The sequence below is a fragment of the Acanthochromis polyacanthus genome, chromosome 5 (genome assembly GCF_021347895.1).
Source record: "Acanthochromis polyacanthus isolate Apoly-LR-REF ecotype Palm Island chromosome 5, KAUST_Apoly_ChrSc, whole genome shotgun sequence".
NCBI lineage: Eukaryota > Metazoa > Chordata > Actinopteri > Pomacentridae > Acanthochromis > Acanthochromis polyacanthus.
Genome location: NC_067117.1, coordinates 14,464,697 through 14,753,054, shown reverse-complemented (window position 1 = coordinate 14,753,054; position 288,358 = coordinate 14,464,697). Strand labels below are relative to the sequence as shown.

Here is a 288,358-nt window from a genome sequence, read left to right as displayed (position 1 = left end):
AACAGATCTCATTCCTCATTTTCATCCTGGATCTGTCTCCTGTTCTTCCTCACTGTATACCTCCACGTATTCTGCTGCTGTAGCTATAAGTCAGTCAGTTCCATTTGTAGTCCAAATACAGATGGAAATGCGAGGTCTCTTAATTTCATAGCTGAAACATTCCAGTCACCCTTCAACATTTAAACGAATAAAAACAATTTGTCGTCTTATTCCTCTCTTTTTCTTTCAAGACAAGTCACTTTATCATGGTTAACATTTTAATGGAAACGTCTTGCGCTGAAAGCATACGGGCTTTTCTTATCCTTTGCTATGTTTATTCTCACAGCCTGAGGCAGCCAGAGAGAGCTCATCTGCCACAAGGAATCTAACGCTACACACACACACAGACGCACACACACACAGACACACACCCAGGGGCGCCTGTCAGTGCACTCTTTACTCGTACTAGCCTGGGGTGAAGTATTTCTGGGATGGCCCTCAAAATACACTACTACGCAGCATGCAGCACGCACATGCACAGCGAAGCCCCCGGGTAGGAATGGGTCAAGATACTTTCCATAGACAGCTGTCAGCTCCGACTTGTCTTTGGTATAAGAGTTCAGACTTGCTAACAGATCAGAATGCGGTTTGCCTCGAAAGAAAGATAATTTTAACCCCCCCCCCCAAGCTTTTGATTAAAGTGTGTCATTAAACTTTAATATATGACCAAAAACGGAACAACACAAAAAGGGCATGAGAATCCAGTGTGAAAGAAAACGACTTTCTGCTAAACATCAGGCTCATGATGATGAATTTATAGCTCTTCCAGCCAAGCAATTTACAAATCACACCATGATGAAGCATTCATACTGTTGTACAGTCTGTGGGCCATATTGTTGAAGTGGAAGAAAAAAGAAAAGAAATGCTGTCTCTGGCTCAGTGCACAGAGTATGAAATGAAAACTGTGAACAGATTCCCTGTTAAAGAAATGGGAAATAGCTACAAAGCAGGCTGATTCAATTGTAATGTGTTATATGCACTTCATTTAAATCTAGTTGTTTGTCAGAATGTACATTGTATACTTAGCCATGGGTAAAAATCATATATGCCATTATTGACTCTTTGTTTTGGTTCTGTTCAGTGTGGCTACAACTGCAGCAGTGGTAGTAAGTGGTACTTAAAACTCCTCACACAAATTCTGCATTCAACTATGTCTTTAAGTTTAAACACAAAAAAAATGATTCTTCTGATCATCGAGAGGAGGAAAAGACAACAAAAGATTAAAAATAAATTAGTTTCTCAGTGGAACCTCTATAGTTCAATGCCAGACAGTGAGTCTGGAGTCAAACTAACAGATCATACTTTGTGGACCTGTGAGTTCATGAATCTGGTTGACCACAGCTGAGGTAACAGCCTTTTTCTTACCACACACACACACACACTGTCCTGAACGTAGTAAACATGCCCTTTGGAGTTTGTCCAGTGAACCTGAAGCTGCTAACAATTACAAGTAAGCAGTGTTGTTTGGCACATATCTCAATGACACTGCTGCTTCGATACACAAATAGCTAGCAGCTTTCTATACTGTACAATACAAATGCACTTAACTTCTTGGCAGACAGTGTCTATTCTTATTTTTTCTAAGCATGTGCATGTGGAATATATCTGATGTTCACATGACTTGACAGCAACGTGTATGGATTTTATTCTTGGTGGTTCAGTGCAGAAAAGCTCTGACAGGAATTCGGAGGCTGAATTTTCCTATACATAAAGCTGACAGCTGGACTGATACACTGATCCTGTCACTTTCACGCAGCACACTTTTCTGATCTGTGGCTAAAGCTGCATTATCACCATATCTCCCTTGGACCATGAAGGCTCAGGACTGCAGCTGCATGAACACAGACACATGTGCATTTTCTCTCTCACACACACAAACAATAAAATGAAATCAAAACTGAAATTAAAGAAAGATGCACTCATGAATTCAACTATATGACAAAGGCAATGAGAAATTTCACTGCTTGCGGAGAGCAACAGATGAAGAAAAGTTGAGTTTGTGGGGAAAAAAAATACTGCCCACTGCCTAGCAACTGGACAAGTTGTGGTTATCTCTGACTCATGGCAGAAAATAAGAAGGTAAAAACACAGATGGGGAGAAAACAGAGGACTGCCAGTGCATTCACCAAGTTTTCTTGAATAAGATCAATTAGCTTCTGTATGCCTGTCAAAACTCACTCTCTCACACAAAAATATGTCAAAAACCTAAGAGTAAACACACGGGTAGATCAACTGCTTGCATGTTTCTCATTAAAGAAGGGGATGTTAGTATGAAGATATGTAGTACCAGAAAAAGCAGCAGGGAATTTGTAAATCTCTCAATAAGACTCAGGAAATTGCCTGACTACTGATAGGTTACAATGTGGCTGGAAGAACCAACATGGGGATGGTGCCAGATGAACCAGTGCCAGGGAGCCCACAGGATTAACTGAGGTCCAGCTGCAGCAGGACAGAACTGGGGTCTGACCCATGATGGACACACTGTGTTCACAGATGGGGGGCGTCATTAAGAGTGACAAATTCAGGTCAGATGACAGTGACACAGAGAGATTGTGGTCCTTTTTGGATGCACCCCCTACAACAAATTCTAAAACATGATCAATTTTAATCAAGTCCCAGGTGACCACAGGCTAAAGAACCTCCACCACCAGCAAAAAGAAAGAGAATGCATTGATCCCCTCGAGTCATGTAAAATTAAAAAACACAAAAGTATTGTTTCTCCACTGTACCTGGTGGCTTCATTAATTTAATTGTTAAAGAGCTGATGAAGAAAATTACTCCTGCTTGTATTTTTAGGCGACAAGGGACAATCTGATTTTGTGTTCTGTATTTCAATAGGACCTAAATGAATACACCTGTAATTGGGTAACTCCTCTTGTTTGCAGATGAAGAGGCAGCTGTTTCGGGCCACCTGGGAATGAAATACAATTATCATTGTAATCCCAGGGGAAATCTGTATGCTCTCTCCCCTGTGCAGACAGGTAGTGGCTGGGTACAGCTATCCAGCATAAGGGTTAAGCTCCAACTTCAGAAGTTCAGCAGTAGGCCAACTAGGTGTGAACAGCATGGCCACAGATGGCAGATACTGCCTAAGTGCTACACTGCTTGCTGAACTTCACTTCACTAACACAGACAAATGACGTTCTTCAGTGATGTTCATTGTATCAGCTGCCTTTGAGCCACAAAAGCCACATTTGTCTTGGCAGGAGAAAGCCATACCACCAGTCACTGTTCAGAACCTTTGTCCAGTAATTGACTGGCCTTTAGGTGTCATTTGCTCGACTCGGGGGAGAATTTCAGAGGGCTGGTATACTGATCAATCTTAGAAAACAGGACCATCAATTTAGACATTTTTCTTTTAAGTGGTGAAACCCGTGTGTTAATAAGGATTTGTTTTTATGCAGAAATTGTTTCTGACAAATTTCGATCTACTCCCACATTTGACCAGTGATGAAACATGATGAGAGGAGCAAGTGTGCCAGCCAGCTCTTCTTTGAGAATTCCTGGCATGCCCTCGCCGTCTCTAGAGTTTCGTTATTCAGTGAAGCAAGATAAAACGGACAAGTCCAGACATTAAAAAAAAAAAGGAATGAAAGGTACTTCCCACTGTTGTGTCAAGACTTGGGATTAGCTGCTTCAAACAATCAATGTATTTTTTTAATCTTCCCGCAATGCCTCGTCATCAGCATCTTGCACCCAGAGCTCCATCAAGTTTAAAAAGTAACCGTTTTAAAGATTTGCCTTCCATGGCATTAGAGCTTTTGCTATGTTTGTGAATAGATGTGCATGTGTTTGAAGCAAGTGTGACCTATCCTGGTGGGACTGGGAGAAGGACACAAAGGCAGCAGTGTGGGCCCCTGCTAGCTGAGAACACAGGCCCGCTGTTAATGTTTAGGCCTGGACCATTCCAATCAGAGCTACAGCTCACACTAGTTACTCACACTGCTCCACCTCCTTTCAGTAGGCATGACAACTGCCCTCGCCAGCCACAGCCAATCTCCTTAAGGAAATTAGTGAGAGAAAATGATGGAGGGAACATGAGTAAATAAGGTAAATCTCACTACTGATGAGAGGAACATATGTTAGACTGTGAAATTAGTGCAGACAATTACCACTTAAGAGTCACAACAAACCTTTGGAGAATTTTCTTAGCAGTAAGAGTAAATTCCCAACAAGCTTCTCATGATATGCTCTTACGTATTTTTTTTTTTTTATAGTGCCTGAAAATGCTCCAAATTTCCTCTCCATCAGTTGATGACATTATGGAAATATGACTGCAAGGAAATTCATCAACTGATCTCCTGGTGGGTGCCTGGGGGATAAAACTATAAAAAATAATGTCAGGGAGTGTACCTAAACATAAGTAGAAACTCAGTATTTGTAGACACAATACAGAAACACATTCTATTCGGATTTTTCTTTTTCCATTTATGCTTCCTCTCTACCATACTGACTCAGAGCCAGTTCAGCCTCATGAGACTTACAGCTGCCTTACACTCTCTAGTGTGTAGCAACCCATCAGTATAAAACCACAGTATGGTATGATAAAGGAGTGTAATTAAAGTACACAAGGTTCAAATAAACCAATATTCTCCTTAAACACTGTTTAGCTCATGTTACTGCAATTTTTCCTTCGTCATTATAGTGCTGGAAAATACTGGTTGTAGTGCAGGCAGGACTCGTCTCACTGTTAGACATCACTTCTCACTCACTTGAGACTTCTCACAGTCTCTTTTCTCACTCTCAGCAGCCTGAGACACACAGACTGAAACAAATAGCACAATGAGACGTTTGAATTCTCAGTCTTCCCAGTAATATACTGTACACTATACATACAAGGGGAAAGTGATGAAGCAGCTTATGTTACTGCCAAAATGTGTAACTACAGTAATAAAACAAGCAATGGGAACTCAAAGAAACAAAAGCAGAGAGAATAGGGGCAGAATTGGTGAGGGGGACACTAAAAGGATTGACCTAGGACCTTTTGTCAAGCAGGACCAAGTGAGACAAAAGACCTGAACTGTAACAATTTTTTTAAACCACACTGTCTTTATTCTATAATCCAATTACTTTAATTCTCTATCGTTTCTCCAACTCTTTCTCTCACTGTCCTCAGCCGCCTACACACCAACCGTGAACGTCCCAACGCCGCCTGTTCTTCTCGACTGCATGTTGAGAAATGTGCCAATCCAGACTTGAGACCAGAGGCCCTTTGAAAGACACATGTGCCACTTCCTATTCTCAGAACCAATCAAGGAGGAAATGGAAGCAGCTTGCATGAACACGTGTACGCTCGAGAATGCAAAAAAAACACGCACACACACAGAGACGTATCGGTCTATTTGAAAGACGGGGACAGAGAGATTCAGTCTCGTCCAACAGATGGCTACAATGCCTCGGGCAAAGAGCAAGTCTGGACAGCACACTGACAACTGCTGCCAACGCAGAGAAGGATGAGAGGCGAGAAGACTAATTCTACTTCCTCTATCTATAATGAATGAATGTGAAGAAGAAAATGTTTTGCATTCCACATAAGGCATGTAAAGATGGTTCTTTGTAATGATGCAAAGTCCATCACCCAGTTACTAGTCACTCTAAAAGAACCAACCCATTAGTCATTAAAAGTTTCTACAATAAAAATGATTTTACTTTCCATACCAATAAAGCAGCAGTAATTAGGCAGTTTGATGGAGAGCTGCAAAAATGGGTTTGGGAGAGCTCAGTCCTTCATCAACATCAATGCAACATGATTTTTCTGCTTGGGAAAAATCTTTTGTGCTTTGCCTACAGCAAGGTTTGGAGAATGGTTATAATCAATTCATCTTAACATCACCAACTCAGGAGATATGAGAAAGATAATCTGCATATCTGATGCATTAGATTGTAGAGCCATAAACATGCATTAAGGAAAACAATGGAGCTCGAATACTCAGTGGCAGTTGTGTGACTCCAGAGGTTATTGAAGTGTAAAGTTAAGTAATACTTACAAAAAGAATCTAGAGAGGAAGCGGGGAAAAAAGGAAACATGACAGTGAAATATGAAATCAATACAAATCTCAAGTAGGTAGAGCCTGTGTGACTGCCAGTAAATATATGTATTGTTTTTAGAGACATACGGAATAATAAAAAATCAATACACTATGTGTTCCTTTAAGGCAAGGATGCTGCAGGCATTTTTCTTCCGTCAATACAAGACTGAGACGTAGATAGCTGACTAAGGAAAAGATGCAAATAAAAGAGAGGATAATAACTCGTAGGAATGTTGAAATATGTCTGAGAAAAGTTAAATCGATAATGAATCTGGCAGCAACTGTCTGCCTTTAAAGTGTATAAGGAACAATGTTTTGACAGGCGACTGGGACCTCTGGAACAAAACGTTTGTCTGGGTATTCCCTCTGAGGGATATGGCGAGCAAAACACAAAGAAGGAAAGAACTGCTGGACAGCTTTCTGTTAACATTTTTGACAATTCTCTCTCTCTGTCAATGCTATCTTACCTTCTACATTTTTTAACACATTACATGGCAAACGTCTAACTGACCATCATGTTTTCCTTCATGTCAAAGACAAAAAAAAGTAAATTTTTGTCATTTTGGGTGTGCAGATATAAGAGCAAAAATCCTGCACTGCATTCATTAGAAACACAAGATTGTGATTTGAGTATCTTTCATAAGGTGGTGTTACGTGTCAGATAGGACATGAAAAGAAACTGAGAAGAGACATGTGCCATGCTCTCTTATATGGCATAAAAATGCTCAAGGTCAGTGTTTAGCCTTTGACGTACCACCACGTATACCATCCTCTTCACCAGTCTCTCTGTGAAAAAGCAATTTCTTTAACTCTCCTTACAACAGTTCCTGCTTTACAGGTCTGACATTTGGATAGATGATATAAAGGAGGTAGTGTCTCATATCCACCTGCTTTACAATCTACAGGGAGAGGATGTTAGGGTTTGATGAGACAGGGTTTGAAATCAGCAGTACTATGTGACAGAGGTAGGACTAAGCTAGTGGGGGTCAAGAAAAGCCGAGGTGGGATTGTGTGGAAGGCATTGATATGACAGTGAGATGAGAGGGACAGCAAACCATTAATCATAGGAGACAGCAGAGAGCATCAACCGAGGAGAGAGAAATGCGAAGAGAGGCGAGGAAGAGCAGAGAAAGAGACAGACAGCCTTTAGAGGCTATGATGGGACACCAGAGTGAAGTCCCACTGGGAAGGTGCCAAATTAACTACGGAGCTCCTTGCCTTCACTCCCAATGAATGAAACAACCTTGAAATCCCCAACACCGAGTAGCGGACATATGTATGAAAACCCAACACAGTTCTCCAGTCCACCAATCTGAGACAGCTAAGACATATTACAAAAGACTCCTTTATGATGTTTAAATTTGATGATGACAAAAAAAATGAGTGAGACTTCACCCACTCTCGGTTTCTTGGTTCTGATCCAACTGTATCTCCTCCATCATTTCGTCAGTTCTGAATTGTAGTTGTAAAACTATTTGACAGAGCAGGAGTGGCTATCAGACCCATTATACTGCCAGGAGCAGTAATCACAGCACACCAGATGGAATGAATTCATAATTAATGTTGGTTTTGGAAATGTTTGCAAGAATGAAGGAGCGTCAAGTAGAAGGGTGCTTAAAATTTGCAACATCTGATTCTGGCTTTCTCAGCCATGGCACTACTACAAAGGAAATAAATGAGCCAATCTTTTTTCCAAAAAGCAATGAACTAAAACATATTATCACTAACATGTTGCCTGTGAGGACTGATATATTGCACCAAAAGCACAAAAATAGTTGTACAACATTTTAATTGATAGAATTAGCCAGCAAATGGATGCAGTGGTACGGCAAAAACACTCAAATTAAATGTCTGAATCTGCCCCTTAGTTTAAGAAAAACATTTTGACATTGTGGATCAACCAACAGATTGTCACAAAGGGGACTAAATGCGAATAGTAAACAGACATTTGTGTTGCAATTTTTTAATTCATTTCCTTAAACTGTACTATTATTGAAACCGTGTGTAGCTTTTACGTATATCAGTATGCAAATTTGTGAATCCCTTGATTAAACTTCACATGTTCCCACAACATTGAGTCAGATAATACAAGCCTCTGCAAAGACAAATCTGTCCAAAAATCCAACAAATTCAAGATATTAGTCTGTAAAGAGCCATGATGGATATGTTCGTGTGTCTCTTTGACACAGCATCTTCGCTTCACTTTGACACCTACTTTCACATAGCTCAATCAGAGCTTACATCTTGCAGGGATCTGGTGAGGCCGGGGTCAGGATTGTGTTACCTCTGACACTGTGTTGCCACCCTTGCTAGAGACAAAGGTCATGAAAGACAATCCCTCTGCACACACAAACGCACATCTCGAGGAAAATTATCCACCATCTAAAGAAGCACCAGAGTGAGATACATGTTTTACACAACACTCAGCGTGACGCAGTGTCAAAACACGCTAGAACGCAGAGCAAGAAGGAAAAAAAAAGCATGCAGCTTTGTTCATTGCACAAATACATCTTTGCTTGCTACTAAACAATGTGGCATGATTTCCTGTACATTTAAGTTATAGGAATTGCAGATTCTGTGTATTCTGTGTGTGCTTTGTGCTGTACATATCTATAATTAACTGTGTAAACATCAATACTTTGCACCAGTTGTTCCTCTGTGTTTCAATTAATGGCAAATGTTTAAAATATGCATTAAATTTGATTGCATTTAAAGCTACAGAATTGCGACCGTTTCTGTGCAGGCATGAATAATTCAACTGCCAATCTAAGCTCAATATAGCTCAAAAGAAGCCATCTAAAATGGTGAAAGTGTGAACATTTTGATTCTCCAAATCACAAAAGCTCCAACAGGGGACTTGTGGAGGCCACTACTAAATTTGCTCCCTTGATAACAGCTGAAAAATAGCTCTGACTAACATTTTTTTACCGGCATATTTCAGCCTCCATATCCAGCTTTTGCTCCCCAGAATCAGCCCCTCTTTCTTTAAGCACCCTCAGAAAATAGAATTGTATTGACAGTGACAGTATGAAGGTTTTTTTTTTTTTTTTGCAGCATTATGGAAATCCTGTGGCAAGCATTCAGTTTTGGAGGTTTTACATCTAAAATCGACACACTAGGACTTAAAGGACTGAACACTGAAACGTACCGGACCGCAGTAATGTGTTCTGCCTTATACTATACTGTTCTGTGTCACTCAGAAATCCACTCCACATTCACAGTACTCTCACAGGAGGGGCCACTCCGCAAAATCATTATTTGAGCTTCAGTCTCACTTCAAGCAGCCAAACAAAGCTTGAGGCTTAGTGTCTCTCATTGGCATTAGCAGTCCACAATCACAACAGCTATGGCCTCACAATTATTGGGCTGAACCATGGGAAGGAAAGCTAGTATGATAAGAGTTGAATCGTGGCACAGATTTGTTCTAGTGATCCTTAAAAATAGATTAGTGTTTTTTTTTATCTGACAACATAGTAAGGACTATTAAGGATGCTTTTACCTTTACATGTTTCAACTGCGACTGCAGTCTTACTCATAAGCGTGTTGATGCTTCTGATACTTAACACTGACACTAAACATTATGGTAGGAAAAAAAATATTTTTATCATCAACCAGCTGACTAAGATGAAGGCATACAGTGACATACAGTGAGGTGGTCCTTGGCTCAGAGGCAGCTACTGCATCATGGCATGTGGACAACTTGGAAATGTACTGCTGATGCATTATACATGCATCCATTACCAGCTCCCCCTCCTGCACTAATCTTTGTGCTCAGACACACACACACACACACACACATTCATATGTAAAGGCTCACAGACAGAAGAACGAAGGGAAAAGGTTCAATAAATTATGAACTGGTGCATCAAAAAATAAAGCTACGGAGGAAGAATGGTATAAACATTGGGGTAGTAGCATGCTAAGTAACAAAAGCTCAACAGTGAGGCAACAATAAAATCAGAGGCCTCTTGAATATTCTCAGACTTTATAGTATATTATTCCAGGTAATGACCTAGAGGCAAATCTGTTGAAAAAATACAGAAAAAAATCCCAAAAAACACTATTAAAATGAAGCTGCCTGCCTTTTATACAGGCACACACAACTGTGAAGACACATTTACATTTCCAAGCATGTAAGTCATTCAAGTACATTTCTGTAATAATTATGAGTATACTAACCAAATGAAAAGCGAATGACTGAACAGATCACAAATTCTGAAGATTTGCCTCACTGTAAAAAGGCAATGTCTTGAAAATAACAGAAATGAGAACGTCATGATGTGTCTTGAAAGGGCACAAATGCAGTAAAGATGTTATAGCTCCAACTCTCCTGGAAGGATGAACACCATGCTTCCGAAGCATTTTGACTCATTTGGTACTTTGATGGTGATGGTCCAGGTTGCCATCTAACACAAAATCTAATGCAATTGAACACCCCATACACGTGTTCCATTTAAGGTGACAAGTGGATCCAAACCATGCATGTAAAATGTTCCCCATGGCACACCACAGTTAGTTTCCCCTCAATGTCTAGAATGTGTTACCTATGTGCATGTCGGATTAAAGACAGTTGCTCCTATGCAGCAGTAATCATAAGAGGCAACAGTTTCCAGTGTTCAAAACATTATTTTAAACACTAACATAGCTGACCACAGTCATTAAACTGTAAGTATGTTAACAATATAATGCAAGACATGACATTGTGCTACAGGGGGCATTTATGAGCTGCAATTAAAACCCCATTACATACTTGTATGGACTCAGACAACGGAAACAGAAACTGAAATGATTGGTTGTCAATATAAATGCTGGACTACACTAAAATGCAATATAAATTATCACAGAAAGCAGAAGATGAAACTGCCGTTTGAAATTGTCAGGACAGGCAGAGTGAGATGACGATTTACCGGATGACATTTTAAGGTACTATTTTGTTATTTTCTAAGAGAAAGAGGAATTTGTTTGTCAGTCTGGAATTCGACAATAATCTCTGCATTGGAAGCAAATCATCAACGCATGTAGTCAGCATTCTTAGGTTTATGCTCTTTTGTGAGGACGTGCCAGTTCACAAAGTCACCAGCCTCCAGTTTGGTGAGGGATAATTACTCCAAACTGAAAGGCCATCGATCAAAGAACAGACGTGGCAACCGAGGCTGCCTGTGACGACTGACCCTCTCACAACCCTAAAAATCAGAGGCTGCCCTGGCCTTGAAGCCTGCAGACATGAAAGAACCGACCAGACCAATGCGCCTGACATGGCCAAAGCAAACATCATCGCTCAGCATTTCACCTGAAGTTTTTAAGAGTGGCAAAGTAACTTTTAGTTCAACTTTTAACCATATGCTAAGACATGCTCTCTTTCAAGATTATCTTTAAAGCCAAAAAATGAAGAAAGAAAAAAACCCAGCAAAATAAGTATATGTTTTTGTAACTACCATTCTCCTTTTCTGATACTGTATTTGATAGATGAAAAGTCTAGGTGCTTTGAGATGTCATTTGCAGTCAGTAATCCAAGAAATTATATATATATTTACTTGGTAACCTTTGGTGTATGCCTTTCAAGAAGGCTCAGTGTGCTGTGACAATCACATAATAAAATGTATTTAAATTACAGAAGTTTGTGAGTGAATCTTGTGGTGCCCGGTGAGGAATGAGAAATCAGAGAGGATTTTAACAGCTGGGTAGGAAGACTTCAAGATTTGTTATTCTAAGAAATCCAAATTCCTGCTGTGCTCCATGATACTAATCACTTGATGATGCCAGTTCTGTCATAAAGCTTGGTTGCACTTTAGTTGTCCCACTGCTTTTACACAGTGTTAAAAGAACAATTTGTTTCACCGAAAATGCATAACAAAACACTACACTCCACATTTAAAAGATGATTCTGAAAATGTCTTTTGTATTGCTAAAATAAGCTACATGAAATGATGACATTGAAAGAAGAGGCCAAAAGAGGACGTAATTAACCACAGGAAAACGACAGGAAGTTTATTCCTTCTCTGTGTCACTATAGCAACCTTAACTTGCAAGTTTATTTTTTTACAGGAAACGAAAAGAGGAGGGGTGAAATGGGAGGTTTCTCAACGGTTAGCACATTTTCCTCAGAGTACACAAGCTGAAACTTGCTTTACTGACATCTTTTACTGAACGAAAGCATTTGAGTTGACGTTTGCCATAGTATGAAGGCACATTCATCTGATTTTGTACATGCCACATTTAAAAGGAGTTTTTAAGTATCTGCAGTGTTGCTGACATTATAGCTTTCAGCAGGAAGGCTCAGTAGGCATACAGTTACTTTTGCAGCATGTGATAAGTATTTGTACAGTATGGAATTAAACGATCATTAGTAGCTGAAACAATTCATTGACCCTAAAAAAATGCCGCCATGTTGTCCAAACATTTGAAAAAAAATCTGGTATGTCTTTCTCTGGCGTGAAAACCATGCATATGAATGAAGACAAGTGGCAAGCTTGACAAACAGCTTGGACTGTACCCATGACTAGCCCCCTCCTGTCATTTCAAGAGGACAGAATTTTGCATGCAAGCAGTTTGAAATACTGTAACATCACAGAAGGTTTCTGAGTCAAGCTAAATAATGTACCCATTAACCTCAACAGAGAATGCAGAAATTAAACATGGATGTTAACAGAAATAACATCTGTCCTATGATGCATCTAAAAAAGCTGAGGTGAGTGAGAAGTTCCTATTAAAGAAATTTTAACAGAAATAGAAAGATATGATTCATCATGAGGCCTCAGGAACTAGAGAGAAACCCTGGCATGGTATAGTCACACCTCTAAGCCTTGGGTCAGTGCTGCACACATAATTAAACAACATTTTTTTTTAACCAAAAACTAAATTACTTATAGTTGAATTTTCTTAGTTTACTGATTAATCTGTAATGGATGTTTTTCTTTAAAATCTATACAACTGTTGTTGATAAAGTCTCAGGTTTGCAGATGACACCACTTTACTGTCAATGCGTTACAGGAGAGAGGTGGTCTGTTCTATGCAATTCTAAAGTGTGAATTGGAGCTAAACATGGACTCAAGGACAGCACAGCAGTGGCCTCCAGCAAACCTCCTGACTTGCCACACATGGAGGATGAGCTATCTGCAAAAAAATGACAATTTAAATCTAAAAAGAATTTCTCACAACATGCATCGCTGGTCCATGAATAACCTTGAGCTGTCCCCACTAGTCATAAGGCCATCAACTGTCAGCTGCCCGCTATAAAGACGCTGCATGACACCAACAAGAAAAAAAACAGCAGGAGGACCTGCAGAAGACACCGTCTAATCAGGTCCCCAAATAGTTTCTCTCTGCTCTTTCAATCATTCGAACCTGGTAGCTGCCAGACAGCTGTACTTTTCTCCTCTTTGACAATGCAGTTGATTATCTCTGTTTGAAATGTCAAACAGATATTGCTCCACAATTTCATGTCATTTGCAACCTAATCCTTGCCTTTTTGGAAATTTAGTGTAGAAACCAAGAAATGCTACTGAACCAAATTCAAGTTCAATCTGAAGTCTTAAAATTGCAAAGCAGGTTTTTCCCAATCCATCGGTGCTTAGTATGACAACTACAAGAGCACAATGGGCTTGGTGTGAATCAAAGGATCTGTATGAGTCTATATAATTCAATAAGACTAAAAATGAAGGTGCAGCTGTGTAAAAAGCTACCCGATGGTTGTATTCAGTACACCTATAATCCTGGTTTAATCTTAACACGTTTCTGACAGATCACCTTGAAACTAGAGCCAATGCTAATCCTTTGTAATATTTCATCAAAAGCTGTAAGCTAAGTGCAGGAGTAAATTAAAAAAAACATAACAGGATGTCAAGCTTAACTACCACCCCTTGTCAGTGTAATACATTTTGTTGACATTTGTTCCCTTATAATTTTCAAGGCATTCTATTCTTTAGCAATCTTATATTTTTACAATGTAATGTGAAAAAGTGTCTGCGCCATTAGCAATGATTAGCAAAATCCAACTATTTGTTCCAGATGACAAGTTTTTTTTCCTGTCATTTGAAGCACAGTTAAGATTATACAAGATGAAAATGCATGTACAAAAGTTTCTGTAACAAACGTTTATCTCAAATTGCACACATAGCGGCACCTGCAACAGGAAGTGTGCATCATGTATGGAGACAATGTGTGTATCCTAGTCATGCCATTAGTAATGTGAGATAGTTTCACAGAGCTACAAAAGATAGAACTACCCTCAGGAGAGCTTCTTTAAAATATATTTCTGGGCCCCCCAAGTCCAGTCACCTCAGCATTCTGCCTTCAAATCTCTGCTCAAGTCTTCAGACAGTCAAGTAATAAGTAAGTCAGATGTTATGGCAAAAGTTGACTCGAGAGTCCTCAGTTTTGTCTATCACTCTAACAGAAACAAACTTGGTAATAAATGTGCTGCTACCCGTTTAAATTAAAATGTATTGCTTGCACTTTAAGGTTCACATATCACAGCTTCAGGTGGGCTTCGAGTCACAGGATTTCTTCGACAGATCTTTTACTGCGAAAAGTATGTAGAAGCAACATTGTAAAATGTTAATGTAATTATTTTTCATCAGCAGCACAAAGTTTGTCCTATGTCCTCTTTTGGCTGTCGTTTAAAGCCGCTGAAAAATAAAACCATTGAGACAGGTCACCTTAGATGCAGGTGCCGCAAGCAGGGAAAGCAGCAAAAGAAACTCGTCTGAACTTACCTAAGGACAGCCTCTTTCCAGAGTACAGTATCACAGTTCTACATGCATCAACAGTGATAAAATGTTAATGAGCAAAATCTTCCATTTTTGTCAGCTCCAGGTAGTTTTGAACATCCTCTGACTGTATCCTGACCTTTCCAAATTTCCAAGACATATCTCAGACTGACTAGTAACTAACATGCGTATTGTTCACAAAAATCCCTGTCCTGTGACTGTAAAGCAGTTCACTGTCATGCACATAGATTCTTGATCATGCCTTTTATGACTGTCTACTACAGATAACGCTTTACAATGTCTGCCCAAGTTTCTGTACACTTTGTCTCTTTATAGCCTCTCTCAGGTCTGCGATTGCTGCAAATGACCTTTTCAAGCGGTTTCATCTACCCAAGTGTCGTGCAGACGTCTGCATGAAACCAAAGATTTATGCCTGAATATCGTGACAACAACTAGGCATCCATCGTATCCAGTTATCCATGTCTGCATAGGAGTATGATCAGGCTTTGCACTGTCCTTTTGCATTGTGTGCTTTTATTATATTATTAACTGTCATAACATTAATATAATTGCATGAAATGTTTTTTTCAAAAAATATTTTCATTGTAGTATATTAATTAGTTCTAGAGTAAGGAACAGGTATACCATTTGGTCTACAGTTAAAGAATGAGACTTGAGACATCTTGCAGGTGTCATTTTGCACGTCAGGCAATAAACCCCATACATGCAGAAAAATGGTTTTGCAGCAACCCACACTTGACCTTATACTTTCGGTACTGTTCTCTTTTCCACCATTATGCTACAGATATCTTTACTCAGAAACTGCAGCAGCTATACTGAGAGGGGTATTATTTAAAAAAAGGGAGAAGTACTTCAGGTATTTGCCAAGTGCCACAGTTTTAGCAACCACAAGGTGTGACACCACCTATCAAGCCCAGTTAACTTTGGTACATCTCAACACTACAATCTGTTGGAGTTCAGCACATAATTCTGTTGCTTTAGTTGCCTGTGAGATTCATGACATGTTATTTGTGTAAATAATGTCTATGGTGGTCTTCTGGTACAAGGACTGGCACAGGCAGTTGAAGCACATAGATCAGAATCAGATTAGAAAAATGCATTTAATGCATAAATTAGAGGAAAATGACTAACAGAACCACATTCATCAGAGTTAAATAGTTTAATTCAAGTACTGCATGAATCCAAGGTATTTTGTGCAACTGTAGAGTTGACAGTTGTTAAAGGCTGCTGTTTTTGTGTCAGCACTTGACATGAAAACACTTTAAATTACAACTAGTATCATAAGAAACATGGAATTGCTTCTGGAAGCTGTAACATTAAGGAGTCCTTTAAGCAGTTATGACCAGCATGGACTGTGCCTGCTGATGTACAGAGACATCGAAGAGATGAGTCTGTAAAAATAAAAAAAAATTAAAAAAAAAAAATCTAGAAAAAACTGTGTCAAGTCAAATTTATCTCCACACACTATGCTTAATTTGTGATTTTAATCAGCGTGTGTGTGTTTGTGTGACTGAATGAGTACTCTACAGGAATACGGAGCGCTCCCACTCTCACAGAGAGCTCTTTGTGTGGGCACATTGCCCCTGAACCAGCATGTCTACCAAAGCCTCGCTGAAGCTTTGTTTGGCTTGCTTTCCTTTTGTTTATTCCACTTCCTTTCAGGTTCCTCTCTCTGCAGCTGACCAGAGGGATGGCCATGGATTCCAAAAGATGGAGCAAAAGAGGCTCAGTGAGAGAAAGACAAATAGATGTTTTGCACAGTGAATGTGGTTTAGGATGGGATTGGGGTGACCAACATGTCACAGGCTGGGATGGTAGTAATACTGCATTACGTTTTTGTTCAAAATAGCAAAGTGCTTTACAACAGTGCAAAACAGTACTCCAGTTATTTTGCAAATACTTTGTGTTCATCATCTACTGCAGTCCTCTCCATCAATGAGAACGGACAAAAAACAAATAAAAAATTGTTATGAAAAGATGATTTTGTAGATCTAAGTGTTCCCAACCACAGAGTCTTATTAACTCAGGTGGTCTGTGCCATGAGGGGCAAACAAGTTTGCTTTGTTCTCATTTTACAGGTCTCCTTATTGCACAAGAAAATTTGAAGCCAAGTCTCAAAGTTCCTTGTCTATTATATCATGCACTTTATTTCTCATCATTTTATGTAAATGTATTACCTATGCAGAGAAGAGCTGCACAATATTTATTTCAATATCAACACTGTGATGTGTGCTGCGCAATGATCACATTACAATAAGTGCAATGTGTAGCAAGACAAATTAACTCACTTCATTCTCTCCAAATAGTTATTCGAGCTATCGGGTGGAAATTCACGTATCTTTTTATATCACAGAATATTTCACGCAAAAAAAAAAAAACGTCTCTATACCTGGCATGTGAAATCAGTATCTGAGTCTGCAAAGTTTATGAACTTGTGGAAAAACCATTACAGATTCAGCCCCATAATTTATTCCCCATCCATAAATCATGATGACAGACAGAATGGATATCTAAAAATCTAAAACTGTGAAAACAGAATCCAGGTCAGATATTGTCTTTTCAAAACTAGACATGCGGGCCACACAGTCACCTTTATTCCTGTCAGTGACATCCTTCCAGCTGGTTATAGTGCCAAAACACACCTGTTTGCTTTCAAAACACACTCTGCTCCAGTGATAATTGCCATAGTAACCAGAGAGCTGAAAGCCTAAGATATCTGGATCTTTCCACATGTTAACAATTACAGTTCACTGAAGCTGACATGCACAAGACTGCCATCAAACATTGGATCAAAGATGACCAAACAAAGCAGATTAATTTATTAACACTGTTTTACTGGAAAAACCCACAATGCTCACTGAAATCACTTGAAACTCACAAAAGTAACAATAAATAAAAATTTATTGAAAATTAAATAATCAAAAACAGCCATTACTTTTGAATTGTTGATTAACATAATTATTTAAAAAAACAAACTAATGAAACAGGCCTGGACAAAAATGATGGTACCTCTATAAAAGATTGAAAACTATTTGACCAGAGCGACATGATTAACTCAGGTGTGTCATTTAATTGACATCACAGGTGTTTCCAAACTCATAATCAGTCAGTCTGCCTATTTAAAGGGAGACAAGTAGTCACCCTGCTGTTTGGTGAAAAGGTGTGTACCACACTGAACATGGACAACAGAAAGCGAAGGAGAGAATTGTCCCAGGACATCCGAAAAAAAATTATAGACAAACATCTTAAAGGTAAAGGCTATAAGACCATCTCTAAACAGCTTGAAGTTCCTGTGACAACAGTGGCTCATATTATTCAGAAGTTCAAGACCCACGGGACAGTAGCCAACCTCCCTGGACGTGGCCGCAAGAGGAAAATTGATGACAAATTGAAGAGACGAATCGTTGGAATTGTATCCAAAGAGCCCAGAGCAACCTCCAAAGAAATTAAAGGTGAACTCCAAGGCCAAGGTACATCAGTGTCAGATCGCACCATTCGTCGTTGTTTGAGCCAAAGTGGACTTCATGGGAGACGACCAAGGAGGACACCACTGCTGAAAAAAAGTCATAAAAAAGCCAGACTGGAATTTGCAAAAATGCATGTTGACAAGCTTCTGGGAGAATGTCCTTTGGACAGATGAGACCAAACTGGAGCTTTTTGGTAAGGCACATCAACTCTATGTTCATAGACTCAAAAACCAAGCATACGAAGAAAAGAACACTGTCCCTACGGTGAAACATGGAGGAGGCTCAGTAATGTTTTGGGGCTGCTTTGCTGCATCTGGCACAGGGTGTCTTGAAAATGTGCAAGGTACGATGAAATCTGAAGACTATCAAGACATTCTGGAGAGAAATGTGCTGCCTAGTGTCAGAAAGCTTGGTCTCAGTCGCAGGTCATGGGTCTTCCAACAGGACAACGATCCAAAACACACAGCCAAAAACACCCAAGAATGGCTGAGAGAAAAGCGTTGGACTATTCTAAAGTGGCCTTCTATGAGCCCAGATCTGAATCCCATTGAACATATGTGGAAGGAGCTGAAACATGCCATTTGGAGAAGACACCCATCAAACCTGAGACAACTGGAGCTGTTTGCTCATGAGGAGTGGGCCAAAATACCTGTTGACAGCTGCAGAACGCTCATTGACAAATACAGAAATCGTTTAATTGCAGTGATTGCCTCAAAAGGTTGTGCAACAAAATATTAAGTTATGGGTACCATCATTTTTGTCCAGCCCTATTTCATTAGTTTGTTTTTTTAAATAATTATGTTAATCAACAATTCAAAAGTGATGGCTGATTTTGATTATTTAATTTTCAATAAATTTTTATTTATTGTTACTTTTGTGAGTTTCAAGTGATTTCAGTGAGAATTGTGGGTTTTTCCTTCTTTAACTGAGGGGTACCAACAATTTTGTCCACGTGTGTATATTTCCGCTTTTTTTAACCCTTATTTATTCAGGTCAGATTCCCTGTGCAGAAATGCGCTTTTGCAAGGACATCCTACTCTACAAGAACAGTGGAGGCTGCGTGGCACAACCACAGTCTAATGCAATGGCCACCAAGCAGCTGGGAGAACTCAGGGGTTAAGCGTCCTGCTCAAGGGCAACTCCAGTGTCGTAATTAGTTAAATGAAGTGCTGCTCTTTTTTTTTTTTTCAGTGCCCAGATCTATTTCAACCATTTGATCACAAGCTCTCTTTGGGCCACTTTTGCACGACACTTGAGAATGCGTTTCACAATCACAGCAAGCACTTTTATGCAATTTGTGTTGAGATAATCATTGTTCTTTATCCCTAAAGAGGACAAAAGCACTGGTGACTCACTGCTTGAGTGGAAATTGGCTTTAAATAAAAAAATAAGAAAAAGTAAAAAAAAAAAAATAATCTTCACAATGGCCCCATACACGAGACTCCCACCTCTTCCTGACACCGTCTACAGGAAGTCAAACTGCAGAAGCTGGTCTTGTGAGAGTCAGGCAGAGACAGACAGATGCAGTCCTTAAAAAATGATATCACGCACATCAAAATGCAAACCACCCAAAAAAACACACATTTGGTAAGCCTAGCCCTGTGTGAAACTCTGCATAAACTTCCTGTCTAAAAAAAGAGCATCAGAACTGTGCTGCAGATAATCTGGATAGAAGAGAGACACCCTAAGTACTGTAGGTCTTGAAATAAAATTAGTAATTTGAGAGCTTTTTCATTTTTGTCTTTAGCCCAGTCTCCAAAGTTTGACTCCTTTTCTGAAGCCCTGGGCAAATATGGTAAACCAACAGGACAGATTATTTGAGATAAGATGCAATTTTATTTATTTACGTTTTCATACAGGGCTGTGTTTTTTTCAGTTTCTATTTCATTAAAAGTTGGCTCTAAGTCACTGTGTGATTGTTTAGTGCAAGCATTTTTTTTTCAAAACTGAGGTTAGAAAAGGGTTTTTCCCTTTTCTTACTTTATTCATTTTTCCTTGACTTCATCTCATTTTGTTCTATTTTTGTTGCTTCTCGAAAGATTTTCATTCATCATTATTTTAATGTTCCTCCGTCATCCATGCATTTTAGTTTTTTCTACCTCAACCTCTAATTCAAATTGTGGTGTCATGCAGCCCTTCTATTTGCATGCAACAGAGGTGCAAGCAAAGGCTGCTGAATTACTGTCATGTGAAAAAAAGACAAAGACATAAGAAGCAAAATTACAAAATAAAATGTAATTCTGCAGCAATTCTCACAGGGTTTCTGAGGTTATTGGGTCCAGCAAATGGTAAGCACTGAAGAATTCTTGTTGCACTTTGTGTGCAAAGTTCCAACTTGAAAAAGGAGGCAACTCAATTATAGAAGTAGGAAATTACTCGGTGACACAATCTAGTTATTTTATTAAAATATGTGAAGTCATCATTTCTCCAAAACAGACCTAATGAATAAAAAAAACATCTTTTGTATTGTACGAATCGTTCCTTTTCAGAAGGATTTTTTTTGGGGGAAAAGCATAAAACCAGCTCAAATAAAAGCAACCATTTCTTTCAGATTTGTATTGAGTGTAGTAAAGGAAAACAACAAATATGAGAGAACATTTGGGAAGCTGCAAAGTCCAAGAACATTTTAAGTAATGTCAGAACCAAGAATAACATGAGATTTACTGTTTGGCATCTGTTGCATCAATTTTGTATAGAATTCTGTTTTTGGATTGTATTTTTTAAAAGTGAATCAAAACTTTACATGGATTTTCTTTTCATTCTGACACTGAATTTTTTTAAAAAAAAATGCAGCAACAAAAAAATAGAAAAAATAAAACTGAGTTCTGATATAGAGGCCATTTGCTGACTTCCAGTCTTAGGAGTCAGACCTTATGAGGACTGCTTTAAGGCAGAAACTGAGGCAGAGTGGACCCAGCTGTCATTAGGTTTTATGTCCTGATATGAGCACTTTCATTGCCAAATAATGAAGTTCTGCTGATTCTCCAGCAAACGAAGAATAATGAATTACATTACATTTGTTTCAGAGGCTTTCTTTCTATATATAGCAACTATACTATAACTATAATAAATAGTACACGAACTACCTGGTTGCAAATAGACAGCTGTCTACAGGATAATGCAAAGTTACTGTAAAAAGGTCCTTTACTGATCTTTAAAAAGTAGAGGGATTCAGTGAACCTACAGCTGCTGCATATCACAGTCATTAAAGTCCACAGAGAATGATGAGAACAAACAGTGTAAAGCTGGACCACAAAGGCTCAACAAATAGGGACAGAAAAATGCAATGAAATCAATTTTGGTGTAAAGAAAGATTTAATGGTGCATGTCAGCCAATTAGGAAATCTTGGCTTTACAACCATTAGACAACAGCATATTTAGCTGATTGCATTTAGAGGCTGACAAATTGGTCAAATTTTTATTTTATTTAGCTGCTCAAAAACGCCTCCTGAGGTGCCATATTTTTTGGCACAAGTCCTCACATTAAAGCTTGAGGGAGAAAAAAACTATTGTTGTCAACAACTACATGCATCACATGATGAAAACCATTGTTTATTGGCTTATCAGTACTTTACACTGTCAAAAAGGGAACTGAGAGAAGCTTAAAAGAATGTCACACAAGTCAATAAAAGGTTTGGTTTCATTAGCGGGATTTATGAAAGCAGGATGATTTCTTGGCTTTTGTTGTGTACTTTTTGTTGGAACATTATGATCCATCCCAAATGCTGTGTTGGTGTTCATGAAAGCAGATATCTTAGCAAATGCCTCAGTGAAAGTCCCCAAAATGTTGTTTCTCAACAGTATGAAGTTTGCTCAGTACATTCCTTTCTGTATTAATGACTTTGTGTGTGTAAATGTGTGTATACATCTGAATACAAAACAAAAAGGGGGCGAAGCACATATCCAATCCAGGACTTAATGTCAGCATAAACAGACGAGACTCCAACAGCTGAGTCATCCATCTCTCTGCTCCTTTAATTCTCTTCTCTTTTCATGTAAAAGGTCACAGTTTGATCCTCAGACGAAAGTCTGTTTCCTTCTCCTCCCTCACACTGCATTACTGATACTATTAGTTCTTCTGTTGCGCAGTAACCTTCAGAAACCTTCTGACCCAAACATAAGTATTTAAGAGTATATGGGACCAATGACCTGCATGTTTTCTGTGTAACTTAAGACTTTGTAAAGGTCAGAGAAGGCACAAACAAAGAATAATACAAGACTTAATGTGAGTAAGTGACATTAGTGGTTGTTCTAACTGCACCTGGCATTACCAGTCAATTGCATACTGTCACTTATTCAATCTGTCAGGATCTGTGCACAGCGTCATTGCTGACTAGCCGGTAAGACTAACTTAATGTAGCAGTCTAATCAGAGCAAAGTATAAAATCAGAGGGAAGAGTGAGGCACCAATGTACTGTTTATTTTGGACTTTGGCAGCAGCAGCTTAGAGCAATAACTCAGTGCTTCTGCGGTCTGACCCTGCTCACTTCCTGCTTCACAGGAAACACGCTGCACAGCTCCGCCCTGCCCTTCCTGTTCCCTATGTCAGTATTTATACAGACACACAGTTTGCACTGGTTGGTGTCTGTTTCTTCTTCACTGTAAAGTAGTTTGACTACCAACTCACCCAAGTAATGATCACATACATCAAATCAACACCATAGTGCCTGGATCATTTTAACTCCTAGTGTGTGTAATATCAGCGAAATGGGCCTTTTACACTCTACACTTACAAAAGCATTGAAACTGAAGAATTTACAGCTTATAACAGAGGTCGATTTGCCTTGTGTTTCCCAGACTGAAAACCCAAACGACTTTGTCTTTGCTCCTGAACCACAACATGAGACTGAGCCAATGATAACGGCTAGACACACAGCTTGGAAAACATAAGGATTACACATGTAGCTGGGTTGAACTCGCCTGCAATTGAGAAGTTACAGTGTTAACAAAACACTGCTCATGTAAAGACTGGAAAGCTGTATTTAGGGTCCTCTTGAGAAAGCTTTGAGGCCCACCCCAGAATTCTCCATTGTTTCGATGCCTCAATTCCCCACAGTCGTCAGTCAAACTGGAGTGGAAAGGACAGGACATTTTTTAACAACAGGCTTGGGCCGACCATTAAAGCTGCTTAAGAATGGAGATCTGCTTTAACATACTGCGTTACAGTATGTTGACAGTAAAAATGACAAAATGAATTAAAATTTGAGCTGTCAACATCAGCTAAATTTGACCTTTTTTATCTCTTGAATTTGATCTGTGAATGCACATAAACTACCAGTCAAAAGTTTGGACACACCTTCTCATTTAAAGATTTTTCTTTATTTTCATAACTATTTACATTGTAGATTCTCACTGAAGGCATCAAAACTATGAATGAACACGTGGAATTATGTAGTAAATAAAGTGTGAAATAAGTCAGAACATGTTTTATATTTTGGATTCTTTAAAATAGCCACCCTTTGCTTTGATTAGTGCTTTTGGCATTTGCTTGATGAGCTTCATGAGGTAGTCACCTAGAATTGGTTTTCCAACAGTCTTGAAGGAGTTCCCAGAAATTCTGGTTCAGGTCATCTGACTCTCTTTCTTGGTCAAATAGTCCTTACACAGCCTGGAGGTGTGTTTGGGGTCATTGTCCTGTTGAAAAATAAATGATGGTCTAACTAAACGCAAATTGGATGTGATGGCATGTCGCTGTAGGATGCTGTGGTAGCCATGTTGGTTCAGTGTGTCTTCAGTTTTGAAAAAATCCCCAACAGTGTCACCTGCAAGGGACCCCACACCATCACACCTCCTCCATGCTTCACAGTGGGAACCATGCATGTAGAGGCCATCAGTTCACCTTTTCCACGCCGCAGAGACACAGCGGGTGGAACCAAAGATCTCAAATGTGGACTCATCAGACCAAAGCACAGATTGCCACTGGTCTAATGTCCATTTCTTCTGTTTCGAGGCTCAAACAAATCTCTTCTCCTTGTTGCTTTTCCTTAGTAGTGGTTTCTTCACAGCTATTTGACAATAAAGACCTCTGAACAGTTGATGTAGAGATGTGTCTACTACTAGAACTCTGTGTGGCATTTACCTGGGATCTAATCTGACTCAGCTTTTGTGACTGCACTTGGGGATATGTTCAAAGTTTTTGCAGTTTTCCAGACCGACTGACCTTCAGTTCTTAAAGTAATGATGGACTGTTGTTTCTCTTAACTTAGCTGATTGGTTCTTGCTATAGCAAGAATATGGATTTTCACAGTTGTCAAATAGGGCTGTCAACTGTTTACCAACCGGACTTCTGCACAACACAACTGGTGGGTCCAACCTCATAAAGAAAGCCAAAAATTCCACAAATGAACCTTGACAAGGCACACCTGTGAAGTGAAAATCATTTCAGGTGACTACGACATGAAGCTCATCGAGAGAATGCCAAGAGTGTGCAAAACAGTAATCAAAGCAAAGTTTATTTTAAAGAATCTAAAATTTAAAACATGTTTTGACTTATTTCACATTTTTTTGTTTACTACATAACTTCTTTATTTTCATTCATAGTCTTCAGTGAGAATCTACAATGTAAATGGTCATGAATATAAAGAAAAACCATTAAACGAGAAGGTGTGTCCAAACTTTTGACTGGTAGTGTAGCTGCAGGTGTAAATACTTGCAGTGTTTCACAGAGACAGAAAAAAGAAAGCTGAAAAACAGGAAATCTGCCTGCTGCAACTGGCAGCCGTTGTGGGCAGGTTTGACTCAGTGCACGGCCTCCTGCCTTCAGCTCAGTCTGCTTTTGAAGGCAGACTCAAAGAAGACTGATCAATAAGCACATAGAAAGGAAAGCTCTGAATCACTCATCTAAGCAAAGAATGGTGGAGACCAAGTCAACAAACTATGAGCACTATTTTAAAAGAATTTACAGCTGTAAACAATTAGCCCCAAACTTGTGTCTTGACGAGACAAACCACAGAAAATATGAAGCCGTTTTAAATATGTAGCCTAAAAATAATACATGTCTGACAATACATGACTGCAGTAAAAGAAGGAATAACACTAGAGTGAAAGGCTTTCCCTCAAGCTATGATCCTTCAGCCCAGTTCTAAAACTCATCTCAGTACAGCTGTCTGCTCTCTTCAACTTAACTGGCAGAGCTCAGATGCTGACTGACAGTCAAACATGCAGCACAGCCATTCAACACACCAACACTTTGTTATCACCTCTGCTTTCTCTTTAAGCTCCTTCTTTCACCATCCTGTCCATCATTGCGCTAATTTCTATTTATGCTCAGCTGGATGACACCAAGATTTGTGACCTTCTTTTTCATCTCATATGTCCCACTCGTTGCTGTGCATTGTTTCTATCCACTATATATAAATAAAAGGATGCTATGTCAGGCTCCACAGGATGCCAGGAAGAAAGTCTCAGGACCTAATTAGCATGTCTAAGGTCCAGACCACCATCATAAATGACATAGCACACAGCTAGCAGAAAAAAACAGAGGCAAAAATTACGATTTTTGGGTAGAGATCACCACCATAACTTGCACTACCAAGCCAGTAGTCCTGGCAGGAATCCATGACCAAACCAGAGACAGCACTGCCATAATTTAACTCTGGCCTGTAACTTTCTAGAGAAAATACTTATGATGGCATTCATAAATCTGTTCTAAATGCACAGCATCTGCAGGTAGTTAAAAACAAATGAGACTGGTGTCAGCCAGCTGTTGATCAGAGTATACAGCTGAAGAAAGCATGAACTATTTGTGGTACACTTTATTCCTACACCTATTTTTACTTTACTAGTGACGTCATGAGACCCAATGCTTTGGTACTAAGTCAAAGCCAAAATTCCAAAATCTCTTTGGTACCAAAAGTACCAAAGTTACTGTATATCTCATGGATGAGGTGACGCTCTTTGTACAATGTGCACAGCTAAGTATATTGCTTAGACTAGCATATCCATCACATAACGCATATATTTCCAGTATTAAGACATCCCCAACATAAACTGGTTGGTTTCTAGTTAGAGAACAAGGGTGTGCATGCCAAGCATTTAAAGTCAGTTCCTCTAGTCATGCACATCTTTCCATTCTTGCCCTTTCATTCACTTTCCCTTATATTTTTAATTTCAGAAATGTGCTGTTGTCCAGTTCAAACATTATACTAACCACACATACTGCTTCCAGAGAGGAAATGGCGAGCTAAAGGAAAGCTGTCTTTTTTCCAACAAGTCAAGTCTGCATTTAAATATAAATTTGTCTCTAAATTTGGATTATTGTGCGGCTTCAGTTCGATGCTCAGATCCTGTGGAGCTCCGGCCATGTCTGCGCTTTCTTGGTTTAACAGAAATAGTTAGCAGTGACCCTGGTCCCACCCTCTCTCTGTTCTCCTACTCAGTATTCCCTGGCTAAAAAGAGCCTCAGTGTGGGAGCACACCAAACTGAGGCCCCACAGAAAACCACATAATTACAAATCACAATAAAGCCGTGCTGTGTTCCTGCCAGAAGCTCAGCTGCACCCTGCTCTGCTCCAACTCGAGGCCTTTGCTTACAGCTACATGGCCCCCCTTCCTTCAACACTTTCTTTCAGTCTGCTACCCCAAGCTCCCCCTTCGCTCCCTCACCCGTCTTCCTTTTCTCACTGCTGTAAGTCTTACGATATGTTCACACATAGCGATGGCTGGCAGTGTCTGGCCCCTAATGAATTTGTAGTTCTAGGGATGTGTAGAGTTGAGCATGTAATTATCTGCTCCAACTGGACAGTTCTTTTTGATGGATCTGCAATACTACTAAATATGCAAAGCTGGGGAGTTCATACGGTAGTTGGTTGACTAAATGCTCAAATTTTGCTACCTTATTGGTTGGTACCAGAAATACTAGTTGGTTTAATTATTAATCATTCATCAATTATTAATCATTTATCAATGTACAGTGACAATTTATCCATGTACACCCACCCCCTAACACGCTAATGCCCTGATGTTATGAACTGGCATGGTGGGACAGGTGGTATCTCGCTAAAGCAGCATGATTTGGCAATATTTTGATCTGACAATGATAAGGTTGCATGCAGGCAAAGTCAGAGCAAACTGGCACATACCCACTCAACCGGAGCAATGTGCAATCGCAGTCAGCACAGGCATGTGCACATTAAGCTGCAAGGTATTTTAAGTGTTTTTGGTTAACTTTTATTTTGTGAGTTATGTTTTGTAGGGTATATGCAATGTTCATATATACACATTGTATGTACATTATTATTCAAAAGTTTAGGGTCAGACAATTTCATGTTTTCCATACAAACTCAAACTTTTACTCATGTGCTAACATAATTGCACAAGGGTTTTCTAATAATCAATTACCCTTTTAACGTGATTAGCTAACACAATGTACCATTAGAATACAGGAGTGATGGTTGCTGGAAATAAGCCTTGGTACTCCCAAGTAGATATTTCATTAAAAATTAGGTGTTTACAGCTAGAATAGTCATTTACCACATTAACAATGTCTAGACTGCATTTCTGATGAATTTACTGATATCTTTATTGAAAAATGTCTTCTTTCAAAAATAAGGACATTACAAAGAGACCCCAAACTTTTGAATGGTAGTGTATAAAGGAACCAAGTGTCACACATTTCAGCAGCAGTTAAAATGTGCTTTCTTTATTTAAGAATGTGAAAAACATTCTAGACAATATGGATAGACAAAATATCTTTTCAGACTGTTTCAGTTAAAACTGCTTAATTTTGACAGTGTGCTTTTTTTCCCCTCAACATTGCTTGTTAATATTGTGTTAAGAATTAAAAGACATTCAAGCTCTCAATCCTGTTGCCACTCTGGTCCTGAATCTGTGCTAAAAGCAGTCCTGCTCCCAGCTCCTGAGTAGTGGTTGCTTGCAGTGCAAAAGAAGATACTTGCATAAGGCCACTGCTGCTGTCCAGGATTTTTGAAGTCACATGTCTAACAACTCATTACTCTTTGTCCTCTGTCCTCCTTATCCATCTCTTTTTGTTTTGCTTAAGGTTACTAAACTAGTTCTCACTTTTTTTCTCGCATAGCCACAATCTTTAAATGCAAATCTGACTTTGATTCACTGTTCCTCAATGGCATCAACATGCGTTTCGTAATCTTTAGGCTAGGCTTTAATTTGGCCTGCAGTAACTCAGTGCGGTAAGTGCAGAGACTTCCATTTTGCTGCAGGATGCAGGTTCATCATTGACAGACACTGTTCGTCCTGCTGAAGAGGCCTTGAGCAATGAATTTCCGCTGGGTCTAGAAGTGTTAACCTGCAGCTGAACCTCATCCTGACATCAGATTACATTCAGCCTGAGGACCGATAAAGCGTCACACCATAAATTATATTCTCAATGAAATTTCAGTGTCACCAGTGGCAGACAGTATTGTGATCACTGCTGAGAAACACGATGTTTAGAGTTTCACTGTATGTTTCAAACAGAACTCTGCATTTTTTCCAGGAGAAAAGATCTGCAGTAATCAGTTTCTAACTGCTGCAATTGCACCATGGTTAACAGACACACATTCACACAAAATTAGCACATAAATAAGCTAGAGTATCAATGTACAATACCCGCCACACCAGCAGAGCACAAGATTACTTCCTGAGTGAGCACTGACCACAAACACAAAAAAATTGCTTCTATTTGCCAAGGATTGGGGTCATAGAAATAAGGACTTAATGTAATCTAATAAAGGGCTAAAGCTCAAGCTCTGAGCAAACAAAACTAAGCCAATCATTAAGCCGTATTCAAGCATAAAGGACAAATCTCCCCAGTGAGTTAAAAGGCAATTATGGCTCAATTATTTGTACAGACCATTGCTGGTGGTCTGACATAAGGGCCACCTTAAAAGATAGCCAATTGTTTAAAACTAAGATGCTTGTTAATATGAGATGAAGCCAAGGCAGAATAATGGTTGTTCCAAATGATAAATGCCTTCAGCTTGTAGACTCAGCAGCAGAAACATCAGCGAGGAAATTCGCACAGAGACTTAGAGGGGTTCTGCACAACTAAGCATATGCAAACGCACAGTGTAACCAAACACTGTGTTGAGTTTGCTACTGGTCATTTGTTTCATTTCACTGCTGACTTCACTAATAGTGATAGCATCTGAGTAGAATCCCCAGAGATCCAGTGGAAAAACTAATAAAATCCAGCACAAAAAAGTAACTGTATGACAGCAAAAACGAATATAAAGGGTCATATTAAAACATAAAAGCAAAGTACTTATTGTAAAGAACTATTCAAGACTGCAAGTCATAACCTGACAAAGCATAATAAATTAACTAGCGGCAAGTTTTAACTCCAGCAGTATATCACTAGCTTTTGAGTTTACTGCAAATTTTATTTGCATGTAAACAATAATCTACAAAATATAGAAAAAATGAATCAAAGTAAAAGTACAATATGTCTCTCATAAATATTGTGAAAGTAAATGTATAATGCCAGTAGCCTAGTTAATTTCCAACTGTAGAGAAAGCTAGGACAAAAAAAAAAACATCCCAACACTGCAGTGACAGCAAAACACAATCCTTCAGAATGAATTCATACAGTCTATGACTTTGAGCTCTACACGTGACTCTACATAGGGAACTGTCTTTCTGCTGTATCCAGTCTGGTATTATTATCCAGCTGCTCTGTACCTGGCTACAGGTCGAGTCTCAGTGACTCAAAGGCTGGAAATGAAAGTAAAGGGTCATAAAAAGGCCTCGTCATGATTTTTATGGACATATGCATAAGGCCATACCCAACTTAAGTTATCTGAAACATCCTTGTTAATGCAGCCACTGGTGATGTTGTTTATGTTTGCAGCTGGGAAAAGTAGGTCACTAGGAGACCTGTGGCTTTATCAAACACCTTTTCTTTTGCTCATTTTCTCTCTCTCCAGCTTCTTTCTCTGCAGCATAAGGCACTACACCAAATCATGGGAGAGCATACCTACTGCTGTCTCCTTAGCTGTTGTTATTGTTATTTTCTTTTTGTCACAGCGTAATTACTATGATTAGACTGAAACAAGCATCATTTTGAACCACAATGAAATTCCCTGTCTGTGGTAGGAATTCTTAATAATGCAGATGAAACCATCATATGCTCTACTTATTACTTTTCCTAACCTCCGGCTCGCTGACATTCAACAACTAAGCCAGGAATGAAAGACACACAGTTGCCAGAGCCATCAGTGCAGTTGTTACAATTTTAAGATATTTAAGTGGAAAGGGCGAAACAAGTGTAGTATTTAGAGTAAACATTTAAAAGAAAAGAATTTAGTGAGTATGATGCAAAACTAAAGCCTGAGGTACAGTTTGTTATTTTATAAGGGATTCACAACCCAAAGTAAATCCTTCATTTTTGTGTCAATTCCTCAGATCCAATGAAAATCGCTCAAATAGCCTGCTGTGTGCTGCTGGTAAATCTAAACTGAGGGGGAGAAATTATGTTTCAGTTGTCATGCTAACACAGCATTTAGCAAAAATATTGGTGAGATCATTTCATAGAAATCAGCCCTGTTTGGAAGGAAGTACACTAATTCCACTGGGAATTTCCAACCGTTATGAGCTCTTTATTTACAACTCAATAACAGTGTTGGAGCATTTATTTTCAGCTGAACATCGACCACAACAAAATACACAGCAAAGGAGGGTGGAAGTTAGCCTTAAGCTGTATTTATACTTCTATATTGAACGTTTTTCATGGGGAGAGTTCACTATGCAGACGCACCTCCCCAGAAATGCAACGTGTTGCATCGAGACAGCCGCTGGTAGTAAAATTTCATGTGAATGCAGGATATCGATTGGCACAAAGATAATGCGCAAGGGAAGCTAGATGTAATATGTAGCAGGTTGTAAATGTATCTGGCTTGCTCATAACGCAAATGCAAAAGCCAGTTTTGTGCAAATGTAGCCACATGCCATTTTCTCATTTTCATGCTACCAAACAGTCCCTTGGTTCAATCAGTTCCAATGCCTTCTCTCCTCTCTATATTGCTGTAATTTTTTGTATAATGAACTACAGTTCAATCATTTATTAACTTAAACATTAACTTGATTGACTTTATTTCAGTCACCTTTGTTTTGAAGTTCACAAAGAGATTCATCACAGTAACACAGATTCCGTGCTTTGGTTGCATAATTGCAGATGGACACAAATATATCAGCATACCAGTGCAAATCCAACTATGGAAGCTACTTGCAGGCTTCGGCATACATTCTGTGCAGATTCAAAGAATGGATATAAACCAAATTTAGGGGCCTATAAGGAGCTTTCTCTGCCCTATAAGCACAATAACCACACACATTCAATATATGTACACACAAACTTATGTGATCATAAGAAAACGCTGTAAGATGAACTGCAGCTCTGGCCTCATGAGACTCACTTCACATGCACAAACTCGAGCACACTCAGCTGCAGCAAAGTGAAAGTCGCTCCTGGGTTGGTTTGATTAGAACTCTACATAATCCCCGTCAGTGAGAGAGCCTCTGAAAAACAGCAGCTGAGTCAGCTTTTTCTGCCTAATCTCTTGAACATGAAAACTCAGGTGATAACTCAGATGATATGAGCATTTCCACCTGCCTCTCCTCATAAAGCCTTTCTTTATCTCACTCAGTTCAGGTGAAAATTAGCCATTAACAGCCAGATGTGCGTATGTTAGTCTGCGTCTTGGGACTCAATGAGGTGACAAGGTCAAAAAACAGTGTTGACGATAACTCTGTGGCAACAAACATAACACAAGTTTCACATGAAACTCATTTCACAGTTCATTTCATTAAAATATGACCACGTAGAGACTAGCAACGAGCTTAACGGCGAGGACACTGGTTCAGCTTGTGAATAAGTCTCCTTTCTAAAGCTGGGCTCCAATTGAAATATGTGTATTATTTGCTATGAGTGTTGTAAAACACAAAAGAATGCTTACCACGTACATCAGATGAGGCTTCTCGCAGAATGCTTGATACACAACGATTTAGGCCGTCTGCTTTTAATAGATACACCAGCAACTGTTCTATTTGTGTAATGTGCCTCTTTGTGGGGAGAAGACAACACAGCATGCTATGACACGCAAAACTAATAAATCACCATTTCCTCGCTGAGGCATAATGCGTTACAGCTACAGAAAACATAATCGAAAGCGCTATGCTATTGAGTATCCTATTAAGTCGTAAACTGTTCTATTGTTGTTGTCCTGTATGTACTGCGCATTTTAATATGTGCTTAAGTTTCAAACTCTGTACCTACTTATCATATTGGAAAGTTTTTTGAACTGACATTAAGTTGAGTACAAGTTCGTGTGTCGTATTTGGGGGAATGTCAGACTGTTTTCCACATGCCAAATTATAGACCACACAAAAGCCCTCCATCACACACACACACACACACACACACACACACACACACACACACACACACACACACACACACACACACACACACACACACACACACACACACACACACACACACAGTGGCCCAACCCAGCATGTGCTGCCAGGGATTTTTCTGTAAAACTTAGAGAGCTAGAGAGCTTGGTATAGGGTCTTGCACACATTTCTCAATTGCGCCCTGCTGCTTTAAGAGTTGCTTTTTATGGGGTGGAAAACAAAACAGCACACCAAAGTACAAACATATTTTATGGCTCCACCACATTCTTTCCAAAAATCTTTGTCAGCTTGCAGGGTGTGATCTGATGAATAACAATAGCAACTTACCATTATATGAAAAATATGAATTATGAGCAGTCCCCAAGCATCACAGCTAACACTTTGTAAAACTCCAGTCACTGAGGATACACACCATGCAATTGGCCAATTAAGGGGTGTGTGAAGCATATGTCACTGCCACTTGCACTGTGTAATTTACACACTGGCACATGAGTATTGTTAGTATTATGTCAGTGTCTGAATACTAAAAAAAGACAGTGATTTCTTACTTTTTTATTCACACAATCTTAAATGTAGCAAAATCTTTAAATAAGATTTGTTTAGGGGCTCTTCAGTTGTTTAACCTGAAAAACAGACAGTGGTGCCTAGGTTTTGTGGACCAGAACAAGGCAGCTGACACAGGATGGGTGTGCTCTTTCCTCAACCAGCTAAACAAAAGACGAACATGTACTTCTCTTTTACACGCAGCCAGCTGAAAGAGGAAGTGACAGATGAGGAGGGGGGTTAATGGGCTGAAACCGGAAATGACATCAATTGCATCTGCAAGACAGTCAGCAACCATGATCAAAAATGGTAAAAAGGAGAGAGGGGAGAGAAGGTCTTAACTTGCCAACAAACAGAGGAAAGCAGTTAGGGCTAACAGCTCTGACGATGATATGGGAATTAATTGCTTACTTTTGTATGTATGAAGTAAAAGGAAACATTATTCACTGCTTTTAATGAAAAATATTCAAGAATATGAGAAAATCGAATCATAAAAATGAGCTAAAAGCAATACTGTTGGTTTCAGTTCTCTGTATGCATCCTTCACTACTGATAACTATGAAATCTCATGTACCCACAGAGGATCATAATTTGAAGAAAAAACGGGCACTCTTCTTTTGGAGGGTGAACACGCCGTTTTTGATGTATTAGTATAATTTGTGAAATCCTCTAATACATTCAAAATCCAAGTCTAAATTTCTCAGTGAAATCTATTTCATAGAACCTTCTTGGTGTCATTAATGTTGCTGAGGTCATTTAGCAGTAGGTGTGGCGGGAGGAATAAGAAAAACACTCTCGCAACGCTCCACCGCAACAACTGTCTGTTTGGGTGGTCTGAAAAGGCTATTAACGATGGAGGTCGCAGCTGCTCGTCGGGATGTAACAAATATAACAGTCACTGATTAATATGCTCATTATAAATAGGCGAAAACATGACTGCCGCAAGTCAGTGATGATATGATCATTGGTTTTAGACAAAGCTAGACCACATGAGTGTAGCAACAGTATAGTTGTAAGAAAGTGATCTAATAAATGCCTGCTGTTAACCTCATTTATACTAAGTTTATGGAAAATTAAGACTAACATTTTAGACATATTGTTCATTATGAATGTATATTCCTAAACAGCATCTCAGTGATTTATAGTAACTTTAGAAATATCCATGAACACCAAACTGAGACTTTCTCAGAAAAGCAACGGTTTCAAGTGCTTAGTTTTGTTATTAAAAATTTATTGATCAGGAGGAAAAAAATGGAGTACACATCCAGTGAATAAGTGAAAGTCAAAATATAATTTTCAAGAAAAAGTGGAGATCAAAGATTGCAGTAAATTCTTTTTGTCCAGTTCTCAGACAGAAAAGAGCTGAACACTGACAACAATAATGCAATAAACTGACCTTTCAATTACACACTCAGCGATACAGCTGTCACAACATTATCATTCTGAGCCCCCTGGAGAAAAACACACCCTCACCCAGTGTGACATCTGAACTGCACCCGCCATCCATCACCTCCACATGGGCCCCTGCTGCTCAAGTTATGTTAGGCACCTCTCTTGGTGCACTTACTCCAGAGCACACAACTCAGATGAACCAGCAATGCTAACAGAGACCAGCAACAGCTGAGAAGCTGTCAAGTGAGAGCTCAAGTGAGGTCCTGGGTTAAACTATCATCTGCAACTGAATAACTCTCAAACATGAGAAAGGACAGTGTGGCTCAGTGAGGAAACTGTCTGCTGTCTGACAACTACACTGCATTCCCATTTCACATCACAATACAACCGTCATCATCGACACAAAACAGAGATGCAACTGCTGATGACATTTTGCAAGATTAAATTTGATGTAGCTCAACTTCTAATCAGCTCAAGACTGTCTCCCTTCATTCCTGTTCTGTCCTTTTTTTTGCTTGTTCTCTACCACTTAAAACATAGCTATACTGAAGAGGAGATGAGGAGAATGAGAGGACAAACCACGACTGCACTGTGACCGAGCACAGCAGTGATATTTGTGGTTGAGCGTAGCTGCTCTGTTCATAATACAGACATCCTCAGTCTCCTACAGTTAAATATGAACTCTGACCCACCCACTACTTCCATCCTAACTTACTGTCTCATGTGCTTTTCTACAATGATTCCATCCCACACTATATAGTCAACCTTTACATCTTCTCTTTTCATCCCTACCTCATCAACAGCAAAACTAAGTTCTATCCACTTCTCCTCCAGGACTATTAGAATAGAATATCTATTGAAAACCAGAATCATTTTCCTTCTTCTAACATTGTGACATTTAGCTGTTTAAGTGTACTCCAGTTGTTCCAGCATATATAGGCTCAAAGATGCAATCTGACCCCGAGGGAACCCAGCAGCACCAGACTTTCCAGCACAGAAAAATGACAGGATAACCTGATGAGGACGCAGGGGAAGTGAAGTGAGCTCATTTCCTATAATGGAAAGAAAAAGGAAATGCATTGTGGGAGGGAAGAGAAGGGATAATGGTTTACTCTATGTGTGCTTAATGACATGGTCAGACAAACAAAGCCGCCAACCTCCGGCGCCCCACTGCCCAAAGGCGCTTGAAAATGTAAGCAATATAAAGAGGGGAACTTTGACATTTCTGGTGATGCTATGGGAAGGGAGGGTCACGAACTTGGAGTGGATTATGTTTTCTCAGGACCCTCCCAAAATAAGCAGCATTACAGCGAGCACTGTGCGGACTTTACAAAACAATAACAATCAGGTTTGGACCCAAAACTGGATGGTTTTTCCAGCCCAAGGGAAAACTTATACAGTGGCTCCAAAAACTACTTCAAAATCCCAAAGATGACTTTCATGTTTAAAACAAAACAGACTGCATAAAGGCACAAAAATAAGTTTCTCAGCTTTCAAATAACAAAAAAATAATTCTATCGTACAAAACAGCAAAGTACTTGGACGCTCAGTAGTAGCTTTAGTAAAGATCAAAGTAAAGGTGTTTTAGTCTGCCACCCCTTAGCTTGCAAAAGTGTTTGACAAAGGCACAGACTCAACCAGTTCCTCTAACAATTATGGTGAAATTTTCCTCCACATTTCAGCCAGCAAAGCTTTTCAGTTGATCCACACTAAGGCATGGAATGAACTGACTATTTTTCCTCCATGGCATACTCCATAGGCGCTCTGCGGATTTAGGTCAGAGCTTTAAGAGGGCCGTTCTAGTCTGATTCTCTCTTGGGTCAAGTTTTCTTTCAACAGGCTGGTACTATGCTTTAAATCAATACTCTGCTCAAAGATCCAGTTCTGTCACATCGATAATGTTTTGACTTTTTTGTTCTTTTATTCTTCATTTAAACTTAAAAGTTTCATCAATAAATACACTAACGGAAGAAAAAAGCACCCCAGACTTTCCAATGCCCATATAGTTTTGTTGTGTTTTTTTTCCATGTACCTGCCAACTTATTGTAGTTTGGTTAGAGTTTTTCCGATGGCTCTCTCCAAACAAATATTCCACAATCAGACTTGTGTAGGTAGAATTTGGACTCGTCAAAAAAATAACACACTCATGTCTGCAACTATAAAAGCTGCTGTCTTTCTGCACGTTAATCCGAGCTGACTCATTCTCTGAGCTTATGAATGGTTGCTGCCAGATCACTCCTCTCCTGTACCATAGCTGTTGATCCTACTTTGAATGTTCTGTAAGCCGAGTTGTATCTGTTAATTCTCACTGATCTCTGAAGCGATCTTTGCTGTCGTTTTTCACCTGCTTTTCTTGATTTTCCTAACAATTATGAAGTCCAACTCTGACGCTGGTCTTTCAGGGTTTGCGTGTATTCTTAGCATGTTGACAATATACTCAATGAAGACGATGGAAGATTGAGGTTTTTTTTATTGTAGATCTGTTAAACTGAACGGTGTCCTCTGTACAAACAATTATCTAAGGAAGCAGGTTATCTAACTTTTCTCTGAGCTTACTTGACTTGTCTTGTGCTTTTAACTAACCATTTCCAAGGAAATTTGCAGTGGTGAATCACCATTATGTTCACAGGAGTAATCTAGTATAGTAACTACAGGACAAGCTATTATGCTTTTACAAGTAAGAACCTGATGTATTTATTTATTCTAGCATAAAACACGTGCTTAATGTTGTACTATATGTGCTTTTCCATGGATAAAATACAAGTTTATCTGATATTTTATGGAACAGCATTATGATCCTCATGGAAGTTACCAGTCCAAATACCTTTTGGGACAAGTGCAGAGAAAAACCTTTAGATAAATTAGTTGTTCATCAGCGACTGAGTTCAACCAAATTCCAAAAAGACATTTTTTTGTTTTTTTCTCTGGTAGTATCTACTTATGCAGTTTCAAATTAGGTTTGATTTATCCAGGGTTTGTTTGTTTGTGGCACTCACATCATTGAAAGCAACACGTAAACAAGTCCGTAGCATCTCTGTCCTCAATGTCCTAGTTACTGTATGTATGTACTGTAATGCAAAGATCCCATCTCCTTACGTTTTCAGGGTATGTTTTAAACTGTAGGAAGGAAAGAAGGAAAGAAGGAAGGAAAGAAAGAAAGAACTGTTCTAAATGCTGAGTGTGCTGACTCTCTAAAATAACTAGGATTACATAAATTTTGACAAAACAAATTAACTAATGGTTCAACATGTAGAGATCAGAAAGGACACGCCATTGACCTTTATTGTACTGGGCTGGCAACACAAATCTCAGCTGACAATATCTAAAATACTCAGTATCTACAAGACAAAACAGTATCTACATGGCTAGATGTCCTTTCGATTAAATCAAATGCTTCTCTTTTTTTATGTAAATTGGGTGAAATGATCGTTTGAGAAAAAAAGGTTTCAGGCAACTTATTCTACACATCCTCTATCAAAGCTTCTATCTTTTTCTGTCTGTCAGGAACTGTTGCGAAATGCTTAATTCCTGTGTCTGTTCTGGATTGTCTGCAGGCCGACATGCAGCAGTACCTACTTCCCCCTTCAGCACAATTTATCAGATATAGTGGGCGTGCACAGAAAATTAAGCTCTTGATGTGGTTGTATGTCTTCACTTCACTCTTGACACATCAAAAAAACAAAAATGTGCAAACTGTCTTTCCTTCCAAACTAAAATATTGACCTTTATGCTACTCTAGTGGTTTCGCGAAACAGCAGGAAGCGTCAGAATACAGCAGAGATATGAGCTGTGGAGAGAGGTAGGGATTGAGGCAGTGGTAGAGGATTTTCTAAGCTATCACCATTTCCAGAGCAGTGAGGATAGTGTAGCCTAGTCCCTGTGGACCTGCACTGAGACATGCAGTCTGCAGGAGCGGGCTTTATCTTCAGAGCTCTCTCAATAATTGCAGGATATTCAGCTCCTTCACATACACATTCACAGATCTTCCATCCAGTGCGTCATACAGCTAATTGGGTAGCACTGTGGTGTGGACTGTTGAGTAAACAAGGTCAAGTCACCTAAAACATAGAGCAGGAGCTAATTTGATAAATCGAATTGCCACAATTCTGTCACTATCTCTCAGTTGCAATTAAGCTGCTATGAAGCTGATGTTCAGATAAGCTTTTATTGGAGAGCTGTGAAAGTGTCACTCTGCTGTCATGGAAGGTACTGCAAACAGCCGTTTACTCCTGTGGAACAGGCCAGTCTGACTAGTATTCTACAGAGAAACCCAGCTCTACATAATGAGCAAACTGTAATTTCACCTGACACCCACTAAAGCACTGCCACCGACTTTAATAAGAGGGAGGCACTTGGCGTCTCTGCAGGACTGACCAGCGGTGGAATGTGTCACCTTGTGCAGTCATCAAACATGACTACGTTCAGTAAATAGTTGACTGCAATGAAGACTTCAGTTTGGGCTACTAAAACCTAACTCTAATTCGACACAAGATGCACTGCATGCTATTACAATTCTCTAATATTAAGGGAAGAACTCATTCTATGTTAGTTTCGTATTACTAAAACTTTTAAACATATTTAACACCAGTGAAGTAGATTTTTTCTGTCTTTCTAATTACATTCCAGAAACCTGCAGAGGTACAGGAGCAAATGAAAAAGGATTTAGGACTGACAGAGGAGGCTTTACAGCATTTTGCAAAGCAGTCAAACACAATAATCACCAACTGGCAAAAAAGATAATAATGGGATCAGATCAGAGGGAGGCTTCAGATCTCTAATAGCACAGTGGCAAAAGCTCAGGTTTCCCAGCTTTCACAAATGGTAGCCTCACTCTATGATCAATACTGCGTCTGCAGTAGCAAGCTTGGGGAAAGTTAGTTAATCAAAACATTTAAGAGAGCGTTTGTACACCTGAAACCCACAGGAAGTGACTGCCTTTGAGAGTGTGTGACAGTGGGAACAATCTAATAAAATTTGTCTGTCTTTTCGTCGCACAACTGAAATAACCATAATGTTACACATTGTTTAGTTCTGTATTTGTTGAATGAAGATAATTGAATTCTCATTCAACTCAATTCAGTAAAAACATTTGTTTATATATTCAGAAGCTCAATTTGTGTATTAGTTATAAGCGTAACATTTACAGTATAGTGCAGTACAGTATGTACCACAACTGAGTTTTTAGTGTACAGTTACAGAAAGTACAAACCTCATTTTCATATTAGAAGTCTATCTGATGGGTCTGTGGTCAAACCTCAGTTCAGGTGATATGACAATAACTGTAAGACCAGATTCCAGGAAACTCCACTCGAGACACGATAGAGAGGCTCTAATTTCACAACATTATTACAGCTGCTATACTAATCAGTCTCGCATAAAATTACTTATAAACACTTATTAAAAAGTTTCAAGTTGGTCAGCCCTACAGTGGCATGTTGGATTCCATTTGAAAGAATCATGGAAATTTAAACATGTCCTGCCTGCAAGCAACAGCTCGTACATTGCAAAATTCAATTTAGGTTCAACTTGAGGCAAATTACGAAAATATAACTGTGTTGTATTTGAGGCTACTTATGGATAATAATGCTGATATTTAGCCATGAAGTAGAAAAATATGCAATATTTTAATAAAATATGAAATAACTGTGGCCAGTTCCATTAAGCTATTTCAGCAAACCAGCACACACAAAACCATGTCCTCCCTTAAGTGGAATGCAGAGTTCATTAATATTATTCATTACACCCATCCTGCTATGAAATGTCTGCAAGGAAAAATTTCTGTTGCCAGATACCATCAGCACTTGTTTAAAACGGTTCCCTGTAGCACAACTACATCAGCAGACTCTATACAGGCTACTGTCATTAGAGAGGCAATACTTTCCTCAGATAGGTGGGGACAGCTGTGGCTAAATGTTAGCCTGGTGTAAATAGCAAACTCAGCACAGCCTGTCCAAATGGACAAAGTTTGAATGAAAATACAAAAGAATTTTATTTCATGTGGACAGGATAACTGAAAAACTTGGAACAGGCATGACACAGAAATTGCAGTGTTAATTGTACAACATGCCACTGGTAGAGCATTAACAGCAACAGTCAGGGAAGTAGTGCTGACCAAAGTGTTATTTACTATTGACAAGTTATTCACTACTGAAAAGTGATATTTGCACACAGATCACAAGGGACATGTTGTGAATAAAGTCATTAAGTAAGTATACCGGTAGAGGTGTAGAAACACTTAACAGTGGCAAAAATCAACTTGAATCAGCTGCTACCATCTGCTCGTATCTATATGGCACTTACTTCATATTTGTCACCTAAGAAGAATTCATAATATCCGCCATTCAAAGTTATCTTCACAGATTGTATTGTTGAAGCCCATATTATCCAATAACAGCTACATGGCTTAGGCAAAGTATTCAGACTAATGAGAGATCATGTTCACGCACACGGCAGAGGCCAGATGTGAAAGAGAAACATAAAGTTTCTTATCACATGTGATTTTATCTTTTTTTTCTGTGGCTAAAGCATTCAATATAATTTGTAGTAATGTCCGGTGTTTAGCAAAAAATTTAAATAATTGTGCAAGCTTCTCTATACATTCCCTCTCCACACACACACATAAATACATTGTCTGAAAACTTTACCAGCATATTTCCCATCCTGTGGCATAAGTAATGTAATGCGGCTGCTGACTTTGGTTTAGGTTTTGCATTTCATATGGTGACTGAATAAAACTAGCCGCAAGCTAAACTGTATGTCAGCCTTGCATTGCTACATGTGGCAGTCGTGTTATAACCACAAGGAGCTGGTAAACAGAATCCAGACCAATACAACACTGTAGGAACAACCACGTCATAAACTGAGTTTGTAATGTGTAGCACCATACATGCCTTAAATACCATGCCATACAACAACAAGCCCACTATCCTCAGTGGCAAAAAACAACAGTGCTGCTGTATCAGTTGTTTTCAAGGTTTGAAATAGACCAAACTATTTCTCTTCTGAGAACACCATCAGCATTTCTCAGTCACAGCCCAATAAAATGGTATTTTTCTTCATTTATCACCTCTGCCTAGTCATGCTGACAGCTGTTGGTGGGAAGGCTGTATACCACTACACATGTGTACACATATTGAAGATATTTTTAGTACAATGTCTATGTATTTGCGTTAGAAGTAGATGTCTTTCTACTGTGCCCACAGGCTGCACGCATGGCTTCAGTGTGCCAATGTATTTACATAACAGCACTGCTTGTCAGGCCTCTGAGTAAATGTGTTTATGTAGAATTAAGTCTATTAGGACTGAAGTGTGTGCGCGTATATTTACAGTGCTCACAGTGAATCATTCAGAGGTATTTCCTACAATGTTGCTGTTCTCACAGTTTCAATAGGACATGCTGCCAAGGGGAACTTTTCATTTGTGCTGAGCTTTAAAAAAAGGTTAGTTCATCAAAGAAGACAGAAAATTAACTCAAATGAGCAGCAACATATTTGTTGAGGACAAGAAGATTAAATGTCAATCAAAGATTAGAATCAGTAGGGAAGCTTGTGAATAAATGCTTCCTGTTAATGAAGGCTTACGCCTCAACGACATGAAGTCCTCCTTGCTACATTAACTAATGGCTTTCTCTGGGGACAACTAACAAGACAAAACAATCTAATACAGCCTTCCCTTTGGTAAGGCATAATTAGAGAAACCATGGAAATGTCTAATTGCATTTGTCTGTTTACACTAGGTAAAATGCAAAAGAGCCAACATTTGAAACAGGCTTTTGGTGGCGAGACTTCCTGAGCTCGTTCAATGAAGGCAGTGATTCAGAGTTGATTCAAAGAGAGACTCATCATTTCCGTCTCTGTGTACAACTAGAAACGGGAGTCTGACTTCAACATAACCCCTAAAGCTCACCTTAAGAGTCTGTAGTGTTTGCTTTAAGAGGCACATGAGACTACAGTTCAGCTTTCTTGCATGCCATAAAGGACGCAGTGAGATTATTCTCAGATGCTCCAACAGATACTACGGCAGCACATAGCTAAAACGCATACCTGGAGGTGGGATGTGACACCTCTGGAAGGATGTCGCACCACAATCACGCAATCTGTCTAGTCACTATACACCATTATTTCAGCTACGACTGCAAGCTGCAACAATGCATTCTTAAGTCAATTGATTGCATGTTTGCAGAAAGAATAATCCATTAAAATGCAACTGTCATTAAGATTGGTCCACCGGCACAGGAAAAAAGAAAAGAAAACAGACCTACATCAGGGTATGAAATTTGCATTGTATTTACGCTTCAGATAACTGGAGTGTAAAATTCATTTTTTGCAGAAAAATTGTTCATATCCAGCCAGGTCAGCTTTAACATGCTGTGGCATGTTTTTCAAATTGCACAAGTAAAGGGAAAAGTCTTATTTGCATGATGCAGTCTTCACGCACAAATTCCCGAACCTTTGCTTCAGATTCAGACCTCTGCTATAATTCCCCTCAACCCTCACACACTGCACCGGATGGTAATTACTGATATGAAACCTGCTGTATAGAGCATAGTATGTAATTAGCCTTCTAACCAGGGGCACAACTTAACGACCAGCCATCTCTCTTCAAGGAACCGGGAGAGAAAAACACAGCATGTGTTCCTGAAGCACAATCTTCTGTGCTCTGTCCAGACAGATGACAACAAATTAATTTTGTGATTCTACGATCAACATGAACTGCTGCAAAATACAATAACCATATAGACTACTAAACACCTTTAAAATACCACAGTCTTTCAAATTAAAACACACTAAAGAAAAGAAACAAGAATACCGGCAAATGGTGCAAAATTAAATAAGAGAAAAATGTTGCACTTACACCAACAAGCAGTCACATTTGTTTTCAGTTAATTGGGCCATACTTGACATTCTGTGAGATTACGTTCCTGAAAATGTGCCGCTTCAGTATTAATTAATTCACAGTATTATTTTTTATTGCAGTTATTTTATGCAGAGAAAAAGACCTTAAAAGTATTTCAAATTGACTGAGATTCTTCTTCTCAATAGATCCATATCAGGCTTTAATACGACCATAAGTTCAGCCATGTGTCTTCAACAAAACCTCTTTCACAAAAAACTCACTATTAGTGTAAAAACAATGTTGTGCTGGGTCCCTGGCATCTGGGGTGTAAAGAAATGAGCATGAGACAAAATATATCACAGATGCAAGAACTTAATGATGTCAACTTTTCATTCATATGCACTACAGATTACACAGCCAATGAAAACTGTTAAATCCTCAGTTTATGAATCTCTGAACTGGCTGTTAAGTACAGACTGGAGAATGTACAGAAAGCTGTATATTTGTTGAGTTAGCAAGTGTAAAGTAAACCTAAAACAGGGGTTTTCTGAGCTAAGGATCCATCTTTGGGGTTTGATTACACATCACAGCAAGCATGATTTGTGAACACATACAGGAAATGCAGTGTCTGTTACCTTATTTGATGAACAACTATTCTTTTCCCTGTTATTTCTGACCATATTAGCAAAGGAAAAGCCCAGTGGTTGAAAAAAAAAAAAGTCACTTATTATTCTCATTTATTTTTTAATCATTGTTGCTGGTGATGTTTCTTTGGCTTTGGCTAAAGTCCTTATAGGCAGGTCTTGCCACTCGACAGCCATTTTGGTAACATCCTTATGCAGTTATTTTCGGCCAACAAGATCAGATTCTTATCTAAACGAATGAGGAGAGAGTCAAAACTGCAATTTCAGTGGTCATCGGGATATAGGAACTGTATGTTTAGCATCACCGGTCAAATCTTGCTTTAAAAGTTTGGTGACTTTACCCCTAAAATAAGATTTTTCACCACAGGTTATATTTCCATCACTTTCGAGCTACTTAAAATGTCCTTGGAGGGTGAAAAAGAAAATAGTCTTTGCAAGAAAATCCTCCAAAAGGCAAGAGTTTCGTATGGCTTTGACAGTAAAGGAATCTGTAGACAGCAGCAACATGTCCGATAGTGGCATGCAGCATGCCCAACTCGGAACACTGACAGCTACAAAAAGGAGGGAAGTCATTTAAAAGCCTGGGAAAAAATCATTCCCTAAATCAGTTGTGTTGTGTGCATGTATGTGTGTGCTCCAGCTAGTGCTGAGAACAGTCAGCGCTGTTCGCTCTCTATCAAAACGCCAGCCCCCTAATTATCAACCAGACTCTGCCATGTCTGACCTCTGAGCCCAGTTCCTGCTGAGAGGAAACGTGTGTGAACTTTAAGCTGCCTCTTCTGACCATCCCACCGCAACTGGCCAAACAATAATGCTCACACTCTGTGGGGTTGTGAAATTGGCTCCTATAATTTCCACAGAGGGCTGTTTTTAGTCAAAACTTTCCCAAGCACTGACAGAAGCACAGGGCGGTATGTTTGTGTCAAAGCAGCTGTGACACTGAAGGCAAAGCACACATGTTATGCTAACATTTCACACTTTGGATGAAGTTTTCTGGACTGCCTTCACACTTTGTGGCATTACTGCTGCCACGTTTGTCTTTTCAGGGATTCAACGAGCTTCTGTGTCTGTGTGTGTGTGTGTGTGTGTGTTGGATGGGGCTGAAGAGCACATTGGATAGTCATGGCTAAAATATTAGACTTCCTACCCTTGTGTCAACGCCTTTCAAGCAGGTTGCATAATTGGTCTGCAGCCTTACATGTGGCACTTTTGCAAGCCAGTGTCAGTGTTGTGACAGAGAAACTCACCCAGCAGCAGCAGTTTCACTTCTCTGGCCGCCTTCTCTCCATCTTCTCGCAGGTTTTTATCAATCATTTTAGACCTCTCGGCCGCGGCTTTGTCTTCCTGACTAACCGTACAACCCATGGTTCCCAGTGCGCGCTTCAGGTCTGCTGCTTTAGTGGCAAAATATCACCTGGGAAAAAATAATTACAATTCACGGCTCAGTCCGAAACCCTCGTCTTTGCAGTTGAAGTTGAGTAAGGCGACTTCCCCTTTTTTTTCTTGTGACGGTGTTAAGGAGCGAAAATCACAAACTATTTCCTTTAACGATGTGAACTTGGGTTTCTAGCTAACGTACGAAATTCCCAAACGCTCGCTCGGTTGCTTCAGTCAGTTGGTCTGCATTTGTTTGTTTTCTGCGGGAGTGAAGTTGTCCAGCGACCGAAAAGAAACTTTTTTCGAAGGAAGTTGACTTTTTTAGCTTTAGTCCTTACAGCGGAACATTTAAAGACACGAAAACGAGCCACGAAGTTGGGCAAAAAAAAGTATTCCAGCTGTTGAAAACGGAGCTCACAGATTCCTGCCGCTGTTGCCGGAGTACCGGACACACACTCACCACTTCTTCTTCTTCTTCACGGGATGTTTTCCTTCGCTGCTGGTTGTGTGTGTTTTTTGTGTTTTAATCCGTTTTGCTGGTACGCATTCTTTACCCCGCGTTGAGATTTATCACGTTTGAAGCCACACCCGAAGACGCTTGAAGTTCCCCTCTGCCAAACAGCGAGACAGCGCCGTCACCTCCCAGGCCAACAGCAGCAGAGCCAACGTCCACCGGAGGGGGAGAATAAGAACATAACCGCCCACTTCCAGGGCATCATGGGTAATGTAGTGAAAGAGGGCTGCTGCTTTCACAGACCTGCAGGGTTCAGGTTACATGAATAACAGTGGCTAAATCGAAGTTTATATGATACTTGACCAATGATAAGAGAGCATTTACATATTTTTAGAATAGACTAGAATTGCAATAACTTGGCACAATAACTATGCATCTCTGTCCGGTAACGCACTAGTTATTGCACTGTATATTTAGACTTCATTTTCTTAGGAAAAGCACATTTTACACTTATGTTTATACTGTTTCTACTTGTGTTTATATTTTGAGGTCATATTTTTCTACTTATGTTTATATTTTTAGAACACATTTTTCGACCTATGTTTATATTTTCAGGTTATATTTGTCTACTTTTGTTTGTATTTTAGGACATATTTTTCTACCTATATTTTTCTATATATTTTTGTCTGTTTACATTTCTGACTTTGAATGGAAGTAACTGTAACATAAGCAATTTCCCTATGAGGATCAATAAAGTATTAGAATAGAATAGAATAGAATAGAATAGAATAGAACAGAAATACTTTATTGATCCCCAAAGGAAAAAATTCTATTGTTACAGTAGCAAACAGAAAGAGTAAAGTGAACCCCACCACAATACAAATAAATAACAAATACGAAAATGTACTAAAGTAGAAAATGTACAATAAATTGCAACATATACTATAATTTAAAAATACCAAAGAAAAATGCATTATAAAGTGTCAAATACTAGTGAAGGAGGAAATTATAAGCTGTTATAGGTTAATACAATGGGCCCAAAGCAGTGGGTATATGCATTAAGTTGATGCAGAAATTTCAGCTACAAAAGCTTCATTATTAGTATTTTTTAAACATGGTGTTAGTGGACACTGTGTTAGTATTTGTGATACAAATTAGCCTATGTAAATAACTAAGGCCAATATTTAAAATATAAAGTATTGGAATAAACATAGACAGAGTGAGGTCAAAACTGAGATTCAAAATAAACTCAAATGTGATAGTTAATATTTCAAGTAGACTCTCTGTAAAGCCTTTCCTCTGTGTTGCATTGCAGGACCACCGATTGTGCCAGAGAGAATTTTTATCACAACTCGACAGTGTCACCTTGTGGGCTATCTTAAGAATACATGAAACATGCAACTACATATGTGATCACATGGCACATTTTTGCTCAAAAATTCCACTTACATGCAGCTTACACAGCCATACCGGTTCATTCAAAGCTATTGGTATTCTGCTTAGTCGTCCACATTTTGTATACAATTGGATACACCCAATTAATGTCTGCATTATTTATTCATATTCCCAGAATGCAAGCATTTCACTGAAATCCACCTGACATTCCTGTGGGGGTGAGTCTGATGAAAAAGGTGAAGAATTACTGATGCTGGACATTTACCAAATAAAAGTTGAAATGCATTTGATGAGATGGTGAACATTAGGAGCCAAAAACAAAAGTAGACTCCTGATCGTCAAATCTAAAAGATGATGAAGGATCAAAGTCATGTTACGCCATTATCTTTATTGCAACATTGTTTACAGTACAATAACTGCCAGCAACATATTAAAATATATAGAGATACAAGAAAATAGACATGAATTGAAGGACAAAAAGGTTTAAAAGCACTTTGAAAATGATTACATTTATAATTTTTTTAATTGGACTAAAACTTTAATTGGTATTTACATTATACAAACTAGATATGAATATAGAATATAAAGGGTATACATTTATATACATTATTTATAAATGCTGGCCGATGTCAATATTTAATATGTTACTATTCAATCATACATATTTCCATAAATCACACAAAGAGGGAGACTAGCGACACTAAATAGAGGTCCTCAGAGATCATCTTATATCAGCCACTAACATAGTGTATCCCCCTCATGTTGTTGCTGTGTTTGTTTTTCTTTCTTTTTTTTGCATGTTGTGAGGTTTTACATGTGTGCAACATTTGCGAACTGTTTATGAGACTCTTTTTATATAACTTAATGACTCGATGCAGCCAAAAAATTAGGGTCAAGCTAGGAAGAAGAAGCCAGGGATAAATATAACCACTGCATTAGTTAAACAACAACAAACACTAAGTTATGCCCCAGTGGCTGATTCAGATGACTCCCCTGCTTACAGATACATAAAGACAACCAAATAACTCGATATCATCGAATGAAAATGGATTAAAAGAGGTTTGATGTGTAACAAACAGACACCACCACATTTTCAGGTACCCATACAGCACTTAAAGTAGTCTGGTGTAAAAGGATTTATCATTAAAAATAATGAAATGTAGGCAAATACACCAACTCACTGACAACTCCAAGTTAGTAGGTTACTGTCTGCCAAGAAGCAGCAATGGAAGTCAGACATGATCCACCTACACCACTCATGGTTTACCACCGACTATAAAAGACAAATGTAAGAAAAAACAATCATCTTGCATTTTATCACTGAATCAGATTCAACTGATACATCGGGATAAACATTAAACATGAAGTTTAAAACAACAGTCAATCTATCTATAATGGGAAAAGACCGACACTTGAATTCTGATCCGGGTTCAGGTTAAAGGACACAACAAAATGCATATAGGTATAATAGTTCAAATACAGTGGGAGCCATGTATTCTTTTTTTTAAACAACACAAACACTTAAAAAACCTCCAACAGTACATCCAATTAATTAGTCGTATTTCAAAAGAACAAACCAGAGGAGGGAAATAATGATCACAGCGGGGCTTACAGGAGCTTTAATGTTACAATTTCAAGTAATGTTTGACAACCATCGATACGCTACTAATTCATCAACTACATTAGATTGAGTAAAGATTTAGTCATACAAAGGGACGTGCCCTTAAATCACATATATCAAATATGTCTTGTTTGCGCTTCACCTTATTACTGGCTACAAGAAGTTGTGCTTATTAAAGGAAAGTGCTATTGCTAACTGCCGACTTTTTTAAGATTGTTAAAGATAGACATCCCACGTCTGTCATTTCTGTTAGGAACCAATCTTGTGCTGGAGACAGAAATATTTACAGACGCCAAACTGTGACTAACCACTTCGAGAAGTGACCCTGTTGTTGTTGTTGTTTTATACATATGTTTTGGTTATCTCTGATTACTTCCAGTAAATGCTCAGAAACAACACATCAAATCTTTCACGTAAATATTCATCCCTGCTCAATGAGAGGACTCACTGTTCTTCATTTTACTTCTCTTTCAGAGCTGTACAATCCAACGAATGAGGTCTTCAGTACCATTTATAACTGTCATTTACACAGTAATACTGAAAAAAAGCAAGACTCTTTGCACAATATAGGCATACTTTTACATAGTGTGTAATCTGGACACCCAAGAACCATTTAAAATGCTCCTGTTTAAACCTGCCTCTCTGATATTTTATTGCCTCAGTTAGCATTAACTGACGATCATTCCATCAGTGCATCATCAGAGGTTTTCATCAAGTAGAGATTAATAATAAAAATATACATCTAGATCATATTGTGTAGGAATGCTATGTTTAATGTGCTCAGTGTGCCGCATAGTTTGTGGTTTCACACCCTGATCTGTCAATTGTGAGAGTGTTAACGCCTCCGCAACACGAAATAAACAGCAGCAGCACAAGTTAGTAGAGGAGCAGCTGAAGGCAGCACACTGTAAAGGAACAGTTCAACTTTGTTTAAATGCCAAGCTATACTAACTAGCTGTAGCTACATTTCTACTGTGCAGACATGAGTGTGCTCTCAGTTTTTCATCTAGAAAGCAAAGTCCAAAAGTGTTGAACTGTTCCTTTAATCGTGTCCTTCCACCTGTGCAGCAGCTTTTGCTGTAATGTTCCTCTGTTGTTCCACATAATGGAAAATATGTAGTTATTCCAATAACTTAGATAAGAAATAATAATAATAATGATAGGCATAAAAATCATAAAATAATCATCTATCAATAAATTTCATTCAACAGTTAAAAGGGAGGCAGCTCAGATTGTGTGATACAATCTAAGTAGCTGTTTAGAGATTATAGATCAACATGGAAAGCAAAAGGAGGCAGATGCTCAAAACCAACAGGTATATAAAGACAGCAGCTCTCTACATTGTTGCCTCTCTGTTATTTTTTGGACATCCTTCTCACAAGGCACAGCCTCCACGCGTACCCATCCATCTTTATGCACTCGGCCTCTCATCAAATTCACTATCAGCTTCCCAAGAAAGTTTACTGGCCTCGATCTGCAGTCGCTGTTTGGCAGGATGTACAGTACAACATAACCTCATCAGAGCAAGAGTATTTGCAGAGGAGAGAAAAATAGAGAGACTTCCTCAACTCGACACTCCGGGGCCAATATTCTCCACTGGAAAAAGATAGGGCATCTTCAACATCAAACATGATTCAAAGTAAAAACAGTAAAATTACAACACAGATCTAAATCAACAATATAAAACCTGAAAAAAAAAAATACAATGGAAGCTGATGTCTAGTGACCACTGCTGGCTTTACTGGTGCCTGATGTCCAGTCAATGATGATAAAGCTGAGGCTCATTATCATGAACAGGAAGCCAATCCCAGCGAAACAGGCAGCCTGAAAAAGGAACAGAGGGACAGAGAATACAAGAGATGACTGTATGAACATTACTTGGATGCATCACGTTCAGAGAGGGAATTATAACAAATATAATGACCTTCAAGTTAAATACTTCCACATGAAGTAGTCAAATATGGTATGTGAGTGATTGTAGACAGAAAAATTTGGCAGATTTGCTTTACTCAAGGGTGAAACAGGACTTTTAAGGCTAAGGCTGTAATCCAGCATGCCAGTAAACCTTGACATCACTATTAGGTGTAATTACAGAAGCAACAGCACATTTCTGCACACAGGGAGGTGAAACAGAAACCTTTGACCAGAGAGGGCAGCAAAACACCACCATTTAGCCTGGTGTGAAGCTGTCTTTAGATTATTTTTCCTTTTTTTTTTTTACAGAACTGTAACCCAGATATGTACAGAGACCATCTAAAGACGGAAACTGGTCAAGATTCACTTAAAAAAATATATATATATAGAATATATCCGTCATCTCCTGTGTCCTGTATCTTTCCGCCTGCAACCCAAAAACTGATCTTCATCAAATCAATTCTTAAAATGCATTCTGAGGAGAAGCTATGAGTGAGGCGGTACTGGCGTATCCTCACTGAATGATTTGCCTTTAGTCACCTGCGATGTATAAAAGAGGTGTGACACACAGCTGCAAAATACAAACAATGAGTGTGTGCATTGAGTATACTGCATACTGCACAATCATAATACTTAGCATTCTTGATTTGTATATTCCTTTTTGTGTGTCCCACCTCTTCCATACTTTCTGACCCATGTGTGTGTGTTGATGCAGATGATGCCGCTGTGCCACACATCACATTTCATTGACTTCACTTTAAAACCACAGCTTCAAGGCGAGGATGTCTCATTTTGTTAACTGTGTTGCCTCGACTCCTCTCACCTTGTGTCTCCTCCTCACATCTCTGGTGGGAGGGACTAAGACATGAGGAGAGGAGTGGAGGAGAGAAATCGAGATGTAGAGACTTAGAGATGAGAAGGGGGACAGCAAAGTTAATCTTTAACCATTTAAACATTGGTGTGAAATTCTGTAGTCATAATTTCTGATGAATGGATTCTTGATTCATGGCCAAAAGCATGTTTTGTGAGATCACACTGACCTCTGACCCAAGTTCAATCAGTTCACGGTTGAGTACAAGCGAATGTTTGCAACAAATCTGACTAAACTCTCTGCAGCCTGTTCAGAAATCCATCCATTCTCTATACACCGCTTTATCCTCACTAGGGTTGCAGGGGGTGCTGGAGCCTATCCCAGCTGACTCGTGCAAAGGCAGGGGACACCCTGGACAGGTCACCAGTCTGTCACAGGGCTACATATACAGACAAACAATCACACCCACGGGCAATTTAGAGTACTCAATTAACCTCAGCATATTTTTGGACTGTGGGAGGAAGCCAGAGTGCCCAGAGGAAACCCAAGCATGCTCATGCAAACTCCATGCAGAAAGATCCCAGGCCCACCCCGGGATTCGAACCAGGGATCTTCTTGCTGCAAGGCAAAAGTGCTAACCACTACGCCACTGAGCAGCCCATGTTCTGAGAAATCAAATTAAAAATTTTGGAACACAACAATGTCTCAAATATCGATCCAACGTTGTTCACCACTGCATTCTCAGTTTCTTTTCAAATGAACCTACTTTACTCTACTCTGCATCTCAAAGGAAATATGTAATAATTTTCTGGTATTCTAATGACGCTCACCAGGATTTTGGGGGCCGAGCGCAGTGGCTCTTCTTCTTTGGGTACGATACGAATGTAAAAGACGGCGGGGAAGATGAAGATGAGACAAGGGGCAGAGGTGGCACCTGGAAAGCACAAAGCACAAAATTATTCATGAAACTGACTCTCCGTGAATTCTCACTCCCTTCAGTTCTCATTACGTCCTGCAGCTATTCACTCAGCACTGTGGTGACGATGTGGTGATTAGCAAAAAATGGAAAGAAAGACTTTTTTATATTTATTTGCTCCATTACCAAAGTGAATATTGATGATACAAAGCTTTTGAACTTAATGTTTGAAGTGTGCTGTTTGCTAACTATCACTCTGCAGCATTAGCAGAGACAGTACGAAAGATCTTCTTCCAAATATTTATCGCTGTTCTCAAAATCTGCGGTATTATCTATGATAATGTTACATATTGTGCAAAAAAGATACATCTAAAACTAGGTGGGTAGGCTCTAGTCTGCCATACACGTCTTTTTAAATTTGTTTGTTCTTGTGGCTCTAGATAATTGTCAATCTTTTGTAACTTCATGACTCAAATTCATTTTCCCAGCAGCTTCCTTTAATTTTCTTCTCACTGTTTACTGGCCTGCTCAAATTCAGCTTATTTATTCATTTTTGTTTATTTTGTAAATACAAAAGCATGCACACGTATGTATCTATTGTCCACTTTGTAGCGTATGGTATAATGGTTTGTCAAGCTGAAAGAGCAAACTTTTCAGCAACATTTTGCTTGTTTACACATCTAGCAGTTACGGAGCAACAATATCATTCATCTGGAATTGTATTTCTGGCCACATGCAAATATAAGACCTCTCTTTTTTTCTTTACTCTCTTTTAATATTTGTTTTTGGTCTCTTTTGGGCTCCACCAAGTCCAGAGGGGAATTAAATATCAGGTTCTTCAGCTTGTACTTGTAGTACTGTCAGTTTTTGGATCTTTCTCACTAAGAAAAATATCCAAAATACTGCTGAGAGTAGACCAAAGCCATAGGTAATACACTATAAAGTGCCGTACAGCTAAGCAGAGATGAAGATTAAAATGTTAAGGATGGAAATTCTTGTCATATTCTTACATGGTTTACATCAAAATAAAATAGATTACATTACAGACACCAATCAGTGTCACTCAGTTTTTTTTTTAGTTTGCCTCTTATAATTGATGAGCTTGTAAATTCTGGTGCTTTAAAGTGTTAAGCAGGGTTGGTCTGACCTACCGATGACCCCAAAGATACCCAGGATGTTGGGGGCAAAGATGACCAGCAGGTTGATGAAAGTGAGCAGAGTGAAGGCGATGGCGATGTGGCGAGGCCAGTAGAAGGTCTTGTTGGGAAACATCATCTGCTGGATCGCTCGCCGTACCTGATCAGAACAACAACAACATCACATTTTAAAACATCACAGAGGCATTATTTGAGAGACCCACCGTGTAAATTGTGAGTTCAAAAACCGTACTTACAGGAAAGAGTACAATCGGTACAGTGAGTGTGACGGCAGTGAGCACGGCCACGCGCACACACAAAATCAAAGTGTCATACGGATCGATGCGGCTGTAGGTGTGGAGCAGCTCAGCTTCCACCTCACCTGGAGGAGATAAAAACAGGAAAACGGGGCAGGTCTAAGAGTGATGAACCAATAAGAAAGAAGAACAGTCCTGAAGAACCAACTCCAGAAGTTGACATGATTATATATACAACATTATTCATGAGTATATAAATAATATTAATGTTAACAAGAGTACATCATACTGTAGGTAAAAAAATTCTATATTTAATTTATAATGTGCAACTATTTAGATTTACATTATGACCACTAGAAGGCATAGATGAACCATGATGCCATCCAGGCCCATAGACTTTTAGCAGAATATGAAACTAACAATTAAATTGAAAGCATGAATAAAGAAATTAAGCAAAATGAGGCAAATGAGGCAAATGAGGCAAATGAGACAGATAGATAGATAGATAGATAGATAGATAGATAGATAGATAGATAGATAGATAGATAGATAGATAGATAGATAGATAGATAGATAGATAGATAGATAGATAGATAGATAGATAGATAGATAGATAGATAGATAGATAGATAGATAGATAGATAGATAGATAGATAGATAGATAGATAGATAGATAGATAGATAGATAGATAGATAGATAGATAGATAGATAGATAGATAGATAGATAGATAGATAGATAGATAGATAGATAGATAGATAGATAGATAGATAGATAGATAGATAGATAGATAGATAGATAGATAGATAGATAGATAGATAGATAGATAGATAGATAGATAGATAGATAGATAGATAGATAGATAGATAGATAGATAGATAGATAGATAGATAGATAGATAGATAGATAGATAGATAGATAGATAGATAGATAGATAGATAGATAGATAGATAGATAGATAGATAGATAGATAGATAGATAGATAGATAGATAGATAATTCTACAGTGCGAGGAGGACTAGGCCTCACCATAGAAAGTTAGGTATCCAAAAAGAGCAGCCAGGAAGTACATGCCGTACATAACTGCAATGGAGATGTTGGCCACATGCTGCATCTTTTTCTTGGTGGCACTGAAATCAGAAAATATTGCTATGTGATGTCACGCACACACATATACACACAAACAAACACACAGCATCAGGGCGCCCAATGTAAAAATACTGCACTGTGTCTATCTCGAAAGCATTTAGCCCAGTTAGTATTAAATACCATGTTCAGCTCTGGGCCAACTTTGATGGTAGAAATAAAGAGTCAATAGCCCATTAGGATTCATTTCTAGAAAAACAAACAATTCTGGTTCAAAGCAGGATGACACATTTACAGTAACAACATGCTACACCATACAAGCAGTGCCAACAGTTTAACAAAAAGAAGTGAAAGCAGTGCATGTGAATAGGTTATGATCAGCCAAGCACAAAGCAGACACAGTAGCTGTCCTCTTTGTTATGCAACTGATTTCTTATCCAAAGGAAACTTAGCAGGACGTTTCCATCATAGGAACATACTTGCGCAGCTCTGTGTAGATGGGGAGGACCTCGGGGTGGCACACAAAGGCGAACGCCAGGATGGGGATGGTGTAGGCCGTCTGAAAATGAACCCCAACAGGTCACCATAGATACAGCAGCGCCATCCCAGACGTCTTACCACCAACCTCGCGCTTTACTGCCCATTGCTCCCTCAGACACATCACAGAGAACTAATTGTTTCTCTGTGATTAACTCGGGCTTGGCTGCAGACCAGCTTTAGCCTATTTAAGAATGCCTTACTTGTGAGCTGCTAAGCAGCAGGGATTGGTCCTACTAGCCTGGGTGAGGAAAATCTCATACATCTTTAAGGGATGCCAATAAAAACCTGATAGGATTTAATAAAAACAAACCTGTATTTTCTAATTTTCTGGGAAGTAAAACTGTTTCAGTGGTATTAAGTTATGCAACACTACAATCAAGTTTTTCTAGCTGTTATTAAGGGTTTTTCATCCTGCTGTGAAGGTATGTACTGTGTGTAAAAAACAGGAGCACTTAGAAAAATGTCAGACCTTTCCCATTTCACTTATTTACTACGTACTCTTTGGCTCACAGAGCTCACAAGCTTAATGAAATGTAGAAATCTGAATGCCAAAGCAATTTTTTCAGCTCCTCAGACAGCTCATTGTCCATCTCTGAGCCTGACATCAATGTCAGAGCATTGGCTACCATTACCAGATAAGGTCCTGATCTCTTCTTCTGTGCAACTGAGTGCTTCAAACCAAGATTTCCATGCTTGGATTGTGCAGTGGCAACATGCTGAGGATGACTATGACATAAGTGGGTGGCTGTCAGAGGCCATTGCAGCGGAGGTGCATTTGCAGCTTCAGAGTGAGTGCCATGCATCAACCTACTTGTGAGTTGAGGTTGGCCATTTTGGGGATACAGGCGGGATTGTCCTTTCCACCAGGGTCTGTGGCGTTCATCACACTGGCAGTGATGTTGTGAGCGAAGTCCACAAATGGACAAGGGGTGTTGAACTTCTTGTAAATGACCTGTAGAGTGCAGAGAAGAGAGGTGTGAGGCTGAAACAAGGGCCTGTGGGGCACAGTGAATATCAAATACAGACAGGCAGAAAATATGTCACTGAGTGAGCCAGGGAGGGGAGGGGGAGAGAGAGAGAGAGAGAGAGAGAGAGAGAGAGAGAGAGAGAGAGAGAGAGAGAGAAGAGAGAAAGCGCAATGAGTGGATTATAGCTCACACAGCCAAAACTGGGTCAGAGAAAAACAGGGAACCAACACAGCCCGGGACTGCAGCATGCAAACATTAGTCCATGGCAGTGAGTAGATAGAGGAGGGAATACTAAAGAGGAGGTGGGAGGGTCCCAGTGCATCTGAACATGATGTCTGCCAACAGACAAGAAACAAGAGGAAGTCAAATGTAATGTCTACTTTGCATGTATGTATGCCAGGATCAGAGGACTTACAGAAATGAGGAAGAAAACCATGCAGCTCAGTGAAAAGCCACTGGTGTATCCCAGGTATCCTAAAACACAAACACCTCATTAGCATTTCTTTCATCTTGGATTACACAGTCAGACTCAATCAGAATGATACAAGAATGATTTAAGACACTGTATATGCAACATCTCCCATCTCCCAGTAATCACTGGTGAGGTAAGGTGGCATTTGGAAGTCAAAATGGACTTTCCGCTGTATTTTCTTCAAACATTGCACGGGATTAAAGTGACTTAATGTGCTGGGAGCTTATTACTAGAAACTGCACCGACTGGCTCTGTTGTTCTTGGTGTCTGGGCAGGAGACAGACTTCTTATAAGAGGTCAGCCAACATGCCTCATTTTCTCATTTCCAAACTGGCTTTCACTGCTTTTGTCCTTCTTCCCATTTATTTTTAATCTTTTGCTCTCGCACATTCATGACACACCATTAGCCTTGAAACACACTGTGTATGTCACAAGAGCAACACAGTTACTTTTTTAAAATAAGTGAACTCCTGCTAATCTGAGCTGTGTTGATAATTATCAGACATATCTGCAAATAATTATAAAAACAGAAGCATAAACCATGCACTGAGAAGCATCTGAGGAGGAGAAACAGTGAAAAAGATCAAGGCATAAAAAAGTGAAAAAAAGATAGCTCGCTTGGCACAAAACAATCCTCTCTCTGCCAAGAAAAACATGAATACGGCAAAGGCATATTTCAAACAAACAAAAAAACACTACTCCTGGAAAAAAAGATAAAACAGAAAAGAAATCCCCAAATGTATCAAAATACAAGGTACGGCATCAATTTAAATTTAGAGAATGACTAGTAGGCCAGCAAAGATTGCATATGAGGTTGAGCAATTCTTATTAAAGCAAAAGGCCATGGTTCAAGCCTTGATAGTGACAAACATCCCCTTAGATGAAATGTCCCTGAGCTAGTCACAGTGCAAAATCTTCTGAGCTCTAGAGCCTTTTGTTCTTGGATGATAACAAGCAAAGAAAAGCAAATAATTTCAGAGTGATTGGTAATGAATGCTGTTTGAGACACAACATTCCTGGATTCATTCCTATAATATGTCTATTTTTAATATATTTATTTTGATTTGACATTAATATACAGGCGGCTGATCAAAATCAAAGGGAAAACCTGAACCCTAGAAACCTCCAGTGAGGGGATCTGATGATTCTGTTCTACTGTTTGGGGGCATTTTGCTGACATGGTTTGGGTTCACTTGTCCCCTCAGAGAGAAGAATCACGGCAAATCACTACCAAGCTGTGTGATGGATGATCTTTATCTTATTACGAAACATTTCTATCTTGATGGTCTCTTCCAGGATGGCAACGCCTCCATCCATAAGACACGAACTGTCACTGAATGATTTGATGGAAATTTTATGAATCAGATGCCTTTGCAGTCACCAGATATCAATCAAACTGAACACTTAATTAGGGCTGACGGGTTACATAGCAATTTCCACCACCATCATCAAAATGCTAAATGACGGAGTATCTTTGGGAAGAATTGTGTTAGTCCCTCCAGTAGGGTTCAGACTTTTTTTGAGAATCAATCCCAAGGTACACTGAAATTTATCTGGCAGCAACGTGGTGACCAAATACATTTCTAAAACATTTTATAAGTATGTTTGCTTTTTATTTGTTAAAATGCAACTTGACTTTTCTTTTTGGTTCTTGAAGATTTGGTTTCACTTCGCAGTCGCAGATATACATTGTCTCTCTTAACTCACACAGCTGATGGCTTAGATTCACATGCCTCAAAGGGTGAATCTTAGAAAATTGACAGATCGGGAATCAGACATCTCAAGACTGCATTGTAAGTACCTGATAAATGGTGTCATAGCTCACCTCCTCTGTTAAAGGGGAACTTCGGTTTTTTTCAACCTGGGGTCTGTTTCCATATGTCATTTCATACATGTGAGTGATGGAGAAATGAATTTTCGACATAGCTCCAGTATTTAGCCAGGCAGGCAGCTTAGCAGCTCAGCTAGCAGCTCAGCTAGCGAAAAGTATGGGGCAACTTGCCCCCCCGCATCCTTTTCTTCCCACACTGACCGGCTCGGATAGTCTCAACGAGTGTCCCACAACATACTAGAGGTGAGAAGTGAACGAAAACCTCCACATTACTTGGCGATCGCTATTTGTTGTGGTCTGTATCCAAATCTCAGGACGCTAGAAAGCAAATCGCTATCGCGCGAGGTGGTTGTTTAGGAAGAGGAGGTCTATGATGTCACTTAAAAGGGAACTTGTAATGTGGTATTGAGAATTTTCCCCAAGAGAGCTTCACCAATGACCTGACAGTTTCACAGCCATTCACAGCTTAATGCATGTTTGTTCTGTTATTAATTCGCCATATGAGCTAGATTGATCTGGAATTTCAAATTAGAACTGCGGAAGCTTCTTGAATGGAAGATGAAACGACTTCAAGAACCAAAATGAGAAGTCCAGTTGTATTCTGCTGATGACTTCAGCACAACTAAGACCTGGATGACTGAGAATCTACATAGAAATGTTGAATTTTCCTTTAATTTGTCACCCATCTTTATAATTGTTCACATTAGCAAACTTTTATTAAAGCACACTCAAATCATTTTTTGAGAGTAGAAATAACATATTCTTCCTCCTAAAAATGAGAAGTTGAATTTCTTAGCAATATAATGCATCTTCCCTGGTCTCTTATCTGGGGAGATACTTAACAATATTCCATAATTGTAGCTCCTAAGGCCCCTCAGACTGGACAAAAGATGAAATGGGTGCTGGAGGAAGGTCATGATGATCCACACTCACCGAGCTGTTTCATGAGAGCCAGTGGTAATATTACTGCAACCGATACAATGATCACAAGGTAGTTTCCATTCATGTACCATTCACTGCAGAGAGACAGAGAGAGAATTAAAGGTATTGACTTGGAATTACTTGGCTTAAACACTCCTTTCAATCTCACTTCTGTTAAGCAATTGCAGTGTGTCAGATATCGATCGAGGAGACGAAGGGGAGAAGTGAGCTGGAAACTGAGGCACTCAAGAATTACGGCTTATGTGGTAGAAAAGGGCTTATTTTATAGCACCACAACTGTGCCAAGTAGTTCAGTTTGTACCTGAACAGAAAGGAACACAAATCAAGCTCAAGTGGCACAAGATCAAATATTTCAAGTGGAAATTTTAAGCTTCTTTGCTGCCCGTAGCACTAAAGCTGCGGCTGTGGCTAAAACACAGAAGTCCTGTCCTCAGTATTGTTCACAGGAGTGTTTTGGGGGGAGTTAGCATTACACAAAAGAGATAACAAGGCATATAAATTGTAGTTTTATTGCTGCTAAATAAATTCATATTAAAAAAACAGATATTGGACAATTATCGTGTCATTTAAAATGGTGTTTAAAGAGGCCGCTGAATGTGGGAAAACAATAACGACACATGTCCAAAGCCTTTGCTAGTAGTTATTTGCTGTTGTCATCATTTGCTTGAGGTTGTTTTTTCTTTAAATCCTCTGAATCCCATGGAGTCCTAGGTGCTTTTCATTTCCATTGCATTTTTTAGTCACTGTGGGCCCATTTTTCACTCCAATATAAAGTCCTGCACCTCTATAGAAACAGCATAATCATGGCTGGATTTAGAGAGTACACAGGAATTTCCTCGGTGTAGTAAAACAAATATGTAATACCATAAATCGTGAAAAAGACTAAACAAGATATGAATTAGTTTGACTGTGTTTTAAAACTGAAAATAAAACTTAAGTCAACATGTACAAAATTGTTCCACATGCCCAATACTGGGGAAAAGTGGTGCTTCTGTATATTATATATTTTTTAACACTATAATTTTTAAATTTGGTTCCATTCTTGTCTTCTATCTGCCCTGTACATACACAGACTGCAGTTCAGTCCAGTTCAAAGTCCCTCGAGTCTGTATGACTGTTGGTCACAGTGCAGCCACTAATAACTTCATGGTTGTGATGCAGAGGACAACATTTGTTACTTTACAGACAATCTAGTTAGAGCAAACACTTCATTTTTTGGCATTTTCAAGTACAAAATGCTAACTTTGGTGAAATAATACAATTTGAACCTTAGATTTGTTTTATTTCCCTGACAAAACTAAACATCCCAGAGGAATTCTCATCTCTGCTCTGATGAATGCTGTCATTTTGTGGAACTTGTTTGGTGGGTTTTGGGGTTCAGAGGGTTAAAAGAAAAAGCAACTGCAGTGACCATCAGCACAGATTATGATCCACAGTACAAATCTGAAAGTCTGTGTTTTGAAGAAAACATGAGGAGAAATGCCTCCGCCAGCCCCGGAGCATTTTTATAAACTGCATCTCACAGGGATAGTTTCTCGAGTGAAAAAAATGCCAAACTGTTACCGTGCATTATCGAAGAATGCATTTTTTGCCTCCAGTGTGGGTTGTTTCAAGGGGACGATAACTGGTTAAGAACAGGCTTTCAAGATCTCGAGCAGTTTTCTAAGCAGATTACTGAACGCGAAAGCCAGCAGAGCAAAAGCAGCGACTCAAATTTAGAGTAGCAAAATAGCAAGTTAAGGAGAACAGACACTGCTGCTTGTACTGAACTGGAGAATGTAAATCTTGTAAAACTGACTGATCACGTAATCGAGAATTTTACTACTACAAGTGAAATAGTTGGCAAACAGCACCGATGCAAAAAAGATATAAAAATCCGACATTGTCATGAATCAGTCCTTCCTGCTGATATTTCCCACAATAATAACCTGTTTTAATAATTTTATCAACTCTTTCTACTTCTATGAACATGTATTCAGAAATATATCATCCACTGACTAATTGCAGAATATACCAAATAAGAACCTTGTGTTCAGTCAAATGTTGTGCAAAGTGAGTCTGTAAAAAAAATCCGCATTGTGACTAAATGGAGGCGATTAGTACGAGAGGGTCAGAACAACATATGACAACCAGCCTCCACTGACACAATCACATGTTAGCATCACATGCACAGCTTTGTCTGGGAAAGAAATTTCTACGAGTTATTTTTAGAATCACACTGTAGGGTTGATGCATTTCTTGTCTCCTGTCAGGTGGGAGACGCTGTGAAGATGCAACATCTGTCGAACACGCATCTCAAAAAAAAAAAAAAAAAAAAAAAAAAAGAAGCTCATCTATTCTGTTGTCATCTTGCCCTGTGGCCATCTGGCTCCTGGACACAATCTCTCACTGATACACACCCACATACAAAAAACCCCACAGTATTTTCACTAAACACACAGAAACACACAGATGCACAAACTCAAATAATCACAATCGAAGCCCTAATAAGCAAACACACGTACAGCACTCTGCACACCGACATACCAGGAGCTCGCTGATAAGCTGACTTGTTGAACAAACACGTAGCAGCGAGGCACAGACCTCAGGTGTTCATTAATTGTGCATGCGAGCTTACCAGGGTCACATTTGTTAAAGAAAAAAACTGCCTCCATCCAGAGACACAAATAGGCGCACACTCATGTGTTTACACGTGCAGAAGGTGGACGAAACAACATGGCTGCTGTACATACCACACAACAACATGTATCTCTGTGAAGGTTCAAATGTTTAGCTTCGGTTCAAGTGACGCAATTTTTTAAATGGAAAATGAGGGAGCTGTTTAACAGTCTCTGCAAATATTGTTCTTCTAATTAGACTTTGATCTAAATTTTTGTATTATTAAGCATTTGCCACCTGATTACCTTTTTTTTTTCTGGCAATGGCGAATGAAAGATAAATTCCTGGCACTGAATTTCTACTTTATTTCAACAAAACACAGCAATATATAAATTAATTCAACAACAACTTAACATTTTCAGTTGCAATTTATTGCAATGTGTAAGTATAGGCTCTGTCATTAAGGTCAATTATATTATATTGCACAACTGGTTGTATTTGTTGCAGTTATTGTGCTCGATTGCATCAGATTGTGAGGTGTCCCTGTTATTCTTCCCACCCCCCATACAGTTTAGCAATACAAACGCACACCCACTGACAAGATGAATGCCACTGGGACAATCTAGTCTGTCATTTCAGATAAGCAGTTATTGTTGACCAGGGCCCACAGCACCGACACTGTTGAACAGAGAGAACAGAGCTGACACCAGAACACAAAGTGGGCACGTTGTCACAGTACATCTCCTCTGATGTGACTGCACGCACTAGGACACAATCTACACATGTATGAAGAGCTGTGGTGGCGATGGCGGTCTACATTCTCCTCCCTATACACTGAAACCAGCACAGTGCATGTGCTTGTTGCTAAGATTAGCTTTGTTATAATTAGAGGGGATTAATTCCCACTATTAAAAATTTCCATGAAACTCTTTGCCCATTTTTTTTCCAGCATTCTGTATCTGAGCATCTGTCTCCCCTTCCTCCACAACCAGAAACAAAAAGTAGGTGAGCAGAGGCTCTAACTGGGCCAAGAGTTGAAGGGGTAAGATCACACTTGTAATCCCATCCAAGAAAGTGAGCGTTGTTTGTCTCCGAGGCCACCTGCACCGGCCAGTGATATCCCACGGTTTACGTTTTCAGCTGCGGAGTCGCGCTGTGTTTTCATGCGAGTGCACTCCGTGGCCGAGCTGCTCTCCTCCTCTGGGGTCACTATCACAGCTGTTTTCATGCCAGCTGCTGAACAAATCCAGAGGAGAGCCTGGCCCAACAACTGGCGCAGCACTGCAGGACTCTTCCAAAGACGATGCATTAGCTGCCACTGAGCAATAACGCTATAATTCACTGCTTTTTGAAGCATAAGTAGATTACTCCTTTCAGCTGTAGGAGGTGTGACAGTGTCTACAAATGTCACACTGAACCTGATGTTTAATTTACTCATGCTCCGAGAGATATTGCAGTGAAAGAATCCCGAGTAGGAATCTATTGGAGGATAGTCAGAGATGGCGGTTATATGACACCCTTCCTCAAAAAAGGAAGCCATCTGCTTTATAACAGGTGAACCAGGAAATTGTGTTGTTGCACTGATTCGAGAGCAGTGACATAAAGTTTGTTCATGCATAGTGGAAGTATAACCTTTGAAGAAAAATGCATTTTGAAGTTTGGTGACTATGTGGCAAAGTCACCAAACTTTTGAAACATTTGTTGTCAGATTTGACTGATGATACAACATGTTTTTTTAATGTCACAGTCACCATGGAAATTGCAGTTATGACTCCCTCCTCATTCATTTAGACAGGAACTGGATCTTGTTAGCCCAAAATAACACATGCGGCCATAAAGAGTTTGGTTTAAACCAGTACCAAAGGAAAATCATCATCAGCAAAGTGATAACAAGAAAAGCACTTGGCACAGTACCCCGCCAAGACCGCTCAGTTGTTGTGTGATTTCTGACTGATAAGTCCTGATAAGTCCTGATAAGTCCTGATAAGTCCTGATAAGTCTGCAGCAGTGGCTTTGTAGTAGGATGGCAATCATGTGATCGTCAGCAGGCAGCTGATGTAGTGTTCACTTGTTGTCATAGTTACTGTGACGTTGTGACGCTATCTCGCAATGATACAGAAATCTTCAACAAATCCGTGGATCCACACTATAAGCTGCATCACTGCCAAAATCTAATCACTTGGTTCTTGTGTCATTTCTGACTTTACCTGAAATTTTCATCCAAATCTGTTAGTCCATTTTTGAATAATGTTGTGCACTGCTGGAAGGACAGATTAATTGACAAATTTATGCTCATCGTCGCATAACTCTGTCACGTTCCTTGGTGGGGTAACAATTTCAATTTTACATAAAAAGGCACCAATTCAGAGAATATGTCATTTCATGGCATTTAACACAGTAAGGTGAAGACCTTACAAATTTTAAACAGAGAAACCAACAATCAAAAGAATTCAGAACACTGTTTTAATAGTTGTGGTTTCATTTTACTCAAGCATAAAAGATATTTGTGTTTATCAAATGGTCCAAAATCATAGAAAACACATAGTTAACTGTCATGTATAGTCACACCTCAAAGACCCATTCTGAACCAGAAAAAAAAACTGCATATAGAGTGCGAGAAAGACTTTTATATACTTATTATATCTTTTATATTATTTCACATCTTTTTTATATTTATTTATTCATACCCATACCCATATTATAATCTCTCAATTTCATGCAAGACCTGTTCTTCTAATTTCATAAAACAATCCAGTAGCCTTTTGGTTTGGACACAAAACAGACCTGTGATTGATTATGACGCTTAGTCGCACAATATATAGAGTTCTAACATGTTCAAGTGAAGAACACAAATAGGCTTTTTTCCCCATTATTTCCAGAACAATTAGTGTCCTATTAGACTATTTCAAGAGTAAATTTCATGCAAGACAGGATGAAGCTGAGTCAAACATCCACTTTTAACTCACTCATGTTGCCACAGTGTGAATAAACACTATTTGTGTCATGTTGTCCACTCACCCTGCAGGCTTGTCCACCTTCAGAAACGCCTGGATGACCAAAGGGAACTCATACTTGACTATGTAAAGGTAACTGGACATGGCTGTGGGAGGAAGATATATATGAATGTGTTAGTGCTGACATGTATTGTATATGAAGGCTCCCACAGACATAAAGATGCACAGAGCACATACTAATCCCAAGCAACAAATCCTACACTACTGCGAGCTTTACCCCAGAAACGTCAGAAGACATTTTTAAAAATGTGAGCTTGTGTAAGCGTGAGGACAGATGGCAGTGGGTGACCTCACCTCCAATGTTCTGCAGCGTGATGGCAATACCTGCAGCCATCTTCCCCGGGGTGCCGAAGGCCCTGTAGCCGAGCTGCTCATACGCACGAATACCTGAGACCCAAACACGAGTGCACAAAAGAACATTATCCACATGTTAAACCCACACTAGGACTTAAGCTGACTGCATCTAATTAAGTTTAACAAAGACAGAGTGACGTGCAGCTGGTCAGAGAGTGCAAACATGGTCATCATCTGATACTGAAGGGTGACATTTATGGATCAGAAGATTGTCTAGCTACATACGTACCTACAATACCAGAACATTTTAGCAGCAAATGGATGGAATATGATGAAAGCCCGGCTACCACTGTGAGGAGTAACCTGAAACAAATATGCAACAACTTCTATCAGTGACAGAAAACACATTTTTTCCACTAATATCATGAAGAATGCTTTCATTTTTTGGTGGTTTTCCATTACATTGTTACACTGTATGTTACCCTGCAGGCTGTTTATGCAGCTGCAGCATCGACATACATTTTCTGGATGCTGGAATATAATCCGGAGCCCCTGTGGCTCCACTTTACACCAGATTGTTACTGCAGCTGATGCAGAGAGGCTGCCCTGTCAGCCCCTCTGCCCTCCTTAAACCACACACACACCAGATGGGCTGTTTAAAAAAACACACACAATGCAATACTGAGGCTGACAGAATGAGGAAAATCTTTTGTAAACACTAATCATCTTTCTCTTTGTTTCTTGGCAGTGGAATAACCCACTTCAGTCCCAGCAAGTCATTCCCTCCATTTTCAGTTATTTCCTCAAGAGGAACTTGTAATCCTTTTCTCTCCACTGACTCATACGCACCATTTTTACATGTAATGTCACTTCATGCATTATGCTGCAGAGATGAGCTTCTATCTGTTCTATCTCATAATAATGAGATTCTACAGTTTGGTTGCTGGAATAATTCTTAATCTGCTCCAAAATCCCATTCCACTGTTGCTCTCACTAAAATCATTATATGTAATATTCTATTTTTTCAAACATATATAACCATAGTGGTCTGAGTTTAGAAACCTATGTGGACAAACATCCTGAAAATGCATTATGAGATGTTCTAGTTTGGCCAAAATCTCCTTTAGACACTCATCATAATTACAAAAATGCAGCATATGCATATTTGTGCAATCTTCAGAGATAGATGCATGTGTATCTGTGGATGTAGGGCTTTTCTATGAACCGTTCCACTGTTTTAATTGGTTCTATTTCTGCATTCTTCAGAAAATTGTGTAAGAAACATCACAATTTTAAGAATTCTCTTAGAATTCCCTCCTGGGACAAAGCGTTGTCAAGAGGATGGTTCATGAATGGGCCCCTGATTTACTGACTTCCCTGACCCAGTCCACCTCATTCCAACTAGTTACTGTTTTCTCTTTTGTTGCTACTGTTGGCAACATTAACTTTCTCTCTGACACACACTCTCTCCATTCCTCTCTCCTTTTGCAAAGGCCAGGCAGCTCGTCTTTCACCTCGACTTCAACTCTTGGCCAGCGAACAAGTTTTTTTTTTTTTGGTTTGTTTGGTTTCTTTTTCTTTTTTAGAACCATGTGGAAGAATGCTGGGCTGACTTGCGGGCGAGGATTTAGTCAGTCAAGTGGCAGTGGGAGGACAGATCTGCTGACAGTCAGACAGACTGACACACTTGGGTCACTGTAACTCTAATGCTCGCAGCTTTCCAGCCCGCTGCATTCCTACCCAGAGCCAGGGCCTCTGACCTGCTCAAGCCTCCGCATCCCGCCAACAAAAGTGATATGAAACATTGGGCCACAAAGAAAGCAGAGACAAAGGGCATTCTTAAACATGTATTTCATAAAAATAAATTATCGACATTCAGTGAATTTAATTAGCATGAGTCAAAAACTGCCCTTTTCTCACTTTTGTCCTCACAATGGACCGAACACTGCAAGTTTTGCAACTTCAAATAGGATTGGGAATGACATGTACTCATTTAAACTATAAACCCGCCTATTGTTCAATTAATCCCTAACAATAATCTAGAATACATAGCTCAGGTGGTAGAGCGGGTTGGCCAGTAATCACACAGCATGTGCCAAAGTGTTCTTAGCACTTTCCACTGCAACCATTGAAGTGTGAGTAGCACGCAGCACAAATGCAGCGCAAATGTAGACCCAAACTATGCTAGCTAGAAGCAAAAGTAATTCCATGTAGAAGTGGATAATGGTTCCCCATTTGAGGAAAAGTGCGGTGTTATGTCTGTCCTGAAACTGCAGCGACACTGTAATTTCCTGCAAAGGATTATGAAAGGACCTATCTATCCTATCTATAAATAAGAGACTTGATCCTACTTCAAGGTTTATTGTAAAGACGACTGCTGAGGGCACCCATGTAGCTCAGCTGCTTGAGTGGGTGACCCATAAACAGGGGCTATCGTCCCCGATGCAGCGGCTTGGGTTTCCTTCCAGCTCGTGGCCCTTTGCTGCAGGTCTACCCTCCATTCTTCTCCCTGCTTTGCCGTCTGTCTCTCTACACTAAAAACAAAGCCAAGAGAAAGCCAAAAAAACATCTAAAAGATAAAAAGACATCTGCTGCAGGTGACCCATATTTACAGTTGACATTTAGACCAGAGCGCCAACAGTAAAACCACCTGCCTATTATTATGTACGTTCTGAGTGTTGCCAAAACAGTTCTGGCTTGTTGGGTCATGGAAACGGGACCTCTGCTGGAGTGCTTTGGTGTCTGACACCAGGATGTTGGCAGTGGATCATTTAGGTCGTGTGGGTGGCGGGTGGATAGATCAGATTGACGCATCACACAGATGCTAAATCGGATTGAGATCTGGGGAGTTTGGAGACCGGGTCAATACCAGAGCCCACACGAATGGCAGGACCCAACATTTCCCAGCAGAACGTTACACAGCGTTGAGATGATCAATGTGATTTGCTTCACCTGTCTGGTTTTACAGTTGTGCCTGATCATTGTGTTTTGCCTTCGTTTTCTCCTGTTGTATGCAGCAAACATTCGATTCTGTTTTGTTCTTCATTAAGAGCGCAACACTGGCGAAAAGATAAAATGTGTATTTTAAGGCGTTCACCAGCCTGCACTTCAATGTGGAACACGGTGAAATTGCCAGTATCCCTTTGCCAAATATGTGACTGGCCATGCCTCAGTCTCCCAGCTGCTACTCTATTGTTTGATGCAACATCACGCAGATATGCTCACAAAGACACGGCCTTTCATTTAACACAGGATGGATAAATGCACGCTATCGGCTATGTACTATCAATTTGCCCACACTTATGTGGACGCATCAGATTGAGATGTAGCTTAACCGGCTACAGAGTTAATTTCCGCTCCTGTCTGGCCAAGTGTCAAAGACACTGTGGTTTGGTGACTCTGTTCTGGGTTCAGTCAGTCCACACTGCAGCCAGCCTAAAAAAACACAGTCACACAAGTCAGATCAAAATAAGGAGCTTTCTCTACCACGAGGCAAAATCCCGCAGACATGACTGCCTTGGAGAAGAATGTCCTCAAATAACATTTTGGGACGGTGGTACCTGAACACCACGTATTCCAATTTTTCCCAGTTCGATTTGAATCTTGAATGGTGACATAAAGCAATTTTCTGTTGCAGACTTGAAATGATGAATTATCTTATCAACCAACAGGAGAGAACATCTAGTCTTAAGCTATAAATCCACTTGAAACAAGCCAGGAGTGACACCAATATCCCAAACATTCTCTTGACTTGAAATGTGCGCTGGAATTGTGCTTCGTGACGGTCAGTTAAATAAGATGTCCCTGTCTGAATTTCTAAGCAGTGCAGCACTGGGGGGGTTTACATCAGTTCCTTCTGATGTTTCACATGTAAAACGCTGCTTCAGCACCGTCCACCTCACAGTCATCACACAGATGTGTCAAAACAGCACCGAGAAGACAAAGAGATGAGTGAAAGTGTTGATGCTATCAGTGCTATCGAGCGACGTTTGCCTCCAGAGACACAAGCCTGATTATTTCTGAGAATGGTGCAACAAAATGGAAATCTCATGAGCGAAGAGGGATGCACGAATATAGCAAAAACACTAATTATGATTATATTGAGATCAGAATTGTTTTTGGATTTTAGAGGCAAATATTTTTATCGAACTTTCATATTTAAACAAACAGCTTTCACTTCCACGTTGAGCTGCTAATCTACAAGTCTTGGCATCAATATCACATTTCAAGTGAGATTTTTCATCACTTGATTTCAATGCATCTCCTAGTGGCAAAATATAAATTAAACTCTACACAAAACCCCTGACTGGCTCTAGTGTCCCCATTCAGTTAATTCAGACAGGTGTGAGATCAAAAAGTATTTTAAAAAGAGTGAAAGAAGGCATTCTAATGTCAGAGTAGTTAACCAAGTTGAAACCAAGTGATTTTATGTTTTTTATGTTTTCTATGGTCAGAGCATTGTAAATGTCAGCATTGCAACCACATTTATGTAAATGTGGGATGTCAAAACCATTGTGATAAATATTACACTATTTGTGTAGCCTTACATCGTACAAAACAAATGTTGTTGTTTTTTTTGCTGTCTTCAACTGTAATTTAAAAAAACTAAACAATTTACTGTTTTTTTGCAGATTGTCCATGTTTTGTTAAAATGCAGATAATAACTAGTAAAGTCACAGAAAAAAGTATTAATCTACATGTTAACTGTATAAAAACAGACTAAAATTGTAACTACTGTCCACTGTCAAGCCATTATGAACTTTACAAAGGATAATTTGCTCTTTTACAACATTTGACTGAAAAATGTCACACTTTTTACTGTATTCAAAGAGGCAACATTATTTATTTTAATATACTATTTTATTTGCTACAATGCAAAAGAAAAATAAAGTATGTCACAGATAAAAAAAGGCAAATCATTTTTCTTTTCCTTATTTTGTTAAATTGCAGATATTACGTAATTAAATCACAGAAAAAGGTTCCTCGTAAAAAAAAACATGCAAAAAATGTAAATATTGTCCACATCAAATGTCTATATTTTCACAAATAGTAATTTGTTGTTTTACAATGCATGACCGTGAAACTACTAATTCTATTTATAGATAATTGCCATTATTTTTACCATTTTAATCATTTTTAAACATTACAGTATTACACCATTTTTCAGTGTATTTTTTGTCTGCTGATTTTCAGTTTCCACTGAATTTTACAGTGTATATAGTGACATGTGCATCTTTAAACCTAAATGAGATTGTAAAGCTTTGGCAGCTCATCAGTACAATTTCATATCACAGTTCTGGTTTTAATTCTGCAGTTTTTAAAAAAGAAAAAAGCACCAGAGTAGCGTCATGTCTTTGTAGGATCCAGCCATGTTAAATGTAGACTAAAAATGTCCTTAATGGTTGCAGATTCAGACGGGATTAGACAGAGGTTAACTAAACTGTGAATGACGATGCCAGCATAAAAGCAATAAAATTCCAACAAAAGGTTCTTCAAATTAAACAGTTTGCAAAGAAGGGTTTCTTTGTGTGGCTGGCACGAATACCACGAATAACCCACAACCACAGCGAATAAACTGGTTCTAGCAAAGCATGAGAGCTCTCCGTTGCTGAAAAGGTCAGAAGACCTCGAGCGCATGTAAATAGGAGAGAAAAAAGCAGCTGCAGTCGACTGTGACGTCACGAACCTGACAGACGACGCTGCTGGGGAGACTTTTAAATGTTAAGTCGCTCATATTTACAGCAACCACTTAGTGAAGGTAGAGAACCAGCTGAATAAAACCGACGTGCTTCTTGTCTGCATCTGTGATCACAATAGCAGTTGTTGATAGCACAAGTAAATGACTTCCAGTTCTCTATTAAATGGAGTCATTACTTATCAAACAAATTCGCCTGGAGTCATCAGTTTCTGTGTCGCCAACAAGCTCTGCTTCTGGGTTATTATGAGACAATTACTATGCAATTAGGTGCTATTTATGTGTGACGCAGATCTCCACTGGTAAGACCTTAGAGGGAGGAAAATGAATCAGGCATCTGGGAGCCGCATTTCAGCCTCCAGCCTCAGAGATTTATCACATCAGATGCATGTGAGTAACTTACAAAAACAGGACGACCCCTGTGTTGGCCATGGCGTAGGCAAGTCCCAGGATTCCACTGCCCATGATTGCATTGCCCAGATTGAAGACAGACATCCCGAATGAGGTTTTTCCTTCAAACTACAACCGAAGAAAGGCAGAGGAGAGGAAAATGAATGTCAAATCTGCTGCAAGCACTTGAACATCTTGCTTGTAATCATGAAACACGTTGAACGTACGTCTGTAAAGCGTGTCGTCTTCTTGTCCTCTGCGCCTGATAAGAACTCCTGGCTCTCTGGGAGGTTGGCCTCTGCATTTTCAGTTCTGTGAGGACTAATAATCAGAAACACTGTCACGAGAGCATGAAGTGGGCAGACAAATGTCATAAACAGTCAAGATTCACCTCACTCAAAAGACATTTCATCTTCACAGAGCAGGCTCTTGTAAGTTATCATCTTTTTCTGTCTCTCTATGCTAATTTCCAAACCAGACCAGTGAAACAGGCACATGTTCAACATGAAACACATTCTCTGTTCATTATTGTTGCCATACATACCTAGCATTCGGGGCACTATTGGCTACAGTTTCCCTACAAGCAGCGCAGAAAGAGGTCATCCGTCAGCCAACGAGAGCACAAAGTGGAAAAACAACACCCACAGTCATAATGTAATAAGAGCAATAACAGTACAGTGAAGGGACCATCTACACACGTGGACAAAATTGTTGGTACCCCTCAGTTAAAGAAGGAAAAACCCACAATTCTCACTGAAATCACTTGAAACTCACAAAAGTAACAATAAATAAAAATTTATTGAAAATTAAATAATCAAAATCAGCCATCACTTTTGAATTGTTGATTAACATAATTATTTAAAAAAACAAACTAATGAAATAGGGCTGGACAAAAATGATGGTACCCATAACTTAATATTTTGTTGCACAACCTTTTGAGGCAATCACTGCAATTAAACGATTTCTGTATTTGTCAATGAGCGTTCTGCAGCTGTCAACAGGTATTTTGGCCCACTCCTCATGAGCAAACAGCTCCAGTTGTCTCAGGTTTGATGGGTGTCTTCTCCAAATGACATGTTTCAGCTCCTTCCACATATGTTCAATGGGATTCAGATCTGGGCTCATAGAAGGCCACTTTAGAATAGTCCAACGCTTTTCTCTCAGCCATTCTTGGGTGTTTTTGGCTGTGTGTTTTGGATCGTTGTCCTGTTGGAAGACCCATGACCTGCGACTGAGACCAAGCTTTCTGACACTAGGCAGCACATTTCTCTCCAGAATGCCTTGATAGTCTTCAGATTTCATCGTACCTTGCACACTTTCAAGACACCCTGTGCCAGATGCAGCAAAGCAGCCCCAAAACATTACTGAGCCTCCTCCATGTTTCACCGTAGGGACAGTGTTCTTTTCTTCGTATGCTTGGTTTTTGAGTCTATGAACATAGAGTTGATGTGCCTTACCAAAAAGCTCCAGTTTGGTCTCATCTGTCCAAAGGACATTCTCCCAGAAGCTTTGTGGCTTGTCAACACGCATTTTTGCAAATTCCAGTCTCGCTTTTTTATGAGTTTTTTTCAGCAGTGGTGTCCTCCTTGGTCGTCTCCCATGAAGTCCACTTTGGCTCAAACAACGACGAATGGTGCGATCTGACACTGATGTACCTTGGCCTTGGAGTTCACCTTTAATTTCTTTGGAGGTTGCTCTGGGCTCTTTGGATACAATTCCAACGATCCGTCTCTTCAGTTTGTCATCAATTTTCCTCTTGCGGCCACGTCCAGGGAGGTTGGCTACTGTCCCATGGGTCTTGAACTTCTGAATAATATGAGCCACTGTTGTCACAGGAACTTCAAGCTGTTTAGAGATGGTCTTATAGCCTTTACCTTTAAGATGTTTGTCTATAATTTTTTTTCGGATGTCCTGGGACAATTCTCTCCTTCGCTTTCTGTTGTCCATGTTCAGTGTGGTACACACCTTTTCACCAAACAGCAGGGTGACTACTTGTCTCCCTTTAAATAGGCAGACTGACTGATTATGAGTTTGGAAACACCTGTGATGTCAATTAAATGACACACCTGAGTTAATCATGTCACTCTGGTCAAATAGTTTTCAATCTTTTATAGAGGTACCATCATTTTTGTCCAGGCCTGTTTCATTAGTTTGTTTTTTTAAATAATTATGTTAATCAACAATTCAAAAGTGATGGCTGTTTTTGATTATTTAATTTTCAATAAATTTTTATTTATTGTTACTTTTGTGAGTTTCAAGTGATTTCAGTGAGAATTGTGGGTTTTTCCTTCTTTAACTGAGGGGTACCAACAATTTTGTCCACGTGTGTATAAATTATCATCTATAATCTGCAGAGAGAAGCTTTAATTCAACCATCTGTTACAAAGACAGGGGATACAACAAGCACAGCTCAACAACCAGTGACATGATAATTAGGCAGTAAGCTCCTTCCATTACCCAGCATAAGTTCTAATATGATAAGTGAGCAAGTAGGAGATAAATTTCTTGCTCAAAGGTGCTTCACCAGCCACTTGTTGGACATGTAGTCTTTGCTGTTACATAGGTTGAACCTGAAAACCTTTAGTTTGAGGCAATTGCTCTAAAAATGAGGCTACACTGCTGCTACAGGAAGCAGGACAATGTAATCAATCACACCATAACATACAACATTAGCTGCTATACAATATCTTTCCTAATGGTTTGATGATTTTTTAGTCTCTAAAACTGAAATTTATGAACTTCCTGTCAAACACAGTAGATTGCATCGTTACTTTGCAAGTAGAGATCATGGGTGTGTTCCAAAAAGTACCTTAAATTAAGTCCAAATAAAGCTTTCCTTTAAGTCCCTCTCTGGTTATTGATTAAATGCCTAAAAATTGTCTCTGTGTATCAGAGTTATATATTTAGAAGCTTTTTTCCCATGAAAATAATCCCTTCTTGCTTTAACCCTTCTGTCGTCTTTCGGGTCAAATTGACCTGCTTTAAAGTTTTAAAAATGTGGGGAAAAAAAATTCACAGTGAAAACTTCCACATTTAAAAAAAAAAATTAGGAAATTTTTAAACATGTTTTGGTAGAAAAAACTAATTAAAAAAATGTTTAAGAACATTCAGAAAAAAAATCAACCAAAATCCAGTGAATTTCACTGTCAAATTTGGGGATTTTTTATTTAAAAAATAAAACTTTTGAGGGAAACTTTTCAGAAATTTTTTTCCTGAAGATTTTTGCAAATTTTTATAAATTTAGGGAATTTTTTTCTGAATTTTTGGACTTTTTTCAGACAAGGCAACAACATGTTTTGGTAAGGACAACTCGAGGGTTAAAATGACTGAGATATAACTGCTTCCTGTTGTGTATGCAGCTCTATCTCTTTTACCCTGCTTAAACACTGCAAAACTATTATTACATTACACAATTGCAAGTAATTTTAGGGAAATTGCACCATAAACATAAGAACTGAGAAACTGATTCTGAAGAAATATTATAATACAGAAAGCCAAACCCTGCAAGCTGATGGGATTAGCGTCTAATGTACAGCCTGCCTGAATCTGTGTTTTAGAGACTCATCAGTACACTGCAGTTTCGATGATGGAAATGCTCAGCCATGGTGCTTATTTTCATCAGGATGTGTTTTCCAATACACAAAAAACATCATATTGGTATTGTTACATGTGAACAAGGTCTCTAAAATATACTTGGTTTCACAAAACACCCTGAAGTGTTTCCTTAAAATGTTCACTTGAGTGTTTAAGGTTTTATTCTCATCTTGGTGGTATATTTAAAGAATCCCTTAAAGTTAGTTTCACTACTGCAGAAAAGCCCTCAGCAACCAAAATGCATAAAAAAAAGCATAGTAAAGGTACCTCTCACTTGACCACAGAATGACCAAATATTTGACAGTAAATAAAGGAAATGAATGATTCCAGACTTCCTGAATACATTTTCGCCGCAATTTCCTCTCGCATGCATTGTTTTCTGTTTGCTGTCTGCAGATTCTCAGTCATCCGGGTCATTGTAATCCTAAAAGGAAACTAGACTTCTCCTTTTGGTTTTTAAAGACATTTCACTCTAATCCAAAATGCTTGAACTGAGCTGAACATTTTGAACTAAAGAAACTGTCGGATGAGACTTTAAATGTGACCAAAAAGAGAAGTTTCCTTCGTCTGTCTGCTGCTATTTGCAGATCAAATTCACTTTTTTAAGCTGCTTTGTTGAATTGTATTCTCTCAGAATAATGATCTTTTCCTCGACTGACCAGTTCTGTTTGCATGTCTTCTTATCAACATTTCAGAAGAAACATTTGAAGGGATTCTGCGCAGCATTTCAAAGTAAATCCTTTACCCGAGAAGAAATTAAGCTTTTGTTGTCATTCTTAAGGAGAAAATTTAAGGTGTTTTGTGCAGGTCTGTTAATGCTGATGGAGAGAACCTCTTGGCTGGTGAAGAAACAGGCACAAGGAAGCTACGCATGCATAAATACTGTGAAGTGATGCCTGAGAGAGTAAGACCACTTGTATGTGGCAGGGTAAGAGCTGAGCCAAGACACCCAGTGACTCAAACCACTTTGCCTAAAAAGCCATAAAGATCCAATTTGTGTTTAGAATGAATCCTGGTGGTTTCTTGGGGTGCAACTGTTTTCATTCTTATCAGTGAAGATTTTGAGAGCTACTGTTAAAAGCAGCGTACCTTGAAAATAATTGGGCTTTTTTTCGACAGCTGCTGTGCCTGACAGCTAGAAAAGAAGTAACTGATCATATCTGCACAAGAGAAGCCACAGAAAGAGCCTAGCATACCTTTAGTATAACGTTTTAAATGTCTGAGCAATTAGGTCTCGTTCCAGATCTCTATAAAGTTGGCCATTTTGCAGATTTTCTTCAGCGTGGCATCTGAAGGTGATTCCAAAGTTACAGTCAGTACCATAAGGAACCATCTATAAGCACAAGAAGAGCAAGGAATCCTACAACAGATGGCCTGACCCCCACAGAGCCCTGATCTCATGAAGTCAGTCATGATTATATGAAGACACAGAATCAGCTGAGACAGCACACAGAAGAGCTGAGGCATGTTCTTCAAGATGCGTGAATCTGCCAAGAACCTTAAAAAACTGTGCCAGTGTACCCAGGAGAAGAGATTTCACAAAAAACCATCACCTCAGCAGTCAACACTAATCATTTTTTTCCAGGGAAGTTTAGAAAGCCCTGTTGTAAAGCTGTAGATGTGAGATCATTACAAACTTTATAATTAGCAGTACTCACTTTCCCCCGTCCTCTGCAGGCGGTGTTTTGGCCGATGCTGTGATCTCCTCCCCAGGTTCGTGGCCTTTCCCGTTAGGAATAGCGTTCGCCTCGGCCGGGGTACTTTCCACAGTCTCGGCTGGTTTGTCTTCACTCATGTCTGCTCTGGTGGGTAATAATGTGTCTGCTGAAATGTGTAAATGTCTGAGGCTGTTAGAAAGTCTGCTGAGTGCTCCGAGAGTGACGCTTTTGTATTCCTTCTGGGATCTGTGGGAGAAAAAAAAATATATGGGCAATTAGAAGCAGAATTTTGCAGTGAAATATGACTGAGTTGTCCCTTCTTAAAGTCTTTCCCTGCAGGTAAAAGACAAGATTGTATGAAAACAATCACAGTCTGATCACACTATGAGGCATCTCATTTCATGACTCATTTAGTGGTGGGTCATTATCAAGTATTTTAAAATCAGAACTATAGAATTTGTCATGAAATGTCTCTTATTATTACAAAACGGCCAGTACAAATGGAGGTATGAAAGGAGAGGAATAAGGGCCCTGGACAGAATCTATCAGTTCAGACTGTGTGAATATGTCGCTCTTTTCAGATCAGTTATTTTTCCAGTGACTAGTCAAATATTTGTCAACTATTAAGTTAATAACCAACTATTTTGATAAGTAATCCATCAGAGTAATTTTCCTAATGAAGTTTAAATAATATTTTTTTCTGGTTTCTTGTCTCCTCTATGACAGCAAACTGAACATTTTTTGGGGGGGTTGTGGACAAAACAAGTAATCTGAAGACGCCATCTTGACTGTGGGAAAGATCAATCTGCATTTTTCACAATTTCATAGACCAAACCATTAACCCATAATTGAGAAAATAATTTACAAATTAATTGATAATGATGTTTATCATTAATTGTCATCTATCCTTTCAAGAAAATTAAGGACAATGTGAATGAAGAATGTCAAAATTACATATCATAGACTAAAATTCAGCTAAACTTTGGTGATTTGAACATTTTTAGACAAACAAAAGGATTAAGTGACCTTATATGAATTGAAAAAACTTATTCAAGTCATAAGTTAAATAAACCAATTTAAAAAGTCACTGGATTATATTAGACTGACAATTCATTTATTTATTTTTTGTAGATCATGAAAAGTTTATATTTTAAAGATGTTTGAAATTTGAGATAATTTTTAATTTTAAATACATGAAAATATCTAAGGGGCTGCACAGTGGAGTTGTGGTGAGCACTTTCGCTTTGCAGCAAGAAGATCCCTGGTTCAAATCCCGGCCTGAGCCAGGGCTCTTTCTGCATGGAGTTTGCATGTTCTCCCTGTGCATGTGTGGGTTTCCTCCCACAGTCCAAAAATATTGATGACTCTAAATTGCCCGTAGGTGTGAATGTGAGTGTGATTATTTGTCTGTATATGTAGCATCTGTCCAGGGTGTCCCCTGCCTTCACCCAAGTCAGCTGGGATAGGCTCCAGCACCCCCCGCGACCCTAATGAGGATAAAGCGGTGCATAGAGAATGGATGGATGGAAAATATCTAAGTCAAACCTTCACAATGCAGTGAAATGACAGCAGCACTGCTTTAATTCCTCATCCCTACAGATGATTCGCATCGTCCTTTAACATGATGGAACGCAAAATCCCTTCCTGTGAATGCTGACAGAAAAGATGATTGATGTTTTCTATTTTCTAATGCAGCTTTTATTAAACCCCCATAATGAAAATGTGAACGACTGACATCATCTTAACCGCTGGACTAGCCAACATTTTCTCCTGTAACCTACTGCAAAAACACCAATGAATAGATGTTTTGGTAAAGCCCATGAACAATTGACACATCAGCTGACAGATCCATGCTCAGAGGAAACACAGCTTTTAGTTTGCCATGACACACTGGGCTTTGCATCAGGCCTCCATTTCCTGGGTGTCCTGTTGTGTTGTCGTAGCTGACCAGCCGGCTCGTGGGGCCCAGAAAAGCCCCAGTGACATGTATCTGCTAGATGCTGTTGACTAAAGCCCCCTCTCTGGCTGGCCCTGAAAGATCTGCTTTTCTCTGCTGCGTATACAGCAGTGGAAGCTATAATGGTAACCGCGTTGGGGGGCATAAAGGAGGAACAAACAAATGGTTGAAGCCCCAGCATTGAGATACAAAAAGAAGAACCAGCCAGGACCAGCTACGAACCAGTTCTGGCCGTCTTTGTGCCTCCATTTTTCTGCTTGTCACTTTTCTCTTGGTTTCCTCTTTTATTGAGGAGGGTTCGACATAGCCACAATACTCAGGGTTTTCTGTACTACCATTCCTGGCAACCACTCAGCCATCCTTGTTCCCTCGGGCTTCTTCCGCTTCACAGACTGCTCTTTTAAACGTAGCTTTTTTTTTGTGGAGAGGAAAATATTTTAGCACATCAAATACAGTGTGAGGTGAATAAACCCGGTCTTCACCTAGCGGTCCCCTGAACCTGTCCTACCAACCACATAGCTGTGAGCTTCACTGCCCAGCCAGGCCTCTCGGTGTCTCTGGCTAAAGGCGTGCAACGTGGTTGGGCAGCAAAGCACAGGGCACAATGGCACATGTTGTGTGGTTTCCTGGGAACGGGTTGGAGAACAGTGGTGCTATTGTGCCAGGCATCATTATACTGCCGGGGCCCCCTTGGCTGTAGTTCGCCAGGCCACTTGAGGGCCTGAAAAGGTATTTCACTGGGCTCTAATTGAAAAGACGCCACCTTGAATTCAACAAATGCCCGTATCCTGTATTCATGCGCAGTTGTAGCCGAGTTGCTGACGGTAGCAATGGCAGAGGCGGGGCCAATCTCGAAGGACAAATCGCTGCACAGAACCACACTGCCACTCAGATAGTCTACAAATCATGGAGAGGCTAGAGGAGTCATTCAGGGACAACACACGATGGGATGCCCTGCTACAAGGGTTCCTCCTCAATGGCCTCCAGCAGTGGAGCTTGAAACAGCAGACCTGACTGACCTAAGCTGTGTCCTCTACTATCATTATATTCAACAGCAAAGGATCTACATGACACCCTTTAAAATAGTGAAGTGTAAATTCACTCATTCAGTCAGAAACTCTTATTTTTAGAAGATTTATTGAGCAGTAGTTTGAGTAAATTAATAGAGACAGCAGAAATTTGAAAGAAATTTGAAGAAAATGTGGCTTTAAAAGTATGGCAAAGGTTTGGCTGTACATATGCTGATTCTGATGGCAGAAATGATCTGCTAAATGCAAATATATGTTCTGAAACTGAATGATATTGTGTACCCCAGATAGGGTCAGCAGATGCATGGCTAATATGGACACGAGCAATTTCAACAGCTTATGTCTTGCCTTGTATCATAGTAGCGCTATCAGGTGGATTCAGATTAAATTAAATCTAAGTAACAAGTCACCACCAATAATTAAAGCCAAGAAAATGAAGAAATAATTGAGTTTCAGCCCCCACAGACTCAAACTCCGTGACCAAAGAGCCACTGTGGTATGAAACAGAGATAGGGCTGTGTGTATGAACTGAAACGCTCTGTAGTCTGTAGACACTGTGTCATGTGAAAACATATGTGCATCTGTCTGCAGGAGCAACCGCAGATAATCCTGATGTCAAAACATCTGATATCCAAGAAAATCAGGGTTTAGAGGGACATGATTTATTTGGTGTTTATTTTCCTTCAAGCAAGACATATTTTGCAGAACACAGACAGGCTGACAGGAAGACGTTTAATTTAACTAAAATAATTGCAATAAACTACATTCTTCTTAACTGCAACAGAAATGTGAGCATGCAAAGCTCTGCATTAAGAAATGTGACAAAAAACAGTATTAGACAGAAGGAAAAGGAACAAAACAACAGTAGGGTCAGATGGGAAAAAGAAGGAAGATTATCTTTACAAAACCAGTATCCCTCCACTGCTGTCCAAACTTCCGAGTCCTGTGCAAGAGTTAAAGCCACATTGTGATGCTCTTGGTGGGAGTAAATGCGTCTTTTCACAGCGACAGCAGAGGCTATGTTTATTCAAGTCCTCATCCAAAACATCACCTCCGTTTGCCAACACACAGTGAGTGTGTGCGCCTCAGCTCACCGGCTCTGACGTCAGCAGCTCTGCTGAGAGACGTCATTCCACGAGGAGGGAAGCAGAGCCAGCAGCTTCACTCATTGTTATTCCCAAACTGATACCTGAACCAAATACTGCTGCCTCTGCTGATTCATCCTCACTTATCGCTATGCATGTGTGCGTTTGTCATTCATTCAGCGAATACTATAATTAAATGTGTGGCTTTCACTGTGTGTGCGTGCAGTTTATGTAATGAGTAATCTCTAAGTGTAATGCTGCCTCTTCTGCCAGGACTTGATGACATTCTAATAGCCCTGTAGCTGTATAAGCTTTCTTAATTGAGTCCCCAGTGTAATTTTCAGAGACTCTTAATCTGTTGAACTGCGTGTGGTTGATCATTGACGGTTTTATCCATCCACGACGATGGATGCATGCAGAAGCAGAGCAACAAATGCTTTAAATGTCATTAGAGAGCATTTTCTTCAGAGGTATTTTCCTTAAAACCATCTACAGCATCATTACAGCTATCATTTAAAATTTGGCAATGGTATCTTAGTGCAGTAGTTCTGGAAAATAAAATCAACACTCCCTATATAAAGGGAGAACTCACTATATTGGAAAAATGACAGAGAGCATCTATAAAGCAAATTCCTCGCCCTCCGTTTTTGTCCACGAGCGGAAACAGATTTCACTGATGAGCGGGTAATAAGTCTATCAGCAAACATTTTTTTGCAAAATAATGAGTTTGCACGTGGGACCTTTTACAATCAGGATGATGGACTCGGTCACATTAGGTCTAATCTGGCTCAAACAGGAAATCAGGATCAAACCGCTCAGGTCACTCGTGTGCTCCTATATAAAAATAGTTGCAGAGGAGTGAATAGCCTCAATATAACCCCATGTCACGTCGCACACAAAGCTGTGTTTAAGTGCTTCTGCATGTGCCACTGAACACAGCAGCTGGCTGATAGAAGCTGTAAACACTCCACGAATGCATCCAGCAACCATCTGCCTGTACTCTGGTTCTGCACACAAGGGCGAGCTTTCACACATACGCACACACAAAGACATATGCAGGGTAATTATGGGAAAATATTATGCTGCTGTAGAATAAATGAAACACTTCAAACAGCTACAGGCAGAGAATAAAGACATCATCATCACTGAAATGTGTGACAGAGAAGAGTGTAGAACTGCCAGATTTACATTAAGAGATATCTTGTAGACATAAGAAGAAAAAGCACATTCATAAGGATGCAAATTTTAAACGGTTTTTACTTAAATAACAGACAGGAAACTGCATCATCAATTGACTAATTGTTAACACAAACAAAGTACATTGGACAGTTTTCAATATTCTGATAAAGCCAAATTTAACCACAGGCATGTGGCGTTTTTGTAATATAAGCTCAGCTGCACTAGTTAATCTATTAACTGTCCTCATAAACTACAGCTCATCTTCAATTCATGAGCTTCAGCCAGAAGCCATTAACCACCACAAGAGTCTTTGTCATGGTGACCAACTGATAACCAAACCCCTACAATGGTTCCATTTGAAACTGCTCGAAGCCCAAGTAACCATCTCCGCAATTCGCAACAGGATTTACCGATAAGAGGCTCCACCAAGTGGAACAACCAGGAACTACAGTTAACATACAATACATTTTCTGACATGTATGTCAATTGTCTTCTGCCTAATTCATGACTATGTATTTGTAAAAGGTTAAGTTAATAATAACTGATAAATAGTTAATCATTACCATGCATACATGGGCCTCAGCAATTCATCCGATCTATGCAAAAAAAAAAAAAAGAAAGAAAAACTGTGCTAGTTAACCTGAAACAATTTCTACATTTTTTGTCAACTATGTCAGTTCCAAAAAGGAGAAGGATCCAATCTTGAAGTCAAAATGTGTGCATCACTAAAAGAAAGCAGCAGTTACAGTTAGTTTATGCTTTGAAGAAACCTGAAAATGCATTCAGCTACTAAAATGCCTTCAGTTTATGATTTCAATTGATTCGGACAGAACTGAGCAACTACAGTATGGTGCGGTGTATTGTTCCCACTGAGGGCTATGGATAGTGTTTGGGCCAATTGTCAATGCTGATATATGCACACATTTTTTCCACCTAACTGCAGAGAACATCAGATCTCTCTTGTGGTGGAACTAACATGTTGTTATGCTGACTCTTGTCATGACAGTTTGCGAGCTGGTTCAGACATTTTCAAGCAAAACTTCAAACTTTAGCATGAAAAGCATCATCTTCTTGACAATACTTTAGGCTGATACTAACATTCAATTTAAAACCTTCATTGGCAGATACCAATGAGGATGCCAATATCATCAGACATTTCAAGTTCAATAGCCTTAACCACTCAGTCATCACACCTATAATGGTAACTCCACCAAGCTAGGAGTCACCATGGAAACCCATACATACACAAAGAGTATTAATGTTCCCAGGATAATTATTCCAAATTCTATTGGTAATTAGGGCTGAAAAACATTTAATTACAAAACATAATTGCAATTTGAAACAATACAATTAGCAAATCACAAAGTTTTATGATATATTTTGTTCAGCCTTGTGTAAATGGTTGTATTTATATAGTGCTTTTATCCAAAGCGCTTTACATGATACGTCACATTCACCCATTCACACACTGATGGCGGGAGCTGCCATGCAAGGCGCTAACCACGACCCACCAGGAGCAATTAGGGGTTAGGTGTCTTGCTCAGGGACACCTCGACATGAGCACAACAGGCCAAGGATCGAACCAGCAACCTTCCAGTTACAAGACGGCCACTCTACCCACTGAGCCATGCCACCCCATGTGACAGTCACGCTTGTGATGGTGTCTCAAGTGGTGATACTCCATCACTTGTTTTAAATCAAATTTTTAACTGAATTGCACCTTCAAATAATTACCTCACACATCAAATAGCAATACCTGTCAGAGAAATCGCAATTTCATGTTCTTCCTCAAATCATTCACCCCTGTTGGTAGTTTGGCCATATGTAGTACATTACATTAGCCTAGCCGCGCTAGACCCAGGTCTGAAGACGCAAGGGTCTAGGAACTCTCGACAGGGAGGGAAAGGAATGAACCACTACCAGCCTCTGTGTTGGAGGTATGTACAGCCAACAAACAGCTGCTTGAGCACAACCCTCCAACTCTGAACAAGGTAAAATGTAAGTTTTATGACAGTTAACATCAGCAAATCACCTAAGAAGACTAGACATGCAAATACAGAAAGTTAAAACGTTGGTACCGTGAGTCACATCTCGTAAGTCCTCACATTAAATTAACATTCCCCTAAATATTCAGAAGAGAACATCAATATTAATACTTCCAGGATAACATTAATATAATTAGTAAAATTTAGAGCAGTGAGTCTACTACACCGATCAGCTCCCTATTTAGCTCACATTAATGATGAAAAAAATCCAAAATGCCAATACGGTAGAGAATTACTAGGATAAGTAAGATGTAATTACTAACATGTGTTCCCTCAAACTGCTTCTTAGTTAAAGTTGTTATCTGTAAATGGAAAAAACATCCATGAGCAAATATCTATTCCTAAAGTTCAACTAGATACAAAAGCTGAGAACCCACTTTGTTGGTCCAGTTTCTTTGAGCATGACCTGATTATTACCCAAGCACAGACAGCAGTATCTGCATTATTTAGGCACCATATGGGAATAAAGTCAAATAATCAGCACGAAAGCATTGCATCCTTTCTATCCATTTTACATCTTTTTTTAAAAACTTTAAACCTTTCATCCTGAACTTCACAGGTTCTGTAGTTCCTGTGCTCTGCCTTTGCAGGGCAGCAGAGGTGCTATATTACTCTATTGTAAACCGAATAACATTGTGTTCTGCACATCACAGATTAACAGTCTGTTGTCGCTACAACTGGCTTTGAGAGATTTACTGACACTATGCATTTAACTCTTAACGGGAAATAAAAGTTGACAATACAACATGGAGGAAAATCTTCCTTCAGCTGTCATCAGGTGTCTCATTAGACACTATGTACTCTCTGTTTCCTTACAGCACCGTCCTGCCGTCCCTCTCTGCTACTCTGCTGCAGGCCAGGAAGTACCAGTGTTATTAGCCAGCAGGGAGAATCGGAGATTAACTTCTGACGAGATTTGTATGTCAGCTTCTGAGATGCTCCTCATCTCCAGGATTCCTATAAGCTGCTGTGACACACACACGTCAGAGGCTATAATATGATGCAGGCTCCGGTCTCAGCGTGTGTCTAAATATCCGCTGAGAGGTGGGAGGGATTATCTCACAGCAAGTGTTTCAGACGGTGTCTTTAATCATGATTATTCTATAGGTTCAAAGGAGGTAAAAATAGCCTGCCCTCCAGGCTCCACTGACAACATAGTGTACGACATTATACAACATATACGAACGGATGTGTGAATCATCATGAACACGTTGTTTCACTGCACTCACAATTGTTTACATACACTGTTAAAAAACTGATAAAAAAGCTAGGGCACCAAACTAAATTGACAGAAACAATGGAAAGTAACCATCTTATAAAAATTCCACAATTAAACTACGTTTTCTATCCGTACTTTTACATTTGATCATGTGGATTTTTTTCATTTTAATATTTAATAGATGTTTACATGTGTACCAACAATTACATTACATGAATAGATAGAATGAAAAATGACATAAACTGATGAAAACTGTATTTTTGACAGATTACCAGTGCTCATTCATATTATCCACTGATGAAAACTCATGCATTCAATTGTTTTGTTGTGGAAACTTTTGTAATTAAACAAGACATTTCTCATTTAGCAAACAAATCTAAGTAAAATCACACAAACAATGCTTTCTTCTATTAAGTGTCACTAATTGTGTGTAATTTTGGAAATATATTTACATTATTAACCTTGAATTTAATAGTTTCATCTATTAATTAAAAAGGAAATATTTGTGAAATTCATTTACAAAAGCATTGGAACAGTTTCTGCACGAAAAAAATACTCAAAACATTAAAATGAAATGGTCATCCTAAGTGTTTGTAATGTTGTATTACATTACGGATGAAATCTTACAGTAATAATATAATAAAAATAAAACATTCTAGAAAATTATTGTTATTTTTACAGTGTATTTAGTCACTCTTATGTCCAAATTTTGCCAAATTATACATAAAATCTCGGCTCAGGTTGTTCAGAGGTTGTTCAGTCTCACCAGCTTGGTAATTTGGTTTTCACTGCTCCACACCCAGCTCTAATGAAACGGGCCTAAAATCTGTTAATAACTGGATGACAGTTTTGTTGGCTTAACACGTTCCTTTAATATTTCCGCTCACGTCACACTGTCAGATCAGACTGAGCTGCTCAAATGCTGGAATTTCATCACATTAAAAAGTTGATGAAACAGTGAAGAGAATCCACATCAGGGTAGAATGACACATAAATCCCATCACGAGCATAAAAGTCTGAACAGCCCTTAAAGACACAAACATTTACGACATTTAAAATCTCACGTTACTGAATCTAACAGTAACCTGAGCCTAAAACTACATTTTACTTTATTTCATCCACTACAAACCAATTTCAAAATAACCAAACCTTAACTTAACCTGACCTGAAATGGAAAGTTTACTCAACCAAACACCTCAAACTCTGCCCTGCATGTTAACAGGACGCATTAGATTAAATCTCAACAGGTGAATCCATTTTAAGACAGCTCTTGTTTTCCCTTTTTCCCCTAAACTTTTTTAGGATGCCTTCTGAAGTCAGCATTGTCTGCTGTTTCATCTCCTGGCTGCACCTCTGGGATGAACAGCGTCAGCACAGCAAGGTTAGGCAGGACTCAGGAAAGAGTGAGGCATGAGGCAGCGTGAACTGTCCTGTAATGTGCCTGCATGGGAGCAGCCGCCTGGTGACTCACTGAAAATGGGATTTATTTATAGAATCACACAACACTTCCTGTCACTCTCGCTCAACTCTTACTCGGGGCACCCCACGGACAGGACAGGACAGTAGAAGTGGTGCTCAATAAGCTTGAAAGCAACGCAGGCAAGACGGCTGTTAAATACAAACGGCTTCAGGGTTGAGTCTGAGGATGCTGCAGAGTCTGTGCAGTAGTGACAAGAGCTCCAGTCCAGTCCAAACATGAGCACACGGAGCACATAACGCTTGAACCTCATATAGCCCAGACGGCATGGACGTCCACTTAACACTTCAATAAAAATGATTAGCAACTGATAGATGTCATTTACTTAGCTAGTAAGAGTGAACGTAGCGTGCCACAAAACTGAAAGTCTGTGTTGCATCTTGGTTTTCGAAACCAAGTATCAGATCATTTATTAGATCAGCTAAAAAATGACATGAGAAGAGGAGGTACACTACACGCCAAACATTTGGAAGCAATTTCAAGTTTCTGTTCACAATGTCTTTCTTAAAAAGGTAACATAACAAAATACATTATAAATTCTATGGATTTTGGGGTGTATGTACTGCATGATCAGTTGAGAAGATTTGCAGAGTCACGACTTCAGTGCAAAAGTAAAAAAAATTTTTACTTTAGCTCTGTAGCTTTTGAGAGTCTGCATACGAAAATTCCACTAAACCTCAACAGTGTCCATATCTCTATAACAACCACAGAAAGGGCTCGAAAGAAACAGCTGAGTAAAGAAACAAGAGTACAGATACAAATACCTGATTGTTCAGTTTTATTTTGTTTCAAAGTATACCAATGAAATTATGATATTTTTTTTGTACAAATCCGATCTCACTTCCAAACTTTTGGTCTGTAGAGTATGTCTTAATCGTTGTTGGTTTGTCTATAAGAAGGACAATACAAAAACTCCTAATTCTGGTGCAAAGCCACATCATTTCCTTTAAACCTGCAAGAAAAGACTTGATCATTGGCGGAAGAATTTACTCTCCTAACAGCTATGGCATTAAAACTGTATTTCACACTGTGATGGTTAAACTTTACAATTAATCCATGATTTACACGCATGCTGCACCAACGGGTGGGGATCTCGGATCGGCTACCGTCTGTTACACCCAAACCAGCTACATATCAGCTGCTTTTTCCCTCCAGATTGGCTGCAGTGTTGCACAGACTCTGGTTGGAAATGATGCCAGAAGCTCAGAATGACAGCTGCCCATTTTTGATATATCTTGGCGTCACTTGTTGAGAGCTGTCATGTCGTCCATCTTTATGTACGGTCCATGATTTAAGGGTTTACACATAAAAAGCCCTGTGACATAAAATAAGAGGGGAGCCGTGAGATGTAAAACTAAAGCAACACAATATGAAGTGTCATATTTTACACATAAAAATCTGCAGCCTGAGTCTTTCTTGAGTCTGTGCTTTGAATGTAATTAGCATTCGAGTCACTAAATGAGAGCAAGTTGTTAATTACACAGGAAGAGATGGGTTTTTTCTTACTGAAGCAACTGGAGTCGTGAAACAACCTTACAAGGAAATGAAAAAGAGATGCAATGACACTGAAACACTCACAAGCACACAAAATGCATCCCATCAAAAACAGATGACACTATAAGTGGAGGTTTTCTGACAGCCAGCAGCTGTCCACATGATTGATGTCCCATTTAAATCCAAATATAACTGTAAACTTAAATGTACACAACAAACCTCTATCTGTTTATGTAATAAAGTTGTAAATTCATTGCTCTTTCACTATTACTTCTCTTCGTCTTTGTTTCGAATCGTGTTGTTTGATCTTGTCCTTTCTGATACAGAGCAGGGTCTAGTGCAAACTTGTACTTTTCCCTTTTGAAGGTGTAAAAATGTCGATTTAAATGTCACCCTTACAATGTGTGTGAAGGTTATGAAATCTGCAGATTCTGTAATCATGCAGATGTTCTTATCTGTACAATCCTCCATTAAACACATCTGTATTTGCCATCACTGCCAGTCCAACTGCGGCTCTAAGATGTTTCATTTTTAGTGTCATACAAATGCAGAATACAATTGTAAACAATCAGGAAAAGGACAGCATTGTGGAGTGATATCAGAGATGACTGACAATTTCAGAAAGGATCATCGTTTACAGCTCAACCACTAAGGCCAGCTGGTCCGGTGTAACAAAAATAACCAGTTGTCATTGGTTTAGGTTCAGCAATTTATTGCTCAGTGACAAATTTAACATAAAAATGATCAAACAAAGGAAAACAGGGCTGGTAGATGTTGCTAAATCAAAGAACAAAAAGAAACCAAACAAAGGTTAACAGAGTTTTTAAACTATCTAAACAAAGACAACAAAACTCAACTCCTTAGCCAAACTTAAACATAGTATCAACACCCACCACAAACAACAGAAGCTAATAAAAATGAGTGCCAAGAGTACATAATTAACTAAATAAAATCGGTGCCTCAAAACGCTCATTTCTTTACAAGACACATCACGCGAAGACTCAAATCACAAGTACCTTATCAGAAATTTAACGGGCTGCTAACAGGAGTCACAGTCTTCACCCAAACTGGTAGCTCCTCACCTAAATAGCAGCCGTTAACAGATGCTATAATCCGGGTAAGCACCCTTTAGTGGCTATGGAACCTACATAACACACACAAAACACACAAAAACAAGAGTCACCGGGGCGAACTGGTCACGTTAAATCCCAGCCGCCCCTTACTAAGAGTTGGTTGCAGATTTATACCCAGGTGATGGTTGGGATCTTGTGGGAGGAGAGAGCAAATCTAGAACTCTGAGCTAATCACCCCTGATGACTGCCAGGTGGTATCTGGAGCTCAGTCTTCAGCCAGCTGTGATCAATACAGCCTCCACAAGCCACCTCTGCACACAGAGGCTGTACAAAGTCCAATACCAACCACATGACTAGCAGAGGATGTAACAGTTCCCAGCTTCACTTCCACATAGAAATCCAAGAGGATGCTGAGAGCCATGCTGCTGTAGAGGTGATGAGGCAGACACTTCAAATCTTTGACAGGTTAATAAGTTTCTGTGCTGTCTCGCATCTGTTTCAACAACAATCTGTGATGTAGAACAAAATGTTCGCTGTGATCTCGGCTCGGTGGCTCCCTGCTTTCATCACCTCAGTGGAAAACACAGCGACGTTCTGCTGCTTTAACAGCCAAAACTGCAAAGGAGCTGTTAATAAGCACAGTGTATAACATATTATATAAAAAAGGCCTTTATTATAAGATGTCAGATTGTCTGAAAATAAATAGGCTTGTGCACATTTTCCCTCATTGCACTGCCTCAGGTCATACAGATGCAATTACAAAAGAACATTGTCCGACACTGTGACATTTTGTACACATGATGGTTGCAGGGGACTAATGAGTCAGAGGCAAGAAGGTAGCTACAGAGGAATGAATGAATTTATGGAATGTGCTGATAAAGAGATGAATTAGTGTCTGAGCCAGATTATCAGATTTAAGCAACTTACTGGAAGGGATGCAAGTGATGTATTTCTTATTTTCTTTGACACATCACATGTCTCCCACTCTTTTATCCATATGAGAGAGTGAGGATGATGAGTGCTGGCTTGGACAATAACTTAACGCCGCTGTGATAATGTTATCCTCCAAACAAAATCTGATTTGCCCTGTGAGGCTGCTAAAGCACTACAAGTGTACAGCAGTGAGCTCGCTGTCAGCTGAGAAGCTTGCTAGTCATGTCAGAGCAGACACAGTTAGCCCTCTCTTCTACATTTTTCATACAACTTCATGAATTTAAATTACAAAAAGTTTGACAGCTGATCACATAAGGCTGCTGATTTGTGCAGGTGGCATCCTACTGAAGATGAAGGTCACAAACACTTCAACAAATTCGCCTGCTGTGTGATTCACTGAGGCAATGATAACCATCTACCATGATATTTTAATTAGAAACCTGTCATTAATTATATATCTATCAATGAAAGTTCAGCTTTGTAATAGCTTGCATATTGGACAGTGAAACTAACAAAGACCAGGGCTGACAGTCACTAGTCAAGATAATTATCTTCAAAATAGAAAAACTAACAAATTAAAACAGAAACATTTTCCTTTCTTTTGGGTCACCCATGAGGATCTAAACAAACCAGTATGGCTGTATGATGTTTGTGTAGCCTTCAAACATGCAGCCATGTCTAAAAGAAAGAGCCCGTGTTTAGTTCATTAGTGTAGGTAGGTTAGCATATTCTACTTAGTTGAACACATGGTGGTAATGTGGCACAACAAGGGCAATTCATTAAGATATCAACAGGAAAGGCTTTAATTTGTAATAAGTCGAGATGCTATTAGAATTAAAGTTAAATCTGGAAGGTTGAAATTAAAGATTTAAAAAATGTATACCAAATAATTGGATGATTTGATGATGAATTTCATGATTTTCTGTCTTTTAAAAAGCAAAACATTAACTAATGCACCTTTTCATGAACACTAAATATCACTTTTTAATTCAATCTCTCACGGACAACACCAACTGCAGTCAGTCTGGATCCACAGAAACTGCACTGGATTTAAACGGCAACTACAATTTGTAAACAATAAAAACGTGGTGACTCTTACTCAAAGGATATCTTCTGCCTTTTTTAAAAATTCAACTTCTCTATTATGTATCAGGGGACATATACACATGACATACATGGTGTATAAATGCGATACATCGGCCTGTCTCTCATGAGAACAAATCCCAAACTACTGACTCTTGCACTGTAATCCACTTTCCTACTTCTGATCTGCACATTCAAAATATTGTAAAAATCATGTTTAACCAGTTTTTATGGACTCTGTGTTTGGAGTGTTTAGAACATGATAAATACAGAAATCCTACTATTTCTTTAAACTTCGTGTAAATGTCAAACCTGTCTCACTTGTTTCCTAACCAAAATCAAATCAAATCAATCTTACAATACTTTGGACATATAAGGAAAATGTTACTTTGAACTTGTTTATAGTGCTGCAGCTAACAATTGTTTTCATTTGAACTTTTTTCTCAATTAACTGTTTGGCCTGTAAAATCTGAAAAGAATGAAAAATGGCCATCTCATTATCCTCAGGCAATATCTTGAAATGTCTTGCTTTATCTAAGCAACATTAGAAAAATCACAAAATGTTACATGATTAAAAGCAGTGGAATACTGCAATGTTTGAAAGCTATAAAAACAGTAAAAATAACAGCAAAAAACTATAAAATAACACAAAGATGTTTAGCTGCTTTAAATAGAGTAAAACCGTGTAACTTTATGGTCACACATTGTAAAAGAACAAATTCCTATTTAAAAAATGCATGTTTTTTTTTTACATAGACTGTATTTACATTTTGGGCCTGTTTTTATTGGTACTGTCAAATGTCAACTTTTAATGATTAACATTAAATATTTTACTAGACACTATCCGTATTTTAACAAAACAGTGGAAATCTGTAAAATCACAGTTAAACAAAGATTCATCGTGCTTTTTTTTTATTCTTAATAGAATATATTTTTCCTTTCAGATAAAAAGAACTATCTGTTAAACATTAATATTTTTTGCTGATTTAAATACAATTTTAAAAGAGAGTATAATTTCATGCTCAAATGTAAAGAATGAATTACCATTTGTAAAAAATACAGATTATTTACCTTTTTTCAATGGAAACATGTAAAATAATACTATTTTTCTGTGATTTTACTGGATATGATCTGTAATTGAACCAAATTTCTAAAATACTCGTAAACTGATTAAAGAATCACAGTTAAAAGCATTTTCTTTTTGCGCTTTATCAAATAAAGGTTGAAGTTAAAGACTAAAACAGGCTATAAATACAAATAAAAGGGGAACATATCACTTTCTGTCTCTTCCACCTGTGGGTAAGTTGCACCCTGGTACCAAAAGCAGACTGTCCAGGGACTGAACTTGAGAACAAAACTAACAGAGCCAAGGACGCTGCACACATAAGGAAAGTGTACACAAGTCAGAACAATGGGACAGAAACCGGCCTTCCGTCCAGACGGTTCCTCCTTATCACCACACTCTTCAATACCAGCTCTGTCTTCTCTACAATCATGTGGCCCAAAACAAAGTACCACTCTCTCCTGGCATCTGCTGCCCGTCTCCCTCTCCTGTTTCCTCCTCATCACATGGGGATGGAAGTGGGGGAAGAGAGTGCATCATGGGGGCGAATGCATTCATTCAGTTGAAAGTACAACTCACGCAGTGTGTGGCCACCATGGTGGATATTGTACTGCTGACTCTGTCACATGCCACAGCACCGAGGAAGTCCAAATCCCAATCCACTGACAGAGAACTCCTGAGCACAGCAGGCTCCCAATATAAGCAGATCAATGTAAGGCTTAAGAATCAAATCCCTTATAGAAGCAAGAATTGCACTGAGCACAAAAGCCAGCGATGGATAATCAGTAAAAATACAGTTCTGGCTACAGCTCGGGAGAAATGTATTCAAACTTTTCTGGTTTCTAAGGTGTACTAATGTGAAGAGATTTTCTTCTGTGTGTCCTACTGGAATGTCCTTGGCAGTTCAATCAAGCCTTACAAGCATCTCGAGCCCATACTTTGCCCTCTGGCAAGGGTTCTCAACTTAGAGGCTGGGAACTGGAAGAAACAAAATCCCTCTGCATCAAATTACATCTAATTCTTCGCTTTTTCTTATTAAACACACACTGCTTCTTCTCAATGGAACTGCTCACAACTCTTACAAATGAGAACTATTCATCATGACGACTAATAAAACAGATAATGCCAATAATAATATGTAGTCACACCTTAATAATACAGGGCATGAATTTCAACCGATGTGACATTTCAATTAAACCAGCAACTGTTCCTGTGAGACATTGATTTGAGACTCTTCTCAGTCTACTGCTGATTGCCAGACAGCTCAATGTTGAGGATATAGTAATTCCCTCCTGTTTAGAGCTCATCAGTAGCCTAGCCGCGCTAGACCCATGTTCTGAAGGCACAAGGGAGGCGGGCTAAAAGGTTATCTTTCAAATCACTCTGCAGCAAATGGGTAGGTATACAACCAATCAGTGCAACGAATAGGCTGACGTAGTTCCTAGAGCGCCGGCGGATTGTGGCTAAGTCCCATTAGCTTCCGAACCAGCAGAGCCAACTGGTATATTAAGGATTTGCCATATCCCGTCGGCATAAGTCCAAATACGTCTTTCTTCTCAATGAAACACTTCAGTGCCGTCCTTTGTTTATCTTTCAAGTTGAATTTTAGCTTCAAATCTTTAAGGGCTGTGGCCAAAGCCGAGTCGAAAGATAACTGTTTATTGTGCGCCAGTTGTTTCTGTCAGAATCGTCACACCTCTGTCGTCATTTAGTTACGCCCGCCTTCTGACTCTACATTTCATGGTGGTTCGTCGGTCAGTTTTAGGAGAATCCAGCCTCGAGTCTTATGGAGGGTAACTAGACCCACCCTGGCAGAGAATTAAATTCGTTGCCGGGTTGTCTAGTGCGGCTAGGCTAGCTCATCAGGCCAATAGGTTTGCATTTATCTTCAGCAGTGTGGACTTATTCGAGCTGCAAATCATCTATGACATCCCTCAGTATGTCCTCGAGTCTTTCATAAAACAGTCTGCACTTTGAAAATGCAGTAATACTGTGATAAGGCTGGTGACACGCACATGAAATCACTGGACCCTAAAGGGATAGAAATGCTTCTATGAAGTACTAGATTGGAATTAGAGTGAAATACAAGTTGATGGTCTGATTGATGTATTTTTCAAAGGTTCCAAAGACTAGATGCATCCATAACCACCACACAGGGCAAAGACTACATGGATCGTATTTTGGTCAGTTTGTAAGGGGCCGTAAAGAAATAATCGATGAAACTGACCAAGTTTAATGTCGACCATGCGAATGCAACAGTGTATTTTTTGCGCGAGAAAAGGGTTAAAGCAAATTCTTTCTTCTGACTTTTTGTTGTAAAAGATCAAAATCAAATCCCTGTAAAACCTCAAGGCCAGACAGTGGCTCATGTCCTTTCATAGTTTAATACCATTGACAAAGTCGCAGCAGGGTGTTCCTTTCTTCTCCCAGTGAACTACATTGCACTCTAAGACTGAGAAATCCCTTCATGTTTTCTTTTCATTCCTGCAGACGTAAACCAATACCGCTGCAAGATCCAAATATATTTCTCACGGACGAGGAGCTTTGATCAAATTAAATAAGAAACTTAGTGAATCCCAGTGTCTGCTCTAATACTGAAGAAAAGAGGAGGCAGGAGAAGGAGTCATCAGCAATGATTATCTACAGACTGAAGATTGAAAGAGGAGGAAGAATCTCAAGGAGACAGTTGGAGCTGTTGAATAGATGTAACAGCTACAGACTGAAATTAGTTGTGATTGAATCATTTCACCTATTATAGTAGAAAAGCCAGTGAATGACGAACAAGGCTGCATGGAGATCAACACTACTTCGCACACCACAGTGTCACGGTATAACCACAGCTGTACACTACATACATGTGCGTGACCACACACACACGTGCGCATATGTACACGGACACAATCTGAAACAGACGAATGGGGGCTTTAATCACACAGCAGATCAAAAGCTCAGCATACACAATGCTCAGCAGAGGCTGGATCAGAGTGTTAACGCTGTGATTTTGTGGTGGGGTGGGAGGCTGGAAGCGCTCGGGTCACAGAGAGGAGTCAGTCGAGTGTAGCAGCAGAGGCCAAGCAGGCCAGACATGAGCTCTCGTCTGCTGCAGCCTGTCAAGTCCAGCAGTCACAGACTCACCTGATGCCCACAAGCCCTTGAAGTGACTCATCACAGAGGAGAGAGAATGGCTGGTGACTTTGCTCCACAAGCCCTGCTGCTGCTGCTCAGAGTTACATCCAAACAGGGATTTTTTTGCACCTCGCTAAGCTGGATGGATTCATGCAATGTCCTTCTATGTTTGAACACCAGACAGTGGAGTGTGCCTTCATTAGAAATCTTCACATCAGGCAAAAGTGTTGAAAAGCAGCATTTCCTCCTGTCAGTAACATCAGATACTGTATATCTGCACATGATGGCCAGTATGCTGTGCTTTTCCTTCCTAGTTAGATTTGGCATCCGACCGAAAGCATAAAAATGTCCCTCAGGCTCTGAAGCGTCGCCAAACATGAAGACCAGATGGCACCTGTAGCCACACTGGTAGGAACCAGCTGCGGATGCCTCACCAGTATGACTCTAAAATATGACAGAGAGTCCCAAGATGAAACCGTGAGAACCTGAAAAATTCAAACATGGCAGCAATCCAGCCAACCAAATGGATCACATCAGATACACTGCAATGACATTGTTATTCCTAAGTATGTGCAGTGAAAGTGGGAAAATGATGAGTGCACAGCGTGTTTGGGCTGTTTGAAGGAATGACATGAAAAATGAGTATCACATTAGGAAGCAGTGGTTCACTGAGCTTCCAGTCTCTGGTGTCCAAGTTTGCTCTGACTCATCTACTGCACTTGATCCTGGTGGCCGGAGAGAGACACTGGGGTCAGTTTTCTCTCTCAGAGCAAACGTGTGTTCGGTTGTGCACCAAATAATTCCTGCAGATTTGCAAATAAACCACAAAGAAGAGTTGCAAAAGGAGTGAGTGCTGTCCAAAGGAGGACACTGGATCTCAGTAGTAGGAGACACAGAGGACCAGCACGTTTGGAATGTCACCTCTTTACACCAAGGATGAATAAAGCAACCGAGCAACGCTGTCTTAACTTGGCTTCCACTTTGCCTATTCCCATTTCGTTAATTTTAGGTGAAGGTTGAAGCTGCGTACATGCACAATTGTATTTCAATGAACTCCAGCATTTAAATGCCCCCACAACACATGTGAAACATAAGTTTAATGCATTGCAAAGGGCTGCACACGAAGCGAGCCTTACCAGAGAAGTAGCAGCGTCCTCCTCCAAACTCCAAATATCTCCACACAGACCTCGGCTCGCTGTCCTGCCTCTTCTCCCTCACTACGTCCGACCGCCTTCCCTCCCAGCTGCCCTAATGTCATGTGTCTCCCACCAAATTGTCCTCGTAATCTTGCCCCCAAAAGTGGGATGTGGAGATCGTTCGGGTTCCGCCTACCGCACGCACTCGGATCGTTTGTGTGTGAAGCCAGAGCGCGCAGAGGACGCTAGAGCCCCCGTTTGGCACGCACCTCTCTAATCGTGTGGAGATGCGGATCGGTATCGATTAAAAGCCCATGCCCGCTGCTTTACACCATGTTTTTTTAGTGTCGGTGTCAGGTTTTGTGTCACGGACGTGCGTGTCGTCGTGCCTGAGCGCGCAATACGAGACAAAAGGGATGATGAATGAGCGCAGGGAGAGCACACGTACGGTGCGTTTTTTTATTTAAAACTGCCGGATTGGTGTCCCCTTTAATTGCTTCCAAAAATACCTCACAGCGACTGTTGATTAAATAAAAAACGATCCAATCGCGGTGTCTTTTCTTGGCACGCAATCAACAACGTAAACAGCACCCAGGACCATGTGCCACCACCACGGCTGCTTACGCACACAGGACGGCTGCGCACGCTCCATTTCTAGGTCATCTGCGGTAGCGCGATTTTGATGTCACACCGCTCCGGGGATCGTGTCTTTCCTCTCTTCTCCAGCTCATGTTCAGCCACTCACACTCACCTGCAGGAAAATTAGAGCAGGTCCCTCTTCAGTGTGGGTGTGTGACTATTTATGACGGTATTCTAGAGCCAGAAACACTCATTATCCATAAACTCTGACTCATTTGTAAACCTGCATTTTAATTGTGTGCGTCATCGGCGCCATCCTGTCCTCTTAAGATGCAAACCACAGTTTCCTTTGAAGCTGCTTGACCTTGTGGAATGCAGAGGACATTTAACCTCTGGCTCTGCATCTGTTCTGAGGTTGAACCAGTGGTGGGGCGGCTACCCAGAGAGGAGAGGGCCAGAGATGCTGAGAAAGTGGCCTTGTGCACCCCAGAGGTCACCAGAGGAGCTCAACAGATGTATGCTACAGTTCTAAAGAGTGAATCTCAAATGTATGAAGGCATTTGGTTCAGCTCCAGAGAAGTGGTGGCTCCTAATCACAGATAACCACGATAACATGCTAATTTAAGGAGGAGAGGGGGGGGGCAAGGACATCTGGCGACTGGTTCTAGAGGGATAGAATCAGCTGCATGGACTCTCCCATGGTTCTTCTACTTCCAGTGTCACTTTGCCTCACCTGCCTGTCAGCTTAAAAAGTGATGTATGTGTTCCAGAGGACTTTCTGGCTGCCAAGAGCAATGTGCAGTGAGGAGTAACCATAGAAACTGGGTGTAGCAAAGGTCTGTATCAGAAGTTAGATGACCAGTGGCCAGAAATACCAACTCAGTAACCCCAAATGCACAGTACTGCAGCAGTTAATGCATTTTATCTCACACATGACATTCCTATTCCTACTGTGGCAGGCTGATTTGCAGTTAAGTAATTTAAATAAATGAATTGGAATGAAATTCAAAGTCTACGTCACCGTGACTGCCGTCCTGCAAGCAGTATTTAATCGAGTATAAAGTTTATCATGGTAACCATCTTATTTTAGAGCAGCACGCAAACATTTCCTAATTAGCTGTAAGCACAAAGTACATTCAAGACTGATGGAATGTCATCGGTTTTGCAGAAATGTGTTCATAAAGCAACGTATTTGCTGAAATATCGATTACAGTTTATCCTGTTTGTGTCACAAAGATCTGCATAAAATTTCACTGGAATTCATCTTGTGCAATTCTACAGTTTCATTTAGCAGATGTTTTTTTCCAAAGCGACATCTGAAAGTAGATACAGCACAAGCAAGGATCTAGTCAGGAGAAAAAAAAACCTAGATAAGAACCATAAAACAAGTTCAAGTGTGATAGCAGGACTGTGGTGCCTACAGGCAGTGCAGACGCAATAGGATATTTGTTTGTTTGTTTGTTTGTTTGTTTGTTTGTTTGTTTGTTTTTTGGGGGGGTTGCAGTCTGTCAAGTGCAAAGGTGTTGAGTGAAGAGCTGAGTTTTTAGTCTTTTCTCAAATATTGAGAAGGACTCAAGGAGATTGAACAGAGTTTGGTAACTCATTCCATTACCAGGGAACCACAGAAGAGAAGAGTCTATCTATCGACCGGTCCTGTTGTGGTGGGTGTATCAGAAGTCTTTTGTTGGCTGAGCGTAATGTGCAGGAGGGAGTGTTGATCTAAATGAGAGTTTAGTTAGGAGGGAGATGTTTTCATTGCAGTTTTGAATTCAAGTGTTACAGTTTTAAATGTTTTGCATGCAGCAACTGGAAGCCAGTGAAGCGATGAGGACAGCGGGGTGACGTGCTGTTTTTGTCTGGTTGAAAACCAGACATGCTGCTGCATTCTGGATCATCTGAAGAGGTTTGACCATGCATGCAAAGAGGCCTGCCAGTAAGGAGTTACAGTAGTCGATGTGTGATATTACAAGAGCTTGTACCAGGAGTTGAGCTGCATGTTCACACAGGAAGGGTCTGATCTTCCTGATATTGTACAGGGAGAATCAACTCAACCAAGCAACAGAGGCCACATGAGCCGTAAGGTTAGTTGGTCATCGATCATGACACTCAAGTGTCTGGCAGAGTTTGAATTGGTTTGATTCAAGAGCTGGGTATCATCAGCATAGCAATGGTATGAGAAACCACGAGAATGGATTATTGTACCAACTGAGGCTGTGTATATTGAGAAGAGGAGGGGACCGAGCATTGATCCTTGAGGAACCCCCGTGGATAGGCATTACACTTCTCTCCTCCAAGATACTCTGTGAAACATCTTCCTGAGAGGTAAGAAATAAGAGGTAAGAAATTATTTTAGTTTTTATCAGATAAGCCGACTGACCAACATGCTGCTTGGACCACTTAAAGTGTTCCTTATTTTGTGCAAAAGAGAACAAAAACTACCCTTCAGGTTGTGAGTCTCTGAGCATTGTTCAACCATTTCAAGCTGATCTTGTGGTCAAACATTTTCCATTATATAATAGCATACTCTTATTATTTTCCTTTAAATGCACAAAATCACACCTCTTTAACGTCTACTGAAAAACACAAAAGTTCAATAAAAATAATTTCTGTCTGACCGAAGTCTTTGTCTTCATACAGAGATCAGAGGTCAACTTTGACAAACAGTCTGTATTCTTGGCTCAACACTGGCAGACATCATGTGGTTTAAGTGTTTTCACAATTAGTTGGCAGGACAACACCAATCAAGTATGATGCACATGTTGATCAGACAAATTCTTCTTTTGCCCTATGAAATTAACATCATAGTACCTAACACAGATCAGTACAAAGAACACTGACCAAGAATTTGTAGGCTAATTATACTGCTAAGTTTGTTATTTCTGATTTAAAAGCACATGCAGGCAACCTTGCATTATTCCTCCTTCCATTTTGAAGGCATCACACTGAACTGAAATTAATTTTGGTGTAAAAGATTAACATTTACGCCTCAGAATGATTAAAGATGTTTCCAGTTTCTTCAAGATGTCCTGAAAATTCTGCTGTTGTTTTGACTTTAACATGATCGTCTCAAAAGGAAATAGTAATTTTAAAATTGTTCCTTGTTTGATGATGATTTCATTTTCAAAAGTTGCATAGATATTGCTAAGCCATCTTTGTACGAACAATAAAGCATTACACTCAGCATTCAACCTATTACATCACATCAACAAAGCAGTGAAGTCTTCTGAACAACTTTCAATGGATTTCTGAAAACAATGGCCGTCTGTGACTTCTGGGAGGTCAGAAAAAATATGTAACACTTCAACAGCTTGTACCTTTGGAATAAATACATAAGTGGATTTCGACTTTTAAAGGCAGAACTAGAAAAAGCAAAGCATATTAAGACTCTGACATCTGAGGTCTTTGCCGAGAAGCTTGGTTTGTGGTCTCCTCCCGTCCTCGGCCGCCCATCAACCCCAACCGTGGACATAATTAGGAGAAAAGGGAAGAAAAGATCTCATCACAGACCACTAAACCCATTCAGTTTATTTTGCTGAGCCCTGTTGGAAGATGCTGCAATCAAAGTCAATTAAGGTCAATCTACTGGCACATTCATCATTTGGGTAAGAGACCAGTCACCGAGTGATTATCCCTGCTGCACGGCCCACTCATGGATGAGCAATAAATAGCCGCGCTGTGGAAAATATGTGGTTATGAAATTACCTGAGAGCTTCAATGAAATAGTTCATTATGTGGAACTACAGTGAAGGTTTGATTAATTCATTGTGAACCAAGTGTGACGGTGATTCATGTATGCAACAGTTAACACTAACAACAGCAGATGTGACGCTTTGGGGCCTATGAGTGAGGTGTTAAAGAAAAGTGCATGTCTGTGCAGCTGATCAGGTTCATTTATATGAATTAAAATATGATCCACCTTAAAAATGACAACAGATGTTTAGCTGGAATTTGGAAATATACATCAGCACCAAGTTGACACAGTTATATTCAGAAACACAGATTTTAAAATGCTAACTGAGAATGAGATCATGCATTATTTTGATTTCAGAAGAATGTAGCTTTTTACCTGCCAGTGATCACTAAAATGGACAGGAGAATGTTTAAGCTTCATGACCTCTACCTGAAAATGTAAGCACATATTTAAAATTAATTGTTTTGATTTTATTTAATGATAATTCCCCAATACTTCAACAAAAACAAACCCAAATAAAGGGACAAGCTTTTACCCAGCTATATAACACTTTCTACATCAACAGGTGGAGTTGGTTTGGTTATCTTGGAGAGGGATCTCTTGATATTTGAGCTCAGGAGCTCAGTTTTCATTCACTTGTAGCACTTTTAGGTCACTTTAAGTTAAGCTTATTCTTGCTTTTGGAACCAAATCATGAATAACTTGCAAGATTCTACTGGAGCATTCAACCATGTTGTCATTCATATTCTGTATTTCATACGATAGAAGATGTTTTTGAACTTCTAGCAACCGGCAATAAGGTCCATCAGCTGCAAACAAAAACAGCACATTCCCAGCAACCGTAAATGTTACATAACGACACAGTGAGTTAGAATAATGAAAGCGTTTCAGAAGCATTTATCGAGAGGAGACATCTGTCATACCAGAGGACTGCTGTTTGTTATTCTCTCCGGACTTCAATCATCCCAGAAAGTTTTTACAAAAGAACTTCACAAAGTGTCCCCTCTCCTACACACATAAACACATACTTGAGCCACCTGCCCATCTTCCTCTTTGACCATCAAAGAGTTTGTGCTGCAGTACTTAGACACTCATGCACATTTCGCTCTGCAGGACAGAGAGATGTCCTGAACACTATTCCTCTCTGTGGGAGGAATTCCCTGAAGGACCAGCCTGGATGTTCCAGGAGGGAGTCGAAACGCTGCGGCCCGAACAGGGAAGAAGGTCAGTGTGTGAGAGTGCAGGCAGCAAAGACAAGGGGAAAAAAAATATTCCTGGATAGAAATTTTTTTTAAATGCTTCTCTGATGTTAGCTTGCTTGCAGTTGCAAATTACAAATGTGCAAAAACATTTGCATTTCAGAATCGAAGTGATAGTGCAGTTGATCAGTGTAAAATGGTAAATATGCCTACATCTGAACCCTCGTGTCGTCCTGTGGGGGGTCAAGATTGACCCGTTTTAAAGTTTGAAAATGTGGGGAAAAAAATATTTTCTCAGTGAAACTTCTGATGTCCACATTTTCAACATTTTTGGGAAATCTTTGAACATTTTCTGGTGGAAAAAAGAAACGTTAAAAATGTTTCTTAAGAACATTCACACAAAAAAATCTACCAAAGTCCAACAAATTTTGCTGGATTTTGGTTGATTTTTTGTGAATGTTCTTCAAGAAAATATTAGAAGTTTTACTGATATATATGCAATCACTTTAGATGTTTTTAAGATTTTTACTCATTTTTTGAAAATATTTACGAGATTTTTTTGCCAAATTTGGGGGATTTTTTAAAAATAAATCTTTTAAGGAAACTTTTAAGGAATTATTAGAATTTTCTTCCTTAAGGTTTTGCAAATTTCCAGAAATTTGGAGAATTTTTTTTTGCTGAATTTTTGGATTTTTTTCCAGACAGGAAACAATATTTTTTGGTGCCCGTAAATAAGGACGATGGAGCTTATTTGATAACTTGAGTCAATTATAACTAACAATGTTTTTCCTATCTGATTACAACGGTCTCGCTCCATGTTTATGTCATCACATCTGCTTTTCACTCAGGACAGAAAATTACATTCTCCAAATTGGATTGCACACAACAAAAGGCTTCACTAAAACCATCACATTACAGAGATTCTCACAGTCTGTCACCTTCTCTAAGTTCATCAAATTTTTACAGACAACTCATCAAATTTCTTCCCTTTGCCAGCTGCTTGGTTTGGCCTTGGGGAATCACTCCAATAACAGGAACCCAGAAAATGAAAGGCTCAAGTGACAAAGTTAGTCCCAAACAATGTTGCTCAAGGGATGAACTTGGTGTGACTGGACACCCAATTTTACGGCGTCATTAAACTCCTGTATCTGCACAAGGCATGATATACAAATATAACGTTTAAGCAAAGACAAATACACAATACAAATTCCATGGGAACAGCAGGGAGAGAGTATGTAATTAAAGAAAGCACAGAGACTATTTATGTAAAACATTTCTAACTACTGGTACATTTAGCAGCATTTACAGGTAAATATACCGGCATTATCTGATTTCTCCTTACACCAGAAGAAATTGGCAAAGTACAACAAAAACAAAAAGAAAAAACATAAATATATGTTGTGTTGGTTAATAACACACTGAGGCTCAGCCTAATAGCTCCAAGCAGATAGTATCAGAAAGTTTGTCTTAAAGGCCCAATGGGAGAAATATCCAAAGCATTCATGGAGCAGCAAATAAATATAAGACAAAAATACCTCATTTTATGAACACTAAGATGCAATAATACATCTAAACTCTTTCTAAATGAATGTGCAGATCATAAGTTCCTCCGATATTGAATTCAGTTTCGCTCTGTTTGGACAGCTGGCCCGGACTTTTAAACCACTGGCCTGCATGAGACGAGGAGTGTATGAGCAGTGTGGGTTCTCCTGTTTGAAAGTTGCTCTGAGTATAGTCTTAGATGTATTTCCTTTTTGATCCCTGAGGAAAGGAACACAAACAATTCAGATGTAGACAAACATGACATTGTACAGTATGTCCTTAGGATCAGTGCAGCTTTCCAACACTCCACCTGACAACATGGCGCACAGAGCTCCCCTGTTTACACTGATAACAGCGACTTAATTCACAGCATCTGTCTGTGCAGAATCCCAGTTTAAAATATAAGTTAGTCGTGCAAAAACTAAAAGCTCAGTCTTGTCATCACGGCAAATGTGTAGAGTCTTAAGAAGCATTAAAGCCAGAGCAGAGACAGCAAGTGACAACCAGTATTCAGTTCTCCATGGTTACATTATTCATTTAGTGCAGCATATGGATGCCAAATCAACAACTTCACTTAGATTCTTCTCCGAAATAATGTCAGTAAATAACTATGGTTTGTAACTCTTAATAACCTTAACCAGGTGCAATAATACAAGATGTAGGAGAAGGAGTGGTGTGTAGGACAGTTTATCAGATATATGCAGAAATAAAACGACCACTCAGAGTTCAGCAAGAAGACACAGCACAGATGTCAGTTTCTCATTTCTATGGCTGAAAAATTCCAGCAAGATGCCTAATCAAATGCTAATTTTGATGTTAATTGATCCCAAAATAATTTGAACAATGTTTAATGATGATTCTTGATCACATTAAGTTCAGTATTTTTATGGACGTTTGAATGTGCATTAGATAAGTAATTGTGTTTGTGTGGACTTGCAGTACTTATGTTTTGAGGATCTATCTCACTTTTGGGGACAAAAATAAAGTGCTCTTCATGTAAATCATTAAATTTAAGTTATCTACTTTAAGATTAAATTTAGGTTAAAGTTATGATTTTGCCTGTCATAGTTAAGGAAGAGGGTAAGTCACCAGGAAAGAAATGCAGATCAGTGTAATGTATTCTGAAGTGATGGAAACACTGGACTCGGAGTGTGTGTGAGTGCGTGTCAGTGTGCACGCATCTCTGCCAGCTCACATTACTGTTATCTTTAAATCCAGACACGTCTCTGGTGCAGCAAAGCCACTACAGCTTTCTAATACAACAAAACTGTAAAAGCAGTTTGAATTTAAACAGTTCAGCAGTATTTTTAAAACGCAGCTGCTTCAATTCCCAGCTAACTGGATTCTCTATTGTGATCTATAAGCTTCACTTATTAATACTAATGACAATCTATGACTTGATGCCGTCTAATACAGTCCAACTTAAACAAATTTATTGACACAAAAACATTTGATTTTATTGTGTGATATTTTTTAGAGGGTGCAATAGGACGTGATAAGGAACGAGATGAAATATTATGTGGGTCTTTGTGACAGCACAACTGAGTATCATTGAGAGAAAGCTATCCTGTCACTGCAGCCGGTTATAAAGGTGAAATGTAAAAGGAAAGTCAATGCTACTCTGCTCTAAGGTAAAAGCTATTATCTGGGTCATCTGACCTGCTCCAAAATGGCACAGAACAACAGGCCTAAAGCAAAGACACAAGGACTACTCAACCTAAAATTTAGAACTCTGCATCCAGACCTGATAAAATCGAGAAATGTGCATAAGCTTAAGGAACCTCAGAGATCTCTGAACATCTGGCTGGTTCTGCAAAATAAACACCGTGCATGAATGGAGCCTTATCCATGCTCCCACTCTCTATAGTTTTGTGACATGTATATAAATGTCAGTCTCGTCCTCTCACCATTTTATTGAGCACAAATGTGGCCACTGACTGCGTTATGCAAAACGGCTTAGTCAACTGACACAGATTCTGGTAAGCTGAGCCGGAGCCACGCTGAAAACTGAGTAGGCATTCACAAATGTCCCTGTGAGACCGTGAGCACAGTTCATTCTGTGCTGCAGTATTAATCAACAAGGAGATCAAAGCTGTCATTCTGCTACTACAGGGTTAGTTAATCTGCACTGTTTGGCTGGTAGTCAACAGGAGACCTGGGGAAGATTTGGCTTCCATCTTCTTCACACCACATGGTACGACACATGGAATCCTGACAGGAGCGGCAGTGGGGGTGTCTTCTAGAAAAAGCTAATGATTCAGATTTACTTCCACTGCATGATGACCCAACACCGGTGATCATAATCCTCCCCACCCCACCCACCCTGTGCCCAGCTTGACTCTGTGACAGACAGTGTGGGAGGCTGCTGATGTAAACTGATATAAAACTACAAACATAGCGAAACAGAGAGAGGATTTAATCCGACAAGCAGTTTTGCATAAAAGGCGGCCAATTGATAAGCATGAGAGCACATCCAAAATGATCAAAGCACTTTGTAAAAGCGGAACTTTTGGAAATGAAACATTTTCATTCGGTTTCATTTGTTGTAGGATCATTTTAGTTGCTTTTGTGAGAGGTTTAATCATTTAATTATGTTAAATAATGACTTGTTGAAGGAATTAAAAACTGTCAGTGCCCCCTAGTGATGAGGATGAGAGTGAATCTTCACACTTGAAATATGTTCGACAACACATTCATCTGCGTAACACATTAAAAAAAAAAGCAGACAGCCACAGAGAAGCAGCAACAATTTCACACCAACTCCATCCTCCGCTTTGAATAGTCATTAGAGAGCAAAAGAAGAATAAAGCACCTGTTAAGAGTGGCAGAAGTTTCTATATTTTTGCAACCTGCCTTTAAATTTTCTTTGTTTCTCCACGAAAGAGCCAAGAGATGGAATGAGACAAACATCGCAAGAATCTGTGAGGCACCTTCAAAGCACTAACATCTAAAGCAAGAGCAGGAGAAATATGCCACACATTATGCCTCCAGGAAAGATGACATGCAGGCTGCCAAAAAAAATCCAATATAATAAGAGACAAGATGCTTGGTGGTGTTTGAAAGTGTTGATTTGCTGCATATTTTCCTCTAAGGTGCCGCCTTATCGACTGCTCTTTTGTGACATCCCTGAATGCGACTGCAGTACAGGTCACCAGGCAACAAGGATTTATACAACTTAGAATCCACAGTTATTCAAACTGAAATGAGATATTTACCCTGAGCGTCACTCAGAGAGTAAAGATTACAGATGTGATGACAGAAACCAGCACAAAGAGCAGCCAGTTCCAGGATCAGGAAGATCAGGTCACTACATCAATCAATCTACTATATAAAATAGTGGCTGAGCACTGGATTTAGAGCACATACAGTTCAACAAAACTGTAGTCATTCGGTCCAAAGGATACTGAGAGGGATTTCAAGAAAAAAAAAAATTAAAGCTGCAAGCAGCGTTGGACGGGTGCTCGCGCCCTTGCTGGTCGGCGAATCCACGCATGTCCACCAGCTGCGACTGAGAGTGTATGCTATTCTATGGATGTTTCACCCTGTTCCTCTCAATTACACTTGATCTATCAGAACTCAAATCCTGAATGCCAACAACTTGGAAAGAGTTTTTTTGATTTAAAAAAATTTAAAAAATCCCTTCCCTGCCTCAAAGACAAGTACAATAGCATCCTGACATTCACAACACTTTCACGTTATGACACAAACTCACATTATTTGACTAAAGATATTTTAAGCTAAATTCAGATAATAAATTACACAATATAGAATAACTTAAATTATATTATTGTACATACTCGGTCGTTAAATCAATATGTACCACCTGGAGCTCAATGCTGTGAAGACAGTGAAGATGAGGATGGACTTCAGGAAAGCCCCAGCCCGATACAAAGTTCTACACCGCCATCATGAAGTCCATCCTCATCTCGTCCATCACCGTGTGGTCACTGGGGCCCCTGCCAGGGACAGACAGACTTCAGAGCATTGTAGCTCTGCTGAGAAGATGATCGGCTGCAGCCTCCCATCTCTCCAGGACCTGTATGTCTCCAAGACTCAAGGGCATGAAGGCCGGATCACAGCCGACCCTTCTCACCCTGGACACAAACTTTTCGAGCCACTTCCCTCAGGCAGGAGGCTACGGTCCATAGGAGATAAATCTGACAATAACCAGCCACTGTCAAGTAACTCTGGAGACTGACAACCTGCTCCTCAAATCTTGGAGCCATTAGCCCTGTAAATATTGATCTCAGAGATCATTAGCACCACTTAGTAATTTATTGTGTACAGCACAGGAACTGTGACAGAGCCTCTGTGATTCCTGAAACTGCTGCTGCTTACTGAATAAAAAAGTGGAGTCTGATCTTCACAACAAATCAGAGAAACGACAGTAACAAGATGGCTGACTGAATGCCGAACCAGTCACATCAGCACACAACTTTGCATCCGTTAGTAATTTTATTTTATTTTAGAATTCAGAGTAACAGAAATTTACACTTGGAAAAAAAAAAAAAAATCATCTTTCAGACAAGTGTCTGTGAGCACGAATGACAGGTTTAATCACCACATTGATTCTCACAGAAACATGTCCTCAGCAACTTAATATAGCAACACTATACAAAATGTGTGTGTTCATCGCCTTTAAAACATATTTTGGATGACAAAATATCAAGATAAACTAAAAAAAAAATCAACAACTATATCTTATATACATGATCAGTTTGTACAAAGGGATATATCTACTTTTCTGTAACAGCAAGATGTTTTGGCCACAAAATTTAAATTTCACAGTCCAGAGTGATCGTTCTTCTCTCCAGTTCACTCTATCTCAGTGAAGCGTGCAAACATGGCCTTACGAACAGCATCCTTGTATGTGTCAGATGCTGATAGTTCATATGAGCTTTGTTTAATACCCAAGCCCGTGCCCTTGGTCCTTAATGAAGCCTGTGTGGAGAAGCAAAGACAGTTATTAGAGGAGACAGATCGGCCGCAGGTGCCCCTCAGGTAACCGTGCTAATTGCTTTGCGTGTACAAAAGAACACTCTGACATACAAACTCCATCTGTTTGTGAGGAAATGACTGTTATACCGAAGAAAAAAACTGTGAAAGTGCACTGATTTGTTATTTGTCTACTCACCGAGATGGGAGCAGTGATGCCCTGTTGGTGGCGCCCCAGACCTCTGCCCTCCTGCCAGCCCATCGCTTGCAACATTTTGCTGCCAATATTATCACTTGTCAGGCCGTCTTTGGTGGGCTGTTCATAGTTTCTGAATGAATGACAGGAGACAGTAGAGAGTTAGAATTAACAAAGCATAACAGACTTCACTAGAATCACAAAAGGTCCATTTCTGGAATTTTAAAGGTGGCTTGGAGTGACATTTCATGATCAGCACTTACACTGTCGGGGCTGGTGCTTGATAGAATTTCTTCTTCGGTACAGGAGGTTCAGGAACACCGTACTTCTCCCTTCTTTCTGCAGCTCTGTCTCTGTATTTCAGCTGTTAAAATGATCACAGGTTATTCAATACATTCTCCATGAAAACAAAAAAAAAGACGGAGAATAAAGGTTTCCATTTTTGGGTCACATACCTCAGTTTCTTTCCTCTCTAGCTCCTCCAGCTCGGCTTCTGAAAGCCTCGATCTTCTCTGAATTTCCAAATTTTGCTAAAACAGTTAAAAGAACTTTTAATAGCCCAATCAAAAGAAAACTAAACCAACATTATGTTCACATAAATATATGTAACCTCAGTTTCTCCGTAATGTACTTTTTTTTATGCACTGAACAGATGGCAGTGCCCGGAATATTCATAGCTACTTGCACATTAAACGCCTGCTGTTTCCCATCCTCACCTTGTGGAGGTCAGAGAGCTGCTGGTGACGCAACAGAGCCTCTTTGGTGGGGAACTGACGGCGGCACAGCAGACAAACCATCTTCTTCCAGTCTGTTATTTTTCCCTCGTCCTCTACCGCTCTATCTGAGCCACCCTCCTCTGGGTCACTATCACCATTGTAGGCAGCAAAAAAATCACTCTGCAATAAAAAAAACCCCCAGAGTATTAAGTTGTTTTGCTATTACCAATGCAACAGGACAATAATGGCAGAGACAACAAACCTTTGCGGGAATCTCCTGCTCTGTCAGCTTGAATTGTTCAGCCAAGAGGGACGAGATCTCAAAATTTCCCATCTGTTGAAAGGCAACAAATTAAGTGTAAAGTTTCACAACACAACTGCCAGTCAGTCATCTCACATTCACTATCAACGAAAAGCTATTTCAGATGTGTGTAAAGATGGAAGCAATGCAGATTTATGTGCCTGATAAACAAACCAATAGATCAAATTAGGGGTTTTAATTTAATTTGCAAAAAAATCCAAATGTGAGTTAGTGGGGTTTCCCAGTGAGCAGAATTTCAGTGTGCACTGATAGTTTCTTGTTTACCATTACATCATTCCAAACCAAATCATACTGAGGAATAATAGCGACTATTACATTACCTTCCTCTCGAAAAGTGAGAAACCTGCATCTGCAGCTGCAGACTCTTTCCTGTCCTCTTCCTTGGAAGCTCCTAAGCCTTGGAAACTGCTCTTAAAACTTTCTTTTTGCTTATTTAAGCTTTTCGCCCAGCGCTCCATGTCCTTTGCAATCTGCAGTTTAATATGAAAAGAAAAGTTATTTCAGAGACAATATAAGAGCCACTGACAAAAGCAAATTTCTCGAAGCAGCATTTACCTGCTGTGCAGATTTATTTTTGGGCTTCTCTTTTTTGTCTTTAGGCTCTTTGCTGGTGGTGGAGGAACTCGCTGCAGCTTGCTCTGTGCTCGTGTCTGATTCAGTCGGTGCAGGAACGTATGTCTGCTGCTCACTGTCCCAGTAGAGGTACTGCTGAGTCTCAGAGTTATAGTAGTACTAGCGATGGCAAGCAGGGAAGATAAATAGAAAGCATTGAATGAAATTAGAATACAAAAGCAGCAGTAGATCATGTTGTTTCAGTAAAAGCACAGTGTACATACTTGGCTGCTGGGATCATAGTACAGGCCAGTCTGTGGATCATAATAGTAACCTGAAGACTCATCATACTGATACGTGGAGGTGTCAGGGACAGCTGCAGATATTAAAAGAAAAATATGCAAATCAAAAACAGGTTTTCTAAAATCATGGCTTCATTCATCAACACACAGAACAGTACTCCCTTTTTTTAGATTATATATTTTATAGTTTCAGTAGAAAAATGACATGCAGCCAATGTTTCCCAGCTGGGAATCAGACTGTTAAAGGCCTCTGGGTCGATGCGGGATCCACACTAACCGCTCTACGCAGAGGATTAATTCAGAATCTCACCTGTTGTGCTAGCAGTCGAAGTAGCAGAGACTGTTGTTGCAGCCGTGGAAGAGGCCGGTGTTATCGGTGATGTGGTGGAAACACTAGCAGCCTGCTGTGTTGCAACAACTGGCCTCACTAGTTGATGTGTCTGAAAGAGAGGGGAAAAAATCATGACGAACTTTTGCACATACTGTACAATACCAGAGTGATAAAATATCATATCCACCAGTAGCAGACTGCAGTGCACAGATGCTATATTTCTACAGTATTTACCTGTATGGCAGGCTGGCTGATAATGACAGGTTGGTACACCTGAGCTGCCTGGGATATGACCACACCTGGGGCTGTAGGGATCAAAGTCTTCACTCCAGGAGCAGCTGCAGACAGTAATGAGAAAGTTAGCAATCTCAGCATCTGTACAAAAAAAGGACCTCAAATATCTGTTAATGATTGACACCTCTGATTACCTCCCAGTAATCCATCTCCAACGACAGGAGCCAATCCTTCAGGCTGCTGCGGCCATACTTGATAATTCTGTCCCCAAATCAGAGGCAATGATTGACAGTACATCAATCAAGGGTCTTTCTTGTTAAAATCATTGTAGTGACAAAGTGGGATTTGAACTGACCTGTGCTTGTTGTGCGTAGCCCTCTGGAAGAGAAACGAAATCAGACGTGGCAGCTGAACCTTGTTGTAGCTTCAAAAATAAAAACAAGTATGGAGCAAAGTCAGTAACAACACAGTAATCAAATAAAACGGGCCATTTGCAACTGAATTGGTACAAATATAAATAAATGCTTTAAGTCAGTTAACCTGTTCTGTGACTTCATGTCATATTGAACCTAAAGCATGTTATGTTCCACTTGATCATTATGTTTGTAACACAATGAATTAAATGACTCCTTGGAAAATTGAACAGGCTTCTATACTCCAATTGAGAAGTAACTCTGCAGCTGCTAGTAGCTTTGTAGTCACCGTTTATTTGTTTAGGTCCCTCTGGTCTCAATATAAATCTCTTGACAAACTAACAAACAAACCAACTGTACATGTTTTATTTAGCACGAAATGGAAGAACGCCAGAGTAAATCAATGACAAATACCAACAAAAAAAATAACGTCATTTTTCATTAAGGGCTGCCAGGGCAAAGAGGAAATATTGGATTTTAATTTGAGAGGAGATGAGGAGGACTCCCAGGGGAAAGCTCATGTTACACAGCTGGATATCGTTGACAAGAGACACCGATACTCTAGTATACTGTCTAGTAAATTAAAACAATGTGCAGAAAGCTGGAAAAAATAGCAAATGTTTGAAATTACAGAAGTAATTTGGTTTAGCATAGGTACAGAAAATAGTCTCATTTCAAGGTTCCATATGGTGCTAATTTTCTGCATAATAGGTCTCACATGTCCCTGTGTCTTTTGCATTTTCAGCTCAAAACAAGCAAAGACGGTTCAATTTTACCATGACTGCATAATCCGTATTATCTCAGTTTTAATTCCAATTTCCGACTTCGTGAAAGTGCATTTATTTGAAATCTGCAGACATACATTTTGTCCAAAGCGACTCCAGAAAAAAAACGATCAAAAAAATTGAGTCATTTTGGTCAAATAATACAACATATGTGTTCCATTCACATCTTCACAGTAAGAATCTCTGAAAAGACATCAGATAAATGCTAAATCCTCCCACACACTCCCCACAATTGCCTTTTCTATGATTGCCATATATGACATTGGTACGGACATAATCTTCAAGTGCCTCTGATCACTAGTGCTCTTTCCCTTAATTTAATGCCAGACCACGTACTTGTGAGTTTCATGGTATTTTAAGGACAAAGAATTTAAATTACATAGAAATACACGTGAACCCATGTGAAAACCTGATACCTGACTGGACGACCACTGAGCAGCAGCAATGGCTGTGCTGGCAACAGAGAGCGCGCTGGCCCTGATCCCATCAGGCTGCACCGAGTCTCTGGAAAGGACAGACAATTATTAGTTAACCCTTAATGTTAAAACCATGCAGCATCAAAATTATTTCTTTGCTTGCGCCAGGCTCTGTGAAGGGCCAATTAAGTTGTCTGCAGCAGGACATTACTATGACTCAATAATGTAGTATAAATTAAGTGATTGTATTTAATTCTTGGCACACAAAAAGTATGTACAGCACATCACACTGTGCCCATCCAAAATAGTTTGCGTGTGATATTCTCAGAAAGTTGAATCAAGCAGCACGTGTGTGAGAGATGACTCACTTCCTAGCACTCTTGGCATAATCCACACCAATTGTTTTTCCATCCAGTTTGAGGGGTGGCTGAAGGCTCTGGAGAATGGTGAGCAGCTGAGAAGCCTCCTATATTGAAAGTACACCGTCATATGTGTGCACGTCCGCAATAGAAACATGCCAACATACATTATGAATACCCTGCTGTACAGTAACATACCAAAGGAGATGAGAGCTGCACAAAGGCAAAGCCTCTATTCTGTCCTTTTTGCTTGTCTTTAATGAGGCGGATGTTACTGGCAGACAGGTTAGCATATGGTGCCAATATGTTCAAAATTCCATCGACAGTTGACAGGGGGGCAATATTCCTCAGAATTATTGCTGTGAATAACAAAGTGGTCATTAGTAAGAGCAGAATACTGGAGAGAAGTAACATTTCTAAATGCGTCAACAAAAAAAAAAAACACTCACTGTCTCCGCTGTATTCTCCTGGCTGTTGAGACTCGACGTTTACACCATTTACTCCAGGGGACTCTCCTACACTCAGCAATGACAAACAGAGGCATATAGCTTACAAGATGGTACAAGCCACTGATATTGTGTAAGACAACGCTGCACATTTCTGGCAGAGATGAAGAAAAGTTTTACTTCAGTATATAACTCACCAACTTTTGCTGCTCCACACCTGAAACATTTCAGCCTCTTCCGAAAATTGTACAGACCGCACTGTAATAACAAGCAATTGTGGGTTTTTTTTAGGACATAAAAACAGGAAAGACAAAAAGAATATACTCAGAAATAACACTCACAGCATTGCAAAGCCAGTTTTCAAACTTCTGTCTCCTGTTGCTGTAGTGCACCGTAATGTTTTTCCCCTGGACCACCAACTTGTTCTGTGAAGTCAAAGGCGATCAGTTATATCAAGATTCCATGTGTTTCAGATCAACAGGGCAGATGAGGTCCTGCCACTACCCCACCCAGTGAGTGAGAGCAGCTGGAACGGGAAAGGGTGGCTAGGTTTACTCTCGCTGCTTAGGTGGAGTTTCTCGGGGAGTAAAAGGGAACAGAGACAGAAAGAGAAGTTCAGAGAGAGAGCTGCAGTTCTCAGTATGAGGGAACGAAGTCTCAAAAAAAAATGCTTCTAGGTGTTTGGGACCGGAGTGCTGCCAGCTCGTCCATGTCTCACTCCAGTCTTCGGATGTTAAATGGAGATGAGAAACTATCCAAGTGACTGAGCTGGAGCAGAATGTGCTATGAAACCTTGGGGCAGACAGACTAAACAAGACCACTCTGTAAACAGAAAGTGTAATCTTCAGAAGTGGAGGCAAAAGGCTGATGTAGCTGAATACTTTTTGCAGAGTGTTTTGGTTAATGTTTGCTATAGAACATACAAAAGATTTCATTGCATTTTGAAATGCCAGATCTTTATACAGTGGTGTTGCAATCTACAACTTAAATTAAATAAGCTGCTGACAAACTTATTTTGACAGAAAAAACAAATAAATCTGCTCTATGTTACAATAAAATGAATCAACTGTGAAACCAAAACTATGACCTCTGATATTACAGATTTGAATGACCAGGATTCTCTAACTACACACAAACAGAGTCAGCTCTGTAAATTGGCATTATAGTGATGGTGTTAGTCAATTTGGGCTCTAATCTCCAAGAATAATTCTAAACTTGGTGATTGTTGAGGCAACCTGATTGGTCTCCATCCATCGGGTAGAATCTTGCAAGTGATAAAACTCCACGAAGGCGAAACCTCGGCTTATACCTAGAGACAGCATTCAAATATAGACGGGAGGCGTGTTAGTTAGAATGCTTTGATATAACATTCAAACTTACAATGGGCTTGTACAGTCCAATTTAAAGTAAAACGGAGGTGAGGGGAGTTCTTACAAGGTCAAGGGGTTGGTGGTAGAATTTATCATAGCTTTCAAGTCTGTACAAAAATACCAAAGATGTAGTACATACAATTACCTTCTTACCTGACTGTATCACCAAACCAGACTGTACGCAACAGAAAGGATCCTTTGACTGTTTAATATAAGTCTTTTTTATTCAGGGATAGCAATAAAGGAGGTAAAGTGGGTTGTAAGATAGAGCAAGGAAGTGAATGAGAGACGCTCCTCTGAACAGCACACACCCACCTGTTCTTGTCTTCATCAAACGTATGTCCACAGGCTGGGGTCCTTGTAGCTGCTCAAGGGCTGTGCGAATCTGGAAGATTCAGAAGAGGACGATGAAGATCACACTCATCTGAATACAATTACTGGTCTTTATTATTGCCAGACATTTAAATTACCTGCATATATTACAACGAGTTAGTGCTTAAGCCATTTTTAGATTGGCTGGCCGCAAACTATTGCTTGCCTCTTTCTTTCTGAGTCACAAAAGAGCAACTTAGGTGAATTTCACTAATAAATTCAATTTCCTTACTCCACAAATTGCCAGAACAGACACTCAAATGCATGGTAAACTAAATGCAGAAGGCAGCCATCACCTTCCACAATCAACTGCTTAATGGTGGATAAACAGTCCTGTTCGATTAAGTATTCTGGCAATGGAAGTTAGTAAATAAAACCGATTAGTATAGGAGATTTTAAATTTTTGCCATTTACATGTGGTATAAGTTGCAATGACTGTTGAGGACTGGCTGATTTCAACTAGAAAACTTTATAGATATTCCAGGTAAGCTGACAGATTTAAACTTGGTCCAAACTACTCACTGCCTCTCAATTTCTGGCTGTAATCCCGCCAAACTTCTTGCAAGAGATATTCTGTTGCTCATGAAGAAAGAAGACATCGCTAGGTGACGAGCATGAACTTACATCATCCTCTGTGACATGGGGAGAGAGACCCCTTAGCATAATAGTCTTGCTCTCTTCCTCATGCTCTGCTTTGTAGTCCTGCTCTGGATAATCACCGTCATATTCATCGTCTGATCGGTCACTGTTGCGCCGTTTTCGACCCCTCTGTTGCAGACAAAAAATGTTATAATCAAGCTGTAATGATCAATTTTCAAATCAAAATGTTCAGTATTCTACTACCAGAGACATGCAAAACACGAGCTTGCAAAGGAATGACTGTTCACTTACCTCTGGACTGTCTCGATCTCTGCGTTCATCAAAGCGTTCTCTGTGTCTATCTTCAACCCAGCGTCGATCATAATCCCTATCCATATCTCTGCTTCGTCTGTCGTACCATTCTGGATCATCTCTCCTCCCATCAGAACCATATCGCCCACTGCGTTCACCTCGACTAGGCCTGAGAAAGAAAAAGGTGCCACTGACATAAATATATGAAAACACTGGACATGTGCTAATACATTACAAATATTAAGTATGACTTGCCTTTTATCAGTTCCCATGGTTTAATGTAGGATTAAGAAGAAATTCTGTGGAAATATTAAGAAAAAAACAGGAATCATTGTTAAAAATGGCATCAGTCAGAACAACACAACCTCTAAATCTGAGGATACTTTTTCACTTTATGTAGCAAACATAAGTCAAGTCAAATTTATATATAAAGCAATTTTTAAAGCAAGACATAGAGTTAATATATAGCAACACATTAGCCACAGTAAAGAGACAAATCTGAACAAAGGCATTCTAAAATAATGAAAAACGAAACACAAAACACAACAGGAATGAAACTAGGGTGTCAATGCATAACATAAGTGGCATTGAGGTTAAAGATGGATCTAAGCGAAAGATAAGTCACGCCGTACTTAAACGAAGAGCAGAACACGTAATACAGTTCAGATGGATAATAACTTTAGCTAGAAATAGCTGCTCTACAACGTTCAGATGTTGCTGTTTGTTGTTTTTTTTTATCGACAGCCCTGCATAAACCAGCGATCCTTAGTCAACAGTGAGCAACGGTTAGCTAGGAATAAGCTAGCGTTACGTCGACTAAATTAGCAGAAACTAGCCGAAAAAACTAACGCAAACCCGCATTCGCCAATGCTCCTTACCCCTTTAACAATGCGGCTCGCTAAACGCAATGACGACCTGATAATAACAGAAGCTTTGTAGAAGTTATTTCAGTTCTTCAGGTGACCTGTGAGCAGCGTTTTTTTCTTCTTTTTTAAAGCACCGTTTGCAAACAGGATAAGTGCTCATTACCGCCACCTACTGATCGTGGAGGCTCAATATGGAAAACGACTAAATACTCAGCACACTGAGCAAACAAATAAGAATGTAATATAACGTCATATATCCTCACTTGACCACAGCATACCTTTTTTCTTGTCCGACTTTACTTGCAAAATTCATATAAAATTGTGGGGCAATATATACATTTGTTATTGTAAGATGGGTAAATAAGATGTTAGGGGAAGTAGAATTTCTGAGGAAAAACACCCCCCTGATGAACTCCTCATTACTTTAGGCTCAGCATCCCTGGTGATCAGTGATTTGACAGGTCAAAAATGTAAATATCAGTGATGATAAAATTGTAGTGGAGTTATAATTTTGTTCTACGTGAATTGACATTAACCAAACTGCTTTAAAACATTTTAAATATATAAGTAGCAAGATTGTATTGCTCTAAATGACTCATAAGGTAAGAGTCTCCCTCGGTGGGATGACGCCCCTTTTCATGATTTTATATCTGGTTTAATAACGATGAAGTTGTAGACTCTTAGGATTTAGTTGGCCTCAAATTTATTCAGTTAAGCACACTTCTTGTATATATCATATTCATATACATATCACTTCAGGGAACATATAGCTTACTACATCATCCATCCAGTGTTTCTTTCAAGACTCTGCAATGTCATACAACTTTGCCCTATTTGTTGCCTTGTAAATATGCATGTACATTTTGTGCATATTTTCTTAAAACTTTGCCCAATGATTTTCTAATATTTACAGTCATTCACATGAAATGCAATTCGCAATACTGAAAATTGTAAATTTGGAGCAGGGTCCAGCACCCTCTGCTTCCACAAGGTTAAGCAGCTATAGCTTATAGATTGATGGAATTATGTAGCTAACCAATAAAAAAGTTAAATACACCATTTTAATTTTAAATTGTTATTATTATTTAATTTTTAAAGGTATGTTCAAGGTAGACACATTTTGGTTTGTTAGCAACTTTTCACACTCTTCGAATGGTGTAAAGCATCTAGCATAATCCAGCACTCACCAGGAACAGTTTTCTCGCAGGCTTGGAAACAAAAGAAAAAGAACTACAGAACCCTGAGGTAGTTCTGGGTCATTGTTCTCTTTAAAAACAAATGATGGTTCCAATAAGCATGAACTAACTGGAATGGAAGAATGCTGTGATGGCCATGTCGGGGTAAATGTGTCTTCAATCCTGAATAATCATACTCTACACATCGTGGTGAGAGCCATACATACAGATACTATAAAATCAAACATTAGACACTTTGAGGAACTTAAAATATGAGACATTATTGGGTTTGTTTAACATGTTTTGTTTACTAAATTGCACCACATGTGTTGTTTTATTGTTTCTATGTCTTTAGGACTGTTATAGTATAGTAAAAATAATTATAACAAATTTTCCACCTTTAACACTGTATGTAACACCTAGCCTACACGTTCATATTTTCTTATCAGGCTTTAACTTTGATGTCTTTGTGTGTATTTTTCTGCACATTGTCTCCCTCACTGTACAATAATGAGATGAGTCCACCAGAAATCAGGGTCAGAATCCTTTTAAGTCAGAGCATATTTAGTATTCATTAGCAGACCAGCTTTTCTGTATGTTTTGTGATGTAACTCCCTTAAAGTCTGACTAAAAATCCAGTGTTATGACTATAGTGGGGCTGAAATGACAAAGATTTATGATGTAATATTTTCAAGCTGTTTCAACTGCATTTCAGTTACTATATTAATTTTATTTTAAATTATAGTGTAGTTGTGAAATGAAATAGAATATGACATGTTTGCATTTGTATAGACTGGCGACCTGTCCAGGTGTCCCCTGCCTTCACCCTAAGTCAACTGGGATTGACTTGAGCCCCCTGTGACCTTAAAGAGGATTAAGCGGTGTATAGATAATGGATGGATGGATGGATGGAGGTTTGGATTTGTATTATCAGTCTGAAATTTGGCCATATGTGTCAAATTCCCCAAGATCTCAACAATCCTAATATAAATTAAAAATAGATGACATGTCTCTATATGACATTAATCTTGCAGATCTACTGTATTCCAGATTTGCATTAAACCATCTACTAACCTTAATTCTCATTCTTAATAATCCCTTGAACAAGACCCTTAACCGTATTTGCTTCAGAGGCGGCTTAGTATGACTGACCCTGTGCTCTGTACCCAGCTTACTAACAAGCTGGGATATAACCTAACAGACTTTCCCAGTACCAGATCAATAAAGTATATACAACAATGTAATAATTGTGACAATGTTTTTGGGGTATGAATCAGAATCAGAATCTATTATATCAGCAAATAATTTTTGACATATAAGGAATTCAACGCAATGTCTTAGTGTACAACTGTAATAATGACAAGCAGAAATTTGCTAAAGATAAAAAAAAGTTAAAAAGCAAATGCTGCAAGTAAATACATAGTAAGTTTAGCAACTCCAACAGATTAGAAGTAATAAAAGGTAATACAATTTTTACAGTGAGCAGGAATGTGCACACTATATAGTATGAAATAAGACAATACTTTAATTTAAATAATATTATACTCAAAGACAGTTTAAATATTTAAGCAATGTAGTACAAAAAAATTAAATAAACCAAAATATACATAAGTACTTACAGAAATAACAGGATTGACACTGAGACAAACATTCAGGGCACCAGTAAGCCTTTCAAATTTAAGAACATAAAATAGAAAACACGAAGCTGCTCAGTCATTGCATGATTTCCAACAGATAAGTCCTGATAAAAGTCCCCAGTGGTGGATTTTTAGTAGGATTGCAGTCATGTGATCGTCCTGTGGATCCAGACTATAAGCCGCATCACTGACAAAATCTAGTCAGGTGATCCTTGTGCCATTTCTGACTTTCCGTGAAAATTTCATCCAAATCAGTTATTCCGTTTTTGAGTAATGTTGCGCACAGACAGAAGGACAAACTTAACTCCACAGCTTTCCTTGGCAGAGTAATACAATTTAAAAAGTTGGACTGAATAAACTAAATCTGTCATTAATTGTAGTTTATCAGACCTCAAAACATTCGGCACATGTTTTTCCTTTATTTTTTGAACGATTTCTTGACCCTCCTTGAATTTATTATTGATAAAAAAGGACTTCAAGCCAACCGCAAGTACCATGGAGCACAGAGTCTAACACCGAGCTCTCAGGACAACACTGGCCGAGAACACCACACGCTGCTGCGGGCACCTCCTCCATCACCGCGGGGTGGCGCTACAGTCCCGGTGAGTGAGATGCGGATGAGCTACAGAAGCAGAAATCTGCTCTCATCCCTTTAGCCCACAGCGCGATGACCGTGGCGGTGAATGCGGGCTGTTAGAGATTGCTACCTTGACTGAAACTACCTCGTACGGCGGAGGAGTCGTGGCTCTGGCAGCGGGAGGAAACACTGCAGCTGCTGGTCGCTGCGCTAACTCGGCTCGCTTCTCGCTCCTACTGTGACCCGGACATCAGGAAGAAGGTAGCCAGCTGGCTAACGTTAGCGCAGCATTAGCGTCAGCTTTTATTACCCACCGTTGAACTTACATGCATACTTGATAGTTCCTTTAACAGATAATTTCCACATTGTGAAGTCGAGTTTAGATGATGTTTTATTCAAGGGGAGTTAGTTAGCTTAATATCCATCGTTAGAATAAATGACGCTTGCTAGCTAGCTACATCGGCTGTCAGCCCATCCCTCTGCACCGTCAGTGCTAGCTTGACATACAGCTTCTTACAAATTTACTTACCTGTTATAACAAGCAGGCCTCACGACAGTTAACACTACTCCAGTATTTACTTCGAACAGAAAGTTTCTTTTTATGTACAGAAAGCGTTTTTCAAGCGCTCACCTTGCTGTCTGTGTTTGTGGCTGTGTGGTGAAGCCAGCAGGCAGGATGGCTGAGCCGGAGCTTCTGCTGGACTCCAATATCAGATTGTGGGTGGTGTTGCCCATCGTCTTCATCACCTTCCTAGTCGGGGTCATACGGCATTATGTGTCCATTCTTCTTCAAAGTGACAAGAAGCTGACGTTGGAACAAGTTTCTGACAGGTAAGGATTGCCTAATTGCAAAGTGAATCACATTTAACTAACATTTGCAGGTGATTTAATGAAATATGTGTTGCCCCATGTTCATATCCAGCCAGGTTCTTATTCGGAGCAGAATTCTCAGAGAAAATGGAAAATACATTCCCAAACAGGTAGGCATTTTTCCCCCCATAATATACTTAAATCGACAAAATACACAGTTAAACCATTGCTCTTTCCATGCCTACACCTTAAGGCGGTGTTATTAAACATCTCTCTGTGTTTCAGTCCTTTTTGATGAGGAAGTTCTACTTTAATAATCAAGAGGATGGGTTTTTTAAGAAGACCAAAAGAAAGGTTGTTCCACCCTCTCCAATGACAGGTAAATCTTTTACGTAAAGTACAAGGTGCACTCTGATGCAATCATTAGTTCTGTAATCCACGCAAATTAGAGAAGATCATTTATTTAAAACAGAAATGTCAATTTTATTGAAATGATTTAAATGTAAAAACCCAAGTTAGGTCTACTGTCCGTAATCTGAAGTTCTACCCTATGACCCACTTCAAATCAAACGTAGGAAGGGAATTTCACTGTATTTGTTTAGAGTTGCTTATTCTTGTACATCATGTTTTAAGTACTGAAAGTTGTTTTTCTGTTTCATAATTCATATATTACAACAAAGATAGGTTAAGAACATCTAAGAGATATTATACTATGAAGTCTTGTCAGTATGAATAGGCAACCACAGTGTAGCTCAGACTACACAACAGAATAAAACCCAGGCACAAGTAGCGCTTCAATGATCTATCAATCAGCTGTCAACTATTACATTTTGAGTAGCTACTTAACAGAAAAGTCACCATTTTCTGTTTTAAGCTTCTTTAGAATTGTTTTTTGATGGTTTCTTTACTCCTTTGTTACAATATACAGAATAATGTTGGGCTGTGGACAAAACAAGACATTTAAGGACATCATCTTGGACAAACAACACTTCCCATGATTTTCTGTCATTTCATACACAGAACAACTGATCAGTAAATCGAGAAAATATTAGAGATTAATCATCATTGTAAATGACTGTTAGTTGTACCCATGGAACAGGAGGGCACAATGGCAGCTGGTAACACTCATTCGTTGCACTCTTGACTGAGATTCTGCAGAATGGTCAAGTAAATGGTGCTTGTACATGAAGTGGAGTTTGCTAAATGTGAAGGTTACTTACTTGGACTTGCATAGCTTGAGACCACCTCCAGTGAAGCACCTACTGACGACGAAGCTGCCCGTGCAGTTTGTAGTAGAAGTGGATGTATATCAGGACATATAATGTAGATACAGTTGACCGACCATTTTCTCTACATCAAGACTAAAACAAAAGCTTCTTGTAATGTATACAATATGTGTCTAGGTTGGTGACTCAGTAATGTTGTCATAGTGCCGCAAACTCACTTTGCTTTGCTCTAAAATATTCATTGCTAAGGTAAAATGTCGTTCATTACACGTCTGCACAGATCCCAGCATGCTGACAGACATGATGAAGGGAAACGTGACCAATGTGCTTCCCATGATCCTCATTGGTGGCTGGATCAACTGGACCTTTTCAGGATTTGTGACAAGTAATGATATCTGATGTTGTAGCTTGCATTGAATGACGCAGCATGCATCGAAACAACATTCATTTTCACTTTAAAACAATGTCGGTGATATTACATGGAAGTTACACACTGAGTTCTTTTGTGCTCTATTTCACACAGCTAAGGTTCCCTTCCCTCTCACGCTACGCTTTAAACCCATGTTGCAACAAGGAATAGAGCTGCTCTCACTGGATGCTTCCTGGTAAACCAATAAAACGAGATCTGTAGTCATATACTGTTTCAGTCATTATGTAATAATCTCAAAAGCTTAAACTAGTGCATGACCTTCCCGTGATTTGCTCTGTTTTTTTGTGTGCATTTATTATCTAGGGTGAGCTCAGCGTCATGGTATTTCCTAAATGTGTTTGGACTTCGAAGCATGTACTCCTTAATTCTTGGCCAAGACAACGGTAAGTTTAAATAAGCGACAGATAATCTAAGTGTTTTATTGTGCCGGTTGGTGCAGTTTAATGACAACATAAAAATTCGAGCTACCGGTGAATCGTGATATTTTCTGAATTCAGTGATATCTGGGATTGAAGAGCTTATTATGTTTTGTACCCAGATATTGATGGTGTTTTCTGTGTGATTTATTCCCTGTAGGCGCCGATCAGTCAAGGATCATGCAGGAGCAGATGAGTGGAGCTGCTATGGCCATGCCTGCAGACACTAATAAAGCTTTCAAAGTGTGTAATGTGGCGTCAGCATTATGAACTACTGACTGTGAGCATGGGTAGTTGTTTTTCACGTGGTATTTATTATCTTTGATTTTTAGGCGGAGTGGGAAGCACTGGAGCTGACTGACCATCAGTGGGCGCTGGAGAGTGTAGAGGAGGATCTGATGAGCAGGGAGCTGGACTTTGATGGCATGTTTAGCAAGGAGCTCCCAAGTGGTATCTTCTGATGGCCTAATCACGTCTACTCGGAGCCTTCAGTTTAAAGTTTGATAATTGCAGGGATTTGTTTTTTTGTGTAAAACCGCACAAGTGGAACAAATCCCTTCATGTTATGCAAAGTTTACATTAACTAATTTGTGGTCATTGTCTTTTCACTTGTGTTTACGTTTCCATTCCTGTTCATAAATAATCTGAGATAACTTAAACTACACTGGTTCTGCTGCTGTCTCGTGCATATTAGAAAACATTGCTTTGTTGTGTCATCTGTGAGACAAGGAGATATTTGGGAGAAATTAAGTGACTTTTTGCTCATTGACATGCGTTCTTATTGGCTTGCAACTGCATTCCATCAAAATACTATTAGGTAATAAATCCTAGACAGATCAGCTGTTTTGTGTCAGCTGTCTAAAGGCAGAAGCAGGCCCAAGTATGGTTTGTTTTCAGCAAGAGGACATGCTTTTGTGATTGAAATATTGTGTTGATCAATTATGTAGACAATTTATTTTGTAATATAACTCCCTTGTGTTTTGTACAGTATAAAGTCTGTTTGACTAAAAGTTTGTTTTTATTTGTTGCAGTGTAGAAAAACACATTAAAAAATTAACATACAAAGAAGCAACTTGATTAATATTCTAGTCGGCTTATAGGCAATCAATTTGTAAAATTGAAGTTTCATTTAGCATTTATTACAAATTTGTCAATCTAATAATTCTCCAGGAGTTAAACATTTACTGCATTTAATTAAGTGACGATGAAGGTAGTGAAGTTTAAGAACTGAGATTTTAGAAGGAATGTAGCTTACAATTACATTTTTTCATATAGTCTTGCAGTCTTAACTTGTTTTACCTAATTTTAGTCGCTGTTTGAATTTACCGTAAATTACAATATAGTTCTTAAATGCTGTTGAGCAAGATTTTTAAAAATGCACCAGCCATTAAAAATTGAGGTTCAGGTTTAAACAAGCCATTTCTTCCAACTGTGAAATTGCCAAAACAGAGATGTTTCAAATGATATAAGCCTAGAAAGAAATGGATTTTCGTTTTCAGTTGTTGCCACCTGTGTTTTCTCCCTGTCAGGTTACAGCTGAATAATCATATGTAGATACATCAAATATTGTATATTTACATGTATGACAAACATTCAGATAAGTCAATTAAGGTTTTTTTTTTAAGTCAAGGACACTAAATAAACTGTAGTTTTACTCAGGCTCTTTCGCTACTGCTGCTGTGTTTATTTAAGGATAAATGTGCATTGTCAAACTATTATTTCTACCTGCACCATATCTCTTCATTTTCCGTTGCCATGGTGAATCGTAGTATCCATTGATGTACTCACAGTGAGAACATCAATTGAACCGTCAGCCGTTGTGCAGTTATTAAATCTGTGCCAGTCTGAGTTCAGGGCTGAGAGTTTGTTAAACTTGTGTTCTGAAGCAGGCCCCTGGACACTGCTGCTCATAAACGCAGTTGGCCCAGTAGTTTGGTAGTGTTGTGGACTGAACACTGGAGTGCAACAGCAGCTCCCCTCTGCTGTGCAGCGACCGTAGAGGAAGAAGAAGGTTTCCAATGAGCTGCTCGCCCGAGTGCGTCTCTTCCAGCGCGTTCACGATACCGGCACACAGGCTGCATGATGGCCGAGGGAGGCGGACCCGAGTCGGGCAACGCGGCAGACTCCGACTCGGAGCCGGTAGCCGCGCAAGTGCCAACACCTTCAACCGAGAGTCAAAAACAGGCTATTGGATCCCTTTTGAAAACAACTCTGAGGAAGGGCGACGAATGGTAAGGAGTGGCAACGACCAACGGTAACAGGGTGTTTTAGCTAGCCAACGTTAGCTAGTGAGAAACAGGAAATGCTAACATGCTAACGCTAGCAAGCTAATGACAGCGATAGTTGAACGTCTGAAATCGACAGCTGCTGTGCTACTGATATTTTGGCAGGCTAATGTTTAACAGATTAGCACGCTAGCCGCTAGTCCGACTTTTAAATGTCTCTGTTAAGCAGTGGCTGTAGTACGCATCAGCATTAGTCGTGAACAAGTGGCTCATTTCTACACTAATTGAACCTTAATGGCTGTTTTGTGAGAAGTTGGACGATGTTAGCTGATGTGGTGGTAGCTAGTCGGCTGATAAAATAATTTAGGCCCTGCATTCAGATTGTAGGTTCTCCTTTCAGTCAAACCGGCTCGTTATTGCTGTGTTGTGATCATGAAACGGGCCCGTTAGCGGAATTGTTACGAAATGTCGTTACCTGCTTGTCGTGACATGTCAGCTTAAGTTGTGTGATGTTTCATTACTGGTCAGACACCTGTGTTAGCTAACATAGTTTCAGACCATAAAGAACATTCAGGCCGAGGCATAGTCCAGCCAATGTAATAAAGAGGCTTCACTTCAGGAAATAAACAACAGAGGAATGTCAGATGAAGAAGCATTTCTATTGCTTCATTTGATTGAAATCGAAACTAAAGGAACCGGTTTTCAATCAGCGGCAAGCTACACAGTTAACGTGCTCATATGGTTATTTTGGTTAGCCAGGTAGTGCCTTTAGTTGATATTTAATGGTACTGTTAGGAATGAACAACCACTGTATGTGTATTAACACTGTTGTGCAGCCAAATAAATATCCTGTCAAAGGACAAAGAACATGTACTTCATCTGACTGAGACTCTGAGACTGATTCTTGAAGTGACCACACTAAAAAAAGAGCTCCATGGCCCAGCTATGTGAATCACCATGTGATTGCCTGCTATGTAAATACAAGCCTATTAACGAAAGGAGATTCTTTAGATGAGATTAAGTGAAACTGGCTCAGTGTTACTATATCTGCAAATGCCAAAGCATTTTGGTGTTGCATAATGTTCTTAGATGACATACACCTGTGTGCAGTGTCTCTCTTATACCCATGCATTTTATCATCACTGACCCTGTCTCGGTGACCAAGAAAATCCCTTATAAGATGAAAATGTTAAAGCTTTTAAAAGAAGTGTCGCAAAGTGTGATGTGCTTGCCACTAAGAGTCACCATTATTTGTGTTTTAGGTATCTAATAGACAGTCGGTGGTTCAAACAGTGGAAGAAGTATGTTGGGTTTGACAGCTGGGATATGTACAATGTTGGAGAGCGTAGCCTCTATCCAGGACCAATTGATAACTCTGGGCTGTTCTCAGGTAAAGCTTTCTTTTTTGATTCTAATTGTGGATACAGCAAATCCCCCACTGTGATTAAAAGAGCTATTTTTTCACCCAGCCTATAGTCATTTTATTTGTTTGTTTTCCCTTAAAGACCAGGAGACTCAGGCCTTGAAAGAGCACCTTATAGATGAGCTGGACTATGTCCTTGTGCCCACTGAGGCATGGAATAAGCTTGTCAGCTGGTACGCCTGCCTTGAGGGCCAGAGACCTATCGTCAGGAAGGTAATGCTGTTGAAGGTATTTTTCATTTTGACCGTGGACTGTAATGCATGGACTAGGCTTTCAAATATCTTCTTTCTTCTTTAGGTGGTTGAACATGGCATGTTTGTCAAGCACTGTAAAGTGGAAGTCTATCTGCTGGAGCTCAACTTGTGTGAGAATGACAACATGGACAATGTGATCACCCGTCATTTTAGTAAAGCTGACACTATAGGTAAGGGTTTACGTCAATATTCTATAGTTTCAATCTGTGCTTAACCAGATGACTTTGAAAATAACCCAATAAATAGCTTCTTGCATACTAAAATGTAGATGTGTATTCATAAATATTTATTCCATCCCATTCTTCCAGATACTATAGAGAAGGAGATGAGGACACTGTTCAATATACCATCAGAGAAGGAGACCAGGCTCTGGAACAAATACATGAGCAACACCTATGAGCAGCTGAACAAGCCAGACAGCACTGTGCAGGATGCTGGTCTCTTCCAGGGACAGGTAATGTCGACCCTTTGCCATTCAAATAATAATGAGATTCCTAATAAACCACAGAAGACCACAGCCTGGTAACATACTGGTACTAATTGTGTATACATAATTCATTTGCAGGCATTGCACTTAATAAGAGGAACACCAGAGAGCCTAATGCAGTGCATTAGCCTTACAATAAAACATGTCTGGTTAAGATTATGATGTTTAATTCTTTTTCAGACTGTCAAATAGAGGTCAGATTATAATTCAGTTTTGGTTTTGAGAGTGAAGCGTATATTGACATTATATTGCAAGGGTGATGTAAGGTATGACAAATATTTTGTTTCCCCTGTGCAAAAGTCTTCCCTGGGCTTGGTCTCATTTTTCCGCAGTAGTCATTGAACCTCAGATCTGTGACTGCAGCTGTATATTGGAGATTATACAACTTTTTAGAATAAGAAAGAAAATGTAAAAAATATATTTACATACTAAATTTCACATCAAATTGTACTTCATTAACCAGGAATTGGCAGTATTGGGAATGTATAACTCAACCCTGAGAAATGACAGCTCTGACAGGAAGGTCAAGTGTCCAAGCTTTGCTTTCATTCATCTTTTTTTCCCACAGGTGCTTGTGATTGAACGCAAGAATGAGGATGGCACATGGCCCAGACAAGCCTCCCATCCCAAGTAAGCAAGCCTTTTGTTTTTTTCAATCGTTTGTGAAAGAGGATAATAACTTGCATGCTGAATTTGACTCTTAAGAGCATTTGATCAAATATATATCTAAATTTACACAAGATTAAAAATGTGAAATCATTTGTGGAAATCTTCTGTTCTGAAACATGCTTTCACTCTTGCTCACCAGATCCAGTGCAACCCCATCCAGGAACTTCACTACCTCCCCAAAACTCTCCTCAAACTCATCAGTCAGTATATCCTCAACAGTAACTAACGGAGACAGCAGCTGTAGCCCTGGATACACACTCAACAACAGCACCTCATCTAGCAACAGGCAAGAGATCTTTTCTGATTTTTTTTTTCCACCTTCATTCTCTGTTTGTCCTTGCCTATATTTTACCTCACATTGATGTGTGCTGTACAGCTTGTAAGGCACAGAAGTGGTATTCATTGATTTTATTCTCTTCAGTGGTGACTACAAGCTTTTGGAAGACATGACCACCAATTTGCTACTTACTTTCTCAGCCCCTTTAATTCCCAGTTGTTTCTTGGTCAATGACTCTTTGAATATTTTGATAAGTGCTAATGCCAAGTAGAATAAAATTCTTGTACATTCAGTACTTCTCATGCACCTCATGTATGGTAAAGGGGATTAAAGGACATTTTAACACTCTACTCTACCTTCTCAGACACGTAGTGAATCAGTATGTAGTCTTTGCGTTCCTTTGTTGTTGGAAGAATAAATAATTTATTTACTGTTATACACAGCCCCATTTCTTTCATTTTAAGTTTGCTTTTACTGGTATATGTTCTGTTCGCTTTCCATTGCATGTTTGTCACCCAGATTAACAGTGCATATCGACATACTTGAAAGCATCCTGGTGTCTGATACGTACCTTGGGGTGCTGTATAATTTGAATCATATGGCGAGGTGAGAAACATGCAATGAAAGAACACACTGTAACTGTGGCAGCATACATCCATTACAGTACCAGTTTGCTGCATCTGTAGAAATGATTCAGATCCAGTTCATTTTGCAGACTGTAGACTGATTAAATTAGATCAAATACTGCACACGATATTTTCCCCATCCATATGCATGTCAGCAGAAAACTAATAGGTGGGAATAATTGTAGAGCTTTTGAATTAGCATTGAGTTTAGCTCATAAGAGTGGCATCCCTGATACTTCTTTTCGACTCTGTGCAGTGTTCCTGGATGCATCGTAATATGTGGTACACAGAGGAAGTTTTCTTCTCACATTTAAGCCAGGCACAGAGAATTAAGGGCAAAGGAGTGAACGTCTCAAAGGAATCAAAATGTAACTGCAGAATTGACATCTGTATTCAGTGCTTACTTTGCGAAATGGCTGCACTTCAAAAGGCTTTGATCTTCCTTTGATTTTCCTGATGACCTCAAGAGGTGGTTTGAGACTTAAAGTAACTGTTATAATTACAATTCCCATTTTAACTGGATGGCATATGCAATCAAGACCTAATATAATTAGACATAAAATACAAACAAGTTATGGAATAGAATACAGAACCGCTCTGAGCTTCTGTGATCCGAAATATTTTTTTCAGAAGTTGCGCCAGTTATTAACAATGTGTCATTGTTAATAAAAACAATAGTGTGGGGTAGATTGTTCACACATGTATGCTTGACATGTTAACTGTATGCTTGAACTTCATCTGTATAGCTCTTTTTATACGCAAAATGCAGCTCAAAGTGTTCCCCTGAGGTGATGTTTGTTGCTGGGATGTTCTATCCATGTACCATGTTTGAAAGGCATGTTTAAACATTCACCTGAAGTACTACACTCAACAAAAATATAAACGCAACACTTTTGTTTTTGCTCCCATTTTTTATGAGATGAACTCAAAGATCTAAAACTGTTTCCACATTCACAATATCACCATTTCTATCAAATATTGTTCACAAATCTGTCTAAATCTGTGATAATCCATCCCACCACTCAGGTGTGCCATATCAAGATGCTGATTAGACACCATGATTAGTGCACAGATGTGCCTTAGACTGCCCACAATAAAAGGCCACTCTGAAATGTGCAGTTTTGTTTTATTGGGGGGGGGTCACTAATTATCTCAGCAAAGGAGAAGTGCACACTATCACAGATTTAGACAGATTTGTGAACAATATTTGACAGAAATGGTGATATTGTGTGTGTGGAAAACGTTTTAGATCTTTTAGTTCATCTCATAAAAAATGGGAGCAAAAGCAAAAGTGTTGCGTTTATATTTTTGTTGAGTGTATCTTCATCCCAACACAGTGTCTATAGGATACCAACAGTAACAGGTCTGTTCTTCCAACAGATTTGGAGGCTACAATTCATACAGCTCCTCCTACAACTACAGAGAGTCACAATCACAGCCTGGTCTGTGTGGTCTCAGTAATTTGGGCAATACGTGCTTCATGAACTCTGCCCTCCAGGTAAAAATAACTGGGAAATATATTTACAACATTTGCTATATTTTTTGGTATCATCTTCATATAATCCACTTTTTTTTGTCCTCTTCCTCCAGTGCCTGAGCAATGCATCTCCACTCACAGAGTACTTCCTCAATGATCAGTATGAGGCAGAGATTAATAGAGACAATCCCCTGGGAATGAGGGGAGAGATAGCGGAGGCCTATGCAGATCTAGTAAAGCAGATGTGGCTGAGCCGCAGTAGCTACGTGGCCCCACGTACCTTCAAGGCGAGTGTTGTGAAACAGCTTTATCTGAAGCGAATGCTTAGAGATTGAAAATTTCCCAGTCAGAATCATGAAGTTCTACAGACAGAGTATGAAAGAGCTACCTTTTTTATTTTTAGACCCAGGTTGGACGCTTTGCCCCCCAGTTTTCAGGCTACCAGCAGCAGGACTCTCAGGAGTTGCTGGCCTTCCTGCTGGATGGGCTCCATGAAGATCTGAACCGTGTCAAGAAGAAGCCTTATCTGGCCCTGAGGGATGCAGAGGGCCGTCCGGATGAGGTATAGCACATCACAGAAATGGCATAATTGTTTTTAAAATAAAACTCTGTTTTCTGTGGTATTTTTTTCTCCCCAGGATGAAATGTTCAGTTTGATGCTGTTATGTACTGACGCTTAAATATCTGTTTTTGTAGCACTCCCAGCTCTGCTGCGTTTTATATATATATATATATATATATATATATATATATATATATATATATATCGAAAACCATTTTACACTTCAAAGAGAATGACTAAGCTACAATGACTGCTAGACTCTGACAGCTAGATATAGCATAGGTCTTTGTTTTACATCACATAATGTGCTTTGCTCTAAGCTTTTTTATAGTAAAGAAGGAATTGTATTAGCTTCATCCAGTTTTACACTTTCATCATGAATTGATGTTTTTAAATGACATCTAACTGCCATCTTTTTCCATTGGGTGTGGGATTACAGATTGTTGCCAGGGAAGCGTGGACGAACCACCGCTTGCGCAATGACTCCATTATAGTTGATATTTTTCATGGTCTCTTCAAATCCACATTGGTGTGCCCAGAGTGCTCCAAGGTGTCTGTAACCTTCGACCCATTCTGCTACCTCACACTGCCTCTGCCCATGAAGAAAGACCGTACGATGGAGGTTTTTTGGTTCGATCTGACCCTCAGTCTAGACCCACACAGGTGAGTCAAAATTTATCTTGTTTAGACCAGAACCTGCAATTGAACTGGTTCTAATCAGTTCATAATAAGTAATAGTAAAATTCAGATAAAAAAAAATACAGGTTAGCTTTTGGACTTACTGCTGAGTCTGAGATTATTTCAAAATGTATTGAAAGCTGTAGATCACTGAGGCACTGAATCTTGTTTCTTTTTTTGTCTGGCAGTATCGGGTGGTGGTCCCCAAACTGGGTACGGTTACAGACCTGTGCAGCGCCTTGTCCAAACTCTGTGGATTCCCCCCGGAAAATGTTAGAACCTCACTTCTTTACACCATTTGTTTAATTCAATCTCCAATACCCCAAGCTTCACATTTTCTTTGTTTTATCTCATTTAACCTAAGTTTGTAACCTGCTTGTTGTTGTAGATGGTGGTGGCGGATGTTTACAATCATAGGTTCCATAAAATTTACAGGCGAGATGATGGCCTCAACCAAATCATGGAGAAAGACGACATCTTTGTGTAAGTCTTGTTGACTGAAAGATGAGCTGTGAAGTCGGTTTGTGTGATCCCAGTATAATCTGAGTATAATGTGTGTTTTTGTTGGTGCTTTTTGCAGGTATGAGGTACAGGAGGAGGACAGTGAGAAGATGAATCTGCCTGTATATTTCAGGGAGCGCCACTCAAAGCATGCTGGGAGCTCCACAAGCACCATGCTTTTTGGCCAGCCTTTACTCATCACCGTGCCCAGACAAAACCTCATAGCAGACGTTCTTTATGATAAGATCCTAGAGAGAATTGGGTGAGAATATACTGTGTGGATGAGAAAAAAATGAAGCCACATTACAGTACAGTACCAACAAGGAAGGGAGGAAAATTGATAATGAATTAATGACATAACGATAACTTAAATAATTTAAGTTCTCTCAAAAACTTTTTCTGTGTTTGATTCTGGCTGCTGTTTCTTAACTTTTTTCCCTGTTCCTGTCACAGACGCTATGTAAAACACTCCCAGAGCCCAAATAGTGACAGCAGGGCGTCTGCCTCAGCTTCAGCCACCTTTGCCAGTTGCAGTCAGGCTCCTGAATGTTCCACATCATCTAGTCTCAATGCCAGTCTGGGTGGCTGTGGGAGCCCCCTGTCAGATGGGGCTTCTTGCAGTGCCAGCTCCAGTAATGGCAGCAACCACTCAGGGACCTGCAATGAAACTAATGGGCTATATGATGGTAAGTGGCTGACTTAAATTCTGCTGGACACAACTGTTAACCAGACATTAAGGAAACACTGATCAAAGAGCGGTGGACAGGAAATGAAAAAAATAACGAGATGTCCACTACTGTCTGTGTGTGTTTAGGTGAAGAAGAGGCCATGGACCACCAGGTGAGTCCAGAGCCAGAGAATGGTCAGTCTGAAGAGGAGGAGGAGACTTCTGACTTGGAAAATGGGTCCAAAGGAGACACAGCAAAGCTTTTCACTTTCAGCATAGTCAACTCGTATGGAACAGCCAACATCAGCCCGCTGCCCTGTGATGGAAATGTTCTCAAGCTTAATCGTCAGTTTAAAATACTTTAAACTTACAGTTTGACTCATAGTAAAACTTTTTACAGTCACTTTTTTTGTTTACACTGCTCCTCCCACCTCTTTTCTCTGCAGCACATTCCACGGTGGCAATCGACTGGGACACAGAGTCAAAGAAACTCTGTTATGATGAACAGGAAGCAGAGGTCAGTGGTTTAATGTTCATCAGACAATTCTGTGACGCAGTAATGCAAACTGTTTATTAATGTTTGTGTAAATATTGTGTGTAGGCCTATGAGAAGCATGAGAGCATGCTGCAACCCCAAAAAAAGAAAGCCACCGTGGCTCTGAGGGAATGCATCGAGCTCTTTACAACCATGGAGACTCTGGGAGAACACGACCCATGGTAAGGCTTCATCAGCATAGCATACCGCCTGACGTCCACCTTTTCCACTATCTTTGTCCTCTAAATCCAGTCCTTTTGTTTAGGTATTGTCCAACATGCAAGAAGCACCAACAGGCCACAAAAAAGTTTGACTTGTGGTCGCTGCCTCGCATTCTGGTAGTTCACCTAAAGCGTTTCTCCTACAATCGATGTTGGAGGGACAAGCTGGACACAGTGGTGGACTTTCCCATCAGGTATGCAGGAAGAGGTTCTCTTTCATCTTAAAGTCAATAAGTTGAAGATGGTTCTTAATTTAAAAAAAAAAGCTGCATTCTGGTGTTATTGCAAAGGAGTTCTTGTTCCCCTTTTAATCATGGAATGTACCATATCATACCCTTAACTATGCCCCTGTATACCCTTAGGAGGGCGGGCTGGATCTTCTCCCTTCTAAACATTGGATTATTGTCTGCTACACTGGTGACCGATTTAGAATCTAAACCTTGATAGTGAAAATTCCAAACTGTTTTGTTAGAAGCAGCAACCAGCCTCACAGTCACTATCATTAACTCTGTTTACCATTACTTAAAACCATAGTGTTTTTTCCTTTTGCATTCTCATACTACTGAAAAGTATTTGGCCACAGTTGGGCACCCCATAGCCCAACAGATTAGAGACATACATAATGGAAATGTTCTCAGTTCGTGACCATCAGGACCTTTTTTAGATTTACACCTAATTTTTGTCTGTCTCCCCACTTGTTCTATTAAATAAAGGCAAAATGCAAATAATAATTTAAAAAAAAACTTCAAAAGGTACCCTTCACAGCCATTTATTGGCATTGATTTCAGCTGACTTCTGTAACCTTAGGTAGGAGTGATGATTAAACAGAAAAAAAACCTTTTGTTGCTTAAAACGTGAATGAAAAATGTCTCAGAATAGTTACAACCACAATCTAAACTTTCTGTGAAAATATTGAAAATCAGTGATGTAATCATAATTTATGCACATTTTTTCCATTAAAAAACAAAACAACTCATAGGGGAGATGTGAATATTGTGACAAGTGAACTGAACAGGCTTTAGTTTTATTGTGACTTTAACACCAGAGGGAGCTAAAAATCACAGAATACATCAACCAGAAGTCTGATCAATTAAATATTGATTACACTTCCAAGAAGTGGAGTCTTGTGTCTGAGTTGAGATCATACTTCAAAGAATAATCAGACCCATGTTCTAACCACCCCTTGTCTTTATGATCTGTAATCTCCAACGCTGTGTTGTGAAATTGAGAAGTTGCCTCAGGATTGTGTGGCCTAACAGCTACTTGTCTCACTCCTGGAATGAAGCATATATTGACCTCTGTTGAGGAAGTTGATCCACCAGAAACAATGAAGCAGAGAAAACGCTGCTGCAATCCTGCTTTAAAAAAGGCTGAGTCATGCTTACTTAGGGAGCCTTAATCATACAGTAGGCCTACATGCAGTGTTTTTCTGCCCTTTCATTTCTTGTCTGTTTTCTTCAACTGATGGTGTGTTTTCTTTACCAGGGATCTGAACATGTCCGAGTTTGTGTGCGACCCTAAGGCCAGCCCCTACATCTATGACCTTATTGCAGTGTCAAACCACTATGGAGGAATGGGAGGGGGTCACTGTAAGTCACTTATTTCCCTTTTTTTCTGTGTTGGATATTTTGGAAATAAATTTATTTTTGAATGGGAAACAAAATACAAGGTCACTGCTCGGCAACATACAATGAAGAGCTTCTTTTTACTTTAACCAATTAAAATTTGACCTAGTAAAAAAAACTGATCTGTAGTCTGTGTGACGCCTTGTTTAGTCTTCAAACATGTGAACAGTATGTCAACAGATGAGGTGCTGAACTGATCACTTTGTCTCCATGGACACTGCGGTCGGTTACATTTTAATGCAACAAAAAGCTTCATGTCATTGTTCTCTCTGGCATTGAGTCATATTTTCCTTGCATGTCCTTTGTTTATTTGTAGCAAACTGGTGTGATAAGATTGTTACCTTTTCCTGCTTAAGGAACAACCTCAGTCGTTGTTCATTGACATTACCTCCTCTCTGTCTGACAGACACGGCTTATGGCAAGAATAAAGTGGATGGAAAGTGGCATTACTTTGATGACAGCAGTGTCTCGTCTGCCTCAGAGGACCAGATTGTGGTGAGTTGTGACTCTTAAATGTCGAATACCTGCAGAGATGCAGTATTTGTTGCACTGTTTTTTTTATCTTAATAAAGATGTTCAATAAAGATGATAGTCCCCAGCCTCCTTGGCTTTTTATCTGTGGTGTCAGGTGTTCCTCTTCAGGCAGTGTAATCGTATCCTTGTCTTCCCGTTGCAGACTAAAGCAGCCTACGTGCTGTTCTATCAACGCAGAGACGAGGAAAGCTCTTCCAAACCTCAGCCTTCGGCCTCGTTAGGAGGAGCCCCTGAGCCAGCCGATGACCACATGGACACAAACTGAGGAGCCCTGACGCAAAGGGACACACACTGAAAACGCATATGGCAAATAGAGACACTCGGACGCACACACAAAGCTACTTTAGTGACAGAGGATTCCACAGACTTAACATTATTAACCCTACCTTCCCCGTATTTTATTTGATTTCTATCTTGTATGTTGTCAACTAGAGCCAACAGCCTTGTCAGAAGAGTGAACTGAGAGACTTCCTCCCTGCGGCGGGTGGCCTACTGATTTCTGAACATAGTTTACTAGTCTGGAACTAAGAGGAATATAAATGGATATAGGTCCTCTCACTGGATGAACAGAATGTTAGAAGTGCCCTCAAATGCGTAGATTAGCAAATATTTCTGTTGCCCACGAGAACAGCCAGAAATATTTTTAAAAAAAAGAAGAAGAAAAAAAAGCCAAATGCACATATTATTTCAACCAAAGCGTTCCAACATATTTATGATAAAATGAACCAACTGTTAAGATGTTAGCCGGACACTGGCATTGTGCCTGATTTATCTCTAATATTCTTGCTGTGCTGAGGTGAATGCAAACTTTTAACAGTGTGATGTGCACACGGAACAATACATGCCGCACTTGTTGAAAGGATCCTGTGACCTTATGCCGCCTGTGTAAAGTGGAGGAGATCCTGCTGCTTCAGAGTAGCTGTTACAGCTGTGCTCCTGGCCTGCTGGATCTGAGTGTGATCTAAACCACAGAGGGGATGTCTTGTTTCAAGGTTTTTAACAGCTCGGTCTTGAGGCGAGTCGTGGCAGGAGCTGTTTTTTCGACCTCGCTCGTGGTCGGCCATGGTTATTTGTTTGACGCACAGCATGGGCTCCGGTGTCTCTCTTATGAGAGGAGTCTTACCCTGCTAACAATTTTTATTTTCTTTCTTTTTTTCATTTTGTAATCACAATGCAAAAGCGGCCTTTCAATTCCTGCAACCTGAAAAAAAGGAGGCACTTTGAATTCTCCACGAGTACATTATCTACCTGCTTCAGGTGTATCTAGACATGACAGAACTGTATGGTTTGGCCTTGACATTAAGGGTTATGGTCTGTCATACACTTCCAGGTCATTTTAATGTGTCTTTTAAGCATAATTTGATTGCTGCCTGATTGGACCCCTAGCTCACCTTGCAATAGCTTGTCCTTATTAGTCTTGTACTATAATGCAGCTCTGTATTGAAATGGCTATGTTATTTGATATCTTCAAAGCACACTGAGTGAAGCGAAATAAACTAGAATAAAAGTGGTGCTTTATTCATGAAACTTGAACTTGCTCCCAGTCATGAGGAACAATCTCCATGTGTTATCAGATGGGGGCAGGGCAGCAGTACCTTAACAGCATTCTCACTGAATGCAGGCACTTTGAGCCACTTGCTTTCCTTCCAGTGATCTTAGTACTCTACTCTGCTGTCAAAGAAAAATACATCCAAGTTGTTTCTGGTAATAAGACAAGTAAACAGTCCCTTTATTTCATCTTAATGTAGTCTTTATAGACATAAAATGATCCCAGGAAGCACAGTCATTACAGGTGTCTTGAATGTGATGGGCTTGAGTATAAAATAGAATGAATTTAATTCTGCTCAATAACAAAGGTCTTCTAGTAAAACCAGCTGGCAGTTAGTACTTAATGTATCTATTCTCACAAGTCTTGTTCTGTGGCATAAGTTCTGCACTTTGTTGCATAATGGCATGTTAACACGTGGGGCCTCCAAGTGCCCTGTCTGCTGGTTGGTCCTGCCACCATTATGTCGTTCAGAAATGACTACCTAAATATAATCATTTATGCCTATGACATAGAAAAGCTTTACATCATATCTGTGATCCTAGATCCTTTATCGAAAACAAAATTCAGCTGCCAACTGCAGAAAATCTGTTTTCTTTCCCCCCCATGAAAATCAGAGCTGTTACAGCAAATCAAAAATAACTGAAGAGATGTAAATAATCACACTATTTTAAATAGGTGTATAAATTCTTGTCCTCATATTTATCTTATTGCCGATATCTACAGTTTTTGTTTTTAACTGAGAACTATTTGAATTCAAAGTACAATAAAGACTGGAAGCCTCAACAAGGTGGTTTGTTTGAACTGAGTGCACACAACACCGAAGCCGTGATTGTCTACAGAAACTAGTTGTGAAATACCCATTTGTGCGTCTGCGAAACGCCCTGTGTTTGCAGGTGATGCAATATGTGCTCGTACTTGGATTCAAAAATGTTTGAATTCAAAGTACAATAAAAACTGGGAGCATCAACAAGGTGGTTTGGTTGGACTAAGTGCATGCGCTGTAACCCCACGCTAAAGTCTGAGCTCTTATGCAAGTCATCCCGTCTGCATTGCAACATTATCTACCATTTATAGGTGATGCAACCTGAATTACTTGCAAATCATGCTGACAAGTTGCAAAGTGGACTATAATCTGTAACTGGGTGTGGGCAGGAAGAACCAACATGTAATCACACAAAGTGCAGCTGTGTGCAAAACTGTGATTTGCTGAGTATTTTAACCCCTTTTCTTTTCAGATGACATCTGTGAGACTGGTTTCAGGCTGAATAATGATCTAAAAAACTTAACTGATTCAGAGGCAGACAGCGAAAGTCGTGAAAAAATACATTTATTGGTCCTCTTCATACATCACACCAGCTGTGCTTTACATGCACCCGATGCAGCTACAGAAGTTCTGCCTTTTACGTTTCATCAGATTACCTCCACACAACTTGGTTTCAGAGGATGTCTTCATTTAGCAAAAGAACACAACAGTAGCCATCAAGTTCAAGAGAGCACAGATGGTGTGGAAATGTCTGCACCATCTACAGAAACTATGGAGGGAGAACAGTGAGAACTGGTGTTCAAAGGCTGGTGCAAGTGGAAGCTGTAGGACGGCCGAGCATGTTGGAGGGTTTCCTATTTTGCCTGACTGAGGAGCTTCTTGATGTCTCCTTCGATGTCGCTGGTGAGGAACCTCCTGCTGTAGCGCTTGAAGGGGACTCCATCTGGTGCGATGAGGAACTTCTCAAAGTTCCAGGCCACGTCGTTCCTGCAGACCGGGCTCCAGATGATCAGCTTGGGGTCGCTGATTAGGGCTGATGGGTCGTCGCTGGGGTACGGGAGGCTCTCCCTCAGGAACACAAACAAGGGATCGGCGTCCTTTCCATTCACATCCACCTTCTCAAGGAGCTGAAACTTTGGCTCAAAGCCATTTCCAGGACGGACGTACTTCAGAGACAGGAGGATTTCTTCATTCTTGCAGTTCTCCTGCATGGGTTGATAACATTGTTAGTGTCTGTTTATAAAGCAAGTTGTGTCTACTCAACTGTGAACTGTTTGACTTCCTTCTTCCTAAGAAGCCTTGAGATCAGCCCAGAACATCATTTATTAAAGAGTTACTAATTACTATAAACACCTTCTTCCTGCACAAAGAAAGCATGATGAATGAAGGCATTGTGACAAGAGGAACAACTTGATTTGTTGGTAGGTGTAACTATGTTGCTCAACCACAAGTTCCTCATTACCTAAACTTTAGGTAGAGCTTAAACTGCTCCACTAACACGCTCACATTAAAAATGAATGCTTGAATTTAAGACTCACTTCTCATTACTGGATGTTGCAGTTGGAAGCTGACTAAAACCTAACCTTAAACATGCCAGTAAACTTAGAAAATCAGCTGAATGAGAGGAAGTACAGAAAAAAAGACGTTTAGTTTCCATCTAAGTGGGCTGTTAACATTAATGTTGCACTTAATGTGATCAGTGGCACATATTAGGAATTACCACCTTAAGGAGCAGGTAGATGTGCTCACCTGATGGCCGAACTGGTTGCAGGGCACTCCCAGGATAACGAGCCCTTTGCCGGCGTACCGCTGGTGGAGCTCGTTCATCTGGGTGTAATCCCTGGTGGTCGTACCTCAGAGAGACGCCACATTCTCAATGAGGACCACTTTGCCCTGAAGGGACGAGAAGTTAAACGTTTCCCCCGTCAACAGCTTGGCCTTGAGGCTGTAAAATTTCGCGGCCATTCTTCTTCTTCCTCTTGCGTTCTTCCTTAAGACCTATAAAATCTCCTTCACTCGCTGCTGTCTGCCACTTCAGATCCAGCTGACGGTCTTATACCGTCAAAGAGTTTGTACTGGTTGTCAAGATAATTCACTCCCTGCAACCTGCAACACGGCCTACATACAGCCTAGAGGTATGAAGTGTCATGAGGGAAGCAAACCTTCAAAGCAATAGCACAGAATGCATCAGCTATATGCAAAAAAAAAAAAAATGAAATTACTGAACTGCCAAATGATTCAAAATTACATCATTTTACAATAATAGCCTTATTATAAGTTAAGAATAAAATATTTGCTCTTGTGCATTGTGGAAAACTAGACTTACCCTAATAAACAGCTGAGCCATTCCTCCACACCTGTACAATAGACAGTATTCCAATGGATATGTACAGCATTTTTTGCACTATGAACAGCATTCTCTGCTTTTTGCACTGTATCATGCAATTATCATTTTGCACTACTGTGTTTATACATTATTTTCTAGCTTGTAAATATCTGTATATATTGTGTTACATTTATTTTATTGCTACTATTTTCCCTGTTCTTCTCTGTGTAGTTTCTTTTTTTTTTTTTTTGCTTATTCTCTTTCCACATTCCTAGGATGACACCAACAGCCGAAATCAAATTCCTTGGCCATTAAAGCTGAGTCTGATTACTGCATTTAATTAAAGATTCAATAGTAGGAATTGCATGCAGCAAAAGTCTCCTTTCATTACCAAGAGTCAAATCTCTTTTCTTTTTTGAGGGTGGAGTATTTCATCTGTCCACCTGTCCATGCGTTTGATAATGGATTCAATCCTCCTCAGTGTAAAGAATATCAGTGTTGCACTCCCCCCCCCCCCCCCCCCCCCCCCCCAGCTGCTTCTTGCTGGACAGTTTTTATTGCTCTCCTTTTTTTGTTTTTTAAAGATATGCCAAATGTCTTTTTTTTTTTTTTTTTTTTTTAAAAAAACAAACCTTCAAGTTAAGTGATGGGCTTGTCCTGTTCATATTATTTTTTTATTTTTAATTGTCTTTACTGCACTGTAGTTCAATGGTTAGCACTGTTGCCTCACAGAATATCCCCGGTTCACGTCCTGGCCTGGGATCTTTCTGCATGGAGTTTGCATGTTCTCCCTGTGCATGTGTGGGTTTTCTATGGCTTCCTCCCACAGTCCAAAAACACAACTGGTGATTCTAAATTGTCTGTAGGTGTGAATTTGTGATAGACTGGCCACCTGTGTGCTTTGAGTCAATATCATGCTGAATTATTCCTCTTCTGCCAAGCTTCTGCATACGAGGAGTCATCTTGTCAGACAGTGTTTTGGTATATTCACAGGTGTCATCTCCCCAACACTTCCAAAGAATGTGTTCCCAATATTCATCAGCCTTCTTTTCATGTTCTTTAGCAAAGTTTATTATTGGAATTTTGTGCAAAAGAGTGAGAAACAGTGTTTTTTTCTCGGCTGGGTTCGTAGAGGCTGCATATAACGCTCTTCACACTGAACTCTTACAGACACTCTGTGTGTATTCATGCTTAATCATTTCTACTATTTTAGCAATCAGTTAGAATCAGAATCCATTTTCGTCAAGCAGGTTTTCATTTATGACGAATTTGACCAGGTGTTTAAAGCACAATATTAATAACAAACAAAAACTTTCAAAAGGATACAAGGGGGGAAATGCAAGTGTAGTAAATCATAGTTATTATAAAATTATAACGCCCTCTTTTATTATGGTGCCGTGAGTTAACTTTGTATATTTCATGAGGGGGACAAGGACCTCTGTGGTTGAAAGCACCTGCTTTGTTTAGCTATTTACCACCAGTTGCTAGTTTATTCAGTGACGCTGGTTTGAAAGGCGCATTACGGTTTTTGTTTAGATCGAAATCCAGACGTTGGCGGGCTAATGTTGTTCATAAACTCAAACGATATGAAGGAGGCAGCGGCACAGAATCATCTTAAAAATCCACTCTTTGATGTAGTTGCGCAAGTGTGGCTTGTTTCGTTCCACGGCGTATCCCGGGCAGATTCTTCGCGATTAAAATGCAGCCAGTTCGAACACCGCCCTCACAACGGCCAAACTGTTTAAAAAACAGTATTAAGAAACTAGAGTCCGAGGAAAACATGTTTATAATTTTTAAAATGTTGATAGACACTTTAAATAAAGAGACAAACCTATGATAGAGCTAAATATCAGGTCTATAGTTGATTTTTGAAGTAACCTCCGGCCTTCCCTTTCAAGCTGCCACACTCCGCGAATCCACATCGGTGACGTGATGACGCATTAAGCACATTGGCGCGGAAGTTTGTTTTGTAACTTCAGTGTTTGGTCTTCTGCCTGCTTGAAGTATGTCTTTATTTTATCGTTTTGATTTTTTTTTGTCAGCCAGCAACATCTTCTCGATATATGGATACATGAATAACGCATATTTGGTTGTAGTTGTTGAATTTTCGAACTAGCAGGAGTCGTTAGCTGTAATGGTAGACTTTACAGATGTCCAGTGGTTAGCTTGTTTTCTTTCCTGTGAATGCTAGCTTAGTTTAACTTTTAACGTCTTTTTCACCTTTATGTTTCAACAGATGATGCGCAAACGGGGACGCTCCTCTGTGGAGAAAGGAGAGGGAGCTTCTACAAACACCAGTAAGTTTTATGAAGCCTCACAACAGCTCATAACTACAGTATATAACAGAAGGGACAAACCGGTTTCTAATACCTAAATGCCAGATCATTCAAAGCTTCATCACTTCTCAGTTATTACATTATTTAGAAGTTCTCAAGTAAATATTTCTTCTGATAAATAATAAAAAATATAAACTTATTTGACCATATTGAAAATACAGGTCCCAAAGTAGAAACTCAGTGCAACAAAAGTGAATGAACCTTTGATCACTGGCACACAATTTAGAAAGTCTGTCATCACTGAAACAGAACTGAGCACACCTGCGATTGCCAGTTAAGATAATGTCATGAACACAGTTGTGAAACACCAGAACTTTCTTGGTTTGGGACCATTAATCTTTCTCTGCCTGCATCATGACTCCAAATGGAAAAGAACTGCTGGAGGAACAGAAAAATCTGACTATGTGACTCCACGAAGACTGAAAGGACAGCAGGAAAACTGAGGAGCAGCTTCAAATCAATTAAAACACAGTTATAACAGTAATTCAGAGATATAAAACGTGGCCCCTGACCGTACCACTAATCAGAGCCACGGATAGTGCACGACTTGCACAGTCTAGCTCTGCAAAACAGGTGGGTACATGATGCAGACTTGGCACGGGGTTTATCAGTGGAAATCAGAGTTTTTGGAACAGCTCTAATCATGTGAAAGACAGTAGATTGTGTCATGGCCTATAAAAGTCATCCAGAATAACCAACAGCGACTATTGTTTGCTCTCTGGCACAAAACTGCAACATTATGCTTTACAAAAGGGCATGAAAAGAAACAGGATTTATAAAGCGCATTCTTTCATCCGATGGGATCAACGTGAATTTCCTGAGCTCAAATGGAGCCCAGCATGTTTGGCATAAATTGGTTCAGTAGCTACCACCACAGTGAATGCACGGTCCTGGCAGTGGAAGGTAAAAGGTGTTGGCCAGATGGCAGTTATAGATTTTTAGATATTGGCTGACGAGATGCCGAATCGTGACAGAAGTGCGATATTCTGGTGTGATCACATTTTACTTTATTGTCTTTGGACATGTGTACAATGAGGTTTTGAATGCCTCTCCTTCATGGGATGAAATGGTAACAACGGGTAAGATAAAATATATATAAAATAGACAATGCAAGACATATATGTGTAAGAAAATAATTTGATAAAATAACAGATAAATCAATAAATGTTGCACAATCTCACCCAAAACGGCACTGCCTGACTTGAATCCAATTGTCCCAACATGTGGGACATTTTAAGAGAAAAATGTATGGGGGTAAAATTTTGAATCATTGAATCAATTTACATCAAATATAAATTTCATATTTAATTCACTTCTGTTGTACACTCTAGTGCCAGATTAGCCCTGCAGTGTTCCTAAGTTAACCAGGCATATTTGGAAACAACTTAGGAATGACAGTACAGTTTACACTGAGAGTAAAGTACAATCTGCATTGTTTATGAAAAATATTCTATATGAGAAGGTGTATAGTTGTTTTCCACAGGATTTTTTAATGCAACGTTTATTCTCCACTTCCCATAGAGGCAAAGAAGAGTCGCAGCACCGGTCGCCAACCTAAGGAGGCTGTTCCAGAAGAGACAAATGAAAGTGTATTCAGCGTCTTTCTGAGGGAGGCAGGAGTCACCTTGAAACCCTCCGGCACATCCAATGAGATTGGTAATCACACTCAGTCAGAGTTTTAGAACATACCAGGTCAGTAAATGAAGTCCCATCTTTACTTCCATTGTCGTGTTTTCTCCTTCAGCTGTTGACCAAGTAGTTTTCCAGAAGCGAATACGACAGCAGCTCCAGAAGAGTCCCAGGTACCCTAGTGTGAGTTTCGACCCCGTCCTAATCCTGAATTAGACACAGAAATCAATGGATTTGTCTTGGAGTTTGTTGCTTATCCTTATTCGCCCTTTCATTGCTTAGATCATACAGGAATTCATCACCGACTTGGAGTCTTACATTGAGAACTCGGACAGATTCAGGAACTGCCTCCTTCCCTGTGTTCCACAGCTGGTTGATGGATGCTCCAGGTGATTGTCACACAGAGTCTCCTGTCCGCTGCTGTGTAACTCACTCACCACTGACATGTTCTCCTCTGTGCTGCAGTTCTACCAGCTCCTTCCAGGAAAGCCTGCTGCGTATGTTGTTGGGCATTGAGACGCTGCAGGTGTGATTTCCTCTGCAGAGAACTGCATCACATTTTCACAAAGATGCCTCTGCATTACTACATGTAAAGAAGATGCAGGTTCTAACCATTATTCATGCTGTCTGTCCTGCAGACTTTGATCATTAACACGCTGCTCGAGAAACTCCCTGAATTCATGCTTGATGGGTTTGTGTTTTATTGGTTTATTTTACAAATTTTTGATACATTTATTGCATACATTTTTCACTGTGCTTCATTGGAATATGTTTCCAGTTTTAATCCTGTTCTGTTCCTCACAGTGCTGCTGATGGAGGACTCAGTATTCCACGCATGATTATTAATCAGCTCAAATGGTTAGACAGAGTTGTAGACGCCAAGGTAATCGTCTCTGTGTGAACGGTTGTGTCGCGTCTTTGATCATCACAGCTGTTAAAGTTCTTTTTATTGTTGCTTAACCCTCAGTTTGCCCCTGTGATCACGTCTTTCATCTTCCCCATCAGCCTCCATCATATCACCATCAGATTCGGCGCGGTGATTTTGTTTCTTCGTTCTGTTTCTTCTCACAGGAGCTGGCGGCGAAGCTCATGGAGCTGGTGTCGGTCGCCCCAGTGGAGGTTCAGCGTGACATCATCACCAGTCTGCCGGAGATACTGGAAGACTCCCAGCACAACGACATAGCCAGGGAGCTCAAGTACGAGCAGTAAATCTCCGAGACAGATCTGTTGTTCTTGTGCTTTAGTGAGCAGGTTTAATGCAGCCGTTTTCACCCCCGCAGCTCTTTGCTCCAGGAGAACACTCAGCTGACCGTCCCCATCCTGGATGCCCTCTCTAGTCTCAACCTCAGTTCCTCACTGCTGACAGAGGTAGCGCACGGACATCACATGCACACAAAAAAAAGTGAACTGTATGTCTTAATTTAAAAAAACTGGTCAAAACTATTGCTGATGTCCACATCAGGAATCTCTATTTTTATAAAAATTAATCTGTTCTTCTACTGTATATGATCGTAAAATGACAGTTTCTTTAGTGTCAGGAAAAACATACATTTACCATTATTTAAAAAAACATTTAAATATGTTAAGATTAAAAAAATAGTAAATAAAAATAAGTTATTTTACAGATTTTCCCTATTTTCTTAAATTATAGATAATCACTTGTAAAATTGCAAGGTATTAATTTACAAAAGCAAACAGCAACAATAAACTGGTCAAAACTATTGCTAATGCCCACATCTGTTCTTTTACAGTGTTTGATCAGAAAATGACACTTTCTTTAGTGCATTTAAGCCAGCAAAAACAGATATTTACCGTTATTTGATTTTTCTAAAAATATATTAAGATGAAAAAATGTTAAAATAAATAGAAGTCATTTTACAGATTTTCCCTGTTTTGTTAAATTACAGATAATAGTAAAAACTGTAACTAATGTCCACATTAAAATCTGTATTTTTTTTTTGCAAACAATCATTCTTTTACAATGTGTGACCATGCAATTTCACAAATTCTAATTATTTTACAGATACTTCTTGTTATTTATTTTTTTTATTACAATATTTCATGTTACAGTATTAACTTGTTTTTAGCATTTTTTTTCTGGCAGATTTTCCCTTTTTTTTTCCCATGAATATTTATTTTGTTATTTTTGCAGTACACAAATGCACTCACATGTTGATGGGTTGTTTTCTGCTGCTGTCTGCCCTCTCAGGTCCGTGAAGCTGTCATGGCCACATCAGCTGCTGTACAGCTGGAGGATCTCCCTGTGGTGGTCAAGTTCATCCTGCACTCTGTGTCAGCCTCTGACGCATATGAGGTCGGAGCTCTGAAGCCTTCAGAAAACAATATAATATTGATACCAGTTCTTCTGCTGTCGTAGAACATTATTGTGAAATCAGTTACCATGGCACGTGTTTGTGTGTGTTCAGGTGGTGTGTAATCTTCGTAAAAAACTCGAGCTGGAGCAGTGTGTTCTTCCTGCCGTGCTGCAGGCCTCTCAGAGCCGCATCAAGAACAAAGGAGCAGCGGCGTAAGATGACACACATTCAAATTCAGCTGCAGCTCAATATCAAAGCTTGTAGCCCGGAACCCATTTTGATGATGTGGTCTAATAAGTCTGTTTCTGGATTAGGAGTACTTCCACAGCAGCAGCTGGCAGCAGCCAGGACAGTGTTGTTTTGGTTCTGGACTGCATCAAGTCAGCAGTGCGATTCCAGAAATCCATTTCTGAGGCTTGGCTCAAGGTATCACATTCATTAGCTCTAAAACCTTCTTGCCTTGTGGATTATTTTGATAGATTTCATTCAGTTAATAATGAGTCGTATTCCCTTTCATCTCAGTCTCACTTCCTTTTACTGTGTTTTGTTTTGAGGCGATGGAGTCTGTGGAGGAAGTGGAGGATCATAAGGTGAGTTCAGTGTGTTCCAGATGAACACTGACTGGAGGGGTTGGTCCCAATCTGGGCGGAGAATGGAGGCCTTTATGATTTAGAAATGACTTGATAATAATATCATTTTGGAAACACTGTGTTGAGGAAGTCTGGCTAATTGTAGGAACATTGTGTCATCCATGTCTCCTGCTCAGACACGATCAGTCAAAAGTTTGGACGCACCTTCTCATTTAATGGGTTTCTTTATTTTCATGACTATTTACTTTGTAGATTCTCACTGAAGGCATCAAAGTTATGAATGAACACGTGGGATTATGCAGTAAACAAAGAAGTGTTAAATAAGTCAAAACATGTTTTATATTTTACATTCTACAAAATCGCCACCCTATGCTTTGATTACTGCTTTGAACACTCTTGGCATTCTCTCAATAGGGGATAGAACTAAAATGTAGGCACGCCAGTAGAGAAATGGAAGTATCAATGATCACATACACATAAGTACAGCTGATGTTGTACAGAAACTTCCACATGTAGAATATCAGATATTGGACAAATTCTCCTGAATGTGGATAATAACAATATTTCAATATTACAGAGGCCCAAAGGCAACACATGTTGAATATCACTGTTATGGATCGTTTTTGGATTTCACCAGTTTGACGTTTAAAGCTATTAAAAAGCACCATTATGTGTAGATTCACTAAGATGATTGTTTTTTCTGATAATCTATTGATCATTATTCATTTATTATTAAAAAATAAAGTTGGATTTGGTGAAAATATGACATTTTGAAATGGAGGACATTTCTCAACCATGTTTTTATGTCTTTTTTAAAAAAAATTTAACTGTGTATCTTTCCCTCACTATGTCAGGTGATAGATCTGCTGGTGCTGTTCATCCTCCACTCCACCAACGCCAACCAGAGCCGACGGGGGGCAGAGAGAGTGCTGAAGGTCAAAGTGAGGACCGGACTCATCCAGGAGTCTCTGCTGCAGAAAACCTTCAGGGACTATGGCCAGGTGGGTCAGCCTGAGGACATCAAGCTCACACACAGCAGCTGTAGCACTGTTTTTATACTGTTGCAGTAAAAAAAAAAAAAGTGCTTTATGTATTGCTGGTTATGTTGTAGGTCATGCGAGGTTACTTCCCCTCCGTCTTGGCTCTGGCTCAGAGCTTGCTGCGCTCCCCTGACCCCTGCATGGTGCCTTTTGGTGGACACATGTACCGACACTCCTTCACTGCGTTTGACTCTTACTGCCATCAGGTGGGTCTGGGATTAAATCTGAGCATATCTGAGTGTTTCTGAGTGCGTCGGGTAAACTCTGCTTTGTTGTTTTCTGTTTTGCAGGAGGTGGTGGGCTCTCTAGTGACCCATGTGTGCAGCGGCGTGAATGGGGAGGTGGACATGGCTCTGGAGCTGCTCTGCGGTCTAGTCACTGAAAAACCTGCAGAAATGGCCCTGTATGCCGTTTTTGTCAAGGTAACAAGATGACCTATGTGTTTTTACTGCTAATCCAAGCAGAAATGACAGCGTCTCAGCATTGCGTTTGGTTTAGTTTCCAACTGTTTCTGATATTTGACACAGGGAATCTTGGATTACATGGACAACCTCACGCCCCAGCACATTCGGAGACTCTTTCACCTTCTGAGCAGACTGGCTTTTGGGCAGCAGCAGCAAGGATCTCACATCCAGGTGCCGAATCGCACATTCAGAGGGCAAAGTCCTTTTTTTTTTTGCCTTTTCTTGCTGTCCTTTCCCTACTCACCTGTCAATATTGTGGGTTTTTTTCCCCCCTCAGGATGACATGCACATAGTGATCCGCAAACAGCTTTCCAGCACTGTGCCCAAGTACAAACGTATCGGCATCATTGGCGCTGTGATGATAGTCGGCAGCATGGGGGCCTCCAGGTAAGAGCTGCTTCTCACACGTCAGATAAACACTATTTTTGTCCTTTCAGTCTCTCTCTGTCCTGATCTCACTCTGTTTTCTCCGCTCTCATCCCATCCCAGTCCTAAAGGGAAAGGATCAGAGAATGGGTCGTTGCCCCAGGAGACGTTCAGACAGGTACTTATTAGACATTTAAGAACCACAACAAAGTTTATGTGCGCCTCAGGTTGTGATCTTTCAGTTATTTGCTTTTTAAATTTAATTTTAAGCACCTCTTTAGATGAGGGATTGTCAGCCTTTTTTTTTTTTAATTTCAGCTTCAAAAACATATGCAGTCATATTCCCAAATTGGTCTGCAGTATCTAAATAGATACATATTGATATTTACCAAAAGCTTCAGCTTAGACGAGTAATCGCCATGGTTAAAATACAATCAAATTAGAAGGATAAGAAAAGAACGACCAAGCCATAAAAAAAATGAAAAAAAAAATATTATGCACTAAAAGTAAAATGATTTAGGAAGACAAATATGCATTTGTGATGAACTAAAGTTGATCTTTTCACTGTTTTAGGGCTCCACCTTTTAATACAAATAGTTTTTGGAGTCAAAGGCAGTAGTTAGTTGTTCCGTCTGATATATTTTCCAGACCTGCTCAGTCCATATAGTATGGTCGGAGAGGAATTTTTAACCATTTTCGCCAATTTTTGTATCACAGTTCCACTAACATTTATCTGTACTATTACTATTATTATTATTTGTAATTATTATTTAAAATTTTTATTAAGCACAATAAGCCCATTTTAGCCACTATTTCTGCTGCCGAATAAAGGTCAGAATTATTTTCCTTTTGCATTCCCTCTATGGATTTGACGTGGTTGTTAGATGTTCTCCAGTGCATATTTCTTTCACCGTGTCCTTTGATATTTCTGTATCTGTAAATTCAGCTTCCCACCTTTATTTTATCTGTAGTGTATCATTCAAAACATGCCACAGAACATTTGGTAGCTTTCTCATTCTGATTATGGTTTGCTAGTGAATTGTAGCAGCTATAGACATTAAATATTGACTTTTTTTCTGTATTTCTGTTCTAGTTTTAGTGTTGGTGTAGGAAAAAGCCAAAAGCCTGTGACTAAAATTCTCATTCAAAGCATTTATTTTATTTTGATGAGTTGAGAACCTGGCTTTAGAGCTTCATTTAGAATTTTTGCCATCTTCCTTATTTTATTTTAGCTAAAAACAAAGTGCTAAATCAAGTGTAATTTATCTGTATCTTATGGTAATAACATTATTGTTTGCTACCAGAAGGAGCAGTTCCATTAGTAAGGGAAGATATCTCGATAGATAGATAGATAGATAGATAGATAGATAGATAGATATTCATCCAAGCAAATACATCGCGAGCAACTTGTGACACTGGAAGAAATAATTTCTCTGCTGTCATATTCTTTATTGTTGTACTTGAGAATAATTTCATCACTTCTGTTGCAAATGTTTTGTTCTTTCAATATATTATGTCTGGCTTGTTGCAGGTGACGGCTCTGTTGGAGCTGGTGAAGTCGAGCAGTGAAAGCTCGCCTGAAGCTGCAGCTCTGTACTACGATGAACTGGCCAACTTGATTTCGAACACAACTCTGGACCCACAAGTGCAGGTGTGCCTCAAATGACTTTTTATCTTTTGATGTTCTTAATGAAATACGTTGTAGATGCCCTTGCTGTCATGCAGTCTCCTTTATAAGATGAAATTGTACCATGGCGAAGCCCTCTAGTGTGATTATCTTCCTCCTGCTGTCAGGAAATGATTGGAAGTAGCGTCCTGGAGGACTTCCAGGATGACTTTATTGTGGACATTGGGCCGGAAATAAAAGGGTTAGTGATGAACAGTTTACTTGAATGTTTAATATTTAAACGTTTTATAATATTTATCTGGTGTCATCGATGCTTGTTTCAGCTCTTTCCCCTTTCCGGCCCGTGTGATGTACAAACTGGATGAGGGGGAGAGTCAGTCAGAGATCGCCATCAACCTGTTGCCTGTGCTGGTCCAAGACCTCCAAAACAAAGGAGAGCAACAAAATCAAACCAAGAAGGCACAAAAGTCAGTCACACAACTTCTGCCATCTCTTTCCAGTTCTGATGAATAACAGAATAATAGTCAATGTAGTATTTCAATTGCAGTCATGTCAAAATTACAGTTTCACGTGTGTAGTTATATTTCAGATACATATGTAATCAGTGAGATTTGTTTTCTGTGTCTTGTGGGGGCAGGCGAGTGTCTCCGCTCTGTTTGTCTCCGTTTTTCCGCCTCCTGAGGCTGTGTGAGCAGAAACAGCATCAAGGAGACCTGGAGGAGATCGATGGCCTTCTGGGTAAGATAGAGGAAGTGACAAATTGCTCGTGAAAAGCAGCCTGTTCTTAGTTTTTATGGCTTTGAAACCATTTATGCTTGTGTGCTTATATTTGCTGCGTCACAGGTTGCCCTCTGATCGTAACAGACATGGATGTAGTGGAAAAAGTGGAGAGCCTGTCCAAAGCTGAGAAGGAGTTTCTTTGTACTTTGCTCTTTCACACCATCAACTGGTTCAGAGAGGTAACTGCATCTCAATGTTGAATACAGTTCATACGTTCAAGTATAAGATCTGACTGAAGCTGTGTGCGCTCTTACAGATCATAAATGGATTCTGTGGAGTCAAAGAAATTGAGATGAAGATGAAAGTGATGACTCGCCTGCAGAATATCACCTTCCTTCAGACGCTGTTGGAAAGGGCTCTGGCAGGTGTGTTTTTGTTTTTGATGCAGCAATGGAAGATCTCAAAATTCTCTTTACTATGCAGCAATATGTCAGTTTTACTAAAACGTTTACATATCTCATGTTTAATTTGTGTTTCAGCAACACCTGGCTATGTTCCACCTGTTTCCAACTTTGATGGAGAAAGCACAGATGGGATCGTGCCGAGTTCAGCGGCCCCTGTGAATAAGGCAAAGAAAGGTAGTGATTTACTCTCAGATGCTGGAGAAGGTTTCATCGAAAACTGCTGGGATGACGCACAATAACGTCTTTGAAACATCCCCGCTCTAAATCGCTGTTGTACAATAAACTAGCATCATCCTTCCGTGACAATTTCCGTCAGACAAATTTAAACCTCAGGATGAAAAGACATTGTGAGAACAGACTCCTCTTTTTGGTTACCCAAGAGTTGAATTCCACCCAAATGATTAGTTGCCAAGAAAGGAACAGTGAATACAGCAGCGCTTTCCTGAATTGTTCAAAGATTTTCAACTAAAACGCCTGCAGTTGCCACATGAAACGGGCTGAGTGCTTTGCTTTTTCTCTACCAGCCATGTACGCTCTCTGGTCACTGGGGATATGAAACAAAGATGGTTTGAAAAAACTACTGCGTGAACACACAGCCTGCATAATGAATTTGTACAATTAATTGTCTAACTCACACATGTTGTTTAGATGGCGCAGGAAAGAAGAGGAAGGCCCCTGGTAAGAATTCCTCAGAAAGCAACTCTCAGCCTGAGGAGGCGACTGAAGCCGAGGAAACTCAGCAGGTAAACATCTAGCTCTTACATGGTTCTGTGTTTAATATGCACAGGAGCTAAAATGTGATTTTTCTTGTGCTGAAGGAGCAGCCAGAGAAAGAGAAAGAAAAGGAGCTCCGGCCAGGTGTCAGTCTGGCGTCCTACAGGCCATTTTTCAGGGAGCTGGACATGGAAGTCTTGAGCGTTCTGCAGTGTGGTTTGCTGTCACGCTCACTGCTGGACTCTGAGCTCCACACCAATGTAAGAAAACAAATTAGAAGGTTTCTTTTTCTTAAGAAACAGAGTATTACCCAACCAGCATCTTTCCCACTTTTGAGGAGCAGGCACATTTGCTTGGAAATGAATTATTTTATGCCATTGAGAGCTGATTGTAATGTACTTCACACATTTATGTATGAACATCATCAATATGATATTTTTTACATTTCAAAGGTGCGAGAGGAGGTTCTGCTGGGCCCTGCTGAGCTTGTCTTCCTGCTGGAGGATATGCTTCGCAAACTGGACTTTAGTCTTACTGCTGCCCCCGCCAAGAGAGCCCCTTTCCTCAAGGTACAAATAAAAGGAACGAGAAACACCAGAAAACTGAATGTAACAATTTACACACTTTAGGTTGGTATCCGTTCATACATTGTTGAATCCATGATGATGTTTTCCCAGATTTTCAGATGGAGGAAAGCAAATTAAGGTGGTTTAAATCTGTCCTTTATAGTCTACGATAATATACTATGAAGCTCTGAGTGTCAACAGTACTTATTCACAACCGTATTAAACTATAATAACTGTAACATGCAACTTAATGAAATATACCACTGTGTAGGGAAGGGCCGATAAAAGTGTGGGCTTCTCCCACCTACAACAGAGGAGCTCCAAGGACATTGCCTCCTGTTGTGTCGAGCTGATGCCAGCCCTCTGCTCACACCTGGAGAACTGCCACAACCATTTTCAGGTATGAAATCAAACACTCTCTGGGCCATTTAGAAGAAAATCCCAAGTCTTCCAAGTCTCTAAGCAAAATTCCCTCATATGAATTTGTGCATTTACAGACTCTACTGTCTGAGAACAACGGCGTTGTGGACGGACCGGCCACAGATGAGCAAGAGTACCAGTTAATGTCATCAGGATACCAGCTGCTCCTGCAGGTTCTGAACACCACCTTCAGCTGGTGAGTACAACCAACACCACCGACTTTCATGTCAGAAGAAATCTGTTCAGTTGAAGCTTGAGAGTCATTGGGAGTGTCAGTCTGTCTCCTGCTGATATTAAGCTTTGTTCCTTCAGGTCTGGATTTAGTCAGCCAGGACAGCGCAGCTTATTGAAGAAGGCGCTGGGAGTTTTGGCTGGACGACTCAAAGAAGGAGGAGCTGAGTTGACCATGGAGCAGCTTGTGAAGTGAGTGATGAAGTTTTAGAGGCAGAGAAGAAAAACTGATGTATGCGATTATTTTTACTTTGAAAAGGCTCTATCTTTGGTGACTCATAATGCCACAGAACAAAAAAAGAAAGTCATGCCCAGTTGCAGAATGCTCTCCAGTGAGCTCTGTGTACAGGAGCTGTTTAGCATGAGGCCCATTGTTTTCATTAGCATTTTTTTATGATGACTAAATAAACATCTTTATATGTGCTTTTGTTTTCTTCAGACACAGTTTCGAGTACTTGCTGAACTTCCGCAGCACAATGCCAAATCTCAGCACAGCGCTAAGTCTTTCCCAGCTTCTGTCCACTGTGTCTGAGAAAGGAGGGAGTTCTACAACCTACAGAGAGCAGACCGGTCAGCCTGATGTGTTACCTCATTTTTATTCACTTACCTACAATCCAATAGAGTGTGATGATAATTGGCCAGTTTTTCTTCCTAGCTTCCCTTGCACGACGTTTCCTCTGCCAAGACTGGGTGACAGCCAGCGGAGAGAAGGAGCGAGGGGCCAAATTCAACGAAGCCCTTCACAGTCTGCTGAGGTGAGTCTGAATGTCATTAATGGCACTTTAAGACATGAAATCCAAATGTAGAATCAGTGGAAGACAACCGAAGTGATTGTGTTCGAGCATAACTGATAGATTGGCACTGCAGTTTATCACACACTATAAGAAACTGCAGATCATAAATCCCACAGTAAGGCTAATTCAGAAAATGATTTATTGCTAGAACACTATGTTGCTATGGTTGTAGATAATTATATGGGTTTTTAAAAGTTAAAACTTCCATGCAGCAGACTAGCAGGTTCAAAGTCAGAACCTTCTTGCTGTAAGGCGACAGTTCCAACCCCTGCCCCACCATACTGCCCATGATATTATGGTAGTGAATCTCATTAACGGAGCTGTTTACAGGAGTTATTGTCATCTAGCAGCCAACTGACTGCTTCTCTGTCACTCTTGAGCCAGGCCCTTTTTGGTCTACAGTGGAAACTCTACAGCACAACATGGACAAAACACACTGATTCATAATTTCAAATACTATGTTTCATGTCTGCTTATATTAAACCAAACACACAGGTTCTCAAAAGGTTTTATACTCATTTGTAGAATAAATATCAGAATGCTGAGTAATTCTTTACTACCTTTATTGTTTAATATGTGTCTTTTCTATGTTGGTGTGTGTCATGTTTTTTGAAATAAAAACTGCCTGTGGAAGCTGGAAGCTGTGGAATGTCTGTTTAGTTGGTGAGCTGTCCATAAATAGACCACACAAGCAGCTCAGTGAATGGACGTAACTCAGTCATCATGAATTAAGTTCTGTTAGTTTCTTAACAGTGTGATCTCAACAAATTTATGTTAAAGGGGAACTTCGGTTTTTTTCAACCTGGGGTCTGTTTTCATATGTCATTTCATACATGTGAGTGATGGAGAAAGGAATTTTCAACATAGCTCCAGTATTTAGGCAGGCAGGCAGCTTAGCAGCTCAGCTAGCAGCTCAGCTAGCAGCTCAGCTAGAGAAAAGTATGGGGCAACTTGCCCCCCGCGTCAAAGTCCGCCCTAACGTGCTTTTTTCCTCACACTGACGCGCGATTTCGGAACGAGATTTGCTTTCTAGCGTCCTGAGCTTTGGATACAGACCACAACAAAGAGTGATCGCCAGGTAATGTGGAGGTTTTCGCTCACTTCTCATCTCTTGTATGTTGTGGGACACTCATTGAGACTATCCGAGCCAGTCAGTGTGGGGAAAAAAGCACGTTAGGGCGGACTTTGACGCGGGGGGGCAAGTTGCCCCATACTTTTCGCTAGCTGAGCTGCTAAGCTGCCTGCCTGCCTAAATACTGGAGCTATGTCAAAAATTAATTTCTCCATCAATCACATGTATGAAATTACATATGGAAACAGACCCCAGGTTGAAAAAAAACGAAGTTCCCCTTTAAACTTTAAAGGGATGCCTAAAGTAAGATACTTTATGTTCATGCATGGACTGGGTCTCCCTACCTGGACACATTTTAAAGCACATAGTCGCTATTTCACAACATTTCTAACCACATATTATGATAGCTGTGAACAAGTATGAACCTTTTTCAGATTTTTTTTGTCTCTTCTCATGTTTCTGCAGCATCTACCTGGAACATGTTGAAGATGTTCTGAAGGCAGTGGAAGAAATTGCTGAAAAAGGAATGCAAGAGCTTATCACTATGTCGAAAGATGAGAGCTCTACCTCCTGGCCCACTCTCAACAGGTAAGCCCTCACCATCAGCCTAACCTGAACCCTTTATTTAGCTGCCTTGGAGTTAAACAGTGCTGGAAAGTATGAACATTATACTTAAGTACAATTTTGAGGCACTTGTGCTTATTTGAGTAGTTACATTTTATGCTATTTTATACTTCCACTTCATTTTAGAGGGCAACATTGTGACTTCTACTTCATGACATTTAGTTAACAGCTTTAGATTTTACAAAGTGGAGAATATAAGAAACTTTTAAAATATAACTCACGATTAAAGATTAAACCACTGACATTTGTAGCTTCTGTGAGAAATGTGTAGTCGTGGTCACATTTGAGATGTCTGAGTTGTTACCATCTCTACCAATAAGTGATTTTTCCCTCCAAACCTCTCACTTGGTTTCATTTCAGTCATTGTGCAAATTAGTCAATATCTCACCAAAAAACTCTTAAAAAGTCCCAAAGATTTACAAACTTTATTTAATTTTCCCTTTCAAGACCTGCCAGATTTACCTGCTGTCCCTGCATGTAAAACTGGATATAAAAAAGTGCAAATAGCTCCACCTGCAGCAGCTCCAACAGCAACATCCTGCTGACACACTGATGCTTAACTATTAATATTTTAATAATGTCACATATAATAATACATCAGTCAGAGGGACCAAACCAATACTTTTACTTTAATAATTTAACTACAGTTTGCCTTGACAACTTTAAAGCTTTTACTTTGGTGGAATTCTTCATGCAGGAGTTTGACTTGTAATGGAGCATTATTGCATTGCCGTATTGGTACTTGTACTTCAGTAACAGACCTGAATGATTTTTTTTTTTTCCCACTGGTGAAATGTACCATTGCTTTAGCTGAGCAGCTGCATAGATCCATGTGCTTTTAGATCCTGCTTTTGTGGTAACAGCAGCACCTGGGAGTACTGAGCCACATTCTTACAGCTGTAATTGCAGTAAATTAGCACAAAAACGGTTTATTCAGCCATTATTATAGTACAACTCTGCTGTTCGCTCCTCCATTATTTTGTCTTTTTCTTTAGGCAGACTTTCCTGGTGTTCTACAAAGTGTTGATGGCAGAGCTGGAGAAAGCCGTGCGGAAGATTCCTGCTGGCAAAATGAGCGACAGCACTGAGGTCAGCCACTAGGTGTCACGGTGTTCATTGTGTTCTCCTGTATGTACTGTGAATCAGATCAGTGTAATCTGACCCACAAAACACTAGAAAATGGCTAATCTGCAGTTTTTTTGTCACATTCTTTATAACTGTAGCTTTCAACTGGGAGAACATTATGTGCAGTGTAAACTCATAATGAAGAGCATTTCTAATAGTCCTTTTGGGTGATGCACATAAGTGAGACAACCTAACTGATGTCCTTCTTCTAGGCTCAGAGTGTGAAACTGCTGACGTGGACCCTGGCTGTTCGAGATTTTCACATTATGGTCAACCTAGTTAAGGTACTGTGTAACATCTGCTAGCATGGTCATAAAGCTGTAGATATCTGTTAATGTTGACCTAACCTGCTGACAACAATCAACTACAACCACCGATCGCCCTTTCTTCACTTCATCTTTTTTTAATTAATTTAGCATGTCTTTATGTTAGCTTCATCTCATTTGTCCTGTGATCTTCTTCCAGATATTTGATTCTAGACCAGTGCTCAATGTGTGCTTAAAGGTGAGTTGGCTCTGCATGTTGAATAGGATTTGCAGTAACAGTTGTGACTTTCTATTAACATATTACGATGTTTTGATTGACAGTATGGGCGCCTTTTCCTTGAGTCTTTCCTGAAGCTGGGGATGCCACTACTAGACTACAGTTTCAAAAGACACAAGGTAGACTTTTTTAAGCCCCAATGGCATTTTGAAAGCGTGTTTAAAGTCCCTCCTCCAGTTCATAACATCCTTTGATCGCTGGTACTTGTCTTGGATGTTTGTATATCACAGTACAGGCTGATGTATGATCGGCGTTTGACACCACAAGACTGTCAGATTTATCTACTTTAAGACCAAATACTTAATTCTTGCCCTTAATGTGATTACTACTAGACTAGAACGTGTGTGTGTGTGTGTGTGTGTGTGTGTGTGTGTGTGTGTGTGTGTGTGTGTGTGTGTGTGTGTGTGTGTGTGTGTGTGTGTGTGTGTGTGTGTGTGTGTGTGTGTGTGTGTGTGTGTGTGTGTGTGTGTGTGTGTGTGTGTGTGTGTGTGTTCCCCAGAATGTCAGTGAGACTACAACCTGTAAGCTTTGCTCTTACTGAAGCTTGAAATCACACTAGCTGATTTTACTTATATGCTTCTAGATTCTAGACATGACTGTTGAATTTTACTTGATGTCTTAGTTGAAAAACACTAATTTCTGGTTTTCAGTATGTCCATTTAACACATAAGAAGCGTGTAGGTAGACATGTCCCATAATTAATATTAACCTAAATAAAAACAAAGTTACTCATCAATACAAGACAAATAACATTAACAACATTTAAGGAGCTCCCTTTAAAAGAATTTGAAAATACATTTTGTCACAGAGCTACTGCAAGCTTCCAGACAACGAGTTGGTGGCAATAAAAAAACATGTTTATTTATAAAAAAATCCACGTCAGCCGTGCAGAGCATCTATAGGTGTGTTTAGCCGTGCGTGTGTGTCTCAACACGGAGTTTACGCTTTTTAAACCTGCTAGATCTCCATGGTAACTGATGCTACATAGCTAACCTGATCTGGACCAAGTTTTGTTCAGAGTTTAAATTTAAATCGGGTATTCGAGGCATCTCCCTTTAACCAAATGTTTACTAACGATTCTCTTTGAGCGACACAGATTCTCTCCTGATGATACATGCTGCATACTTGTCGATCTGTTCATTATTAACGCCATTGATTGGTACAGTATCCCACACTGTATGTATCGTGTTGCCATGGAAACCCAACATGTATTTAGCTGGTGAGGCAGAAATCGCATGAATAAGTTTTTATATTTGGTCTGTTTGCTCGTACTGCAGCTGATAGAAAAACTGTAAATGTCTCATTCTGCTGATATTTATCGCAGACTATTCAATCAGTAACATTGATTTCACTTTGATTTAGCGAAAAATTAAGAGGGATATCCTGCATTGTGGGACAGTGACAGACCTACATGCACTTCAATACTGAGTTTAAATATGTGAAATTTAAAGTTTCACAGCTTTAATGTGCAACTGTTAGAAATAAACGGCTGCATTGATCGGTAAACTATATCAACACATGATGAACAGTTTTCGACGAGCATTTCTATCTTGCGTCATTTGCAGTAGCTGCGCTTTATACCATCATAAATTTTTATATTCCTCATTGTTATCTATTTAAACAACCTGTTGAGTGACGCAACTGCACACGATCGTTTCATTTTGTGTGCAAGATGAGTCATATGATATGATAAATGTCCTCTTTTAAGCAATTCTGTAATGCTTGTCCAATCACTATATTTTATTTAAACACAGTACTTCACATAGAAACCTTAATCTACAGCAAAGACTGGACAATTTAAGTAACGCTTTGCTTTATGCTTAAGTCCCCAGTTTCTGCTTCACTGTATCATTCATTTAGCTAAACGCAGAAAAACATTGTTCAGCTGTGCCAAATGAAACACTTTGGACATTGTGTGACAAGGGGAAATGTCTGCTGTGAAGAAAGACTGACTGTATTTGATGCATTGTATCTTCAAGGAGGACGTCCAGAGCTTGCTGAAAACCTTCCAGCTCAGCACTCGTCAGCTCCATCACATGTGTGGACATTCTAAGGTGGTTCTCAAGCTTCAGATTCTTGCTCATTCCTGTGTAATTATTGCATGCAATGTTGCAAATGTGCTACTCAGGGAGAACGATATTCTGCTGAATTACTGGGCAGTGCATATGTTAATCCTCAGGAGCTCTATCACCAGCTATCCTGATCATAAATATTATGGTGCTCAGATTCACCAGGATACCAGTTTGACCAACCATGTCCCAGCCCTGAAGAAGAGCCTCGAGCTGTTTGTGTACAGGGTGAAGGCCACGCTGACGCTCAACAACTGTCAGGAGGCCTTTTGGATCGGTAACCTGAAGAATCGCAACCTGAAGGTAAAACATTATTGAACTTGCATTACTGAACTTGGTGCCATTTCAGTTATGCAATAAGTGGAGTGACATATTGTATCCTGCAGGGTGAAGAGATTCTCTCTCAGAGGTCTCAAGAAAGTGATGATGATGAAGAAGAGGAGGCGCAGCAACGCTCACCACAAGCACAGGAACAGTCTGAAGATGAGGTAGTTGTTAGTTGTAAAAGGAGACAAATCTGAAACATGAATTGTGTTGTGTTGCTTGTGATTATTAGATTGGAATCTATTGACAATGATTTAGAGTGAAGATGATTTGGGAAAATAATCTGTAACATGACTAAAAGCAACAGAGCCCACCTAGCATTTATTAATCATCTGTACAAGCTTTGTTTTAGGTAAGATGAACCGTATTGAGTTTTAAAACGACAAACTGGAAGATTTTTTTATAGACTTAGGAAGACTAAAAATTGAAATGTATAAATTAGTCAATCAAATGACTGAAGCTTTCTTAGATGATAACAATAAATGTTTTATTTTAAGGAATAAGCGGTACACAGTAGTCGTACAGTCGACTATGTAAGAGGTTCAAACTGCCTCCTCTCACTGCTGCTCAGTCAGTCATTACTAACTGAAGTTTAAACCATCCTTGATGGTTGAGAGGCAGTTGGAACTGTACAGAACAGCAGCGCTGATAAGATAAGTGGTGGAGTTATCTAGCAAGCTAATGATTAGTGAGTGACAGTTAACAGGGGAAGTGTCTGATATGGTGTCAGTCCAGAGACCCTGTGTTTCCTGTAGTCACTGCACTTTTAACATGTTTCCCATTAATTCTGTTTTATGCAAACATGTTCATAACCTCAGATATTCGTATTTGACAAATCCTTCTCATGTGTTTTCCTGCAGGACCAGGAGAGTGACTCTGAGGAAATTAAGAAGATTAACAGAGCAGAAGATCTGGATCCAGATGACACAGATGACTCTGAGTAATGCATTCTATCTAACAAAATGATAAACAGTTTTTGGGATGAATCCCAGTTCCAAAGCAACCTTTCAGGTTTTGTAGCATTTTAGTTGCTTTGTATATGAGCACTTTCTGCATTTACAAAATACTTCAACTCAGAGGAAAATGGACAAGTATGACATCACAAATACACATTTAATCACAGTTCTCATATTTATGGCAATAATGCCATGAGAGCACTTTTTTAAAAAATCCATACATTATTATATTTCCACAATACCTTTTTCTGTTGAGGATAAAACATTAAAGATTATCTTACTTGTTGTCACACTAGGTTTAGTTTTGAAAAAAATGTTGTATGCTGTATTTGTTTGTCACCAAAATAAAATATGGATTTGTCATTCCGTATTAAAGACATTCCTTGTGCCTTTTTTGACAAGTAATTCATTTAAGATTATTGCCACATAAATTATTCTCAGAAAATAGATTGAATAATTGTAATCAGCTTTGATCCTGAAACTAAAGTTAAAAAAAATAAAAATTTAATCTAAAAGCCATTGTCTATTCTAGATAGTGTATCAATGACAACAACTAGCCCTTTCTTCATTGTTTTTTCATACTTGCACTTTTAATTGATCACAAAAAAGTGGTGGCATGTTACAGTAGTAGAACATTTTTCCTTTCACATTACAAGTATTTTCTCAAAATAAGCACAAATTAAACAACTCGACAAGCCTGGGAAAACAGCACAGCAATACACTTATTAAACACTGCGATCTTTGTTCCTGGCAAATCCCACAAAGAGGGACAGCACTGATTAGCATAAGCTTTAAATGAAGGAAAACAACATCTTTGATACTTTCACTGGTGAACATGTAAAAGCAGAACTTGATTTGAATAAACATGCGTAATGGTAGAACAGACACTTCCTGTTAAAGTCATTTAACCACACATTACCTCATCATAGTCTGTAAAACTGAAACTGATGTGGAAGAATTACATTTTTAGTAAAATATTTCTTACATTGTAAAGAAGCAGATTTAAAATTGAAACCGACCTGATGTGCTGTAGTCTGTATAGAAAACTCCTGTTTGTTGTTTACAAAATCATACTGGCTTTTCAAATGCTTGTGTATCAGTTCTCTGTGACAAATCCTGGGGTTACAGGATTAGGCTGATTTTGCAGGGTTATAAGAGAACATCTATTAAAACATTATAGCCTAAAGCACAGACATCGTGTACAGGCCGCGCGTGGTTTCTTATTTAACACATCACCACTGCAGTACATTGTGTTTTTAGTTTTCTTTCTGCCCTTTTTTTGAGTTGGGCATTTTGTCAGTAGAAGGCAGGATAGTCGATTGATTTAGCCTTGATTTTTTGACAAGGTAACCCACATTTAACAATAAAAGTGTTGTTTGTGCCAACGACTCTGAGATACAAACAACATTAGGCAGGTACACAAAATACATTGCATTACAATAGAAAAGCTCATTTTGACAAATTTTGAAATTTAATCAAGTTTTTTCTGCTTGTATAACCCTCAATCCCAGCTCTGGACCATAAATCAAAATGTCAACAGGCCTTAGCAATATCTGTCCTCTAAAGGACTCTTGAAAGAGTTAAGGAGCAGGCAAAATTAAGGAGGTGACCTACTTTGGTTTGGAAGGAAAATCCACCCTGAAACAGCATTAACGTGTACTGTTCCAAGCTGTTTAAACACTAATGTCAACATTGTCAAGCCTCTGTCTCCCTTAACTGGAAATCAAAGACAAACATGAACTGATGGTTTTATCTTTACAGAGGTGATCTTTCGACACTGAAACTGTGACTTCTTGGTGACTGCTTTTCTCTAAGTTATACCTGTATTAATCAACATGAATGCATTAGCCACAATAACTGTATGATGGAGATCTTCAGGACTTTAAGACTTAACATGTGATCCAAAACAGAGCCTTAGTATAATCAACAATTATACTAAAAAATCTAAACCATGCTCTGTTCAGGTGGTTGCTCTGATTTGAGATCATAGGAACTTACGTGTCCTTATCAGCTTGTGTTGATTTTTTATTTATTTTTTTGTCCCTAGTGACGAAGTGCTGGCTTATGCATTTTCAAATTTTGCAAGTCAAGCACACAAACTGTTGCAGCTGTCAGCACAAAGCTCTGAGCATAATGAAGATGGGAAAAGTACTAGTTCGTTTTTTAAAAAAGTTTCCAGTCATACTACTCTCAACTTGTTTGATGTTTTATGGTCCTTGCACACAATCCAATCGTGTCGTGCTCAGATTTAGTTTATGTTTCAGTACATATTTTGTCCTTTATAAATTTCGACAATACTTTGATGAACCACTGTTCAACTCCACAGTCCCTAAAAGCAGCCCCGAAAGCTGACAGCACAAACACTCCTTAGATCGGCCTAAATACATATTTTACAGAGCGAGGAAATTAGCATAAAAACGTGGTTATGAGACATGAAAGAAGCAAAAACTAATAGTTTATTTGTTCAGTTATTTTTCTACCGAAACCTTAGGCTGAACCATAATGATGCATAGAGGGGGCGAGTTTTCCATTAATGCGTTATACTCTTTTGTCCAGCTAATTTTAACAAAGCTCAAGCCGACTGATATATATTGACTAGAATATAAGACACACAGGTATGATATTGTAACGATGTGGTTTGTAAACGCAAACTAGTCTTTTAGATAACACATTACGCCTCTCCCCTGAAGAGATTAGAATGGTCTATCCGGGAAGCGTGTTCCACTGTTTGGGGAAATACCATAAACAAACTGGCTTCAGTCTACTCGAACGATTGTCTTGTCTTTCGACTTAACACCTTTTTTTGAGTAACCACGTTGTCTACGCCGTCGCTCGAAGCTTCAGGACTGCAGTCCCGGTGTATTCAACTCGGAGGGAGGACGTTTCGCTCGGACACATTTTGCGAATTGCCCTGACTGCAGCTGTGCCGCTTTCAGAGACCATGTCTGATTTATTTGTGGTGCTGCTGATAATTGCCCTCCTGGTCTGTCTCATTGTGACAGTAGGGGGCTTACTGTTGTACTCGGGGCTCCTGACAGAGGTGGTTATTAAGACTGGACCACCTCCCATCAAAAATGTTACCTTTGCTTATAAGTTCAAAGAGGGATCATACAAGGACTGCGGTGCAGCCTACACAGAGAGCTGCAGCATTGGGCCGAAGCTGACCTCCATCGCTGTCTTCTACGATGACCCCAAGCAGGTGAGACCCAGCACCTTACAGTGCACCGCTGAACCACACAGCCCTCAGACTGTGTTTACATTTGACCTTATGACATAACCACAAAAACCCAATGTACTTTGTTATCTGATAAGATGTTACAGTTGGTGAGATATGTTCTGTTTTACCTGGACCGAGTCCTAAAGGTCACGCAGAAGTTCTCACAGTCATTTAAAACTCCAGTTTCATAATTGTCGCACCATTTCTCCCAGTGTCTGATGAACTGGGATTGTGTGTGTAGTGTTCTTAGTCCTAAACACCTTAATGTTTTTGTAAAAATATAAATGAATGTGCTGCAAAAATGTATTTATTATTAGCCAATTATTAGATTAACTGTCTACTATTATAGCAATCAGTTGGAGTCATTTCTTGGGAAAAAAAGTCACAACTTTACAAATTTTGTTTTGTTTACTCCTCTGTGATAGTAAGCTAAATATCTTTTGATTGAGGACAAAATGTCATCTTGACATTTTTCACCATTTTCTGACATTATAACGACCAAACAGCATACGTAGTAATTCAGTAAATGACTGACAGATTAATCAACAACAAAAATAGTCACTAGTAGCTTTTCACAACTCTCACAGTGGTCACACTCCCACTTGTCACTTCGTAGTAGTTCAGTTTATCATTTGATTGATTTCTTGATTCAGTATTGATCTTTTGAAATGTTCTCATCACAGTTTTCTAGAGCTGGAGGTTGCATCCTAGAATTGCTCATTTCATCCTGCCAACAGTTCCAAAATCAAGAAATATTTCATGTAGTGTCCGCAGCAAATCATGTTTGAGAAGCTGATAAGTTTTAGAAGTTTAGCACAAGTTTTTCCACAAAGTGTGATTGTATGTCAACTTGTCAACTGACCCATCCATCTCAAAGTCTTGGAGATATGGGATTGTAATGTGCTGTGTAAGTAGCTATAATTCAGTGTAATTCAGTGTGTATAACTCAAAGGGTTAAACGTATAAACTGCCTTTCGAAGGAACTGAGCCTGAATGATGAAACCAGTCAGCTGTTCAGTGCCACGTTGCACTGTTGATATTTTTTCCCCTCTCATCTGTGGCTCCAGGGTGCTTCAGCATTTGTCTGCTTCTGACTCAAAGATGGTAACCATATGCCAGACAAGAAGGGCACACACAGCCTCCTCACATGTGTCTGGGGAAAGCTGACAGATGTCTGAAAATGTACCACTTTCCGGTGTGGCCTACATGAATATGGCATTACATTCACTATCCAGATACAAGAAGCAGTGAATCTCCTTTTGTCACCCTGATCCAAAACCACATTTCACTTAAACGGGTCATTCCTCAGCTGAGATCTGTGGCTGTTTCCTGCTTTCATTCGACATACCGCTGTTCATCACGAGCTGTGTTTTCAGTCAACATATTATGTCTGCACAACAGCTGCTTGTTAGATGGGAATGTTTATTGAGTTCCCAGCTGACGTGGAAAGAGTTTGCACACAAGCAGTGTGTAGAGTCACATTTAACAGTTGCACATTATGGCCTATATATAGCTTATAGCATGACTAATAGCAAAGCGAAATGTACAACTGTTGTCCTCTTTCTCTGTGTTATATTGTGTCAGTTCTGCTGACATTTGACTTTGTTATGGTTGGATGAGTTAAGCCATCTGACAAACAGTGCAGTAAAATAGAAGCATTTGGCACAAGCCAAAAGTTCAGTCTGTGTGGTGGCAAGGAACAGAGTCACTGAGCCTGTTTCTAAGTCGCAGCTTTTCTTCATAAACCAGCCACTGACCCATAACAGCATTTAGTTATTCTTTGTGTGATAAAGAATGTGGCACGCAGGCAGGACTGTGGTTGTATTTCTGCTTATACCCACTAGTTTCTCTGTCCGTTTTTAAAGACTTTTAGTAGATGCCCTGACTGTGAGTCACGTCAGTGGAAAATTGTGGCAAGAGGCTCATTGAGGAGCTTTTAAAACTTTTCTGCCGGTGCTGGAGTTTGTGGAGAACTGGCGTCATAAGGAGCCATCACAGGACGTCTCCACAGAGTAGGGAGATTACTACGTGGGTCTCATGACTCTGACAAAACCTCAGAATATCCTTGTGAAGTTAAATAGGTTTACAGTGCTGAATTAGGCATCCAAACATTTAAACTTAACTTAAAAAATACCAACCCAAATTGCCTTTGAATTCAATCACTTTTTGAATTTAAAGGCCTTTGTTCACTGATTCGGAGATGTACTAGAACCCAAAGGTTGGATTTCTATACATGTAATAGATCCAAATGCTTGACTGGAGCTGTCATGATCATTCAGTTTTATTTAATTATTGATTGTCACATAAATAATCGTGATTACAAATTCAGATTAGAGTATCAGTGCCTTTGCCTGCCAACCTTTTGCTGCAAAACAAACTGCATCCTCCAATACTGACATCTCCTTGTTCATTGGGTGTGCCTTCCACAGTAGGGCTGTGGTGTTTTGATTTCACAACTAAATCCATAATATGATTATCAATAGATGCTCATCGAAATATAGTAACTTAGAGGTTAAGCACATGCAGATTAATAGTTGGTACCACTAAACCATGGCAGAGGAAGCATGGTGGAAAATGACACTGAAGCAGTGGTTAAAACATGACTTTTCTGCAAATGTTTTTTCTAGCAACATGTACAGAGGTGAGTGGAATAGATTCAAATGATTATGTTCAGCTCAAAAACTTGCGACCTGATATTATAATTTTGACTGACTGTGTCTTGACCATCTCCTTTATCACTGAAGCTAAAAGGACGATCACCTTAGCCGCTTGTTGTGTTCTGAGTGTGTGTTCTGACACTCTCACTAGAGCCCGACTGATTATTGATGGGTCCATTTTATCGGGCTAGTTTATGACTAATTTGTGAAATAAATGACTGAAAAATTACTCAACAATGAATCCATCACTTTTCCTTTTGAATATAATTCTAATGTATATATAAACAATATCACTATCAACATTTCTTACTCCCTAAAATTGGTATCAGAACTAAAAATTCATCATCAATCAGGCTCGAATGTTATTACTCACCACCAACAACAGGTAACTCAAATTATGAGAGATAAACTTTGGAGCAAACCTTTTTTTATGTGCCTCAACCCTACACTGTTAGGCAGAAATTTCCCACAGAAAAGTTTGAAGATTATGGATCAACTCTTCTTATTATTTTTTCATAGTTTGCATCAGCTGTTACAGCTACCTGTTTAGACTTAAGGAAGTCTCTACATCAGCATCCGATGACCATAAGCTCTTTCATCATCAAAAATGCTTCGTAAAAGACATTATAATGGTAGAAATGAGTGACTACCTCCCTAACTTAGACTGGACAAGTTAAACAGGTCCTGTTAAGGTTTTGTCAAGGAAAATTTCAAATTCCTTCTGCATACGTCTTTTTTGTGTCTAACCTTCATTTTTTTCTTAACAAAGTTGTTTAATGTGAGTGTGTTTGTGTTTAATGCAATCTCACATGTATAAAGCATGAGGAGACTGGCTGCTTCATGTGATAATTAAACAGATAGTCCTTGTCTGTTGTTTGGAACAAGCCAAGTCGAAGAGCTCCTGCCTAAACCACCATCTTAAAATTATTATTTTTTGCGCTGTTGCCATGCAGACACTGTTTTGCATCATTCTGACATTTCTCCTTCAGGTCAATGAGAGGGGTTTTTCAACTTTCACTTGGTATTTGTTCTGATTATTAAGGAGTAGACTCAGTACTTTGATGTACACTATGCGTTGAACGCTGAATGCTGGCCGACTTGCTGTGCTCAGATGGCCACTAGATGGCACTAGTAGCATTGAAATGCAGTCTGTGTGGGAGGCTGAAGCATCCTCAACACCACATTGATCTTCACAGTTAATTTATTATATGGCATGAGTAGTGTGACTCTGCATCTTATTTTTCATTCTTTTGAAATGTATGTCATCATAATAAAACAAAATTCTGTTTCATAGGTGCATAAGTGGTCAGCGTCCACTACTCTAATGTTTCTCAGTCCTGGTTTTAGATTGAGAGTATAGCTGGTTTTGAACTATTGGATTGTATTCACCTTGCATTTAAATTGTAGTAATCCCTGTTTAATGACTATGATGGAAGCTGGCAGGACTCTGTGTACAGAGGATGAGGATGAGGATTCAAAACTCACTACAGCAGCTGATCAAAGAGCAGGCTTTTATTATACTAGCTGGATCTATTGTGCATATATGACAAGTTGGATAGCTCTTTGGATGGATATGGACTGTTTGATTTCAGTGGTCTGTACTGGTAATTGTGGGTGTTGCTCTTCTTCTTATCTCTTGCTTTTATATGCCCATTCATCCGTGTGTGCGTTTGCTTTTATGCTTATAATTGCTGTTGCTGATTTTCACAAAGGCCTGGAGGATTTAACAATTGGCTCAGAAGTGTCAGTAAACTGGACTGTGGCTCCACAACACTGGATGTCGAACTCGCCGCACCATCCAAGGCAGTGTTTCCTCAGGCTCTACTATAATAATGGAGCTTTGACACGAGTATTGAGTAAATCCTGGCTGGATAAAGTACAGGCTAAATCATTGGATTTAAGGTTTGTAGCCCTTTGTTGTGTTGTAGAACGGAAAGGAGTAAAGAATCCACAAGCAGGCTAGCTGTCTGCAAGGAATCTCCAAAGCAGAATTTATTAGCAGGAGTGGGCAGCAGTGAACACTCAGACGCTGATGTGTGTTTCGCGAGGAACAAAGCAATCTACCAGAGAGTGAGAAACTTAAAGATGAATGTAATTCCGTTGTTGCAGTGGAATTAGTAGGTACTACAAGTTTACGGCTAAAAAGTTTCTTCGACTGTCTGTTGTGGATACGATCAAAGCAACTGCTTCCGACATCGTCGACGCGTTGTGTTTGTCTCGAGGTTAAACCAGAGCTGCTTTTTGGTTCATCCTCTGATCTACTGAATTCCCACTTTGTTTTAGCTTCTGAACAAACCCACTCGTGGCTCCACATGACAGGGAGGAGAAAATGAAATGTCATGTGTCGGCATATGTGGGAGTGGCAGTGAGAGATGAGGCGAGGTGTGGAACTGCCTTGGTAGAGGGGTATAAATTGGTAAGAGTCTGACTCACCTTGAGAGGCTCGCAGTGCTCCAATTCATCAATCGGAATTTCAGATCAGAGCGCTGAGCATCGCTGCACTCCCAGTCAAATTTATTAGCATTTTACTGCCGCTTGTCTGTCTGTCGACGGCAACAACATGAAAGGGGGGCTTCTGGCAAGGGGTTGCCGTTTTTAAAGGTGGCTATAAAATGAGAAATAAATACACTGATACTCTGAAGTCTGCTCCCACAGGTCTTCAAGTCAATATTATGCAAGATTGTGGACATGCCAGCTCTCCCTGTAGTAAAGCGCCCTATTAATGTTTATGGACCTCTACAGTTAGTGAGATACTGCAAAACGAGAAGGCAGCAGTCCAGATGGAATCTATTAAATGCTGAACTGCTTTTTTATCCTGGACTAGAGCTTTAGTAGAGTTTTAGGATGCGTATTTTGATCTGTTTTCACAAACTGTGCTGGAAAAATAAGACTACTAGCCGACAAGTTAAAGTCAGTGAAACAAGAGGGTGAAGGATGTCTTTAAATCCTTCATTCCATCAATCTTGTAGCACGTATTGGCTTTTCATCCTGTGATACTCAGGATATTGGATTACACAGCTGAATATTTATCAAGAAGTGCATACGGGGAGAAAGATGGTGAAGGGAGAGTGTTGAGCATTTGCAGAGAAGGAAGTAAGCCTGTGCAGAGCAAGGAGGAATTCATTCATATTTCCTATTAGGGAAGATTAGCTGTGTGCTCGGTGACATCTGCCTGGAGGAGTGCCACACTGTGTCCAGCTGGCCAAGGAGTGGTAAAGCAGCCCCACAACTGTGGCGAAGAAAAACTGTGTCCTGCCTCCAGCAGGCTGCTTATCCTCACCAGTAATTATACATGCCAGAACTCCCAGGATGCCATGTGTAATTACCAGCTAAGTCTGAGCACAGCCTGAAGGGACAGAGCTGCACTTGGTGAGAGAGAGAGAGACCGAAAAACAGATTTCCACTGGCTCATCCTGACTTGAGGGGCCAATGGGGCCCACACCCCATCACATCACTGGATATAGAATCTGATTTTTGCACTTTAGGGCCATCTCCAGATGAGGACATACTCATGTTTTGTACTTTGTAGTTTGAATAAATGTATATTCACTGCCATTTCAAGGACATGATATGTGCAGGTGGCTTAATACTAAATCAGTCCACATGATGATTAATCTTGCTTCGTGCCCAAATTGTGAAATGAATATCACTATTTTGGTGCTAAATAATCAGTTTTCCCTAAATGCTTTTGTCTGGGTAAGCATACTTGCTTCACTGCAAGTCCTGCTCCATTAATTTAGCTGCAAACAGCATACCTGTGGTCCCAGTGCTGTGCAGCCCTGTAAGTTCCAATTTCCTTCCTGGTGACTTTTTCTCTGCCGTCTCATCTGCCTGTGGGGGGCGAATGGCTTCCAGTCAGCTGAGACAGGTTATTGCTCTGACACACTGAGGTGAAAGACAGCTCTTGTTGAGATATTGCTTATCCCGTAGTCCTCTGTTCGTCTTACTCCCCATGTGTCAAGTTCCTTGCTTGTTCATAGAAGTGTCCTAAACACCATCTGTCTCAGCGTACCAGATATAGAAAGAAAATGATACTGTGAACCACTGAACAGAGGGGCAGAGCTCTCCACAGAAAGCACTGATGTGTCTTGTTTGTGCAGTACGTTTATCCGATGGAGTTGGACCGCCGAAAAAAATCTGATTTCTGGCTGTTATCTGCTCTTCACAAACTTGGCGTGTTCTTTATTAAAGCTGCGTTTGCTGCTTGTCATGCTTCACTGCAGATGTTGATGTGAAGATGGCAGAGAGGTTTAATGAGGCTCCAAATTTACAGATTTATTGGCTGCATTGAAATAAAAGACCCGTGTACAACTACTGTCTTTTTTACTCTGTTCTTTCATAATAGCAAACCCAATTCACCATCAAGAGCATGAAGGGCATATATGCCATGTTTGGCTCTCACTCTAATAATTTCAAAGTTAATCACACACACACTCTGCTCATTTAGCTCCACATTTTGATGATAGGTTGTTTGTCGGTTTTGTTTTAATGAGTGTGCTGATAGTCCTTGGTCAGGCAGAGTACGGTAAGCTTTTTATCATTCGTTCTTCATGCTGCTGTAAGGTGGAGAGTTGGCTGCTTAGCGTGTTTGTCCCTGTCCTTCCTAACTTGAGAAGATTTCAGACTTCAGAAATGACTAATTGTAAATGGGCCCACACTCAAAGCAGCATCCCAAGTGGTGATGGCCAGGAGAAAAGCGATGCAGGGCCAAGAGCGGGAGAGATGAAGAGAGTAAATCCTCATTACGTGTCTGTTAATAAAGAATTACCTCTGTCAGCTGCAGCTTTTTATTGTTGGAGTGCCCTCATCCATCAAAAAAGGCTCTTGTAGCCTCAAGCAAAGAATTGCTTGTGAAATTACTTTTTCTCTCTCAACAGGTCCTTAGAGACTTGGCTTAAGGGAATCGGGCAGAGATAGCGATGCCACCATTGGAGTGGGACAGTCGTCCGTGACCCACAGACTTGTCCAAAGTGTGTGTGCGTGCGTGTACTAATAGATTTGGATGTATAATTTTATAGGGGATTTCTAATTTTTTACCAATATGTTTTCTCTGGATGGGAATGACAAAAAGCAGCGAGAAACATTACATCTTGTTCAACATTTTTCATACTCTTTCTCTGTCATCACTGGCAAAGCCTTTATTTGCAATCACAGCAATGAGTTTATCTTGGAGAAGACTTCTTGGTTGGTGTCCATGGAGACCGGTGCTACTAAAATGGCCTTAAGGGTGATCTTTTGACTCTTCTTGGTCTTGGCTACTGTTCTTTCTAGTACAGCGTTCACCTTTGGCTTTCTACGGTTCCCTTTGAAATTATTCAGCGTGGAGCTCCTTGTAGTATCTGATGATGTTTTGCACTGTGTCCACTGGCAGTTTAAAACATTTACATTGGCCTTGATAGCCTTTCAGCCTCTTGTGAGCAGCTGCGATGCACAACTCTTTCTCAGTAATGGACGGTAATGGCAAGCTCACTAAAATCTTTGGATTAGTAGTTTATAGTGTATTAGTATGGAGTGCATTAGAACATGGTAGAAGTTACCAGCACCACGAGGAATGGAATAGAAGCTTGATTTTTCTGAAAGATTTGTGTAAGGGACATAGATATTTGTGGACATTTTAGTAAAGCAGTTTCAGTAAAAAAAAGAAAAAAGAAAAGTTAATTGAATAATTTTTTTATTAATATTTGGCATGGTTGTATAATATGTTTTGTTCTTAATATAGGAAAAAACAGACACAAGAATTCAGCACATTGAGATGTAAGTCTTGCAAACAACCTCAGTATACTTTCAGAACAGTTTACAAGTCTGTTAAATACATTGCTTTACTCCAGCTTGGTACAGAAACCGAATATGTCAGTATTCAGTTACAGAGGTAAAATCACCGCAGCCTTCCCATTATCTAACTCTCTGCTTCTCACCCAGGCCAATCAAAAGCCACATTCGGCTTTCCTCAGCTACCTGCGAGAAACGGAATCACACGCTGTCTTTCAAAATGCAGCTTGAGCAGTGTGGACAACATCGAAGAATTTCTGACTTTTGCGGTGCTAGAATTTCTGACACAAACAAAACAGCGGCGGTGGAGAATACAAGACAAGTCAAGTACACGGAGTAGTGTTCCTCTCCTGCCTAATTGCCTGTAGTCTCTGGGGTGTGTTATCTGGAGGGAAGCAGAGACGAGATGCAGTCAGGGCTGCCGTTTGTTCTTGCCGCTGTGTGGGATGTGAATGATAGCTAGAGTCCTGAATGATATCGTTAGTGAACTACTGGTTTGGCTAACACACTCTAGTCTATCAGTGCGGCAAGCATGAGAGATAGCGAGATATAAGATACTGAAGCAAGAACGTGGGAGGACAGTTGTTATCCCCTCTGTGTTTGAGCGGCTATTGTTGTGTCTTATCATAGACCACCAGTGTTGTCAGGGAGTCGCTCTGCACAGGAGACACGCTGACAGCCCATACATTTGATGTATCCATGTAGGGAAGAGGGCGATGCAGACCGAAGCTTGCACATAAATTCATTTAGATGAGAGCAAAGACATAAAAACTGCTGAGACACAAAGGTCTTAAGCGATTATATTAGCATGTGCCTACAGTATTGCTATTGTGATGATATATGATGTTTTGCTCAATGATTGTCCTCTAATTGTAACAGTAAACTGTTTATTTTAATTTTGCTTATTTGAGTTCATGCAGTAGAAGTGAGTAGTAGTGAGGCAGTAGAAGAAAATATCAGTTCTCATTAAAGAGAGAGTAAATCCAAAGCCAGGAAAGTCTTGTCTGTATCAAATTTCATGTAAATTCACTCACTACTTGAAGACATTTCACAAGGCAAATGTCAACGGCTAGGGGATCAGCAATCAGTGACTTTCTCAAAGTTTTGTTCCAACCCATTCATGTTGGGAGATTTCACTCCAAGATTTCCCTACTAAATAAACAAAGATATCACACAAAGTCTGCTGTTGTTAGCACTAGAGGTTGTGATCCCAAACTTGCGATTTTTGCTTTATGTCACTCTTCTGTATTTCCATTTAAAGTGGTTCATGTGGCTGTAAGTGTCATGCTAACTTTGTGAGCTTCACCTCTGTTGTAAAGTCACACAAAACCGAATGTGAACGAGCTCCTGGCAGCTTTACAAATATTTCTTTTCTACATGGGATCATTTAAAAGATTTGTTGTCCAGTCTAACCAACATAAAGACAGAAATTATTCTTCTGTAACGGCCATTTTGCTAAGTGCGTTGGGATCTCCTTCCAGAATGTCTGTCAGCTGACCTAGCCACTGATATATTCCTCCTCACATGCAATATTTGTACGCTGCCACAATGAAGCTATAATTTACTCTGACATTGTTAACACAGCCATGTGACTATCTGTCTTTGGAGTGACTCATTGCTGCATTGTAAATAGATATGGTATGTCTCATGTTGCCGTGATTGAATAAATCCCTGTCAAAAGCAGGTGATCTGTGTTCTCTGACTCACTGTTGAACATGGTGTCGGGTGACAGTAAAGATTATGTGTTCACACTGAACAGACACTGTCAGTCATTATTATTACCCACATGACGCAGACATTAAAAGGCATTGAGGGTTGAGGGCTGGGCGATCAAATAGATTTATCTCGGCCAGGGAGTCTCACTGGCAGCCTGCAATGCTGAATTACTGCACAAAAGCTGGTATATGAACAAAATAGGACAGCGGGAACAGTGCAGTGTAGTAGCAACGCAGCGCAGTCAAAAAATAGCCCTGAATGTGAGAAATGAGATGGAAAAGAAGAGAACGTTGTGGCGTTTAGATGTGATAATTACGCGAGGATGCCAGGGACATGAAGATGAGTGTTGCTGGCTCCCATCTGTGCCCTCTCAGTGCCAGCCCTCTACAGACAGCCACTGTCACAGAGTGCAAACCAACAGCAGGTCTTAAAGGACTACACCAGGGGTTTTGCATGTTTAAACCCATTTTCTACAAGTCGGTGAAACTTTCTATACTTTCTTGGACTTTTAAATGTGTTAATCCTGCCTTCCAGACAAACACTCATTTCCAATTTTAGTGTAGTATGAAAATAAAGTGGCAGAGACTTAAAACTTGTTTGAGTTGGATAGTCTTTCGCAGTGAAGATAATTTGTGTTTTTATTTGTCTTAATGCAGCTTTGCTTGCTGTATATGTGTCTCTGCAAGGTAATTTCCGTACTGTACAGATAGAAACCCTTTGGGTGTGATTTTTGCCTGCTTCCCAAAGCCTATTGCATTGTTGTTCTTTGTATAATGTTCACCTAGTTCTCTCAGCAAGGCACTGTCACTATTGACAGTTGATTTTACCCATGGCTGCCTGAAAGTTAGCAAATGTGTACTCCAGCAACAAAACTATCATGACAAGCTCTAGAAAATGGTGGGCAGTAATGTAAAGCATACCCACAAAAAATGGTACAGTCCTTTAACAACAGCTCCCACTCTCCATCTGTGTCTGTCAGACCGACAACAAACTGTCTGCAAGCAGCTGTGAGTGGGAGATTCTCTGTCAGATCCTCTTCTGACTGACAGCTCGCACCGTGATTGTTCTTGTGCCGCTCTCACATCTGCATGCAGACATGTGGGCAAATTAAGAGACGTAATGCTGGCAGAGAGGGCCTATAAGTGAAGGAGATCAAACCTCCTTGTCAGCTTGTGTTTGCTCTCTTCAAGTGTCATTAGGCAAGACAAACAATCCCTGACGCTTCCAGGGGTGCCGCTCGCTAGCCGAATCTACAAATATTACAATGTTGTTAATCAAACAGGGAGATTAATATTGTGGTAATGGTTGTACTTCATGTAATTTATCAGTGTTTCCTTCTTTCCAAAAATATTGGCTCATAAGCAAACAATTATGTGTGGTCGGGACAGCTTGTTTATTGATACCCACAAACCGTTTTCCATGTAAAACAGTGCGACTTTGATAAAATGAAAAATCATTTATCACTTTAATTTTTTGTGTGTAGAGTGGCGTAAGAATAAGTGCCGATTTCTGCTGCTCTACATGAACATTGGTTGCAACACAAATACAGTCTGACCTGCCACATATGTGACCTGGCTGTCGGATATCTGGAGCAAGATGTTCACCAGACCTGGCAACCTTCTGTCCAGAAACACTTCAGACTAAGTGAAGGTGCAACATCTCCACATGTTTAAATCAAATGGCTTCTATTTGTACTTCCACACATGTGCAGTTTGCTACTGGTGCAGCATTAACTTCACAAAGCAACATACTGAGTACATCCTTGTAATCTTTCTCTTTCTTTGTGCCTTTTCATTTGCTTTAAAGACCTACTATTAACAATAATAACAATACAAATAATAATATACTCATGATGTAAAGACACTCTAATTTAACATTAGTTAAAATAAATGGGATATCTATGCATGGCGGATCATAAAACCCAGTTAATCCTCGTAGCAGATTTTGGTTGGAAAATCCTACAACGTCAGTGTATTACGCTTATTCACTGATTGTGGTGCATTCGTTATAGGCAGGAAAATACAACATTAAGCTCTGTCACAATGTTACAGTAGACTAGAATAGAATATCAAGCCTCATGTCATATTGGCAGGATTATGTTGATATTGCCATCATTACATCAGTATTATTTTAACGAACATACTGGATTACATTTTGTGGACATCCGTTTAAGGACATCTCTGTTCAGGTCAGCTGCATCTTCTATGATGTTATTTCACTTTTCTTACTCAGAGTGAATCAAACGAATTAATTGTTTTTTTCATTCCACTGTCTAATAAATTGAACGCCACTGTGAAATGAAAAATGCTGACAGGTTGGACACAACAGCAAACACACAGTTTGTCTTATTTACAGTGTGTTGTTTTTAACATGATTTACAAGACATGTAATTTATATCCTTGTGCACAACAAATTAGATTTTTTTATTTAATAAAATGAGATTTATTTATTATAAATGTATATGTTTCTCTCTCAGACTCAACAGAAATGTGCTCCTGTATTACACAACAGAGCGACACGAAAAGCAGACAAAATGGTGACATTATTCCTCCAACAGGGGGCGTTACCTTGCTGTGTGTTTGATGGCTGCATGAATAAGAAGGATTCTTTTTTTTACTGGTGTGAGGTGACTCACTGAAAGGCTTCAAGGGGGCTTGCAGATATTTAATATATATCCATTCCTTGTCTGTCTGTCTCTCTGTCCCTTCAGAGGCCTCCAGAGAAGTGTCGCTACGTGGTGGGCAGCATCCTGTGTGAGGGTGAAGAGAAGCCGGATGAAGAACTGCAGAAGCTGTACGAGAAATTTGGCTTCAAGCTGTTTTCTCTGCCAGAAGTGAGCCATTCTGTGACCACCAACTTCCCCTGCACCACGCCTCTGTCCTACGTGCTGGGAGCTTACCGGGTCTACCCCACACTCTCCTCCTACATAGAGGTACAGACACTGTGACACTATGTGGTAATTCTAAGGCTCTTTAGCCACAAGGCATCTTAACCCTCCGAACCCAGTCAGTTTCTGAACGTTTCTTTGCTCCCTGTCACATTTTTGTTCACTGTGGGCTATTTTTTTTTTTTTAGTTAAAGTCCTCCACCTCTGTAGAAATGTAACAAGCACTAAAAATGCTTTTTGTGCCATATACCGAAGTTCTGAAGCCATAAATCTGTAAATTAGAAACAAACAAAAGTTGTTTCTTTGTTACACAAAAGTTGGAAAAAAAACCTTGAATCATCATGTTCATCATTTTTCCAAGTGCCCTTGTGTGACTAAAATAGATCGACATAGATAATTTCAAACTTTTTGTTTACATACGTGTCTTCTGTCTGCAGATCAACCTAGTTCAGTTGAATAGTCCCGAAAATTTTGTCACATTGGTCACAAATGAGACACTAATGGCTTCTCTGTTGTGCCCAGGTGCTCAAAATCTTTGGATTTGTGCAGAATCTGGTTTAATCAAACAGTTTGTTTTTGGCTTTTTTTTTTTTTTTTATCAAGACGAAGAAAAAAACAAGTAATTTTGATCACAATTTTAACTGTAGATGTTGCTGTCTTCCCCAACAGAACAGCGTGTCGTACATAATTACTTCACAGAGCATCAAAAAAATTAAAAATCTGTCTTTTTGTTTTTATATTTTCTGGCTGGGATGCCTGGTGTAATTTGGGCGATTATTTTGAAAAGATAACATGCTTCTCAAACCCACCGACAGGTTTCGGGGCTCAGAAGGTTCAGCCAGCGCATCTGGTCAAGCTTGTCTTATTCCTTACTAAAAAAAATATATCCCAGAGAAACACAGCTGTGAAGGTTTGGACAGTGTGCATGTCACGTGTTTACAGGAAGGCTGCAGTAGGAATGTTTTTCTGCTAGTTCCTTACTTCACACCTCTCTCCCACATAGACAAGTGTATGTCAACAAATGAAAATGTGGGATAGAATTGATTTTTTCCTACTTTTTTTCCTTTTTGCAGTTGTTGTCAATCACCATGCAGCCATATCTGTCCTCTTTTCTGCCTCCTGCTTGTCAAAAGCACCCTCACTCATGTGTTGTTTAATTCATCACATGAACAGATGAGGTCTTTAAAGTAGATTAAGAATAGATGAAGTAGTAGGAAATGAAGGTACGGCTGAGTCCCACGGCCCATATGCTGGGCTCCATGTCCTCAGGACAGGCCTGAAAAAGCTATTGACATTTACTGATGACATTTGCACACATGGATTCATTTAGGGGCATCCCGCTGCATGAATAATGCTCCTCGTGTGTTTGTGTGTGTGTGTGTGGGTGTGTGCACGTTCATGCCTCCTGGTGTGTTTATTTGTTTGTTTAAAGGTTCATTTTTTTTCACAGAAGGAAAACAGAGCCTAATTTTTCAAATTTCTTAAAATATATAATTATATTGAGGGAATATGTAGTGTTTTTCTCACATTTCCCTGCTGTTAATTGAGCAAACTTCACAGAAAACTCAGTGGTAGCTGGCTTTAATTCTGTAAACCTTTTATTTATTTTTTATCAGTAAACTACAGTTTACACAAAACCATTAAAGGATCAGCATGCAGAGGTAATGTGAAGGTGCCATTGTACCATAGAAATAGTACTTTACTGCATTCAGTCCGTCATCTGTTGTTGTGTTCAGTTGAGCACAGGAAAGTGGTTGCATGGACCCAGGCAATGACATTGTCCAGATGTAATGTCTAGTTCTTCCAGCATATTACAGTTACTGTTTGTCAACTCCATGCTAAAGATAGCCTGTGTATTGCAGGCACAACAACATTTCTAAAAAGTACTACGTGGTTGTACTGTTGCCTTTCATCCAGGATGGTTAAAATACTTGGCACAGACAAAGCTTTTATAATGTGTTCATTTGGTCAGAAAACACTGCAGCTATACAGTACATGATGTGGAATGAACTCAGACATGAACATCCACTCTATCAGTACGAACATGTGTCTCCTCTGATACGTACAGTATAGTCACCAGCTGCTTCTCTTCACCTGCCCGGGAGGTGTTACTCCCAGATATCCACCCCTTCACCAAGGCAGCTCAACCGGCTGGTAGGAGTTGCACGAACAGCGACAAAGAAATGATCTCCCCTGAGCTGGAAACGCTGCTAGAAACAGAACCAGGGTCGCAATGAAACTGTTTCTCTGAAGTCACAAAGGCAAAGCTCTGATATGTGACGTCTTGCTGGTAGTTAGAAGCTTTTTCACTGATGCTGATTGGGAGCCTGACTTTAGGCATTCTTTGGCTATACATGTCCAGATCCACAGATTGTAATCTTTAAAGAACCGCTGTCTGGTCAGCTTATGATCATTTGCTAGCTTTCTGTTTTTTTGTTTTTTTGGGGTTTTTTTTTAGTTTGGTCTCTGCGGCACTATACATACTGTAACACACCACACCAGAGAGGGCAGGACAAATTCTAACATGTGCAGTGACACAGACTAAATGGTCTAAAGGCAAAGCCGTGGCAACCCCTCAGTGTTAAAATTTAGTAGTCTTCCCTTTTCAGGCTGTGGTGCTGTTATATAATGATGGCTAGTATCAGTGTACATTTTTGTGAGGAGGCAGCTCTGTCTTTCACGCTAGCTGAGAAAGCATCTGTTTTTGCTCTCTCACAGTTGTCCACCGTGAGACAAAAAGCCCATTCTCAGTTGACCTGAGATCTGTGACAGGTTGTTTAGGAGACGCTCCTGTACTGCAGATATGCTAATATAGGACACTAACATCCAGTTTGAATCGAATTGGATTGGCGAGTGCACTGTGCATACACCACGCTACAGTGAGGCAAATGAATAATGGAGTATGACTTAGAAGGGCTTGGTTTAGAGGACGGTATGCGAATGTTCGAGGAATGTGTGCATGCTGTATGTATGATTAATTGAGTGGGTTTGTAGTATATGAGGGACTTTGAAAGTAGGGCGAAGCTTGTGTGACAACTTTTTACAATCAGTAGATGCAGCAGATTTTATTGCTACTGAATGTTTATGCTTGTCTACGCACAAACGTCAGAATGAAGCTTAAACTTGCATTCATTTAATTTTTGTTCCCCCTCGAAAGCACTGCAACAAGCTGTAAACATAACATAGAGATATTATCTAAGTTGATGTGTATTAGCATATGGTTATACTCACATTCAGCAGACACTGAAGAACATTAGCATTCGTTTGAAGTAATATTTTTGTCCACCAAAATGTTTTGATCCGTCTTGTATCTTAGTTGTGGTTATCACTAAAACCTGGTGTAATATCTGGCTGTTTAGTTGCTAAATCCTCCACAGTGTTTATCAGCTAGTTGATAACTTTACTGTCAGTTGAGCACTGGCTAGGCAGCATTTATGGTAGCGACAGACAGCATGCATGCTCACACTCACTTCTACAGCCCATTTAGAATCATCAGTTAATATACATGTTTTTGGAAGTCAGACCACACGGAGAAACCACATGTAAGCACAGGTAGAATGCAGTGAGACTCTGGCTAGTGGATTCAAACCCAGAGCCTTCTTGCTGCAAGGCCAGAGTGCTACCCACTGTATGATGCACAGGATCCATAACTTGTATACTTCCTATTTATTGTGTGTGTTCGCTGCTCTGCAGTAGATTTTGGTAGTGTAGTTTTGTGTTTCGAGAGAAAGTTGAGGTCTAGTCTACTTTATACTAATGAGCAGCATCTATTGTGATCATATGCCTCTGGATGTTTCAGAAAAAAAACTTTTAAATTAATTGTTTTCATTCTAAAGGCAGCTTCAGCAGCTGAATTGTTTGTTTTTCCCCTCAAATGTTTTCAGGAACACATTTAGCTGAACTGTTTTTGTTATCAAAGAGAAACTTTCCACATGAGCCACAATATTGGTCTGGTTTCCCCTCTATAGACATAAACCATAACTTTAAGATAAGTTCCTAAGACTCTAAAAGGTCTGAACTTTTTCCTGACTTGTTAATTGTTATCAATTGTTCCGAGAAAAAAGTGGATTTTGCTGCTTTTAGCCCTGTAATTCTCCGTCACATTATGCAAACCAATCCAGCTTTTGAGACCAGGTTGGCCAGACTGGTGAGGGAGGTTTGTTTTCAGCCTTCAGCATTAAAGTATTCTCTCAGCAACTCTGTTACACCTCCTGACCTCCCATAGAGATCCAGTTATCAGTGAACAGGTTAAGTGCATAACTGCCCTTTCTAAACTTGAAGACTTTCTTTCTGGTCTCCAACAGCACTGTGTCCACACCAGCTAACCTTTTATCTCTTCTCTGCACTGCACATAATCTAATACGCAGACATCCACATAAAGATGAGTAACGTACCTTTACAGATGTGAAGTAGGTGATAGTCCCGTGTGTTTATTGTGGATGCTGGTAATATGGTACTAGTGTGACAGCATCAGTGAATTTGTGCTCTCAGTTGAATGTCTGCAATCTCTGTCATTTATGTGTCACTGCTGTGTTTTCATATCAGTCCAGTGGTTGAATGGGCATCACCAGAGGATACTTGGGATTGTATCCTCATTCAGTTAAAAAGACCATTGGTGAAAGAAGAAAAAAATGAGAGGATAAAGAAGTTGCTGTCACACTGTATTAAAGGATTTAGGCAAACCCTGTTAGATCTTTTTGAAAGCACCTTTTCCAGACCTGAAGACTCAAAGGGAACAATCACTGTGGTGTTATTTTGGTGTCTGGCTCTGACACAATTGTCCCTGTGAGCAGGAACAAGATGAGAAGCTGATAGTTCCCATCCATTTAGTAATCCGTTTATCCGAGTCGAGCTGAAAGCATCATAAAAGCGTTCTTTCCCTCATTTCCTTCTATACGGTCACGCCACGGTTTTGTTTGCCTTGAAGGTGCCACAACAATTAAAATATATTACAATGTAATATATATAGCATATCCTCACTTTGTGTCATCTGGGGGTATTTGACTATTGTAGTAAGAAATGTGCTATGTATGAAGAAGGGGAGGAATCTGAACCAATCAGAAGCACTGTTGGCAGAACTGGGAAAACTTAACTTTGCATCAGCATTTAATCTCAATTTCCTGCTTTTTCAATTTAGCGTCTGGAAATAAAGTCGCAGCAATTGAACACTGTCACTAAGATAAGCAAAAAGAATATTGTTTCGAGCCTGAATTAGCAATGTCACTACGTGGGAACACCACCCACAGTGTTTGGTGTGTGGGTCTGAAACTAATAACCTGAGGGTTGTTCTGTGTGTGACAAAGGATATGACTGTTTCTTTTTTTGTCTATAAGATGAGCAGCAGTTTGTTCATATCCAGCCTTCTTTGAGTGTTGGGGTGAGATCTCCACCTGGGGAGACCATGATTTTTCTGGGGGATGTCAGTGCTCACGTATAACAACAGAGAACCTTAAACAAGCTGCTTGATTTGAACCGAGATGATGTTTGATCATTTCAGTGGGTCTTCATAGTTTTATTTAAAGTTTGCTGCTGTTCATTTTCTATAGCACAGAGCAGGGAGGCACACTTATTACTCATTGTGGGATTCCATATGATACAAAACTGGCAAACAATTTAAAAAAATGTGCTGCCTATAATTTTAGGAAATTTAGCTTTATGTAAATGAGGATGAAATTTGCCTTGCAGCTCCACAGTCATTTTCTAAAACACCGACAATGTCAGGAAGGTTAGCTTGTAACTATATCTTGTATCTTCCTTCCCTCCAAGATTACAGACAAACAAAAACCAAATTAAGCTTCAAATGTGACATAAATTATTGGAGAACATCACAGGTTGCTTATTTACACACTGCTTGCAAATGAGTAAACGAATTGCTAGCTTATGAGCTCTGACGTATCGGCAGTGACAAACCAGAAGTGGCAGAGGGATTGCTGTTTGAATTGTTTGTTTGACTGTATGAAACAGTTCTTAAATGAACCTTGCACTTGAAGCCCTTTGCCAAAAGCTTGACTGCCACCAAACAGAACCTCTGTCAGATCTTCTCCTGTGTGTCTGGAACACAGAAATTAAAGGTTTAAGCTGATCCTCCGACTCGTGCTGAACTGGATTAGGTGCAACTTGACAGAGCCAGTAAAGCCAAAGTGCATTTAGAGTGAACAAGGAAGTTTTGACTGTGGCCTTTGTCTGTGTAATCCCAAACTCCAATCTCTAGAGGAGCTTTAGAAAGTGACAAGCACATGGTTGGAGAGAAGAGGCCAGGTTGGAGAGAAGAGGCCAGCTTGTTTGACTATTCTTTAATATCTTTGTTACTTCTTTCAGACCAAAATCATTTTGAATTCCTGGTCTTAATTGCTAAACTGTATAGATAGTGCAGCAAACTTAAAATAGATTTCATGGTTACTTTATCATCTGCAAAAATATGACAAATCTTTTTTTAGTACTGGATGTAGAGCTGAAACGATGACAGGAATCACTGCTAGTCTTCGTCGTGTATGTATAACAGAACACTGAATATCTTTGCAGACTTTTGGTCACTAAACAGCCCTGGTGTTTCATGACGCCACCGTAGAATCTTTTGGCAATTCATAATAGGAAATATAAATAATGAAAATCAGCCGTAAGTGTAACTTCCACCGTGGGTTAGGTGTCTGTGTTAATTGCTGGTGAAATCCTTGTCTGTTTTCATGTTTTTAGTTGGTGGCACCTTCATGCTCCACCACTGCAGAGTGTCGATTCCTCACCTCCATTCTGCTCATGTTTAATTCACCAACTACTCTTCTCCATCTTCTTTGATCTTATTATTTGTTGAATTAAATATAGAAATTTTGCTTTGCTCGTCCACAACATCTATATTTTATGCAGTGGCTTGATTAGATGTTAGCCAGTGGAACTGTGCTGATTTCAAGTGTATCCTCCAAGTAAACAGGAAGTGAGACTGAGGTGCCCCTCGCTTTGGTTAGACGGTGCTGTGGGTTCGTAGAAATGTGTCTGTTCAGTCATTGACTCTGCAGAAGATGTCACTAAAATGAATTCTGAGGTATGGGTCTGTATTGTTACAAGCTCCTATAAAGTGTTTTTGTTTTTTTTTCATCAAAATCCATTGGTTTCCAGAAAACCTGGTTAAACTCTACTGTCGATATATTTCATCTTCTCTGTCTGTCAGTTTTGTAGTATGCAGCTGACAAACTATACGCTGTCAGTCAGTCGAGAAGCATGATAGTGAACTGTAGATTAAGACACTGAGAGAAGGACTATTTGTTGGCTCTTTATTAGTACCATGGCTAAGGTCAGTCTTCATCATGAAAATCTGTGAAGTATTTCGATGACTGTGTGAGCTCCATTAAATAAATATGTGAAGAATATATTAGCAATAGAGCAAAATTGCAATTAAATTTATAGGAATGGATTATTTTAATGCACTATGTGTAGTATGTGTACATTTCATGCATTTCTTGTTTATTATGTTCGGGAAGAAGTGCTTTATCTCTGAAGGGCACAGAGAATGGAGTTGTGTCACCTTAACCCAGACTTTGCATATTTGTCGCAACAGTTCTTTTCCATCTTTGTCAGAGGTAAGTGACAGGTTTGTCCAGGTGTCAGACTTGCCTTGCTTTGCTTTTGTATTGTTAAAAACACACGTTTCAACTTCATTTGTCGACACTATTCCTCTGGTTAGTGGTAAATTCAGGCTCCCACAGTGGATTTTTCTGTCCCTCTGCTCCTGTGAGATTTGCGTTGAGCCCCTGGAGATCTGCAGGATCACAATCTCAGTGCAGTCCTCTTCCCTGAACACCGAATAACGATATGAAATAAATGATTTCAAACATGCTTTTATTGAACAAATTCCACTCAAATATCAAACCAGTTAAACAGAAGATTAATCAAGATCTAACTATGGGGAAGGTAAGTTGGATTACTCTGGCTGCTCCATTAAAATTAATTTTCTTCTAAACATCTCTTGACAGTTTTCTTGCTCTTTTCTCCTTCCTCCTGCAAGCTAATTTGGCACCAATCTGATATCAGTTGTGAGGGTGTGAATGCATGGCATGTATAGACAGACATTTTTTTCAAGCTGTCTTATGCCGTGCGCTTACTACACATGTGCATATGGCAAAGAAATTGACAAAATAATTAGTCTGTCCAGCAGTAGCTCTGCATAAATCTCACTGATGCTGCTGCCCAGGAGCCTTTTTAGACCTGAGTTGATGTACAAGCTCCACCTGCTACCAATGAGCCAATAGAAAAAAGAGAATAGATAATGTGAGCCTAATTATACGTGCCTACTCCTTAACCTAATAGACACTAATGTAAAACAACTGTGCTGCATCACTTATTGCTGTCTGTCTCTCTCTCTCTCTCTCACTCACTCACTCACTCACTCACTCACACACACACACACACACACACACACACACACACACACACACACACACACACACACACACACACACACACACACACACACACAGGCCATGTATTCATAATAATCTTAAATCATGTTACATGGTTATAAATCCAATTATTTTCTTCTCAAAGTCAGGTGTAAGAATCCTCCCACTCACTGCTTCTCATCCCAGCATTTCTGAATTTCATGCTTTCATATTGCAGCTCTTTTTTCCTGTTACCAAGCTGGCAGAGCTGAGTTCAGGTACCAGTTTGAGGGTTGAATTGTTATGCAGATAACAGCTCAGATATTGACACATACAGACAGAACCCTCTGGGCCCATAGATAGTGCAATTTTTCAAAGGTTCTCGTGATGTTTGGGTACAAGAGTATGTGATTATCTATTCGGTATTGTTTTCAGGCTTTGTTCAGAGATTATTTTTTCTCTTTGCCCCTGCCAACCCCACCTGTCTCATTGTACAAAGTATGTGATAATGCAGCATGCTAATAAGCTTTCCTTTTAGTAATTATTTTAGATGTTAGTTATTTTTTTCACAAAGAAGGGACTTAACAACAGGAATTATTTTGACACAAGGGAAAAGGGCACAAACTGGAAAGTGGGTTCACAGAGAAGTATTGTATTTGGAGGGCATATTTTAGTTTGACGAAACTATGTTTCTTTTTACTTAAAAAAAAAGCACAGATGTCTGGAGAAGGGAAGCTTACCTTAGCTCACTTTATAAATACATGTGGGATTAAGAGGAGCTCCTCAGCATATGCCACCTTCAAACTGCAAGCTGAGCGATGATTTAAAAAAAAGAAAGAAAGAAAAAAGGCAATCATTAGTTTGTTCCACATAGAAAAAAAGCCATACCAAAACTATAGCTATGCATTTTTAAGCATTTACTGCTTTAAAGTTATTTTAAATAACTGGACAAACTCCCCAAAGACAGTAGGTGCTTTCTCTTTATTACGTGAACTCCTGTGAGTCACGCCTATGTTTTCTGTGAGTGTACACAGACCCGCTAACTGTTTCACATAATCGCCACTGTTTTACCTTTGCAGTAGCCAAGACGAGGCCTGAAATGACTCCACAGTGACCCTCCTGGATTGTCCTTTTTTTTTTATTGTTGTCTGTCAGACGCTGAGAACTCTAAACCAGCCCAAAGGGAAATGGAGGCGGGGGGAAAGGCGCGGCAGGATTGCACCTGCTTTGATCCCCTTCAGCCCCTGTACATCTTTAATGCTTCCCATGCTCAGGGCGCAGACTCCCATAACTGCTCTCTGTTTAGCGGTTTCTGCGTGGGATGTGGTGCAGAATAGCAGGGGTTGTGGCTGCGATGCCATCAAAGTGCAGAAAGGAAAGTGAGAGTCAATAAGTGATGTGTGAGTTTGTGAGCGAGCATCTGTCTCTGTGACTGATTGCAGGGGAGCTGGGTGAAAATTTGAGTCGGAGGAGGAACATGGCTGTCTGCTTTTCGTGTAAATGTGTCTGTGTGCTTTAAAATGCGGGTTGTGGCGAGAGCAAGATAAATCTCCTTCATTATTAATGCTGTCATTCCTCAGCATTGTTCCCTGCATTACATTTTTATTGGCTAGCACCAGGTTCTTGTTTCTTGAGGGCTCTCAGAAATAATAACCTCAGCGTAACGGAACGCATCAGTCCGGAGGTGGAGGCAGCCTCTGACCTGCCATGCTTCATATTTTGTGTTTACAGTTAATATGCCTGTTATCTGCTCAGTCTGCCATTTGACAGTCAGAGGGAACACTTGGCTGTAGATGCACAATGCTATATTTAGACTCCAATGACGCTGATGACAGTTTTCTCTTTTTTTCCCCCCATTTCTTTCCTACAAAGAGTGAGCTGTGATGTAGTGAAGCGCTGTGTACTCACTGGGCTCTCCCTAAAATTTCATATAAGGCCTGCTTTTTTGTTTGCTGTGGCAGGCTTTCTGAGAATTGCAGCAGCTCTATTATTCTGTTATTTTCTTTTATTTCTATCCAGCGTCTTGCCCGTGATTGTATCTAAGCCACATGTAATGCTTGAACCCTCTGTAAAACAACAAAAAATATGTCTTCTGAGTCTATCACGTTGTTATTAACTCCCCAGCCAAATTTAAATGATTCAAAAAATAGACAAAGCTAAGTTTTAATCATGAAAAAATTAGCAGTACTCTCTGCTCGGAAATGCTGTTGGCCCATAAAGATTCTGATTGACAGCTTTCGCAATGGCCCAAATGAACTGTGAAATCACAAACACACAATTTAGACGGAGCAAGTTGCCTACTGTAATAAATGAAGCACGCAATGCAAGTTACGCTCATCGGCGAGGATGTACTGCCGACGATGACACCAGATGTCATCGAGACGGGAGGATGGAGGCCGCGTTCGCCAGTGATGGATTATCTGTGAATGCCAGTTGTCTCTGATTAAGTGTAAAATGGTCACTGCAGAGGCGGGTGTTGGTGGTGATCTTCAGCTCTACATCAACAAAGCTCTTCCAAAAATCCATCCACATCCTCTTCATTTCATTTATCTCAATTCAAATAGCTGCTCTGCAAATTCAGACACCCAGAGAAGATGCATCTACCGGACGATGCATAGCTAGCTAACAAGCTGTTGGCAGTATTAGGTGTTGTAACTCGCAATCAACTGGGAGAACCACTGATGCTGCTGCAGTTTAGTTTTTATGATGTTAAAATGTTAGGGGGAGGCATTTTTTAAAATATAGCACAAGCGTTTCTTTAAGAATGATCTCAAGCCCTCCGGAAAAATCTTAAACACAAAACAGTGTAGTGGCTTAACTCTGTATCCAGCGCTATATAGGTAACAGTTTGTCACAGGTTTTCTGACATTTGTAATGTGTTTAGAAAGAAACCTCTTATGCTTATTTACACGGGTTACCAAACTAAATTGTTACATCCCTTCAAGGCTTCTCAAGTTCTCTGCTTGTAGCTTTTTAAATGATCAAAGTGTTACAAGCAATGGGAATATACGTAACTGGGTTAATTTATCTGGATCTGAAAACTCATTGCACCACACAGGTCTTGTAATATGCTTATTTTCAATTTCAATTTAGATTTAACTTAAGTTTTCCATTTCAAAACTTTACTATTTTATTTAAATTATACTGTGAGATACCTTAGCTCTTAAATCTGGTCAATTCAAGTCATTTTATATCACCCAATTTGGTATTTCTTCTCAAGGGGCTTTACTTTCAGTTGCAACATGTTTATCTTTGGATTCTTAATTTGGATGGGAAAAAGCTCAACAAGACCTTAAGTGGAAAAAGATCTTTCTGAAAAGAAATAGTAAAGGGATTCATCTTCCAGGACACACCAATGCATTAGATGTTGTGTGCACAGAATACACAAAGGTAGTGCTCGTAAGATTACAGTTTGCAGGGAATACAAGAGTGAAACTAATCACTCACTGGTTACAGCATCGTACTTCGCATACAGATAAAGGAGTTTTGGCAACAAACTAAATAAGTCCATTTCCAGCATGTTTTTAATGTAGCTGTAGCTTTCAAAAACATGTTGCAAACATTTAAGTAGTGCCAGGCTCAAATTGTCGTGGAGGTCATGTAACGTCAGCCTGAAGCTGCTATTCTTAGTGACAGTCCACTGATGCAGTAAGTTGGTAGCAGGCAGAAAGCGTTTGTGGTGTTTCTTATTGATTCCTGCTTCCCTCCGCCTCTGGGATACTCTTCCCTCTGCAGCTCCAGCTGGGCACTATGCACCATGCTGTCAATTAGACTCTGTCTTTGTGGGCGCGCTAAGGTTGTGTTTTCATTGTTGTATTTGTGACCTGTGTGTGTGCCTTTATCTGTCTTCTCCAGTGTGCACATGACTCCTGTTTGGTTGAGAGTTAGACTGACCACTCACATCTTTTTGATCCGTTACACCTCACCTCTGTGGATATGTGAATAGTTGTTGCTATGGCAATGTTGTCACTAAGTTGAGGCATTCTTGTATATTTTGATTCACACATTTGTTTTGTGACTATGAGAGCATGTGAAGGTTTCTTTGATATTTGGTACTTCCATTTTCTAACTGAGATTAAACTTTGTTCCTTCATCTGATACAGTCATCTAATAATGGTGAATCTGAATGCGTGAGCCTGCCTTCTTTTATCAGCATGGGGACTGAGGCAGTGGGAGTGTAAAAGACTGAAGAGGTTGGAGGGAACCTTTTTGAATCCACAAGGTTTCTGGTTATTGTCCATCTTGGTGCATGGTGCCTCTTTGGAAGCTCTATTACCCTCTCCACATACACATGCACACAAAAAATGCTGTTTGTGCGTGTCAAGTAACTTGTTCATTGGGTATCTCGGTGAGGTTTATTGACTTGATTTCTACTTATTACATCCAGCTAAGTCGGCAAGGACATGTTGGCCTTTAAGCCGACGTTCATGGCCTTTACGAAACAATTCTCTGTAGAAACTTTTGTCTCGGTCCAAATCTGTCCGTTTGATGTAGCATACTTTGCAAGAGTGGGTTTGTGAAGATTAGACTTATCTTTACATCATCATGATCCGTTCAGGAGGTCCACGTGGCAGAACACTCAGCTTAAACGTGGGAGCAGAGCACAGCGAGGAGCGGACAAGTAAAGAACATCATGTAGACCCTAGCTGGCAGCGAAGAGTGTGAAAATATGTATTTGAGCTTTCCATAACACACTTATTGTTTTTCCAAGAGACACAAATTCCACACTTTCATTTCACCACCTCTCTGAGTAACATTGCGTGTCATTTTAATCTCTTTTTTGCAGCAGGAAAAGATTCAGAGTGGCTTAGAGCATGTGCATGGGGGGGGCGCGAATATTCGGATACCAAAATTAATATCCGGATAGTGCCGTAGCGAACGAATATTCGGATATTCGGGTCCAGCCCTAGACTGCATGTTTCTCTCATGATGTGTCCTCCAGTTTATAAAAAAACACCATATCGACATGTTAAATCAACACTCATTGCTAGTTAACCTGGCAATAGCCAGATTAATAATTGTGTAGTACTTGATAGTACTACACAATATCAATCTGGGACCGCTCCATGTAAATCCCTTCGGAGGAAAGAGGCACGGATTGGACAATGCAACAGTATGTCCCACCTCTGACAGGTTTGTTTTTAGCCAATCGCGGGATCTTCACAACGAGCGGAGCCAATTGGTAGATTAAACTCTTACCAAAACCCGTAGGTAAAAAAGCACAAACATCTTTACCATCCAGAAATGCGCAAAGCGCCTCTCGTTGTTCTTCCTTCAAAGAAGCGATAGGAGATTCAGCTAAAACTGACTTAATACCAGCATATACACGATCGTTGTCCTTCGTCGCCATGTTTGTTTTGATCTACTGGCGCTTGGTGTTGTTGTCACACCCGGATATCCCGCCCATTATTCCGCCCCACACACGAATACTGCTGCGTGATTGGCCCGAACCAACTTGGTGCTGTACGAAAAGTGAAGGTGGGAGCGGAGCAAGATGGTTTCTTGAGAGATTTGTGAACTCACAAATATCGCGAGAAATCAACTTGCTGGCAAGGTTAATTGCTATTTGATTGTCAGTAGAGGACGCTCCAGGCTCTGGTTGCCTTGGAAACCTTAGATGTTTCTCACCACAAATGTTTCAGAGTAAAACTAGCTAATGCTTCAACAGCGGCAATTCATTTGTTTTAGTTCAGATGTAATGCAGTATATAGACAGACACTTTTTCATAAAGCTGATTTGATAGTAGAGCTGTGAGTGCTGTTGTACAGTTCAGGTTTGTTGAGATTAATGGTAAGACTCTTCAGTTAGAAGATGATTAAAGTTGCAGGGACCGAAAGCTGTGGATGTTGTCCCTTGTGGTTGACCTTTGGGGAAGTTACAGTGGTATCCTTTATAGCCATTAGTAGTTGAAGTTGAGATTAGTTTAACTTGCTCATTTCATGTTTTTCTTGCCTGTAGTCACTATGTGCTGACAATATAATTTCCTTGACATTCCCTGATCTCTTGTAACTGGTCTGCTACTGTGTGTAGACCTCCTAAATGAGCAGATACTACCATTCCCTAAAGTTACAGTACGAGTGCAGTTGTCTTAAAAATAATGATTAACTAGTAACTTTTTGGTGCACTGGAAAAATAATTGCATCATTATACATTAATTACATCATATGTACATCTCTCATTTGTTTGGGAGTGTTATACAAGATGTTTGAGATGAAAGGAAAGCGGCATTATTTTGAATGATCGTCAGATGGTGGCTGTTTGATGTGTGTGATCACTGGTTTACCACTCATACTTCCTTTACAGACAAAGTATTCAGCATTTGTGACTGTTGTAAACGCTCCACCGGTGTCCTTTTTTGTGTTACCAAACCAGCCCATGTAACTCCATTAATGAAGAAAGAATGAAATCTGCCTTACTCTATTTTAAGTTCTCTCCAAGTCATCTTCACATGCCTGGTGCTTGATTCAACCGAATATCTCTATATTTGCTCACAATCTACTGTCAAAATGTAATCTTTACCTTACACACAGCCGTGACCTCTACATCAGAAGCACGTTGTCCTCTAGACTACCTCAATACAGTCCCTTCCTGGCTGTCCCACAGTGAAAAGGCCACACTGCCTTGCCACCGTGGATGAGCAAATATTAAATAGATGCCAGATTACTCAGAAAGACCCCTATGGGTGGAACATACGGCAGCTAATCCACAGCCCTCTGGCTGCTGAGACACAGGAGCAGAGGTGTCAAAAGAGATCAGCTGTTGACATTTCCTAAAACGTGTTAGGAGTTTTGCTTTTCCTGTCTCTTGATTTTGTAGCCGTTCTTAAGCTGCAGACCTCTTTTTCTCTGTGTTTGTGAGTTTGCTTTTTTAGCGAATGTGCACCAAGATGCTGGACTTATGTAAAATAGCCACGCAGACATGCACTGGCCTTTGGGCATTTCCGTACCAACAGTAGGGGAAAGAAATAATATTATAAAAGGAGACGGGGCATGCTGTGTTTATGTTAAGTGGTGATATTCTGGTAACACCAAGCTGGGCTTTGTGCAAATGTAGCTTGTTCAACACTGATACTGTGGACCTTGTCTCCTTTATTTTGTGTTCATGTGTTTTCCAGTTAAATACATGCCTTATGTTAGACGTTATTACTATTATGATTGCAGTTGCAAGAAAAAGCGTGTAATCCCTTTGAAATTGAAGATGCGTCCAATGAATAGCCAACTCAAAACGTTTTAGTTTGCCTCCAATCTTGTTGTATTGATTGGACTCTAGATTTGGCAACTCTGTCTCCAGTTGATTTCATTGGCCCAAGGATTCACACACTTTTTCCAGCTTACAATGCGAGTGCTTGAACCACAGAGCCTAAATCCAATCATTTTTTGCCTTAAAAGCACCACCTATTCTCCGAGGCACACTCACGCACACTTTACAAAAACATATAGCCTTAAGATAAGAAATCTTTTTGCTGTAGGTCAATTTGGAGGCCCTGTATCCAAGGCTACAGCAAAATGACTTTTAGGAGGAAAACCACTGACATTGACGCCCCCAGCTATCAGCAAATCACTGCAGCTGACGGGTCACACAAGCCCTCTTCTTAACAGAAAGGAGGGCATTGTGGTAGGGAGCCACTTCCTTGTTGTATCAGAGTTACATATTAATATTAAATAACCTAACTTAAAAAAAAAACACAGGATATGTAAAACATTGGAAACCTAGTCTGTTAAGCTGAATGACTGACTCGAATAAACAAAGCAGGAATAAAAGCAGAAATGTATGTTAGACAATACCCACGCTGTGTATAATGAGACTGTGAAAGTCTCTCAAGTCTGAATGAAGTGTTGAAATATATTGTGTACTGAAACTGATCCCTGTTTGCACTTTTTGTGTATGGTTACTATAAACTGTATAAAGAGATGCTCCACTTTTGTTATTATTTCACCCCAATAAAGGGGAAAACAAATGGTCACAAGGATCAGAGGCTGAGATATTCTAAGTTTTAGTCCCTTGTGAGGCCTAAGGAATGAAAAGGCTGCATCCCATTGTCAGCTGCATCTTTTATTATACCGTTCCTGCCTCCTAAAAGCTCACTTCTTACAAACCCCACACCGCTATAGCAGGCTTTTTATTCAAACAGATAATCTCCCATAAGTTGACATGTTAACTGAAGGTCATGTGTTAATTTGGTGGAAAACCACCAGCATTTGCAAGTTACAATAAATACTGTATTTATTTACGTGTATTGTAATTTCCGACTAAGTATTATCAGTTTAGTACATTAGGACTGCAACTAGTGTCTGTTTTGATAGACAAGACAATAAACTATTGAGATCATGAGTTGCACAGTTGCTCAGTGACTCTTATTTAGCAATTGGCTTTTAAATTTAGCTTGAGGTTGTTTTTAACACGTGCTAACTAACAACATAGAGTAAAGATGTGTAAGGTGTAAAGGTGTACATTGGTGATTCTTGTATATTTGTATTTATGTGAATGGCTGCTCCAACACTGCAATTTCAGACACCCAGCTTTGTTATATTATGTTGAAAAGTTGTTAAACCTGGCAGCTAGGACTGGAACGCCCCAAAGAACAGGTGCACAAAAAGGGCCAGTAAAGAGACAGATGGCTGGTACAAACTTTATGGAATTTTTGCTGGTCCACCATCCACCTATGCAGTAGGCAGCAAGCTGCATCACTGCAGCTGAGCGTGGTTTTTAGGTGGGGTCAATGCATCGCTGACACATACTGGGTCGAGTCAGTGACAGACTGGTAGAATTAATGTAGGGTCCTTTACTTTCTGTGGTAACTTCAGGAGGATGTGGTGCTCGCTGGCTGTGCTCTGTTGACCCGAGACTGGGTTAACGTCACTGACTCGATGAAGCTGCAAATGTTGGATGTTGCTGTGAGCTTTCCGATTATTAGATCTGTTTCCCCATATACCGCCCGACTGCATCTCCAGTTTAAAACACTTCCACCTCTGTGCTTAGGGACCAATGGGGGTCAACTTAGGCCCGACAGGTTGTGGGGATTGAAATAGACTGGCAGAATTTAATTTTGTGTTTTTGGTTCATCCAGTTTTCTTCTACTTCCTGTGCTGAAATCAGCAATGAACAAGTTCCACTGGCAGCGTTTGACCCCAGACTGCAAAAAGGTGGTCCATGCTTTTATATAATCACATCCTGCAGGGATTCACGTCAGGTCATGACACACTTCATTCCAGTAAACAGTAATGCATTCCTTTCAAAGGCATTCCAACCGCACGTCCCAGACAAATCCACGTGATGATGCCACTAACTGATCAACAAATACATTCTTCGGCAACTAATTCATGGATTGACTTTTGTTGAAAATGTTGATTAATTTATTGCATCCCCTGAAGACGTACTGTACTACTCACATACTGTTAAACGTACAGTAAATCTATATATATATCTCAGACTGGTAAATTACCTCTTCTTAAAATACAGCAAGAAAATGTAGCGTATTATTTCTTGTGACCTCTCAGAGTGGTATATGTAGGTACGCTGAGGTAAAGTTTGATTGCAAGCTCAGATAATTTTTTGCAGATCTGACATTATTGTGAGTAGATGTCTGTAATACCAGGACAAAGTGTTCTGTTTATCGGTTTTCTGACTCCACTTGTCTATGAGCGGCTCCGTTTTAGCTGACAGGGAACTCAGATGATTCGGGGGCAAATGACGTAAAAAGCTTGCACTGAATCTCTTATGATAAGACTTTAGCTTCTGTCCTCTTTCATCACTCTGCCTACTTCCTCACTGCCAACATCAATGCCCACCTGCAGCTCTGGCATCTTTGGGGGAATTAAAGAGCTTCAGAGATAGAAAGTCTTACAATAGATGCTGTGTTGTCTCGTGAAAGTAATTGTCAGATACCTTTCTGGCCACTGTGTCCTTCCTCTCTCTGCCCCAGGCGGCTTCACAATCCATTTCAGTGTTGCATCTGTGATCCCTTCTTGTAATCTCCATGAAAAACAGATGGCATTGGGTTTTTTTTTTTTATTACGATCTATATAAAGAGCTAAAAATAAGAAAAAACAAAACAAAAGGACATTACAAAAATCTAAATAATTAGAAAATTTATGGTTTAACCTTAACTGTGCAGTGTAAGAACCAGATCAGTCTTAACTTTTCAACGAGGGGACCAGAGACATACAGTATTTTCTGTATGTCCTGCCTTCTAAATTGTGTTTGTTGAACTTTGTGACCTCATTTGAAGCTTTAGATCAGTTTCTTATCTTTGGGAAATTCTTTTCCAAGCCTTGTTGCTCTGCTGCAACAAATCCCAACCTAAAAACAGAGAAGTCATGATGATCCATCAGAAATTGATTCGAATGTAGTTGTCATTTCAGCCTGTAATAAATTCAGCCAGTATCAGTATGCACTTTGTCCAATGCAGTAACTTTTAACTAAGCACGGCATTTACTCAGGACTCTCATCCTGTCTTACACTCAGTGTGTGTGTTTGCTGGTGCATGACTGTTTATTTGTTTGTGTGCCTGTGTACTTGCATGCATCCATTTCTGTTAGTTAATTCCCATAGGGGGAAAATTACTTCTGTTTTATATGGTAGTTATTATGGAGCAGGCTGTGGCATCCTCATTTAATCAGAATGGCCTGTAAACACCTGGGGCTTAATTTCAACTGCAGTGAAATGTTTACCATGCCCTGTCACAAGGACACATACACATTCATGGCAGACATATCTAACCCATGACTGTTTAAAACGTGAAGCACATGCAGCAAGTGTTCAGTTAAAACCCACTTTAGCTTTACTCATGGACAGGAGCTTATACAGCAAGCGAACAGAGAAGATGAGACAGATGAATATAAAGAGCTGTGGCAGTGCTGGGTGAGTGACAGCATGACTCCAGGCAAATGGTGAATGTGGCAAAAATTATGCACGAGGGATTGCTGTGGAGCAAAAATAAAGGTGTTTTTGGCTACCATCACTGAATGCATGGAGCTGAGACACTGGCTTAGGTGAGAGGCTCACAGCATCCTGTCCAGGTCACTGGTCAATCTCACATATGTAAGCAAACACATTTACACTTGCATTCAGTTTCCAGTTCACCCAACCTTAATGTGTCTGGACTTTTGGTTGAAACTAAAGCACCCAGGGAACACACACACACACACGGACTTGGGGCAAACCAGCCCATATTTCACTTCAGTTACTGACTAATTGCTGAAACTTATTCAATTTTAAGTATGGGAATAGAGGTTGATGGTGACCACATTTGCCTCAGCTCCATGTTTGCCGGCATAAAAAGCCTGTTTGCAGCTGAAATTGCAGGAGAAATTACCCATCAGCAGCGCAGTGTATGTAGTAGAATCTCTACTTTATATGCTCCCTGTCATTTAAACGCCATTGGTTCTGCAGCTGAATCTCAGCCAGCTCAACATTTCAGTATACATCAGTGCTGCTGAAATGTTGAGCAACCATTTTTAATAGCAGCCTCTACCCAGGAGCCATGTAATGTTTTGAAAAAAAAAATACAGTTAATTAGTGTCAATGAAAAGATGATAAATTTAGCCTTATATGACATCTAGGTTAGAAATTGCAGTGCTGTACCAAAATCCAACATCCAGACATCTCTCGTTCCTTTTCTACATATATGCTAAGTTCAGGTATATATATATATATATATATATATATATACATATACAAATCTACTTTAGTGTAATGTTGTTACCGCCTTCTTGTATATCTTTGTGGACGGCACACTTCCAGTTTTATAGTTCCGTGTCATATTCTAACGAGCAGCAGCCCAGAGCTGCAGTGGGAACAATCTGAGTTAAAGATGCCTGGTGAGCTATCCCTCATTAAAAGAGATAAGACATCAGTGGTTTGTACTGTGGAGCCTGGAGAAATGCTTCATGGGTGCAAATATTGATTCTGTTTATTCTTTTCCTGTGGGCAGAATGTCGTAGATTCATGCGGTTGAATACTTGCTTTGATTAATGATCAAAGACTGCAGCCATTAAGATTTTGTCAACAGTTTGTTGAAAGGCTCATCGTTTTCACTTTTTATAGAATAAAAAATATTAGAAAGACTTATCTGTGTTGATCTTCAATTTTCAAAATGTAGATTTTACTTAAATCTGAATATCAATATCTATGTGAAAATTTTGAAATACAATGTGTCGCACAAACGTACGACATTTACTGTTTGTTTCATTGCCTGAAGTTATTTTGGAGCACATTTAGTGTGAAATCTCATTTACACTTTCTCCCAAGTTTATTTACTTGTTAATTACAGTAAGCTGTGTCTTTTTAATTGCAGCAGAAAAGACAGTGTTTGGATGTGCGAAAAAGAAAATCTGTTAAATTGGCTTTTCTGTTTTATTAAGAATCAGGATATTTTCTGTGAACATTAGTTTAAAAAGCGAGAGTGGAAAGTCTTCAGAGAAATTTCAACAAAAATATCGACTTGCATTGTGGAGTTTTCTTTTATAAGATAATTTAGTGTTTTAGTGAAATGAGAAGGTTGCGTGTAAAGTAATGAAGCCCTTGTTATTGGGTGGACTTATTTTTTCATCTGATAGTGATGTGTTCACTGCCTGTCCCACTGTGGAGCTCTTCTCACCTCTCACCTGTTTGTGCAGCTGCTAAAAGCATGTTTGGGAGATGAATGGCACTGATTAAGAGACATCATCACCAGCTCTTCGCTCCCTGCTCTACATCTTAACCAACTCCTAACAAGATGGCAGCGAACTCCAGGGAGAGGCTGCAGTCAGACTTGCTTATTTGTGGATTTGGAAAAGCACGCTGAGGACGTGGGGATATGAATGTTGGAAAAAGGTTTTCTTTTTACACGCGCTTGCATGGATTTATGTCAGTATGTGTGGGTGTGTGTGCGCCTGTGGACTTGTGTGTGCCTGTTTAGCTGTAGAAATCATGTTTTCCATGTCACCAAGTGTGCAAGAAAGAAAACAGGCCACAGTGCTGCGTGTGAGCTGCTCGATTAGATTAGCTCAGCAAATTGATTGTCAGCGCGTAGTTGTCTCCATCGGAAAGTGCCACTGATTGCGGAGGCGGGTGAGCGTGCTGGCACCTAATTTGATCACTCACTAGCTAATGCAATCTGCTTTACGGCAGCTATTGCAGATTGGGATTAATGTGCCAATAGGCTGAGCAGGAATGAAGAGGTGGAGGTAAAGTTAGGCGGATAGAGATCGCACACAGCCTTGTGATCAATAGAAGTTACAGAATAACAGGGGTCCAAACATTCTCCATTCACCCCATGTGGCTGACTACTCCATATGTTCTCAGAAAATGCCAGGAAACTCTCAGAAAACTGGAGAGCTTGGCTCCATTTTGACTGTGTTGCAGTTCTCATTCATTTGCACAGAGTCTTTTCTGAAATGCAGTAGTAGCAACATGGTCTTCAGATATAACTAAAACATTTTGCCAGTTTTTATCACATAATAATAGTATAATGGGTATAAGAGGCTCTATTTTGAAACGGCAAGCCAGATGTGTTCTATAAATGGCATGTCTTTTATCCTGTTCTAGAAAAAAATGTATAAATTAATAAGCAAAAGGACAATTTACATTCTGTAGTCTGATTATCATAAATGCGCCCTGTCGATGCATAAAGTAGGCAATGTGCCATTGGATGTCCATCTGTGTAGCTTGACAATATATTTGCATAGTGCCAGTCAACATGTTGAAACAGCATTTGCATAAAGCAGCAACTGTCAGGGTCTTTATATCTGCATGATTGATAGTCAGACAAACATGCTCTCACAGACCTTTCTACTGTTGGGATGCCAGCAGCAATTTGTGTGTGATTGTGCAGGACATGTTGGTTGTTGTGGGGAACAGAGCTTTTCCTGTATTTTTGAAATACACAAAAATATCACGAAAATTACTAAGATTGTGAATTTATATTTGCAATATAAAATAACACCAAAACCTATGATTCAAAATGTACCCTTCTTGGAAATTAAATTTGATTGTTTTTTTCATGTGAAAACTGTTAAAATGCAATTGCCAGTTTACTGAATTTCACAAACTCTCAAAACTGAAGTTTAGCGCTACAAAAATATTTTTCGTTGACACAATTAACAGAAAAAGAAGTATTAATTATGCATAGTCTTGTTTGTTCAGTGACAGATATTGTATATCTACAATTATATATTTATAGATGCTTTGACAACAAAAAAGTTGAACATTTTCACCAGTGCACAATATCAATAAGCACTGATAATCTGACAAAATACTTACTTTTAATTTATTATATACACATTGTATATTGTTGTTATTATTGTATTTTTGCATTTAAATATGTAAATGTGCTTAATTTAAGATTAAAATAAACCTAAAATACCCAGAATTTCCTATAAAATTTGTACAAAAATTGCTGTATTTTATTGAATAATTTTATCTTTTGTTATTTTACAGTATTTTTTGGTGCTCTCATGATGGTGTTTGTAAAGTACTGTATGTTAGCATTAGCTGACGGTTTTCCTCCCTTACTTTTGTTGGTTCATTACTACATTTGTACAGTGCCTTAATATACCTCATCAAGTCTGTCATGTCACTCCTGTGTTTATGTCCTTCCTTGGTCCTTGTGGAGACACTAGAAGAAAAAGAAAATGCAGGAATCCACTCATCAAAATGCTGCTCTTCAAAAATGCAACAGGATACCTTTGAAATGTTTAAATCCAGAAGTAACTTCTCAAACCTTTAGACATTTCTTTTGTCCAGTGGTTGCCTCCATCCATTCTTTCTTTCAATCTCAAATACATCGATACTACATCAGGAGCTAAATACATAATAAATTGACCATGTGCATATTGACTTAACTGTGTATCTGTATTTAAATTCGGATTGACCTCATATTAAATTTAGTGAAAGGAAGAACTGGTCATCATAGTGATAATAAGAGTCCTGCCTGTTCCCTGTCCACTCCCATTATCTCCTGTCACATTCACTTCTGAGTCCAAATGCCACATTAGCATGCCTGAGACCCGGTCCCACAGGCATCACACTGACAGCTCTCATACCTGCGCTGCCTATAGATCTCCTATTCAGACAGAGCAGCAGCTTCCATCATGGTTTATGCATTACTTCACTCTTCATGGATCTTTAAGAGCATTCACACCACAGACAAGTAGCATACAGTGGAAAATGTGTGCAGCGTACGAATATTCTGTTTAAAGAAAGATATGTGGTTGTGTTTAGTCCATCCAGCTCCGCAGAAGAAGCTGGTGAAAAGGCTAAAATGCAAAAAGACACCATAGTGACAAATTAGTACCTGATAGTAAGCACATAAGCATACAATATGTTTTTTGCATATTACCAGCAGAGTGCAGAGATATTCATGTTCTGTGATACTTTTTAATGGCTCTTGTGCACCACATTTAGTGTTCATCACTGTTGTAATGTGTCACAATGTGTCACAACTGGCAAAGAGAGCCTTTGTTCCTGACAGGACAATGAAAGTGGCGGTTCATCCTTCACCTTTTACCTCTGCAGGTTCCCTATCAAAGCCCAGGCATGTTGTGGTCAGCACTGTCACCCAGCTGCCGAATGAGCCTCCCCCATGTGGGTTTTAGAGGCTCTATCAGACAGTGTGACACTTTTGTTACCTTTCAGACATTTCTCTTGAAAGAACTTTAGAAATAGAACCTTAACAGAGATGTAACATCCCAATAATTTACTTTACAGCTACAGGTGGCTGTGTAAATTGTAATTATTCATGCGCAGCTGGCTCATCCCATCAGAACCAAAGCTGACGGTTCTTGTGGAGTGAATAAAGTAACGTTAGATTTAGAGGGAAACATCCTTTTTATAGAATTGGATTCAACTTATTCCTAAACTCATCAAGCAGTGCCTGATGAATACGCCTTCTTTCAGAGTTTAGTAAAATGGGATTGAATTCAACGGAGTGTGCTCAGCGGGAGTTTTTAACACAATAAATGGCTTCAGACTGTTATTGTACCCATATTTTTGGCAGAATCCACTCGCAGAAATTCTTTTGATTTCTTTTTTGCAACCAGAGAAATGCAGGCTGGCATTGATTTTGAGTGACTAAAGCAGTGATGAATAAACCAACATTAACACCCTTTTACACAGTACACAGGCTCTGGGGTAAATCCCAATTTAAGCAATTATTATATCTGGATTTAGCTGACTCTTTCAAGTATTTATCCAAGGCCTGTTGCCATTCTCATGAAAGCGCTTTTCTTGCTAGATGTTTCATGATTTTTTTCACCATTAATGTTTTTCCACCTGACTTTGTTTTAGAGTATTATAGTTTTGCAGTTTTTGTAATTGAGATGGAGACAATCTGATCTATGGACCACCTTTCTGTTGCCTTGAAAACACACATGAGCTACAGCTATTGTTCAGACCTCTGTTAAATGCAGTTCGATGCAGTGAGAGGTATTCAGATTAGACTGGCTAAATAAATCCAGAATATTCACCTTATACTGCAAATCCTGACCTTAAAGATCATCATGAACACTGATTACTAAGTGCATATAGCTAGTGTACTGTGACATTGTGGTTTTTTTCTGTTTTACAATATTTTTTTCTTTATTGTGTACAGTATTTTAGGCTGTAGTCTTTAGGTGGAGTCATTGATTGGTTGGACAATATGCTCTATCCAACCAAATTCTCATTGGGAATACAGTTGTTCTTTAATAATGAGAAAACAAAAGTGCCTCATCAATAGCCTTCATGGATTCATCCAGTATTTTAGCAATGGGAGGGACAGACTACATTTGAACACCATCCCAACTTTCAACTATAAATGGGGACTGCAAGGCCTAACTTAGTTAATGTTTACTTAACATTTACTTGGAGTCTGCTGGAAACTAATTGACTTTTTGCCATCATTGTGATGCCAAGAAAAAAAATGGATCGCCAAAAAGTCAAGTGTAACCTTTGCAAATATCAGTTTTCATATCTCAGCACAACAACCGTTGACCTGCATGTCATCTAAAAACCTCTGGGTATCTCATATGCATGATATCCCGCCTCTTTACTTGATAAATCCTTGAGACTCTGAGTATAAACATATCAGAATTGGCATATTTCTATGTATTTGGTCGAATAATCGTTTTGTAACGGGAGCTACATCTACCAAGCTGGATGTAAAGCCTCCTCTCTCATCAAAACAGGAAAATGATGTCACAAAGGAAATTGATAGACTAGGTTATAATAACTTAATATTCTGCAAATCCTGTATATTTTTAGTAATTTATGATTTAGTTAGTGAAGAGGTAGCATACATATTTTATTCCCTCATGTTAAATTGATTGGTTGAAGATTAGGCAGAATTTCAGTCAAGCAAAGTTCTCTTCAGTAGACTACAGCCCTAATAATATTGGTGTCCAATACTTTATCACTCGAAATTCCCATCAGCTTATGTTCAGTAGATGGCACAAAATGAATGAAACTTCGTTTAATGCGTTTATTTAATTTTTGCTCTTCCCTGTTTGTTGAACGTTCACAGAGTAATGATTCCTTCAGTTATCAGCTAATGCGGCTCAAGCGATGACTCAAAATATACCAAGAGAGCAATAGAACAGGAATTAGCCCAAGGATAACATCCAATTAATACATTAAGATGTGTGCCAAAAAGAAGATCAACACTTGTATGTTCCTTTTCGCAGTGCTCCCTGCCTGCCACTGTTGCTAAATCATTTAGCTGTGGGAGGAGAGTGGGAGAGGAAAGGGCTTTTCATCTCAAGGGCAGATGTGGTATTTTAACATTCAACATGCCACAGGTTATGGATCAGCAGTCTGAGGCACATCTCTCTCCACCCCCACTAGCCTTCACTTTCTTCATAGATCTTTCCTCAGCACTACAGTTGCTGTGTATGTCCGGTGTTGGCGTGTCTTCCACTCCCATGCCCACTCTAATTTTCTTGTTTGTCCACAGGGGCTGGAAACATTAGGAACAGGAGGAAAGGTTAATGTTACACAGAAATGATGTCAAAGCGTGAGGCTGAGTCAAACAGGCCTGTAAGCCCCCAGAGATACAAAGGATAAAGCTGATGCTTTCACATTTAGCCTGCCACCTATAAACTAAGATGAGCTTGCCGCACACAGGCTACATATATTATGTGTGAGGTGGTGATGAATACAAATGGGAGTCGTTTGAAATGTCTACCAGCAGTAGCCTTTTGGGAAAATGGATGATCGAATGGATGCTGTTGTGATAAAGCATGAGTGAGTGAACTTCCATGAGCTTCATGCCAGATGTGGAATTTTGTAGTATAATCTAAGTCCTATCATACCAATATAACTAAATTCAAAGCAGTATCAACTATGTGAACTATTGCTGCTGCCGTATAGTAAGAAATTAATGTAATGTATACAAGCTTGTGCAGCAGTGGGTATTTTACAGTTGATAAAATGCTTCAGACTAACTTACCCTCCCGACCTGAGGTCCGTCGTAATTGCTGACTGAGTGCTTGTTCTTCTGTGAAGTGAAGTGAAGACAGCTAACAGGGCGACTCAATTTATTAATGCCATTCAGGAAGCTGTCGCTCAGAGGAATGGGGCCGCGCAGGGCAGGGTGTGAAATACCATAAACATCTTCATGGCACTGAGCGGTTTAGTGAGCAGCGTGGCAGAAGGTGATGGGATGCACCCGAGTGCATTGAAGAGCACCGCATGTGCAGGGGGGGGAAGAGCGCGAATTGCAATGCAGACCACTAGACCACTGAACATCCTCCTCTCAGTCTGTATATTCATGGTTTCTTATACGTCTAAATCTGTGACAGTGAGCACTTCTCCTTTGCTGAGATAATCCATCCCACCTCACAGGTGTGCCATATCAAGATGCTGATTAGACACCATGATTAGTGCACAGGTGTGCCTTAGACTGCCCACAATAAAAGGACACTCTGAAAGGTGCAGTTTTATCACACAGCACAATGCCAACATGTACCAGTTCCCGCCAATATCCAGCAACTTCGCACAGCCATTGAAGATGAGTGGACCCCCCCAATACAACAAAACTGCACCTTTCAGAGTGTCCTTTTATTGTGGGCAGTCTAAGGCACACCTGTGCACTAATCATGGTGTCTAATCAGCATCTTGATATGGCACACCTGTGAGGTGGGATGGATTATCTCAGCAAAGGAGAAGTGCTCACTATCACAGATTTAGACAGATTTGTGAACAATATTTGAGAGAAATGATGATATTGTGTATGTGGAAAAAGTTTTAGATGTTTGAGTTCATCTCATAAAAAATGGGAGCAAAAACAAAAGCGTTGCATTTATATTTTTGTTGAGTGTATTTACACCAGACTAAAATTTAATGGTGCTGTTCTCTCCCTGCAGTGGCATTGTGCTTATTACATGCTTTTCTTTGCTTGATACCTACCTGAATTGTTCAGTCCAAGAATTTCCGATGAACTTCAAAGTGCATTTTTTTTCCATCAACATTTTTTGTGAGCAACGTCATGCTGCAAAACCACTGGATTGGAATTCTAAAAACATCGCAATTTGGGTAAAAATACACTCCGATGCTAAACACGGTGCTTGTTATTTTCTAGGTTCCACAGGTGATGGCTAAAAGCAAACCCAAGCATCTTATAATTTCACAGCCTTGTTTGTGCAGCACTTGCACATTTTTGTGTGACATTAGACTGAATATGGAGTGGACAAAAGATTATGGGGGCAAATAACTCTTTTGACATACATACAGACATTGTGGTCTGCATTTAGACTATCCTAAAATATGTGAATCTCTGTTTTCCGCCCATATCAGTGCTTTGCGAGGAACAAACTGGTGAAGTGATTATATCACCCGTAGAGAGACATTCAGTTTATATCGTGTGTGTACGCGTGTGTGGAGGCGTGCTGCTTTGCTTTTGCACATGCCTGATAATTGGAGAGAATGCACTATAAATAGAGTTTTCTTGGAGCCTTTACGCATTGAGTGGGAACTCAAATTTGTTGCAGACATGTTCATCACACTGCAAACTGGGGATGTTTGTGTGTGCGGGTATGTAAATGTGTGTTATATCCCTCATTGCTGCATGTGGCACTTTTAATCAGCTGATGATCGGCAAACCAGGATGCTCCCTGTTTGCTGTACATTAATAACGTGACATAATGGCATCAGTCTGCCGCTGTTAAAACCAGAACAATCTGCTGTGCCTTCATGCATCTCCCTGCTGTCACCGGCGCAGCCTCAGCTATGAGGAATACTTTCATATGGATTCACTGTCCCCTGAGACTCGTTGGCAGCTTATTGTTCTCCATATTTTCATGTCTGGGGAACTTTTTTTTATATTTGGCTCAAAATGAAGATAAATTGTTTCTCTGTTTCATGTGGAGAGCAGGGAACAAATTTACATTTTCTTCCTTCCCTGATTCATTTGCATATATGCTCATTTTCTGTGTTTGTCTGCCCATGGGCTACTGGACTGTATGCTTTTGTTTACTTTTCTGTTGATGCAGTGAAATGATGTAGCGATTGAATTAGCATTTTTTCTTTCACCGAAGCTTCACATATTCACATTGTGCCACCTGGTGATTTAGCTTCACCTTTATTTCTCATAGCATATGTCTCTCTAGAATTCTGTGTATAATATGTAAAACGTGTATAATGATCCTGTCAGACAGTATATGTGCATACTGATACTATATCCTGTATTCAATATATTTGATCTGTTTAATGTTCAAAGGAGAGTGAAAGCATGATTTTTACTTTGAGTCTGTTGCTAAGCAGGGGAATTTGCCGGAAATCCATTTTGCATGGGGTTTCCTGCATTTTTGATATTGTTTTATGTCGTTTTTGGCAGCAGTCCACCATGCAGGCTTGTGAATCATCTCGAAAATGTTTCATCATTTCACAAGCGCATTTAACATAATTTTCATCGCTGTCACAAATAGAATTAAGATGATGAAGCTGACTCAGGGGGAAGCCTTGTTCTGGAGAATGAGAATGGGACCGACTAGCTTGAAGAATAGTGTTCATGCAAGTTGTCTTAAGAGATACCCTGCATCTAAGTGTCAAGATACCTGTGCAGAGAGCAAACAGGAGACAAGGCTGAGGCAGAAAAGGTGATTTAATTTGGCAGAAAATAAACTCAGGAGAATATGACGGAGGGAGCTCAGGAAACTAACTAAGGAAGGGGTGATGGGGAGGGGGTGACGGGACCGGGAATCAGCCGACGTCCAGGGAGATGGGGGTCGGCGGTGGAGAGCGGGCAGGAGGTTCCGATTCCGGGGGGGTAAGCACGGGCTGGTTATAATGAGTGGTGGACAGGATGAACACAGGTTTGGTGGAGCAGGGTCCATCCAAGGCGGGGGGAGAGATCCAGGTAGGGATTTGAGGAGGACCAGGAGGGGAAGTCTGGGTGGACAGGGGATCCCGGGTTTCAGAAGACAGACAACATATGTTTAGACACTGTTGGGGAAAAAAGTTTACTTCAAGGTAATTTATCTGGCAAACCAAGAATGGCTAAGCTTATGTGCAGCTCACTAGATTGGAATAAATCATCCCTCCTGTCCACCTTATTCTTAATTAAGTGTAAAATATTAAAACATTTTAATTAGTGAGGTCAATATAATTATCCACATATTGATTATAAGCAAAAAAAAAGCTTCTTGAATTAAATAAATACTCATGCTTGCACCTTGAGGGCTCTTGACAAATCGTTAAACACATGATATTCAATAAATGATGCAAAAAATAACAAAAATCTTAGACATGAATGTGCAAAAGAGGTGCAGACATCTCAAGAACATCCACTATCACTGGTGGCGTTTCTGCTTCTTCTCTCATTTTGCTCTTTAGAGAAAACTCCCATGCTTGAGAAGACATTTGGCAGCTGCTCTGCACTTCCCCCACGTCTTCTGCAATCCCTCAGATTATCAAAGTATCCGGTCTCCATGGAAAATAGAGGAGCAGGGGAGATCTTTGGCAGAAATGGTTGCCCTGGCAACAAGCTCTGTTCAGTCAGCTGCCCAGCACCGGGGCAAAACACAACTGACTAAACCACGTAACTGGAAGTTGGCGTACAGTTGACAGGATGGCACACATACCTGTCCTGACCCACCAGGACGACCAGTGTGAAAAATCCTACAACTTAATATCTTTAGAGGATAAACGGGCACGGATGGATCTTGGTAACCTTATAATCTCCCATTAACTGAAAGTTTCTAAAATACATCTTAACTGTTTCCTGAAACAATTATTCTCTTTTGTAAAGTTTCCCTCCTTTACCGCCAGTTTTTATTTTTGTTTTTGTTTTGTTTTTATTTGCACTGACACCAAAACCTGCATACTGTAGTGCTGCTGTTATGATTTGCTCATTAAAAGTAGGGAGAATAGGACCAAAACACACCAGAAATTTTGACACCGGCAGTCAAAAAGACTCTAGTAGCACGTTGCCATGTCTTGCACATGTCCTAGTTTTTTTTTTTTTCATTTGGTGAATATGTACTTCCTAGCTGCTGTCATTCAAACCACATTGTGTCAGTGATTGTTAGGCAGAGCTGCTGAGCACTTCAGTTTTCTTCACATTCCTGTGCCAAAGCGTCTTTTAAGGAAGACTGTCAAACTGAAGTGAGTGTTATGCGTTTCATTTTAAGAGGCAGTCAGTGTTGACATTTTCCATCATCTATGTTGCTGTCAGCTCCAGTACAGAATCATAAAACCTGCACCTGACAAGCTCCAGGATCTGCTTTGCAGCTGCAGCTTTGTCTGAGGTGTCATCAGAAAGTGTTGTGATGGGCTGCAATAAAGTGAACTAATGCTGCAATATATTTAATTTGAAAGGCTTTACACCCAGGGCTTACACCTCCTATGTATGACAGCTTAATACATTATGACAGATACCGAAAATGTATTGATTTACTCGTGTTTGGAGCAGAATCCAGGATCAGGAAGACTAAATAATGTATGTCTAATTGATGTGTTCTGACAGTGCCTGCTTTGACCTGAGCAGACTTACATGGCAGCCTCAGGGTAGCTGAATATTTGGTCTTCTCTGTAAGCAACTCTACCGCTGACATGGAACTGTCTGCTCCCAGAAGGGCAATACGATCCAATTAGTAACTTGTTGACAAGTTGTGAATGTGAACATGAAGGTAAATGTCCCAAAATGAAAATGTCAGCCACATTAAATTAAACAGCACACCATTTAACGGACAAACATCCATCCTAGCAGTTTCACCGTGTCTGGGGTTAGCTCTCAGGGAATGCTGACTATCATTACATTTCTAAGTTATTCAGTATCATCAGTATAGTAAAATATGGAAGAAAAATAAACGCTGCAGAAAAACTACACCCTTTTTACCTTTATCAAAAAATACTGTTCAGGAAACATTAAGTAGCAAAATACTAAGCAATATCTTTGATGTGTCGGTTTAGTGCCTTAAAAGCCAGTAGGCATTTCAAACTATATGGCTCAGGGAATTTACAGACAGACAGAAAGTACTAGAAATTAAAGTTTTACTTCCAGGGTCGGCACAAAATAGGTACCTATCAGAGGTGGAGTGACAGTAGTTGAAAGGACACTTTGGACTGAAGGACAGACAGTGATAGAAAGCAGTGAAGTAGACATGTTAATGGAGGGGTTTTGCTCTCACACAGGACTCTTTTGATGAGGATTTTCTCAGCTATTTAAATAGTAATTTAGACTCAGTGAGGTGTGGCCAAATTGAATGAGCTTTAGGAGGGCAGATGGGTCAGACTGAAATGCCCTCTGGAGCAAGATGATATGCATTTTCAAGAAAGACTTTAGAAAATATAAGCAGAGTACAATGAGGACCAAAGGGAAGGAGGTTCTGGTAATCATCATGTTTTACTTTATTATAATTTGTGATGAAATATGACGTTAGTTTGCTATGGACAGGCAGCTTAATTTTGAACATATTCCTCCTTGTCTGACGATTTTAGTCGGTTTTGTTTGTACAGCATAATATTTACATGCATTCACTCATGCTGGTGTAAAACCAAGGAGGTATCTCACATCAGTAGTGCAGAAAAGCATTTTGGAATCTAGGGTACGTAAGGTTGAAAGCCTTTGAATGACAGCAATTCAGGGCTCTAACCAGGTGTTTGGTGTAAACATTAAGAAGCTGCATCACATTTGAACCTTAGAATCTGTGTTTGGTAGCGCCTCTTTGTTCCACATGCACATAATCTGATTCAAAACATCCTTATTTTTTTCTCTTGTTGGTCATTTCTCAAATAAATGAACTATAAATCCAATGAAATGTGAATATCTATTCAAGGCACAGTACAGATTATGCTTTTTCTGCTCGGCAGTGATACTGACTAAAGTTAGGAGTTCAATTTATCCTTTAGAAACTGACAGGACAGTCTTACCTGATTTAATCCATTTAATAAGTGTCCACAAATTGGTCATATGACATCATTTTCAGTTGATTGTTCATTATGATCCTGATTCTTCATCATGCTGTGAGGTTTTTTGAGTTTTTTTTTTTTCATAATAACTCTTTGCAAAGTCAAAACTTAACTTTGAATGTCAATTTGTAAGCTATCATGGACTTGAAGCCCTTAAAATGCTCAGAAGAAACAAATAAATTCACTCCATCTGCTGGTGAAGATCATGTGATTCGATAAAAAGCTCTGGAGCAGCGACTAAACAGGCCTTGATGTGGGATTGTTTTGCCTCCTGTTGTCTCTAAGGGTAGAATGATGTTTATTTTTTGTGAGAGACTTTATCTCATGGCCAATTTAGTCAGGTTTATTTCAGCTTGTTTCCCAAAGAACTGACTTTGTGATTGATGTTTGAGCATCAGATCTACAGTATCATCCCCTCAACTATTACCTGCCAAACTTTTATTTGGCAGGTGAGGGTTTGTGTAGCTCTGTGTTGTTGGAGATTCTACTAAGGAGTCCATACGGCTAAAGGAGACCGAGATCTGATAAAGTTTTGTATTGCTTTATGCCCCTTTTACACTTTGTCTTGGTGCTTTTTATGTTTCCTGTAAAGCACTTTGAATTGCCTTGTTGCTGAATTTGGGTCTACAAATAAACCTGCCTTGCCTTACAAAATCCACTGTAAACATGAGAGCTGTGGGAAAAGAGTTGAAAAACTTTTAAATGAGCTGCTTAAATCACCACAGACACTCAGATAGGTATGCAAAGAAACCAGAAGAGAACAGCTGTAAAGTCTGAAAGTATAGGTTTTATTTTACCACAGAGTTCAAGAAGGAAGTTAGTCGGCGCCTTTGATTTTCGTTTATATTTGATTATATCGGTCCATCTTGAAAATGTTACACACCTGACTACACAAAAAGTCTGTCATCGTCAGGTGGGTGTTTTTAGACACAGAATGCACCAAAGTGAAGCTGGCAGGAGAGAAAAGGTGAACTCATGAGACGGTGAATCAAACCTCTGCCAGACTCACATCTGTGCGGTGTTATGAGGATCAAACAACATGAGAGTTTCACTTCCTGATTTCATATTTGGTGTTGTTAGACTCATCAGCAGCCCACAGGTCGACAGGCCCACCAGGAAAACTCCCACTCCTCCAGATGGTCTGTCTGCTTCTCACTGCCAATATCCATGTAAACTTTATTCTGAAAAGCAAAATCATTAAAGCTGTAGCATCAGAAGGTAAAGCGGGTTTCCTCATCATTTAGATGGCAGAATTAAATTAGCTAAAAATGAGCTGATATTGGAAAACTGATTATAAAAGAATTGTGGTTTATTTAAAAGGTAAAAAAAAGAAATAAACCTGGCTCCAAAATACACTAAAGGAGCAGCTGTGCCCTTCCACAGAGTGCGTTATTTAGAAATAGCATTGGGACAGAACAGGTGGCTAAAAGAACTGAAACAAGCAACATAAAGCTGTTGTTTTTTGCACTTTTTCAGGTCTTTGTGGGATTTCCTGTTCTTAGGGTTCACTTTCTTAAAAAACAACCAATGTGATTTTACAGATCTGTGGAAAAATCGGATCTTTTTCCGCCCTCTCTGTCTGTATATTGTTTTGCTGTAATAGACACAAGAAACAAATACATCAAATATGTTGTTGTTAAAACTGTTGCTGTAAAATGTGCCTACATAGTGAAAAGTTGCTTTAAGCTGTTGTTTGCGTTTATCATTGCAGCAAACCTATAAAACTGAATTGTTTGGCAAAGTTTTCCTCTTATTTTTGTCTTGTGCTATAATGTAATAGTTCTTTTCTTCAAACCCAGCAATATCTACACCAAATCATCGCACTGTATACTGTCACCCATCCAAACCCAAGAGTCACATTCTCTGTTATTTCCTCAAAGCTCCGTTCACTGTTAGATTTATATTCAGCTTGTGTCTCATTTTGACTGTTGTTTCTTCTCTCTAAATCTGTTCTTCCTGTATCCTTCACTTTGCCGCTCCATCTTTTAGCTCAGGTTTCTCTTTCACTGCACCCATAAAACACAGTCATTAGGGCAGGATCAGGCACAGAGGGGGCATTCAGATAGGAGCTCTGTCAGCAGAAGGGATCGTTAATTGTAACCATTAGGCTGCCGTTGTGCCACGCTGACAGAGCTTTAATAGAGGGTGGCCTGTGGCTTAAACATGGCTCTTGCCTGGTGGACAGCAGCAGGGCCGTGGCGACTTTAACCCAAATCCAGCAGCTTCTGTCTCGTGGCTGACACTGGCTCATCCTTCCCCGTGCTTCTTTTCTGGTCTTAAGAGATGGAGGCGTGATGCGTAAACAAATTGTTATCCTTGGTGCCACTTAAAACATGCCATTAGTCACAAGATTAGTTCCAGTTTCCTGCTTTGTTCTCTGTGTTCTACTTGCACTGATTGTGTCCGTGGAGCCCGTTTGGCTTCCTGAACACTCTTCTGTTGGCTGTGTGTGCAGTTTATTGGGGCCAAATAAAAGAATCAAAATGATGAAACTCCAGTTGGACACTGTAATACTGCGTAATTATAGGTAGTACTATTGCTTTCAGAACTATACTTTGATAGGCGTCGCAGTGGCTGCAGTTGATAAGATGAAAGCTTGAAATTCTGAGCAAAAACTATGAGCTTTGCATTTAAACTTCAGCCATCTCATGATTTTCTTTGTGCTTCGCATCATCTTAATAAAAACTAGATGAGCCCTCAGTAGAGGGCAGAACCACGCCCTCTGCTGGCGAAAACCCTGTCCTCCCTGTACAACTGCTGCAATATGTATCAGTTTTGATCATCGTACGTATCTCCCTCTCTACTTGATCTGCTGACCTGTAACTCCACAACTGAGCAGGGGACCTTAGACTGATCTTCAGTGCCAAGTTTGATTATCGTGACTTCAGCGGTTGCAGAGATATCGGACCGGACATAGCCACATACATACATACATACATACATACTTACCCAGCCAGATACCGCACCGAATGCAATAACCCCGCCAACGTACCCGTCGGGCGTGGTTAACAATATGTGGTTTCCAGTATTTTTAACTTCACGGGACCAAAAAAGAGCTCTGAGGTCTTCCATTCAGTGGCTGCTTGAAGTATCCAGGTCTAAATAGAAACACTGGGGTGACCGGGCGTTCTCTGTAGCTGCACCTAGGCTCTGGAACAAGCTGCCACCCAGCATGCACACCATCACTGACCTGGGTCTTTTTAAATCACAACTCAAAACCTTCCTGTTTAAAATGGCTTTTCATACCTAGTGGCATGGTGACATTTTATTGCTTCTCTTTCTTTTAGATGTTGTATTTTAGTGCTGCTTATTTTTTTTATTGTATATTTTATGGGCTGGACAGTGGTGTGGTGGTTAGCACTTCCACCTTGCAGCTAGAAGGTCCCTGGTTCGGGTCCCGGCCTTCCTGGGATCTTTCTGCATGGAGTTTGCATGTTCTCCCTGTGCATGCGTGGGTTTCCTTCCACAGACCAAAAATATGCAGAAGTTGATTGATTATTCTAAATTTGCCCCTAGGTGCGGGTGCGATTGTTTGTCCTGTTTTACGTAACTGTATTGTTTTTAAGTTAATTTCTTGTTTTTCACTGTGAAGCACTTTGGTCACCCTTTGGGCTGTTGTAAAGGGCTATTCAAATAAACTTTGATTGATTGATTTAATTCTTGTAAGTCAAATTTTCTGCTCTTTGATCTTGTTCATGTTACTCATGATTTAAAATTTCAGCCAATTCTCTTTTTTAGTTTCATGGCAGTGATTCCCGAACGTGTTGAGCGATCTATTGAGGTTTCAAACCATTTGTAGTTACTGATGAAATACCACAACAGCCACTGGATGGATTGCATGGTAAAATATGTCAGTTAGATTATTACAAGCCACTGTTTTATTTGGTTTTTGGTGTTAAGTAGCATGTGTTAGCATGCGTATTACATTAGGATGGTTAAAATGGTAAACATTGGCTACTAAATATGAGCCACTTTAGCATTCTGACATTAGCATTTAATTCAAAGCAATGTTCACAAGCCTGCCTGCACACTCTCAGTACTGTTTGAACAAACCTGGACAAATGCACGACATAAGAGGTGACGCTCTAACTCGTAACGGCATATTTGTCAAAAACTAACTGATCTGAGATAATATTCAAGTAGAATATTATTACTTTGCTCAGATAAGAAAGAAATTGTGTAATTAAACTGGGATGTTTAAAGAAAGCAGCAGACAATACAGTTAATAAAGACTTAGCTCCAGCTACCCAAGTGGGATATATGATATGATTGTTGCTGATTTACATATTCTGTCCAGCAACTGCGTGTGGCTCTTCTGTTTTGATGCTCATTGTGAAGTTTCAAGGCTGACAGGGCTGTGAAATGCTCTATAGGCTGTCTAGTTAAGGAGATGCCATGTTGAGCTACTAGACACAAGGAGGATTTCGAGGTCTTACTGTTCTGCTCTGGGGCTTTTCAGAAATCCACGTGCCCAGTAAGGGGAGTGGAGGGCAGGAATTGACTTTGCTGTCACACATGAAGAGATGAGACTTGTGACAATTAGTTCGACCAGTTACCCGTCTGTGTGGCGTGACTTTTAGAAAAGCGTGGTGTCTTGTTCAAACCCAGAAAACTTGATTTTAAATTGTGCTCAAAGATACCAAATGTAGTACGTTGAGAAATATGTCAGGAAATAAATATTGAAGAGATTTTTCTTAGGAAATTGGCACTAAAATAAGCATCTCGTTAATTAAATATTGACACAAGAATGTTGTACAGAATGTAAAGTAAGCATGGATTTATTTTTACTCTAAAGCAAATGAAGAGAGAGTTCAAAAGGTTTGTAAGTTTTTTTTTGTTGTATTCCTGTCAGCTGCATTTAATTTGGCATGTGCACCCTCTTCCTGTGTGAATGCCAAGGATGGGTGCCCATGGTTTATTCATAGAGAGGTGGTGGAACGCCTGATGGCTCATTTCTGGGGCTATGAGTCCAGACTGGTCCAGACTTCATGAAGGACACCAGATCCAGTAAATCTTGGTCAAGAGAACTCTGTTTGTCTGTGTTCTTTATGAATTTTGATGTGTGGAAGGAATGATTTTCACCACCCATTACTTCTTTTCTACTCTGTGCTGCTCTTAAACTTCACAGCTCCTAGTTATAATGTACCCTGTCTGTCATTTCTTTCTTTGACCAAATCTCACAAAACACGAGACAGAACTCATTACTGCCACATTAATCGCATTGCTGCTACATTAATCATACCTTTATCTGTCACTGGACAATGCTTTTTTTTTTTCCTCCCGCTGCCTTTCATAGCACTTAATTATGTCTGGACAAAATGTGTGTATATAAATTGATTGGCCGTGCATGTCTCCATAAAGGTGCCGCAAGGACACGGACACAATTCTAATGATCTGCCCTGGGTTTTGTATTTATTTTGGAGCTTCGTTATACAGCTGAAACTTAGCAAAATGCCATTTCCGTAGAATTAAAACCCTTTCATTTGACAGGTCAGAAATTATTCACTAATAATTTCTCGGCCCCACTAAATGCCTCCCGGTTTGGTAGTGCAACGAAACTGCAGAAGTACACACTTATTATGTGTCATATATATATAAGGTGTTCTGTACATGAGGGGCCTGCAGGACCAAAGAATAGCTTCTCCCTTCTCTCTCCGTGTCACAGCCACTGTCCACACCCCCTCCTCCTAATTCTATCTCGTTAGAATAGAGATCTGAATTTCTCTAACATTAGACTCTCAGATTAAGATCTCAATTAGAGGAGGGAATCTGTCTGCCTGTTTAAAATTAATCAGTATTCATATTTATGTATTTCCATATCCTGCTTTCCATGCAATGGTTCACTGAATCTTGAAGCTTTAATGTCCAGGACTAATTGACTGCAAAGCCCTCCAATGGTTTTCTTAATGGCCTCGTGCTTTCTCTCGAATCTGTTTTCAGAGGGAAATCTCCCAGCCACTGTAAAGCTACTGTTTGCTTTTTTAGTGTGTGTTTACTTGCAGCCTTAAAAGCGTATTAAGTATCCTCCTTGAAGACTGTGTTTAGGGCTCTGCAAACTCTGCAACTCACTCGGCGTGTTTATGTGCAGCTTGGTAAAGGTTTAGGAGAAAACCATTTAACACTGCCTCATTTTATGATGATGTAAATGCTTAGCCAGAATTCAGGCTGTGTTTTTAAAAGTGCATTTCAGGACAAAGATGTCAGAAATAGAAAACATGACCCTGATTTCAGTGTGGTGAAATGAAAGATGGTGTCTTGTTGCACCCAAAACAACTGAACCCCAATGATGAAACCCCAGTGATTAAATTATTTATATCAGTTTCTGATGACAGCTGAAATAAATTATTTAAAATAAATCTGTTTTCACAGAAGGATTGTATGTGTTAAATACAGACACATGTGACATAAGTCAGTTGCTCTGAACAAAAAAGAAGAGAAGAAAGTATCAAGATGCAACATCAATGTGCTTTAGTATACTTACATAATTTTAACAAAAATGAAAATCTGTAGCCATAATAGTGGCTCTGTGTGATGTTGACTGAATGTAGGCACAACTGTCCTTTGAGCTCAATGCTAACATTAGCCTGGTTACGTTCCAACCCTGTCCCCCAAAATTTCGCGTTTACGTTTTCTCGTTCACGTTTAAATGAAATGGATTTACTCCATGAAAAGTAAAGACTCTGGGAAGCATGCCAAGAAGATGTAAATCAGCAGCAAGACTTTCACCCAGGAGGCTTTGGTTCGCATCCAGTCTGTGTGACAATTAATTCTAGTCTTAGGTTCGGTTTTTACTTGTTTATTTTTTGTTTTTGCTCACTATTTGACTAGGTTTAGGTTGGTTTTGCAATGCCAGACCATTCTCTAGGACTGATATACAACTCTGTGCAGAATGGTATGGCTGCACCTCATCATCAATCTGCTAAAGGACAAAAATGCCTTTTTATTTTTATTTTTTTGTCATTTTATAACCAATTACAACCATTTTGAGCATGGATAAGGACAGGATGCATCAACTGTGCTCACTTAAAATAGCGTCATGGGAATTGTTTTTCACTAAAATGGATAATTCACTAAAAAAAAAAAAAAAAGAACTAGCAGGGCTGCTTTACTACACAATCCAAACCTTCAGCATGCTATATGTGCTATCATTTTCAAAATCTCCATCACTGCAAGAAACAACAGCAAGCACCTCAAAGCAGCAAACTGCGGAAGGGAAGGAGAGCTCACGTTAACTCCACAGCCAGTGGCAAGCTTATACCTGCAGTCTACATCCAGCGAGTCAGACTACATTCATTCATTACGTGGATGATGAGTCCTGCCCCATAGAACTGATTAACCAAGAACGCACCAAAACCATCCGGTACGTCGTGGAATATGTGAAAATCTAACCTGCTAGTGGCAGATGATGAAAGGTCAGAGCATCAAAATCAATAGTCCTAATTACATTAGGATTGTATATGTTTGCACTGAATTTCAATTAATGTAACACTTGTCAAGACATTTCACAAATGCCCTGTTTTATACTTCGTCCAGCAGTTATTCAGATATTTCAGTTTGCACTTAAGTGATGGATCAACAGCCTCTCCAGCTGTCATAGCCATAATTAGAGCCACACCACTATAACTAAATGTGCCCAGAGGTTGGGAGCAAATCTGATTACAAACCAGCAATCATATGTATGAGTTTTTGATTACCTGCTCCAACCTGATTATTCCCAATAACCTGGCTTCATATGTGCATGTAAACCTCATGTTTGAGTCAGAATGAATGCTGGTCAGTAGGGATTTGTGTTCTACATACACTATGATATAGTGGAATACAGCATCAGCAGTATATTTTATAGTGTCACTATTGAATGGCCTGTTTTTAATCTTTATCATCTCACACACCCAAATGCTAGAAGGAGGGAATAGAAAGGTGAGGGGGAGTTTATAATCCACAGTTGGGAGCAAGCTGCTCTTATTGCCTCTCACCTCTTGCCAGCTCACCAGATCAATTGCGGAGGACCTCTGGAGACCGCAGCAGCTGCTGACAGAGTCACTATACTTGTTGCTCATCAAGTGTTTGTGCTTATTGGTTGCACGAGTGCACAGAGATGTTGCAACAAACCCATCGCCCCGCCTTCTGCTCTTCCAGCTCTAGAATCTTTACAGCAATGCCATTTTCAGTCCTGAGATCCCTGCTGCCTCCACCAAGCCATCTTTGCACTCTTCCACCTGGGCATGGAAACTAGAAGGTGATGGAGTAGGGCTGGGCTCACTGGGAGAGATGCAGAAAATAGCCTTTTTCCAGGCAGAATGAAGTACTCCGTTCTGGGGAACTGTGTGACCATAAGGGACAGTCTGAATTGGACACCTCTGCAGAGGTGTGAAGTAGAGTTTTTGTCTCTTTCCACAGATAGGAAGGGGAAAGGAGGTTATGGTGGGTGTGAGGACGGTGGATTATGTGGCTGTAATAGTGCAATGGGAGTAAATAGACCAGGGGAAAGAAAGAACTCAGGAGACTGTCACCAATTGTCACCATGGCTGGCCTAGCTTTTGTATTAATTTGGCTTTCTTTTTTTCCTGGGGACCAGGGTGAGAAATCATCCACCTATAAATATATATGTGCGAATGAGTGTATTTGTGTGAGAGCGGGAGTGCATCTATATGTTTGTCTCTGAGTGAATAAGTGTGTGTTCTGTGCATAACTTGTTGTGATGAAGTGCCTTACACTCTATTGGTCTTCTCCCGCTTGCAGTAGGGTCCGTGCTCGTTGTAGGCTGCCACTGTGAATACAAGGCTGAATGAACATCCTGTCTTCCTTTCATTATTCACCACAACTCCACAGCCATATCTCACATCTTTCCCCTGAGGCGGAGGTGTGCTGTCACTGATTCTTACTCCTGACTACAGCTTTTTCCATCTTAGGCTCAAGATTTTTTTTAAATGATAGTTGGGTGCATTTAAAGCACAAGTTCAGCCTTGGCACGGCAGATTAGATCGTCTATGATGCTCAGTTTATTCTGTTGTGGAGTGTTGTAATTTAATTTCTGGATGTGCATAGTTCCCCTCAAGGTGCCTCATTATCTTCTACATGAGCTCAAAATGTCCTTCAGGAAATGTCCTATGTGGTGAAAATCCATTTTTTTATTCTGTTTTGTGGCTGTTTTAAATTTGAAGGTGGAAAGTAAAAGCTGTTAAGTTATGAAGCACCCCTATATCTAGATAGCTCCACAAGCTTTTCAAGCCAGGAAGACTTTTATTTAACTGCGACATCCCAACTAAAGAATCAGTAGCTTTCCAGGTAGTTCATTATAAGGTACTGTTAAATGAAACCCTGAAAAATGGCTACTCCTCAAGAGAAGGCACAATGTGTATCGTGGTTTATTGAGACAAAATCGGATGTGCAGATTCAGTGAAACTACAGAACTAAGTATGGAAGAGATCCACCATCATGTCCTTCAACTGGCACATAGCACAAGAAATTTATGGAGACAGGCACAGTGTTGGATAAAGGGAGGAGTGGGCGACCAAGAACATCTGAGAAAAACGTCGAGTTTCATTTAACAGTACCTCTTTCACCAACAGGATACCTGAAACACACAATTTCAATGTGATTACAAACTTTAACTTGAAACGTGATTGAAGAAGTACAAAACATCCAGTAGACTTCAAGCTTTTGAACTCTGAAGCACAAATGTCGGCTTCAAGGTTGTGCAAGATGAAAAGTCAGAGGATCACCAAGGTCAGTGTGCTCAGTCCTCCAGGGACTGTGAATATCTGTACGAAATTTCACGACAACCCATCTAACAACTTTAAAGGTTTCTAAGTCCGGACCAAAGTGGTGGACCGACAGAGCCTTGCTGTCAGCATGGTCAGACTTGGATTTGCAAAATATAATAGTGTTTTTCAGTCGTTAGGTGTGAGGATATATTTTTCCTACTGCACTGTAATCTGCCATCATCATGGGCTACCTGCCACAAATTGTGTTCAGTCATGTATGGAACAGCCATTTATTGGTGTCCCTGGTGGCCACTCACTCATGGAAGCTACAGTAACTCATCGCTTGCCTTTTGGCAACGTAGCATCTGAGACCAAGACTCTGTTTATGTGGAGTGGAAGTAGAAAGTTGCCTTGGAGCTTCCCCTTTCTTTCTAAGAAAGGGCTTCAGTCAGAAGTAGAGAAGAGTGAATAAATATATTCACAAGAATTGCCACTCTCAATTCCGTTCCATTAAATTTAATAAGGTTTTTTGGCATGAATGGTCAACAACCAGAGATGAAGCACATAACATCCTATTAGATCTGATTAAATTACATCTAAATGACTTTAACAGATAAAGTGAAACACAATTAAATGAGTGAATTATCCAATTTAGAGGTTGCTCGCAATCAAATAGAACCAGAATAGATCCAAATTAGATTGTTCTAATGTGGTGGCAGTGTTAAATATTGTATGGCTGGATATTGTACTGGAATTGTGGTTCTTCTGCATCAGTTCATCATATATTAGCTCTGTGGCTGTACCCTGGTGTAGGAAGCTCTTTCTGACAGCTTCATTTCTGACAGCAGGCACAGAGGCAGAAAGTGGACCTCTCCATTTGTGCTAATGTGCTGTGTTTACAGAATCTCTCTTCTCTGGGTTTCCAATTCTTGTCATAGCACAGTTTTTTGTGTTGTCCACGCAGAGCTGTCTGCAGTGAAATAGGCAGCGGTGACTCAGTGCCTTGCTCGTGGCACTGTGAGAATCAAATCTATGACATTCTGGATTTAAAAAAAAGTATGTTACCCACAACCCTGTCCAGCTACATTGTCTATGAATTCAAACCTAGGACCACATCCTTTTATTCTTTAATATAAAACCCTCTGCTGATGTCCACCAAGTCCCGTCCGTTGAGATGACGTTTGTAATTTGCTTTTTTGTTGCGTACATTTCTCGCGGTCTACTTTCATTTAAGATGGTGTTTTTAGAGTTTTCCTTGAATTCGTAACATCTCTAGTGAGCTCCACAGGATATTCAGCATCCAGCTGAGATATATCAGTTGGAGGAAAGAGTAATGAATTTAACCGGAGTGAAAGTAACAGCGTGATAGTGCGTTTCTCGCCAAAACAAATGAGCATTAGCATTTATCTTAACGGATTATTTTGCAGTTGTAGGAAAGGCAGTCGTTATATTTGAATGCCAAATTTGAATTGGCTGCCACTTCAGACTTTGATCTCTTTTCCTTCTGTGATTGTTTTTGAACTGTTGTGTATAGGATTCATAGTGTATAACAAAACTAAAGCTTCAGTTTTGAGGGAACAATTCAGGTGGAGTCCATTCTTATCCAATAGACCTTCAGTCAAATTCAAATATCTCCACTGTGTTTTGGTCTCCGTCTGTTGTGTGTGTGCTGAAAAAGCAATCCAGTGTTCTTACTTGCATCTTGTGTGCATCTGTGTCCAGGACAAGGGTAAATGGATGGAGATGGGGGGGGAAAGGGGCAGTGGGAGTGAGAGCGTTGGTAAATCTGGAAGATGCTATGAACCAACACAGAGTCCACATCTGGAGAATTAGGAAAAACTAAACCAAACTGAGTAACATCATACTCTAGAAGAATGGTGCAGGATGCATTGTCAGGTGCACGTCCACCCCTCATACAAACTTTAGATTTCATCCATGCAACCTGACAAACAACACCTCTGAAAACTCACACAGCAGAGTGAGGTAAAATTGACCCACCTGTCTGGGTCGATCTCACGTCCGGCCTCCTGATATTTGCAGTGTTTGCTCCTCGGCTTTGTGAGACTCCCTCTGGAGAGTGAGATTCTCCAACGTCTTTTGTTTGTCTTGTTTGGTTTTTTTTCCTGGCCAGCTGCCAGATTAGCCCCTGAGCTGGACGCAAACACAGAGCTGAAGGATGAGACACGGAAAGAAGAGCCAATCTAACGCTCGGATCTTTGAAAGTGGCTTCTTGATGTCTTCGCTTTCAAGACACATCTGGACACGGAAGATTGTTTGCGTCGGTATTATTCAACAGACCTGACGACAGAATGCAGTTCATATGTGAAAGGCTGAGATACTCAACATCAGTGCTGACCTCCTCTGTCGTACTTATGGCCCATTTACACCACGGCCATATTTGGAGCTCAGAGTTAGTTAAGTGATGCAGTAAATCAAGCTCCAGGGGTGTTGTTATCTATGTTTACTTTCCTCTTATTGGTATTTCTATTGGAGGAGGGATACGATGTGTTCACAGAGCAGCTGCCAGAGAGGTCAAATACACTATGAAGCCCCAAGAGATCCTCCCCTATATCCGTCTGTTTCTGCGTCCCCCAACCTGCCTCACACTCACACACAGTGATTACACTCAAAGACACATTCACAGTGTGTTCTTTTACCCAGACAGCAGCTGCAATCACTCCTGATTTACTCTACGGCTTTGTTACGACACTATCTAATGAACTTGCCAATTAAACAAAGTGTCTTTAGCAGCACCAGTTCCATGCTTAAAAAGATATCTCTTTGGTTTAGGTAATACCAAGGAAATTGAGCAATGTCTGCACATAACAATTTACCCCAAATGGCTTGTGCAACTCGTAATTCTTCATCATATTTTCTTTTGAGTAAAAGTTTTCCGGTTTCGCTTGGTTGGATATTTGAAAAGCAGTTTAGATTTCACTTTTGAAACTCATTTTGATTGTTATAATTGTACCGGTAATCATTCTACTCCTGGGTGGCTGAGCAATGATGAGCAATAATAAAAAATGTGACACTTTTATTGAGTTAGTGGGGAATTACTGCTTGTATCTTCCAATGCAGGTAAAAGGTCAGGCACAGAGTCAAACCCCAGGGGTGTAAGAGATCCAGTGGTCAAGGACACATCAGCAGATCCAATGCTGCTTCTGTGTGCTTAGTTCTGTTAAAAGATCACTGTTTCTCATTGACTTTCTGAGATTAAATTCCTGTATTATTTATGGCTTTTCAAACATAACCCCTTTAATCCCTCTGTGAACCCTGAAACCTGCCAGCGGGTGTGAAAAGCATGTTATCTTTGCAAAAGTGCCAGAACTACACCATTTATCAGATCCAGAAAATGTGAAAACCAAACAAATTGTCAGATTCTTTTAACTTTCCAACAGTCCTTGAAATATTCAGCTGTGAGATACACTTTGGTCAGGAAAATTAAATCAAATCTAAGTTTAAAATCTTTATATTTTACTAGAAATCATTTTTATTCTACATATCTTGTTGTTTTTGGTAAACACACAGATTATTTGTGTAGCCTCTTCTTGAAATACACAGAACTATAAATAAAATTACAGAAGTTGTGAATTTTCCTGTGTACTGTAAAATACCATTTTTAACCTATTACTGTGAAGAAAAGGTATTTTTTGAGGAAATTGAAAACATTAATGAAAATGCCATAACAATTGAAATACATTAATACTGTAATTAGATTTAAAAAAAACTTTATTATTCTTCATTATCCATATTTAGACAACAGAAGTAAAAACCTGTATGACTTTAGTGCTTCATTGCACATAATTAAGAAAAAAAATACATTTCACACTTCGAATATAATTAACTTTTTTTGCATCACATTCCTGGGGTTGATCTTCTGGGGGGTTGATCTCCAAGACCTTTCTGAGCCCAATGGAAGTGTAAGTTGTACAAGGAAATGAATTAAAGTTCATTTTGTGCATTAACAGGATGATTCATTCTCCATCGATCACTTATTCTCCACTAATTTAAATGTAACGCGTAATAGTCGAAACATTTCAGTGCTGCACTGTCATTGATTATTAAGAGGTAAGGTTGCATAACATGAAGATAAGGGCCAGGACACAAAGTGACCCATTTTGTAGAGCCGTTACGAAGGTTAGGAAAAGGTGATGGTGTGTAGAATCGTTGTTTTAGTGCCCCTGACACTGGCTGGTTTTAACTCCTGCTGGTTCTTTGCCCAGGATGGTGCACCAGTCTTGAGAGAACAAGTTTGACTGTGATCATTATAACGGTCGAGCCTGCTCTGAGCCGGCAGGCAAGAAACGACTGACCTGTTTTTAGACGGTTCAGTCTCATCTGCCTCTGTATCCTGCAGGAGAGCGCGTTTCAACCCCCGCAGCTCCGAGACACAGACGCAGGTTAAGTGGATGCATGTTGACTCCATGATAAGCTATAGGGAGATAGATGGCACCCAATCAGACAGCCGGCATGGAGGCACAGACAAGAAAAGGGCACTGGAAGGAAATGGAACATCTTGCTTGTCGTAATTAAATCATTGAAGCCAGGAGTGAGTTTTGATTATGATGAGACAGTTAATCTGTCTATTTCTATATTCATCTCCCTGGTGAGAGTAAATATGCACTTCTGGTCAGTGGAGTGTACTTCCAGATCTGCATATAATAGATGTTTAGTTGTGTTTTTTCTTTAGTTTCTTGTCAGATGAAACAGCATTGATAACTGAAGTGGGTAAGAAAATTAAATGAATAGATTTTATTGTGTGTGTATAGCGTGTATTACGAAAAGAACATAGTTTGCATCCCTTTCTATAGAAGCTTGGAGCAACCTTGGCAGTGATTTTAGGTGCAAACATTTGCATAACATGTATCCAGAATTTCTTCTGAAAGTACAGTTGACCAAGCCCCACCCATTACAATTACATTCAAGTTGTGAACAGGTGTTTTTGGTGTGAAGGAAACAGAGCCATCAATACTGACTACAATGCATCCTTCAGAAATTAAATACAATAAATGAATCTATTGTTACCTTTAAGAAATATGTTCTATGATTTATTACTGTCTCAAATTAAAGGCTTTGCAGAATAATAAGAGAAAACACAGATAAAATGCGTGTTTAAAAGAAAGAAACTAACTAAAAGTCCCCACTTCAGGATATATGAGATTTTTCAATCTGTGTAATTTCAAATAAATGTCAACTAATACAGAAAAAAAGGCAAACTTCTTGATATCGCTTCAAGAAGTTGTTTTTCAGTTTAGTTAATATGCATGTGGTTTGTTCAATAGCGACACGATTTGCAAATACAAGTAAAACTGGAGTCAAGTATGTATATTAGCATCTAGTTTGGAGTAGTTCCTCATGTCAGCAACAGAGAGAGCGATAAGAAATATTCACAGGTGGTGTCACAGAGTTCTTTGAAATACATCAAAGGGCAACACTCCAGTTATCAAATGAAAGGGGGACTGAATTTAATGTTATAAACACAGATTAAAAATACCTGCAGGCAGGGTCATAATTTAATAAACATCTCAGTTTGGAGGAGAAGTTGTTTGGAAGGTGAGAAGATTTTGAAGCTCCACTTTATATTGTAAAATCCATTAAGAGTCACAAGACACAATTTGTCAGCTGACAGGACTGTGACTGGATTACAGATCATGTGCACATCAGATTGAACAATATGGAACCAATTATTCATATTGATACATCGATGCACAGTGATCAAACGAGTAAGACAATAAACATAAAGCATGTTCTTTCAAAGGTATACTGAATCATTATCTGTCAGTGTAATAATAAATGATACACCTCAGTTACAGGCCACAAGAATCACAAGACTCAGAGTCAAAATTGTTAAAGTCAAATTAAATCTGTGGTTTCTAAAAGTCTTTTTTCAAAAACAGAGGAGAGCTGTGAACTAGATTACTGACACTATGTACCAGCAGAGTGCATAATATAATGTGTCACTGATGCCCTGCTCAGCCTCACATACTGAAATAATGTTACAGTCACATTAATTACCTTCGGTTATGGTAAAATATTTGGAGTTTGTAGAAAAACGTCCGTTGTCATTTCCTGTTTTGAAGGCAAAAAATCAGCACAGAGAGTAGAACAAGGTCTCGTGCTGTTTGGAGTGCTGAAAATATTCAGGTTTTCATTTCTACCAAAGATAATAGGAGGTGATTTCCTCTCCTGCTGACGGTGTGTTAATCAGTAAAATCTCCTGATGTACACAGAAATGAAAAGCTGCAGACCCTCCTGTCATGAGGGTTCGCTCCTCTTATGCAGAGAGAATATGACAATTCTGAGCAAGCTGCAGCTTCAATGTTACTGTCAGTAAGGCACACGTATATTAGTACACATCTTTCTCACATGCGGCTTTCTTTGTCTTATCTGTTATAGTATCCCTTAGAGACGTCTGTGTGTGTGTGTGTGCCTACAGTATAGTGAGCTGTCTTTGTCTCGAATTCCCTGCTCATTATCGGAGCAGGTTCAAGGAGATGGGCACTCATTTGCATAGGCAGCCCCAGGGCTGGAGCCTCTGTGTGGAGCAGCCAGGTGATTCATACCAACTCCTACAGTCTTACTCTGCAAGGATTAGATTAAAACCAATCAATCAGCCAGGATCACCCTGACCCATAGGAAAATGAGCCATGTGACGGCTGTTAGACCATCTCTCTTTCCTGCTTGTAAAAACCCTTTTTTGTCACACTGTCATGACAACGTTGCCAGCCTGTACACCTAAATTAAGACATGAGACATTTATGAAATTCTGAGAAAATTCAAGCAGTGAGAAGCAGAGCAGTGTGGGCATAAAAATGCAAATTAGGGGGAGTTATACCGGGTAATATAAAGAGTGTGAGGTCTGTCTGTGCAGTGCAGTGTTCGCATGGGAAAGAATATATGCAAGAAAACAACAAGAGATCCTGAACAAGGACACAGAAGTACTATATAGCATAAAAAGACATTCATAGCGTAGCGGTGTTATAGAAAGTAAGCCTTCAGTCTTTTCACTGAGCAAAAAGCTTTGGAGAAAGTACAATATCTGTTGAAAACTAAATTTTCTAAATGGACACTTCAGATTTATTTCTGTTTATTTAGACTTATCTTAAAAACAAAAATGGACTTGGAAGTTTTATGTTGATGGGGCAAATTTTATAAGTTTTTTCACTTCCTTCTGCCACCCTTTTATTAAAATATTTGTGTTGTATATGTATTTATGTTGTATTTGTTTTTGGTGAATGAAATAAACGAAATAAGCGTAAACATAAAAGTAAAAAATGCTCAGTGGTGGAAAGTCATTGTACTGCAGCACACATTGAGGTTAATTGTACAACACATGCTTTTGGGTGCTGAAAATGTGCTACACTGTTGCACATTAAACTGCAACCAGGCGACAATGCAGTTTAAAGCAGCTTCAGATATCATAATTTGACACTCACCTCTGTAGTCACAAGCGGAGTTCATTGATGCCAGCTGTGTATACACTGATCAGTCACAACATTCAACCCACTTACAGCTGAAGTAATTAACACTGATCATCTCTTCACCATACAGTGTTAATCAGGGAAGCCTTGAGTGCTGGAATTCATTCTACTCTGACACAGTGTTGCGTCCAGAATTTTTCACCTTGGTGTAGCATACTAAAGCCCAAAAGCTTCAACTGAATGTTAAGGAATTCTATTATGCTGTTGTAGTGTAGAGGCTGGTAAAAACTATGTCAGACTGAAAGAATAACACACTGATCTATTTTTGGTTCCCTATATGACAGTTAACGTGACAAATTAGGTGTCAAACTTCCGAGACGAACATGGGTATATTAGGTGTTTTGGTTACTAGGGCGACCAGCGTTTAAAATATCCTAGGAGAAGAGATGATACTCCTGTGTATATGAGGGGGGAAATGTTCGCCTGTCTGAGATTTTACTAGTACTGGGACTCAATAGCAATAGTTGCATTCATGAAACTTCACAGGCAAAAGAGTTTCAGTGAATGAACTTGACCTATAAGATCAGGGGTGGTCAGTGAGATTTCAATAGAGTCCTCCGCCCCGTGACGTACCACCCACCTAAACATTGTTACAGACCAAGCACACCCTCCACGGTAATGGCAGTCCCCAATAGGAGAATGAGCCCCACCATGCTGCCAGAATTGCTTAGAAACAGCTCAGGGAACACAAATAAAAGCTCTCTCTTTTCATATCAAGCAGTGTTTATTATATGTGTATTTAAATTTTAGTTAATGATAGAAACAAGGTCAATGATGGGGTATCAGTTAAGAACAGTCACGTTATTTTCTTCAATGTTTTTCTTTTTTGATTAGGTTTTCTTTTGAGTTGACATTGTAGCCAAAGAAAAAAATACAAACGAGCATTCTGAAGCATACAGAGGTCATAAAGGTCACGTTTTTTCCCTCTGACCCATTGAAAAAGGCTGATGTGTATTGTGATACAGTACCATGTATTATGTCGTAGACTCCTATTGATTGTGATGATATTGTTAGTTGATGCCACCTCAGCTTTGACGAATGAAACAGGCTATAACTGTAGGACTGTGAATGTGGCTGTAGAGGTGATTGTTTTGATATGGATTGTGTTTTAATGGGTGTAACACTGACTACGCGCTGCAGTTGTGTGTGTGTGTGTGTGTGTTGGAGTGTTGCAAAGGAACTCCTTAACGTGTGGTTCACCGTCTTGGCCAAGTACACTTTGAGGAGTAGACATGAGTTGCTGGGGATTGAAGTGTCTCATTTGCAATAAAGGACAGCCTGCTCCACAACCTGAGCCGCTGTCAGAACAAAGACAAAAGTTATTGCACGGTTGCAAAAAATGTAAAGTTTGGGGACTCTGTAGAAGTCGAGTGAAGCAAACTGTTCGTCAGTAAGAGTTTGACGTTCTTGTAGTGCCTGTGTTGAATCTATTTTCAAGCCATTTTGGTCATGCATTCCAGCATCGTCCCACAATAAAACATTCATCTGCCACTTTGTGACCGATCATAGCTGGGACCGGCGTGTGCAGCTCACCCCTGACTCCTCCAGCACCTCTGTGATGGCTTAGCAGAGGGCTAACTCCTCTGCAGTCTCTTGAGAGCTATATGAAAACATAAAGCAAAATTATGCAAGGCTAATGTCCTCTTTAGAGAAAATATGGCATAATATTTATAAACTCTCCCCTTTCTACACACATCACTGGAGAGTGCAAGTGTAGACACGTCGATGTGGATGGTAATGCAACTTTAATGGGCCCACTTGGAAGGAGGGGGCCATATAATCATATTAATATGTGAAAGGCGTAGTGTTATGTCAGCAAACTGAAGACATTTTAAAGCTACGTATATCTGATATTCTGGTATTCTGTCCATCTGAAAGCATCATACGCGACATTCCTTCAAGATCGGTCACTGCTGTTTCTGCTCACCCTCTTGCACACTTTACTGTGCTCATATGTGCATGTGTTTAGTTTTTGTAGTATAAAACACTTCGGTAAAATCTAAGTGCAACTTAATTGGTACAGTAATTCATATTAAGGCTTTGCTGTACTGGAAAGACTAAATTTTTAAATTCAATGAGTCCATTTAGACATCTTTCATTAATGTAAGATTCCCTGAAACATGAAGGCATAAACTAAAGCGACATATGTATAGTGGTGGTATTTGTAGTAGTAAATGAATCGTTTGTATTTGATGCTAACTCTGCTTCTTTCTACTCCCGTCTTCGTCATCGAAGTCTACTACAGAATAACTTAAGAGTGTCTTTGTGATGATATTGTGAAATCATGCTGTAAATCTAACCACATATTTTGTGTCCTTTTCTTTCTCCATTTCAACAGGAGAGGAAGCTATGCGCGTTCCCAACTATTGAGATCTGCAGCTCAGACGTAACTAACTACATGGTTCCGCTGTCTCGCCAGACAGACTTCTTTGTACCAGAAATGAAAGAGGAGGTCAAAACAGATGTGAAAGAGGAGGACTCAGATGAGGACAGAGGGACTGACATTACAGGTAAAATTTTAAACATTCTCAGGTCTCCCACAGGAAATTGTTGACCCCATTAGCCAGGAAAGCTTTCTCACACAATAGAAAAAAAAAGCAGCCATTTGTCTGACTAAAAGAAACTTTAAAAAGTGGTCAGTTTTGTTTTGCCAGCCCTTTCTGTAGAATATATTGGTCTGGCTGCACTAAAATATTATTCTGATAGGGGAAAGAAACACTCTGGCTTGTTTATATTTGTTTACACCAATCACAGTTGGCATAGAAGCAACGGATGTGGCGTCGGTGTGCACTCAAAATAGTAATGTATGGAATTGTTTTAGTTCAACATTTGCATCTGGAAAGACAAGCACTATGAATGAAATAAAAAAGTACTGCAACAAACTAGCTAACTACTATTCAAATCCTTTTCAAAATTAAAATTTTCAGTGCGTTAGGTTGCTGCTCTGAGGTTGTTGTATCCTATAGCGAAGAAAATGGTAACAATCAGACAGAAGAAGGAAATGACAAAGCTGCTGGATGAGCGGTCAGTGGGAAGCGTATTTTCAGAATCTACATCCAACGAGTCAGCCTAAAAAGTAGTCAGACAGGAGTGAGACGAACTTAACGTCCTGTAAAAATCTTATTTTCACAATAACTCCTCAACTGACCGCAGTAATTCACAGGCGTCCTCAGGACCTTTTGACATCGGGCCACACCTCTGACCACACCTGTCCACAATAAGTGATACAAGCTTCAAACCAGAGGCCAAACCCCTCTGACCGGTGCTGGCTTTATGGGTTATTCTGTGTTGTCATCTAATCTCACTCTAATGAACCGTGTGGTTTAAAAAAAAAAAAAGAATGGCTTCTGCTTTGTTGAGAAAACAGCTTGTGTCAGTTAGAAGCAAATGAAGAGGAAATATGTGGCAGCCTCTATTTGTTCTGGCACTGCAGCGACTTCTCTCCTGCTCTTGATCACTGAGGACATGTGATATATGAGACTCTGTAATTGTTCTGTCATTACAAGTATGTGTCTTCAAGCGCAGTGTCTTCTCTGCTGCTATTACTCTTTGAAACTCGCTGGACCTGCAGGTCGGTCTCATGGCAGTATTGACTTTGCCGTTGCACAAATCAGTAGAAAAAGAAAATGGTGTTTGGCTGTTTGAACAGAGTGGGTGGAGGTGGGCTGATATTTATCTGGTACTGTCTGCCTAAAGCTTAGATCATGTCTTGGAAACACAGATCACATGCAGGAGATGTATCAGGGAGAAAATCTTACGTGATTTGCACATGTTTACAGGTTTTGGCATGTTTCGATGACACTCATCATTGAAGTGAAATACGGTTACCTGAGGAAGGTAAAGGCCACGCAGACACAGCAGGTTCATCCGCTGTAGAGTCACTGACATTCTGATGAACTGAGAGTCAAAACTATTCACAACTTTAAATTAGTTTGTCAGCATCACCAGACCGAGACAAAGTTTTGATTATTCCTTGGCTTTCTAACAAATGAGAAAGTTAATAAGAACGAACTAAAGTGCTAGAAAACATTTCAGTGCGGTAATTCAGATAAAATTAAGTTGATATTGCGTGTTTTACAATTACATGAGGGGAAAGTCATTTTGTAACGGCGTCTTTCATTGCTCAGTACACACAAACTTCACACTCTGACACCCACATTCACAGAGACAATTTGCCAAATCTTTCGCTGATTTGTGTGTTGTGTTTGTGTGTTTTTTTTTTTAAATTCACCCTAATGCAGAATTTCTGCCTGCATACCATCCAATAAGGTTTTGTGCTGTGATTCTCCAGAAAAGGTTTGCAGTAATGTCTCATCCTGTGCAGCCTAAATCTAGTGATAGCAACGATGTGATGTCAGATAAGATAGCTAGATGGATTTCATGCCTGTGTTGGAGCTAAAGCCAAGAAGTGATTAGCTAAGCTCACCACATAGACTGGAAGACGGGAGGAAACGGCAGACCTGGCTGTCTTCAAAGTTCGAAAGGAAGTCTGTCCTTTAAGCATACTGTGTTCTTCATTTGGTAATTACACAAACAGAAATGAGACGAAGTAATATAAGATAAGCCTTTTCTAATTCTGTGGCAGAGAGGAATGCAGTGTTACAGCAGTAAAGGGGCTAGTGCAAAAACGTAGGGACATCATCTGAAAAACAAAAGAATAAACAAGAAATATACAGTAGGCACGAAGTTTTAATATTGTATAGATTCAGGCTTACATTCAGAGATTCCACTGAATGTGGAATGTAGCAATATTTCACAGGATTATTCTATCTGTAGGAAAATATAGATATTACACAGAATTGTATTGCAGACTATTGTGAGAAAAAAACACTAATATTTCACATATTTAACATATTTTCACACATTTGTAAATTTAGAAGGACATACCAATCAACCTCAACATTAAAACACTGATAGGTAAATTGAATAACATTGTATCATTACAATGCAGCACTTTGCTGGGAAACCTCGTCTCCTGGCATACATGTGGACTATTTTGACATGTACCATCCTTCAAAACACTGTTGCCCTCAGCACTGCTGCCCTGCTGCCTCCCAGCAAGACAGTGAACCCATCCACACTGCTAAAACTTTTCAGCGACACAGCAATGAGCCCAGGGTGCAGACGTGGCCTCCAAACTCCCCAGAAACCAATCTGATTAAGCATTCAAGGGATAGGACTTTACCCCAGACCTACGCAGTAAACGGCAGGCGGTTTTAATGATCTGGCTGATTGTTAAAACAACAAGTTGTGTTTTTACTGTGTGGAAACAGCACAGCCATGTGAATGTAGAGACCCGATGAGACGTGAATCCGCTCAGAGCTGTGTGAACTGACATAAAGATGCATCCGTGCGAGTTGGAAATGTTTCAGCTCGAGCGAAAATATCTGTAAATCTCGAGGCTTTGCGAAACCTCTCCATAAACATACAGTCATGACTGGACCAAAAAGAGAGAAACCGGAGGAAAGCAGTAGAAAACTGCAGTCTCCGGTGTGCTGTGAGATCGGTCAGAGGATGAGTTACCGCACAAACACTCCAACACACTCCTACAGACACCGCTGGAGTGTGTGTTGCCGGTTCGCCTGCAGCTAGGTGGTCAGTACAACGGCTGTTTGGGGGCAAACAAACACAAATGGTCCAGTGGTCAAGTTGTGCAAATGGCGGAGAGATTTTGCTTCACTTTCTGTCCAAATGCATCTTTAGGGAGAGTTACAGTCTCAAACTGCTTCTTGACATGCAGCTGCTTCTTACATAGATTCAATAAAGTCCTCTAGTTTCCTCGCAATTTTATGTTGACAAGATAAATGTGTTTAAAGTGTCAGATATTCAGACTATTGTGGTATTAGTCAGATTATTTATCCTACTGAATGAAACAGCTATTGAGTTTATTCTATTAGGATAAGCTTTGGCCTTACAGATTCACACTGCAGAGGTTAATCTTCAAAAAAAATGTCACATATGCTTTTAGACACTCTTGTGAAATTCATTTAACACCCAGGGCCTCCTTATTGTTCAAAAGAGAGCTGAGAAGGAGCTATTATGTGTTTGCAGGTGGTAGAGAAACATAAATAGGGCTCTAAGAGTGATGGATTTTTTTACTGAGGACTCTTACTTTCATCTGACAGCTGTGTTCTCCTGCGTGGAGTCATCTCGGCTGATTGTTTGGAAAGTTTTCTTGAGTGTCTTTAAGTCATCTCTGCAACAGGAAAAAAACTGTTCTTGTTGTGTTCGACATTCACACAGTTACAGTATGTCGGTAAGAAGAATAGAAAGAGAGATGTGAGGATGCATAAATATGTACCTGCATGTATTCTTACATCACCGCCACGATCTGTGTTTTTGAAATATTGTTCGTATATTATGAGCTTTAGTGCTCCAGAGTCAGAAAAAGCACTCTTTTGTGTGTGTGCGTACGTGCTCGTGCTCGTCCTCCGTCTCAGACACAGCCAGCCGAACTTTCTTAATGGGAGAAAGATCAATCAGGGCAGCTAAGCTCTGTCTGACAAGCCAGCTGTGGAAATCCTACTTCAGCACCTGGGAGATTACCTTCAACTTTTCATCCTTCATCCACCGTCCGCATTATAGACCATTCTGCCCGTGAACTCCCATGGCTGTGCCTGAACATTTGTCCTGCTTCGACCAGAGAGAGCAGTAAACACAAACAAAGTGACAACACTTTTATGATAATCTGGTGATCACAGCAGTCACTGTTTGTGCCGCGAGAAGCTTGTTAATCTTTTGAAGACACAAACCAGCCTCAGTGAAAAACACACAAGAGGGCTTTGTTTTTAGACCATTTATACTAATGATAAATACCCACTTTATGCAGGAGCCACAGGGGACTTATCGAACCCAGCGAAGGTACAGAATAGACTTATGGCAGGCTTGTTAAATTTATACTCAAATTAGTAATTGGATTCATGCTTTTACTTTGCACATCATTAGGTGATAATACTCAGTTTAAGTTTCTATTTACCTGTACTCTTGCGCATTTTTTCCAGAAACAGCGAAAAGTTTAAATATTGCAACAAAATAAAGGTTTTGCAGTAAAATTTGCACTGAATTTGGAGGGTAGTGTGATCCCTTCTTTGTGAACATGAACTCATTAACACTGAGGAATGATGCCGCCACATCAGAGAACTTACTACGACAAACTACACATGAAAGCAGTACGACAAATATGTGTTTTCCCCAAACATGTCAAACTAATAACCATTATTAAACTTAATTCATGGTCATCTTTTTAAATAACAGCCATCCTCATCCTTCCTCCCAGCTCTCATTTGTAAACACAGCGATCCATCCACTGTTTCACTTCTTAACTCCTGTTTACGCATTCCTTGTTACGCTTTTCTCGCCGACTGTTCAGACTCTGATTCTCCAAACTCTCAGCATGCCTCAGCCCTGTCTGTGTCTAATTATCTCCTTAAAAACTCCTCTCCTCGGTTTCAAACAGTTTGAAGAACAAGACCTTGATTCTCTGCTAATAATCCCAATGGGCCCAATTTAGCAACTAATTTAGGCAAATGTTATCTAAAAGACTTTCAGAGGCTTCAACCACAACACCAATTTCAGGACTCGCTTGCAGTTGTAGAGAGGGTGAAAGTTGTCCAGTATGTCGAGGCTCTTCCTTGGGGGGCTGTCCACTCAATTACCCTAAATAGACCCATTATTTCCCGTAAAATTCCTTATATTGTAGAAACAAGTCTCTCTGGAAAAAAATCCTTTCACTGCAACACACAAATGGGGTATAAATCCTGGCATAAAACCATCTATATGAATTTTACAACAATATCAGCGTGTCAGATCACATTCACACCCGACCTGCTCCACTGAACACCACTCCCACTGGCTTTGCTTGGACCTGCCAGCTAATCAACAGGCCCATAAATAGACATAATAATAACCTAAACGGACTTTCGATGTATAATATTCTACACTGCAGACAGGACGAGAACTGCTGAATGTGATAATTAGATTGTTGAGATTCAAATGAATGAAATAGAAAGAGTGACCTCAGTGAGCAGCTCGAAGACTCCCAGTTTATTGTATTTAGCTCCCCAAAGACACCTTTAGTGAAAATACACTTGGATGTGCAGATGAGATTTTCATGGAGTGTGAAAGCAGAAGGAAAATGACGTGTACAATAGCGTTTTGGTGATTTTATTTTCAAAACAAATTTAATTTTAAGGATGTTACAAAAAATAAAACGGCAATGCTAAGAGCATGTTGAAGCATAGAAAGCAATAATGCATTGGAAAAATACTGAAAAAATACATTAACATGATATTTCATGACTTGATCAGAGCTTTAGCAACTGATTATGAGTAGAGTTCTTTAGTTCCATATCTCAAGTATCTCAGGATCACTGAGTGACATTTGCTGTGTTGGTGGGAGGTGTGAAGTGCTTCCTCAGTCCTGATTCATCTGTAATTTTAGCGAAGCTTAGCAACTGAGCCTCAGATATTTTATTCATTTCACTTGTTTAGCTTATATAGTGTTGGCTTGACATTTGAGGCTCTGGGTTGCAAATCAGAAGGTTGACGGTTCAAGCCCCAGCACTGCCAAGCTGCCACTGTCAGGGCCCTGGAGCGAGGTCCTCAACCCTGTCTGCTCCGAAGACGCCTTGTCGTGGCCGACCCTGTGCCCTAACTGGGAATTGGAAAAGAGAATGTTGTAATGTGTTTGTGACAATAAAGGCATCATCTTCTTCTTCTTCTGTCTTTGACCCACATGCCACAACTCTCTCTGACTTAAAGGCAGAATCAGTGATTGAATCAAGTACAACTTTTTCTAAATCCAGTGATTATCTCCTCACTACCTGCGAGCCGTTGGTGAAAAAAATAAAAAAATCCAGTGTTTGTACACAGTCCTGGCTCTGTAAATGAGAAACAAAGGGGCACGGACTGATCGTACTCCTGCACAGGACAGAAGGTAAGGGAGCAGGATGGGAGATGGAGCAGTGGGAGCAATGCTGCTTTAAAAGTTTCTAGATGGAAGGAGCAAAAACCAACATGAGCAGGTGGCTGCTGCCCTTCATTTCGACTTGTTAGGTTACTTTTGTAACACCAATCATAATCTTTTTTGCTAGAGGGCACTATGAGCCAACATCTTACCTTGAATGTGCTCTATAAAAATCTAGAGGAAAGAAAGACATTTGTTTGATTTTAAAACACTTTGCAACTTTGTTCTCAATAGATGCTATATAAGTGATTATTAGTGTTGGTGTTAATTGTGTTTTGCACTTTCTCTTTGCAGAACATGATGAGTATGTTCTATAGTTGTGGAAATAACAGTTCTTTAAAGGAGTCTGGGGTAAAGCTGCAACTAATGATTTGATTCACTGTCAATTAATCTGTAAAATGTATTTCTCAATTAATCGGTTGTTTGTTTGGTCTGTGAAATGTAAGAAAACACAGAAAAATATCCAAAACTTACAACAATGTCCTCACATTTCTTTTTTTCCACAACCCAATGTTTACTGCTGTAAGGGAGTACAGAAACCAGCAAAGATTACATTTTAAGAAGCTGGAATCAGACAATTTTGATTCTGTCTTTTTAAATAATTACTTAAACCCGTTATAAAAACAGTTATCAATTAATTAAATACTTGACTGACAACTGAATAATTGTTGCAGCTTTGGTCTGCAGTCCTGAGCATTAAAGTTGCTGAGCCACACTGAATCAGCCGGATACAGACGTTTGGTGCATGTCGAAACTGTTGACAACTGTAGTTCTTGTTGAGCCTTCTAGAGGATGCATATGGGGTTGAGAGACTATGTGAGGGTGTAATGGGAACCAGCGCAATCTACACCCGATATAAAGCAATCTAAAGCAGGTGACCCCTTCGTGGAAGAAGGACAGAGCTTTATTTTGATCTTTCTTCTGTCTTACTGGCATCTAGGTTGTTACAATGGCATCAGATCTTCCACTGCCCTCCTATAAGTCTTGTTTTCAATGACACTTATTTGTCCAGTCGCTGTGTTTGTGAACTTTACAGCGCTGCTGGTGTCACATTTCCATTAGTTTTGCCAATTCTCACAGCCCGTTTGGACTTTAAAAAGCCAGTTTCAGTAGAGTTGCCCAGATCAAGACCTCTGAGCATCATCACCAATTTGGAAGGTAAGATTGTTCTGAAAGCAGATCTCTAATCAATAAACAACATTTTGGCATACACATTTTTTTTCTTTTCAGCTTCAAAGCAGGGATAAAAACAGTTGTTCGTGTGTGAGAGAGGCAGAGGTGTTGATAGCCACGCTGGGCTCAGATTTGTAGTTCGTAGCCGCCTGCAGGCTGCTCCACATGCACCGCAAGTCACAGCCAGCGTAGTCACTTCCCTCTTTGTCCCTACTTTACCCACAGTGCTTTTCTTCTAAGAACCTTGGACTGTTGGACACAATTTACTTCAACCTTCTTGTAAGTTTCTTTTGTACCGCCGCCCTCTTTTGCGACTCTCCGGCTGTTCGCATTACGACAATAACCTTCAGGATCGCTGACATAGAAACACAAAAGAATAACTGTAGTCGGAGATGATGAACGGATATTGGGTCGCAGTGAATCATAGATCAAAGGCCAATTAGAATCTAGTTTAGAAGGAAAGCATTTGCAGGCTGATCGTGTGGGTGAGGAAATCTCCATCAATTAAGCTAATGGGCGGTCTTCATGATTACAGATGTGCTTTACAGCAGCAGCTGCCTCTCTGCAAAGCTTTAGTCAACTCCACCGTACAACAATACAGGATCGTTAAACCTAAGTGATAATAACATGGTAATGACCAGCCTGTGACTTCAGGTAAAGGATCTTTTGTCTCTTAAACAATAGTAACCTCGTCCGTCTGAGCTCAGCTGGGAGGTTAAATTTCTCTGAGCTGTATCTGGTGAATTTTAAGTGACCAGAGGCGCCAGTGTTTCATGAGGCCAGCATTATATTTCTCATCTTTGATCAAAGGATGGCGATATGTAAATGCATGCGCTCATATCTTCACCGCCTTGCATCATCTTTGATGGGCTTTAATGCTAAGCAAAGTGGTAATCCTACTTAATGTATTAACCAACATATAAAAGATGACTGCTTCTGGTCATCTTAGCGGCTACAAATGATCAGTCCAACGCTTTGATTCAGATCCAAACATTTCCATAAGATGGCTCCTGATGACTTTGTTGATCTCCTAACTTTTCCTCTGGTGCCACAGGTCAAAGTTTTCACTCAGCTGTGAAATGCCACAGCACCTACTTGATGAATTAGCAGAACACTTTCCACAGACATTCATAGTTTACTGGTAGTTTACTCTTATGTGGGCTTTTTTTTGCCTGCAGTAATTCTATTCTGTTTGATTACTTTTGCACAACCTTCACTCCCTGTTTTATCTCTGTTGCACGCTGCAGGTGCAGATTCCCACAGTGATGTGAGCTCGGTGAGCGGCGGCGTGCCGTGGGACAGCAGAGAGACGTCCTTAGCCGCCTCCACGGCCGCCTCTTTGGCCTCCTCCCTGCCTCTGAGGGACGTAATGGATGCAAACGAGGACATTAAGCACAGGGAGAACAGCGACAGAGGCTCCAACGAGTCTTTGGGCAGCGGCTCGTCCTTTGAAGAGCTCGACATGGATCAGGAGGAGGGAGAAGAGAGGGAGGAGAAGGAAGATGGCGAAGAGGAGGATGTCCCTCAGGGCGACGATGGAGCTACAGAAGCAGTTGAACTGGTGGCTGACAAGAAGGAGCCTGTGGGGGACGGAGAGGAGTAGGGTGGATGCTGAAGAGATAAGGGATGTAGCCATGTAACACTGGCATGCTAGAGAGTTTCTCAGCTGTGTTGTTGCTGGTAATCTGTCATGTAATCTTGTTGGTGGATCTAAAGCTGTTGATGCCATGACCAACATGCCGTATTTCTGCGCCTTCTAAATGTCTTTTTGAAGCCTGTACTTTTTCTTATATTGTAATCTCAGTTTTTAAAAATAATTCCTGACCTTGTATTTGAACCACGTCAGAGCGGAACAACAGACGACCCCACTGGGTTGAGCCTCTGCCTCACATGGTGTGAAGCAAATGAGGGTTAGATTTGTTTAATTAGATATTTCATTTCAAACTGTTCGAATCACCATCATTCCTGTTCTGATTAGATGTGACACCTCAAGTTAAGAGGAGGAAATAGAACGACTATCCAGCGTGTTTATGCCCATGTGTGACAGTTGATATTGTACCCTGCTGTCAAGGTCATGTCCTGAGGAAGTTTGTCACGTGTTTGTGTGCATTACCTGACTTTGGTGTCTTGATGTGCAGTACTGATTGGGTGAAAATGTGCAGGAGCTGCTGCTGTCGAATTTTTGATGGACGTATTTCGTGGTGTTATTTACACGGGAAATTCTGAAGTCTGAGGCAGCGAAGAAACTTTGCAAAGTAACATCACCGATGCCTCCAAGTCACCAGGACTCAGATTTATAATGAAATTCAAAGTGTTTCCCTTGGAGAATGTACAGAATATTTTATCGTCACTCTCCACTCAGATAATTGCTTTTTCTTTTTTTCTTTTTTTAAATGTACCCTTTCTATAGTTGGTTTGTGCAACCTCTTTTCATTTATGTTTTTCCTCTTGTAGCCAAAATTCACTTACTACCAGAGACTAGTTGTGACATGTTTGTAGGTTGTTGGTGCTGTGAGACATTGGAAATAATGTACAGCACATTGCAACGTTTGTGTCTCTCCGTGTGTAATAAAATTTTCAAATGAAAAGTTCGTTTGACTGCAGCCGGTTGCACACAGATTTTGCATTAAATTAGAACCCTTTCTCTCAGACGTACGTTTAAAGACACCGTTTGAATAATTCAGCTGCAAGTTTTCTCACACAAAGCAGCATGATGACTGTCCCACTCTGAGGACTGTTCTTATCCATTTTCTTCAGTCTGTTTCCCAACAGTGACGGAGGGATGGAGCGAAGTGTGGGCGGCCGTGAGACACATTGTTGCGCAAAAGTCATTGATGAAGCAGTACGCTCCTAATAAGTTATTAAGCTTTCTTTTAGTGCTCACTGCTTTCATGGTTTCACCGTGCAATGATTGCCAGTGCCACCGCTTTGTTTGGGCGCTGGCATGAATTCAGAAGCTGATTAAACAAGAAACGGTAAAGAAAAAGCCAATGATGGCAGTTTCTCAGTGCAGGTTGAGCAAAATAAGCACAGCTGTTTAAAGGATTTTCTTGAGGGAGAAATTTCCCCAGGAACACTTAAGCTGTTTAATCAGCGTGCACAAAATAATACAAATTTAGGTACCTCTGGGAAGCATAAATGCTCTCAAGAATATTTCTACAAAATGTTCTAGTATCCAGATTCTGTCACTTCAGCAGCAGCTGCATTGATCTGGTCAACATTTGACTGAGCCGTTTGGTATTTGTGCCCCAATTTATTTAATCAGCTGTGTGTACAACAGAATGGGAAGAACAGGCTCCAGCAGACTATTGGTGTTTGATGGACATACGTGTTCTTTAGCCAGCTGTCCTTAATGAGCATCATGACCTATAAGTATGAATGCTGTATTTCTGATCTATCTGGGTATGATAATTTTACTGATTAATATGCCATCAGCCAGAGAGGGAAATAAAAGTCTTTCACACTCATATTTAGGGTGATATTATGGAGGATATTGGCTTATTGCAAATCCAGAATACATTTATGTTTGAGCTCATTTAGACACAAGTTAAGTATTCTCAACTGTTTTCTTTAATAAGCACACTTAACACATCTGTATCCAACAATAGAACATGCAAAATCTCAACAACAGAACAGATGACAAGAAACAACAAAGTACACACTATATTAGTAATGATAATGGAAAGATCAGGAGCGGTGACCAGAAATTACAAGTCCATAGCAAATGTGTCCTCGAGATGAATCCACCATCATGTTCTGCCACATATATGCAACACATAGAGCTGCTGATACTGTGGATGCTGCTTGTGGAATCTTTTGCTGTTATTTCTGAAAGTTTCAGATGAAGTTGGCATACGTTTTGAAGGACAGGATTACTTCCAACCATTGGTAACATGTGTAGTGAGTGTACAGGTGATGGTGCTCCTACTAAGGCACATTCTGGTGACATGATGACGCCTTATTCTGCTGAAACGTCCAGTGATGGCGGTGAATGAACAGGATATTGTTGGGCATTGAGATTGCAATTGATGAAATGAAGATGTATTGCCCATAACACCATTCCTCCACCTCCATGGACCCACACAGTGTTCCCCCTGTATGACACCAAACATGACGTCTGCCATCTGGTGAAAAGATCACCCTCCATCTTGCTAGTCTCCAAAGAACATAAGTGGTTGCCTGAGCCAGTTTCAACACCATTCTGCCATTAGATCAAGGCCCTGGTGTGGGCAACAAGATCACACACCAGCTTTTATCAGGCAATTTTCTCACAGTTTAAGCAGATATCCTCTTGGACAGACCAGCACCTTCATTAGCAGCCTTTGTAGCTGATCAGAAATGATTTCACAGACGGATGAGCCGGATGTAACGATCCTGGGCTCGGGATGGTGACACACAGTCTGTGGTCATGTGGCAGATTGTCTGTCTGATATGATGTCTTAGAGGACAAACGGTGGACGGCACTTAAAGGCATACCAACGTCCAGCAGCCTCTTCATGTCGTTCTCTCATCGTCTGAGGTTTTGTGTCGTTTGAATAAAGCTGGATTTTAAGGTGGTTTTTATTGTCACTGATCAAAAGGGTGTCTGAGTGACACTGTGTGATCATTATCCTTTAAAGCCACACCTGACCAGTGTGTGGATTATCTCAGTGACTGAGAATTAGTCTCAAGTTGAACAGCTCAAAACGTCTGGTGCTGAAGGGCTGCAATTAATTTGTGTCTAATCAGAACAACAGAAGTGACTTTTCCTCAAAGTCAGAAAAGGAACATTTGCATTTCTATTTCAGTTCAGTGTAATATATCATACCTATATGATGTATTATTGAATATTATCTGATTATTGAACTCTCAAACATTATTATTGCTGTCTTCTATCCTGCTCTACCCACGGAGCAAAAACCAACATCATACACGATGGCAGAGGATATGGATGTTTCACTAATAAAATAAATAAAATCTCACTGAATGAGAGAATCAGGCAATATCTGTTGAAGTATTGCAGAGATGCTTGCTAGTAGAGTTTGAAAAAATCAGTCTGCAACTTCTAGGGAAGGACACCTTATTAAAACATAGCTGCTTTAATGTGCCCACCATGTCCCTGCCTGTGTCCTATAGGAAATAAGCATCATCTCCTGTTGAGCAGAGCATTTCCCAGCATACAGGTGTACTTGTTTATCTGTCACCTAACAGACCTTCAGTAACATTTGGCTACATGATAAGACTATAGGATTGGTAGCCTTTGCCTGCAGAGGTGTGATCAGTCTGCAGGGACAGATGCCCTCTCCACATGTCTGTTGCACTTTCAGTTTTAATACTGGCGCACCAACCTTTGTCCAAAGGCAAAAATGAAAATCAGTCTGAAAGAGACTGCGATGACACACTGGGTCAACAACTGATTTAATTAATTGTGAAACCCACAGGGGTGTCATGCAGCTTTGAGGGCACGGAGATTATTGCCTTCCCATGATGTTAATTATTAATCTCATTACATTGCAAGTGGAGGGAGAGAAAGGCAGAGGAGGAGATATCTCAACATACAAATTTAGACGGCAACCATTGCGTGTCTGAAGCTGCTTTTGGCAGGAGAGAAGGGAAAAGGGTCGCAGCTCATCTCTCTCAAACCGCATGTCCCCCTGCACGCTTCCATGTGCCAGCTGGGACTGACCTCACGCTCTCCCCCTGCCGTGTCATAACTTGTTTGCGAATCCCACATAAAAAAAGAAAAAATCCACTGCTGAAGATAATAAGTCTCCAAAGAGTCGCTATTTTAACATGTGCCACCCCCCCTTCTCCGGACTTCCTCAACAAATAGGAGGCGATTCTTAGTGCGTCTCCCCACTGATGATACTCGCATGCAGTTTTCAAAAGAGAAGGAGAGAAGGAAAGCGCGCAATCGTTTCTATTAGGCAACATTTACAACACAACGAGGCAAAATCTGTCCAGGACTGATTTTGCGCGGAGCAACTGCGTCTTTGTTCAAGTGTGAAACCTCTTGTGAGAGTTGAATCTCTCTCTGGGTGTCGCGTTTATCAGCTGACACCGATTAGAAAACATATTTGGCATACTTGAGTAACAGGTAGGATTCAAACTTTGTGCCGCCAAATCAGATAATCAAGCTCATAAACTCCACCTTTTTCTTCTGTCTCTCCCTTGAAGAAAGTGAGCGCCTTATTTATTTATTTTTTTAAAAAAGAAAGAAATAATAAAGTGGGCGTTTGTTGCGTTTGTTTCCAGCGTGTTTAGGGGCTGTGAGCTGTGAGGCGCTGCTGCTGCCAGGATCAGACCTCCAGGAATCCGGCGGCTCTTTGTCTGTCAGCACCGCGGACAGCTCCTGGCGCACCTCAGCTGCACGCGGCTCAAACTTCAGGCAGCCACGCTCTCCTCCTTCATTGATTCATTCATTCACACACTCACTCGTTCACTCACCCAGCTCCACTGTGTTCCACTGCCACACTTGTTTCATAAACTCAACACTGCTGCGAAGGGATATGCGTTTGGTTTATTCAGTGCACGGCGGCGTTGGAAATTGAGGAACCCCTGCGCAGGTAAGAAAATGCGTTTTGGCTCCACTGGTTTTGTGCATATTTTTTCGCCCAAACTTCTACTTGCTGGCTTTTATATAAAAAAATATTTACGTTTGACTCAGTTGGGGGAGTTGACCTCACCCTTTTATTGCACCCCTCACTAGTTTGCATTCTTCAAATTTGGCCATTTTCATGTAAGCTGTGCCTAAATTTGTAGTTTTCTGGCGATATTGCGATCAAGTTATGATATTTGTCGTTGTTAACCATGCAACGAGCACATTTTTACCTCCTTTCTTGTTTACATCTCTGGCTCCATGTCTGCAAGTTGCTTCAAAATGTGCAAGGCTGCTGGAAAAAAAAAAACAACTATCTAACAGGCGCTGCAGAACACCACGAAATATCTCTGATTTCGTTAATTTTGCGAATCACTTGTGCGTTTAAAAAGTGCCAAACGCTGCCGAGAAAGTTGATTTAAAAGTCAAAAACTTAATTGGAATTGGTTAGCGTGCCACAGGGTGCTGGAGAGAAGAAGATGATCCGCAGAAACACGGTCCATCTTTTCGTTTTCTGTCTGTTTTCGTTTGTTTTTTTTTCTTGAGTTTTGGTTACAAAATGTAGTGTTTTTTGTCATGTTTTCTATCCCATTTAAATGTTTATTGATCATCAGAGCCACATCAGTGAGTACAGATCATACTGAGCAGCTCGATGTGTGGCTTTTCACAGACGGATGTACGATTCTTCCAGCATCAAGAGTTTTTAATATATCTTTTAACGCATGAGGAATATGAATGAATACCTCAAGGCGCAAATATTTTCAGGCTGCATTGTTAATAGCCTGCTGGACAAAGTCATTATGGGAAGCAAAATGTACTGTGGATGCTTCCTACAGTCCCAGGGGCATCTGTGCTGCATGTTCAGCAGATAAAATACAACAATAAAAAAATCCTCAACATTCACTGCAGTCAGCTCAGTCAACACATGGATTCAGATTAAACCATATATCTGGGAAACTGTTTACTCAAGCATTGGTGTATCAGATGTGGGTTCCTGGATTTCTTATGTAACAAAGTGATAGTAGGCTGCCAGTATCTGCTCCTCTAAGAGTAAGGAACTGGAATGATGTGTGAGCCCAGCACTCACAGCTGAAGATGTTGATTACTTTAAATTATTCAGGTCGTGGCTGACTGAGGAAGAACGTGCTCAGCTACCATCATCTGAATCCAGAAACAAAAAGTGGCAGAAGGAGGCGAGGCTGTCTAACCTGTGCTTCCCTGAACACCTCGCTCCGTGAGCTGTTCTCTCACCTGTTACTGTTGACTTGATGCTGAGGGCACTCACTGCCAGGCATTAAGTTCACTGTGGACACAGGGACTCCTAACTACTCCAGGTCCTCCACAACCAGAGCTGGGCGGCAGCAAAAGGACCCATTATCTGCAGAGCTGCTGCCACTGCAAAGCCACTTTCTCAGATACGTTCTCTTATGTGAGCCTGAAAACAAGTAACTCTGGACAAGCCTCTCAGAAACCCTTTAAAAGGTGACAGTTTTCTTGTCCATTTTAAAAGCTCCTGTTTTCTAGATTTTAGCTTCAAGCTGGGGGAAATCTGCCTCATTACATCATCACAGCTCAGACATTTTACAACACGCTGAGGTTGTGTTAGCTACCAGCCATAAGTGATTAAGTTCTCCTGTACGGTGCGTCCCTCTGGTCTTCCAAAATGATGGCTTACTCTTCCTTATGGTCACAAACGCACACGTGCAGGTGGTGTATGTTGGTTGGATGTCTGCCATGGCATCCATGTAAAGTCACGTCTATACTGTGCACCTGATACCCATAACAGCTGTTAAATGAAATATTAAAATGTCTCTCAGCTCTGTTGTATCTGTAGGTATTTGTGTCCTGATTTGTATTCAGGAAACTGATCTGCGCCGGTCTTAGTAAGACACAGTTGTGTGTCTCTTTTGCACGTGGTGACAGATAGAATGAGACATAAAACAGCAATAATTTACGCTGCACACAATGAATGGAAATAGCTTCAATGCAGTTTATTGCTATATTGCCGGTATATTTCATGTAAATTGAACTTCTGCTTCTATTTCAGTGTATCATGATGCAAATATGAAAAATCAGCCTCCCATTCCTTGATGATGCAGTCCTGCTAAAAGCACGGATAAAAACACATTAAGCTGAAAAAAGCATCGCACCTTCAGCAGATTTCCTCTCAAGTAGAAATATTTAAGCGTGGCCTTACTCAAGTGAAAGCATAGAGAAGCTTCCAGTTAATAAATGATCTGCGCATGATTCTCAGATCAAAATGAACTGCTGCAGTGACTTTGTGTATGTGTGAGGCGCTCCTATAGGTGACTTCTAGGTCAGCTGCACCAATAATTTCCATTGTGAGCATTAATGAATTGCTGTTGATTGCTTCCACTTCCAACTCGTGCTACAATGAATCCTGACTTTAAAGTGGATTAGTAGCACTCAGTGGAAAAGCATTTTTTTTCACTTCACATCTGTGAGGATGTTTAGTTTTCATCTCTGTTTAGCAGATGCCCAAGTTCACAAAGACAGTCCGCTTGTTCAAATAGTCGGTGGAGGAGAAGGGTCAGACCGACTGACCTCTCTCTGCCTCTCATGCTGCTAATTTACCGTTGAAAGAAAGTGCTGGCAGCTGAGTTTCTGATGAGAGAGAGCGTTAGCCATCCAAACATCATGACTGATTAGTGCATTGAGATTGAATATTAAAGCAATAAACTCTCTCCGGTGAGTGATTCAACCTCGAAAAATTTCCTCTCTGTTCATGAAAATTATATATTTAGAAGTAATTTCCATGAAACAATCATTTCCTGCCTTGAAATAGCTCAAATGTAGCACAACACTGCTGACTCCTGTAGAATATGTGAATCTATGCAGTCTCTGTCTGTTTCCCCACCACCCCTTCACCATTCAATGAACTCGAGCACACTAGCTCACCTACAACTCAAACACTGTCAAACTGCTCTATTTTGCACAATAGCGAGTAATTCAGCCATGTATTTTTGAATGGTAGGACTATTTTTATTTAGAACCAAGAATCAAGTCTCACCCTGCAAGTGAACAGGATTGGTGCCTTAAATTTGTTGCGTATGAAAACTTGCAAATCTGAATCCATGTTTTTGGGACTATCATGGCTATACCACAGTTTCAAGGTGGAAATCCTCAGCCATGGCGCTGACTGCTTCTTTTACTAATGATATGTCCTCTGGCGTACAAAAAAACCCATGTAAACAAGATAAAACACTTGACTTTCACCAGAGGAGGCATTTAAAGTGATGGTCCCCAACCTTGATTTGACTATGATACCCTATTATACAGCGGCAGAATGTTGTAAACCGTTTTTCATAAGTTGTCTATAAATTGTGAACAGCGCAGTCGAGAGATTTCTATCGCTCAGATTGTTTTATTTTAGAGAATAAATTTACCATATTTCATTAGAAAGAAACAAAAATTAGAGAAAATCAGAAATGTTGTCCAAAATGTTGTTGTTTAAATTCCCATTTTGGCAGTAAACTTGGAATTTGCTATTCATCTTGTGACCTCTGGTGGGGGTCCCATCCATCCACCCATCAATCATCTAGACACCTGATTAATCCTCATTAGGGTTGCAGGGGGCTGGAGTCTCTCCCAGCTGACCAGAGGACACCCTGGACAGGTCACCAGTCTATCACAGGGCTACACATAGAGTAACCAGAGAAAGCCCACGCATGCACAGGGAGAACATGCAAACTCCATGCACAAAGATCTCAAACCCAAGCTGCGAACCGGGGATCTTCTAGCTGCAAGGTGACAGTGCTAACCCTGTGCAGCCCATATTGGGCACCACTCCATTAAAATATCCAGTTTAAGGTCCTGATTTGATTCTGATTATTGTGGTGGAGCTTTTGCACTGCATTTCCCAGATACTGTTTGAGTAAAGCTGCTCTATGTATAAGTTTTATACGTATAAGTAAATGTCCCCATATCTTTCTTGCTGTTGTTGAATCATAAAGCTGGTAACTTTTTTATCTGGATCTACGTGCTGCAGAAAATACAATCACCTGTTTTCTACTGGTTAGATCAATAATTAGTATGTTATGGAACAATGTGCGTTAGATCACATGCAAGATTTCAGTATTTCTGTCTGCACTGTTGGCACAAAGTAGAAAAAGTGTGATCTTGTGTGCTTCAGTACAACAATTAGGATTTAGTAATGTCTGAATCATAATCTGATGGCATTTGTAGGTTCGTCTGGTTTGTTAGCAGACTACTCACAGTTGTGTTGGATGACACAGCACTCACGCAGCAAACACACAAACTTAAATGATGATTTGTTCTTCATTTAGTCAGCATTACTGGATTCAATACTAGGCTTTTAGCAACTTTTAAAAGCACACATTTGTTTCCAAAGGTCTCTTAATCAAGTCAAGAAAAACGGTGACGCACAGACTCTCAGATTTGTTAGTTACTGGAAAAAGTCGAGTGAAAGTAAAATGGAAAACCTAGAAGGGAACACAATGACCCTCTGAAAAGAAGATTACCACTGTGTAATCTTGTAGAGGAGTTTCCCTCCTAAAAATATCACAACTTAGTCTGACTGCAATGAAACTCCCAAACTAAATGAAGAGAAATTGCAGCAGTCCTGATTGCGCTCATTCCCGGTTATATAAATGATGATAAGTGTGAGTTCTTATTCCTTCTCATGTGAAACAATCTAACTGAGATTCCTTCACTAATATGAATTCCTGGTCCAGGAGCAGCACTTCTAATGATATCTTTAAAAAAAATCTTGGCATTTCAGGCCACATTCTTTTAACAGTGTGGTGGTGTGACGGTGAATAATGCAAAGCTACAATAAAAACCTCTGAAACAAAAGCGCCATACATCCATCACCATGATCAGGCCAATCATAGGCCTGGCAGTAATGATCTCCGAGAGACAAAGAGAGTGGATGAATGTTTGATGAGGAAGGCAGAATGGGGCTCCTGGGAAGCAAAGGGACCGCTGAACACAAGCGAGGGATTCCCCCTTCACAGGTGGAGTGAGGAGATGGATGAGGGGGAGGTGCGGCACTGTCAGGCTGAAAGATGGGCGAGCAGTTTGTTAAACAGAGTCATATAAGCATGCACAGAAATAGGGGGATTGTGTGATTATCAGGAAATGAATATGGGCTTGGTTTTCCGTGTGGAGGCTGCTTCAAACTGGATGTAAGCACGCGACTGTGCACTTTTAATGCAGCGTGTTTCAGTCATGCAGACGTCTCTGAATTGATTCATGCCTTCTTAATTGCAGCAGCTGCTGCCTAAGAATGCCTTGAAATATTCCTCCGCTCATATTCAAACTTCAAAGTCTGGCTCACTCTTTAATTGCTAGTTTTAGAAACGACCTTATCAGAAAAGGTCAGCGATTGTAATTGTGGTAGACATTTCATTATTTTAATGATGTAACACCGGTAATTATTGATCCAGTCAGTCCTTCCAGCAACATTAATTGAACTGGATCCAAATACGTGATTGCTTCTTTAGTGCTGTTCAGAAATAATCCGTACAGCATTTCCTATAAATATCTTATGTGTCACTGTTTGATTGCATAAATAATGTCAATTTTATCTGAATTTTAAAGTCCCTCTCTGGCCACTAACTCTAAAACACATCTATCAAAGTTACATGCACCCCCTGTCAAAATTTTAGGACACTTTCTCATTCAAATAAAGTAGAACCTGTCCTACAACTTTTGACAGGGGGTGTATCTACCAAATTTGGTACACATATGCAGCACATCAGGCTGAAAAAAAGTCAGTGACAGCCACATTCCAAACCCAACAGAAAGTGAGCTGTTTTGCGTTGAATGTCAGATTTTGCCCATTTTTCATTTTTTTCTAGAGTGAACTCCTCCTAGGGGGAAACTCCAATTCACCTCAAATTCGGCCAGTACATACAGGAGGCCTTAATGATCCAAAGTTATTAAAATCTTTTTCCAAAGTCAAAGGGCGCGTCTGTGGCGGCCTCTGGAATTTTGATCCTTCTCCATGAAATTTCAAGTGCTGTGTAAATGCCCTGAACATGCTTCAATCTGCCTGAAACTTTACATGTATCATCAGAGTCCTGCCCTGATCACATCCATATGATGAAATACACCCCCTGTCAAAAGCTGTAAGACAGGTTCTACTTTATTTGAATGAGACAGTGTCCTAAAACTTTTGACAGGGGGTGGCGGGTGTATTTACAAAGTTTTTTTTTCCATAATAATCCCTCTATGTCTTAAAATGGCATAAGTGTAACTGTAACTCCTATCAATGTATGGATTTCCCTCCTTTATCTTCACCCACCACCTATCAGTCTCTGCAGCTCGAGCTGCCAGCTACTCAGTGTTACACAATGACAAAGTTTATTATTAAAGTAATTCAGTCATACATTTTTGACTGATTGTCAAGAACAAAAATTTGTCTGCAAGCATGGATTGGGATAGGATTAGTTCCTTTGCTTGGTACGTATAAAATAAAAAGTCTGAATCTGTGACTTTAAAACTGTCACTGGTGAACTTCAGTTTAAGGGTGAAAATGCTCAGCCATGGTGCTGACTGCTTAGAAAAATGTAAATTATAGATAGAAAACCTCTCAGAAGATAATTGCAATGTAAATGTTTGATCACAAATATGAAGAATCTCTCATAGCTTAAAATACACAGCATACACACGTGGACAAAATTGTTGGTACCCCTCAGTTAAAGAAGGAAAAACCCACAATTCTCACTGAAATCACTTGAAACTCACAAAAGTAACAATAAATAAAAATTTATTGAAAATTAAATAATCAAAAACAGCCATTACTTTTGAATTGTTGATTAACATAATTATTTAAAAAAACAAACTAATGAAACAGGCCTGGACAAAAATGATGGTACCTCTATAAAAGATTGAAAACTATTTGACCAGAGTGACATGATTAACTCAGGTGTGTCATTTAATTGACATCACAGGTGTTTCCAAACTCATAATCAGTCAGTCTGCCTATTTAAAGGGAGACAAGTAGTCACCCTGCTGTTTGGTGAAAAGGTGTGTACCACACTGAACATGGACAACAGAAAGCGAAGGAGAGAATTGTCCCAGGACATCCGAAAAAAAATGATAGACAAACATCTTAAAGGTAAAGGCTATAAGACCATCTCTAAACAGCTTGAAGTTCCTGTGACAACAGTGGCTCATATTATTCAGAAGTTCAAGACCCACGGGACAGTAGCCAACCTCCCTGGACGTGGCCGCAAGAGGAAAATTGATGACAAATTGAAGAGATGGATCGTTGGAATTGTATCCAAAGAGCCCAGAGCAACCTCCAAAGAAATTAAAGGTGAACTCCAAGGCCAAGGTACATCAGTGTCAGATCGCACCATTCGTCGTCGTTTGAGCCAAAGTGGACTTCATGGGAGACGACCAAGGAGGACACCACTGCTGAAAAAAACTCACAAAAAAGCGAGACTGGAATTTGCAAAAATGCATGTTGACAAGCCACAAAGCTTCTGGGAGAATGTCTTTTGGACAGATGAGACCAAACTGGAGCTTTTTGGTAAGGCACATCAACTCTATGTTCATAGACTCAAAAACCAAGCATACGAAGAAAAGAACACTGTCCCTACGGTGAAACATGGAGGAGGCTCAGTAATGTTTTGGGGCTGCTTTGCTGCATCTGGCACAGGGTGTCTTGAAAGTGTGCAAGGTACGACGAAATCTGAAGACTATCAAGGCATTCTGGACAGAAATGTGCTGCCAGGTGTCAGAAAGCTTGGTCTCAGTCGCAGGTCATGGGTCTTCCAACAGGACAACGATCCAAAACACACAGCCAAAAACACCCAAGAATGGCTGAGAGAAAAGCGTTGGACTATTCTAAAGTGGCCTTCTATGAGCCCAGATCTGAATCCCATTGAACATATGTGGAAGGAGCTGAAACATGCCATTTGGAGAAGACACCCATCAAACCTGAGACAACTGGAGCTGTTTGCTCATGAGGAGTGGGCCAAAATACCTGTTGACAGCTGCAGAACGCTCATTGACAAATACAGAAATCGTTTAATTGCAGTGATTGCCTCAAAAGGTTGTGCAACAAAATATTAAGTTATGGGTACCATCATTTTTGTCCAGCCCTATTTCATTAGTTTGTTTTTTTAAATAATTATGTTAATCAACAATTCAAAAGTGATGGCTGATTTTGATTATTTAATTTTCAATAAATTTTTATTTATTGTTACTTTTGTGACTTTCAAGTGATTTCAGTGAGAATTGTGGGTTTTTCCTTCTTTAACTGAGGGGTACCAACAATTTTGTCCACGTGTGTATGTCAGATTAGAGAAACTAAAACTAGTATCTCCTGTAGTTGAGTTTATATTCATCTAAATGGAAAGAAACCTAATGCGAAGTCCCAAAACACGGTATATGTTAAATGTGTGCCTTTGCAAAGAGAAACCAGTCTGTTAGTTTTCTGTGTATTTAGTCAAGTCAAGCCACAGTCGTGTCTGTAGCACATTTAAAACAACATCTGTTGGGACTTAGTGCTCAGAGATTACTGTTATGAATTTATTTAACAAGATAAAATGTTAAGGTTAAGACTCTACAGTATTACTAATTATGAAGTTTACATACATGGAAAACCTAATAAATCCAAGACTTCCAGGGTATTAGATGAAATTATTCATCTCAATCCTTTTAAGGGCGAGGAATACAAAGTTTTAAGCTGCAATTATGCTTCTGCAAAGACATCTAGTGAATGCAGGCAGAGAACGGTGTTATGGGAAACCACAGGTAGCAAAGGCTCACAGAAAAGACTACACATGCACCTTTCAAATGTCAACACATCATGCACACATACTCATGAGGTACCCTGATGGATTGATGCAGCTCATGTTGGGAGGCTGATTCTAAACAAAAAAGAAAAAAAGAAAAACTTAAGGCAGCTGTAGAGCAAGTATAGGAGAAACATCAGAATGAAAAACAACAACTGACCCCTGCTCATGAGCTTTTTCTTGTTGTAATTTTTCCTTATCAGAAACAAATCTGGCAGAAATACAAAAAAAAATAAACAAAATAAATTCTGCCTCTAGAATTTAAACAGCTTTTCTTCTTTGTTGCTTCATTTAATGAACATAATCACAAGTCGCAGCACAAACATTTTTGCATGCTCTAGTCTGGCTGTAAGTTATGGACTCTGCAAAATAACTTACAATGAAAAAAATAAAGTTGGAGCTATTTATTATTTTTCTTACAGTCAACAAGTCCCATGAAAAACCCACATCTCAACCCTTAATCTGTGACTTGCAGCTCCATGCCCATTCTTTCGTGAATAAATCTTTAAAAATCTGTTGTTTTAATCAAACACTGGTCAAATAAGAGTAAATACTGCATTTGGTTGGGAGTATTTTAAGCTACAGATTATTATCCATCCATTTCAGTGCACTGGTGAATATTTCTGGCAGCAGAATGCTTAATGAGGGATTGACTCAACGCAGGCGACATTATCTGTGTTCATCAAAATGAAGCTTAATTAATGCGATTTTGTTTGACAAAGAAGGTACAGGGGCACATAAATTTAGGCTACATCAAGATTTGTCTTCGACCAAGTAATTCAGATCTGAGAAAGATAACTGAGAAAACACTGTCAAGAAATTAAATCAAATATTCAACATCAGACTATCGCAGAGTTTCATTTATCACAGGTGCTTCCAGCTTGAGCCTCAGTCATTGTTTGTGCACGGTAATATGTCGGTGCACGTGTATTCCTTCTGGAACCTTCTTTCCCATTAACAGACCATCTCCAGTCTTCCCCCACCCGGGGCCATTCTCTTTGTCAGCTGGAAATGTGATTTTAGGGAAGCCTGACTTCCATTACCTTTGCTTCCTCTTAGCAGGACTCCAAGCCATTCCACTGGGGATGTCCAACCTGCTCAGGGCTGCGTATACAGCAGATGACCTCCACTCCTCAGTGCTTGCAAGCGCCTGGGGGGATATTACCATATTAATGCCGCTCTCCACTCCTGGGGCCAATGAGTGTCATGAAAAAAATCAGCCTGGATAGCATCTTCCTCAAACCGCGCCCGTGCACCTCGTTCGCTGCTGCCCACACTGCCATCCACGCCACTTTTTGCAGTTTTTTTCTCACCTCTGCCCTCTCACATCTGCTATCTTTTCTTGTACTTTTTTCAGCCCCCATCCACTCCTCCCATTCCTTCACACAGTCTGGTTTGAAGTGTGTAAGAGGCTGGCAGGCTGTTGAATTAAAAAGGCCATCTGGTGAGGAGGGAAACAGAGATGGCTGGATAGGAGGAGAGAGAAAAAATGAGAGGCATAGTTTCTCTTTGAAGTCAACGTGTAGACAGAATCCTGGGTGGGATATTACATCTAAAGTGTAAATATTGCTCTTAGCATCTGTCATTTATGCATATACACAGTATTTTAGTCTTACATTATACTGATCTGGTACATAACTCACAGTAAACAGTAACACTCAGCAGCTATTAAACCAGAATCTTCAATGGTTAGAGAAAACCCAAAGTCATAATGTGTTGTTGGTGACTTAATATTTACTGGACAAGCATGAGAGTTGCATAAATATTCTAATCCAGGTCTGAGAAAACGCTGATAAAGCAAATAAGTTCCTGAATATCAACCTGAAGTTAAATGAAGTCTCCAACAGTAGGTATATGCTTGTACATATAAATATATTTGGCCTGCTGCCGTGGAGATGACCATCCTTTACCCTGACAGAATATTTCAAGATAGCATTTCTAAAAAGACTCTGTCTGCCATCATAATAGGTTGGACAGCGGAGTGTGGTGAACAAAGGCGAAGAAATGGAGTCCACTGGTTAGATGGAGGCCTCCTGTGGGAATGCAGGACCGAGGAGGAGACTGACAATGTGTCAGCCAGAAATCCTTTTGTCACCACTCTCTCTTGAGATTGAGCGCTTAAGTGCTTTACCAGTGCTGTGGCCAACATTTTTTTTTCACTGCAGAATTCTATTCAAAATAAATACATTCAGTCAGCCTACAGCTTGGACATACAGCATTGTTGTGCCATTTGGGCAGTAATGACTTGTGTGGCGATGTTTCACGTGCTGTAGAGCCACACTGCAGCCGGAACGCTCCCCAAACATGAAAACCTTTTTGTTGTACGCGGTCGTTGTCCTTTGGATGCACAGAAAATAGCAATGACTTTGCTCACACATGCAGGCTATTGCAGTTAACTTGTTGACAAGCGGCTGAAGGGCCAAATGTAAAAGTCTGACATCCACGCAGTTTTATTGAGCGGAAGAAAAAGGACCTTTAAAGTTTCACTGACAGTTGCTTAAATTTAATTCTACATGTCACATCTTATTTCTTATTCAAGATGGTTGTGTTTTCACCAGAAGAATCACTCAGTTTGCAATCGCTTACCAAAAAATTGCTGAACAGCTAAGATAAATAATCTATGAAAGAATAAAACATTAAAGCAACAACGAAACACGTTGGGTGATTTAAAAGGGACACGTTCTTGTTTAATATGGGCCTCTGTTTCAACAGCAGAACATGAAAAGCTTTGGCTGGAATCTGATCAGTTTGGTCAGTTCACATTGCAGGCTTCCCAGTTCTCCCACAAGACCAGGCACCATGCATGATCAGACTGGCCCACTTGTCCTGGTCTGTCTTCTACTTTCTCTTCACCCTCTCCATGTACTGGCAAGTTTCCATGGAAACAACAGGGAAAGAGAGAGAGAGGACAGAGAGAGAAAGACAGAGAAAAACCCCAAAGAATGTGGTCTGCAGTCTGACTCCTGTTGAGAGCTTTATGTTGTTTCAATAGGTAAGTCAGTATTTTGAAACGGCAAGAAAGAATTATGAGTAGCAATATCTCCCTGCTCTGTTTTCATTATCGCTCATCAATACAGTTAATTATTGCTTGTCAGACTACTTGACTTGTTGAGACAATGGATAGGAGACAGATCATTCTGGCTCAATAATTTACTCGGATAAACTTCTCCAACACTCAACACTCTGCTTAATTAAGCCTCTGGGATTTGTGGGGACCGACACCAGGGACCAGAGGCATAAAACTCAGAGCAGATTAACTCTGTGTACGCACAAAGACAGAAACATGCATGCACATTCTTTTCAGCAGATTTATAAAGCCTCAAGTACGCCTGGTTCTGTTTTGTAAATCTGATCCACTGTAGAACTAGGTGAGCATGCATAAGACCCATTTCTATTCCCTCAGTTTGTCATAAATGGATGTTAAAACGCCTTTAAGCATCTGTTTGCATATTGACACTTGCCAGCTCATTGCACATTTGTTGCATCGGTAAAGCTCTCCATCAACTGCCATTATGTAATGCACAGCTGTGGCCATTAATAGCACCTGAACCATTAATCTTTCATCATTTGTCACATTTCTTTTCACTTTAAACCATTATACGGTGTGTCAGTCAATAGCGGAGGCCAGCATCTATCGAGTATGCAGAAGTAGGCTGGGTTTTGAAAACCCCACACCATCCTGTCAGGGCTCCGTCCAAAACCACTTCTCCAAAACACGTGCACACACACTACCTGAGTACAGGTGGAGGACTCATCAGAGCGTTGATGGGGAGAGGAGCAAATTAAAACTACCTCATGACTGAAAATAGTTTAATCTCTATATTCGTAAAATGTTTTGTGCAAAGTAAAACCAGACTAGTACAAGATAAACACCATCAAATGGCACTACTATGCTGACACACACAGACACATCTATGCATACTTTCATGAAACTGGATGTTGAAGACCATAAAGAGCACTGAAAGAAGTTCGCTCACCCATCCAAATAATCAGAATCAGGTGTTCCAATCACTTCCACAGGTGTATAAAATCAAGCACCTGGGCATGCAGACTGCTTTTCCAAGCATTTGTGAAAGAATGGGTTGCTCTCAGGAGCTCATTGAATTCCAGCGTGGAACTGTGATAGGATACCACCTGTGCAACAAATCCAGTCATGACATTTCCTCGCTCCTACATATTCAGGTCAGAAATGACACACAGACCAATTGATTAGATTTTTGCAACGATGCGGCGTACAGTCTGGATCCACAGATCTGTTTCTGTTTCTGTATCATTGTGAGATAGCGGCATAGCTGTAACTATGACAACACTACATCAGCTGCCTTCTGATGATCACATGATGGCAATCCTACTATAAATCGACTGTTGTGGACTTATCGGGACTTATCCATCCGAAATTATACAAGGAACAATTGATTAAATTGTGGGGGTGTTTCTGAGTCCCGTTGATTCCCACCGCCCGCTACATATTTAGGTCACGTGATCAAGTATCCGTACGTCACGTGGACATGCAGAACACACGCCTGTGCTCTGCGCAAGGTCATTTTGTTTATGGGTGCGTCTATATCAAATGGTCACATTCTATGGTGCTGTTATTTCTAACGCGGCTTTGTTCAAGATTTCAGCCGTTGAGAAATAATACAAAGACTGGGCAGCCTTGGAGTGCTGTGCTCTCCAAGTGCTTTTCTTGTTTCTTTTTATTGTACGGTATTGTACAATATTGGTATTGGTATTGTATTGAAACGGACTTCACAAAGTACTTCAGAGATGAGGAGTCAATTAAAAGGTAAACAATGGCTATATGGTAAATAAAAAGAAAAAGAGAGCTGTTTAGAATTTAGAAAATAAAGGCACCACTAAATACTGTCAAGGAAACTTGCCAAACGCCTTAAACAATGTTTTACTATCAGATCACCTCATCATATCGCCCACACCTGGCTCAAGAACTGTGCGTACACTTGGTCTGAAATATGCACCAGATCAGCTTTAACTTATGTGTCATATTAAACTGAGACATGGTTTAGCACAGTATTTTTATTCCATATATATCAAACAGTTTGACATTTTATGAAGTACATTTTTTTTCTTTCATGTTGCGAACGGCTGAGAAGATCAATACCACACTCATATCTTTCTGTTATGCTGTATATTAAGCTACATTCAGCAGCTGGTTAGACTGGAACAGAATCTAAGGTTTTTATACAAATACACCAGTGTGTAACATATTAAGCTTTAGAAGCACTGAAAGTCTGATTTTGTTACTTTTGGTCAAAGCCCAACTAACTATTTTCGCATTTTCAATCTCTGTGCTAAGATAAGCGAATCACCTGTTGACTGTAGCTTCTTATTTAACAAATGGATGTGAAGTTCGCATTGATTATCCATTTTAACCCTCTGGATGAAATCATTTTACAAAATGCTTCACTACTTATATTAGCAGTTGTTTTAGCACAGTGCTGCAAAAAAAAAAAAAAAAGCTATCTGTTGTCAATTATATTTTGCAGGAACTTGAGAGCACAGAAGTTGCAGGTATTTATTCTTTCTTGCGCCTCTAAGAAGCCTCTGACCTGCCAGAGAATTTGTGTATTATTAGCAATCAGCTTTAGAACTCAAGGCCAGACTTTAACACCAAAATTGAAGTTGCAGTGTTTTTCATACAACGCAAACCCCAAATGTTCAGTTGTTCTCAGCGTGGGTCACATTTGTCTTAATAACACTTTTTTTTAAGCTAGGAAGATAAATTCTCACCTTAATTTAGAGCTTCACCTCATGTTGTATTGAAAATAAACAATGTATCACATTGCAGACTTCGGATCAAATGAATGTGTTTATCTAGCTGTAGATAAAAGCACACTAATTCAATCTGTTGGCAACAAAGTGATGCTTCAAATAGATCTTCGTACTTCATCTCCTTTTATTTGCATGTGGATTTTTCTCTTTCGTCGTGCATAAATTGCGTTCTTGTAAGACTGTGCGAGTAGTTAATGTGATTTGACAAAATGTTCCTTGGGGACATGATTTGTTATCTCTGCAGACTTTCGGTGTATAGGAGCATGTGCACATGTGACTATAAAAGAGATGTACAATCATCTGCCTTAGAAGGAAAGTAACACGAGGTCACACAGACAATGAAACAGAGGGAGAGGAGGAAGAGAGTCTCAAAATACAACACGCACTCTCTCTAAATGAGGCCTCTCATAATGAGGGATTGACCGTGTGCTGCTAGAAAACACGGGAAAACCATTTAGAGGATGTTTGTGTTGTCCTCAGTGAACTCTGCTCTAATGGGGAACTCTGTCCTTGTGCTTCTGCCAACACATTATTAGCTGAATATTTCACAATTATATCCTGCAAGTACGTCCTCTAATATCCCATCTGCATAACAGAAACATTTTATAATGCCTGTAAAACTAATTGAAGAAATGCCTTGTCAAAGTAAGCTCATCCTTGTGATGAATTTTCTCCAGCTGAGTGGTAGCAAATGTGGTAGCAGTTAACAAATGAACAGTCTTTGTTTTTTTCTGTCTTGCTTGTCACATCTACCATCAATAAGCATCAAAGGATGCAAATATTTACCAACTCGTAGAGATGATGTCAAATATTTCCACTGGATGAGTCTGTCCCTGGCAGCCACGATGTCTGTGAGACAATAGGGTCATTGTACTTCAGCTCAAAAGCTGTGACTGAATTTCTCTCTGTTTGATCTGCAGGCTGTAATCTACAAACGCTCTGAAGAAGAGAAGGACAGCGAGGATGGCAGTGATGCTGGAAATGGCCTCTGTCAGAATAAAAACACTGCTGCTTTGAGATCTGGTGGTGCTGCTGCGCCTTTCTGTTCTTTTCTTCAGTGCTGCCATCATCAAAAAACTGACCAGACGCTGACCAGAAACCAAAGGCAGGACAGTGACCTTGTTTTGCCCAGGGATATGTCATTGGGGAAATCCCCTGAGTTGGGGGTGCGCCCTGTGCCCCGACCCCTCTGGCTGTCCCACCTCAGCCTGCTGTGCTTATGTGTGTCTCTCTTTGCCCAGGCACCCCAGGGTTTGCCTGTGGTGGGTTACAACACGGACTCCAAGAGGGAGATCACACTGGACGGAGATTTGATGATTGGTGGTCTGTTCCCTGTCCACCAGAAAGGTGAGGGGGTCGAGGACTGCGGGAAGATCAATGCTCAGAGAGGGATCCAGAGACTGGAGGCCATGCTGCTGGCATTAGATGAAATCAACAAGGATGAGCGCATCCTTCCTGGGATCAGACTGGGAGCTCATATACTGGACACATGCTCTAAGGACACCTACGCTCTAGAGCAGTCTCTAGAGTTTGTCAGGGCCTCCCTCACCAAAGTGGACGACAGCGAGTACACCTGCCCCGATGGCTCGTACGCCATCCACGACGACGTCCCTCTGGCTATCTCTGGGGTCATCGGAGGCTCCTACAGTGATGTCTCCATTCAGGTAGGAATAAATGAAAACACATCAAGTGCATGCTCTCCACTTTGTATCCATAATAGAATAATTAATTTTCAATTTGCCTGTGAAAACCATCTTTGATTTGTACAATTAAATGACTTGGTCAAATGCTAATTTTGTCAGACAGTGCAATTACAAAGTGTGCATTTCACTCTAAGCAGCTACTGTGGCGTTGACCGAGAGCCAGGGAGAGGAAGGAGCACAAGAATGAATGTGATGGATCGTCATATAACTGTCCATTTAGACTTAAGTACCATGTGCAATTACCCCTTGTGAGATGTTAACACAGGGACTTAATGAGTATCGGTTCCGCAAGGAGGATCTGTTTACCTGTACGCCCATATGCTTGGCTGATCTAATTTAGAGGATCTCTTTCTCTTTCCCGGTAATTCACACTTCAGCAGTGGTCCTGTCAGAGGCAGACATGCTACAGATGTTGCACTCAGGACGGGCTGACAGGATGACTAGTGACGGCATGATTACTCGCAGCGGCAGTGCTCCTTTCGGCTCACTCAAGCTGATGCAATGAAAGCCCTGCTAATTGGGTCTCCAAATCTTCCGCCGTAATGTGGCCGAGACATCAATCCAACTGCAAGTCATAGTGAAAAGAGGTGGTGTGTCCCGTGGAACTGAGATTTGTAAATATCCACAAATACACATGTCTTAAAGCATTAACTCAATCTTAGCCAGCCAGAGGACCAAGTCTGCCATCTCAGCTGAAGACTACGGTTCACCTCACATGAAATACGAAGCCTCATGTTCCACAGATTTGCTTGTTTGAAGAGGAAGCACACTTCTGCCCGTCCAGAAATAATAATTGGACTCAAATCACTGATAAAGCATAGACTGAATAGGAGCAATGGCAGTCTGCTGTTAGCAGCTTTCTCCAGTGGGTACATCAGGACATTAAGCTGGCGGTGGCATCCATGCATGCTTTTTAGTCATGATTTGTAGTCAACAGTGGCCAGAAGTTGATATGTCAGCTCAGACATGCCAACAATAAATTAATCACGGTGAATAGGTGCTTTGCTGCCTGTAATGGACACATTACAAACCCTGCTCATATGTTGTAAACAGGTTCAAAGCAGTCTGTTGACAATAAACCATCTAATTTCACTGAAATGAGAAAATTCTACAGTTTTAAAGTGTGGTAGGTTTAATATTCACCGGTCATAGTGGAATTCTGCTAACATCTGTTTACTGTAGCTGTGACAAAACACAACGCCAAATGTACAGTACAGCGCTGTGATGTATTGTACAGGTGGAGAGCTCCTGGAGCGCTCCAGGGAAATGATGCAAGAAAAGGATTCAGAGCGTCTATAACGGGATTCCTGGTGAAAAGGACAGTTTGGAAATAAAGGATTTGATAAACGAGCTGTAATTTTAGTAAAACCCTGCACCTGGGGCTCCTTAGAGAATGCCCTTGTCTTGCGGTAATTTATGGATGTGCTATTACTAGCCCGGGGTCCGAGGTCTGCCCTAGCTTCTCACTGAATCCTCCTCATCAGCAGGAGTACACCACAGGACACAGTTCCCTTTCTCACAATGAATAACTCTATTTTGTAATGAACTTCAGTCATGAGGTGTGCTAGCTCGTGTTCTTTCTCCTGGCTGGTCGGTGAGCATCTAATTATGGTTGTAAATTTGCTCATTGCCTACACCACTCGTTTGCTATCTAACATTACCTGCATCTAGAAGATAACATCTAATGCTTCTAATGTTTTAAAGATGTGCCCTTTGAAAACAAGATGAGGCGGATCTGTTTAGACGCATCTGTCCTGCTACTTTTTGGGACAATGTTATTACACAACGATATGCATTTGGGGCACGAGACTATGTGGCATTTCTGTGCTGCTGCTGCTGGATACCATCTACACAGAATGTTTCTGTCCTTTGTAACCGCCTGCTCTGTGCATAATCTATAGCCTGTCAGGCCTCTGAGTGAAGCAGCCTGGCTGTGTGAAAGGTTACAATGCTTGCCCTTCAGTGTGAATGGCAGGTGCTTAATACAGATGTGTATATTTCACCCCAAAGGCGAGGCCATTACAGGACAAGCAACAATATTAGTTTAAAGACCCTTATCGCCATGGTGACATGGTGGAACATGGCGAACTGACAGGTGGTGGGAACGCTGAGTGCTGTCTAAATCTGTCACAATGAAGAAGCGTGTTGCTGTGCTGCTGGTGTTGTGGTGTGACAATCGCAGATATGGGGGTGGATCTGGCTGCAGGCCTAGCCATGCTGGCGTTACATGGGCACAGATTGAGTTAAGTGTGGAGGCGAAGTTCTATGACGCTCTTGCAGGCTAGGTCCTGTCTTTCCCATCTGTGGTTGCAGCCGGGCTGTCTGGTGGTTTGGCAGAGGTGTGCGCGCACACAGAGGATGTAGATCGAACGAAAGATCATGTTTCACAGAAACAGTGAGACAGTGACGGGCAGATATGATCGCGGAGGGAAAGAGATGGAGTGAGTCACATGGCATCATATGGTGTCAAAGCGTTTCACAACAAAGCCTGTATCCTAAACAGTTAGAGGGAAGTCTGTGATGCCGTCTGGACAGTTTGACTGAATGTACATGTAGAAATATTTATGTGATTCAAGTGAACATTTTCCCCGTGGTTTATCTAAACACTGGGTCATCAGTGCAAGGTGAGTAATGACCTTGTGATGACATGTTCACTGCGTTCAGTATCTTCATTCATGTGTGAAGAGGTGAAGTGCTGACAAGATGCATGTTGACCCAATAGATTTCCAGTCATATCACTGCAGATATAAGAGCAAAAACACTTTCAGCTGAAAACATCCTCAAAGCATTTTTTCTGTCCGCATCCGGTGTCGTGTTCAAAAGAATTTCTCCGAGTGTACGAACAGGAAACATTGGCCTTATTAGCCTGTAGTGTCCTAAATGTGTGGTCTAATCAGACTTGTATTATATTCTACAATTAAAGTCCAGGAACATCTCGCCTCAGGGTTGGCTTCTGATTAATACACGGATGGGACTCCACTTTTGTTACCCTGGCAGCAGTCTGTGCTGCTAAATATGACTCACTGGTAAGAGAGCATCCCCAGGCAAAACATCATAATCACCAGGGCGCATTAGAAGAACAACACCTCTGGAATGTCAAATACCTAAATGCTTACAAAAGAAAAGACTATTCTCAGACAAGAAACACAGACAGAGGAAATTTCTGGAACCCATCTGCAAACAATGAAAAAAAATAACAACTACTGTGATCTTTCTGAGCACCACACCAAAATCACTGTCTGAAAGAAGAGATGTAACTTGTTTTAGGGTGTTTAGATGAAAGCCCCTTCTCTGTAATGGTATCCTTGTGAATTAATTGGAATTTTTAGCACGCTGTCTGAGATGTGGTCATTTTACCTGATAAATGAGGCAGGAGAAGGCACAGTCACAAGTTTCAATGAGCTCGAGAATCTCTCTTTTTTTTTATATCACCCACAAACAACCCTATTTATAGAACTGTCTTTATCTGTAGGTAGACAGTGCCAATCTCTGGAGCATATATGAGTCACACAAAGGATGTAAACAGGGAAACACACATGACAGAATTCATGCCAGAGAGAACAATAATGATGAAACGTTATCAGTAAAGCCATTCAGTGAAAATGTATTATTCATGGATAAAAGTAAAGAACGTGCTCCGAAATCGTAAATAATTCACATGATTGGATTATTCAGTGGCTTGGCAGAATCCACTATTTGTGCAGTTGAAATACATATCATGTCCATCGCACAAAGTCAATGAGTGTTTCCTGATATCAGAATATGAATGACAACGTGGGAGAAATTCATATGAACCCCAGTTTGGCCATTTGTGTATATACATTTTGAAACCAAACAAGTTTCCGGCTGAACTGCACTGAGCTTGTCTGTCTTGTTACAGAACAGAACTGACCATAAACAGATGAAAATGGTGAGTCACAGACAGGAGAGAATTAAATGAATGGAAGCCGGTGCACGTCAAAGCTGAGATACTGACATTGAAAATGAATGAAAGTGCAGACATAGCTTAACGTGCGGCGTAGTCTGAATGGTTGCATGGCTCTGGGGGCTTTGAAAGACTACTGCAGCATAAAAGGAGATTCATACTATCCAACAGGATGAGGGGGCAGGACCTGATCAAAAAAAACATCCTTGCTCTGAGTGTCTAACAGTTCATATTTCCACCCTGTTAAAGCTGTTGCCAAGCAACTAAATTATAAGAAATAAAGCAATAATGATCCAGTGCATTCTCCAGTGATAATGCTTTGCATGTGCTGTGTGTGCATGCATGTCCACTCCTCATGTATGTGTTTGCCTGAGTGTTTCACAGTGCTGCAGCGGACCTTATATGTGTGATACTGAGTGGAGCTAAGGACTGCTGCTTTGGGAATACAGTGTTATTGCTGTAGAAGCACACTGAGACAGTCTTCTGGGATGAGCAGATGGGCTTTTCATGTCGAAAAATCATGACATCTCTACAAAGTACGCCTGATATTTCCTGGACCAGGACACTCTCTCAGTCCCTTACTTCTATGGTCCCATACATCTCTGTTTTTATTTCTTTCTCTATATTGCCTTGTGTCTATGTGCTATAGGATAAATAAGAATTAATGCAGTGCATGAAATGTGCTAGAGATGTGGTGAATCTCCAAAAGATCAAAGCATATTTTTGAGAAAGAAATGCATTTCTATTTAATTTTCATCGACTCCACCAGTTAATCCTATATATCTGTATCCCTCTGAGGGCAACACATGTATGTAAGCTAAAATATAAATAACATAAGATATAGAAAGATTGTTGAATTTTCCCAAGATTTTATTTTATATTCAAAGCTTGTTTTTTCTGTGTTGCACAGCTGTATTTTCAGTTATTTTGCACCATGATTTTTGCTGGTTCTTTGCCCTCATTGCTTGGGAGGAAACCACTTTCACAATAATCTGCTCAGCACAAGACTCAGCACTACAAATCCACACCGCGCCAATTCCTAATTTTCTTAATTGTGTGACAGGATGATCCCTTATGTCCGAATGTATGAGACTGTAAGCCATACACTGTGGCACAAACTGGGGCAATTAAGGAATAGTGTTTAATGCGTGCTTGCAGTTTAATCTTACTGAAGTGTCAAAAATCAGATCTGGTTTTCACATGATGACATTTATTCTTACTGTTTGGAGGGAGATTTTTTTTTGCATGCACGAATGGTGAGATTACAGTTTGCTTTTAATCAGCAGAATGATTCAGTTACACCATGCATTCACATGAGCACTGTTTCTAAGACCTGGGTTAACTGAAAGCTAGAAATTTTTCTCTTTAGGTTCTTGGATATACACAAGCATTAAAACAATTTATTGCACAGCAGCAGAGCCATTGAAGCAACTGCAGGTTTGTCTTTATGTTTCTCTGCCCACACACTGAATTATGTTGCAACAGAGATTCAACAAATCCGTTAAAGCGTTCTCACAGTATTCTTGAAACCTGCAGCTATAGGCAGGAAAACACAACACCCTCCAAGTGCAAATTGCTAAACAGCAATGACTGCAGGGTATAAATTAATTTCCTGTCGACACTGACTTCATGCATTTCCCCTCTTTTGGCTCAGATTTTCTGGTGTCAAGTAATTCATTTCTCACGCTCCTCTTGTCCTCTCTTATCTTTGAACCCGTTGCAACGTGCCATAAAGCAAAAAGAATTCTATCAAAATGACAAGGATTGGAAATGATCATAAGTGGCTGTGAAGAAGAACCCGGTCAGTGTCACGGTCATGGACTCTGTATTTACATATACGACATTTCAGCTTTTTATATTCATCAGTAGTCTTTGCAATCTACCACGTTATTCTGCGCCAATAACAGGCTTTGGCAAATGTGGGGCTCCTGGCTTTTTATATAAACCACATAAACATCTATATAATGATTTCCAATAATCCTGTTGTATCAGTTTTCACGTCCATGCTTTACAATCTTTCATAAGCCAAATGTAAGTGGATTAGAGCTCAACTTAATGCCCCGTAGAGAAATTACTCATTCACTACCGCAAGCATTGAGCAATTTCAACAGAATGAATGAATAATATACTTTTTTTTTTAAACTTTTGTAGTTGTGTGGAGAAAATTATGGCATTGACACAACTATGCCAGAGTCCCAGTGACATGCTACTGGTTCAGTATTAGATATACTATGTGTGTTATTACATACATTTTCCCCTTTTTGTTTTCCCTTAAGCTTTAAGGTTTTTAAAATCATCTCATTCCTCACTGACTGGCGGTAATAGTTTGTTCCAATCCTTCATTAAATCTTGATGACTGATTACACTGAGAGAAATTGAATAAGGTTTGAAAAAGTTTGCAATGACTGACCCATCAGCTGCACACTGCTTATGAAAGTATGACTGGTAAATTGATTTTTGAAGGCATCAGATATAAGTTTATGCCCATTAACATCTTGTCAGCTGTCACAGTCTTGACTTTCTTTTAAAAAAAATGCATCATGCAGCATCAGTGTTTGTTGCAAACACGTTAATGCTCCTATGTGTGTTTTGTGCTTTGTTTGTCTAGAAAGGTTCAGTGCTCAGGGTTGATTAACACACATTGCTTATGAATCACATGCAATCTTACAGGCCTGGATTCAAATCCCATGAGAGCCTTCTGTATCTCCCCTGTAGGAGCCCTCTCACCCTTTCTACTGCTTTTGCATTGAAGCTAGAATTTGTCCACACTCCTTAAGGAGAACTAAAATGTGTATGATGGTAATTTTTCTGAATACCTATTACCTTCTTACCCTTACCTTACCCTCCTACTGTTCAGTCTGTTCAGTATCTGTCCAACTAATTATCCACAAGCAAACATTGTCGGCTATATATTATCCACACCTCCTACTGTGTGTTAGCTTCTTTCTTACCACATTCTTAGGTGAAAATTCAACTGCTGGTTTCTGAGCAGAACAACTTATTCTTATGGAAATGTGGAAAGTTATTTCTGTTTTACAAATTGAAATTCCTACTGCAAGTACCTTCTTCATTTTTTTACAATCTTATTTTTTTGAACACATACTAAAGGAGCTTGAGAGATCAGCAAAAAGTGACTCTTTTAAGGTGAAGTTGAATTATCGTGTGATATTAGTCGCTGAACTCTGAAGTCAGGGATTTGCTTTGTAGGGAACGTCAGAGACATTTCATATTTGAAATGTCTTCATGGTTTGGATCTGAAACATTTTCTTTCTCATCCATTTGTCCAATATAGTGTTACAATCCATATATATACAGTACATACACGTATATAGGGGATAAAAGGAAAGAGTTGTTCATTTGACATGTAGACTGTATTCATAGTAAATTACACATCTGTTGTTATGAAAAGTGTTCATATGCAATTTTGGGGTGAGTTACAGAGAAGACCCTCATCACAAGTTATTATAATGGGAATTGGTTTTGCAGTTTTTGATAAAGAACTGACTGATGTGAAAATGATTAATCACATTTCTGTTTATGTGTCACTTGCCACTTTAGATCATACTGTGACTTCCTCCAAAGAGAGCGAGCACACTGCTGCCAGCTGTTTCGCCACATGTTGAGAAAGGCTGTCAAGGCCATTTAAGGGGAGGGATGATTTTATGTGGAAATGTGATTATTAGCCTGTCTGCATGATCGGAGCTTTTCCAGCAGACCTGAAGCTCTCAGGGGAAACCGACCTTTGAACTGATTTGAAATAACCACTCATGTGTTTCAACAATCTAGATTTCCATTTGGTTTTTCATTTTGTACACCACAGTCAGAAACAGTTCTATTCCCAAACTAGTAAAATAGTTTCGCCTCTCTTCTCTATGTCATTGTTTGGTGATGGTTAAAAAAATGTAAAAATTTAAAAAATCAAGACCAGTCGCTCTTGATTGTGCTGTTGCATTTAATTTTTCTGTGAGATGTTCTCTCATTAATTTCAATAAACCTAGTGGTCTGGAAATCACTGCTATTGGCTCATTTAATATTCATCTCTCTATGATCCTGCAGAATAACAAAAATCTCATGATTAAAATTCACTAAGGCGCATTCAAATTGATTTTCCATAAAAATCTCAGAGTATTGCTCTCTTTTTCTGTAAAGATGCATTTTAATTAAATAAGCATCTGTCCATCTTGTTTGGCTTGACCTGTCTCTTCCCTCTTTGCTGGCAAATTTAGTCAGAGTTGAAAATACATAGATGGCTGAGGGAACCTTTAAATTGTGATATTAAAAGGTATCCTGCAGAAAAAATGACATCATTTGTAGAAACTGCTGGTTAAGACTTTTACTGTGTACAGATACAGCTGATCAAAGGTCATACACATTCTAAAATTTTCCCAAAAAGACAAAAGTCAAGAGAAACGAACATTTCCAGTCATTAACAGGAATAACAACAACAGTATAATTGAAGGAAACATTCAGCTGTAACAACGTGATCTCTTCAGTCATGTCCAATAGTATATAAGTATGTAAATAAGTGGAAATAGTTTTTCTTTATTTTATATTTAAACAAGCAAACATTTGATTCTCTTTCAATCAGTGCCTATTATTAAAGCCAGTATACTCTGTTAAATAATACATAAAATTTTCGTTTTGTAGACTGATCAGTCACATGGAAAAAGGACGGGCACCCCGAGATCTGTTCCACTTTCACGTCCATCAGGTTCCAGGTTAGGTGCCGATGATTAGAGGCGTCTTAGGAGGTGACGGGTGGAACCTGTCTTACTTAAACTTCTGATAACTAGGCTCTGCTTTTCCCTTTGCTATTGATGCCATCAAGATCTAAGGAGCTCTCTAAGGTCTTAAGAGAGAAGGCTGTGGATGCCTCTGAATCTGACAAGGGATTTTAAAAAATCTCCAAATTATTTGAAGTAAATGTCATTAAAAGCAAAATCATGTAAGTAGGGTAGAATTCAAATAACTGTCAATTTGTCCAGAACTGTTCTGGCCCTTGCGTAAACGTGACCTGCATGGATGGTGTGCAACAAAAAAATTAAAAAACAGTGCCCTCCAAAATGGACATTACAACAAAATTACAATTTGCCAATGAACATATAGGCAAAAAGCAGGCTTTTAAAAACCAGTGCTTTGGACAGATTAATCAAAGATAAATCTGTTTGGCAACAGTGAAAGTTGACATTATTGGCAGCAGTGCAGACAGCTGTTCAGGAGACAAACCTCATACCAACTGTGAAGCAATCTTGTAGAAATGGGACTTGCCAGCTTGCATTAATTGATACAACTGTACATTTGTTATTATATCAAAGTGTGCTTGACGATAATGTAAGGCCGTCTATCAAACAGCTCAAGTTGAACCAGCAATTCAGTACTGCAGAGTCTTGGCCTTATATGTGAAATCCACATAGTAAGGCTGAGGTGATTTATGCTGTGAATTGGCACTATATAAATAAAACTCCATTGAATTGAAGTGAACACGGCATAGATCCCAAGCATACTTGCAAATCTGCCAAGGAGTGGAGCCAAAAAGAATAAATGGAGAGTTATTTCATAGCCTAACGAAACCCGGTTTTGGCTACATTTGAAATGTTGTGGGGAGATTTTGAATGAGCAGTTAATGCACAAAAATCAGCAAACGTCTTGAAACTGAAGGAAATTTACAGGAGGAATGAACAAAAATTTCAACAACATGATGTCAGAGACTGTCAGTCAAACGTAGAGCTAAACCTGAACACATACAGGAATTTATTTCTGCTGAAGTGGACAATGCTACCATTAAAGTAACTTTCTTTATAATAAACTGTACAATTTACACTTACCGATATTTTTGTTACATAAATTATTGATATAGCTACTTTTCATTGTGGCATTGTTCAGATACCACCTCTATCTGTAGATACTGTTTCAAATGTTTGTTTGTTCAAACATGTTTTTAAAAAAGCCAACAATTTCAATTGGATGTACTTGAGTACTTGAGATGTACAAGCGATTGAATATGAAATTGTCTCTCCTTGCTTCATAATACTTAACAAGTTGCAGTTGGTCTATCCTGATATCCTTCCCTAAAGCCACATTGTGACAACACAGGAATGATAAATTAAACTCAATCTGTATGTTTTTGACTTTGAATTTCCTCTCTGACTTTCTCAGGAATCACTTATTGACATTCAAGATGGAGTGCCACGAGTGTGCTGGTGTGAGAGTCGGCATTAAAGTCTACCAGATTTAGGTTGCCATTCTTTTTACTGATCACACGGGCTCCCCTTAGGCTTCCACAGAAGTGCCTGAAGCAAAAGCTAGTCAGTAGCTGCTTCTTCACACTGTGTGCAGTGTCACAACACTGAAAACACCTATTACACCGAAAACGCAGTTTCAGGATTCTTTGTCTTCCTTTCAGTCTCCAATCCCTGTCCTCACCGTCTTCTTTGTCTCCTTGTGTCTATTGCTCTTACAGCAGAAACTTTCTAAAACTGTTTTTCTTCTTGTTATACACTAAATTCTATCCATTGTGCATAACACCTGTAGCCACTCGAACCTCTGTACTATAAGTTTCTTTTTGTTTTTGTTTTTTTAAAGCGCTACACATCAAAAATGGTGAGGCAGACAGGCAATCCCCACAATTGTTAAATGTAGGATCTCACCACTGAGTCAGCAGGAGAACTAGGTTGTGAAGGGCCCAGGAGGGACCTTGTGAAGAAATGTGAGACTGAATGGGGTGAGACTAATTGCATCTGCAGGGGAAAAACACGTAGTGCAGCCAGTTTCACTAATTTATTTAATGATGGGCAGTTTTAACAATTCCCACAGTGGGCAGGTGTATGTTTTCAGATGTAGCTTTAACCTCCTAATATTCACACCCATTTTTACCAAAAAAGCTTGGGGGCATGTTGTTCGCTGGACTGTTACAATGAAAACAGTGTTTTTTAACACTGATTTATTCTTCTGGTGTCTTTCTTTTATTCCAGGTAGCCAACCTGCTGCGACTTTTCCAGATCCCTCAGATCAGCTATGCTTCTACCAGCGCCAAGCTAAGTGACAAGACCCGTTATGACTACTTTGCCCGCACCGTGCCCCCTGACTTCTACCAGGCCAAGGCAATGGCAGAGATCCTGCGTTACTTTAACTGGACATACGTATCGACAGTGGCGTCAGAAGGTGACTATGGTGAGACTGGTATTGATGCCTTCCAGCAGGAGGCCCGTGCTCGCCAGATTTGCATCGCCACTTCAGCCAAGGTGAGCCGCTCCATGAGCCGCTGGAGTTATGAGAACGTGATCCGCTCCCTGCAGCAGAAGTCCAACGCCAAGGTGGTCATCCTGTTCACACGCAGCGAAGACGCCCGAGAGCTGCTGGTGGCTGCCAACCGCATGAACGTCACCTTCACCTGGGTGGCCAGTGATGGCTGGGGAGCGCAGGAGAGTGTGGTGAGGGGGAGTGAAGCTGTGGCAGATGGGGCGTTTACCATTGAACTTTCTTCCTATCAAATTCCCCATTTTAATGAATACTTCACTGCCCTTCACCCCTACAACAACACCAGGAATCCCTGGTTCAGAGAGTTTTGGGAAAACCAGTTCCAGTGCAGCCTCCACGATCTGGGCTGTGGGAAACACTCACTCACTGAGGTTCCGTTTCAACCAGAATCCAAGATCATGTTTGTAATAAATGCTGTTTATTCAATGGCTACTGCCTTACACAACATGAGGCAAGCCTTGTGCCCCAACTCCACCAAGGTGTGTGATGCTCTTAAACCTGGCAACGGCCGAAAGTTTTACCGGGACTACATTCTCAAGGTCAGGTTTGATGGTGAGTAAAACCCAAATGAGCTATTAATACTACAGTGGTGCTTAAAACACCATACAGAGCTCAATATCATTTCATTTTCTACAGCTACCATCTGCACGTACTGAATGTTGCCAAATTGGGTTATATCAGTTTGCATTCATTGTACCAATTTATATAAAAGGCTGGATTAGTGCAAGAGCAGTTCAACATGTTTATACACTGCAGCTGCAGATAAGTTCTGTAATGATTCAATTAGCAAAGATGAAACAATTTCCACACTCTCTTGCTTGGAGGCTGCGTTTTTCGTGCTGTGTGAATAGAATGAGTGTTGTTCTGATCACACAAATATCACTTGTTTTTTGCTTGCACACACAAAGCTTCGACACAAAATATGTCACTGTAATTGCATCAACTGTTCCACATGTCACAAATGGTGGCCTGCCAATTCAAACACTCTCACTGTTGTAAATTAGCTGCTTTGTCTTCTCCTTCGATTTATGGAAATACTGACATTTTCATTGATGGTAGATAAAGGTGGACCACTGTGCTCTTATCCAGCTGTGCTTCTCTGCTCTTCACAGTTTTGAAAAAAAATACACCCAAAGGATTTTACTATCCAGAGACCTAAAATTGGATTACAGGCCTTAAATTAGTCACTCCCGAGAGGTATTTCAACACCCCCGGGAGAAAAGGCACAAAAACAGGTGGACCACTAAGCTCTGTATATGTTTTAATATCATTAGACATGATGGATTCTACATAAAAATGCAAAAGAAAGTATGATTTTATAGTACATAAAATAATGGCTGTTAAATATACTCACATTGCCCATATCCATTTGTATATGCACAACAGCTAACTATACAAGCATTATTTGAAATTAAATAATTTGTTGATTGTAATTGCATAATTTAATTGTATTTTTGATAAACAATGCCAAACAATTACTTGATTTCAGCTTCTCAAATGTGAAGATTTGCTATTTTTATTTTCTATATACCATAGCGTGGTAAATTTTTTGTTGTTTGTTTTGTTATGGCTTTTATCAAAAAGCTGCCTTGGACTCAAGTACAATACAATGGTCCATTATAACTTTTTTTTTTTAGCATTTAATGGACATTTTGTATTTTAGCAACTGAGAAAATAATCTGTACATTAACCTATACTGAAAATAATCACTAGTTCCTAGCAGCCCTTAGTACACTTCATGCTTTCCTGACCAGATATGATATGGTCACTGTCCTCCAGAGTGTTAAAATGGCGCCTTATTTCAGCTACGATATCATGAGGAAATTGAACATTATTTTCTATAATGTGCCATCTGTCTGGAAATCCCATTCTATTGTTTAATCTAGGAATTTTCCATCCAAGTAAACAGACTCAAACTGTGGCTTCCATCATGTAAATTGACAGTTTGCACCTGCGTCCCGTCACAGTCACTGTTCAGTCTATACCGCAAAACAAAAAACATATATAAATGATGAAATATGAACTTAATATGACACTGCTTCTTCAGAATGGGCATGTATCATGTTACATGATCTGCAACATATGACTTCATGGTAGTCTACAGTCTTGTTGCTCCAAAACAGTCCAACTGCTGCAAAGTTAAACATATTTTATTGCCACGTGACAGTTTTCATCTTAGCTGCATTTGCTGTATGATGACAATCTGACACTGGCATTTCATAAAACTGCCTTTCTTCCTTTTCACTTTCAGCACCCTTCCGTCCCCCAGACACAGAGAATGTAGTCCGCTTTGATGCCTTTGGAGACAGCCTTGGCCGCTACAACATTTTTCACTACCACAAAGAGGGTGGACGCTACGTCTACCGTAAAGTCGGCTACTGGGCTCAGAGCCTCACCCTAAATACCAGCTTGATCCCTTGGCCTGCCCAGGCTGTGCCCACCTCCCAGTGTAGTGACCCCTGCAGGAAGAACGAGGTGAAGAGTATGCAGCCAGGAGATGTATGCTGCTGGATCTGTATCCCCTGTCAGCCCTACCAGTACTTGCATGACGAGTTCACCTGTGCTGATTGCAATTTTGGACAGTGGCCTCTGGCCAATCTGACAGGCTGTTACGACCTGCCAGAGGAGTACATTCGCTGGGAAGATGCCTGGGCTATTGGGCCTGTCACCATCTCTTGTATTGGGATGATGTGCACACTCTTTGTTATTGGCCTCTTCCTAAAGCACAATGAGACTCCTGTAGTGAAGGCCAGTGGACGTGAGCTCTCCTACATTCTTCTGCTGGGAGTGCTGATGTGTTACAGCATGACATTCATCTACATCGCCAAACCTTCCACAGCGGTGTGTACGCTGCGCCGACTCGGGTTAGGCACCTCCTTTGCTGTGTGCTACTCAGCCCTATTAACCAAGACCAATCGAATCGCTCGGATCTTCAGTGGAGTGAAGGACGGCGCCCAGAGGCCTCGATTTATCAGCCCAGCCTCCCAGGTTGCCATCTGTGGCGCTCTGATCTCCTGCCAGCTGGTAGTGGTGGTGGTCTGGCTGCTGGTGGAGGCCCCAGGGGTGAGAAAGGAAGTGAGCCCAGAGAGGAGAGATGTGGTCACACTTAAGTGTAACAGCAAGGACTCCAGCATGCTCGTGTCTCTCACTTACAACTGCATCCTCATTATCCTCTGCACGGTCTACGCCTTCAAGACCCGCAAATGTCCTGAGAACTTCAATGAGGCCAAGTTCATCGGGTTCACCATGTACACCACCTGCATCATCTGGCTGGCCTTCCAGCCCATTTTCTACGTTACTGCCAGTGACTACAGGGTGAGTTAAATAAGGTTATACGTGCTCCATAGGAATGCACATGCCGTCCTTTTCATGGAAATTAACATTGCACATGTTTGTACTATCAGTGAATTATTACTATTTACTTCTGCTGCGGTAATCATTTGTTATTATTTGTTCAGATGGCTTTAGGTTCATGAAATCTGAGCAGAATGCCATCCGATTAATAATGATTTTTTTCTGGGTTTGAATTTGGATTGTCTATGCATGAAATCTCAAACTAATGTCAGCTAATATTGATTCAGCAGTCAGCCATGTCTGCATTTCCTGTGGTTCATAGGAATGTGTGTTCTTCATTACTGTATTGCTTTAGTTTTCCACAATTAGCAGCATATTAAAGATTGCAACGTACAACTTTCCCTACTTTTTTTTACCTTTAAAGTTTAAATGTCCATGTGTAAGGTGAGAGTACGTTACGAAACATGAATGTCTAAGTTACAGAAAAGTGTAACAGGCTGGCAAATATTTCACAACAAAACCCTGCTTGTGGACGTCAATGTGGCTACACTACACAGTACTTGTGCAGAATAAATAGACAGACAGACAGATCGGGAACTGACAAGGTTAATTTTGGTAATTTCCTGACCCTGACTGCTGATTGTATGATGATGGTCATTTGCACACACTGCTTTGACTAAACTTCACAGAAAAGGGTGGCCTGAGCTGTGGAGGTTTATCCCTGTGGGATCTGAACAACATGCATCGAAATAGAGGCAGAAGGGAGAAATAGACAGAGGAACCTCCTGACACAGCTGCCTCTGCAGAAACACGTAGAAGGCAGGCAAGACCATAAAGGCTGAAAGGGAACTGAACGTCCTGGTGTGTCCCTGTGCGTAGCTATGTGGAATGGACTGTGAAAGGCTGGGATGTTGAGTCCCAGCTGTGCTCTCTGTCTTGGGACTATGGTGAGGCTCAGAGGAACCCATCCTCTAGGCCCTCTAGGCAGCACAATTCACAGCCTGAGCGGGCCCATCAGATAGACGCAAAACTCCTGTTTGACCAATGAATAATTACTGAAGCAGCTGAGTTGGTACAGTGTCTCTCATTTTTCACAGGGAGGGACATATTACCAGTGTTCTCCTAGTTTTACAACACTTCTCAAATTGTTGTCACAGCCTGACGCAACTCTCCAGCTGAATAACAAATACAGATTTGATTGTAGTCACGAATGAAATGTTAAACTAAGCTAAATACAATCTACTGAGCCATGAATAACACATTTGATTATCATATAAAATATTGAAGATGGTCTCCACACCCTGGGACAGAAGGTTCTGCTCTTATGTCAGTTCTGGTCATCTCATCTCAGCAGCAAACACAACTAATTTAACAGTCACTAGGGTCTAAATTCATAGTACTTTTATTAAATCACTGATGGCTCCAGATTGTACTGGGAGGAAGTGCTGCCTGTGATCTATATCAAAATGTGTGTGTCCTAAATCATGTCTATCATCCATCAGTTAAAATTTTTGGTACAGAATGGCCATAGATGGTGTTGTCTTACACATACCAGATCTACAGTAGTACAAACATCAGCTCCAATTCAACAAACTCAACAAAAGAGCTGAACCAGGAAGTGCCTGAATACCTAATCCACATCGCATTAGTGCAGAAACCATGATGACAGTACACTAAATCAGCTGAGGAAGCTAATAAGGATCCGATGTGGCATTTTTTCTTGGCAATAATTAGCTTTATAGTGACTGCTAATTGACAAAACCTCTATGTTCATTTACATGTGAAGTCTCAACAAATCACATCTCAAAATTACTGGTGAGTTTTGAAAATTCAGCATCTGTGCCAGCCAGCCTAGCTAGCAGACTGGCTTCTCCATCCAATAAAACATTTCAATAAACGTAAAGCACAAAGCCCAATAAAAAGAGGAATCTCATCTCCACCATTAAGTTCTCTGGAGAAATTAAGCTACCAGACATTTATATCTGAAGCAGCAGCGTTGTATTTGCGAAATAAAATAATACCTTTAAAGGACAACACAGTGAAAAACAACTGTGAAGAGAGATGAGCAGAAACCATTGCAGCCACGCTCTACATCCTGCTCTCCACGCTCAAGCAGAACACATGTGGAAAAATATGACTGGAAAGGCAAATTCCTTGTCCTCTGCTCTTCCAAAGCACATCTTGTGAATTATTGAAACCACTTAACAGGTCATTCTATGCAGCACTGGCCATGGTTTTATTCAAAACTATTTCTGAATTAGCAGAAAGCAGTTTGTCTTAGCACACTTTAGTAATGCTCAGAATATTCTTCATCATTAAAAGCAAGTTTGCATTTGTACGTTACAGTTTAAAATATGTTCGCAAATATTCCATTCAGACAAACGTGAAAGGAAAAAGGAAAATGACAGTGGTCTGGGTTGTGGATTTACATCTCAACTCAGGTGTAGCATGTCAGTGTGTACTGTGTTTCAGAGATGACATGAGGTGAATCTTAATGCTGAATTCATTCTGTACGGCAACAACAAAACACACTTCAAGATGCAGAGGTAGATCCAGAAAAATAGTTGTTCCACATCATAATTTACACTATCACATGTAGACAATGACCCCGATATTGCAAAGTATGTACAAAATGTATAACAGTATGTAATTTTCTATTGATAGTTTTTCTTGATTAGTTCATTTTTTCATGTAGTTTATGAACTGATTAATACTCTTACAGTGATTAGTAATTATGTTCTCTGTAGCTCCTTTCAGTCATGCACTCCTTTCTGTTAATCTTATGGCATTTGAGCGTGTCGGCTTCAAGTCTGAATTAGCATTCCGGTCACCTTTCCATAACAATACTCGAAAGCAATCCCACAAGGTTGGACTTAGTAACATTTGTGTGTCATTTTCTACAAAGTCTCAACTGCATGCAGCCACGTCGAGGTTTTAGTAACGTAAGGACTAGTGAGGTTTTTATTTATGAGAATGCATCGATGTAATCTATCATTAGTCTGTGAGACAGTAGAACCAATACAGCTCTGTAATAAAAAGTTTAAATCGCAAAAACATATTGTGATTTTAGTAAACAGATCAGACTTATACAGTAAAATAATAGCTGTGATGGAGGTCAGGACTCAAAGTGAGGGCAGATGCAATCTAAAAAACAATTTAACTTTAGTTTATAACCTGTAACTCTGTGTGAGACAGTTCATTCTGAAATAAAGTAAGGTTTATGCATTTACTGTTAGACCATTCCTGTCTATATGTTAATGAGCTTGTTATTAGTTTAGGTTTAGTCTTTCGTTTATGAGTCCATTGCACCTCAATGAAATTAAATACCTTCATTGTGGTAGGTATGTCTGAATGCAGCCCAGAGAAACAAGACTGCAATTTAACCAAAATCTGAAAAGAACTTGAGAGTAGGAAACTAATAAACATTTATGTAAGATAATTTAACTTTTTTCTATAAATAAAAAATATTTAAACTGACTTTGCAGCTGTTACATCCCTGACTAAACTAAAAGATGCTGTCTATTTGTGTCATATTTGTTATCTGTGTTACAGAGCAGTAAGCGCATGGTGCAACACTTGGTGCCCACATTATTTTAATACCCACATTAACATTCAGGGCGATGACAGACACCTGCTGTGTCTTGTGAAAAAGAGCGCACCTGCCACACACCACAGAATGGTGGGCTGTATCCTCTTTATCCAGCAAAACAAAAAGAAGCCTGCAAAAGGGTTAGAAATGCAGGAGAAAGCTGATGACACATAGCAAGATGTGGGCAGGGTGAGGAGGAAAAGGAACACGGGTTAAACAGTTGATTGACAGGCAAATAAACAGGTCATTTAACACATCTAGTTAGCAATCCCAGCTGATACCATCCCCCGTCCTCTGTTGCACCTGGCTCTGATTTCAGATTATGAAAGAGGTGCTTATCATTTCATTTCTGACTCCTGGGTCCGTTTCTTCCTGAAATGAATATTCCTAAGCAGAAAAACACAGCGCCAGTGCTTATATGATTCTGTGTAGAGCTAATTTAACCAGTAATGGTCCACTATTGTGAAATTAAGACTGGTCCTTTTGCTGGGGTATAGTAATAGTCTAAATAGATATAGCAATCAAAAAATGTGATTTAGCTTTTCTGTTACGTATTGTCTCACTGAATATCTTAGTATTATCTGTATGAAGTACAGTAGACACAAAAGCTTAAGAGCACTCATTATCAAACAATGGTTTTGGCTCTTGAGAGTGAATTTCTCACCCTTTCTACTCCTCCAGGTACAGACCACCACCATGTGCATCTCTGTCAGCCTCAGTGGGTCGGTGGTGCTGGGCTGCCTCTTCGCTCCGAAGATCCACATCATCCTGTTCCAGCCTCAGAAGAATGTCAGCACCCTCAGGGTGAACACCACCCGCTTCAGCGTCACCACTGGTCCGGGCTCCAGTTTTTCTCAAGGTACCACCTGATGTATTGTACAGCAACAGTGTTGTAGCCAATGCTATTCTCAGTATCTATAAACATTACTGCAACTGTTATTATTGTATTGAAAATGTTATTACACTATTTGTTCTGATTTCATCATTTATACAAGGCCACTCTTCTGTCACAACTCTATCTCTAAATGTTAAATCTCTGTACTTACAAAAAAAATGCATGGTGCAGAGTGACCAAACTAAAAATGCTTAACATTTTGTTCATTTCAAAATAATATCAATTAAAAACCTTTTCTGTTTCTGTAAATCAGAGAAAATAATGTAAAACTGGAAGACTGCAGTTTTTGGATAATTAATTTAAAATATGATATCAACATATTCTCACATAACTGCAGAATAACTTGAAGTTCACATTACTCATTACTTGATTAACAAGCTTCAAATTCATCTGGAAGTATGCAGTCCACTAGGTAATTCACAGCACATAAACTCAGTTGAAAAGAAGCAGCAGGGGTATTTGGCATATGTGGTGTACTATATGTGGATTGTCTGTGTTGCACAAAGCAATTCAGTTTTTGTTTTTTTAATGTTTTGCAGCATCAGCCTCCAATGTTGTTCCAACAGTGTGTAACGGAAGAGAGGTGGTGGACTCCACAACATCCTCCTTGTAAGGAACAGCTGAGTTCGTTTGCCAAGCATTGTAAACAGAGTTATATAATCACTAGTCCTGAATCAGGTGTCTCAGATATCAAGAGGTCACACAGATGATCGTCCTGACTTTGTTGTCCTCAAAGTGCTGTGAGTACAATGTCCCAATTATTTCATTTTGTTCTTTGACTCGTAGCAATTTTAAATGAGATGCCAATAAAGACGCATATAGCCCTTGTTTTTGAAGATTCTACTTGCAACAATGGAGTAAATTATAGTAAATCTGTTAAATGTAATATATACAAGACGTTTTTAATGTAGATTCTGGTGAACCAGTTTGTGCTTTCTTGTAATTTATGTAAATAAAATGTGTTTTTTATTAATATCAAAATGGCTCTAAGTGTGTTTCTTAGCGCGTCACCATAACATGTGATGAGATCTCTGAGTTGATGATTTTACACTGTAAACTTGGAATAAACCTAATGTTAGTACAGATCTTGTAAATACGCCGTCATACTACATTGTTACATGTAATTTCACTCCTGCCTACAGCGGCAAATAGCTACATATCTTTCATATGGTAAAATGACTTCACATATATAATGCTTTTAATCTTGTAAGACAAAGCAATTTACATGTACATTTTTTTTACTTTGCCTCTCATTCACACTTCCACACTACTCATACTGATGGAACAACAGACAGTACTGGCCAAACCAATTTTGGGTTCAGCGTCTTGCTCAAAGACACTTCAACGTATGAACTACAGGAAGCTGAGGATCAAACCATCAGCCATGCGGTAAATATGCACAGAAGTCAAGTTCTGTGACATCAAAATATATGATGATGTTAGTGCAGATTAAATTTGGATCCAGTTGGGGTCTGAAATCCGTGCTGCCCAATATTTAACAGCTTAAATCTACACCATCTGCCGAGACCAAACAGTCTCTAAAATGAAAATTACCAGCACAAATATCATCTGCTGATATGGGATAAAATCCACCAAAGCTGTCTTAGAAATACACACAGCAGTCAGTGGCCCTGAATAACTGAGGCTGATGCATTGGAAAAATGGACCTGTACGGTATCAGTGATTTCACACTGCCATCTTGTGTCCACATTATTTGATCTTGATATGAGCAACACATGAAGGCAGCCTTGGGGCTTTCCGTAAATAGAGTATTTGCATATGAAGGAAGCGGACAGACAAATGTAGCTCTGTCGTACTTTATTAGATCTGCTTCTTGGCCACCACTGAGTTATTGTTTTTATATTAACCAGGTACAGTATGTACTACAACATTCCCGCGCTGTGACTGTAAGAACAAGAGTATCAAATTGTGTGTTAAGGATAAAGTAAGAGCCCCACCATAACAAACTAATTATCTACTAACATGGGGACAAATGTGAGAAGTTAATGAATTTTACAGTGTATCTGGACATGACACAGCTGATGGCAGTAGTCCTAGTAAACTCATGAATTAGGGTTACCCTCATTAGACAAATTTGTGACAATTATTTAATTTTGCTCGTTGAGTCCTACCAATTTTAAATAAGATGCCAGTAAAGCTGCACACAGCTCTTGTTTTTGAAGATTCTCCTTGCAGCAATAAAGTGAAATACAGTAAATCTGGTAATATTAATACTTACAAGATGCTACGATGTCCTTGTCTAGTTTGTGTATAAATAATATTACACTGTGATTAGGTTGAGTGTTTCCTTTAAATGGCGAAAAGTATACTTTAGACTCACAAAGGAGACACATGTGCAATTAGTTGTGCATTTATTTTAATGTATATGACACTACTAAGAAGTCATCTCTGATATTTTTGTGAATTTAGCGAGGAAAAGAAAAAGTAAAGTGTTACCATATAGAGAGCTTAGTTTATTACAAACAGTACTATAAAAGTAGTCGTTTGGGGCCTTTGTGGTTCATTTATTAAAAGTTTCCCAACATTAACTGTAACATACAATATGTACAGCAGGCTGTATTAAAAAAAAAAAGCTGAAAATATCTGTAACCTTAATGATTTTAATAGCATTAATGACTGACAAAATTATCTTATATTCAAAGACATGAAGCTGTTTGATTTTGCTTAGTGGAGACCCCAGTCTCAAATGTCCTGATAATTTCAAAACAATGCAGAAATGAACTGAGACATGTAAAATACAAAATGAAAGAATGGCTGAATGAATGAATAAAATCAGGGGGGTTGTTTGCCCATATCACATTTTTTTATTGCTGAAGTTGAAGATGTGAATCTGATGTTGTGCTGGCAAATTGTTTTAACATTACCCATCATTGAACCCATCATGAACACAGACGTAAATATTTCAGGAGGTAGCCGGAGTAACAATCGGAATAGGAGAAAAATATGTGACTAAACCTTTTAGAAATACATATATTGCATGGAAATATCAGTTAACCTGATTATGAGGCCTGTTTAACACAGTGCAATTCCTGTTATTTCACTTTAAACAGTCACAAAGTCACACCGCAGTACGCTAGCTAGGTGGCGGTATAGCTGTTAGCTAGCACTGCGTTTCCATGGACTCCAGCAGAAGGAAGGACCGCTGAGCTCCTCCTCTTCCTCGTTGTAAACTGAATCTAACTTCGTAAAACACGCAGTCTAACAGCTGCAGTCACTCCTCTGCTTCAGCAACGAAGACGCCCAGTCTTTACGTCTCCTGTTAAAATCGTTTTTCTGCTCGGAGGTAAGTTTTTAATCTGTTGGGCATACAGGTCGTCTTCAGGATATACAGTGGAGGGCGGAGGCTCTGTGGCTGCTTAGCTCCAAAACAACAACAAAACTACTGTTGTATTATGACGTTTATCCTCTTACATAACACGGAAGCTGGCTGGTAATTACTCCCCGCTAATACATTTGTGGGGAATTCATCCATTTGTTGTGGATGAACGGCCACAGAGGGCTGCCCGACCAGTGCAGGCATGTCTGAACTTGCCCCGGCATCGTGCCCAGACACCAACATGACCAAGTTTGTGTGCAGGGTCCTCAGTCTGCAACATGCCACCCAAGAGACGAGCCGCATCTGCTGCCAAGGCTGGAGGAAAGAAGGTGAAAGAGGAGGCGCCTGAGACACCAAAGCCCAAAGATGCCTTCACCTCTGCCAAAGAGGCCCTTCTGGCTGCAGGGCCACAAGTTAAAGGCAAGAGGAAGGTGGATGAGCACTGTCCTCTGTCATCCTCTGGAGGAGAGGTAGGAAAGTGTACACCACTGGGTTTAATACTGTGTATATCATACATGCACATTACTTAATATATATATAGAGAAAACTGGTGTTGATCAATGTTCTGTTTTGTCTCCGCCAGGTATATGAGGACTATGACTGCATGCTCAATCAGACAAACATTGGACATAATAACAATAAATTTTATGTCATCCAAATCATTAAAGCAAAGAACAAATACTATTCATGGAACAGATGGGGTAGAGTGGTAAGTTTGACCATTAATAGACTTCTCTTTTCTGACTTCTGTTTAATTTTCACGCCTCATACATACGTTTGTGTATTTTCATTGTATGTTTCAAATGACTGGAAAGCACCAGCCTTGACTAATCATTGTTCACTGCAAATTCCTATTGCATGCTGTGTGTTAAGATAAATATGGCAATTGTGTGTTGAAGGTATCCTAATAAATGTACATATTATTTTAATGAACGGTACTGTTAAAATCTTAATGCTTATTAAATTATTTTGATAATCTTTGGACTTTTGGTGGCTCGTACGGCTTATTTTGGTGTTATTCCTTTTGCTGCATAAACCAAATGGCCACTAATTGCTTCGTCTCTATTGTAAATTCAGGGGGAAGTGGGGCAAAGCAAACTTAACCCGTTCGATAAAGCTGAGAACGCTGTGAAGGACTTTGAGAAAAAGTTTAAGGACAAGACGAAGAACAACTGGAGCGACCGGACGGATTTTGTGTCTCATGCGGGGAAGTACACCTTGATAGAGGTGGATGGAGATCAGGACGCTGAGGTCATGGTAATGTGAATGTTCATCTTGGATATAAGACAGCATCACTATAAATTAATAATTCCCATTATTTATCACACATACCACTGTAGAAATAGTATTAGAGACAGTGTAGACTGATGGTGTTTTGTTAATTATTGCAGAATCTCTTTTGCTGTACTCTTTGACATTGCAGGTGGACACTGTTGATGGGAAGGCAGTCAAAGTTTCGAAAAACGTCCTGCCTTGCACCCTTGATGAAGCCACACAGGACCTCATCACACTCATTTTCAGCAATGACATGTTCAAGGAGGCCATGGAATGTATGAACTTAGGTGGGTGTGTCTCAGTTAACCAGCCTTTTGTGCAAACAGGTTCGTGTAGTTCTCAAAGCTCAGTGTGCATAAAATACTTGTTGTGTAAGTATAACCTGCCTGTTAAACTATGTTAAAATGGGTGCAGATTTAAAAATAATCTTGGAGCTTTTGTGTGTTTTCTTCAGCTTTCAGTATTGCTTCAGAATTTTAGGAAACCAAAGAGATAAGAGTGCAGAATGTGAGGTGAATGATTAACCATTGTTACAAGCAAAGGGTGAAGTCTACGTTTATTCATCTTCTTATCTCAGCATTTGAAGATGTCCTATGATTGTTTGTTGTGGTCGCTGTGTGGTTTATGTAGTATTTAGAACTAGTTGAGAACAGTTTGCACCTTAAAAAATGATTGTAGAAAAACACAGTTCAAGATGCCGTTTAGATACAATAATCATCTAGATGTGATTTGTGTTTTTCTGTGTGTGCTGATTGTACAGACATCAAAAAGATGCCTTTGGGCAAGCTCAGTAAGGTGCAGATTGCAAAGGGCTTTGAAGTTTTGGAGGAGATTGAAGCAGCTATGACCCAAAAAGGCGGAAAACGACGTCTGGAAGAACTTTCGTCAAAGTTCTTCACCACAATCCCACACAACTTTGGCAGGAACAGACCGCCAACCATTGACACCAATGAGATTATTGAACAGAAAAAAGAGATGCTTATGGTACGGTTTTTGCTGACAAGCTGGAAGTAACTGTCCCTCCGTGATGTTTTCTCAGTCCTAAATCCGTTTTAATTTTCATATGTTTTGTAAAGGTGCTGGCTGACATTGAACTTGCCCAGACTCTGAAGTCAGAAACTGAGAAGGCTCAGGAAGAGATGATAGAGACGGTTCCTCATTCTATTGACCAAGACTACACTTCTCTCAAATGCAGGCTCAGTCTAGTGGATAAGAGCACCAAAACATTCAAGGTACTGTGTCTTAAGTGATAAGGTGAATACAAAGCACTTGCGTTGCTATAACTGACCTCAGATCTCCCGTGCATCTTCTACTCTCTGTACCAGTATTTGCTTTTATTTGTCTAATTTTTTTCTTTCTTCTGTTTTTACATTTAAAGATCATAGAACAATACCTGAAAGCGACTGCAGATGACTATCGTAAACCGAAAATTGTCAACGTTTGGGAAGTTGATCGAGACACAGAGGTAGGCAGCTACTTTTGATAAATTTAATACAGGAGACCAGAGTCTTTGAACCTAACACACATTACACATTGCAGGGAAGGCGCTTTAGCGAGAACGATGATCTGGGAAATCGCCGTCTGTTGTGGCATGGTACAAACATAGCAGTGGTGGCTGCTATCCTGAAGAGCGGTCTGAGGATAATGCCTCATTCAGGAGGCCGTGTTGGTCGCGGTATCTATTTTGCATCCGAAAACTGCAAATCTGCAGGTTACGGTAAGGCTTTTTGGATAAGGATTAAATATATATATATGTATATAATACAGACATTTATTGCAGTCATAATCATGATATTGGATTTGAATCGCACTTTTTGGTTTGCATTTTTAGTGCACACTTGTAAGAATACTGGAGTGATGTTTCTGAATGAAGTAGCCCTGGGCAAAGAGCATACCATTACCAGAGACAACAGTTCTTTGAGGAAGGCTCCTGCAGGCTATGATAGTGTGGTGGCACGAGGCTCTGTGGAACCAGGTACATTGCTTCATAAGTTCATATCTTTATTCATCCGGTAGTATTTTGCTCTCTAGTTCACTATAAGTATAATGTTTTAAACACGCATCTCTTGTGTCTAAAATCTCTGGCAGTTTGAATGAAGTTTAGTTTCTAATGTAAACGCAGGACAAATCCAGAAAAAGAAACCTGCAGTTGACATTCAAAATTATGTTATTAGTTCAATAAGGCTCTACTTGACCTATTTTATTATTAGTTTTAGATTTTTTTTTTTGAAAAAGCATTTGAGAACGAACCTGTGTGTATTTTGTTTGTTAAAGTTGGTCATTTCTTTGTTTTCAGATCCCTCCAAGGATGTCTTCATCACCCTGGAGGGAAAAAAGGTTGCTGTGCCTCAGGGTAAGCCCATACAGCAGCCCCAGTTTTCAGACAGCTACTTTGGAAACAGTGAATATCTGATCTACAAAGAGAGCCAGTGTCGCATTCGCTACCTGCTGGAGCTGCACATGATTTGATCATCCAAATCAAAGATAGAAGCAGGTCCTTTGAAAGCAAAAAGTTCCTCTTTGCTTCTTTGTAATGGGCTTCCTACTATGCTTGGATATGCTGTTTTCTTATCTAAAATGGCTACTGTCTTTATTATTACAATGAATGTGTAGATGTTTCTACAAAGATGCATAAATGACTAATTCTTTTCTGTGCCTTATGCTTATTACATTTGTGATTGACTGCACTTCTTCTTTCACATATACTAACAAGCTGCCGTGACTATTACCTTTACCATGATTAAATGGTAGTTTGCACTAGCTGCTGCTGATTTATAAATATCCTAAAGGCATTGTATTTGCACACTTTTGCTTTTAAATTGCATACTGCACCTTTTCTTTTTATTTTGGGATCTCCCTTCTGGTTTCAGTAACTTGCTTTTTAAACATAGCTTTTGTTTAATCCTTGTGGTTTTGAAAAAGATAGTGCTGTCTATCAGAAAGAAGATATGGATATTTAGTGAGGGTTGCCGCATGCCTTTGCAGTTATATAATCATTTTAAATATAATACTATCACATGGTAGAAGTAAAACATGTATCCTATGCACATACATGACAACTGAAGTCGTGGTTAATGTTCAAGAACTGTTACAACTCTAGTATTTTCTTGACCTGTTCAGAAAAACTGACAGTCCTTTTGAGTAAAACACTGTATAAGTCATGAATAGCTTTGTCTTGCAGAGTAGGCCTTCCAGCTCCATCTGAAATGTAGCCATGTGGTGTCAGTAATGAGCAAGTTCCTTTGAAGTGAAACTGCCTCAGCATATTTGCACTATGACATTACTTGAACCCATGATTACTTAATAAACTAAATTTCCCCTGCAGCTTGTTGTAATGTCTTTCCTTTTGCTTTTGAAGGCTTTTTAGTGTTGCATACTTGCTTTTTGTGGTATTTTTCAGTATTATACCTATCAGCCGTTGTTCACCCTTATTGTACTTAACATAAGAAATATTTAATTTTTTTATCCTGCTGGATGACATTTGCTAAATTGATAGCTGATTTACCTGACAGTAATACACAACATGTAGAAAAAAAAG

At 39.9% G+C, this 288,358-nt stretch overlaps 10 protein-coding genes across 12 annotated transcripts in view; 6 read left to right on the top strand and 4 right to left on the bottom strand.

Moving 5' to 3' along the window:
- Positions 1-46,100, bottom strand: part of LOC110949899 (guanine nucleotide-binding protein G(i) subunit alpha-2-like) — a 60,265-nt gene extending 14,165 nt beyond the window's left edge. Inside the window, exons 1-2 of the mRNA XM_022192214.2 lie at positions 45,889-46,100; positions 45,299-45,465 (exon numbers count right to left, since the gene is read on the bottom strand). Of these exons, the coding sequence (XP_022047906.1) occupies positions 45,299-45,416 (118 nt within the window). The 5' untranslated portion in view covers positions 45,417-45,465; positions 45,889-46,100. The remainder of the gene's footprint in view (positions 1-45,298; positions 45,466-45,888) is intronic.
- A 1,545-nt stretch (positions 46,101-47,645) lies between these two features.
- Positions 47,646-97,521, bottom strand: LOC110949900 (sodium-coupled neutral amino acid transporter 3-like). 2 transcript variants are annotated; one of them, XM_022192216.2, is made up of 17 exons: positions 96,911-97,521; positions 77,013-77,258; positions 72,305-72,337; positions 71,988-72,081; positions 71,774-71,889; positions 65,965-66,038; positions 65,676-65,768; positions 65,386-65,467; positions 59,761-59,843; positions 56,940-56,998; positions 56,368-56,508; positions 55,496-55,575; positions 54,960-55,060; positions 53,933-54,057; positions 53,691-53,835; positions 52,454-52,557; positions 47,646-50,722 (listed from the first exon to the last, which is right to left on the bottom strand). In XM_022192216.2, exons 2-17 carry the CDS (start codon positions 77,147-77,149, stop codon positions 50,618-50,620), a joined length of 1,572 nt encoding a protein of 523 aa, XP_022047908.1. In that variant the 5' UTR covers positions 77,150-77,258; positions 96,911-97,521; the 3' UTR covers positions 47,646-50,617. The 2 variants fall into 2 exon arrangements, with proteins under 2 accessions (XP_022047908.1, XP_022047909.1); XM_022192217.2 differs by lacking the exon at positions 72,305-72,337 and having other exon boundaries at positions 96,911-97,519.
- Positions 97,522-108,363: 10,842 nt separating this feature from the next.
- LOC110949902 (RNA-binding protein 5-like) lies at positions 108,364-121,507 on the bottom strand. 2 transcript variants are annotated; one of them, XM_051947865.1, is made up of 25 exons: positions 121,448-121,507; positions 116,817-116,860; positions 116,562-116,730; positions 116,295-116,438; positions 115,614-115,683; positions 115,164-115,237; positions 114,270-114,353; positions 114,126-114,186; positions 113,932-113,997; positions 113,681-113,841; positions 113,492-113,589; positions 113,124-113,211; positions 111,865-111,933; positions 111,704-111,770; positions 111,510-111,613; positions 111,255-111,384; positions 110,927-111,018; positions 110,646-110,822; positions 110,411-110,560; positions 110,031-110,102; positions 109,769-109,948; positions 109,508-109,582; positions 109,316-109,416; positions 109,056-109,185; positions 108,364-108,862 (listed from the first exon to the last, which is right to left on the bottom strand). In XM_051947865.1, exons 2-25 carry the CDS (start codon positions 116,831-116,833, stop codon positions 108,737-108,739), a joined length of 2,505 nt encoding a protein of 834 aa, XP_051803825.1. In that variant the 5' UTR covers positions 116,834-116,860; positions 121,448-121,507; the 3' UTR covers positions 108,364-108,736. The 2 variants fall into 2 exon arrangements, with proteins under 2 accessions (XP_051803825.1, XP_022047911.1); XM_022192219.2 differs by lacking the exon at positions 121,448-121,507 and adding an exon at positions 117,440-117,582.
- On the top strand, positions 121,493-125,357 carry emc3 (ER membrane protein complex subunit 3). Its single transcript, XM_022192221.2, has 8 exons — positions 121,493-121,647; positions 121,739-121,796; positions 121,912-122,005; positions 123,133-123,237; positions 123,376-123,457; positions 123,586-123,665; positions 123,859-123,941; positions 124,031-125,357. Exons 1-8 carry the CDS (start codon positions 121,493-121,495, stop codon positions 124,157-124,159), a joined length of 786 nt encoding a protein of 261 aa, XP_022047913.1. The 3' UTR covers positions 124,160-125,357.
- Positions 125,358-125,579: 222 nt separating this feature from the next.
- Positions 125,580-137,970, top strand: usp4 (ubiquitin specific peptidase 4 (proto-oncogene)). Its single transcript, XM_022192218.2, is given in 23 exon segments — positions 125,580-125,929; positions 127,186-127,313; positions 127,429-127,559; positions 127,644-127,770; positions 127,909-128,054; positions 128,656-128,717; positions 128,896-129,042; positions 131,040-131,157; positions 131,250-131,423; positions 131,540-131,698; positions 132,138-132,324; positions 132,327-132,361; positions 132,565-132,648; positions 132,765-132,859; positions 132,957-133,139; positions 133,331-133,563; positions 133,692-133,889; positions 133,991-134,061; positions 134,146-134,261; positions 134,345-134,494; positions 135,786-135,889; positions 136,332-136,420; positions 136,602-137,970. Coding segments are annotated over 23 exon segments (3,012 nt in total). The 5' UTR covers positions 125,580-125,777; the 3' UTR covers positions 136,725-137,970.
- A 1,349-nt stretch (positions 137,971-139,319) lies between these two features.
- gpx1b (glutathione peroxidase 1b) lies at positions 139,320-140,840 on the bottom strand. The gene is made up of 2 exons (XM_022192222.2): positions 140,521-140,840; positions 139,320-139,976 (listed from the first exon to the last, which is right to left on the bottom strand). Exons 1-2 carry the CDS (start codon positions 140,734-140,736, stop codon positions 139,626-139,628), a joined length of 567 nt encoding a protein of 188 aa, XP_022047914.1. The 5' UTR covers positions 140,737-140,840; the 3' UTR covers positions 139,320-139,625.
- A 2,195-nt stretch (positions 140,841-143,035) lies between these two features.
- Positions 143,036-162,449, top strand: fancd2 (FA complementation group D2). The gene is made up of 44 exons (XM_022192223.2): positions 143,036-143,100; positions 143,334-143,394; positions 144,955-145,089; positions 145,178-145,245; positions 145,345-145,451; positions 145,528-145,588; positions 145,701-145,753; positions 145,867-145,945; positions 146,134-146,258; positions 146,343-146,430; positions 147,272-147,376; positions 147,489-147,589; positions 147,692-147,803; positions 147,932-147,967; positions 148,822-148,968; positions 149,079-149,213; positions 149,298-149,429; positions 149,535-149,642; positions 149,749-149,858; positions 149,961-150,015; positions 151,369-151,488; positions 151,632-151,705; positions 151,788-151,931; positions 152,102-152,202; positions 152,308-152,423; positions 152,501-152,609; positions 152,724-152,822; positions 153,297-153,391; positions 153,467-153,622; positions 153,815-153,931; positions 154,200-154,328; positions 154,426-154,544; positions 154,661-154,771; positions 155,019-155,149; positions 155,235-155,334; positions 156,911-157,033; positions 158,065-158,158; positions 158,407-158,478; positions 158,660-158,698; positions 158,782-158,856; positions 160,717-160,791; positions 160,963-161,109; positions 161,193-161,294; positions 161,991-162,449. Exons 2-44 carry the CDS (start codon positions 143,334-143,336, stop codon positions 162,072-162,074), a joined length of 4,350 nt encoding a protein of 1,449 aa, XP_022047915.2. The 5' UTR covers positions 143,036-143,100; the 3' UTR covers positions 162,075-162,449.
- Positions 162,450-164,787: 2,338 nt separating this feature from the next.
- On the top strand, positions 164,788-240,977 carry tex264a (testis expressed 264, ER-phagy receptor a). Its single transcript, XM_022192228.2, has 4 exons — positions 164,788-165,285; positions 178,156-178,377; positions 230,588-230,759; positions 239,634-240,977. The coding sequence occupies exons 1-4, from the start codon at positions 165,028-165,030 to the stop codon at positions 239,987-239,989; spliced, it is 1,008 nt and encodes a 335-aa protein (XP_022047920.1). The 5' UTR covers positions 164,788-165,027; the 3' UTR covers positions 239,990-240,977.
- Positions 240,978-244,155: 3,178 nt separating this feature from the next.
- Positions 244,156-281,189, top strand: grm2a (glutamate receptor, metabotropic 2a). The gene is made up of 7 exons (XM_022192225.2): positions 244,156-244,462; positions 244,621-244,931; positions 260,466-261,209; positions 272,145-272,982; positions 274,682-275,745; positions 279,995-280,172; positions 280,748-281,189. Exons 3-7 carry the CDS (start codon positions 260,682-260,684, stop codon positions 280,819-280,821), a joined length of 2,682 nt encoding a protein of 893 aa, XP_022047917.1. The 5' UTR covers positions 244,156-244,462; positions 244,621-244,931; positions 260,466-260,681; the 3' UTR covers positions 280,822-281,189.
- Positions 281,190-283,329: 2,140 nt separating this feature from the next.
- Positions 283,330-288,144, top strand: parp3 (poly (ADP-ribose) polymerase family, member 3). The gene is made up of 11 exons (XM_022192226.2): positions 283,330-283,512; positions 283,807-284,015; positions 284,129-284,254; positions 284,623-284,802; positions 284,969-285,107; positions 285,581-285,804; positions 285,897-286,052; positions 286,199-286,285; positions 286,360-286,537; positions 286,652-286,795; positions 287,117-288,144. Exons 2-11 carry the CDS (start codon positions 283,824-283,826, stop codon positions 287,287-287,289), a joined length of 1,599 nt encoding a protein of 532 aa, XP_022047918.2. The 5' UTR covers positions 283,330-283,512; positions 283,807-283,823; the 3' UTR covers positions 287,290-288,144.
- The last annotated feature ends 214 nt before the right edge of the window (positions 288,145-288,358 follow it).

Bases quoted from the DNA above. Each gene is read 5' to 3' on its own strand.
- LOC110949900 (XM_022192216.2), bottom strand. From the start codon at position 77,149: ATGAGTGAAGACAAACCAGCCGAGACTGTGGAAAGTACCCCGGCCGAG. The intron at 71,890-71,987 runs GTACGTTCAACG...CTTCGGTTGTAG, and splicing joins AGACGACACGCTTTACAGAC to TTTGAAGGAAAAACCTCATT. The intron at 53,836-53,932 runs GTAAGTACGGTT...TGTTCTGATCAG, and splicing joins TACCGATTGTACTCTTTCCT to GTACGGCGAGCGATCCAGCA.
- tex264a (XM_022192228.2), top strand. From the start codon at position 165,028: ATGTCTGATTTATTTGTGGTGCTGCTGATAATTGCCCTCCTGGTCTGT. The intron at 178,378-230,587 runs GTACAGACACTG...CCATTTCAACAG, and splicing joins CACTCTCCTCCTACATAGAG to GAGAGGAAGCTATGCGCGTT. The intron at 230,760-239,633 runs GTAAAATTTTAA...TGCACGCTGCAG, and splicing joins CAGAGGGACTGACATTACAG to GTGCAGATTCCCACAGTGAT.
- emc3 (XM_022192221.2), top strand. From the start codon at position 121,493: ATGGCTGAGCCGGAGCTTCTGCTGGACTCCAATATCAGATTGTGGGTG. The intron at 122,006-123,132 runs GTAAATCTTTTA...ACGTCTGCACAG, and splicing joins TCCACCCTCTCCAATGACAG to ATCCCAGCATGCTGACAGAC. The intron at 123,458-123,585 runs GTAAACCAATAA...TTTATTATCTAG, and splicing joins CTCTCACTGGATGCTTCCTG to GGTGAGCTCAGCGTCATGGT.
- grm2a (XM_022192225.2), top strand. From the start codon at position 260,682: ATGTCATTGGGGAAATCCCCTGAGTTGGGGGTGCGCCCTGTGCCCCGA. The intron at 261,210-272,144 runs GTAGGAATAAAT...CTTTTATTCCAG, and splicing joins ACAGTGATGTCTCCATTCAG to GTAGCCAACCTGCTGCGACT. The intron at 280,173-280,747 runs GTACCACCTGAT...AATGTTTTGCAG, and splicing joins GGGCTCCAGTTTTTCTCAAG to CATCAGCCTCCAATGTTGTT.
- LOC110949902 (XM_051947865.1), bottom strand. The intron at 116,439-116,561 runs GTAAGTGAACAG...TGTCTGCAACAG, and splicing joins GAGATCGAGACAGTCCAGAG to AGGGGTCGAAAACGGCGCAA. The intron at 111,385-111,509 runs GTAAATACTGTA...CCTCTCTTTCAG, and splicing joins TCAGCCAGCCTGCCATACAG to ACACATCAACTAGTGAGGCC.
- parp3 (XM_022192226.2), top strand. From the start codon at position 283,824: ATGCCACCCAAGAGACGAGCCGCATCTGCTGCCAAGGCTGGAGGAAAG. The intron at 284,016-284,128 runs GTAGGAAAGTGT...TGTCTCCGCCAG, and splicing joins TGTCATCCTCTGGAGGAGAG to GTATATGAGGACTATGACTG. The intron at 285,805-285,896 runs GTACGGTTTTTG...TGTTTTGTAAAG, and splicing joins AGAAAAAAGAGATGCTTATG to GTGCTGGCTGACATTGAACT.
- fancd2 (XM_022192223.2), top strand. From the start codon at position 143,334: ATGATGCGCAAACGGGGACGCTCCTCTGTGGAGAAAGGAGAGGGAGCT. The intron at 145,090-145,177 runs GTAATCACACTC...TTTCTCCTTCAG, and splicing joins CGGCACATCCAATGAGATTG to CTGTTGACCAAGTAGTTTTC. The intron at 158,699-158,781 runs GTGAGTTGGCTC...TTTGATTGACAG, and splicing joins TGCTCAATGTGTGCTTAAAG to TATGGGCGCCTTTTCCTTGA.